The sequence below is a fragment of the Poecilia mexicana genome, unplaced genomic scaffold (assembly GCF_051168715.1).
Source record: "Poecilia mexicana isolate PSO_F unplaced genomic scaffold, ASM5116871v1 scaffold_22, whole genome shotgun sequence".
Taxonomy (NCBI): domain Eukaryota; kingdom Metazoa; phylum Chordata; class Actinopteri; order Cyprinodontiformes; family Poeciliidae; genus Poecilia; species Poecilia mexicana.
Genome location: NW_028263391.1, coordinates 11,342,648 through 11,575,116, shown reverse-complemented (window position 1 = coordinate 11,575,116; position 232,469 = coordinate 11,342,648). Strand labels below are relative to the sequence as shown.

The window sequence follows — 232,469 nt, the reverse complement described above, 5'->3', positions numbered from 1 at the left end:
CCCAAAAAATCAGGTGTTTCCAATCAATTAGAATGCCAAGTACATTTTTCTCATTAACATACTGAGGAAAATGCATTGCTTTGACTGTTTATACTTAATTTCCTTTTGTTAGTGCTTCTGAATGTATTTTCCTTCCACTCAACTTTCCATCTTTAAGTTTGAATGCAGCTTAAGAATGGACTGATTTCCTGTGTTTTATCTTTGGAGGTTCAGGCAGTTTTCTCCTTGATTAAATGAGACTGCAGCTATATTAACATTTTAAAACGCTAAACAGAATTTTGGGTTTTTCTTGGCTATAAGCAATAAACATTAACTGAAATTCTGGAAATAAATGACTTTGCTTAAGTTTCACCATTAGAGAAATACTAAAACGAATAAATTTTTGAATTGTATTCTAATTTGTAAGGTCCTGCACTCGTTTCAAATGCGCACAAATTTTGTGAAGACACCGGACATCTTTCATTGAAATATTTGTCTATCCATTTACAGCGTACAAACCATTCCTAAACTGGATTTGAATTATGCAAAGGGTTTTAAATGATCAACTATATTAACATACTTAAAAGCCCTGAATATTAAATGTAAGGTTTTTAAATATTAAACATTTCATCTACACAAAATTTGAAAAGAACTACATTGAAATGTGCTGCAGATGAGCACAAAAGCTTTACATAAGTGACAGAGAAAGTTTTAAGTCTTTATTTGTCTATCAAATCACTTTTTACAAAATTCACAAAGCTGACATCTGGGAGCCTCTCTTCCAGTCAGACCATTTGACTTGATTGGAGTCACAGTTTTCATTTGTAAGTCACCGTAACGGCGTCAGAAGCACCGCTGCACACCTGCTCTCCTGGTTTGAAACTAAGACAGAAGATGAATGCAAAGTCTATTGAATTTCAAAGGGAACTCAGAATTTTTTTGCGAATTTTAAGAAAACATACTCGTTTGACCTCTAACGAAGATCAAGTATGCTGACGTGGCTGTTTTAAAGAAAATCATGTTAATAGTAAGAAATGCCAAAACAAAAGTGCATTTTAAAAACTAGTGTGGGGGGAAAAAGTGACCATGTCAGGCGTAAAAAGTGTTTGTCAAAATAAGTTGTGTTCATTTATTTTTTCTCTCATTGACCTGAATTGTAGACAAATGTCAGTCTGTGCATTTTCAACATAAGATCCAGGTAACAATGTGTCTTGCCAATATGACAGCTTTACCCCACAAATCAACAAAGCTGTTGATTTTAAAATGAAGTGGTTGGATGACGGGGTGGAGAAGAAAAGGTTTTACATGTAGGAGAAACAGAACTGAGACTCTTACAGTAACAAATCAGCCTGATGGACATTGATGTTTCTGCTCTACCTACACCTTTCAGTAAATATCCCTCCTGGCCAATAAGTAGCTGGGGCAGAATGAAGGGAACTCCACTTTTCTTCCATCTGCTACTGAAGCTGAAATGGATCCTCATGGAAACCGACAGGGTTAGATGGCGTTAGATGTTCTCTGGTGACTGGCTTTGAGGTGGCGAAGGCAGGGACTGCTGACGAGGAGGAGGAAGGCCATCGGTTGGATGTAGCGCCATGGGCGGGCCGTAGGGGGCGTTGGGATTAGGAGCGGGAGGAAGAGGTCCGCCAGGAGAGAAACGAGGAGGAAGCATCATTCCTTGTGGATGGGGAGGCCACACTGGAAGAAACGCAAGGCAGTTTCAGATTAAATCTTTAGATTAAATCATTCAAGTTCTAAACATGACGATTTCTTACTGGGCCTCATGGGAGGACCCCCTGGTATCCTGGGATGGTAGAAATCAGGAGGGGGAGGGGGTCCATACGGGGCTCTACGAGGAAAGGGGCCGTCTATAGGAATCCCTGGGGGTCCAGATGGAGGAGGGCCACCCATCCTCAGATCCAGTTCAGGAGGAGTCCTCTGACCTCCAGGACCAGACTAATGACACACATAATAGGCTTTAGTACCAGTAAAGACCAAACATATTGTATCTCACACTGCCGCTCACCTCTCTGTGGTCCTGTTCGCCGGGTCCAAGGCGGTTTTCTCTGAACGAGCCATCTGCATCGACAAACGTTTAGTTTGTGAGAGAAAAGCATATAAAGATATGCAACATACAGAATAACTCCACATCAAACATTTCACGCTTAAGCAGCTGCATACAAAAGTAATCATTAACGGCTCACCTGCCATGTCCAGAGGGTGAGGCGGTCCCATGGGGAGACCTCTAGGTGGCATAGGGCCAGGTGGGAGGGGCCCAAGAGGAGGCAAAGGCCCCAAAGCCCCTGGAGGAGGAGGAGGCCTCCTGAACATGGGACCTCCTGGTTCTGGAAACATGTAGCCTGACAAAGTACAAAATAAAAAAATGGAAAAATGAAATCAGTGCAAAGAAATCCAACAAAACTCAGTTTCAGGTGATATTTCTAAAGTTCTTGTGTCTAAAAAAAAAAAAAAAACTTTATATCTCTAAGTTTTGTATATTTTTGTCACATTATATCCAGGAAGTACTTACTTTATACATCAACAGAAAAATAAAGTTTAATTATGAAGTGCTAGAAAATGATACGTAGTTTAATATTCTTTCCAAATAAGACATTTAAAGGCATCTCATCCATTCTAGTTTCGCCACCTTGACTCTGATACCCCTAAATGAAATTAATATTGCCTTCAAAATTTAGATTGCTTAAAAATTTCTTTGGATCTCTTAAAAAAACAAAACAAAAACAAAAAACTTTTTTTTTAAAGAGAACATCACTGAACAAGCAGCATCATGAAGACCAGGGAAAAGACCAGACATGTGTGGAATAAAATTAAAGAATAGTTAGGATATGAAGCAATATTTCACACTTTAAACATCTCATGGGGCATTTTGTAGTCAAGCATCAAAAACGGAAAGAGCACAGAGCCACAACAGACCTAACAAGACATGGTGGTCCACCTTATCTAACTTTGCAAATACAACAGCTAGCAAGGATTTTTTCAGGATGTTTTTCATGACTGCTAGTCTGATTTGAAGAGATGGAGGACTGAAAAGAAACACAAGGATGCATAAATGTGTTGATTTATTAAAAATGAAAGGTATAGTATCAAAAGGTTTAACAGAGATTTTTGTTGACATTTTTCTCTCAAAGATGGCGTCATAATTTTTTTATAAAATCACTTACAGAGCCAATCAGACCTCTCTAAACTGGGTGCAGCTGGATCAAGTTGAAATTATTCTAAGAATGGGTAAAATTTTGTACTACTTGGTGGAATTAATTATTTATGATTTTATATGTTACCTCTGCAAGCCTGGTTTTTTTTTTTTTAAATTAGTGTTCACTCTTGCAAACGCAGTTACATACAGACCTAAACCACTTAAAGTTAATGAATAAAAAAACTCATGTACCAACTTGCATCAGATATAGTAGCTGAAATGGGAAAAAAAACTGAAAAGAAATTAAATATCTTTGAGCTAGCAACAGGAAACACTTTTATATTTTTAAACTGCATAATTTATGACACGTTGTCTCAGCCTGCATTTCTTTCATCGGTATGCACAATGCAGACCAGGTGTAAAAACAGATGGGCCACGGCAGAATTAAGCCTCTTAAAATCCTGCATTGTGTCCCATCTCAGCTCTATGGTGAGAGATGAAAACAATTAGCAGCTAGCTAATATGACTGTTCAACTTGCCGAGACAAGGTTACACAATCATTACCACAATGCTCTGTCATTGCAAGCTATGACAACCAACGCGCTACAACCGCATTAAGACCATGCGTCATGGAGACGGGGATATTAGTTACTGCTTTATGTCAACATCTCTATGAAAGAGGAACCCACGTAGACAACGACTGCTTGTTAACATAGTCAAGGTGCACATGCACAACGAACACCGTCGCGTGATGGTGATGTGGCAGAAATACGGCTGGTATATGTAGACATGTTGTTCCCCTGACTGATTAAAAAGGCTCCTGCAAGCTGCTTTTGATCACAGTTGAAAGCCGTTTCTTCAGTTTGGAACGAATCGCCACAAGGAAGGCAAATATTTGCACTTCCTTCCGAGGCAGTCCCAGTTTTTTTTTTTAACACAATGCTAACTTTTTGAACTGTGATTGGTTTAATATAAACCAGAGCACGTCGGCTTTTTGTCGCTGGCAGCTGAAACTGAACATTAAAAAGAATAACAAAAAGCAAAAAACTTCACACAGAGCTGCCTTGAATTAACCTGTTTTTTTTTTGTGATTAAATACCAAAACAACAATTTCTCTTTGGAAAAATATGCTCTTTGATCAAAGCAAATGTGCTTTCAGATTTTTTTTTTTCCCACACACCTGGGGGTGCCAGAGGCCCAGGAGGTCCTGGCGGGGGACCCCTGCGATCTCTCTCCCATGTGGGAGAGTTTGAACCGCTGTCTGAATGAGGACCTCCACTGCGCTCCATCTCTGCTTGGCCACTTGGGGGCTCCCCTGGACCACGAGATACTGGGCAGGAAAGCAATAAGGAGGAAAGAAGGGGCAAAGCAAATAAGATGATGATGGTGAAGATTGATGTGAACGACAAAGATGGAGAGGAGGGAAAACAACCCATGTGGGTCAGACAGAGTGTGTTGAGGGGGAAGATAAAGGAGGAGCACTTTAAGTCAGTCAGAGAAACACAAGGCTTGCAGGCATATTGTCATGTTAAACTTTTCATGGTTGCCGACTGGTGGATTGCAGAAAGCATGCAAAAGATATCTTGTCGCAGTATGTACAGAACTGTTCAAAAGGTTTCACAGACATTTAACTTTTGCAACTTGTCACAATACAACCACCGTAATCATTTTATTTGGATTTTATTGCACAGCAGAATACAAAGTAGTGCGTGATTATTAGTCGGAAGGAAAATGTTTTTGGTTTTAAATAAATAAAAAATATGTAGCGCCACTGTTCACTGCAAGATGCGTTTCTACCAGCTTAGCAAATAAAATTTTCATACAAAAGTTTAGACTGGATGAAAAGCATCTGTGAACAACAAAACTAAGTTATTCTAACAGACATGTTTTAATCTAAACTACTCTATTAAAGCTATGAGTTAATAAGGTTACTTTTTAAGAACATTTGTTGCATGGTGGATTTTACTTATACACATATATATATATATAAATTCATTCCACCCTTTTTAGATTTCATTTGTAGAAGGTATAGGTATTTCCACCTCACATTTATGCACTACTTTGTGTGGTTCTAAAATATGAAATTACAATAAAACACATTCAAGTTTCTGATTGTGACATGAAAAAACATGGAGTTTAAGGGATTCCGAACCCCTCAAACTCCACTTTTTTTTCTTTTTTTTTTTACATAATTTACATTTGAAAGGTTCTGTATCATCATCTAAATTTAATCATGCAATAGTCACCTAGCCAACAGCAACATGCAAACGTCATTGGACAACAAGGCTGAATGAGAACTTGCAACATTTCAATAAATTGTTTTGTCCATGTTTACCTCTGGGAGACAGCCTACCATGCAGCCCATCCATTAATATTGGAGGAGAGAGGAAAGGTCTAGTTTCAGACGAGGGCCGGCCCAGAGGAGAAGGACCATAAGGCGACCTTTCAGCTGCAAAGGAGGAAATTTAACATTTACATATAACATTTCAATTCAAATGGTACCATTTACATCAGATTCCTCATGAAGTTTACTCAAATTAAGACATGTTCATTAGACGTGTAGGTTTACCTCGGAAAGGCAGCGGTCTAGCCAGGTTGTTCAAGGCGTACGGGTCTTTATCGAGGGAATCCAGTTTAAACTGAGTATCTGAGAGTCTGAACATCGGTAAAAACACGGAAAGCTTTAATAGCCTTGAATAAGTACATGCTGTTAAAAATATGCCTGGTTTCTGTGCATTTTTCAGGTCATATTTCCCAAACCTTTCGGGTGAGTGCAAGCAGAAAATGTGATCAATTTCCTGCTTTCAAAAATACTTTATTGATCCCAAAGGGAAAATAAATGTTACTGCAACTCATTAATTGAAATTCTTCAAAGCTTTATTGTAGATAGCGATGGCTGTTGACAGGAAAGCTCTCTTGTAGCACTCTGAGATCAGTTATTTCAGTTATTCACGTCTTAGTCCAGCACTAAAATGCGCCTAAAACAATCACATTTATTTGTCTTTGTTAACACAGCCGACCATATTCAGCAAGGCCAGGTTTGTTGCTATGCTTACTTTTGTCTGAGGAGGGCGTTCTCTCTTCGGAAGTCTCCCAGCTCTCTCTCTGCTGACCGCGCTGCCAACTGGAAATATTTACCAGATGAATCGCAATGCATAAACACCGAAATGCATTACAGCACAGCAAGACGCTCTTTGAGCTGATCTGTGGCAGAGCTTCACTAACCCAGTTATTATGAGCTTTCTTCTCATGGGCAGAGATTTGAGTGTGATACGACTGTTTTGTTTTCTCCAGCTCCTCTTCCATCTCCTCCGCTCGTTTTCTGAAAACAAAGCACGAGCAAAACTGTGAAGGGAAGACAAACGCTACTTCTGCTTTTGCCAGCTGTGGCTTCAGTTTTAAGGTGTAAAAGTGTAAAGATGGACAGATGATTTGAAAAACGGGCGGACAGATGGCCGGATAGACCTTTGACAAAAAAGGATTGATGATGACGTTAACAGTAACCGTGTTTACTTTTTAAATTAAACCAATGCAAATCTTATTGCTTTTTACACAAAATGTTTGAAACCACTTGTGAAACCAAACTTACTCATCAAGGCATTTTTAGGAATTCAGATATGTAATCGTACAGACCATGGCCCATGAAATAAATTACACAAAAAAACTGAAAACTAGTTTTCCTTTTCCAAATAAAATTCCATATTTTTTGCAGACACGAGTGTCACCTGTAGTTATTCAGTTCTTCCATCGCCATCGCAATGTTTTTATCAGCTTTATTCAACTTCTCCTCCTTCTGGTGACGCTCCTTCTCCTCCACAGTCAGCATTCTGCACAAAGGTTCATGATTACAGACTCATCAAACACTTTGTTTAGCTACCGAATGTAGAGGTATGAACCTGTGCAGCTTGAGCTCGTTCTCCTGGTACATTTCTGTCATGATTTGCAGTTTCTGTTGTATCCGCTCGACCTGCACACACGAACCAGGACCATCAGAACAAATGACTCGACCGTATAACAAACCTCACGGAAACAGTTTGAGGTTACCCACCTGGCCCGTATAATTCTCGGCGTCAGACTGCAGGGACAACTTCTCCTTCTCCATCTCCTCAATGCTCACTTTAAATGGAAAATAAAAGCAGAAAACATGATAGGATTTCTGAGGCTTCTTCTACAAGTCGATTAGTTAGTCCGTCTTTTTTCACTAACATGTCAGCATGTGACTACAGTTAACCCACCCTGCAGGTCTTCTTTTGCTTTGATCTCATCATTCAGCTTCGCAAACACTCTGTCTTTATCTTCATCCACTGATTTGAGGTCTGCGTTCAGCTGCATGGAGACACAAGTACATTATTTAAAAATGGGGTCATGTTGGCATGGGCTAACTGGATAAAACATTTGTATTCTGAAAAATAACACAAATATACTGATTAAAATGATTATTTCTTTAAATGTGCTTGATTTACATTCAAAAATGTAAATATTTTATACTTGTGTCTTTGTACCTTAGCAGCAAAGATGAGTTTCTGGACTTTCTGCAGGTGCGCGTTGTCGTCTTCTCCCGGCGTCCCATTGGTTGCCTCCTTTTCTCCTCCCTCTCCCTCTAGGTCCGACTCCCAGCATTTCATTCGGAGCAGCCGATCCGTCAAGGACTGTGAAGAGTTATAAACGATTACATACGTCTAGCGGCAAGCATGTGGCGGTACTTGAACTCTGCCGTTCTCCTGAGATGATCGACGCTCATGAGAAGCAATCGCACCGTTATGCGATCGTCCTTGACGGCCACATCCTGCAACATCGCGCTGTGGGCGACCTCGCACCTCCGCATCTCCTCCTCCAGCTCGCTTACTCTCTCCGCCCATCCCTCCACCTCCTGCTTCAACTGTGGATAAAAGCACATGGACAGAGATCTAAAATAATGATGCAGAGAATATAAGAAGAAGAGGAAGAAAGATGCAAATCGATGTATGAAACTCTTTTCTTTATGTACATAATCTGACCTGATTGTTGCTCTCCTGCAGAACAGTGTTCTCCTCTTCTGCCGTTTCCAGGTTTCTCTGTAGTCTCTCGCTGTTCATGCTGTAAACCTTCAGAGTTGTTTGTGCCTAAACAAAACAAGAAAAAAAAAAACGCAGTCACTCCGAGAAGTGGATAGAATAAAATTCAAGTAAAAGACAAAGAGAAGAAGAGGCAGGAGAGCAACTGAAAGATAATTCAAGCACCTGCTCCTCTTTTGAATGGAGCTCTTTGGTTTCTTCTTCACATGCTTTCATGCTTTCCTCAAGCAGAGTTATCTGTAATAAAGGCAAAAGAAAAAGACATCAGTGTGGATTAACACTATGATTACAGGATATCTTTAAAAGTCCGGGCCTACCCTCCTTTCTTGCTCCTTTCTATGTTCTTGTTGCTGGGACAGCTGCTCCTTCAGATGTCCAAGATCTGTCCCCAGCTGCTTTTTAGTCTGTTCCAACTGTTCGGCTTGGCCCTACCGTGAACATGAAAACCAGCTGTGTTTAGAAAACTTGTTTAAAAAAAAAAAAAGATTAAAAAAAGTCAGACAAGTTTCATTAAGCAAGACAGAAAAAGAATCAGACTAACTTGGGTCATGCTAATTCAATTTATTTGGCTTTTATGTATAACTTGATGTTAGTTGGATTCAATAATCTTAATTTTGCCAGTTTTGTCCAATTTCCAGTTGCACCACAGGTTTCATGCTAAATCAAGTAATACAAGACCATGTGGAATGGTTAAGTTTGGTAAACTCGTTCGGCTTGAAAGTCTAAAATTAAAAGTAGCTTTGTGGTGCAACACCAAGAATATAATGAAAATACCACACATGTTGACCATGACATCAGTGCTTTCAATAACAATAAGCCACAGAAATGTCCTGCAACATGAAAAGAGCTTCTTATCAGCTCCTTAACTTCCAAAACAACAAAAACCTGCAACCAACAAGATAAACATGCTTTTTTTTTTACTAGAAGAATGAATAAAATAGAGTTTAACTTTTTGCTTCACACACGTTTATGCTTCAATTCAAGTCTTTGTTCCCTCTGCCTTACCTCCAAATCTTCGGATTTTTGAGTCTGAGCCAGAACGCCGCCGTCCCTGAGTAAATTCTCCAGGTCATCATACTGAAAATTACAGGTTACGAAGAAATGACTCAGTCAGTCCACGGATTTGAAAACAACACGGAAGGAGGCTCTGGCTCTCAAAACACTCAGTAAGCAGGAGCACCAACCTCTTTTTGACACTGACTGAGAGTCTCGAGGACTTTACACTTTTCATCCAGCAGCTGTGCAAGTTGTCCAGCCAGCCTCTCTTCCTTTTCTGAAAAACAAAACAAAAGATGTTAAAAAAAAAATCTAACTTGTTTTTGCCAGTTTGCCTGTATGATGAAGCAAGATGAGTTTCTTATCATGGCACTTTCGGATTCAGTTTGGCATTTTCAACGTCACAAAGCTGGTTCTGTCACCATGGTAACATATGTGGGGAAGCCTAATCTATAGGGTAAATTGCCTCCCACTGAAATGAGTTCCTGGTCAATATGTACGATTTACTGTAGTAACTTTTTAGATGATTTAATGTCAAGAGTAGATTAGACAGATACCTTATTGACCTTAAGTTATTTTTCACAGTACTTTATAATATAAATAAATCCAGAGCAGATAACACGTACAAAGTTCTAATCAACATGTAAACTATATTTAAAAAAAAAAAAACACTTCTGCTTTAATCATTTGCCCGGATATTAATTTGCAATTAGCCTAGCTTTCTCTCCATTTTATTTGACATCATCGTCAGTGACTCTAGGTTGAGAGACAAAGTCAATAACCAGCTTTATAGCACCAGGAGGCAAGGTGTTTAATGCTAGGCTTAGTTAAATTGAATCCTTCAAGGAAAAAGCTTGTCAATTAAATGCCCTCAGTAATACAAGGTCCAGCAGAAAACAGCACTGATGGTTTATTTAGACAGGTATTTGCGGTGAAAACTTACTTTGATACATTCTGCTCTTTATCTGTGTGGAAATAAGAGCAAAAAAAAAAAAAAGACAATGAATAACAGAGTGACTTTATGCTTAATTATTCATATAGTGTGAACATATTATGACAAAGATGTAAATAAAGATGAAAAGACTGTGACCCCATGTTCTGACCACATTTCAAGTTGCGACAAATGTCAAATGCCTGTTTGGTCATTTATTTTCTCTCCTGGAAGCAATAGCAAACACTTTGTCAAAGCTAGCTAAAGACTACGGAGTTGCACCACTCCATCACACATAGTTTGTGAGACACAGATGTAGCTATTAATATTTCTTTTTGGTTTGGATACAAAACGTCTGAAGGCCACACTGCAGAAGATAAATATTAGCAGCTACTAATGGTCGACATTTTCCTGTTTGCTGATAGACTGAGTTCGGAATACAACTTTTATGGGCCAATAATTCTGCGGCTCACTGGTAAACATCCAAGGCAGTTCAAGTTCACTTACAGATCTGTAACATCTACTGGTGAACAACAGGAATGTCACCAGTCCCACCAGGCCAGTGAAGATTACCGGTTCCCATGGTACACCGTACAGGTCTGGCCCTGGCCTCATGTCGTCAGGCAGTAGTGACACAGCCTAAAAGATGAGGGAGGTGAAAAAAAGGGGTTGATTTTTGAGTCTGCTTCTTTTCATTTAAATGATAGTTTAGACATTTGCTGAATAATATCATTTAAGAGATACTGAAATAATTGCACCTATTCATAGTGTAGCTCTGTTACATTTGACCAGTTTTTTTTTTTTTCCAGGGATTGTATGTTTGGACAATTACTCCCTCTGGCTTTGGATGGTGTGCACCTGCAATAATTTTTGATTCTACTTTATCACCTTCAGAAAGTTGTATGATACCAACTCTGGCAACATGGCATTGTTTTTAACGATTAGCATCCCAGAGGCTCAAATAAGACCTCTGGGATGTGATCCCAAATCCCAAAGGAACTGAACAGGAGGCTAGATGGACATAGAGCAAACAGAGGAGGAGGAAGTTCAGACTTTCTTTTCCACCAATCATAATGGGCAAGGATCATATCTCAAACTCCATCGTCTCTCTCTCTCTCTGCCTGGCTTTCCAGCCTTATGCCCAGACAGATATTTAAAAAGGAGTTTAAAGAGGAGTGGCAAAAGCACGTGATGTGGATCAGCAGAGCTTGCCAAAAAACTGATTTTGTGATCCAGGACATGTTACTATAGAATACCATCTTTACAGCATGCCATAGCAGTCATGAGATAGTCATACTGAAACACTCTTCAGTCAGAGTCTTCTTCAGATTTGTTGCAAGTCTGACTGCTACTGGAGATCATTCCTCCTCACAGTATCACCGACAACAACGATTCTGAAGACACTTGGATGATGAGGTATGAAAAGATTTAATTTTCCCTTGGGATAAATAAAATATTTTAAATTAACTGAATTGAGTTTGAGCAGGTTATGCCGTCTCAGGAGCAGTTAAAACTTGACCCAATCTAGGTCACCAACAGGAAAATCACCAGCCCAACCACGACACCAAATCTACAACAGAATGGCTAAAACAAAAATGATTAGTCTAGAGACCACAATCTGATTTGAAATGCTTCTGTGGGGCCTGATGAGAGCTGTGCATTAAGGATTGTCTGCTCTCCCTAATGAATGCTGTAAAAAGGAAGGGGGCTAAAATCCTCCCATGGCGGTGTAAGAAGAAATGTTATACCGAGTTTGTGTTGAAAAAGGCGGTTCTGTCGAATCCTGAAGTGCACTTTATAATTCACGCATAATGTTACATTTTTGGGTTCATCCTTTCTAATAAACTATCAGTATGAAATGAGATCAATTTAATTACAAATTCACAACCAAAACAATATAGCTGCATTTTAATTGCAGTTTTAAAAAGAGGAACTCTGGGTTAGTGTGACAATTTCACTGGATTCCTAAGCAGTTGCAGTCTTATTACCAAACAGCTGTTTCAGTGGGATTATCACAGTTCCGTTTGCCATCACAAAAAAATGCGTCCAACAGAAAAATATAACATAACGTTCATCGTTTCTCAAAAAGTAAAACAACCCACAAGACAATAAAAACTTAACACAAGAGAAATGCTGACTGACTGAACCAGCTAACTATGCTAATGCCTATATAATGGTTTCAAACTGACAGGTAAACCATGACAGTCAAAAGCAATGTCGGGACACACACCTGAGAGCAAAGATAAGTACTACATGTAATAAAGTCCGTTATATTACTTCGACTCTGGCGGCTAAATGGGAAATGCTAACCAGACCTGCCACATATTAACGTACATCTTTCACTTTCTCAACGGCGATGTTGTAGAAGGTTTCTGCTGTTGCCTGGAAGTCAGCCGCTTTGTTGGCCAATTGCTCATCTTCCGGACGTTCCGTCATGTCCAAGTTATTTCATTTGGCTTAATATCTAATAGGAATTTCATTAATACTGATTAGAGAAAGACAGGCTTCCTACAGCCGGGTTAACGGCTATTTCACATCCTATTCACAACACCGATCCTCTAAGAAAGTACCATATTTTTCAGCCATTAGAGACGGAACCCGGAATATTAAATCTTCTTCACCAACTAGAAGTAATGACTTGAGAACAAAATGATAAGGAAATATTTAAGACGATATATATATAGAAGATATATGTGGAAAAAATATTCACATTCACTTTTTTTAGGCATGCTATGTTTAAAAGGAGCTTACATGCACCCCTACATTTGTAAATGGTTCGTTCCAAACGTCACCAATTGTAAGATGCCACACAGGCACATCGGAGACCTTTCAATGTGACACCGTAGGAAACAGGTGTCATCCATAGATTGTTTAAATATCTTTATATTCTATATTTTACAATTCATTATGTCACCACAAGACAAATTTACTTTCCTGAAAATTAAATAACAAAGGGGATATGTATATCTTAAGAATTATGCAATATACATATTGTGGCAAGCTTTGAATGTAAACAACTGGGTAACGACAGCCCTGTTTAAAGTCAGTCTAACGGCTTGAGCTCTAAATTTCATACTCACCGACCTGGCCTCACTTTTATCCATCTGAATATAAAGAATCTCTTGCCCTGTGACACCATGTAGACCTGAAATCCAAGTTGGCCTCTGGTGTGTATCAAACGTAAGAAGCCATGTCGGCGTCAAGCCAGTCTGACAACTGAGACGAAAGCAAACTTGAATGCCAAAGGGAGAGAGAGATCAACATGCCACAGGTTCAGAGTCTTAAAGAACCAGACGCTGCAAAGTCTACTCATTGCCTGTAGGAAACAAAAGCCTCTCAATGCCTTAAATCAACATGAAGAAAGAAAATGCTTAAAATAGTAAAATACTATACTTTCATCTCAAACATTATCATTTTCACCTTGCATTTATGAATATTTTTAGATTTTTCTGTGTACTCATAAAAAATGATTTTGCCTGTTTAAGGTTGGTATTCAAAAAAGTACCACCTTGCATTTGTTTGAAATTTACTGAAAATGCAATCTCAGTAGGGGGTACACAATGCAGCACTGCTTACTGTAGGCTATGGGATTATCATGATAACAGTTTCTCATCTTAAGATAACGACAACAGGCTCCAACTACAGATGTACTGTGGATCTCTGGAGTTTTGGCTGCTTCTGTGAATTATGCTCTCCTGTCAGTTTTTGATGGAAAATCTACAACATGGGTAGGTTTGCAGATTTTTGTTCTCTTCCCATTTTAGATCTGTGATTGAACTGTGCTCCATTATATTTTTACGGTTTGTTTCTAACCTAAACCACCTTTAACTTTCTCCACAACTTTATCTATGACCTGTCTGGTGTGCTTCTTGGTCTTCAGTAAGCTATTAGTTTTGCCATATTCTCTGGCAAACTCCTGACATCTCTGACATCTGACATCTTTTATGATTAGGTTTTATTACTCAAAGCTGTAAATATTTACTAATCAAGTGGCTTCTTCAGGCGATTGGTTGCACTGGTTTTTATTTAGTGGTGTCACAGCAATTGGGAGTGAACAGGTTTTGATTTGAAAAATATACTTTACCTACTACTTAGTGTGATCTCACAGAAAAAAACGATATAAAACTCATGGAAGTTTATGGTTGTAGTATGACAAATGGCAAATCTTTACCAAAGTCATAAGTTGTTAAAAAAAAAAACGAAAAAAAAAAAAAAACAACAGCACGTATATCTGAAGATCCGCTCACCTTTGTAAAAAGTTGCCTCTAATTAAATAACCAATAACTCTAGAGTATCTTATGCTGTTTTTGTTTTAAAGTGGTTTTATACAAAAAACATATACACTTAAAGAACTATTTCAACATAAATGGCTTATTTTATGTTAAGCAAACAACCCCTACTTCCTTTCTGTGGGCCACGAATGCAGTCTTGGGACTTACCTGCACATGAATCCAAACAAGGATTTCCATCACTGCTTGAGCACAACTTATGGAGTCCTCAGCTACCCGATGAATCAACTCCAGAGTTTGCTTGATTACCCCTAGAGTTAGAGTCACACTTTTATTTTTTATTTTTTAATGTAATTAATGGGCTATTAAAAGAATATCGGACAATAATGTATTATAGAGTCTTTATGTTTTGCATAAATGAGAGGGAGCAGGCCAACCTCACCTTAATGAAACATCTCTCCAAAATTTGGTTTTCTCGTACCTTTCTGTTTTGATCCTGGCTGAGTGAGATGGAGGGATTCAATATTATCTTTACTTCCTTCAACTCTTCTTTCCTCCTCCTCATAATTCCAGTCTTTATATTTGCCATCATCATCATCATCTTTATGTAAAGAAGCAGATTGGGAGTTATCTTCATTTTCTTGGCTTGAACTGTGCTCAACTGCATGTGACAAAGGAACACACAAATACACAGCGATGAGGACAGACCTGAACCAACAGGTTAAATTAAAAAAAAAATAATAATAATAATAATATGAGCCATGATAGTTTATGCAAGTTAGACAAAAATACCTTGATGATTACTGACATCTGATATTCCTGTGCTGACAGTCTCCTTCACTGTTTTCAATAACGTTTCCAGCTTCTGCAGTGCAATAATTGCACTGGTCCTTTGTTTGTCCTCCTGCAGTGCATCGGTGATGCTCATGCTGGGAGCCACAAGAGTCTCCATGTTGTGTTGCAGAAGTCTTTCTATATCCAACAGTATTGACTGATCGTCCTCTGCAGTTGCGGCCTCTGAACTTGTCAAAACGTAATCTAAAAATTGCAGTTTGTATCGGCCGAAGAGGTCCTCTAAGATAACTGCCTCGTCCGTGTTCATGTGGCGGAGGAGATTTTTGTAATGTTTGCTGAGGAGTTTTGTTTTGGATGGTTCTTTGGTGACCAAATGAGCGGTGCGGGGGAGCTTTTCAGCAGAAGGAGGATCGGCCTGCGGGTGCTCTGTGGGAAATGCTGCGTGTGTTACTTCAGCATGAAATGAATCTGTGGGGGACACTAGTTCTGGAGTGATGGAGGGGTGAGGCTGTGATGGCTCAGCTTCATTTGTGTTGACATTATGAACAGACTGGGTGGACTCGGACATCTCAGGGGTGGGTGTTTGGGAGAAAAATCCTAAAGTGTTTTTAATAAGACCAAAAGCTCCTCTACTTTCACTGTCTGCTCCCTGAGGTGGATCTGTGGACTCAGTTTGCTCAGCTGTCTGAACTTGACTTTCAGCAGAGTCATGCATTTCTTCTCTGTCTTTGTAAAGTTCATTTTCTGTTTTTGTAGCATAGGTTTTCCTGGTTTCTTCTTCAAAATCATTGTTTTGTCTGTCTTCCTTCCAGTCGTCATCATCATTTACCGTCGTTCTGGTCCGTTCTCCATCCTCAAACCCACCTACGTCAACATTATCATCCTCCACTTCCTTCGTAGGGTGCTCGTTTTCTTCCTCAAGCTCTTCTTTGTTCTGTTTCTCCACTTCCTTCTCCTCCTGCTCCTCGTCCTTTTGGATTTCAGTCTGTGTGTTCGTTTCAGAGACCAAAGAAGCCAAGCTGGAATTATCCACCATGTCAGTCTGCTTGTGTTCTAACTGTCCCTCCCAAACCTGGTTTTCAACTTCCTCTTTTGCATGTTTATTTTGCTCCTCAGATTCCTCTAACCTTTCCAGTGTGCCCTGCTCATCCCCAAGTGACACAACCCCTATTTGCTGGTTTTTTACCTCCTCTACCTCCTGCTCATCTTTTTTTAACTCCATCTCCATTTCCCCAGAGTCATCTGCTATCTTATTTTCATTTTGCTTCTCCAATTCCTTTAACTGTTCCACTCTGATCTGGTGTCCATGCTCTAGTAACTCCTCTACCTGTTTGTCTTCCTCATTTAGCTTCTTTGCCTCCGTCTCCCTTTGTTCTGTTAACTCCATCTCCTCCTGACTTGAGCTCTCCTCAGAAACGTCTGACATCTCCTCCTCCTGCTCTGTTTCATTTGGCTCCACTGATTCATTTAACCTTTCCACCTGGATTTCCCCATGCTCTACTAACACTGTTGTCCATTTCTCTCCCTCTGTTAACTCCTCCATCTCTTTCTGCCTTTCTTCTGCTAACTCCATCCCCTCTTGATTTGAGCTATCCGCAAAAACATCTACCTTCTCCTCTTTTTCATTTTCTTCCTCCAATTCTTTTAACTCTTCCACTCTGATCCCATGTCCATGCTCCGGTAACTCCTCTGCGCTTTCCTCTCCCTCCTCTCCCTCCTCCGTTTCCTTCTGCCTTTCTTCTGCTAGCTCCGCCCCCTCCTGACTTGAGCTTGCCCTGAAAACACCTGACATATTCTCCTCTTCGTCCTGTCCTATTTCGTTTGGCTCCACTGATTCCTTTAACCTTTCCACAATGACTTGCTCATGCTCTAATAACGCTGCTTCAAATTTTTCTCCCTCCACTTCCATCTCTTTCTGCCTTTCTTCTGCTAACTCCATCCCCTCTTGATTTGAGCTCTCCAGAAAAACATCTACCTTCTCTTCTCGTTCATTTTCTTCCTCCAATTCTTTTAACTCTTCCACTCTGATCTGATGTCCATGCTCTGGTAACTCCTCTATGCTTTTCTCTCCCTCCTCTGCCTCCTCCATCTCTTTTTCCCTTTCTTCTGCTAACTCCATCCCCTCCTGACTTGAGTGCTCCCCAGAAACGTCTGCCTTCTCCTCTTTTTCATTTTGCTCCTCAGATTCCTTTAACTCTTCCTCTCTGATCTGATGTCCATGCTCTGTTAACTCCTTTACCAGTTTCTCTAGCTCCTCTATCCCCTCCTGCCTTTCCTCTCTTAACTCCATGTCCTCCTCAGAAATATCTCCTATCTCTTCTTCCTTCTCTGTTTCCTGTTTATTTAAGCCCTCCAATTTCATTTTCTGTTCCTCTTGCTTTACTTCCTCGATCTGTTCTTGCACCTCTACCTCTTCCTGTTTATGAATCTCTACCTTTTCCTCTTCTTTTAACCCCTCTTCGGTTTCTCTTTCAGAAACTATTGTTGATTTCATTTGATTTCCATTGAAAACCTCATTCTCAGAATCTGATGTCTCTTCCTCAGTTTCTTCATTCTGGTCTTTTACAGTTTCCTTGAATCGGTCAACATCACCGTCTCTTGCAATCTGTGGAGACTCTTTAGTCGTGTAAATGTTTGGTTTGGTTTCATTCAAACCCTCCTCTGAGACACTGTCATGCAGACTTTCAGTATTTCCAGAAAGTAACGGTCCATCGTTGTTAGAGGTGACTTCCATAGTTTGTGTTTCTTGCTGCAGTCCTACCTCCCCGTGAAGAGAGGAAGAGCCAAGCTGACTCTGACCACTGCTTTCCTCCTGATCACCACTGACTTGAGTCTCCTCAGGCAATTCAGACTGAACTCCTAGTATTTCCTGTTGAGATGGTCCTGTCACCTCATTAAAATGCTCTTCTATATGATTATCCCTGTTAACTGGACTGTTTTCTGACATTAGAGTGGATCCTTCAATTTTATGAACTTGGTTTGTTACTTCAGCACCTTCCTCCTCCAAACTTCCCGGAGCCTCGATTTGAACGTCATGGTTTTCACTTTCCTCCATGCTACCTTCAAGTTGCTCCATGGAGTTTGAATGTAATTCCTCTAAGCTGTGGTCAGGACCTGAACTGATTTCAGGTTGCTCAGTAAACTCATCATTTTGACTGATTTGTTCATCTCTCCTACTATGTTCACCGATATTTTCATCGTCTACTTGGGAAGAGTTATGAATTGAATCATCTTTGTTGAAAATCCCTGCATCAATATCTAAATTATTTACATCCTCTGTGTTTGAATGCTCAATATTATCTTCTGCAGCACCACCACGTTCAGCACCGACTGGTAGTGTGTAAGGAACAGTTTCAGCCTTTATTTCTTCTGTAAATGAAGCTTCTGATTGGCTGATATCCACGTTTTCAAATCCAGATGGTTGTTCTAACATTTGATCCCTTTCTGTCTCCCTAATACCACTTTCTTTACTTCCATCAGCTCCAGTGTTACTACCCCCGAAGCCCCAAATGCTCCCAATTCCCATCTCCATCCAGGAACTAGATGGCTTCTGTTCCTGCACTTCCACACCTTCTCCTTCTGAATCCTGACCACTTGAGCCAAACCCCAGCCTGCTTGCCAACCCACTGCCCAGCCAACCCATTGTCCCCATGTCTTCCTTCTCCTCTTCCTGTAATTTGCTGCCTTCCAGGTCCAGAGACATCCTCCTACTCCTAAACGTCTCTGTGGGCTCTTTCTCATCACCTGTTTCTTCATTTTCTTTGTTTTCTAAAGCGACAGTATTTTTCTCCTCACCGAAGCCAAGCCACCCAGTCATTGTTGAGGTAAAGGTATCTTCCCTACCTTTCATGCTATCTTCATCACTGTTAGGTTTGTCTTCTCCTCCAAAGCCCAGCCAGCCCGTCACAGAAGATGTGAGTGACGCTTCTGATTTAGTCTCCTCCTTCTCATCTTCCCTCGCTTCTTGTTCTGAATCCCCTGACTGCTCCTCTTTAGCAAAACCTAACCATCCTGTCACAGACGAACGCAGCCAGGAGGAGGAGGGAGACCCACCTTGTTGCTCTGGAATTGCTGAAGTCTTGAGTTCGTCTTCGAGAAGTTCAGCTGCATCGATGAGCTCTTTGTTTCCACCTTCATCTTCCCTTTCTTTTACCGTAGATTCAGTGGACGCCACAGTACCTTGAGCATTTGTGTCATGAGAGTGTGGGCTGATCTGGCTGGACTCGGGTTCATGGCCTTGAAAGTTAAGATCATCATCCTCATCAGTGTCCAGATGAGACGTGTCAAGAGGATATCCAGACTCATCCATACAGAAGAAATCAGATTCCTGCCAAAAACAAGGATTAAAGTCTCAAGGTGAAGAAAATTTTACAGTTTTAGGCCAGCAGCTATCTCATAATCCTTCAGAGAGAGTATTTTTTTTTTGTATGTATCCGATCAGTCACTGATATTACCTGGGTCTCTAGCACTTTCCTCATTGTTGCAAATACTTCCTCCTCTCGTACTGCATCCTTTGGGAAGTAGCCAAATTGTTTGTCAATCTGAAAGAAAGATAAGGTTGGTGCAATCATTTATTTTAAAATAATAAAAAAACCCTAAATAAAATAATATTTTCATTTTAAAACAAGTTATGTGTGGGTCTGGGTGCAGAAAACATCTAACAGGGGTCTCCAAATCCAATGTACAAGAGGTACTGTCGTGCAACTTTCCAATGCGTCCCACCTCCAAAAAACCTGAGTCATATGATGGAATCACATCCTCAGCATGTTATAAAGTTCCCTGGAAATTATCCATTCATTTGATTTAGATGCATTACAGTTGCAGGACAGAAGCACTTGAGGACCTCTAATGCAGAAGAAGATTAAATATGGCGTAGTCAAAGTCTAGACTACAATCCAATTGGAGATCTGCAGCAGTGCTCGGAAATAGTTGCTCATAGATGGTCTCCATCTATAATTATATTTGTACTCATTTTTTGTAAACCATTTGTATCATTTTTTATCAGCTTCACCAATTATGCAGTATTTTGTGTTGCTCTATCAGATTAAATCCCAACAAAATATTTTGAAGTTTGTGTTTGTAAGAAACTGTGAAACACTTTATAGAGTTTATGTACTTTTGGAAGTCACTGTCACTCTCCATCTTTAAATACTTAATAAATGAAACCAAAGCGGGAGCCGGGAGACGTCCCACAGATACAAGCATCACAACTGCTCAGGACTCACAAACAAAGCTGCTCTGTATTATAATCAAGACTTATCTCAATAAGTAACAACCTAAGATAAGATGCTGGTCGTATTAGGTAAAAAAGTCTTTGTTATTTTCTGTTATTTTCACCATTATAACTATATAACTGCTGATTCAAAACATACACTGCCTGCCCAGAGGTCTTCTCGTTTCCCCGTCAGTTTGTGGTACACAAAAATTGTGTCTCCTCGTCTGAAATTCAGGAATCTGCAATCCTTTCCTTCATGGCTCTTTACAGCCTGAACTCTGCTCATTGGACCTAAAAAAGCAAGCACAAAAGTTAAAGGCGACACATATAATCATAATCACTTTACCAGAAGTTTAGATGTAGAATTAATACTACAAGTATAGTTTGGCCTAGAACTTGTACCACAAAAGTGTTTGGACTTACTTTCACATTCTGGATCCCCACAGATCTTGTAGTCAGACAACAATCCCATATTTAAGTCTGGAAATAGCATAAAAAATATAATCCAAAGACAGACTTCCATATTTGTCAGATTTTAAAAGATTGTATCAAATGAAAATGTCCATTGTAGGGTGGAAATAACTCTCAGTTCAGCTGGCAAGTGGACATTGCCTCTGTGCTGTTGCTGTCACAAAAGCTCAATGGTGAATGAAACTGTTGAGATAAGATATAAGGCCTGCAGAAAGATAATCATTAACAAGGGTTGAGTATTGCGTTAGACATGAACTTTTTTCTGGTCAAAGTTTTTTTTTCTTTTTCAGTCTCTAATACAAGACAAAAAATCTCTAAAAACAGTAATCATTTTTTAGAATGCTAATGTCTGTTTTTATTCTGTGGACTTTGAACTTTATGAAGCTCATGGTACATTTAATTGCTTCTCAGAAGTCAAAATGTTTGAATTCCAAGTCACTGAGATTAATGGACTCTGAAGATGAAATTGTATAAATTCTGAGAAAAAAATAGTTTTCTTAGAAAAATCATCCTCAAAATTCAATGAAATATTTGACTGTCAATAAGTCTTTATTAAAGGCAGGAAATTTGATATGACTAAGAGATGAAAATGATAGATTATATGTGAATAACACAAGTAATGAAAACAGCCGTGGAACTATTATGAATTGCTTCAAAAGTATCAGGCTTATACTGTAACTTGAATAAATGTACTTTATTCAAGTTTAATAATTTTCCCTACATTTGTTCTGCCATGTAAAACAAAACAACAATATTTGTTCTATTCATACAGCCTTTGTTCTATTTGTACAGATAAAAAAAACTTTATGGAACTAAAGCAAACTAAACAATAAATGCAGTAATCACAAAAAAAGAAAGAAAAACTGAATTTCGAGGCGATAGAAAAGCGCATGTTACCACGGTAACACGTCTCGCGCACAATGACGACCTCATCATCTCTCGTCTCAACAAACAAGATGGCGCCTAGTATTCAAAGAAACGATACGAATTAAACCGTCACTGTTTTGCCCTTAGCTGCTGTTTTGGTCAGTCATTGTTAGAAAATGAAGTCGGACGTGGAGGAGTTAATGCCGAGGCTGTTGCCGGTGGACTGTGGAGAAGGAACCGAGGACGTGGACCTCAGTGGACCGCCAAGGAACCCCCAAGAATATCTGCGACAAGTGCAGTAGGTTTAGCTCAGAACCGTTCACTTTTAATCCAGTCTACCCTGGCCTTTGTTTACACTTCAGGCCTCTCCCCGCAAACTCAACGCACCTGCTGCTCTCCTTGTTTCAAGTGTTTATTCCCTTGTTTTTAAGGCTGGAGGCATCACTGTGTCCTGATGTGGTGGTTGCTCAAATCGACCCAAAGAAACTGAAAAAGACGCAAACAGTCAATGCTTCTGTGAGTCCACAGTACTGCTCAGATTTATGCAAGTTAATTATGTTAATAATACATTCTAAGTAGGAAGAATTACCTGTAGCAAAGATAAGTATGAAGACAAATATGATTCCTCTCTCTTTGCACTGTATTCCACAAGTTTTACCTTACCTTACTTCATATTGATGCACTCCTTTTTTTTGTCTATCAAACAAAATTCCAATGTTAAAGATTATGCTTTTAAACACGATGAAAGATGGAAAAGTTCATAGGGTATGAGTACTTCTATAAAGTATTTTAAGACCTAAAACTTGTGTGGTGTGTTATAGGTAGCAGGGTGCCTTGCTGCTCCTGTAGGCTTCTGCCCCAGCCTCAGTTGGCAGCAACACCAAGTCAGTAACTTTTCAGACGTCAGGCAGGTATGCAGAAACTCTTCATTGCATACTGTTAATAATTCCTAATCATAAATAGCTATCAATACATTTAAATCAGTTGTTTATTGTCAAAGATGGAAGTTCGCACATAATTCTTCTGTTTCACACTTTGTGTTCAGAGCATCTCTAAGAACAGGACACACTGGAATAATCACACTCTAGATGACAATGTACAGATGGTAAGATGTCTTACAACACCTGTAGGCTAAGACATCATCATGTGTTTGAGTTGTTGATCAGCCAGCTTTAAAAGCCTTGAAATATTTGTTTTTTTTCACAGCCAAAGTTGACAGATGAAGAGGGCTGGAAGAGGTTTTGTTTAGGAGAGAAGACTTACCTGGGTTCTTCATCATCCAGACTAACAGAGGCAGACCAAGAGCCAGCACTGGACTACAGCAAGGTTGTAAAACGTCTACATTATCTTTAAGACTCGGAGTGTTTTAGTAAAATTTAGGTTTGGCAAAAAATATTATTTTGGTTCCACAACAGAAAAAATCATAACCTCAAACATCAGAAAAAATGCTTCATCGTTTAATGATGAAGCAAAAACATAATTATGTGTTTGCATCCAGGTGGGGTTTCCTCCACTGCTAAGCATCGTCAGCAGATTCAATCAGGTAAGTTCAGCGTTCATCACAGATTCTGACAGTTTAACTCTTATTTAGTTTCATTTCCAGGCTCTGTGTCTCTGCAGTCCATGGTGCTGATGCTGCTGGACATCCTTATCAGCTGGTTTGAAGAGAGAGAATTTGTTCCACAGCTGGTGAGTTTGGCTATTTACTCCAATGTTCCTAAGCAGGAAAATAGGGGGCATGTGACATTACACCGATATCCAGTTCTGACCAGGTTGACTGGCTAATTTCTTTTCAAAATTATCAAGAATTACAGCCCAGCGTCTGCTTCCTAACTCTTAAACAGGGTCGTTGGTTGTACGCTCTTCTGGCCTGCTTGGAGAAGCCGCTGCTGCCTGAAGCCCACTCCTCCATCCGGCAGCTGGCCAGGAGATGTGCCCAGCTCCGTAGCACAATGGTAGGCCTCCTAGCTAGTCAGAGCCTTATTTATCTATTTTTCTTTTTCCTAATGTGTATAATTTTGTTGAAATCTTCAACCTCCTCATTGCTTGTTTTAACAGAATAGTCAGGAGGATGAGGACTTGCCTGCTCTCAACCTGCTCATCTGTCTTGTTGCAAGGTGACTTCAAAAAATACCTACTGCAATGAAATGTTTGTGATTTCAAACAGTTTTGCAATGACAAATGGAATCAATTTGTCATTGTAAAATGAGCTCTTTTCTTTCCATCTGCAGATATTTTGAACAGGTTGATCTTGCAGACCAGCCGGAGTGAACGGGAAGCTGAACTGTAAACTGATATCAGCAGATTGGGACATATTTTGTTCTCAAGGCCGCACATGGAAATGGATGAGCATTTTCACACGACATCCCACCAGAGCATCGACAGGAAAGCCAAGAGCAACCCCAAAAGGGCTTGACTGATTTTATTATTCAGTCTTTACACGACCAGATTCTTGCAACTGAAGAGGTCATCCAGTGAAAGATTATGTAAAATATTTTTTGTGTGCATCAAATAAATGTTTTATAGGAAAATGTCTTGTGTGAACATTATCAGCCAGGATCATTTACAAATTACAAGGTCTGGGAAGCACAGAATCATCTTCAATGCTGCCGCTCTGGTAGGTTCACACCAAGGAAACTCCACTTAGGAGAAAACAGCTTCAAAGCACGACGACACTAAATACAAACGTACACCACACTTTCTGAACTTTTATTTGTAAAAACTCTTGAAACCAATTATCAAATTAACTCCTCTTCAAAAATACAAACTGCTTTAAATTTTAGGTTGTATAGTAAACTGTGAAAATTTTCAGGGGACAAGAGTGTAAATTGAATTTTAATCAGGCTGAAACAACAAAAGTAATGTAGAAACACACCCAGAATAAAAACAAACCAACATATCCCTGCTTTCACCTCAGCTTTATTTGAAGCAGATCTTGTAGTAGAAAAACAAAAACAAAACAAAAAAGTTTAGGAATAAAAGTAGTTGGATAAATCACATTTGACGTCAAACAGTGAATATCAGTGGGAGTTAACAGCCCGGTCTAAATTACCTTTATAGAACAAACTGGATCTTACTGGTCGTTTCTACCCAACCTTGGTTTTATCCACATGAAGACATTCAGCTCATTTCAGCCCCACAGAGCCCATCTTAATCCTAGAATATCAGACTAGAATTAAAAGGACGCAGAAGGAACAATTTCTCTTTGAATCGTTCCCAGACTTGCAGTGACAACAGCACTCGACAGGAGGGAAAGGAGGAACAGAAATAAGCAGTTTTCCACAAATTTTAAACTGGCTACTGACAAATAATCTGGACTGTAAGAAATCCACCTATTTTTAAAACATTTCTGTCAAGAAAAGAAACTGGTGATTTTAAAAGGACAAATATGTTTAAAAACCGCTATTACGTCAAAGAAAACAGCTGAAGATTTATTCACCGCTCTGGTTATACAGAAGATCACATCAGCGTCTCTTGTCCTTCCTGTCTCCTCTATCTTTATGCTCCCTATCGCTCCGGGACGGCCTGCCCTTCTTTTCCTCGCTCCTTCTCTTCCTCCTCTCCGCCGAGTCTCTCCCTCCTGACTTCTGTCGACTTCTCTCCTCCTTCTTCTTGTCTCTGCCTCTGTCGGACGGCCTCCTCTTTCGCTTGCCGCCGTCTCGGCTGCGGCTGCTGGACGTTGAGGACGATGAGGACGAAGACGATGACGAGGATCGGCTGGATCCGGAGGATGAGGAAGAACTACCACTGGAGGAGGATCCGGATGAGGAAGAGGAGGAGCTGTTGCTACGACTGCGACGTTTCTTCGCGTCTTTCTCCTTCTTTCTCCCTCTGCCTTGTTCCTCCCCTTCCTCCTTTGCAGGGGCATCAACCTCCTTAGAATCAGGCAGCTTTTGTGGGCCCTTCTCCTCGTCCTCCTGTGATTTTCTCTCCTCTGTCTGGTTTTCCACTGTGGAGTCCTGGACGCTGGACTCTGGAGCCATGCTGTCCTGTGCGGGACTGGTTGGCTCCTGAGTGGGGGCAGCGGAGGCCGTTTGGGGTTCTTGGCTTGGAGAGGCGGTCTCCGTCCCGGGTGACTGTGCTGCTGGTTCTCCAGCAGCGAGGCTCTGTGGGGGCTCGTCGCTGGAGTCTGGGACCTTTACGCTGCTTACAGCCGCTTCACAGCTCTGCACATCTGGAGTCTTTTCTTCTTGGGTTTCTGTGGACTCCTGCTTCCTGTCTGTTTCTACCTTGTCCTCCTTACCCTTGTCTTCCTTCTCTACCTCCATCTCCTCTGACTCTGGACTTGCTGCCTTCTCACTATTCTCCTGCTCCTCCTTGCTTCCCTCCTCTCTCACCTCCATCACTTCCTCCTCCACCTCTTCTATTTTAACCAACCCCTCTTTCTCTCCCTCCTCACCATCGCCCCCTCCCGCCTCCTTCCTGTCACTCTCCTTCTCCCTTTCCTCCTCCTCATCCTCATCCTCGTCTTCCTCCCTCCTGGATTCCCCCCTTTTACCTCTCCGCTTCTCTACCTGACCTGCTGGCTTACCCTCCACTGGGCGGTCCATCCTTGAGGCTGAGCTGCCATCCTGGTCGCGGTTCGGCTGTCGCCGGGGACGCGACTCCATCTTGCTCAAATGTTCGGCAAATGCCTCACGCCTTTCCTCAAACACAGCTGCACAGAGACGAAATTTTTAACGTCAGCGTTATTTAAAGAACGAACTTGGGATTTCTGAATTGTTTAGTATTTATCACCACCACAGAGCAAAAGAGCAACAACTTGTAAACCTTAGGGTTTCCTGTACCGCCGCGGCAAAATAAAAGCCGCCACACCTTCTGAATAAAGTTTAAATATCATGAAACGGTAAATTTTACTTTATTTTGGAAAAATCTAAGATGACTAAGGTTTAAGAATCAAATCAAATCACATTTGACAACAATCAAACAGTGAATATCAGTGGGAATTAACAGCCCACTGATGGGCTGTTAGTCAGTGGGCTGATTAACAGCCCATCAGTGTTAATCAGCCCACTTATCCCTCTCATTCAAGCCAGATACTTTACCCCGCCCTTTTTTGTTGGAGATTCTGTTTTTATAAACAGAAAACAACTAATCCCTAATCACATCTTAATTATTACACAGCATCAGTGGCCACCTAAGACTGTGTTCTTATACAACATGCCGTTTGTTACGGCTTCAGTGGGTCTCTGCCCTTTTCTCCTTGTAGGGTTCTGAAGACAACTCTCTGCAGGTGATATGTGTTGCCCTGATTGTTGCTCTGCAGCTTTAAAACTGCCATGAATGCAGCAGTCAGGAGGGCTTTTTCCTCTCCCTCCTCAGACCCCCATTTGGTTTGGTTTGTATCTTACGGTTGAGATTTGTTAGGTTTGTTTTGCATTTGCTTATTTCTGGTCAACTATTGGTTCTGCATTAATCTATTTTGGTTTCTCATTTCAGGCATTCCTTTTTTTCAGGTTTATTTCTTTAATATAATTTAATACATTCTATTTTCATTAAGTCATTAAATCCTTGTGTGGTCTCCTTTAATGTTACCCCATCAAACGAGCCTGGTGGACGTAACACCGTTAGAGATCTTTTTCAAGAAACCCTCTTGAAATTCTCTAAGCCAGGCTGCAAACTGTCCCAATAGCTGTAACGCTGCTGTCCACATAAACACAATTTAAAAAGTCGCACACTGACCATTGAGTTTCTTGGTGGATTCTTCGAGGAGTTTCTGAGTTGCGGAGCACATTTTTCCAGGCCGGTAGAAGATATGAGGCTTGGTTTTGGTGCGAATGTATTTCACCAGGTGATTGTTGTGGCAGTTCCACTCCTCTTGCTGTAGTTGGAGGCAAGATGCGTAGTTATAAAGCAGTAATTACGGCATGTTAAGGTTTTTATACAGGTACATCTGTATCAATAAAACTGTGATCACATTGTCTTACCAGCTGAGCCAATTCTACTTTCTGTTCCAGCAGTCTCAGCTCTGTCTGCTTGGCTTTTCTCTCCTCGAACAGTTCTCGCTTTTCATTCTCCACTCTTTTCCTCTCAGCCTCAGCTTGAACCTCGAGCTTCTGCTCTATCTCTGAACGTCGCTTTAGCTGCAATGAAAAACAATTGGTATCGAGTTACCAGGAAAGGAACGACTAATGCAACAGGAATCATCCAGTTCTATACCTGCTGCATATTATCAGACTAGACTCGCAGCTCGACAAGTTTATTTGATCTAAAACAAACATAATAATAGTTGCTCACCTTCTCAGATGAGACATTCGATTCTTGCTTGAATTTCTGCAGTGTCCCCATCAGCAGGCCAAACATACGCCGATTCCTGATATTTAGATCAAACGATAAATTTACCGTTTTTGTATATATGTTTGACTATATGTTATGCTTCTGTTGGCTTACCTCTGTTTCCCCTTTTCATCCATGGTTTGATCCTGAATGAGGTCTCGGCGTGTTCTCTCCTTGGAGGTAGCTACTACAGATGACTGCAACGCCGGCTAATGATTAGGGAGAAGAAGAAAAAAACAAAACAATATATAAGCCTTAAAAAAACAACAACAACAAAGGAATAAAGACAGTAGAGAGGTATTTATCCAGTAAAGTTATAATAAAGCTCAGCAAATGTTGCATTTTACTTTTTTGACATCGTCATCGTCCTCGGCGTCACTGTCATGACGCACGTCTCTCCTGGCCCTCTGATCACCTGCCAGCCTGCACAAAAATAAACAAATGCAGCTAACCAGATCTGCAGCCAGGATTCACACAAAAATAAACAACAAAAAGCTGCACATGTCCATAAATGAAGTTGTGTCTAAGACAATAGAATGCATGAAGAAAGGGTGACGCAAAAAAGGCAAAAATCATCATCTCAGCAGTTGAAATCTACCGTTAATTACAAAAGCAACCCTGCAACTTGGTGCAAACTAATATCAGTCGGTTCAGTCACAACCGATGGTGTATAAAAAGTTCCTAAAAAGGTTGGATTTATAAAAAAAATGTACATTACATTCATGTGAATAAAAACAAAAAGGAGTTTGAGAACAAAAAGGTCATAGACCTCCAAGCAAACCTTGACATCACATACTTCTGTTTACAAACTAAACATAACCATTAGACAGAGGACGGGTCAAACTGCTTCAGAGAACTTTTGATCTCTATTTAGATAAATAGCTCAGCAAAAAAAGATTTTTACCATCTTTTCAGATACTTCTAAGGTTTACACCAGTAAAGTTTCAGTTCATTATGGGCTCACTTTTGGAGTATTTATAAAAAAATATTTGCCATGAACGCAATGGTCAGTTTATAAAAATAGGATTTCCAGCAAAAAAGGGCGGGGTAAAATATCTAGCTCGAATGAGAGGGATAGGTGAAAATAATGGGCAAACAAACTATGATGATGCAAGCATAAAACAAATGGACAAACTTGGAGTCAAATTTATAAAAAATGTTGATTGATAACTTCTAGATAGCTTGAATTAAATTCTATGCTTTTATAGACCAGGCGGGGATAAGCTCGGCTGGAAACACATTAAGCGATGCAGTTCTCACCTCAGCAGAGCTCCTTCGATGTCCCTTTGCTTGGCAGGGGTCCCACCGCTTCCCATATCTGAGAGACTGCGTCTGGAAAACAACGCAAAGTCTTAGGAATAACAAACAGGAACTTATGCGTTTGTAAATAACCACTACTGTTGTGTTATTCTACAAACATTTTTCATCAATAGAAAATCACTAAAGGTTTATTCTTTATGGTCACCCTTCCATGTGTAAATGTTAGGATTCAACCCACTTAGAACAATATTTGAGAGTTTGGGTGATTACGTTCATCTTCAGAAACACTGTTTAATGCCAACCTGAGCAACAGAAATGTCAAAATACATGTAGAGGATGAGCAATGTGCTAAATGAGTTATATACTTCTTACACTAATGTTTTGACCACTGGAGTGGATTAAATGTTTTAAGTCAGATGGTAAACTGTAAAAAAAAAGAAAATCAACTTAATAATAGGGTTGGCTTTGCCATTCCCTCAAAATCTACTGGGTTTTATTAGCCAAATGTCTTTTTGTCTCAGTGTGCTATCCTTTATCATGTTTGTAATCGCGGAATTATCCTTCTACGGTGTCAGGGTGACCTACGAGTTAAATAAAGTGTTTCAAGTAAAATTAACTTAAATTTACTCTCATCATTGGAGGACAAATTATTCAAAGATTGTTAATGTTTTGTACCAATAACATAAGGAACAGCTTAGAAATGAAGTGATTTTGGGTCACAATTTTACTCATGTTTTAATACATCATTTTTTTTAAACCTACATACATGATTAAATAATTTGGTTTGACATACAAGTAGTTTGTAATTGTTGCCAACAAACCTACCTACAGGTTTTCATAATCTATTGCTCTTTGAGTAATAATCCTCCGTTTACTCATATAAACTAGAAGTACATTTGTACTCATTCATTAGTTTTTATTTAAACTTTTCTTTTTTTTCATTTCATAGTTGGGCTGTATGGATGAGGCAAGTTTAATTTAAAACCCCGTCTGCTACTTTGAATTATTTTAAATGGTGACCCGTTCCCTCCCTTCCGTTATTACCTGAGGAGATTGATTCCTCTTCCTCTACCTCCACCCAGGCCTACCATGGGGCCACTGAGCCGACGCAGCTGACCCGGTCTGTAAACATAGAAATAAAAATAGTCAACAAGGAATTGACTCTGCAAACTAGCACCAGCTAAAGGGAAATATTCGTTGTTTTGAAAGCTGCTTCGGCCCTACACCAGAAGTAGAGCAGATATGCGTTATATAAAAAAAGGAGGTGACATTCTGACGATCGGCAACCGCCGACCAACAACTCCGCTCTTGTAGATTTAAGACAATAAAAACTTACAGTGTAAACGGCTTTTTTACTTTAAAAATATAATTAACAGAACAGTTTAAATGGGCACGTGTCAAAACAACGGGGATATGGTATGTGCCTGCAGGCTGACCACCTCCTGCTAACTACGTTAGCACACGTTCAAGGAAGGTTAATAGCCTCAATAACAAACGTTTATCGAATAAAACTGTTCACTGTGTTTATTATTCGCTTACCGTGATTCATTAGGGTCCCGCCCGGTCAGTTTACGAATATTATCGTCCACATTTTTCAAGCTTTCTTTGGCTTTTTCGAGCTGGTCCTGCAAGCTCCGCACAGCCACCGCCATCTTGCTCTCCAGTTAGCGCGAATCACGTGTGCGTGTCTTTAGTATCGCTAGCGTGTCTTCTTCAACTGTATAAACTGGATCTTGCTCTCTGTCGCCACCTGCTGCTTAAACAAAACCGCAAATTTTGTTAACCTTGGAGAATGTGACATCAGATGGCGCTGTTTTTACATTTTAAATTGCTTCACAAAGCACCTCTAATCTAAACTAAGACGTTTAGATTAACTTTTTACCATGCTGATTTATTTATTAAATTCTATATGCGACTGAATCAATAATTAAAGGCTAACTCATATCTTTGGTAAATAAGGAATAAAAACATGGAGTTTGAACAGAATGGTTCATCCCATTCACCCTAGTCTTACGTATACTTACGTAATTACGTAGCCCATCTTAGCAACCAGGATGTTAAAAATTTGGTCTGTTTAAATGATGGAAGTGGGACTAGAATTAATTTTAGAGATAACACAGAGTCAGCAGTTGACTTAACATTAGTTTCAAATTGTTTAGCAGGGGTTTGTTTATGGCAAGTTTTAAATAAAACAACTATAGGAAGTGACCATTATCCTATTAGGATGGAAGTAAAGCTAAATATAGAGAGGTATTGTATAAAAGGGATAAAGAAGTGGTCTTTTAGGTCTGCGGACTGGGGAAAATTTAGGAAAAGTAGTGAAATAAAAATGTTAAAAGTAGACATGAATAGTAGTATTGATGATTTAAATTCTTTTATAAGTAATGCCATACTTGAAGCAGCTGATCAGGCTATAAGGAAGGAAGGCGGGAGAAGAGACAGAAGGTTGGTGCCCTGGTGGACATCAGAATGTACTAAAGTTATAAAAAAACGAAATAAAGCATTCAAAGTATTAAAAAGAAATCATAATTTTCAGAATCTGAATGAATACAAGAAATTGCAAGCAAATGTAAGAAGGATTATTAAAAATGCAAAAAGAGATTATTGGAGGAGTTTTTGTAATTCAATAGGGAAGGAGACAGATATTTCTAAGGTCTGGGCAATAATTAAAAGGATGAATGGGATTAAGAGAATAAGTGGATATCCAATACTAAATGATGGAGAAATAACAGCAGTTACTGATATAGAAAAAGCAAAAATGTTAGTAAATACTTTTGTTAAAATCCATAGTTCTGAAAATATTAGTGAAGAGGGGAAAAAAGGAAGGCAAAAGACAATATTGGAGAACAAGAATTTATTGCAACAAATGGAAGATACAAATGATCCATTGAATATGTATTTTACAATAAATGAATTAAATATGGCACTCAAAAAATGTAAGCTATCAGCTCCAGGAAAAGATCAAATTTGTTATGTTATGGTTAGTAATTTAAGTGAGTCTTCTAAAAATATTTTATTAGAAATGTACAACAGGATATGGGAGGATGGAGAATTACCAAAAAGTTGGAAGGAAGCAGTGATTATTCCAATTCGAAAACCAGGAAAAGATGAATCCAAACCAGAAAATTATCGGCCAATAGCGTTAACATCCAACTTATGTAAGATAATGGAGAGATTGATAAATGAAAGATTAATATATTATATGGAAAAGAAGGGACTTATATCATCTTATCAGAGTGGTTTCAGAAGAGGGAGAAGTACAATGGATCCAATTTTATGTTTAGAACATGAGATTAGAAAGGCTCAAGTGAATAAAGAGAGTGTTGTGGCAATATTTTTTGATATTGAGCGAGCATATGATATGATGTGGAGGGAAGGGTTATTAATTAAAATGAGAAGAATGGGTATAAATGGTCATATGTTTAGATGGATCAAAAATTTTCTAGAAGGAAGACAAATACAAGTGAGGATAGGGAAGGACTATTCTGAGAGTATGAATATAGAAAATGGGACACCACAGGGTAGTATAGTAAGTCCGTTATTGTTTTCAGTGGTAGTTAATGATATGTTTAAAGAAGTAGAGGGTGGAATGGGATTTTCACTTTTTGCTGATGATGGAGCAATGTGGAAAAGAGGAAGAAATTTAGAATTTATTGTTAAAAAACTTCAGGGAGCAATTTTAGCTGTAGAAAAATGGTCGTATAAATGGGGTTTTAAACTTTCTGTAGAGAAAACTAAAATTATGTTTTTTACAAGGAAAAGAGTTGATGGAAAAATTAAATTAAAATTATATGGACAGGATTTAGAAAGGGTTAAACAATTTAAATTTCTTGGAATGTGGTTTGATGAAAGAATGACATGGGGAGTGCATATTAAGAAAATAGTAGATAAGTGTAGGAAAGTATTAAATATAATGAGATGTTTAGTTGGAACTGAGTGGGGAGCTGATAGAAAATCATTAAAAGCAATTTATACTGGGTTAATTAGGTCAGTCTTGGATTATGGATGTATAAGTTATAATTCAGCAGCAGATTCAAACCTCCATAAGTTAAATATTATTCAACATCAGGCATTAAGATTATGTACCGGTGCTTTTAAAACATCTTCAACAGCAGCATTACAGGTTGAAATGGGAGAAATGCCTCTTAAACTTAGAAGGGATCAATTATCCTTAAATTATTGGTCAAACTTACAGGGACAAAGTCAGGATCATCCAACATTAGAGGTACTTAAACATGGCTGGGAAAATTCAAAGAAACAATTAAAGAGCTTTGGATGGATAATAAACTCTAAAGTTAATGAAATTAATTTAAATCAGTTAGATATATGTCAGGCAGTTCCATTATCTGCAGTTCCACCTTGGTTAATTCATGATACTGAGGTTGATTTTTCCGTCTTAGAAAAGAGCAATAAAGATAAATTTAGCAATATGAATAGTAATATAATACAAGAATACTTAAATGAATATTGTAACTATGTACAAATCTACACAGATGCATCAAAAAATACAGCTAATAAGGTAGGGATAGCATTTATTGTACCACAGTTTCAGATTAAAGTAGGAAAAAGGATCAGTGATGGAGTCTCAGTGTATACAGGAGAAATGCTTGCTTTACTTTTAGCAGTTCAGTGGGTGGAAGAGGTAAGACCATTAAAATCAATTATTTGTTCAGATTCTAGTTCTTCATTATTTAGTTTGCAAAATAATAAATCAGATAGTAGACCAGATATATTAATTGAAATACAACAAACACTTTACAGAATCAATATGATGGGGCTAACAGTAAATTTTGTTTGGGTTCCAGCACATCACGGGATTAAGGGTAATGAAATGGCAGACAGAATGGCCAAAGAGAGTACTAACCGGGTGAAGATAGATATTAATGTTAGTTTTAGTATAACAGAAATAAAGGGTACAATTAAAAAAAAAACAAGAGAGAGGTGGCAAAAGTTATGGGATGAAGAAAAGAAAGGAAGGTGGTTATATAAAATTCAAAAGAATATTGGTCAAATGAGAAGAACAGAAAGAATAAGAAGAGAAGAGATAATTATTTCACGGTTTAGAATCGGACATACTGGACTAAATAGATCATTATTTCTAATAGGGAAACATCAGACAGGGAAATGTGACTGTGGGGAAGATGAGACATTGGAACATGTTATTTTCAGTTGTAGGAATTATTTGATGCAAAGAAATAACTTAATTAGAAACCTTAGTAGCATGAAAATGAAATTTGATATTGTTGATTTATTACAGAAAGATTCAGGAAGTAGAGGATATGAGGCCTTATTTTATTTCTTAAAACAGTGTAAGTTGTTTAATAGGATATAGTAATATTTATTTATTTATTTATTTTTTTTTTTTTTTTTTTTTTTTTTTTTTTTTTTTTTTGTCATGTGGTCCACACTCCTTACCAGTTGGTGGCGGTAATGCATACCTAAAGTTTCTTGCCAACCGCCATTAAAATTCAAATAGAAGAAGAAGATCTTAGCAACCAGCATGGCGACAGTAAAGCTTCGCTGAGTGTTTGTTGAAGCTAGTTAGTTAGTACCTCATTTTGCCCCGTAAACATGTTCGCATTTGAACAACCCGAGGCTTCTGGATGTACCCGACCCCGGCCGCCATTCCTTTTGAATATATCTGAAGAAAATGGGATATCTTAACATTTCAATGGAGTCGAGGACAGGTGTGAAATAATTAGCATTGGCTAGCTCTCCATAGCATTTTAGGCTCCTCAAGTAATTCTTCTTAAGACTTTAGAAAAAACAAACTGAAATACTTTTATTTGTACTGCCATGGACATATTATTTACCAAAAGAGGACGAGTACGTCTTATTTCTGATGCAGTGTTTCAATTAACTTCAAAACTATATGTTGAATTACTTACTGATATTGAAATGCAGTTTTAAGTACATTCCTTAACTTACGTTTTGATATTATTTGCATATAATTAATTAATTTTTTACATAATCTGCTCATAAATACTCATAAAGATAATACAATAATTATAATTATCTATAATGAAGCTGTCCAGTTTAACATCTGTGTATGTTTAAGGGAGTGTATCATCTGGACTAGACTGCAGCTCTGGAGTGAGAAGGCAGAAAATAAGAAACATCTGTAAGTAAACCCGCTGAGGAGCAGCAATTATCTATAGATTAGTTTTATAATTTATCTTTCTGGAATCTGATTTTAATTATTTTTATAGGTCTGAATAAGGAATTAATAGTATGTCCATTCCTTTTTTTCCTTGTCATGTTCTTCACATTTGAATCCTGGCTACCTAGAAATATGAGACTGAAATTAATTTTCAACTTTACAAATTGATTCAAACAAATTGGAAAGTCTGAAAATGTAACCCATAGAAGAATGCCATTTTTACATGATAAATGTGTAGGAACCATTTATATTTATTACAGTCTTTTCCTGTTTTTTTTCTTTAGCTTTCTGTCCTCAGTCCTCCAGCAAAGCGGCTCAGTCCATCATTAAAGATCACATGTTGTCCCATTACAAAAAGATTTACTCAGCTGAAGGTGAGCTACATTTCAGATATATGTCCAATAAAAAAACAAAGTAGGTGAAGTAGCAGACTGCTAATGCACTTGATTACTTGATCATGACCATGTATAACCACCTCTACATGGCAGCATGATTTAAAAACCATGGGACCTCTGGAAATGTTTAGAGATGTTTTCTCATAATACATCACACCAAAGTTGACAAAAAACAAACAAAAAAAAAAACATAACACAGCACATCAGGAAAAGCATAGTGGTGAAGTTATGATGATTTGACCTGAGTTTACTGCCACTGTACCTGATTATCTTGTACTCCGTCTACCTTGGCCTTAACTGTGAATGTGAGGCCATTGGTGTAACAACTGTTTCTTGGTACTAACTGGGTCATGAAACAAGATACTGATCCCCCAACAGTAGCAAACTACAAGAGTATGGTTTCAAAAGAAGACAATCAAGTCCTGACCACAGCATAGAAATACAGGGGTGAAGAAGCACTTTTTAAAGAGCTGTGCAAACGTCAATGATCTGAGTTGGTCAGAGCTCTTTCACATGATGTGAGAGATTGATGAAGACAAATAGGAAAAAAAACTACATTTACTGTTGGCTAAGACCTTTTTACTTTCATCTTTCCTTGTCTTTTCATAAAACCATTTAGGATTCTGTCTCATCTTTTGAAGTTAAATTTTACTCTTGTAGAACTTGATAAAGAACTACCTTCTTTTTACTACTTATCATTACACAAACAGATCTTAGCATCTTTAATAATAAGCTAATTAGGTTTCACTGTAATAATTATGGTTTTGTCTTTCTTTTGCAGCTACTATTGATACCTCTGCACCCAAAAGCTTGATGCAAAGTGTGAAGTGTAAGTACCCAAGTTTTAAACTGTTTCAATTAAAAAAAAAAAAAAACCCGGATCACAAGTTATATTATTTTTTATTATTATTATTTAGTAAACAAAATTGACCCATGAAAGAATCAATATGATCCTTTAGCAGTTTAGCTTCTTTGGGTTTTGAGGTTATTCAAACTGGGCCAAAATAATCTGTAAAACTATAATCAAAAATGTGACATTAATTTTGGGGATAAAAACATAAAAGCATAGAGGGCTGCCAGAGGGCTCCTACAAAACTAATTTGATATCTACAAGTTGACTTAAAGCTAAGCCAGGACATTTTTAGGACCATGTCCTTCTTGATTGATTCATACATACACAAAGTTTTCTTCTCCTGTCTTTGGATTGATTAAAGTTATTACAAGCAATAACTAAAACATGATTACAACTTTGTTTTACATTTATAATGGTCCATTGATGATTGTGAGAGGTCCATAGTAGTTTGTGTTGAGGTTTTTTAATGCTCATCACACTTGTTTACAGACAATGATCAGAAGAGAAAGCAACAGCAGAGGAAAGATGAGCGTCCTTCTTCAGCTTTCTCTTCTTCACATAGGAATAGCAGAACTTCCTGCTTCTCGGCGCATGTATGAGATTACATTTTACTCTGTTCATTTGGTCGTTGGTGCTTTGCAATACAATATTGTATGACTTTAAACTTGCTTCCTTCCTCAACTCTTGATAAAATGCATCTTTCGTTTATCTGAGCAGTATGATGAGAACCCCTACCGCTTCTCCAGGAGCTCCGTCGTCGCCTCCACCCCGAGATTAAACAGCTCCTTCAATGCTAAGGACGTTGTTTACCCATCCTGTTCAGTCAATTCCCATTACGCCCGCCCGTCATCAGAGAGAAGATACCGAAGCCCTGACGCATCTTTTCAAAGAAAGCAGTCCACGTGTTCGCTGGTAGCTTCAAGAGATCAGGGTTGCTACAAGACCTTCCAGGACCCTTTGAAGAAGACGTACAGTGGAGACTTGCTCGAAAAACATTCCCAGCACTTTACTCAAGAGAAACCATTCATTCCCAAGACCCTGAAGTCAGATAAGAGTTCATACCTGTCAAGATATCGCTACTACAGAGGACCGCAGATTAAATCGTCTCAGAATGACAGCAGCTCAGAACTGTTAGGTGGAGAGACAGTTGGTAAAAGGTACTTTAAATGAAGAAAATAATGTCTTAAGTAACCTAATAGTGACAAATACAGTGCTTTGCAAAATTATTACAACTTTTTCAAATTTTGCAACATTAGGACCACAAACTTTAATGTGTTTTTGTAGGTTTTATTGCAATAGACTAACCCAACATTGTGCATAATTATAAAGTGGGAGAAAAATTATACAGTGTTAAAAAAAACGCAATAAAAAAATCTGGCAAGTGTGACATGCATGCTGTACCTCTTCACCCCTAAATTCAATCCTGTGCGTCCAATTACCTTAGGAAGTCATCTAATTGTTACTAGTCTGTCTGTGTGTAACTTAATAAACATAGCTGGTTTCTGAAGGTCTTTAAGGTTTCTAGGAAAACCTTTGTCAATAAACAACATCATAAGGACAAAGGAGATGTAAAATTAGATCTAAATCCATCTCACAATCTGACATCGTTTGAAAACTGATGTTCAGAAAAACTCTCCAAACAATCAGGCAGTGGCTGTGATCTTATATAAAAAATAAGGGGTAAAACATATTGTGAACTTCTCAATAATGCCTCTCATTGTGTTGACACACACACACACACACGCACGCCCGCACGCACGCACGCACACACACACACACATCAAATATATTAAAGTTTGTGGTTGAAGTTGTATAAAATATGAAAAAGGCTAATTGGGTATTTATACAGTTTTTCTATAAATGTAATTTCTTATTTTACCATCTGTATAACTGTTTTCTCTTTTTATGCAGCTCAGACCACAAGGAATACACTGAAAAACCTGATGGGCCGTCCCAGGTAAGTTTAAATGTCTGATCTTGAAGAGAAATTTGTCCTTGAGGGTCAGTTCCCCACAAAGTGTAGGTGGCTCTCTGATCCTACACTCCTGCATTAAATGGATGACATAGCCGTTAGCATGAGATCAGGTTCTTCAGAATCCTGCTTACGACCTGATTCATTTGATTCCGGTCCAATGGACCAGAGATGCATGTAAAAGTTGCAGGATGTCTTTGTCTATTTGTGTCTAAGAGCTATGAAATCTTTTTAAAAATCCTTTTTCTTATGAGACGTACATAAAGTATATTTTATGATTTCTCGAAAATGAATTCATGAACCAATGCTAATGCTAATGATTCTGTTCTTAATGGGTTTTTTTTTTTTTTTTTTCCTTTATCACTCTCTTGTGAGTGGGCCATGCAAAATGTGTGCTGGCTGTGTTTCTCAACAACGGCTTGTGGTGAAATATCAGAGAAAAACAAAGCAGAAACCGTTAGAATACATACTTTCCACAATAGCGATGAGTTATAGTGACACAAAGTTTTACTTGTTTTCATTTCCTGTTCTGCCTTGTTTTACAGGAGTATTCCACAGAGCACGAATGGTCTGAAGATGAGGTCACTGGCTCATACTTATCACCATTACGACACGAGAATAAAACGAAAAGCAGGGACAATTCTTTCTTTGACTCCTCATCCAGGTGAAACAATGCAGTAGGTTAGACATGTAGCTTTTGTTTTAGATGTTATCTAGATAAGTTGAAAAAAAGTTCAAGTATGCTTGTGTCCTACCTGTGTAGGTTCTCTCCAGAAGTTGGGAAGTCCCCTGTTAGAAGCCTTATTTTGGCGGAGTAAGTTCCCCTTGGCATCCAAACAGACGAGATTCAGACAAGGAAAAATATTTGCACACAATTTACAAGTGTGTCCAAATAATAATGCTTTAACAGACTACAAATTGTAAAGAAAATCAACACCTTTAATTAAAATGTTTCTGTTTGTTTGGCAACAGAGAAGAAGAATTGCTGTACCTTGAATTCATTTCTTCTGTGACTGAGGATATCCTGTCCAGGAGCCACATCTCTGACAGGTTTCTTTTTAATTTTCTTTGCTGCAAACATATATTTCCTTGAAAACATATTTGTTACTCTTGACGACCTTTATTAGATTTTGTCCCATTACAGTCACTAAATATTTCATTGGGGTTGTATATGATGGACACAAAGCACAAAATAAACACAAAAAGGAGAAGAATTGTGAAGTGGAAGGAAATGGACGTATGGTTTTCAAAATTTGTTCTAATAGAGATTAGAAGAGCATGGCATGCATTTATGTTCAGCACCATTGAGTTAATACTGTGATGAACCATCTATTACTCCAATTAGAGCTGCAGGTCTGTTGGGGACTTAACTAGATGGAATAAAGAACGTCTGTAAACACAATTTTCAAAACCTGTTAAAGATTTTAACTTTAGGTATAAACTTTGACTGAACTGTATTAATACATGGGAATTATTTGATCTGAGCTGCTCCTATTTTAACTCTGAATCTATGTTTAGGGCCAAGTCCTGTTTTAATGTGGTCATGTTGCTTTTAGGGTGATGACATAGAGACGTAGTGTTTTACATGTTGGGCAAAAAGTTCCGTTTTGGTTCCATCTGACTGGAGCATCTTCTTCCCTACATGGCTTGTGACAAGCTGCAAACGGTCTATTAAAATAATGACTCTCATTGCTGCTCATCCATAAATGTCAGATTTGGGAAATGCATTAATAATAACTGTCCTGTCAATGGATTCTTCTACCCAAGCCTTGGATCTCTGGATCTCCTCCATAGTTACTGTGACCCTCTTGGCTACTTCTCTGTTTAATGTTCGCCCAGCCTGGCCTGTCATTAGAGATGGCAATGTTTTTGTGGATTGCAGCTGTGCCATAATCTTTCCATTTCCTGTTGATGAATTGAAAAGTTCTCTGTGAGACGCCAAAGGTTTGGGAAATCTTCTTAAAACCTAAACTTCCTTTAAACCACTCCACATAATTATCACAGAACTTTTTGATGTTTGTCTTGGTTTTCTTGATGCCCTGCCTCTACCAGAAGGGCCGGATTTGTATTGAGATTATGTAATTCTCTTTGTTATGGGAAGTTGAATTTTCCTAAATCTGTCTCTCTCTCTCTCTCTCTCTAAGTGTTAAATGTTGCCCATTTAGCCATTGGAAAGATACTCCTTTTGTGTTTCAAAGCTTTCAAAGTGTCATGACTCTGAGAGAAATATGTTGTTTTTAGTTTTTATCGCTAACAGTGATTAGCACCAAAGCAAAGCCCTCTTTTTTAAACTTACACTCAACTAAAGCGTCCTGACTTCCAAGAAAACCTGAACATGGCAACATGGTTGAACTGGACTTCATTTTGAGATATAATACAGTTAAAAGGACTGAAAACAAATGCACAGTATTTTATTTGAAAAAGAAAAAGTTTTGAAAACCATGTATGAATATGGGATGGATTTTTCATCCATCCCATCTACCATGGGAGATGGGATGGATGGTAGATGGGTGGATATAGAAGTGATTGCTGATTGTTAAATTGAAGATCTATCACTTTGATAGAATATATAGAGTTTCATACATCTATGTTTTTGAAAGGATGCTCGATCGGGTGATGAATCGACATATTGAAATGAATCTGCATCGGCTTGATGAGGTAACTGTATAGCTTAAATAATATACCAAAACTGTTAAATAAGTATTGTTTACTGCTTAAGAAGATCCTACTATGCTTATTTTTTCAGGGTAAAATGCGCCATCTTCTGGAAGTGTTGCGTAATGAATTTGAGGAACCCTCCGACATATCCACCTCAACTAAAGACCCTCTGAAACACGGGAAAGCTTTACTTGATTCTGTATTTTCAAATTTTGAATTTGGGCCTAAGCCAGTAGAGACTAAAGAAGACGATGACGTCATACCTTATGCCTTACAAATTAATCATCCTGATTTGTCAGATTATGACGATCTTTCATGGGTTTCTCCACGCCCATACTTTCCTGTAAGAACTGCTTCTTCAACCAAAACAAAGGCAGAGGACGAGAAGAAAGACAATGATGAAGAAGGTGCTGGCTTAACGTTGTGTAGTGGTGATCTTATAGACAGTAGTCAAGACAGTCAAGGGGACTTTCTTCAGACAGATATTACTGAAACGAATGTCCAGAATGAAAACTATGAGCACATCACTATGAGCAGTGATGGGAATCAAAGTGATGAGCCGTCTAAGGAGGCAGAGGATCTGGGAAACATTTTGTCAGAGTCGTTACATATGTCTAGCAGAAGAGACTCTAAAAACGTAGCAGCTACTGAAGAGACAAACACAAACCAACATGAATATGTCAGTGATGATGACTTCTGAGCTGTGGTGTACTCAGGGATTGAATGTCGTTTTTATATGCGGTTCTCAGATGATGATGTTTCAGACTGAACTAACAAAGTGGGTATTCTTGAAGATTTGTGAAAGTCATTTAGCACTGGTTATGTCTTTCAAGGCACATTAAGAAGGTGTTTCAGTTGTGTTTTAATCGTTTTAATGAATTGTTTTCTGTTAAAGTTCAATGAAAATATTCCTGTTGTTTTGAGAAATCTTTAAACCGGGGTTGTACTTGACCATAACTGTAGTTAAGATATTATCAGTGTTATTTTTAAAACAGTAATATGCAGATTCCCGAAGCCTAGATGTGTGAAATAGTTTCACATAAAAAAAAACTTATGTGAAAACTTAAAAATGGTATCTGCCAGAAAAAGCCCCGTTAGTTTATTTGCATTTCCCACTCATACGTATGCCCTGTGCAGCTGTAGCATAGGCACTTGTTTTAACTATGTATTAATAAAATGCAACAGGCTATACGTTTGTTAAGTTTGCCTTTTTGTGCTTTTGATATGTAGCTTTTATGAGCTCCACCAGAAAGTGTCTTCTGTTTGCATTGCAATAAATTGTTTCTTCTTGAGTTTTTTAAGTTTTCATCTGCGTCGTAAAACGCTCTTATAACCCGCTGAGTTAATGATCGCGTCTTGGGAAATTTAGCAAACAAATACAACTTTGGACAGCATCGTGTGTGATTAAAGTCACTGGGTGAACTGCGAGTCGATGCAAAAGGTAAACAAACATGTCCGCGGACAGCAGTTCGTGACAGCTGTCCCATTTCTGGCATTTTCACCGCTCAGCATTCCATCTGTCTGATGTCATATCACTGAAAAGCCCCGTGTATTCCTCCGCCGCTATGGGACTACAACGAATTTGAATAAGTGTTCAAATAAAATACGAACACTCACATAGCCGGTATGTATTCAGAGTAGACTTTTCGTGTTTTTCACTTTAGTTCGAAATGTAGGTGGGCACTAAAACGTATGTACTAAATATGCAGCAGCGCGGAGGAAGACAGAGTCCACTTGTTGCTCTTCCAATCCCAGGAAGCGAAATACGCTTGGAACTTCAGCGAACTATTGGGCCAAGAGAGGCATGGAGTTGCTGCGTTAGTTCAGGTCTACGGACTAACTATAGTCTAGTAAAAGTCTCACTCAAAATCAAAAAAGTATCCGAAGAGTTGTTCTCGACAGGCTTCGATGACGAAATCTTTAAGGAGCTGATATAATTTGGACTTTTAAATTGCATCTCTTGGCTAACGGTAACGTTAACACCTTTTTTTCCTTCCCAAAATATTTACCGGCGACGTCAACCTCCCGAGGGTGTAGTCTATTTGCTGGAGCAGAAGTTAGCTGGCTAGCTAGCAGGAGTTAGTTGGTAAATTGAATGACTTGAAAATATAGCAATAAAAAATAGTAATTAGTTATAGAAGACGTCACATTATTTATCCAGCTAATGTGAATACAGTTGTTAGGATTATTTAATAGAATGTGAGATTGAAACTGCGTGGAGTTAATGAAAAGGCACTGTTTTTGTTTTAGTTTGTTTCTCGAATCACAGGTTCTAGTTGTAGGTCAAGGCTATTTCCCGGGAGGGGATTATCCAAGCACAAGCCTGAAAAATGATGAATGCAGGTTAGGCGGTGGAATTAAAATATTTGTGCAACTATATGTTTTTTTTTCTTCCAAATGAGCATTAAAACAGCTAAAAATTGAATGAATGAGGGATTAAAAAAATCATGTCAACAAGGTTTGTAAAGTAGAAAATGCAGCTCTGAAGATTACGTAAAACTGTGTTTGTCTGGATTATGACACCAGAAGAAATGACTTCTCCCACAAGTATACATTTTAAAACGAATCACTCTTCCGCACCTCTTACCCCTGGTTTTTAGGAGTCTGCAGCTGCAGCTCCGGGACCGTATCTGGCTTGTTAGGCCCTCCTAAATGGTTCGTAATAACTTTGGAAAAAATGATTTACAACTGGGCAGTTTAAAAATATATAAACGTAAAGACAAAGTTCGTTTATCAGTTTTCTGTGTTTTCATGAAAGATCTACATAATTTTGTACTTCAGAATGACATTAGTATTAAAATATTTTCTTTTTTTTACCATGTTTAAAAAGCAAATTGTACTTTCCTTCCCTTCAGTTTCCACAAATATGAGATGTTCAGTTTAAGAAAAAATGGTTTATTCTCAATCTTAAACATTGGCTGTGTGTATATTTCTTTAATTTAACGGTGAAACATTTATATTTACACAAAACTTTATTTTTTATGAAGGGTCATGCATGTTTTACATATATATATATAGATATAGATATTTTAGGGACACTGGGAAAACACAGATGTAAATATTTTCAGGTAACATTTTATTTTACTTTATTTTTTCTTGACCATTGATGACTGTAATTTCTATTTTAAAGTGTTCTGATATGTTTTATAGTACTGTTAATTTTTAGAAATGAACATGAAAATGTAGCAAAAATAAAAGATTTCTCAATTTCACTAGCACATATAAGTTTAATGCTTACCAATATTTTAGTTTGATGTTATTTCCATTTTTGCTCAAACAAAAATAAATGAATACTGTAAGATTTTTTTTTTATTAAAATATATTTTCACAAAATCAAGAAAACCTCTCAAATGTCTCCTTTAATTTGTTCCAATGCATTACATAAAAATAATAATAATTTAGCAGGTATACAAAATGTCTGATCATTTTAGAGTTAGGAAAACATGCTACTGCTATGACAGTGATTGAAAATAAGTCTAATTTTCTTCCTTACTCTTTTCCATTATATTTCTATCCCTCATATTTTTTGTGTACTGGGAATACATTTCCAAACAATTAAGTGCAATAAACTTTTTTTTGTCATTAAAGTACATTTGACAGTGCATTTTTTTTGTTTTTCAACATGCAAAAAAATAGTATGCTCACATTTGCTGCAGGATTTATTGCTGTTGACATGATACAAACAGATCTATTTAGTCACATAGTTTAACTAGAGAACTGATGCTGTGTTAGCTTCTCTAAGGAGTGCATCAGTTTTTAGTATTTTAACCACTGCCTGAAATAAGTGCCCAGGGATAGCGAGAGTTGGGGCTCCTTAAGGGTGGTATATTAGAGTTGCTTTGTGACAAGCAACAAGAAGTATTTTTTTGTTATGCCGTGTTTTGTTGTCCCTCTATACTCTTGTACTCAGCGCATGTTTTGTCTTTCTCCTCTCGCATATCAGAGCTGACATTAAACGATGATCCCCATGACTTGAGATTTCTCGCTGTGTTGGAGCGAACACCAGAAGCGAGTACTTCCTCTGGACGACAAGACATCGCCACCTGTGAAACGAGTAAATCATGCCCTTGCCATTTGGCTTTAAGCTCAAAAGGACTCGAAGGTATACTGTTTCAAGCAAGAGCTGTCTTGTCACTCGGATTCAGCTTCTGAATGGCGAGTTTGTTGAGTTTACGCTGTCTGTGGAGAGCACTGGGCAGGAATGTTTGGAGGCAGTAGCCCAGAGACTTGAGTTAAGAGAGGTATGTATGGGTTTTCATTCAATACAAATACTGATTGTTCCTTTTTAGGACTTGCTATCTCAGCAGTAAATTATTTTAGTTAGGCTGTCCTCCGGTCAGATTCCTTCTTGAAACTCTTGAATCGAACAGAAGAGACAGACAAGCAGTTTCTTTCCAAATCAATGTAACATTGGAATATGTTATTTAAGTAGTGTACACACAATCATAGAGCGCAACTTTAATGGGCATGAATCGTATTTTTAAAATTATTTTATAAAAGAAAATGAAACCATTCCAAACATCTAACAGTGGTCATAAAAGCAGCACTGAGTCCGAATTTTAAAGGTTTCAAATTTCCAGTAGAAACTAAAAGTAAAGTTGTTTCTGTTGCAAGAGACCTGATATCTTAATGTTGCACTGCAAGCCAAATTGAAAGCAAATGCTTTAATGTTATTTAGTGAGTAAGAAGAAACAACAAATATTTGCAGGAGGACAATATTTATATGTTCCCTAAATATCAAATTTTTTTTTTAAAGTCTCAGGGATGTTATAATTGGGCTGAAGTTCTCTGTTAAAAGCCGTGATATCCTCCAACATCCAGCACTGAATTTATTTAGAGGCTGTCATTGACATTTTGCCAGTAACTTCCAGATTGCCCGATGCTGCTATCCTCCACCACTCTGTGGCTAATGTGCATTTGTTCCTGTTTGTGTGTGTGTGTGTGTGTGTGTGTGTGTGTGTGTGTGCTGTAGATCACATATTTCAGTCTGTGGTACTTCAATAAGCAGAACCAGCAGAGATGGATCGACTTGGAGAAAGCCTTAAAGAAACAGTTGGACAAATATGGGCAGGAGCCCACAGTTTACTTTGGAGTTTTGTTTTACATACCCAGTGTTACCCAACTGCAACAGGAGATCACAAGGTGAAGTTCAGAAAAACCACCACACCTCCCATGCTGTAAACATTTCAGAAACAACGATTCAAGAGCTCTGGTTTGAGTTCTTGAAAGTCTGTCAGGAGAGATTAATGTCTCACTTTGATTGCACTAAAGCCTACCGTGTTTGCTCTGCTCTTACTTCCATGTCACTGTCCCACAGATACCAGTATTACCTACAGTTGAAGAAGGATGTTCTGGAAGGCAGGATCACATGCTCACTGGACCAGGCTATTCGTTTAGCCAGTTTAGCAGTACAAGGTAAAAATCTGTGTGCAGCTTTAGGCTTTTGCCAGAAACGCAAGATTTTCTGTTTCTGTGTGTTTGTGGCCCTGACTCCGTTTACATGGAACACACTAAAATATAATTTTGAGCCTCTTGGTGTATTTCTTCATTCATATTAAACAAAACACCAAATTAGTCATAAATTACATTAAATTACTCACATCTCTAGATGCTGCTCAAACATTTTTACAGCCAGTTTTGGTTGGCCGACTTGTTTTGATTTAATAAAAATGCTGCATGTTTTCCAGCAATGGAGCTAAATAGATAAGTGCAGCATTTTTTGCACCCAGAACTCCTATTTAACAGTTGGCTTTGTAAGCAGCTGGTAAAAAGTGCCTTTTACGTAGAACAAAGTCCTTTTTTTGATTCTTGCGATACGCTGTTTATTAATGTCACTACCTGGTTTGTCAAGTTCTTCCACTTGATTTTAGATTTCTTCACTGTGTAATTTGATATGTTATCTCGGAAACTGTTATTTTGCTTCAGTCAGTTGTAGCTTTTGATCAGTACTCGTATCTGAAAAACTGAACATATCTGTGATTGTTTTTAGAAAACAACCTGCAGCTGCTAATATGTTTTTCAGACAGTGGTGCCAAACAAAATGGACCACTCCAATTCTAAAATTAGACCGTCATGCACTGCTGTATTACACTCTACTGAAGTTCCCCATGGGTTTTCTTGCTAAAAATGCAAACTGCTGTGAGGAAATGAGTCCTGAGAGTTTTGTTTTGGAGTTTATGTGTTGAGCTGCTCTCACTGTTTTTATTTATTTTTTGATGCCGACAGCTGACTTTGGAGACTTCAATCGATACGACTCCCAGGAATTTCTTCAGAAGTTTGCACTATTCCCTATTGTAAGCATTTAGTTTCTTTATTTTCTCCAGTAGCAAAAGTTACTTTTGCTCTTTTGTTTTTCACTTTACCTATATAAAACCTGTGTTTGCAGGACTGGATTCAGGATGAACGCGTGCTGGAGGAGGCCACTCAGAAAGTGGCAATTCTCTATCAGTCATTCAGGTGAGCATATTTTCCATCCATCGATTCTTCTTTGTGCTTGGATCAAGAAATTAATAGACCTTAGGGTCAGTTGGCCACTTTGCTCTCCTATTTTCTACCTACTCCTTTCCAATTTGTTCTTTCCTTTTCAAATTTCTTAACTATTAACATACTAGTTTATAAACATGCTTTAAAAATTGCAAAAAATGTTTTCTGGTGAAGTGCTTTGATAAATGGGGATATATAATCATACAAATACTCTGATTCTTCTTATGATTTATGTTCTCATCAAACTACAGATTTAAAAAGTTAGTGTGGATCAGTAAATTACTGCACTGTTTAACAGTGAATTATTTTTCCATGCAGCCCTAAGACCCTCCTCCTGCCTCTGAATGGTTGTTTCTGACTGACATGCGTTTCACACATTTGCTGAAGCACGTAAGCTCGGCGATGATGTTAAGAAAACTATAGTAGCCTTCAAAATAAAAGCAGCATCATTGTATTTGCCACACTTATGGTATTTACATTTTCACTCCGGTCAAAGGTTGTCAACAGGCTGGATTCGGACCGCAGGCCATAAAATGCCCAGGGTCGCTGTAGATGGTGGTTGCTCTTTTTCAGACTTGAGCCTTAACTAATGTGAACAAAGCATGGGCTGAATGCCATGAGGAGTAAGGTTCAAATAAAGTACAAAACAAACTTATTGAAGAAGTGGAAAGAGGAGACAAAGCCAGCATTGAATCAATGTTTTTTTTAATTTTTTTTATTCACTCCAGTTTCCAGAGATTAGCTTTCTCTCTACCCACCTCATGACTCTGTAGCCATCAATGTGTACATCTAAAACAAAAAAGTTCACTCTAGTCACTGTGCTGTGACTTACTTCAACAGTCGTATCCTTGTTTGCTTTGTGTCTTAAGAGCGTTTTCATTTTATCATCATCCATTTTTCTTCTGCGCAGAGGTTTTTCAGCTCCTGAGGCAGAAATGCTGTACATGCAGGAGGTTGAAAAGTTGGAAGGATATGGGCAGGAGAGCTATCAAGCCAAGGTGGGTCTGCAGCATCCACCCTACAGCTCTGCGCTCTCCAAAACCATTCAGGACCAAGCTATTTGATTGGTGCACTGTAGAATAAAACAAGCCTTTATCAGTTTATTTTGTTTCTGTTTTTGATCAGGACAACACAGGCGTGGACGTCACTCTGGGTTCCTGTCTTGATGGTATCTTTGTAAAGTATAAGAATGGACGTTCACCTTTATTATATCGGTAAGTTTGGAAGAAATTCATGTCATTCCTGTCAGCTGATTGAACAAAGGCTGCTATACTTTCTCCTTGCTTGCTACAAATTCAACCAAATTTGGAAATGTTTACATATGTGAAAAGCACAGATAGCTGAGCTGTGGCACAAAGACTAGAGGAACGCCACCTACCGTTCTTATTAAAGAGAAAATGTTTTAAAACCAGATTTGGCAAACGATTGACAAGTCTGTAAAGCAACTGAATGCTAGCTTGTTACTTGAGCCAAATCCTGACTGTGTGCTATTGGTACTCTAAATTACTGAATGGCAAAAAGGTGCAAGTAGACTGCTATATGTTTCAAAGTTAAAATGTCTATAAATAAATGTAATGGATCTCATTATGACTATAATAATCAATGTTATGGTATTTTCTCAGTAGCAGGAATGTTTGTTGTTACACCTTTTGTGGATTTAAAGCACTAAAACCACGTTTGTGTGTAAACACTGGGCCATGCCTAATTACAATTATCATGTAAGCAGTGATTAATTAATCCTGCTGGTATAGAGGGAGCTGATGGTGAAATCATTCCTCTAGGATACTGAAATACACTGTCTCACAGCCTACATAGCAAATGACAAGTATTCTAAGAATATGCATCTGCAGGACAGAGTTATTTTTAGGTATTTAGTGCTCCCACAATTTAGAAAATAGTCGACCATTGCGTCTGCCTTACAGCAGTAACATTCTTTGTTGTTTTTACGGCCTGTCCAGGTGGCATGAAATTACCAACATGAATCACAATAGGTCCTTCTTTGGCCTGGAGCTCAGCAACAGAGAGGAGAGTGTTCAGTTCCAGACCGTAAGTCCATCCCTTCTCAACCAAAACATTGTTCTGTTTAACTTTATTTGGCTAAACTGGAATTTTTCATTTGTCATGGATTTCACCACTGGCTTAGCTGAATGCCTCTTTGTGAGTGTAACGTATATTTAGGTTGTGTTTTTGGCTTACCAATGTGGAAAGACAGAAATAGTCTTTCAAAAGTATTCACAAAAACTTGTTCATATTTTTGTCACATTACAACCACAAACCTCTTATGTATTTTATTTGAATTTTATACCAAAGAACAACACAGAATCATGCATGACTGTGATGTGGAAGAAAAATAATATACATTTCAAAAAGTGTGAAACTCTTGACACCAACCTCACAAAAATCAAATCCATTCTGCTGCCAGAAGTCACCTAATGAGTTAATAGTCTGTTTTTTTATTTTTATTTATTTTTTATTTTATTTTATCTCAGCTTCTCTGAGATAAAATTTGTTAGAGATAGAGATAGAAGTATATTAGAGAACATCAGTAAAGATGAAGATCAAGAAACGCATAAGACAAGTTGGGGATTTTACAGAGAGGGTGAAAAATAAGTAAAAGCTAGAGAGTGTATGTATTTTTCCACTGCACTGTTCTAACCAAACTAAGTTAAGTTCACCTCTGTACCTTTTTTGCCTTGCAGTTTCAAATATGTGTTTTCTTTCTTTATTTGTAGGACGACATGGAAACGTCTAAATACGTCTGCCGCATGTGTCTGGCCAGACTCAAGTTTTATAAGATCAACAAGAGCAACTTGTAAGCATTTTGCAGCATGTCTAGCCTAGTTCCTGTCTCCGTACCGTCTCCTTCTCCTCTTCAGTCTTACCTCATGTCTTTCCAATTCTCCTCTCTCTCTTCAGAGAGGAGAGTCCCCCCCTGCCCTCTGAGAGCTCCCAGAAGTCCCTTCTCACTCTATCCTTTCCTCGTTTTCCAATACTCTCTCGCACATTTCTGCCTTCAGATAAGGGGTGAGCAACACTGCCACCCTCTGTCTGTGTGTTTCCACAAGTATTAAAGTAAAGTATTGATGCTTGTCTGTGAATAAGAATGTAGGCGAGCCAGTAATTGCGGCCACATGTTCTATTTTATTCAAATTCTACAAGCATTTGGGCAAGAATCATAAAATTCTAGTTCCATGATAAGATGACACCTAAGCACAAAATCCATCTTTGAAATCTCCTCGCTTTGAAACGGCTAGTAGAGGTTTATAGCCTAATGAAGGCAATTAAGAAGAGAATGCTTGGCCACATAAAAGCGTTTATAGATCAAGAACAGTGCACAGAGCTTCATGAAGCCATAAATTTTACTTTTCTGCAGTAAAGCATTTTTGTCACATGCTTTCTGTGACTCATAAGTGCATAAAGCAAGGTCCATAAATCCATATTAAAGCCTATTTGTTAACATTTCTGTGTCTGAAGCGTCTCAATACTGCAGATGTATATAGATTTTTTTTTTCTTGTATCAAACCACAATTTTAAACTTAGTCAAGACACTACAAATGAGTTCTGACCCAACACCTATGATAATTATAGACTAGAGACTAGGAAGCTTCCTGAAATTGATTTTCTGGGTAATTAAACATATTTATACAACGGAAATATTTAAACTAGTGCCATTTTGTTTTAATAAGCTTTTGTTTTTTTGTTTTTCTTCCTTTTTTTCTTTTTTGTTTCTTCAGCCAAACTCCACCTACAGCAGTCAATTTAGTCAGACGGAGATCTTCAACGAGAATTTCTCTGGTAATGTCTACATTGTCCTACTACACACCTGCACAGTGGAATCAGTTTTATTTTATGTTTATGTTAAACACTCTGGAATTTTCCCTGCAAAATTTGTTAAGTTTGACAAAAGCAAAACTTTCTTTTTTTTTTGCATAAGGTCTTGCTTCTGTGTTGCCTTAATATTTACAAATGTGATCATTTGTAAAAAAAAAAAAATAGTACTAGTGGTTTAATGTGGTAACTCAATAAATGCACAGTCTGTGAAAATCAGATTAATTGCATTATTTACTTCATATTTCCTGCTCTCCGGCTCATCATGAAATAATCTCAACTTTCACTCAGGCTCATAAAGTAGTCCCTAACATTCTGTTGGTTAATCTGAGTTGCAGTTTATCTGCAGACCAGATGTCTTTTGCTCTTGAGCCCTGCCCACTGATTTTAATGTATGCAAGAAAGATTAAATGAATTGCAACACAGAAATAAAAATAAAAACCTCCCGACTATAATTACAGTAAATAAATGTGTATGCTTGACATGAATATGCAGTTTTTGTTTTTACTTACGTGTGCACTTCATGAATTGCAGAAACCTTTACACCAGTTATTTATTTGATGGTTTCCACTTTGATGTAAATGAATCTGAATAGAAATAAATATTTAAAGACTTTTGACTCTAGTAATTATGAGAGTTGATTAAAATCTCTGTTTTGTTTCTTTACAGCCAAAGTCTCAGGCCTACTTGATGCCTCAGATGCACTACAATGGCCATTTTACTGAGCCCTACACTTCATCACAAGGTACGCACCGACTAGAAATAGGGTTGCATTCCCATGTCAGGCAATGGGATCGAAATCCGCTTTTTTTTCTCACCAATGTGCCTAATTTCAATCTTTCCACTCCTTTTTTTTTTTCATTTCCTTTGTGCTATGATCTTGTGACGATACTGCCGGCTCTCCCCGCTGAGTAAACGTCGGATGTTCCCTCTCTCTCGTAGATAACCTGTATATGAATCCCCAGAATGGTTTTTACTACCACTCCCAGACCAGCCTGGACTGCTCTCCTCTTGAGTACAGCAGCGGAGGGCGTCTGCGCAACGGCAGCGTCTACAGCGCCCACAGCACCAGCTCACTGAACAATCCCCAGCACTACCTTCAGCCCTCGCCCATGTCCTCCAACCCCTCCATTACGAGTGACATCACCAGGCCAGACTTCGTTCCCTCCCATCGCCACAGCGCGCTCATCCCACCCTCCTATCGCGCCACTCCTGATTACGAGACGGTGATGCGGCAGAAGAACCGAGGCATGGCGGGGGGCATGGTTCTGTCTCAGGAGCATCGGCAGAGCCACTCCATGAGGAATTTGAACATCGGGAACTCGTACGCCTACAGCAGACCGGACCCTTTGGTTTACAGCCAACCAGAAATAAGAGTAGAGTACGGCGGAACGTCCCAGCATCACCAGTACCCCTTTCATCTGGGCTCCAGTTTCCACAGCCCCTCTCCATACCCCTACCCTCCAGAGCGGAGGCCCGTTGTTGGAGCTGTCAGCGTCCCAGAGCTCACAAACGTCCAGCTGCAGCAGGCGCAGGAATATCCGGCCCCCAACATCATGAGAACGCAGGTCTACCGACCGCCGCCACCTTGCCCGTACGCTCACCCGCGTCCTGCCAACAGCACGCCTGACCTGTCTCGTCACCTCTACGTCAGCAGCAGCAACCCAGACCTGATAATCACCAGACGAGTCCATCACTCTGTCCAGACCTTCCAGGAGGACAGCCTGCCTGTCGCACACTCCCTACAGGAAGTATCGGAGCCTCTGTTCAGTGCTCCGCCGCATCGACAGCCGTACCACGCTCACAAGCGAAACTCCATCGAGATCGCCGGTTTGGCTCACAGCCTGGAGGCAGTGAGGGTCAAAGAGAGAACTATGTCCTCCTCAGCAGCGGAAGCAGCGACCCCACCTCCTGTGGTGCATTCTGGGTCCCAGGTTAACGTGTTTTTAGAACATGCTAAGACGACGGAGAGGGCAGACGCACAGTACGGACACAAAAAGTCTCTGTCCGATGCGACAATGCTAGTTCATAGTAGCGGGGAGGATGAGGAGTTGGAGGACGATGGTGGGCGTCACACTCCTCTTTCACAGGAAGCGGTGGTTATTCCAGAGCAGCCGTCACCGCAGCAGCAGCAGCAGCATCGCAGCCTGACGTCTCTGTCCTCTGTGGCGACTCAGCAACAAATCCCAAAGGAGCCGCCTCCCGCATATCCCATAGGATCTGCCCTAGACCCCTCCAAAACCAGCCCCCTGGTCTATAAAGTTCACCCTCGGATCCACAAAGGAGAGCCGCTTTACATGCTGTCAGATTTGAGACAACCTGAAATTATGCCCTCAGTGTCTGAGAGCGACGTGAGCGAGCAAGACAATCACAAGCCCAAGAGAGACCTCAGTAAGGGACCCGTGTTCGCTCTTCCTGCTGGAGGAGAATCGTTGCAGGGTTTACCTCCTCCGGTGAGTTTCTTCGCTATAATCTGTTTATTTGTCTTGTAGCAGATTTATTGTTACCAGGGTTTTTACAGAGTCTGGGAAAGTCTCAAGAGATGAAATCTGAATAAGAAGACTCCGTCCAACCAACCATTAATTTTAATCCTAACTACTGTCAAAAATATCTGATAGAAATTCATAATAAAGGTTGTTTTTTTTTTGTTTTGTTTTTTTTATAAAAATTGGCTTAAAAAAAGGTCAAAACGCTTGAAATTTAAATCTTGTATAGGCCTGTCACAATGGCAAATTCTGCTGGATATGATATATGATCCCAGTAGTTTTTCAAACAACCGATAATATTTTCATTTTTGGACTATTTTCAACGAATATAATGATAATGGCATAATAATGCAAGCTTGCCCTCTTAAAGACTGATAAACTTTAATGCTGTAAAGAGCACTGGAACCTAATTCAAGATATTTTTTATATCAGAAATAAATCGCAACAATAAGAATAAAGGAGGAAATGAAAAACACACAAAACCAAAACCTTGAATAAAATGAATTATTACCTCTTTGTAAATGAAATTGCGCTTCAAAAAAATATTAAATATCCGACTGGAAATAATTGAGCTCATTTTGCAATTAATCTTGAAAAGTCTTGAGTTTTGACATTGAAGGATCTGTCTGAACCCTGTTGCAGGCCTTTTATCAGTCATTTTCTGCATACCAACATACAAGCGTTTGTTAATGAGAAGAGTTGCTCCGTGTAAAAATACGAAAGTGAAGGTGCTGGCAAGACGAGCAGAAGAAACCAGACAGTCAACAGAAATCGGCGTTGGACGTAGAGAAGCAGCTGGCAGACACATCTAGGATAAAGTAACAAAGCTGGAATGTTAAAAATGAAACATAGGGCGTTATCCCTGATTGTGTTTGAAATGTTGTTGTTCTGGGCAGTCAGCTGCTCTGGTCAGCAGTGACCATAGACGCGATTTGTCTGTGTTTTTGGAACACTTCTAAAAATCCTAGTTTAGATTTAGATTTTTTTTTTTTTTTCAATGAGGTTTTTGAAAATCACACAAACGGACCTTGAGAGAAAAGGAAGATGGTTGGAAGTTTGCTACGCCTGCAGATGATGACCGCAATAGTTTCAGGTTGACAAGTCAGCAAAAGGAATGCTCCTCTGCTTCCTCGTTGAACTGGAAAGGTGACATTTTAGCTAAAGAAAACAGTGAGCAAGCATGCGCCGTCCCTCCCCTCACCTGTCTGGAGTGCCTTTTTTTATCCGAAGCTTTTACGCATTTCCCCTGATCTTTTCCTCTTTGTCTCCGCTCGGTCGCACCAGGGGATGAAGAAAGGATCCAGGTTAGAGGTGAGGAAGATGGGCCCTCTGAAGGTGGCCCGTCACAACGGCCTGTCGGTGTCCAGGAAGGTGGTGCAGAACGAGGTCAAAGACGAGCCGGAGCAGCCGTCTAATGACGAGAAAGTAAGACGCTTCGGTTTTCAGTGCCTTGCTCCTCGAGCGTTAACACGTCTAATGTTTCATTTTCACGTTTAAAACTAGAGAGAGAAATGTTTCTTTAAGGGTAAACAGCTGATCAACAGGAGTTGCAGGTCTTGTTGGTGTTCATAAACTTCAGGTGTGGATTTTTTATTAAGAGGGAAACATAGTGGAAATTGTTTCAGGTCTAAGTTTAAAATAAACTGTGTGAATTTATGCCTCATTCAGTCGCTGATTAAGTTGTCTAAATAGTGGCGTTTCTGTCTGAAAGTGTAAAAACATAAACAGTTTTGAAGGTCATTGTTATTTGACTTGAACACCACAGCTGTTGTGCTTTTTTCTCAGCACATCAACAATGTTTACACTTTTAGAAAGTTTATTTTTTTAAAAAAGGGTAAGAATTTAATCAGGGTTGTTCTAACAGCTAACATTAAACTCATGCTATGATGACAACAATTACCATAGTTAGAGTGTAGTGTATTTTGTGACCCTTCTCAGAGGTATTTTTAAAGTCTTTCTGCATTTTAACATCTGATTTTTATCTGTTTAAAATTCAAAGAATTTCCCCATAAAAAATAATCTAAGCTGTTTTAGATCTGACCAAAGATGAGGAAGATTATGCACAGCTCACTGCACTGGATAATTTATTCTCTTCATGGAATCAGCCTGGGATCCTAAACCTGGAAAACATTCACTGTAATCCACATAGGTGCTTTTGAATATCTTTATTGTCACAGCATTCAATTTTAGTTATCTAAACAGAGTCATTGCACAAAATCATAATTTATTTCTGTTGATTTTGATGATTATTTACACTGTTGAATAAAGTGTTACCTTGGTGAAAAGCCTCTCACAGCTCAGACAGTGTCAGGGTTCCGTCTCTATTGCAGCCGGTCAGCTTAAGGCTCTGCTGGGGCGTTAAGGAAGCTCTAATTACGTTATTATCGACCTTCAACTCGTCTGCACTGTCGGGTCTGGTCTCTCTCATCTTTCTTCTGACAATACTAAACCAGCTGCTGGTGCATGTGGCAGCGTGGCCAGGTGCCGAGTCCTCCTTGAAAAATAATAAATCAGGATCTCCATAAAGCTGCTCAGCAGCTGGAAGCATGAAGAATGTTCCTGATGGACAGCTGCGTTTGGTTTTAGACTTGATAAAAACCCAGACATTACTGATATCCCTGGTTAAATTGTTGCTTAGAAGAAAAAAATGTGACCATAACTCGTGTTTTGGATAGAGATCCTCCAGCTGCAGCCCACCTGAAACTGAACCCTGTTTCTTACACCGGCGTTGGTGTGCAGTCTTCTTAAAGATGCGATTATTATTAGTGCTAGGCAAGATTTTTTTCCTTTAACTCAACTTTCCATTAACATTCTCAAACATAATTGGATTGGTGTGTGTGTGTGTGTGTTTCAGTGCAAGTTGCTGGAGCAGCATGTGGAAATGGGGGAGCTGCTGAAGGAGTTTGAGAGCGTCCCAAAGCGCGTCCCAGGAGAGGATTGCAACACGGCCCTGCTTGCAGAGAACAGAGACAAAAACCGCTTCGCAGACGTCCTGCCTTACGACAGCAGCAGAGTGGAGCTGGTTCCCACTAAAGAGAACAACACGGGCTACATCAACGCATCGCACGTTAAGGTAAGAGGCGCACGGAGATGTTTAATAGTGGCTCACAAACCTTTTGGCTTCCAATGCAAACCACTGGCAAGGAGATGCAACCAACAAACCAGTTTAGCAAGGAATCAAACAGCCTCTACATTTAAACATCTGGAGCTGCTGCTTTTCCACAGGTGGAACATTATTGTCACAGATATGACATAAACGATTTGATTAATTTCTTGATATCGGCTCAAGGCCCAAATGCTTTCCTCGGCCACTTTTGGTTTTACATTTAGTCTCGCTTTCCGGAATTTTAGCAAGTGCACTGCTGCTATTCAAAATGCGTATTTAAGCTTCGTCAGTCATGCGTGTCGGATTATTTGTGGCATTCAAATCTGCCACACCGACATTTTCCCACTTCCTGCTTCCTCCCTTTGTCTCCTTTAGGTAACAATAGGTGGACAGACGTGGAGCTACATCGCTGCACAGGGTCCTCTGTCTCACACGTGTGCAGACTTTTGGCAGATGGTGTGGGAGGAGGACGTCTCCATCATCGCCATGGTGACTGCTGAAGAGGTGCGTTCATTCTTTACAATCAAAGTTAAACATTTGCATTTATTCATTCGTTTGGGTTTATCTAAAATGGTCAGATGCATCGCCCTGCACAGAAAATATGAGTTATTCTCTAATATGCCATTAAATGAGGCAAAACTTTATTACTGTTATGTTCTTTTGGATCTACCAGATTATTTCTATTTGCTAAATGCCAAAATAATCAGATGTATTTAAAAAAAATAAAATAAACAGTTCAAATAAAATCTATGTAATGGATTTTAAAAGGATGTCTAAAGAAATGCCTCTCATATTACTTTAACACTATAAATAATACAAGGCAATTCAACAGCTATTGAATGGGTTGAAGTTGGAAGTAAATTATAGATGAACAGCTCGAAAGCTTCTGCTAAAGGATACAGCTTTTAATTAGGAAAATTAATTTGGTATTTAGAAACGGGCTTTAGGTTGTTGACTTAAGAACCATATCTAGCTACGGATATTCGCTGATGTCATCAGGTGTCAGGACAGAGATCTAGAAGGTCCTTTTTAAACAGAGGTAAAGGATGAGGCCGAATATGTTTCCCTGAGGAACTCCTCCTACTATAGAGCCAGTTTTCCTCATCCCTGCCTTCCTGCAGGAGAGCGGTCGAGAGAAGAGCTGCCGTTATTGGCCTCGTCTTGGCTCCCGGCACAACACGGTGACTTACGGCCGATTCAGGATCACCACGCGCTTCAGGACGGAATCTGGCTGCTACGCCACCACGGGGCTGAAGATCAAAAACGTCCCCAAGGACCAAGAGAGGACCGTTTGGCACCTGCAGTACACGGACTGGCCTGACCACGGCTGTCCAGAGGACTTTAAAGGTTTCCTCAGTGAGTGGAACCAGTCTGCTCTTCATGATCCAACCTGTTATCGACTTAATGAAATGTTTTAAAGTTAATCCATCACCTCTTCTTTCTGTGAATACGTCTCCAGCGTACCTCGAGGAGGTCCAGTCTGTGAGGAGACACACGAACGCCATCAGTGACCCGAAGAACATCAACCCAGTGCTGGTCCACTGCAGCGCTGGAGTGGGTCGCTCCGGAGTCGTCATCCTTTCTGAGCTCATGATAGCTTGTCTGGAGCACAACGAGGTAAACTATCCTCCATGAAAGAGGAGGAAAACCAGAGCTACCATTTGTTCATCTGCGAATGAGCATCATGTAGGAACCGTCACTGTTTCAGGTGCTGACTGTCCCAGAAGTCCTGAGGATGCTGCGTGACCAGAGGATGCTGATGGTTCAGACGTTGTCTCAGTACACGTTCGTCTACAAGGTTCTCATCGAGTACCTCCGCAACTCCAGGCTCATCTGATGGGCGACACGTCCCGGATTACCGCAGAGGGGAGGATTAAGCGTTTATAACAAACTGCACTGAGGCAGCTGCTCATATCTGTCCCAAGCGTGGACGCCATAATTTGGACACCGTTTTTGCCAAGTATTAAATCATTTTCATTCTAAGAAGTGAAATGATGAGAGAGAAGAGACGCCACATGAAGAAACTCGGACTGTGACCTGCCTCTTAACAGTATTATCTTAAAGATATTATTTTTTTACACACGCAGGTTGTTTAACAAAGCCCAGCACTTTGATGGTACCACGAGTACAAAATGAAGTAATGCTAAGCTGCATAAACAAATACTGTTGAAAACTTTTATGTTCATTTAATGAAGGATACTATTGAAATCACGGATAGGTGCTTCTGAATAGACAAGAAAAAAATCTTTGAAAATTTAATTTATGTTAATAATTTGATTCCAAAAGTAAAACTTGGAAACATTATGCAGAGATATTTGATAAATATGGTTTACAGGTAAGTTTGAATATTGCAGAAGACAAATAAAAAGGTGGTGTACAGTGCAAAAACACAAAGTGTTACCAAGTACATTTAGTGCAAATATCTTGGTACGCTTGAAATAATAAAAAAAAACTAACTTGCAAGTAGCTTTTCAGCAAAATAATAGGAGCTTGTTTTAAGTCAATAATTTCTTTAATATTAAAAAAAGTACTGGCTCCATTGGCAGATTATTTCACTTGCAACATAGTTGTACATGGTGAAAAGTTTCTTAGTTCACTTGAAAAGAGACAAGACCAAGAAACTAGACTGAAAATACTTGGTGAGGTTTTGTGTTTTTGCAGTTGGGTTTTTATTAGCTGTAAGCCATAATCATCAAACCCAACCTCACAATATGTGTCAGTGTTAACAAATCTTCATAACGAGTTTAGCTTTTCTTTTTAATTGAATTAACCATGTTGGATTATATTCCATTTTATTCAGATGTACCTTTGTTTTATTGTTGCTTTGTTTCGTCCTTCTGTCTGTTGGAAAACTCAGAAAGTAACTTAGTGAATCTGAGATTGTCTCCTAGAGTCACGATAAAAAAAAAATAATCAGGCTGTTTAAACAAAAGTAGATTTTGATTTTAAACAAAAATAGATTTTGTCTCAACAAAATCTACATTACCTCTGAGGAGCTGTAAAGCCACACACCTGCTGTAAGAGGGACAGTGAGGACTGGACTTTGTGAAACACTGGACGGACGAGAACTGGAACAAAGAGAAAAGTGCTAACTTTTTTTTTAGAGGGAAAGGGGGGAAGTTTTATTTATTTATGGGTTTAAAACAATTGGAGTTTGTATTTAAAGATTTACTGTTTGCTGCAACTAAAAAAATCAATACACCGTCTAAGCTGTTACAAAGTGCCTTAAAAACTGGGAAGGCAGAGCTTTTTTCTTTTTGTATTTTGGAAAGCTAAGAAGGACATGCTTCTGATTTAGTGTAATTTATTGAAGTGATAAAGCATTTTGTGAAGGAGATGCGAATGAAACGTGATTTTTTTTTTTTCCTGTATAAATCAGACAACAGCTGTGAGCTGGTTCGGCTGAACGGAGCGTCTCCGGTTCCGGTGTTCTGCTCTGCGATTATTAAAGAAATCGAGAGTTTAAACTGCACAGAAACGACGTTTACAGACACTCTGGAACAACAACAACAACAAAAAATTAAAGTCTCAATTTATTCAGGTAGCCTGATTGTCGCCAACAAGTTTTTCTAAGACACAACGATGTGATCGGAAGAAAAATGCTTCAGATTGTTCTTTTGAAGAATTAAAACTAAGCGTGCAAGCGTTCAGCCATGTACAGGTACTTTTGTCACTGTAAATTCTGCTCCAATGAGAATTGTAAAAATGTTTATAAACTATATGTATTAAAGCCAACATGCTGTTACCGGTAAAAGTATTGAAATAAGTTGTTTTTGCATCAAGCTGCTGATGTTCAGTCCATTTTATGGAGACTAATAGAGGCTTTTATTCATTTAAATCAGATGTGAGGACTCATATCTACTCTAGGTAGCACTGCTGATAGTTTTCAGTTTTAAATCTAATACAAATTTAAGAAGAGGTCTCTCCTCTTTTCATGTGAAATGATGTAGAATTTTCTGCTCAGATATTTACAGTAATAAAGTCCTCATTCACCGTGGTCAAGCTTTTCCAACCGGTTTCGATTTTACTACTTCTCTTCACCTCGTCCATGCAGGGGCCATGTTTACAGTGCAGGTCAGAAGTTTACAGTCACATGTTAATTCAAATACTTATTTTTATTTTTTTGGGGTGCTTTATTTGTTTACTCACAAAGGTGGGCTGAATAAACATTTTAATAAGAATTCAGTTTTCTTTTTCACTAGTCCACACATGGTCAAAATGATTGATTTCATTCGCTAGTGCTATGTAAATAAACTGAAGCGAGCACACAAATTAAAGCTACTGAAAATGTGCTGCCTGGGTTTAAATCTACGGGGACGGGAGTCAAAAAACAACCAGAATTATGCCAGACACCGAACTGGAGCTTAATTAATGACGGACGTTTAGCCAAATGTTAGAGGGCGTCCATGTACATTTGAGTCTGCGATGTAAATGCAGATTCAAAAACATCCACCATAAATTCAAACTTGTTCACCCAATTATTAGACGTTGTTGTATAAATACAAATAAAAGACAATTAAAAATATTTAAAAGTCCAAAACCGATAACCAGCGCTGCAGATTTGATCCTCTGATCCACCCGCTCTAATACTTCAGGTGTTCACAGTTAAAAATATGTCTGTCAAAAGTAAAACACACAGTTGGCATCTTAAAAGCATTCCAGGATGAGTTTCCCAGGACTGTGTCGCTAAAGAACAAAGTAAAACACAAAGTTGCTCTACAAGTCTTGTTTGTCTCCCAAGATAAGATCCTGGAGCTACATTACATTAGTTTAATTTATCCTATAATCTCGTAATGACTAGAGATGCACTGATTGCAGTTTTCTGGCCGATCATCGATCTCTAAAAAGCCAGACTTTGCTGAGCCCAGTTCTGGCAGATACTGATTTTCTTGATAGGCGACACTGTCGGGTGTTATAAGGTTATAATACACCTTTAACTTTATTTCATTGGAAAACACTGAACAACACAAACTCGTCTTAACTGCACATGAGGTAGTGTTCTCAAATAAAATGAAACGTTTAGAGCTTTGCTGTCTAAGCTGTTAAATCAGGTAAATTAAATAAATAGTTTAAATCAGGCCTCCTACTGCAGACATGGAGGGAGATAAGACTGATGGAATGGATCGGCTTCACATGCAAGTATCAACCGATCACATAAAATCAGGAAATCAGGGCCGATCAATCAGTGCACCCCTAGTAACGACAGCTGATTTGTCCATAAAACATATTAAAGAAAAAAAAACACAAAATATTAAAGTTTGATAAAAAATAAAATAAAATGAGGGGGGAAGGTTTCCCATTGGTTGGCATCAGATGAGTGTTTTGTTCCACTGAGCTGCGTTCCTGTTAGATTATGGTGTGTGTGTGTAGAGAGCTACATTTGGATCAAATGAAAACTCAAAACACAGCAGATGCTAATACTGGTATCGTCCTCTCTTCCCTCCATGTCCTCCATAGTCTCCATGTCTGTTGTGTCCTCCTTGGTTCCATCCTCCTCCCTTCCATCCTCCACCGCCTCCCCATCCTCCTCCACCTCCTCTTCCTCCTTGACTCCAGCCGCCGCCGCCGCCTCCTCCTCCTCCTCCGCCACGTCCTCCCCATCCTCCACCTCCATCTTGCCTCTTCTGCCAGGGGGGCATCTCAGGCGGCGGGGCGTCTATCTCGGAGGGACGTCCTCCTCGGTCCGGCACTCTTCCCATCAAAACCTGTTAAGGGAACCAAACGTCTCTGTGAGTATCGCCTGTCGACTTGAAGTATTTTTTATTTTTTTTTATGTGGACCTTGTTGACGGCGCAGGCGGTGTTCGCCCGGCTGGAGCCGCTGCTGGTCTTCACCACGTTGCAGATGTCCTCCCTGGCCGCCAACAGCTCAGCCACGTCCACCGAGGACTGAGGCTTCAGGGAGTGGCGCTTGGGCTGGTAGGCTCTGGCCATGCTGTCCACCTTCACCTGAGCAAACAAGAAGCCCTTAGCGACAAGGCCACGCTCTTTGGCTAGTATTCGGTGAGTAACACCGTGTTTCACGTGCCTTGGCTCTGTCCGACCAGCCAAACGACTGAACGGTGACGTCCAGCCGCTTGATCAGCATCCTGCGGCGACACTCGTACTCCGACGACAGGACTGTGTTGATGCCGTGCAGCTTCTCCTGCGGGGGAGACGCTTCGATGAGATCTGGGCTCGGCGGGAGCGCAAAGCGTACGACTTGGACGTGTTTTACGTACCCACTGCTCGCTGCTCAGAGACTTCTGGAACACTGGAGAACCAACGAAGCCTTTAGGAAGGTCTTGAAGCAAATGTTCCACCTAAGATTAAAGGTTTTCGTATTTAGTATGTTATGACTGCTGATATCTGGGGAAAAACAAACAAACATTTAAACCAAGCAATATTTTATTATTTTGCTCTAAGTTTTTATGAAGTTCCCTGTAAACTGAGTCATACATGTGGTCTTAGTCAAATCTAGAAGTTATTTTTCATATTAAATCGTTTGTTTTCCTTCTAATTGCAGCGATGCCAAGTAGAATCTCACCAAAATCAACAAGTCGTATAAAAATAGAGACGAAACAAATCAGGCAGGCAGCTCAAAATCGGCCGCCTGACCAGCCTCACCTTGTTTTTTACTTGAGAAAAAACCTCCGCTGCCTCTCTTCCTCCAGGCTCCGGCAGCTTCAGCGTCTCGCAGATCGCTGAAAGCTCCCGCTGAACCGGACTCTCATCTTGGCACTTCTCAGAGTCTCTTCTGCCGCTCAGGATTTGAGCCGCCTGAAGCTCGGAGCTCAAAAACACTAAAACAGGGCCATCCTCGTTTTAAACTTCTCCCAATCATCCCTTAAGAAGCTGATTAAAGAGGGCGAACACTCACAGACAAACTTCAGGTGGTCTTTTGTGCTCCGTGTGCTGCCCCGGAGGATCCCTGAAACGGCTCCTTCAAAGGGACAGCACAGCTCTTTCAGCAAACCGCTCATCTCTACCTGCAGGCTGTCCATGTCGTCTGAAGAGAGAAAACCAAGAGTTGGAAAGTTTGAAAAGATGGTAACTTACTAAAATACTTTGCAGTAAGTAAAAATAATAATAATAATAATAATAATAATAATAATAATAATAAAAATTTAGGTAAATTTGTTTAGACTAATATTAAAAGTAGGACTAAACCACAAAGCCTATGAAATTTCAGTATGACATCCTTGATGTTATCAGAGGGGGTATTATGTATTTCCAGGCACACAGTATTATTTTATAGCACAAAAATGTAATTAATAAGGTGCCCTTTAAAAATGTTTTTTTCTTAAGGGGTGTCTAAGAGTCTCTAAACAAATGCCACGTTTTTTCTGATTTTGTGCATTAAATAAATAACGTATCCCTTTCTTTCTTCTTCACAATTGTGACAGACCATTTGTAATGAGGTATAAAGACTTCTGCAGAGCACTGACTGCTTAAAATATGTTATCTTTGAACCTTTAGTTATTTATGGCCGTGACTCACCTGGTCCAGATGTAATGCTCTCCTCCAAGCCACAGAGGGGCTTCAGTCCAGACGCCAACCACCGACAGAGGTCCACATACTCCGGGGACGAAAGGCCTCCGTCTGCCGCTCTTAGCAGCACCTTCTCCTCCAACAGAGGCCCGTCGTAGCTGCGGAGCGTCGCAGACAACCGTGAGGTATAAAACATTCACACAAGTCACACTTATGTCATGTATCCTCAGACCGCAACATTAGTTGTCTTCAGTCCTACCGAGGATCCGACTTGAGCTCATCAGCTAGTCAACATGCTAGCAGCGATTTAGCTTACCCGAGCTGCTCCAAGGAGTCCAAAATGTCACTCTCCATCCCCGAACTGTTGCTTCGTTGGTTGATTAAAACATGGTAATGTTACGGGTGGATCTGTGTCAATATAGACATGATTTGGACCCATTCATTTTCACCATGATGCCCGTGTATCCAAGGAGTTCCTTCAGCTACATAAGCCGGAGTGAAACAATGATGATAAAAGGTTCCGCCACCGGAAAAAAGCATGTATTCACAATAAAAGTAGTAGTTGTTGTAATAATAATAATAATAATAATAATAATAGTTGGACCATAATCATCCTTTATTTAAATGACAGATATTAATTAAACTGATACAGGCCTATGTGAAAAATGAGCTAAGGTCGACTGAGTCATAGAAATGAATGTCTATGAGTTGAGTAGCCTAGAAGTAGCCATAGACATGATACTTCAGTACTTCCGTATTAGACAAAGAAAATAACTAAGAAAAATCAATGCAAATAGGATTATTACAAAATAAAACTTTTAAGTAGAAGTAACATCTTTTCAAATCGCATTCACCATTTTTTGGTGTCACATTATGTCACACAAGTAGAAGTAAAAAAAAAAAGTATAGTGTAGTAAAACTACACCTAAAAGTAAAAATATCCCAAAACTTTATCTAGTAAATTTAACTAGTTTCTACCCACCTCTAACTATGACTACTACTCCTAGACTGAACAGGTGTGACTCTAAGGGGCAAATAGTTTTCTCGTCCTATTCTCAAATTTTCTGCAGTGTAAAATAATGCCATTCCTATCTATCACCTAATCATCAATCATGAAGTTTCATGACGTTGTTGTGCTTTAAATGCCCAGTTTGACCTGCTTAACACACTGGTAGGATATCAGTTGACTTATCACCAGATTGAAGTAGGCCTGGTGTTCCCAAAAGAGGTTCCAATCTCAACTTTAAGAAAACAATGTTTTATACACACTATGAGCAGTTTTTAACCTTTAACAAAGAGCATGAATCCCACTTAATGAAGATGTCCGCTTTAATATGAAATTTTGACTTGCAGTGCATTTATGGTCTTAACTAAACTAAAGCTCCTGTTTTCCTGGTTTTTTGGTTTCTTCAGAGTCCAAAGTAGTTGGAAGCTACAACTCACGACCTCTTTACTAAATCACAGGAATGTCTGCCCACTTCACAGCAAAATGTAAAGGAATACAAAGTGAAATGTTGCTCGTTTTGATCCGTTAAATAATTGGACTTTGGAATTGCAGCATTTGACATGATGTTTGCATGTGTCTCATCTAGAGACAGACTTTGGTAGCATCTCCAGAATTTCTCTGTATTTACCTCCATCATTTTATATGTAGGTCAAAACGTTTTGACCTTACCAGAACACCTACCTCCACGTGTTTGCTGTCTGACTCGTGGCTTTTACCAACATTACTTCTTCCTTCTTTCTGACTTTTTTTTCCCCCCATAAATACCAGATTTCATGGAGAGTATGACTAAAGACCTGTTTATATTCCACAAAAAGAGAGAAATTGTTTCACAGATCTGTAAGAACAAAACATTGTCCTTCTGTTCTTGCAGTAGGTGGGACCTTTGAAGACTTCACAGGAGTTGTGTATTCAGATCTTACAGAATTATTGGATTTTCTTTTGGTGTATTAGAATAAGAGCGTATGCAAAAAAAAAAAAAAAAAACACACAAAAAGGTTAAAATTCACCATTTTATTATGATAATGTTATTTGATATGTCAAATTACAAGTGTATGATGTAACATAAAAACAGTTACAAACATATGTATGCATATTTACATTATATATTTATGAAAAGTAACAAGCTACATCTGTATAAAGAAAATACAACTATGACATGAGTTATTGGTTCTCTAAATTTTACATCAGATACTTGGTATTCTCAAACCTGATAATACCTAGACACGTAGAAACCAATTAAACCAGGATGAGTGACGTTAAACTGTAAGACAGAAACTAGGATGGACGTGAGGCACTTTTTTTTTCTTTTTGAGGTTGTCAGGATGCGAAAGCCAATGGCACTAGGAAAACTGAGAATGAAACACAAATGCTCGGAAAATATGCACTGAGAAAGAACCAAAGGGAAAAAAAAAAAAAAAAAAACAGGCAGTGTTTACAGAATAGTTAAGAGTAGTACCACTTATACTGCAAGTTCTTAAAAAACACAAATGTCTTCCACTATTTAGAACTAATCACAAATGTTACATCAAGCGCTGTAAGATGAAAAGGGTGGAGGAGGGGGGGGAGGGAGGGAATAAAAAGCTTACACATCATCAGTGCACCAAAGCATCGGAGAATTGAAACAGAACCACTCCACTGCTGTGTAAAGTAATCTTTTCTTTAAACAAAACACTGAAGAGAAAACAGGTTTATATAGCTTCTTTGTTTTTTTTTTTGTTGTTGTTTTTTTGTTTTTTTTTTAATCTACACAATGTCAAGAATGTACACCTGTATGCATTCCCAAAGATATGCACAATTTCCAAGATCGAAAGAGGATAAAAGACTAGCAGCAAAGTGGTTAAAACTGAAGTCTTAGATAATGCAGGTCAAAAAAAAAAAAAAAAAAAAATTAAAAATTAATATATATATATAAATATATATTAAAGCGGACAGACACATGTTGCATATATATTACAGTACAAGACAGGAAGTTGCACTGCGCTGGTTAATGCAGAATGAGAAGGGTTATTTCAGCATTCTCTACACTTTTTTTTTTTCCTTTTTTTTTTTTCTGTATAAATGCACGTCTGTTTTGTTTTGCTTCTCAGCCAGCAAGTTTTAATCAGGTGCATCAAACCTCAGTCAACCCGATTACGATGGGAGAATAATGACAAGCAACCAAACGTTTGGTTAACACACCAACTCCCTCTGCACGCAAACACGCGCACACACACGCACAAGAACGCACATATACAGGCAACACGCGCGCACACAGAGCAATCAAACGTTTAAAAGTGACGGCTGTTATATGCTGTTGGAGACTTAGGCTTAACAGTCATTCATAGCTGATTTCTCTGTCAACACAGTAAAATTAGTGATTGTATCTAGCAGCTTTATATGTGTATTTATATATATATTTATATATATTTATTTAGCAAACTTTAGAAACAAGTGGACACCCGCTACTGTACTAGCCTTCCTTCTACCGTACAAAACTAGAGAGAGACTCTATTAGAAGCTCAATAGTCGTATCCATCACAAAGCCCTCTACTTTTCAATGTGAAATAATACTAAAAGGTGATCTATGTACAGACTGCTGTCATTAGAAGCTACGGTATAGGCTGACAGCGACGATAAATACAGCTCTATCTTTATAGACTCCAAAGAAAAGAAGCTGGGATTATTGTCAGTACTTAAATATAGTGTTAGGTATTTACAGGCGCTTAGTTTGGTACCAGGGGTCGGGGCCGCTAACCTATCGCCAGCGTCCCCGTCCCGTTACTGACTCAAGTCTGCAGAGACGACAGTGTTTTTTTGTTTTTTTTTTGAGCTTGTTAAGAGTTTGCATAGAAAGTAAAGGGAGCATCGGTCGGCGTGGAAGCGGGTGAGGAGAGTGGACTGAACTCGAGTCCAGACCGGAGCGAGCCGTTGGGGCCGTCAGGGTCAGGAGGTGAAAAGATGTCTGCCTCGTTCGCTGGGTGGGGATGGATTAAACCTGACTTCTTAAAAATTGAAGATTAAGAAAGTTGGCATTGATGGGGGGAATCAGAAATATGCATCGAAACTGAGCTGGTACTCCTTTAATAGTTAAAATATTGAAGGTAAAAACGCAGCTTGTTAAGAGAACCTAAAACGAGTACTTTAATATTTATTTACTTCCTGGATTGACTGTAGTCCTTAAGTGTAGATGAAATAATCAAAGATAGTGCAACCGGCGACTCTGGTTCTGTCCAGCGACGTCCCGATTCACCTAACACAACATCCTGAACCTGCCCAGAGGCAGCTTTTAATATTATTATTATCGTGCTCGTCTGTGTGTAGAAATCAGAAAATGCAGTCTGGCAAGGCGTGACACAGGGAAAGAATTTAAATAAAGCAGAAACACCTCATTGAGTCTTTTCCTGGCAATTTAACATAAATAAAAAGAAAACACACAATCGCTGCAAATATTTTCTTTAGATGCTGGACAGAACCAGGGAGCCGCCATCCATCCAGCTTCCCTTCCTTCATCCGCCTTTTAGTCCAGCAGACAAAACCTGCCTTAAGTTCTGAATCGAACCCTAATCCAGCCGTCAGTGGGGCAATTAAGACCCAACTGTACATATGAAGAGATATGCACGTGCACTCGCAAAAAATACCTCTGCGCTCCCAAAAGCAATGCATTCATTCATTCAGGGCCTGTTCAGAGATGACACATGAATGGAGAACGTCTGACACGCTACGGGAAAGGACAGAACACAAAAAACAGATTCAAAGGACAAACAGAAATTTGGAGCCGGTGCTGCAACCAAAGCTTGGAGAGCAGTGCTTTAACGAGGGGTTTCCCTCCCCTTACCCTCCCTCCACAGTCCAATCTGAGTGTTAAATTAACCTGTAAACTTGATCCAATATCTAATAGTTTCTCAATCGGAGAATATCCTAAATTTAAGTGCCTCGTAATTTAAACCAAGGAGCTCCTGCTCCTTTGTTCACCAACGTAAAAACTTGCTGGTTGAGCAACATTTCAACCTTTTAATTTAAAACTAATTACAAACGTGAGCAAGAAGAAAATGAAGTGAGACGATAAAAATCATAAATTCTCTACAGTTGTACATACGAGGGCTCCGAAGTGTCCGTGGAGTAGGTTCTAATGGGATGAGACGGGTCAGTAGGGTTCTGTGTGCCTCGTCCGAGGTGGAGACCGAAAAAGCTGTTTCAGGGACCATTTTACCGCTTCTCATTGTGGGGAAAAAAACCCCTAAAAAAATAGCTTAAATCTGGAATGCAATCAAATTCAATAAATAACCTCGGGTCAGGAAATCCGTACCGACAGAATGAAGCTCTGACTGTTTGATTTGTGGCTGCAAAACTTTAAAGTGTTACGCTAAAAGATGGGGGGGGGGGGGGGGGATGACACGCCACGAGAACCTCTGAAGGTCACCTTTACTTTGAGGGGATAAATACCATTTAGTGCACTTTTTTTTGCTGGCTAGTAATTACATCGTCTGCAAATCCTTGAACCATGAAGGAAAGGCCACTGTTTCCCAAACTGCAAATCCACAAAAAAAAGCAAGAACACATCCCTTTTAGCACACTCAAACAGCAAGTACTTAGTTTCTTTTTTTGTTTGTCCTCGACGTGAAACGGTTGAAGTTGTTGCCGTCTTTACAAAATTCGTTTTTCCTTCATAGAGTTGCATGTTGTGGCCCGACTGTCAATTTATGAGGGTGAATGTCAAAGAGCTGTGTGTGTGTGTGTGTCTGTGTGAGTGCGTAGTAAGATCTGGTAGTCTGTTGATCGTGACGTCTCCTCCGTCTCAGCCTCAGGCTCCTGTACCTAACGTGTTGCTCAGAGCTCCCACAAAGCATCGTGGTTTGTCCTCCGCCGCTGCTCGTCGGCGACAAACGCAAACTGAAATCTCCGAAAGCCCTCAGAGCTGGGGATCAACGACGCATCACCCCTTCTGAGAGAGGAATGAAAAAAGGATGCCGGCTAGTAAATTTCCGCTTGTATCCACTGCCTTTTTTAAGCTAGCTTTGAGGGTGTCCCAGAGTCCGCTGTGTGTGGAGGTTGGGTGGGGGCGTGAGGGTCCGGCTCAACCCGCGGCCTTGTGCTTGCCCCCGCAGCAGTGGCAGGCCTCGCCGCAGTGGTGGCAGGCGCGCAGAGGCAGGTAGCAGCACATGCAGGGCGCGATGAAGGACAGCGCCAGCAGCGCCAGCCAGCGCAGGCAGAACTGCTCGTCGGACGTGTCGCACGAGCACGGGTCCGAGAAGTCCCCCTCCGAGTCGGACATGCAGTGGTACAGCATGCTCTCGGCGCACAGCATGCAGCTGACTTTGTAGATGCACTGCTTGATCGGGTCGGGCGCATCCTGGCACTGCCCCCGCCAGTTGTCCTCGTGGTTGAACATCTCCCGACAGTAAATGCAGCGCGAGCGCTCGCTGTCCTCCCGCCGCCGCCGGCCCTTCGGCTTGGCGAGGGGCGAGGGCTGAGTCTTGATGGCGGGGTCCTTGCCCAGGCCCAGCCCGAGGCCCGACCCAATGCCCATGCCGGGTCCGGAGAGGCAGTCGCTGCCGGGGCCGTCGAAGAAATACTCGCACTTCTTACTGTCCAGTTTGTGAAACGAGGCGGGGAAGTCCATGTCCTCTCGGTCGGCCTCGTGCCTGCTCATGACCGGGTGGCGGTAGTCCTCGTAGCCTCGGATGAGGACGTCCTTCCGCGGGTTGATGCGGACGATCTCCTCCTCGTCCACGCGGAAGCTGACTCGGCGAGTCGACTTGAAGGGAAACAAAAGAGGAAAGTTCAGTTAGTTGGATTACTGAAGTCAAATATAAAACTCAGTTATGTTCAGTGACATAACTGAGTTTTATTTATTTATTGTATCATTTATTAAATATAATTTCAATATCATTAATAAATATCATTTATTGATATAGATTTCTAATTATAAAACGCTGATGTATTGTCACAATAAACTCCAATTAATGATGTTTAAAAACTTCTAAAACTGTCCATATTGTTGGGATTGTGTGTCGTTATCACAATACTACCACATAACATTGCGGTACAATTTCAAGTCCATATCGCTCTCAGCCACTCTCACTTAAATATTTCAGATTAAACTCTTCGCACTGAACGCCCTATGTGAAAGCGTGTTATCCCTCCTTGTCAAATAAAGAACCATCTGTACTTTCACTTGCCACACCTAATCCAGATTACTATCCAACCTGTAGGATCAAGAAATCAATTAAATAGAACCAGTTTTGTCATTATGAAGCAGAATAAAAGACTCATCAAGTCCAGATCCGAGGAGATTCATGAGAAACAAAGTCTTTTTTTTCCTTTTTTTTAAGGCTTTGGGATTTCAGATATCCACAAACAAAATAGTGGTGAGTGGGAAACGAGAGGAGGACTGTGGCTGAGAGAATGCACTGACAACGTAACGGGAAAACCTTGAATCATCATCTGAAGCTCTGCGGGTCCTACCTGCCTCAGGGTCATGATTCAACAATATGAAAAATGATCATGACCCAAAAGACTTGGGGAAAATACTCAGTGAACCTTTTGGAAGAACATCATCATACCAACAATCAAACACGGTGGTGGTAGTGTGATGCTCTGGGGCTGTTTGGGCTAGCCTTAATCTCACAACAATCCAAAATTTACCAGCAAGTCCAAAACTGAGTGGGTAAAAATAAATTGGAATGGCGTAGTTAAAGCCTTATCTAAATATAACGGAGATGGCGTGATGCGACCCTTAAACAGGCCTTACAAACTGGAAACCCCTCCAACTAAACTAAATAATTCCTCTGTAGCATTGTGACGGACTAATTACCAGCTTTTGGTAATGCTAAATGACGTCCTATGTGTCTGATATCGAAGCTGTAGTTGTTACAAACGTGAATTTAATTCCAACAGGCGGCTTTCAGCAGCTCCAGCAGAGACCCACCTGGGGAGGCAGGTACCGGCGGTTGTCATCGAATGGCTGGGGGGGCACGTAGCAGCCCCTGAATGGCTCGGCGGACACAACGTTGCTGAGAGGAGAGAAGGGCTCTCTGATTGGCGTACAGATTGAGGGAGGATCATCGCACACCTGGAAACGGAAGAAATTAGGTAAGAATCCAACGTGGAAACTACAAAACTAAACATGTGAACCGTTGCAGTGTTGGCCTCCAGTTACGGTACCAGAGGATGTCAGCAGTACAATGATGCATTTGAAAGCCTGCTGTGCCAGAAAAAGGCTGCAGGACAAGAAGAGTTGATAGCTTTGCTACAGCGCCCCCTGCTGTTATTCAGCCAGGGCACACGGGTGTGAAAAGACTCAATTAATCCAACCTTTTATTTAAATTACATGACGAAAATCAGTAGTACCACTATAGGTGGCACCCTTTAAGTTTCCACAATATGAGTGGGACTCATGTATTTTTTTTTTAATTTATGCTTCACTTTCTTTATGTTGCTTTAATCAGTGATCCACAACTCTGTTTCCATGGGTTATAACGGTGTTTCCTGGTCACTGGGAGGCACAAGGACCCACTTTTTTTTTTAGACTTTTTCCACAACTGCAAAGTGTTGAGTACGGCGGAGGATCCGTGGGGGCTTTGGGCCTGTTGTCATTGAAAAGGCACAAAAAAACTTCTCACTCTTTGAGATGCGGTACTGGGTTTTATATTAAATTAAAAAAAAAAAAAACTGGTGGCTTCTTCCACCAAAACAAACTGCTTAGACACAAAATCAACCTTCTTCCATGATCGTCTCAAAAACCGCTCTCAAATTAAAAGGCTGAATTTTTGCAAGACCGAGTGTGAGGTCAGGCTTCGCTTTAAACGTATCGACATCGGAAGGACGCCTGAGATACATTCAAAGACGTCAATCTGGACTCTGCTAATTTAAAATAAAAAAAATTGCTGCGTCCCAAACGTTTGACATCCTCTAATTCCTACTTTATCATTTCGCAGTCAGAGGCACTAACGGTCACTTTTGATGACCAAAACAACTTTTGACTCAAGATGCGTAGGCTTGTTCATGTGTGTGCGCATAAAAGCGTTCCACTTTAACCACCAGGGGGCATCCTGCACCCACGCTTCACCAAATGACGGTGCTGTGTGGTGATGACTCAAGGCCCTTCTGTTACAAGAACTCAAAGTTCCCATTAGGCTTGCATGTGTTCCCACAAACAATCACACACGCACGCGCGCGCGCACACACACACACACACACACACACATATACAAAAATGGCTCTTGAAAGAAGTGAAGTCAGCAATGAAAGTAAATCTTCCTTTTACCTTGTGCTGACTGATCTCATGAGGAAAATTCACTGTCGAAATCAGGCAGGATTAGAGGATCTATAAATAGCATTCCGGCGTGGATGCAGAAGCTAAATATTCTCACGCCGTTACATGAGGGAGTATTTTGGAATAAAGCAGGCCCGTTTTGAGGGCAAACGAGAGAAAAATGATCAGTGACTCCCTTATACGCTCTGATATTCTGTGCATCACCGGGGCAGAGATTTTCCAGCTTGTTCTAGCTCAGGTAAAACACACATCCTGACAACTTTGATCCAACCTTATCCGAGCATTACACACACCAGCTTGAAGTCCCTGTTTTCCCACACACATCCCGACCTCACAAGGCAAGGTTAGTCCTCCTCTCTCCTGCCTCCCTCCCTCCCTCTGCATGTGGAGGAGGCGGCTGGCTCCGGTTAGTCAGAGCTGTGTGTAAAGTAGCCCATGCCAGTGCTTTAACGCGCAGCGGAAATCTGGTTTGCTCCTAGCTGCTGCTACAGTAATTACTGTCCTGTGGTTGCTAAGAGATGCTTCCTTTAACTCCTTTCCCCCCTCTGCCTCACTTCTACTCCCCCCTTTTTCAGGCTGCAAGCACATGGTGGAGTGTATGCACTCTTTTTTTTTTTTTTTTTGCCAAACACACAGAAGAGTGCGATAGCATCCACCGTGTCTGCATGGGAATGCGAGGAACAGGAGACAGAGGAAGACGGAGAGGAGAAAGAACAGAGCAGGAAAAAATGAGATTGCGCCGTGTGTGTTTCTGCGTGCGTGCGTGCGTGTGTGTGTGTGTTAGAGCCGGAGAAACAGAGAGAGCACGAGAGGCCAAGAGTCTGCAGAGGGAATGTCATAAACTAGCTCCAGCTGGGGAAATGCAGCACAGAGCCTGAAAAGCCAAATGACAGCTGTGTGTGTGTGAGAGCGAAAGAAAAAGAGAGAGAGAGAGAAAGGGGGAAAGGAACGAGAGCAACCAGTGGAGTGGTGGAGGTGGAGGGAGTTGAGGGTGAGGGGGGGGTGAAATGGGAAACAGACTTGGGCTTCCTTTTAAAGCGCTTGCCTAAGCCCCGCCATTCAAAGGCATGCGTGGGGGCCGACCTGAGGCTGATCTGACCCTGGAGATGCGGCGGGCTGCTGGGGGCCGGGGAGGAGGGAGGGAAGGAGGGGGCAACAGGGCTGCGCACCAACATCAGGGACACTTCCGCTCTCACTGGACTGGGAGGCCCGTGGAAGAGCGTCAGCATACTGAAACGCTTACTAGCTCTCTGCAGCGCAACCTTCACTTTAAACTCCAGAGGCGGCTTGAGTCTTTGCTTCTTCCTGGGGAGTTAGGGAACCAGTTACTACTCTCAAATATAGTAGAAAGGAGCCTTTTGTTGTTATTGTTGTTGGTGAGAATTAAGAATCATCTCCTCTGCCTTAAAGGACTCTGCAATATTCAGGTGAAATTGAGGGGCATTGCATCTCAAGTCTTTACATGTAGCTATGTTGTTTGTGAAGTCCATACCTAAAATATGCCTAACTTCCTTTTCTGTTTTGTTGTTTCTGTCATTAAAATTGTGTTGTCAGTCAGCTGAACCTGTTAAACAGCTCCGGTGTAGAAATGGGCCTGATTTGATCCAATGTTGGTATCAACATGACACTCTTCAATCAGGGCAACAGACCCAGAAATGATGCTGCCGTGTTTTTGCAGCGCAGGAAGTTTAAGCAACAATACCAACTGCACACTTAATTAACAAAATATAAAAATTAAAATCTCTTAAAATTTACATAAACTCACATAAAAGGAGAGGGAAAACATTTGTCACTCGTGTGTCAGCAATAATAACGGAGGAGCGACCAGGAGCTTCGGCAAACATTTCGCGGTTAACAGGAAGTTTCTTTTTTTTTGTACTTTCACACATCAAACTCTTTTTCTAAACTATTTGACATGAAATATGTAGAACCTGCAAAAGACTTTGAAAAAAGGTAGGAATGTTTACAATCTAAATACTACCCAGTGAATGCTTTTACAGTTGACTAAGCTAACTATGCTAACAGAAAATGTCAAAAAACAAAACAAAGACACCCGCAGCTTCAAACGTGTCGCCATCATATATTTTTGCAGCTGCTGTTGAGTATTTACACGTTTTAACATAGACTAGTGCTCACCGTGGGTCAACGCCACATTTACAACTAGGCAACTACTGTGTAGCACTACGGCAGATCTAGGTTTTGATATCAGATGAAGCTTTAGCTCAATGCGTACCGAGGCTAAGATACCAAGATTAGCCGAAGAGACGGGCAGTCAGAAGCAGGAGACATGAACAAACGCAAGATGGCGACTTTATGTGGAGAGTTTATCACCTGGGTTCACCATCACGCTTCAACATCATGATGAGGGAATTATTCTTCATCAAAATTCCTACCGACGTCTGAGCTTTGCCCACTTCATGTCCAAGAGATGAACTGGAGTTGATTTTTATCACTGCACGTCGTGTTTTTTTTTTGTTTTTTTTGGACAACATATTGTAAACGTTATATGAAACCAGAAGATAAGCAAAGCTTTATATTTGGAAAGCACCGTTCCGTGTAAAGATTAGAATTTGAGAATTACAGTCAGATATCTATTCCAAAAGAAGTTTTTTTTTTTTTTTTAGGCTATTAGAAAAGTTTACTTAGATGTCCCGTCACAGCTCCCAGAAAACTGGAAAAAAAAAAAAAAAAAAAAATTCAATAAATTAATAAATAATTATTGAAAATGTCACTTCATCTTTTATCCACTCAGGTTTTCTGCAGCGATTCTCTGCTGTAAAAAAAAAAAAACAACAACAAAAAGAAAGCAGAGGGTCTGCTCTGTGACGGAGGCTGTAAACGACAAGTGACCAACAAACTGTCTGCGTACCAAAGCGATAAGAGAAAACTTCCTGCCAGAGCCAAATTAGATGGGAGTTTTCCTGTGCTGGTAAACGGGGCGAGGGGGAAAGAGAGACACTTTACTCCAAGCTGACGGAAGGACTAGGACTGTTGTGGTACTGCATGATTCCTGGCAGTGGGCTGTCACAGCTGAGCAGGCTTATTGTGCAACCACTTTATGGGTAAAATATGTAACATGTGCATACTGTCTGTCTGTGTGTGTGAGAGTGTGTGTGTGTTTTGAGAGAGGAAGAATGTGGTAAGCTTGTGAAGGGCATGCATGTGGGAGCTTGGCCTCAGTGGGCAGGATGTGGGTGGAATGGACCATCTTCGATACATTTCCAAGCACACATGTGGAACAATGCAAGGCTACGAGGAAAACCTATTCACTTCATCAGAAATATGTGAAGCTAATCAATCAATACATAAGATTAATGGTTACGTCATCTAATGAGCCACTGTTGCCTGCTTAATGACAGCGAGGCTTGAAGTTCTTCTGGACTCCAGAGCAGCCGGTTTAGAAGTGCCCTGATGAACGTGACGTGACGGCGAGGAAGTGATCGCAGCAGCGGCATCACTTGAAACTGCTAATGTCACACCTTATTGGACGGTGGCAATCGCTGGTTCTCTGACTGCAGCGCTCGCCTCGGGTTCACTTCTCTTTCTCTGTAGCCCGGGCCTCCGACTGCAACATTCAGGTGCCAAATCACCATGGTGATACCCTCGGTGGCTCACTGAACCCCATGAACACAACCCGCCCCACCACCACCCTCCAATTCTACCAGTTTCGAAGTGCAACCCCCCTGCTGCCTGGCAACAGTGGTGCCATTGGATTTCCTGTATGTTTGGGCTGATTCCTTAAAGAGGAACTTTATCGCAAGAGCAGAAACAGAGCGTCGCCTCTTCTCTATACTCTCCCGCTCCATTTTATGAAAACTTTGATGCATCTGGGCAGATTCAGAGGAAATGACAACCTTTTTAGGAATAAACAAAATGCCAACAGCGGGGTGGACTGGCACCAGAATTTCTGTTAGAGGGTAACGAAACATGACCATAACGAACGCTTGTTTCAAAAGCATAATCAGAAATATCTGATTCCATACAGTATAGGGATGAAACAATCGGATTAATTGCAACTTAGTAGTCGATTAATTGCTAACTGGAGTACACAGGTTTCTGGTAGAACACCTCAAAATGCATAGTTTTAGCTTCAACTGGTTCAAAATCTATAATTAAAAAAACACCCATCATCTCCTGTTAAACACCTTTTGCTATCCAATTATTAATTGGTTAAATGAAAGAAATATCTGTTCATCTTTAGACTGACGTATCTGTTCCACCTCGTACGAACAGGTCACTGATATTCAAAAAAATGTTTGTTTGCTTGAACAGTATGCTTGCTGCTTCTTTATGCTAGAACTACTCATTGACAGTCAATCGCCACATTACAGAGGCTGACCTGGTTTTAGATTTGTATCAAGGAGTCGTAATACTTTACATTAAAGGGTTGGTCACAAGGCACCACTCATGATGTCTGCTAAAGCTTTGGGTTTGTTTTGCAGTGCGTATCAGTTTCTAGCCATGATCAGTCTCCTTTTTATAAAGTAAAAACACAATGTGAGAGTCTTAATTATACTGAAGGGTCTGTAACTCACCGGTAGTCCATCCTCAGGAGTGTCCCCTTCACCAAACGGACTAGACACTGGAAAAGAAGAAGGGCACATGAGAAATGTTTGACCTGAGCATTTCACATAATCTAAAAACAGTACTTGTGTAAAAAAAATAAAATAAATAATAATAATAAAAAAAATAAAATAAAAAAAAAAAAATATATATATATATATATATATATATATATATATATATATATATATATATATATATCTGAATACTAGCATTGGCAAACATAGTTTTAAAACTTCGCCACTAGAGGGCAAAGACTCAAAATAATCAAGAGTCCTGCCCATCATCTTCCTCCAACCAAAACACAACATTTCAAGCAAACACTATCAAACATTCGACTGAATTCTCAGCAAACCGATCTTTCATTTTTCTGCTTCACCATTAATGTTTAAAGTCTACTCTGCTGAGCACGCCAGAAGTTTTATAACAACGGATCCTTGTCAGGCCAGAAAAGGTCAAGGCTTCTGGTTTCCTTTGCCTGTCGCCTAATGGGGAAATGAAAGCTGCTTTGTGTTAGTGGGTGGGGGGGAGAGGGAACACAGAAGTTAATGAAATATGCAGGAGGCAGAATAATGTGACCCCAAAATGCCGTGAACCATTTTTATATCCAAATTAATTGATGATAGGAGTCAGAAAGCCAATCTTTTAGATGAACTTTTGAGAAATTAGGAAAACAATGTGATCTTCATTTCATGTAGTAAATAACTTTAAGAAAGTTAGTACTTTGCAAAGAAATTAGTTAATGTAACATATTTCTGTGTTACATAATATGTAATACTTTCAAATGACAATCGTCATTTCCTGAGTGAAACTGAAAAACATAATATTGTGAAATTACAAATAATAATGATAAAAATAAGCTTCTTTTTTTTTACAACACAAAAGATAAAAAAATAAATTTAAAGAAAGAAATATTGATTTGTGGACATATTTTATTCATAAATAAAGTCTAAAAACTACTGGCCCTTTTTTAAAACAATGACTTGTTTTAAAGTGGCAATACATGCAGCTGAAACCCAATATTTAAATCATTTTTCTTACTGTCTCAACTTTTTTTTTTTAAACAAACAATTCCTTATTGTTTAGTAGAATTAGCTCTTTTTCCTATAAATGTAATGATGGCCAAACACAGAACCCCTGACCTTCCCAAACAGCATGAAGTCAGGAGTACATGCACGTTTGAACAGATCGCCATTGCACCTTCAGGCATTTGGAAATTGTACCCAGCCAGATTTGTGGCAGTCAATAGTCCTTTTCCTGGTTCTCATTATTCTGATATTTAGCAAATCTAAATTATTCTGGTAATCCCTGCTGACTTAAAACAGGAAAAGTTCAGTCATATTGAACGTCAGAAAAGACAGGGGAAAAAAAAGCTGTTACGGTGTGTGTAGATGTCTGATTTAAACATGAAGTTTAATTTGCCTCTAAAGTAAAGTAATATATTCATAAGCTTCAATAGTACAAGACGGAAACATTTCGCAGGGTAGAATATTTCTATGTAAATCCATTTGTTTAAACTGGGCCTTTCCCCTCTGTACTGTCCAGTAAACGTCACATTCAGCTGTACCTTGGAAGTGGGAAGCTGTAACTACAAATCAAGCCAGTTTCGACCACAAGATAAACAAACACGCTTCTGTTTGCTCTGTAAATTGCTCTTTGGGAAAAAAAAAAATCATCTGAGTTACTGATCAGGAAATCAAACTTCCTGTGGTGTGGATATTTGGTCACTAAGCTCTCCCAGCTGGCAGCGAAGGCAGCACAATGTCAGCAAAGTCTTAAGGCAAAATCAGTGACATTTGCCAACACACGATAAATCTTTATTAGATCTTTTTAAAAAATAAAATAATAATAAAACAGGAAAACATGATTGGAAAATCAGGGAAACCTTGGACCGTTCCCACTGGAACATTGTGCCTTTCCCCCACAATATTCCAGAGAAAGTTGTTTTACTGTACCACTGGCACCAAGTGAATCTTATAAAACACTGTCTCATTTAATTAAAATCAATTAATTACATGCCTAATTTAAAGCAGCGTCAGTCAGTTGGCTGTGCTTGGGATGAGAACAGGGAAACATGATAATATCGTCTCTGTCAGGAGAAAACATTTTACTGGGCCTGTGTGAGACGCCGTCTGTCTGTCAGTCGCTCTGTCCGTCCATCTCTGAGTCACATGGAGGAAGGCTTTGTGTGTGTGTGTGTGTGTGTGTGTGTGTGTGTGTGTGTGTGTGTGTGTGTGTGTGTGTCTGCGTGCATTGCTCTGCTTCCAAGAGAAAGAGGCCTCTTGCAGCACGACTCTGGCAGTGCTGGGCTGCGAAGCTGCCTGAGCCATGTGCTCGCCGTTGCCTTGGCAACAGCAGACTGCAAGACTGATATGCACACGTGCGCACACACGCGCAGGCAAAAACATATTCGCTCCTGCTGCACACACACACACACGCATACTTGTATTAGGTGAAACGTGAGGACCATTTTTAGCGAGTGACTAGGTGGTTACGCGTGGGGACTCAACTTTCTAAATGAGCTAAAGACTCCATTTTAGGTTTGGATTTTTTTTAGGGACATTGGAACATGAAATATCATCTTTAACATAAAAATTTATAAAGTTTAGAAAATCAAAAATCTGTCAGGTTTTGGGTGCACGTGGGGACTTGTCCTTCACCAACTACCACCAGGTGGCACTGTGTAATTTTTGTGAACACAGTTTGTTAAATATGAGCAATCCTAGTTGTTTTAAGTCAATAAACTGCATTATATTAGATTTGTTTTTGTTTAATGTTATTTTAAGTTCCTGGTAACCTGCTTAAAGCCAACCATCAATATTGGACTGCATTTTCAGGTTGTATGTGAACCATTTTATTACACAATTTCCAGATATACGTAGTACAATTCAACATGGATATACATATATGAAATGGATTCATTGATTTGCATCCATAAACATTAACATACACACTTCCTCTTCTATGAAAGTATGCATACATACTTGGATTACAAAACTTGACTGCAGCTGTCTCAGAACTTCAAAACTGGCAGAAACTTCAAACAGATCCAGATACCAAAAAAGTCAACGCTTACCTTCTTTTGAAAGTCTCTCGTTTTAACGCATCTATGCGATTTTTCACATAGAATTTAACCCCTTGCCATGTCCTGTCCTTGAGGGCCACTGGTGAGGTTTCAATGCACTTCATACAGTCATGGCCAAAAGTTTTGAGAATGATTCAAATGTTAATTTTTACAAAGTCTACTGCTTCAGTTTTTATAATGGCAATTTGCATGTACTCCAGAATGTTATAAAGAGTGATCAGCTTAACAGCAATATTTGATTTTGGGTCCATGGCCTGGAAACTCCCCAGATCTTAATCCCATTGAAAACTTGTGGTCAATCATCAAGAGATGGGTGGACAAACAAAAACCTAGCAATTCTGACAAAATGCAAGCATTGATTGTGCAAGAATGGACTGCTATCAGTCAGGATTTAGTCCAGAAGTTGATTGAGAGCATGCCAGGGAGAATTGCAGAGGTTCTGAAGAAGAGGGGTCAACACTGCAAATACTAACTTGCTGCATTAACTCATTCTGTCAGTAAAAGCTTTTGTTACTCATAATATGATTGCAATTGTATTTCTGTATGTGATGAAAACATCTGACACATGAAAACCAGAGGGCAACAGTTAATGTGAAAATATAATATTTGTGTCATTCTCAAAACTTTTGGCCATGACTGTACACTGGGCTTTCTCAGGAACCTTTCCAGATTCAATACAGTCCATGAGCGTTTTCTCCACCGCCTGAATTTCTTCTTGGCTCCACTTGAGTCTCTTCTTTTGTGGTGGGCCTGAAAAATAATTAGGGGCACATAAGTGTTCTTCAATGAAAAAAGGTTTCAGTCTGTGTGACAGGGCAAGTTATAAAGCTATCACAAAAACATTTTTCAATCACAGCTGTAGTAAAGTATTTAATATTAAAGGGTCAGTTGTCAGCTGTAATAGTTGCCACTGATGAAGCTGACAACTAGTAATGAGTGAAAACATTAATCTCACCAGTCCTTAAAAAAGCATCAGCAGGTACCCTGCCAGCATGCCTAGGTGGGCCCCATGTGGGGGAAAGGAGGGCTGATATATGGGTCCCATATGGGTTTGTCTGCGGGTTCCACAATGGCCCGGCATGGGTTTGCCCATGTAGGGCCCATGTAGGGCCACAGCCCACATGGGCCCTACATGCCCTATATGGTGGTGGCCCACATGGGTTTGCCCATGTATGGCCCATGTGGGCTGTGGCCCTACATGGGCAAACCCATGTGGGGCCATCATGGAACCCGCGGACAAACCCACATGGTCTGCCCTCCTTTTCCCCACATGGGGCCCACCTAGGCATGCTGGCAGAGATGTGAATTATGGCATAAAAACAGAATCCGACGCTGAACAGTGAAAAATGAACACATGATGTGAAACATGATGATTAGGCAGCGCAGCAGGTGATGAGTGAAGATTACTGAGCATCAATAAATGATAAAATAAATCTAGAAACAGAAAAGAAACTAAAGTGGACATAACAATAAACCAAGAGAGGACAATACTAATCAAAGGAAACTAAATGGAAATGAATGAAGAACAAAATGCAAGAATAAACTAAGAAACTAAAGTAAATACAGAGGAATAAACTGGTATGGCAAGGCCTTTCGAGCAATAATTAATACAGAGGACTGTATGGCAAGAATAAACAGACACTATTTCCAGATAAAAGGTAAAATAATATTGTTGAAGTGCCATGGGTTTGCTGAGACCATATCTAATATTGAGAATAAATATATCTTACAGACCATAACAGTAAATAACTTATCACTTATTTATGTTTTTAATTATATTTGATATATTTATTTCTTCAATATTATTTTTCATGTCAGTGTTAATGTCATGGTGGTGTTCAGTGACTCCATGACACTTTCAGTTTGACTCATTAGGATTTGATGAAGAACCAGATTTGTTCTTTGTAATTTCTGTTCAGTAAAACTATTAATCTATAATCAATAGACAGGTCTATATAAAGAAATAATCCATATTTCTGTCTCATATTTGTGTGGCATTAAAAGGAACTTTTGTTTTTCCACTAAAAGCTCTGGTTTGCACAGTAAATGCCATTTGGGTGAAATTTTATGGATGATGCTCTGATGTCCCATTCTCCTGAAGGCAGCACAGAGCTGCACCACAAGAAACTGACAAACACTGAACAGAAGAAGAGCTATGATTAATGTAGTTACAGTTCTATCCATGTTTTAATGCTGCAGAGTTCAGTTGGTTTGCAAATAGTCCAAAGTTTAAACTGGCATGTTGTTCATCTTTTATCTCCTCATTTTGTGGAATATTTAACAACTAGAAAATGGCACAAAATAATAATATTTTTTCCACTCTGATTGGCTGCTGTTAGGCCTACCGATGTTAACCTGAATGTTCATTGCATTTTTCTTAGACGCCTGTGAAAATAATTTCTATTCCCATGACTTTTTGTTCTCTGGGAAATTATTTCTGATGATAAATACAGAAACAAGCATAAACATCAAAACATCTACAATCATCAGTTAAAAAAAAGTGTGATACTATGATATTTATAGATAAACTTACAATCAGTTCTTGTGAGCTCAGGCACGCTCATGTCCCGTACTTCAGCTGGTGTTGGACCAAGGATGACGGTATCGTCGCTCTCATCGGATGACTGTTTCAACTCCTAAAAATTGACAAGTTTAACAGTAAAATGCCTAAATTAGCTGTTACAACTTAATACAGAGCTACAGAGTCAACTTCAACTTCATGAAGGTATTTAGAAATCCCAAATATGTCACATATTAACAGCATCAAAAGTGTACAGGCTCCATCAGATTACACTGGAGATTCTGCATTTCATGGTGCATAATATGAAAACACAGCACTTAACAGAGGGGGTGGGAGGACAAATAAAGCAAAAGCCTTACTTATATATTTAATACTAACCATGAAGTGATCCACCCAGATCTGTCACAAATACACCAAAAGCTAATATTCTGCTGTGTCCAAATTTGACAGTTAAAAATCAGACACCCACACAGGAGTTAGGTACTGACCGCAGCAAATTACATTTGGACTATGATATCCATTTTCACCTAATCTGACCTATTAACTGTAGGTTAAATGACACAAACTATGCACATTGATTTTATACTTCAACATGCAGGGTTTCCCCCAGAAAACTTGCTAAGCCCGGTGGTCGGGTGCCCAGGTGGTCCACCGTGTTTTTTGTATTAAAAGATGTTAAGTTGACAATAAAAGTAAAAATATCACTGGGTAATTATGTTATGGGAAAACATCATCATTGAACTGCTATATAAACCCACAACTAGTCTTAAAAACAACTAATCAAAAAATACAATTAAAATGAATATCAATTCTGTCCACTTCTGTTAAATCCAAATTAAGTCAGCAGCTCCATTGGGCCCCCAGAGCTTCAGGGGCCCCATAAAAGCTAATATTTTAACACAGACCACCATTTGTTTATTGAGATTATCATTGCTGCTAAATTTGACATAATGGTTTCAGCATACATAAATTAAAAGGCTTTAAATTATTTGACATTTATATGCAAGACAGTGGTTCTTAACCTTTTTTGAGGTACCAAACCCACCAGTTTCATATGCGCATTCACTGAACCCTCCTGCAGTGATAAATAAAATATGATTTCCCCAACTAGAAGAACAACTAAAGGAACAACTAGACTGTTACTAAATAAAATTAGCAAAGCTATAAGAAGTCAATAACAGATGAATGTATAAAGGAAAGCAGTTGAACTGGGTCCTACCAAAACATCTCCCGCTGTCAGAGATGACAACACAAATCTTTATTTCTTTGGATATTTAGAAACAACTGGCATTTGAAATAAAATAACTGCAGGAAAGATGTGTTGAGCCTTTTCTTTGTTTAAGAAAAACCTGACTGTGTACTCTTAAATCAAACATTAACTGATATTGTGTTAGCTTCTTCTAATCTAGGCAATTAAAATCAGGTAAATCCTCTTTCACACCTCCAGGGGCAGATCTACTGGGGTGGCATGGGGAGGCAGTTGCCACCCCATGTTTTTGTTTTTTGACAGATTTCTGCTTGTCCTGCATTGGGATAAAATTATTTTCTGGACACAATGATTTTCTGGACACAATGAGTCACAAAGCGATTAGTCCAATCCAGTAATACAAATCAATTAGTAGCAGTATGAAATACATAAAAATAATTAACTATACTATATTAAGAAATTTTATTTAATCCTCAGTGCTACATGAAGCTCATTTTGAAACAATGCAAGTTAAAAACAGATTAAGTCCAATGTTAGGTCTGTGTAAGCCAAATGTGAGAGTGAGACATATCTATCTATTAGAGGTGTGCCGATCAATCGGCCATCGATCATAATCGGCCGATTTCCGTGAAAAAGTGTATGATCGGTGATCGCCGATCACGGTATTGGCACATCTCTATCTAGATTCATACTTAGATACTGGCATATGCTGCCACCCCTGAAAAAATCCCTGCCCTCCTCTTGTCACCCCATAAATATTTTGCTAGATCCGCCCCTGCACACCTCCCTTCTCTTACCTGTGCGGTTATGCACAGGTTACATTAATTTAGCTGAAACAGTTATGCAAAAACAATTTAAAAGTGGGAAAAACACTGTGGGCTAATGCATCTTTCCCTGAGATAATTCACCTTTTAAACTGGAACAGCCGTCACTCCCATCACTGGATCTGCATCTCTGGTTGGGATTTTCCTGGAAAACCCCCCCCCCCAAACATTCAATGATTATAAATGTGTCAAAGCCCTGAAATTCATTTTAACAAAGCAGATTCACTCTCTTCCCCTCAACTAAAGTTATGATGCTGAAGTTAGTTTCTAATTCACAGCTCTTCCCCAAATATCCCAACCTTTATTATTCTAAAGAGAATGTAGTCTGGTGTAATGTGCCCTGAAGGCCCCCCTCCCAGCAGAATCAACCTTTACCCACAAGGTATCCATTTACTTCAGCCTCGTGTTTTAGATCCTCATGTCTATCGTCTCTCCATTCAAAACACATGCAAAAAAGCAAAAACCCTCTTCAATCACACAAGCAGGGTGACTGAAAATAGTGCATATTTCATTATTTCTGCTTTATGAGGTTTGCAATTTGCTAACTTAGCTTTTTATATTTTGCATTTGAGTTATTTTTTGAGCAGTCATATTTTAATAACATATTTTTTAGGTTATCACTTTTATTTTTCTTGTAAGACTGCACATCAATAAATTGAAAATAAAACATGCATGTTTCTTATTAGCTGTACTAGGCTAATGTAAGCTAGCCATCCAAGTGAAGCACAATTGAAACAGTTTTTACAGATCAACACGTTTAAACAGCATTTAAAAGTATATCTGACCGAGTGATATAATGGATAAAAACTAGGAGTCCATTAAGATAACTATAATCTTACCATTTTTTTAGCTCATTCCTCGTCATATGTCGCTCCTCATTCCTCGGATGTGTTAGCATGAATCCCCTCCTTCGGTGTGCAGTAGTCAAAAAGGAGCGCTTGATTTTTCCTCCGGCACACGCCGGAGTTTCTGCTTGGTTGCAAAAAGCATTGAGCTGAGGTTGACGGCCCAGCCCTGTGTTAATAACTAATGACACCTTAACTTTGGCGTCACAACTTTCCCGCGCCATCAATTAAGTTTTAAAACTATGAAATTAATAAGTTACATTTTATTATCTCCCACAGTAATGCTTCAGGAGACAAAATTATTCTTTGTAATGGAAATTTTGTAGGTTCAACACCAGTCAATTCTGCAAAGTTTGAGAGCAAGTTATGGAGGAATGTTGAGGGGGGATGGGCATGGGTGAGGTGGGGACGTCAAATCTCAGGAAGTGTGTGAGATGGCAGCCATTACAGAGAGACTGGGGATAGAGGCTATAGCATATCAGAAAAACAAGATGTGGAAAAATAAATATATAAATTAGGAAAGTTGAAAGAAAGTGACTGAAGAAATGTGAGCCAGTCAACTTGTTTGATTAGCATACTGATTTTGTTATTTTCCCACCGTTCTTTATCTTCAACCAAGCATGTTGAGGGGGATGGGCATGGGTGAGGTGGGGACGTCAAATCTCAGGAAGTGTGTGAGATGGCAGCCATTACAGAGAGACTGGGGATAGAGGCTATAGCATATCAGAAAAACAGGATGTGGAAAAATAAATATATAAATTAGGAAAGTTGAAAGAAAGTGAAGAAATGTGAGGTGGTCAACCTGTTTGATTAGCATACTGATTTTTTTTATTCTCCAACCATTCTTTATCTTCAACCAAGCATGTTGAGGGGGGATGGGCATGGGTGAGATGGGGACGTCAAATCTCAGGAAGTGTGTGAGATGGCAGCCATTACAGAGAAACTGGGTAGATGGCTATAGTACATAAGAAAAACTATATGAGGAAATGTGAGCCAGTCAACCTGCTTGAGTTGCATGCGGATTCTTTATTTCTCTTCTCCCACCATTCTTTATTGTCAACCAAGCATTTTCCTTAAAAAGTTCAAACATGCTATACTTTATAGTTCAGCATGTTTCCCTCCAGGCCATGGAGGGAATGTTGAGGGGGGATGGGCATGGGTGAGGTGGGGACGTCAAATTTCAGGATGTGTGTGAGATGGCAGCCATTACAGAGAAATTGGGTGGAGGCCTATTGTAGATAAGGAAAACTATATGTGGATAAATATGTGGATAAGATTATACTATTATACTATTATTATACTACTATATATTACTATTATTATACTACATGTGGATAAATATGTGGATAAGATTTTTATTTCTGTTAAATTTTGTATGGGTAAGTCACTTAAAATGATGGACAACACTGCATAACCTTTACATAAAACAAAGAGCAAATAAAGGATTGTGTTCAGCAGAAAGCTTCTGCACTTAATGCACCTAATACTGTCATTTCTACTAAGCAGGCCTAAACATGACCTGTTTGACTTGACTAATGAACATGGAGTGAAATACTTTCTCTTTAGGAATTATTCAATTAGTTTTAATTCAATTTCCAGACATAGAACTGCTATGTTTACCATTTTATTAAGATTCCTGTTTCTTTCAGTCATACCATTCCCCTAGCACACAATGGGATAGAACAGTACCCCATTCCTAGAACTGTTTGATAGAACGTCAGACTTGTCGCATGAAGAATCAGAATCACTTTTATTGCTATTGCTAGTATACAGGGTCATGTGTTAGGAAATTGCTTTGATATATTGATGCAAAATATGACTAAAAAGTAAAAATATGTATGCATGTGCAGAATAGCAGGTAGATAAAGTGGCAGTGTTATGCAACATTCAATTATCTATTGTTAACAGTCTAATGGCTGAGGTAAAGAAGCTGTTCTTGAGAAGTGTTAGTTGCAATCCAACCTGCACGACCTACATCCCTGAAGTACAGGTCATGTAAATGTTGGAGGTTGCACCCAATCACCTTTTCATCAGTATGCATGATGTGTTGTAATCTAGGTTTGTCCTTGGTTGTGGTTCCATTGTACCCAGTGACAGAGGTGGTGAGGACGGACTTGATGATGGCTGTGTTAAACTGCACCAACACTCAATTGGCAGTTTGAGTTCTCTCAGCTGCCATAGCTAGAACAACTTGTTCTGGGCCTTTATGATAAAGGAGCTGATGGTTGGCTCCCACTTGAAGTCCTGGATGATGGTGATGTCCAGGAAGCAGAATGAGTCCAAATTGGAGATAGAAAGGACTCTGAGAGGGGATGATGGGTCTGTGACTTTCCTAAGTCCATCATTAACTCCACTGTCTTCTGGGTATTGAGCTTGAAGTAGCTGCACCAAGCCACCACCTCTAGTGTGACCCTTTTTTATTTTAGTTTCCAACTCCTTTATCCATGGAGGGTATTCTCTCTGTGTTATGGCCACTCTTCCATCACAAAGGTCCAGAAAACAAAAATGCCAGAGTAGTCCTTCAGGAGAAGGTTTTTGACTCACTCAAAAACAATAAAAAGCACTCACGGAGACTTTTCCTGTGTCAAAGGAGTTTCTTTTACTTATAAAAATAACAAAAAATAATCTCCGAGTTGACTTCAAATAAAACGTTAATTTGCGGTACAAAAACTCTGTTTCACTCCTCACTCCTTCACCCAACAATCAGATCAGCCCCAACAGCTGCTTCTGCCTGTTAATCACTGCAGGAGGAGGGTCTAAGCAAAACAAATAAATACATACATAAATAAATAAATAAATATACAACAATAGAGGTACAATACAACTGGAGGTGGGGCACAATGGCGAGCGCCTGGTGGCCGGGCTTTTACCCACGGAGCCCGGCCGGGCTCAGCCCGAAGAGGAGACGTGGGTCCCCCTTCCAATGGGCTCACCACCTGTCGGAGGGGCCAAAGGGGTCGGGTACAATGTGTAATGGGCGGCGGCCGAAGGAGGGGACCCTGGCGGTCTGATCCTCGGCTGCAGAAGCTGGCTCTTGGGACGTGGAACGTCACTTCTCTGGTGGGGAAGGAACAGGTGCCAGTGTGCGAGGCTGAGAGGTTCTGGGTAGAACCTCTCAGCTTGAAGTAGCTGAGAGGTTACTCGAAAGGGTAGCCTCCTTCCGCCTACGGGTGGGGGTAAGAGTTCTGACTGTTGTATGTGCTTATGGGCCGAACAACAGTTCAGATTACCCACCCTTCTTGGAGTCCTTAGAGGGGGTACTGGAGAGTGCCCCTCCTGGGGACTCCCTTGTTCTGCTGGGGGACTTCAACGCTCACGTGGGCAATGACGGTGAGACCTGGAGGGGCGTGGTTGGGAGGAACGGCCCCCCCAATCTGAACTTGAGTGGTGTTCTGTTATTGGACTTCTGTGCTCGTCACGGATTGTCCATCATGAACACCATGTTAAAGCATAAGGGTGTCCATATGTGCACTTGGCACCAGGACACCCTAGGCCGCAGGTTGGATGATCGATTTTGTCGTCGTTTCATCGGATCTGCGGCCGTATGTCTTGGACACTCGGGTGAAGAGAGGTGCGGAGCTGTCCACTGACCACTACCTGGTGGTGAGTTGGCTCCGGTGGTGGGGGAGGAAGCCGGTCAGATCTGGCAGGCCCAAACGTGTAGTGAGGGTCTGCTGGGAACGTCTGGCGGAGTCCCCTGTGAGACGGAGCTTTAACTCTCATCTCTGGCAGAACTTCGAACACGTTCCGGGGGAGGTAGGGGACATTGAGTCTGAGTGGACCATGTTCCGTGCCTCAATTGCCGAGGCGGCTTATCGGAGCTGTGGCCGCAAAGGTTGTTGGTGCCTGTCGCAGCGGCAACCCTCGAACCCGTTGGTGGACGCCTTCGGTGAGCGATGCTGTCAAGGAGTCCTATCGGGCCTTTTTGGCCTGTGGGACTCCAGAAGCAGCTGATGGGTACTGGCGGGTGAAGTGGCATGTGGCTCAGGTGGTCGCTGAGGCAAAAACTTGGGCATGGGAGGAGTTTGGAGAGGCCATGGAGAAAGACTTCCGTACGGCTTCGAGGCGATTCTGGTCCACCATCCGGCGTCTCAGGAGGGGGAAGCAGTGCAGCACCAACACTGTTTATAGTGGGGGCGGTGTGCTGCTGACCCCGTCCCATCAACTCGGGCCGTGGGCCGTTGGGCGGAATACTTCGAAGACCTCCTCAATCCCACCAACATGCCTTCTGTTGAGGAAGCTGAGCCTGGGGACTCTGGGTCGGGCTCTCCAATCTCTGGGGACGAGGTCGCCGAGGTGGTCAAAAAGCTCCTCGGTGGCAGGGCCCCGGGGGTGGATGAGATCCGCCCGGAGTTCCTTAAGGCTCTGGATGTTGTAGGGTTGTGTTGGCTCACGCGTCTCTGCAATATCGCATGGACATCGGGGGCAGTTCCCCTGGATTGGCAGACTGGGGTGGTGGTCCCCCTGTTCAAAAAGGGGGACTGGAGGGTGTGCTCCAATTACAGAGGGGTCACACTCTTAAGCCTCCCTGGTAAGGTCTATTCAGGGGTTCTGGAGAGGAGGGTCCGTCGGATAGTCGAACCACGGATTCAGGAAGAGCAGTGTGGTTTTCGTCCTGGTCGTGGAACACTGGACCAGCTCTACACCCTCAGTAGGGTCCTGGAGGGTTCTCTGTTGCCACTGATCAGAGGCAAACAATCTACATAAGTTACTTTTAATGGTTTTGATAACCTCATCAGAATAATGTTTCTGGTTGTCGGCAGCAGTGATACTGAACCAAAGAGGTGAAATTTTATCCTGTAAACCTCAAGAGGTTTACTAATGTCCCCTTCTGGCCACCACAGAAACCTCAGAAAGTCCCTGTCCTTTTCATCAACATAAACTTGATAAAACATTGCCTCAATGTCTGCCATAACAGTGATTGCTTCTTGGCGAAACCTTAACAGTACCCCAATCAGGGTGTTTGTTAAATCAGGACCTTGGAGATGTTTCTTGTTCAGAGAGGTTCCTTGAAATGAGGATGTGCAGTCAAACACCACCCTCAGTATGTTCTTTCGCTTATGGTAAACGCCATGATGCGGAATGTGCCAGACATGTCCATTCTCCCTAGTGACTTTGGTGCTGCTTGGCTGAAATATGTGGAATTTAGAGCCAAATGAATGGCAATGGCTTGCTATATTGTGTGGGCATGGGGAAGTCACCTTCCAGTGTAAACTTGTTGAGCTTTAAAGCAAGTAAGACCAATTTTTCTGGTATCTGCCTCAGTATCATCTTGATTAGATCAAGGGAGTCAGAAATGGAACTTTCAAAGGAAAAAAACAGACTTCTTGTTCTGATAGGGTGTGCATTTATGTCATCATATGACCAAATAGTATCATTTGGCATACCACATGGATCACTCATTGTTTGGTATAAATCAGTCTTTCTTTAAGAAAGTTATAGATTTTCCAAATTTATGGTATGAAGCTCAAAGTTAAGGCCTGGCCATGCCCCTTTAACATCCACAAAAACAAAAAAAAAATTGATAATCATTACTCCCCAACACCTTAATGCAGTGGTTCTTAATCTTTTTTGAGGTACCAAATCCATCAAATTCATATGCGCACTCGCTGAACCCTTATGTAGTGATAAACAAAATTATTTTTTTCAAAATTCAAGACATAGGGGGTGACCCAATTAGAGTCTATTTGGGTCACCCCAAGATCACTAAGTCTTCTTCAAAGGTAGAGTCTCTGATAACAGTTCTTCAAAATATAGTCAGTGTTTTCAGTTGAGCTGACTGTCCAGGAACGACCCAAGGTATTTAAAATTTGCCACAATTTCAACAGGTTGACCATCGAGAGAAACTGGATCCACTTTAAGGTCTTGTTTAGATCAAATAATTAGCTCTACATTCTTAAGAGAATGAAAAATTAATAATAAATAAAGACTTTGCAGTATTCTGATTTAGTAATGTAATCCTTCTAGTGCAGGCTCCCAATCTGCCTCTGCGCGAAAGAACGCACACCTTTAATATGTCCTGAGACGCAGGCGGAGTGTCAGGGTCAGACATTGTTAATGATCACACAATCCCTTCACTTTCAAATAAGTTCATCCATAAACATCCTTTTTTGTTGCAATTCTTTTCCAAAATCCACAACTTTGCTTTCTGTGGCGATTGATTGTTTCTCTGCAGCGCAGCTGCACTTTCATTCATAAACTCAATCAGCTGATTTTACTCACTGCCCGCTGGCTGCTTTCTTTGTTCTTCTGTGAGTGATCGGCTGGATCCCACAACTTTGTGCTTTTCTTCAAGTCGTCGGTGAAGGTTTTTGTACTTGTTATGGCCACTCTTGCATCACAAAGGTCCAGAAAACAAAAATACCAGAGTAGTCCCTCAGGAGGAGGTTTTCGACTCATTCAAAAACAATAAAAAGCACTTGGGGAGACTTTTCCTGTTTCAAAGGAGTTTCTTTTGCTTATAAAAATAACAAAAAATAATCTCTGAGTTGACTTAAAATAAAACGTTAATTTGCGGTACAAAAACAATTTCACTCCTCACTCCTTCACCCAATAATCAGATCAGCTCCAACAGCTGCTTCTGCCTGTTAATCACTGCAGGAGGCTGACTGAGTAATTATGTTACCACCCCCATGCCACTAGAGGCAGTAGCAACCCCGAAAAGAATTTGGTACAGAATTTGGTAAAAACTGTGAGCTTTGCTGAAGTAAGAAAAGACACAAGTTCAAATTCATGCTGAGAAGTGGAGCTTCTTCAATCAGTGCGGCAGAGGCTCCACTGAACCCCTGAGACCGACTGATCAAACCCCTGGGGTTCGAATGAACTCACGTTAAGAACCACTGCCTTAATGTCATATTGACCAAATTTGAAGATAGCTCAGAATCTGTAGGAGTTTGTTGAAGTTCGACATGTATGAAAAGTCAAAAATGCCAAAAAATTTGACCCAAAATGGCAACATTTCCTCCAAAAGGCTTTTTTTCTTGTTTCAGTGGGTCCTACCGATGTACCAAATTTCAGCTCTTTACTATTTGCCAGTTAACTTGAGTTTCAATAGTGTGTGTGCGCTTAGCTTCTCAAAGCTAAGAGCGCAGCTTTGAGCTAAGCTGCTTATTTAATATTTATAATAATAAATAATAAATTTATTTATTACAATAAATTTATTATTATTTATTGTAATAAATTTTATTTAATTTATTGCAATAAATTAAATAAAAAAGTAAATACTGGTAAACTTCACTTTAAATTGCAATAAAATAAATTAAATGAAAAATACTCCATTAATCCCACAATGTAAAAAAATAAGTTAAAAATATTACATTTTTACAGTTAAAGTTTAATTTCACCGATAAATTGCAAAACCTCTGACCGACCAATAGAGGGAGCTAGAGAGTGAGCAGATGGTGACGCACTGTTCCGGAACACCTAGCCTAATGGGGACTGCAATAATCTGTGTGACCACTAGGGGCGGTTCCCTTATACACACACACACATTTTGTCTTGGAATGGAATTCGTGGGGACTTCCTGGAAAACTTCACCAGGCATGTTTATACACCATTTTCTACTTGAAAATGGGGTTGTGCCGGTGGGGACCTCAAATTTGGTCCCCACGTGTCATCAGGTCCCCACGTGTATGCACAGAGTCAGGCTGAAGTCCCCACGCGGCAGGTAAAACAAGTACACGCACACCCACACACACACACACACACACACACACACGAGCACCAGTACAGCAATGCAACAGGAATACAGACGAACTCGTCTGCCTGCGCAGAGCCGAGGCATTACACAACATCGCCAGAATACAGAGAATGCCAAGCGAGAGACGAAAACAGACAAAAGGCAAAGGGGTGGCAGGGTAAACAGAGGGAGAGACAAGTGCGGGCGCTAAGGCAGAACCTCTCTTACTGATGTTCACACATGAAACTCTTCACATTTGGAGCAGCTATGAGCTGACCCCTTCATTCTTTTTTTTTTTTTTCCCCCCACGTTGTACGCATGTTGAACAACAAACTTCAACGTATGTTGGGTGGGGGCTGTTATGTAATGCAACAAGACGAATCGGAACCTGACTGTGAAGCTTTTACAAGTAAGGATATGAGAAGATCATTCGGTGGCGTGCATTTTGTGTTCAACTTTTTTCCTCTCAACACCCCTAAATAAGATCTAGTTTACCAAATTGCCCTTATGAGTCATCAGAGTCGAACTGTGAGCAATTTAGTCTCAGTGTAAATCCGGTTGTTCTGTTAAGGCCAGAGAGGTTTTTAACTGAGGACCAAGCAAGACACCAGGCAGGTCAGGGATAATATTGGAAAGAGCATAGCACTGCAGAAAACCTAGTAAAACTTGGCTTTCTACGTTAATTTGACAAGAACAGAATAAACTGGACAAGCAGCCAAGAAACCTTTAGCTCTGGACTCTGAAACAATCTGATTAATTGTGAATATCTGATTATTGAAAAAGTCGTTGACTAATTTAAAAATTAATGAATTCTTAACTGGAGGACAACAAACACAAACAAAAAAGGTAATTTACTGAAATATACATATTCAGAGTACAAATTAAGTCAAAACTGTACAGAAAATATATAATTTTTTTTATTAAAGATAAAAGAAAAAAAAACATGTTTTAGCCAAAACTTCTTAAGAGGCATAGTTTTAGTTTTTTAATAAAGGAATGTTATGATATTGCATTTTAGACAATACAATCTCTACTTTCTTAATCAAGAAACAAAGGAATTGAATTATTTGAAAAATCTGTAGAATGTGCCATCCATTTTTTTATATCAAATTATTTGATTGTCAGAATAATCGATAGATTACTCAATTACTAAAATAATCTTTAGTTGACTCTACAAGTCTGACCTTTCCGAACAAACAAGGTGAAAACTATTGTTGAAAGGAAACTTTAAGAAGTCCCCGGTTCTGTTTGCTCCAAGCCGTTTAGATGCAAACATGAGGAAGAAGGGGCTCTGATCAGATGGAAAACTAACACAGCAAATATCCTGCACACACCAGTGCCTAAGTGAAACACGATGTTGGCTGCATCATGCTGTGGGGAGGCTTTTCCTCAGAAGGACCAGGGGGGCTGGTCAGAGTCGAAGGAAAACAATTTGAGACCGGGACAGAGGTTCATCTGCTTGCTTGACAACAACCATAAACATACAGCCAATAGAATAATTCACACCAAACCATATTTGTGTCTTTGAATGGCTCAGTCAAAGTCCAGTCATAAAACAAATAGATAATCTGCGTGGTAAAAGTATTTCATCTGGCTGCACTTGAGCTATTATGTGTAGAATGGGAAAAATATCCAAAAAGATTACTGCAGGTTAAGGTGATTTGAAAAAATACTGACTCGCCACCCTTTACAGATTTTACTTTGTAAAAATACAATTCCTTCAACGTCACAATTATTTGCTACTTTGTGCTGGTCTATCGCATAAAATCCCAATAAACAAGCTGGAAGTTAAGGGGTTAAGATGAACAAGTTGTTCTCTGACATGACGATTTACAGATTAAGTTTTATAAAAACATTCTCCAATCTGAATGGTGTGTGGTTGTTAGAAGTGTTATCTTTATGATAACACTGCGTTATGTCTTGTCTAACAGGAAATGCAGTTTGCAAACCCAAGCATTAGCATTAAATCAATCAATCAATCAAGTTAATTTGTACAGCACGTTTCTGCAACAAGGCAGTTCAAAGTGCTTCACGTCATAAAAACACAAAGTCATAGAACACACAGTCAACAATTGAAGCATTACAGGTACCTTCAACCTAGAAACTGCCTGGACTTGTGCCCAAAAGTTCAAATCTCAGATAAGCAATTGTGGGCAATAAGAGACTGATGCAAAGCAGTGATAAGCCTTTATTATACGATGTACTGTTCCTCCTCTATACTCCCCTAGGGTTCCAGAGTCTAGAGAGTAAAAAAAAAAGATTATATCTTCCCAGCTAGCCAGCTCACCTCTTGTGTAAGAATACTGGGTGGCAGATTGCTGAGTTCGCAAGCCTCCTACTAATTGGATGACTTTGAAACCTTTGGCTCTATACAGAAAAATATTGCTTATCAGGATCCAAAGCTGCCAACTCAAGTCCATCACAACTTAAATAGCACTCACTACACCGCAGGCCAAAGACTACTCCAGCCATTCCTCAATTTTAGCAAACAGAAACTCAACCTGACTGATTTCTCCTGACTGAAGTTCAAGCCGTGTCTCAGGGTGCCATCTGTTCTAAAAAGTTTCTCATCTTGCTTCAGCTTCTCTCTCTCTCTCTCCCTATGAGACACTGAGTGAAGAACTGTCAGTCTCTACAGGAAGAGCTGAGATTATCTAAGCAACTGGAAGCGACAGGATGGGTCTTGCTTGGGTTCAGTGAACAAGCGGCAGCAACGGTGCAGTCATCAACACCAATCGACACTACGCATCTCTCATCTCTCCCAGAACAGACGCTAGGTCGGCCGTTACACGGCAAAGGTAAACACGCCGCTTCATCGTGATTTTTTTTTTTTGCAAGTATAGCAAGATTAAGGAATATGGTGGAAACTTGGAACAAGTATTTCTTGTTGGCGTGACAAAGGAGAATTCTACAAGTAACTCGGATGTTTTTGACAAATGGGAAACAATAGCCAGCACTCGACGGATGTATTTTTAAGGTAAAGTATGTTAGTTGAGGTAATGCTGACTTATCTGGTTTGACTTGCTCTGAAGCACAGATAAAAGCCACACAGACAGCAGAGTAGCACGCCCACACCTTTGTTAATGTCCTCAATGGCCCGGCGCACTCCCCTGTCAAAGGCGCGAGCATCAGCGGGGCTCTGGAACGTCAGTCCAAACTTCTTGTCATTGATTCTCCAGTGGTGGAAGATGGGGTTGACTTTGTTGTATACCAGGTCTCTCTGCAGAACACATTCCAGCACCACCTGGAGACACACACACATACACACACACACGCACGCACGCACGCACGCACACGCACACACACACACACAGTTTTCCAGTCAACAAGGGTTACATGGCAATAGGTCCAACTGTGCAACAGACCTGATTACAACATTCAGGGTACATTTAGACCTCATCTAGAAACAAATCAATGGTAGGTCTATACCTAACTCAGATTAGGTGTAAATGTTTGATCTGCAAGTATCCCATGCAATCCTCATGTGGGGCACAAAAAGTCTGCAAGTCAGAGAGAAATGGCACAAAACCAAGACCTAAACTGTTGTTGTATTGTTCTTATTGTTGTACTGCAGTCTTGCCCCTTGCTTCCAAGACACATTTCTCCTTTTGGAGACTAATAAATGATCTTATCTTATCTTGATATGATAATATCATAACGGTAACATCGATGAGTGTAAAAAATATAAGTATTTTGTTTATTTTAAACAGGCAAAACTGACTTCATGAAGGTAGAAATAAGAAACGTATTCACATTTTTTTGTCGTTGCGGATGAATACAACATGCATTCTGTTGAACATCAAACTGAAAGGTTACTGCACTTTTGACACACTTCTAAGAAAGGCAAGTAGTTATCTGTAATATTTCCACTCACAAATAACACAGACAGTCATAACTAAAGGAGCAGCACCCATAAAATTAAGGTATTGCTGTTTAAAAACTTCAGTAGCTCTGGCTACCAGAGCAGATAGCCCAGCTAATTTACCTTGTTACACTCCCAGTGTTGCCCCACAAAGATGAGGGAAAATAATTATAATTTGTGAAATAAACACTACATTTCATGGGTGTTTCTGCTACAGTTCTGGTTAAATCTGAGTATTAAGGGAAGTACAATGCTGAGGATAACTCTTATACATGTAATAATCAATAAATAGCATTATTCTGGCAATAGCTGTTTTTGCCTGAAATAAAAATAAAAACTTATTTTTTTCATATTTTTTTATTAAAAGCATCAAACTACATTTCTTCAAGGTTACTACAATATAAGGATTTAATCGCATCTCAACTCGGTCATCCCAAAAGTTGAAGAGGAGAGGTTTCAGGAGACCAGGTGTGTGTGGGAATGTTTTAAAGCCAGGAATTCCCGAGAGCAGGGCGGAAAAGAGGCTGTGCTTCCAAAGCCTATTATTAATCAGGGTTACTGGGCTGCCTGCTGGTCTTCCTCTGGGTAGATTAAATGAAATGAGAGACGGCCATTACTCTCGGTGAGGTTTTCTCTGACATGCACGAGAGGTGACTTAACCGAGTGTGGATGTCGGAGCGCGCACACGGCGACACAAAGGACGAGAACGAGCAGATGCTGTAGCCGGTGTAATTAAAATGAAGACACTGTCTGTAATCTGGCGGGTAACGGTTCCTAGCCAATACTCGATGAATGCGAGCCTGCTCAGGTCTGAGTATTGGAAGGGATTGAAAATGTTGATGGTAAGTTTCACGAAAGAGTGGACATGTCATTCTATCTGGGCGAGCTGCTTTGTAACCTCTCAGCATGTCCCCGTACCTTTCTTAAAGAAGAAAAGACGGGCCAAGGGTTATGCTTGTGTGTTTTCCCAGAGCTGAAGGATAAAGGGAGGGAAGACGAGAGGGATGGGGATGTGGAGAGGATGGGGTGACGAGGCGGGATGGGGGGAGGGGGGGGGATAAGGATGGGGGCGCATAGTGCCTCTGGGGGTGACTGTGGAGGCGAGACTGAATGGAGCCAGAGCTAGTAAGGTGAGCGTCGCAGCAACGCCTGACAGAGGAAGAAGTATCACGGTTGCATGGCGGGATGACACTTAACACCACATTCCACAATGTGCTCAAAGAAAAGAGCAGAGGAGGAGGAGCCACCTTTCCAGAGAAGCAGACAGAAAGCGAACACAGACAGGATGTGTTAAATGAGGTGAGGGACAAAGACGGCTGGACGCGAGATCCGTGCAGAACGGTGATATTGTAAGACAAGACCGATTGGGACCAAACACAATGAAACAAAGCAGGGGAAAAAGTAAACCAGAGAACGCACCGAACGCTTTGTGTCGAGAAACCTCATTTGATGGTCATTTAAAAAAAAAAAAAATCACCTTTTGAAAGCTAAATATTAAAATTTAGCCTGCTAATATATGAGTTAAAATGATTACATGAAACACTGAGATGCAGCTATTCGGAGTAATCCTAGACACCACCACATTTACAGCTCAAAGGCTACCTGTGGTGAAAAGTTAAGGTGCTGAGGTCGAGAGCTTAGTCAGAGATTTATCATAATCCAAGAGCTGGTATGGTCAGTCAACGTCCACCAATTAGGTCTGTAGTTTTAGGAGAGGCGAGAGTGAGAGAAAGAGAGGAGGGAGAGAAGCAGGGAGGAAGTCGGCGAGTGATTGGTGGCTATATGGAGAGCCAGCTGAGTCATCACCAGCACACTCTGTGCCGCATCACTGCGCTTATAGACAAAACCCCTCCACCTCTTTTCTTCCGTCTCCCATCTTTATGGCTCCACCTCCACTTCCTGCTCTTTGATTAGAAGCCATTCTTTTCTCTTTGAATTCCTCTCGCATCTTATGTGTCCTCAGTCACCTGATAACGGCATTTTGCTTTGCTGCTTAATTCAGGCTGGCAGGTGTGCGTAAACCACACAGTGTGTTGGAAAAGTATTAAGACTGTAATGTGTCACAAACACAGGCTTCGGTGTATCTATTTTGTTTGTTTGATAACGACCGGCACACACCAGGGCATAGCTGTAAATTAGAAAATGATAACACCTTTTCATAAGGAGGAGCAAATAGACTCATGGGAACTCCAGAGATCCACAGGTCAGGATGAGGTCAATTTCAAGCTTTCTGCCAGATAATCAACACCCTTAACAGTAAAGGGCATGGTGGTGGCAGCATCATGCTGTAAGGGAAGCTGATATGAGCTGATGGGAAGATGAGTGTACTGGGTGTTACTGGCAGAGCTTTCAATAAAAAAAAAGCCTTTTCCACCAAACTAGCGACAGCACTTAATTGGTTCTGGATGTTACTAAATAGTTCTTCATGTTTGAACCCAGAGAAACTCTGGACCTGGCACCGAGAACAAGTGTTGCATCAGAACTGTCATGCTGCTGGGGCAGATGAAAGAACCACTTTTGTCAGAAGTCAGGGGCGGTGTCTTGGGGGAACGGCAGCCATGTCTGAAACGCCGTAGTCCGATTTCATTTTTGATCAGTCAAAATAAAATAAAAAAAAATACTTCTTCAAATTACAGGTTTGCTTAACTCTCCAATAAAAACAAAAGCGTTTCTGTTGTAAAACTGTGGCAACAAGAAATTCTGTAGCGGCAGGCCCTGATATTGAGTGTTTCTTCCTCGCTGGCTAACATTAGTATGTGGTTTGCTGTTTCCTTGGAGTCATCCCTCTGAGGCCCTCAGACAATTGGTAGCACTGAGGTTGACGCCAACACCCTGGCACTGGGTGGCATCCCGACAGACCTACATATGGCCGGGTGTTTGTTGTGGCGACTGGGGACCCTGGCGGTGATCGGAGTGTTTCACCACATCCCAGAACAGTTGCCGGGGTCTCTGAACCACGTCTGCGCCGCGTCTGAACAACGGCGTTCTCGTCACACCCTTTTCCTGTGCCACACGCGTGCTTGTGTAGCAACGCACAAAACACAAACCCGTCACAGACATGAAACGCGCGTAAATAAGCTTCAGTCAATAAAGATGAAAGCGGTGATTCAGGCGCCCGTGTAACAAGGCTCTAAAAGTCAGATAGTCTGGGGTTGCCAGATTCTGTGCATCGTGGTGGCCTCTCCTCTGTGATCTGGCATCCAACATTTCTCACACCAAGAGATTTACACTCGCATTACCGCAGAACAAAGATATTCTAAACTTTATCTACTGGATCTGGCTTGCATCTAATGTGCACAGTAATGACAAGAAATTCAGCTACTCGAGAAGAAATAGACTGATAATACAGAATATAAATAACTTCAGCTTATATCTTATGTGTTACTGTTTAACACAGCGTGAGAAATAAGTGGTTTAAATCATGCATTTCAATAACTGTCAAGATTTTACACTTTTTTCTTTTACAAACATTTTAAATAGATGCAAACGGATTATAGTACTCTGAGCAACTTTTATTTTTGAAGCGCTCTAGTAAGAGACAACAATATTCACAGTGTACTTCATTCTCACACATCCACACTTATATCAGCGGAGCTGTCACGCAAAATGCAGCTCCAGCCGTTTCCTGGAACTTGGCGTTCAGTGTGCCAGAGGGGCAACACACACAGAGGTCAGAGGTCAAACTGCTGACTGTTACTAAAGGACAACTCAGTCTAGGACATAAAAGTAATTAGTAAGAAGCAAAAACAACAAATGCTCAATCTGTGATAATTATTACCCCAGCTAGCTGCTCTTTTCTTTTCTGCATTCATAAAAAAAAAGAAAGAAAAATGTTTTACTGAAGGAAAATATTGTGTAAAAAGTTGGGTTAAATCTTCCAGAATCCTGCCATGCTTTTTGACTTTCTCACATCCCTCATCCCACATTCTCATCTGAGTAATGTGGCCTTCTCCCCGATGAAGTCATCGTGCATCACAACGTCACGCAGTTTGCTCCTATTTTCAGTTACCTGGGCCACAGAGGAGAGCCAAAACACACTTCCTGTGTGGCTGAAAGTGTGAGTGAGGCAGCGAGGGACAGGAGTCTGGGAAAGCTGGGCTCACAATGATCCTGCTCGACAGAACGCGCTGTTTATCATTTGCACAAATTATTGCGCTTTAAAGGGCACGTCTGGAAAGAGTGTGAAAATTAATGTGAATTTATTTGTACAGTTCCTTTCAGAATTATGTCTGCAGACTCATTGTGTAGATGGGATGCTCGTTTTGGGATTTTAATGATTTATTTGAATCATCTTTTGCCAGAGTGCAGCAGTCATACAGCTTGCATTCATTTTAAACGAGGTGTACAATTTAGAATTTTGTGTTACATTTTTCTCATCTGTACAGAATCAAATATGCGCATACGTCCCCACCCGTGTTCAACTTGTATTATTCTCTCTTGATATTTCACTACTCTTGCTATCAGAACGAGTAGAGTTCATAAAAAATTGCTGGTTTCCGGGAATGACCCCACTTTTAAAAGGTTCTGGCAGAAAGGCCATTCCAGATGTTAGCCCAGTTCATCCATTCAAAAAACTATCTTGATGTGTGTTTAGGATCATTGTCAATGGTTTAATTATGTAGCTGCTGATATTTCTCCTTTACTTTTCCATCCACATGTACAATGTTGCGTTTAACATCTCACATTAACTTCTTTAGAAATACTTATCATTGAGGCTAAGATGCTCCATCTTCATCTTGCCTAACCGTACAGATTCTTCTGGAATAGAGGATATGTTCTTGCTTTTTCCTATTAATGGCAGACTTGAGCCCTGGTTATTCCTTGGCTGTTTGTCCCGGATAGTTTCTTTAATTTATGCCGGCGCAGCGGTGACAAGCCTGAATAACTTGAGAACATTATTTCAAACTGGAGGTCTCGGGAATCTGCTCTTTAGAAATGACTTCAGACAGCTTTTTGGGTAAATCTAAAATTCGCCTTTTTAGGTTTTCATTGAGTTTTTTTGGGGTATTCCCATTGGTCAATTGATTGAGTGCTGTCAAATGAACCCTTCTAAAATGAAAATGACAAAACCTACTAATGTTATTTATCATCAACTAAAAGCTAATAAGGTTTTAAGGTAAAAGTACATCCTAAAACACCAATTACTTAAAGACTTAGGAGAATGTATGTATGAGCTTGTATTGATAAGAAAACCGCACTTGAAATTCAACCATTTTGCTACAACGTAATCATGCGTTTTTCCATTGTATGCAGACTTTTCAATGAAACTGTATGCACACTGTTAATATGAGTGCATGCAATGCAGTGAACTCATGGTGCAGGCTTTACATTCTCTCACCAGTTTGTCTTTGAGTCTCTCTCCCCTGATGTGGAACTCCACAGCGGTGGGACTGGGACTCGGACTGGGAGTGGAACTACAGGGGCTGAGGTTGCTGCCGCTTCCTCCGCTGCCTCCGCTGTGGGTGCTGTTGTTGTCCTCTGCCCGGCTGACCTTGTAGACGGTGACACAGCTAAGTCCTCCACCCCCCAAGGGAAGCCACCCACCGCTGGAGTCATCCCGAGTCATGACCACTGCTCTCACACGCGCATAACTGTCACTGCATGAGAGCAAGGGAAGAAGACAAGCAGAGGGGGAAAGAATGAAAAGAAATGGAGTTAGCTACACTGTGCAAAACAAACGATATTTACAAATTGGCTGCATTTATTCCCTCGTTTGCGTCAGCTAGGTCCCATAGCATTAGCTGACATACTATCTATACTAAACCCAACACTAGGATGAGAATCTTCCCAAAGAATAAGGTTGTAGTTTACATTTGGATACTGACAACAATAACACAGGTTTGAGACTGACCGATTTATCATTAGCTAAAAACTAGTCACAAAAGAGTATTATGCATTATACTATATTTACTATGATGTAGCAGAGTACAGTTACAGGTGCAATAAAAAGAAAGCTGGACAATAAAGGATAGATTTCCACAGCAAGATAACATAAAAACATAAAATTTATGTTGCTTTTTTTTTCTTTTTTAACGACATCACTAAAGGTTCAAGAGTCGAGCCTCTAGTGAATGTTTTGGTGGACAAGCAACATTTCACAGACTTCCATGTAACTGAGATAATGAGTTCCACTCCAGTCTGACCTGGTTGTTGTCTCAAACCGTTGCGTTCTATTAGCGCCAAATGTTGCCACATATCATGTCGCCAGAGTCAGATAAACGTGAGCCTTGTTTTTGACGGGGTTTGTTTTTGACGGGGTTTGTTTTTGACGGGGTTTTACAACAAAACCGGGTCATGTTCTATAGGTGACAAACTACATCTAAAATGAGTTCGGTTTACAAAGCATTTCGGCTAATTGTTTTAACAAAAAAATATATATATATATATATTTTTTTTTACATCAAGAATGTGTTTACTTAAAAAACTCTGAAAACAGATTTGCCTAAATTCCGCAACAGATGTGTTTTTTTAATGACAAATCAACTCCATTTGAGCATTATAGATGTAACATATTCAAGAAACACATAGGAAATAATAACAACAATAATGTTCCTAAATTCATTGTGTCATCTCACATAACAGGCTAAAAGCTGTCTGAAGTTGTCAGTGTGTCTTTAACCCCAGCCAGAGGGTGACTGACCATGTGGTCATGTTCAGTCTATGGCCACAGCTGAATCCAAAGCTTTCAACGAAAGCAGAGGTTTTAAACTAGAGAGTACATCATTCTCCCCTTTCCCCTTTGAATCACAAAATAAAACTTTTAAGACAATCCTTTCATATGCATATCATATCACATGCATAATAAAACTGCAATTAAACACCAAAAAAATAAATAATAATAATCCAACAGCTTACGTAAAGTAACGCAGTTGACATATATAGTCAGATTTAAAACAAATGAGACGTACACTAAAAGGTTTTTCTCTTCATTTAATTTAGATTTTCTCGGAGTTTAAGCAGATATAAATATTCATATATTTATATATACACCTGATATTTCTATTGAGGGATTTGTGTGGACTGCAACTCACCAACACCAGCATGTTCCGATGGAAATGCAGCTCAATGTTAATCATAGTGTGTTCGGAAAATGGCGTGGTTAGTGTTTTAACGTCATCTTACTTATGATCTACTTTTAAGATTTTTGAAGCAGGTGAAAAGGATTACACCCTTGAAGGAAAAGCTGCATGTGTTTTATCATTTCTCAGAACTTCTTAACATGAAATTCTGCTAACAAACAGCAAGTTTTCTGTCCTAGTAAATAAACAGTTGTAAGTAAACTGAAGATTGGTGGTTTTGCAGGTTAAATCAATAAATCAAGTGAAAAGTTAAAAGCACAACCGCCACAGAGGACTTAAAGGCAAAGCTGAAACTCTGTGTATGGTAGGATAAGAGTAAAACAGTTTGTTTGATATCTATTCCAATAATTGCTCATTTAAAAAAAATCAAAGATTAAGTTTGACTTTGTTCCGTTTCTGCTCTTGTTTTCTCACCTTTACTCAGATTGTTCCCTGATGAGGTAACAGTGAACAGGGCCACCGGAAATGACAAAGGTCAAGGCGTGCTGAGGACTAGTAATACATTAAAGATGAGGAAGATTACCAAACCAAGCAGAAAATAGCTGGAGATGTTTGCGAGCAGATGACTTCCTGTGACAAACTGCTCTCTGGTCAGTTTAACCAGCAGAGATGATGTCAGAATGTGAAGTGTTTGCAAAGAATGTCACGAGCAGCGGCCAAACGTGAATCAGACACCGAGCGAGAGGATTTTCACTCCCAGCGACCGTATCTGCCTTCATGTGAAAGCTCCTGGCGCCAACAACACAAGAGCACCACATTTAAAAAAACATAACAAAAGATCCCACTGGCAAAATCAAACGCACACCACCTTCAAGAGGAAGGGTATTATTTCTATTTGGTCATTAATACACAAGTGTACCATACTGAAATAAAACCGGGACACCCCGTCATATTTATCAAAAAGACTTTGAAACAAGCAGTTCTAAACATTACTTACTATATTCATAATATTTAAGCGATTTGTCCTAGATATACTGAACTGAATGACATTGTAATAGATATTCTTTTCATATAAGCAATATAGAAACCTGTGTTTTTAAATTGATCTAGAAATACAAGTATATGTTGAGAAACTTAGAAAAGCGTGGTGCCTTCAGGACAGCCAACATCCCAGACAAAACCTTCTGTTAAAGGTTTTATAAAAGTCCAACAATTTACGTTACTTAAAACACAAGAAGACTATGACAGGAAATTTGAAATGTGAACTTTTGTCTCATCTTGTTGATTTATCCTATTTTAATCTGTTCTATTGTTCAAGTCAAGAATTTCATCTACTAACAAAATTGACAACACAGAAACTAACTAGCTTTATAAAAAAAAAATGTGAATCAAGCAGGGTTTCCTGTGCTTTCTAGAGTTTAGCTGTGGGTTTGAACTCACTGCTTTAGAGATGTGTGTTTGCAGCCAAAGAAATGCAGCAAATCATTGAGTATGCTGCACATTAAAATACGGACGAGTGATATGCACAAAAAGGGCTAGCAAGAAGAGAAATGAGGAACTACAAAATCTATTATTTCCCTAAGAAGCTTGAAAACAGCATAAACTTAGCAAAAAAGTAGACAGCTATATGTGGGGCTATAGGTGACATAATTTGAGGCTTTATCATAGCTAATTGACAATACATACATGTATCAAGATGTAAGATGCACCACAAGGTCACACTAACCACAATGTTCTTCAACATGGAAAGTATCGCTGAAAGCTAGTTCATTTCCTCATCAGTGAAGTGCTTACAAATAAAGTCAGAGAGAACAACATTTTTTTTTTTTTTTTACTGAGGAATGTCAGACGTTCATTCAGGTTGCTACAATATAAGACTTTGCTAGTCATTTTGCCCTTTCACATTTTGATGTAGAGATAATTAGCAGCAACAGCCAAAAGGATGGGCTGCTCAAGCACACTGATCTGTGCGTCATCAGAGATGTCTCATAAGAAAAAACGAACGGTGAAATTGACCCAGGAAACCGTGGGAATGACATAAACACCAAATTAACCCGTGTTCTAGTTGGTACAAGTTGGGAAACTCTTTTACTTTTTGTGCAGGCTAACCACAATTAGCAATACAAGCCAACAACAATGTACTTCTCTTTGTTTTGCACTGGGAAACGATGTAGCAACATGTTCTCTACAGGAATGTTTGATAGTATTGTTTGGGAAATATTTATTTGGATGGAAATCATCCAGTGCAAAGAAACGGCGATCAGTAACTACCACTAACTGTTATCAGCAAGGCAATTATATTACATTTTGAGTTATGGATTGGTAAAAAAAAAAAAAAAAGTCAGTGAAAATTGTCTCCTTCAAGGTCATTTCTGTTATGTTTTTCAGCTTCAAACTTAAAAATGTTGACTTGGCAGTAAAAAAAAATTTCATAAAATTAAATTACCTCCTTAAACCAAACTGCAGTGCCAGAGGATGAGAAGGATTTTTTTTTTTACTTTAAATTTTTAGAACAACACCCCCCCCCTCTCACCTGGAAACAAAAATTGTGTAGTGCTGTCATAGTAGTAGTATTTTGATCTAAGGAATAAACATAGAAATTTACAGTCAATAATGAACATTACTTTATTCAGGCTAAAATGTTAACTCTAAAATATTTTCAAATGAATAAGTCCTTACCTTACAATAAATAATCTCTTTCTCTATGGTGTTGCATCACCTACCATATCCTACTATAAATGTTTGACTTCTCATGGCAGGAAGGAAAAAAAAAACATTTTGACAAAGTTTATTACAGTTTTTTAGAGAAACTTGACCAAGATCTGCATCGGCAGGTCAAAAAGATTGAAAGTTGGACATATCTGAAATACTAAATGTAGACATGCCCAGTTGTCTTTAAATTTGGACCCAACTGAAAAACATTTACCAAATTTTATACTTCTAATCATTAGCATTTTTTATAAATTTTCAAAAGCTGAAAATGTACCACCAGCCAAACGTCTAGACAGGTTAAATGTGTTGCCCGGGGCTTATTTGACAGCAACTAGTCATGGGAAACTCAGAAAACAGGAAAACCTCAACAAACTTCCCTTTAATGACCACACATAGAAAACACCCCATTCTGATGATATCTAATGACATGAGTGACAAAGAAACGGTCCAAGAGAACTCAGTTCAGTCATGAAAAATAAGGTTTTGGGGCACCGCAGCAGGCAGTGATCGGGATATGCTGCTGCTGCTACTCTAACACCCCTCTATGGACACCAATAAATGGATGCGGGTGCTGGGTGCAGAAGGGGCTGTCAGTCAGACAGGGGTCCCTGGGGTGAACAGAAGGCAGGCGGTGGTGTCAGTCAGCCATGACCAGAGCACAATGACCAGGGCCTGACCCTTCAGGCCTCCCATCATACACATGCCAGCAACCATGACACTCTGAGGAAGGAGGGGTGGTGGGGTGGGCCGTGAGAGGAAGTTAACCGGACAACAGATATGCGGATCCTCTTAAATAAAACTTTTACAAGCAAAGCATTCTTTATTACTTATTAAAAGAGTTTAATATGTAGGGTGCATGCCACGATTCTACAAACGACACATTTTAACTTTATAAAGCTGTCCCTTTAGTCGGTGAACTTGCTTTCTTAAAACACAGAGTGCTCTGCATGCGTCTATCAGTCCACCCTGTGCACATTCACAGCTCATCGAGGGATGGTGGAGACAAAAGCCGGCCTCCACGCCCCTTGCTGAGAGCACACAGTCAACTGGACACACAATTGTGAGCGGAAGCAGATCAGCTGGCTTTGGCATGCAAGAGAAAAAAGGGGGTGGGAGGGAGGGAGAGCGTGGGGCAGGATGAAAGAAAGGAGCCCCCAATTCTGAATTATTCCAAGTTATTCTGCTGGATGACTGACTTCATTTCCGAGCAAAGCAGGGGGAAAAAAAAACAACAAAAAAAACTGAGGGGTTTGCTGAGACTGAAGCAGAGGAGGACAGGGAGAGGCAACTGTAGATAAGGATCGCACGTATGTCTGAAGGGAAACTTAAAAAAAAAAGTATTATAATAAAGTACAAATTTTTAAAGTATATAGAAAAATCATCACTGAAAATCAGGCAAAAGTGTGAAGAAAATCTAATGTCGAGTGTGGTATGTGAAAACTTATGTGTGAATTTTTCACTTTTCAAAATTCCACCTGAGGCAAAGTTACAAATTAGTTCAACTGTTCTAATACACAAAAAAACGCCACAGTTCCTGTATTTCTTATAATTAATCAATAAAAAACCCCCGCAAAGTAGTAAATATAAATATAGATTTACAGGAAAGAGACACTGGAGAAGAATGCGCAGATCAGGGAGACATGGGCCCTGAGGCCACTTTCTCCAGTGTGTGGTGGAGAAGGGGGATCCTGGGACAACCATTTCCTAAGTGGACAAAGTGACCGTTTGTCTGCTGCTCCGGCCCATGGCTCACTGGGCTTCAGCATGCAATTATGCTCTGCTCCCGTCTCGGTCTTGGGCTTTCCAACCCAAAGGGGAGTGGTGAAGAGGAGCACAGAGGGTTTGAAGGGCTGGAGGGTCCTGGAGGACGGGGTGGGCAAGAGGGTGGAGAAGAAGGGAAGATGAAGAGAGCGAAGAAGAGGAGGAAGAAAGGGGAAAGAGAAAGGATGTAGCCAGACCCCTGGTTGCTCGCCAAGCCACCCTCCCTTTCCTCCACTCCGTCTCCTCTCCCCCTCTCCCCCCCCCCCTCCTCCTTCCACACAGGCCCTCCCCGGCTGCCTCTCTGTACACAATGGCCGCTTCTCTGCTGAAATTTCACGTTATTGGATCCCGGGCCTGGAGTTTTGTCCTCCCACAATGTCCAGGCAGCAGAGCATGCTGCAAGGGAGACACACTTTGCAAGCTAAAAGCTGGAAAACCATTCGTCCTTTCATTAGCATCTGAAAAGACCAGAAAAGCTGCCTCCCCTCCTACTCCCCACCCCGCATCTCTTTTTTTTCCTCCATCACCCCTTTTCCTCCCCATCTCTTGCTCAAATCAAAAACTTGAGGAAGGCTGTCAAGCTCAGTCAAGCTCCGCTAGACCACTTTGGCTCGTGGAACTTTTTAACAGACGGCCAAAAAAAAAAAAAAAAAAAAACCCACATCACTAAAATATCATTGGAGAAAATAAACACAAGCTACTTATCCCCAATCCGATTCTATAGATTATCCGCAGAAAGAAAAAGCTATTACCAGTAAAGTAGGTAAAACATGGATTTCTACGTCAAAAGCTACTTTGGCTGTGACTAGTTCTCTTTGCCTAAAAGAAAATAACGCCGTCTTCAACAGTTATGTCAAAACACAATGATATTTATGTAATTATGTATTTCTGACTGATTTCATATTATGGACATATTTACTTTTAGAGTATATGTGGGCAAATCAAGGTTTTTTTTAAAAATCTACATTTCCCCCACACTTGTTGTAATGTTGTAATCTACTTAATGAGATATTAGAGAGCAAACTGGGGTTGTTTGGTCTCCTCTACATATTGCTACAGGCTGCCAGTCAGCTGGCTGAAAAGAGGCTTCTTCACCTTTCTTGCTGAAGACTCCCACTTACTCATCCATACTTTGCGTACTCGGTGAGCCTTGCAGTGTGTTCACACCGTCTTCGGACAGCTGAGATTTCATAGTCAAGCATACCTTGCCTACATTTCTCATGATAATTTCCTTCATTTCCTACAATCTGAATGGATACTAACAAGTTTGATGAGCTGTTTGGGGGCTTTGAGTCCACTTTGAGTATGCGCAGACCTCCATGGGGAATGTATATTTCCAATGTTTGGAAAACCTTCGCAAGGAATGCAAATAGTCGTGAGACAGAAAACCCATCACTCTCAATGAGGTCACGTTTTCTGAACACAACTGCCAAGCTACATATCAGCTAAGTAGGCAAATGCACGTCGATTACCCAAGCATAGCACATTACTTAATCAGATAATATTAGAGCTGCACATTGTCAGATTGCTTAAAAAGTTTTATTTTGCACACCCACCAAAAAACAATGTGTCTAATATATCAGCAATAAATATCGTATCGGCATTGGCTGACTTTTGCTTTTTATGCTTGTGTTACCCTAATAATAGAGTGATATAAGGCACTCTTCTCAATAAACACTTGTAAATTACCACATGTAGCTGGTGTTTCCTCTAGATGTTTAAGTTTATGCTTTAAAATAAAAAAAGCATTGAATAAAGACTTTAGATGACATTAATATGACTACATTAATTAATATGTTGAATTACTTTAACATATAACTGCAGCAGGAATGACTGTTGTTTTCTGTTCTAAATATTTTCAATTAGATCTGGTGATATATTCAAGCTACACTTTGTGTGTTGCTGTTGTGAAACTGTTGTATTTTTACTCAAGGTTATTAAACCGTGAGAATTTTACAGTGGCCCACGCCTTGTAGATTCATGTCGCCTTACATAGACATGACATTTCTGTAGACATGACATTTCTTATTTAAGTAGATATAAGAAATGTATTAAAAAGAAATAAGCAATATTGCTTCTACTGTAATGACATTTTTTGACTGTAAACATATCTTGTTGATAAAAATAAAACATGGAACCTGGCCATGTATTCCACCCGTGCATCTAATCTGAATGGGGTAAACAAGCAAACTAATTAGTCTCAGTCCCAGCTTAAAGAACCAAACGCAAACTAAAAGAAGACACACAGAAGACAAAAGCCAATGTGGTTTATGGTTAGCTGTGTAAGCTGCAACATACATTCATAGTAAAAGTACGTCTGAAGAGGCTGTCTGTTGGTCATTAATAAAAGCAGATAGAAGTGTGAACACTAAGCAGGCAACACAAGCTTGCTTACTCTAGCTGCAGTGAAAACTAATCCGCTGGTTATAGAAAGAGAAGTGAAAGAAAAATTTGCCCTATCTCTTCTCAACACCTCAGGCTGCTGGTGACTCATCTCCCTCACAAGAACATTCAGCTTAGCTACCAACTGACTCAGAAAAAAAAAGAAAAAAAAAAAACAAAAAACACTAGCCTAATCTGCTGCTGCTGCACGGCACAGCAAAACCTAAATGTTAATGGTAGTTTTGGTAGTATCTATGGCAGACAACCTTTCCATGCCAAATTAACTTGCCTTCCATATGGAAACCGGACAATCATCACGAGATCTCATCGGGACGACATCTTGAACAATCATTTTCAAATCAAACCGTCCATTACTGGACTGGGCCTGCTATCCCGACATCGCAGTTCCAACTCCCGCTGCCCCATGGCACACTATAAATCTAAAAAGAATCCCATATGTGTATCAAATGCCAGAAAGCTATTCTCAAACATTCATCAAAGCCGCATATTGAGAGGATCTTAATTCGAACCACAAGCATTCAGTAAATTAAAACCTTACGCTTGCCATTACAAAAAAGAGGAACCACGAAATTCAACTGCAGCGGCATCTCTGCTCGCCTTTGATGCGAAAGCAGTCCCACAGGACCGGGCCGTGTAGCTGCGGGAAAAAAAAAAACTGTCAATATATCTTTTGAAGCTACTTAGGAATGATCAGCCATCACACTGAGATGGTGGCCTATGAACTGCCAAGACAAGCTATAAAATGAAGATGATGAGAGTACAGTTACATAATTACAGTAAAATATTCAACTCTATAGTTGACTATTCTGGACAAAGACATCTCATTCAAGCAGGAAATGTCTTGCAATTTGATGAGTCAAGAAACAACTTTAGTAACCAATCGAGTACTAAATATAGTCAAAATCTGATCAGACATTCACTGGGCAGATGAAAATACAGGCTTGAAATTTTGGCGAGGCTTTAAATTTTATATAACAGCTATTACTTTTTCTTACGTTCACCAATCCAGGATCAGACCTTATCTTTTCCAGAAGCACACATGGCAAATGTTTCTATAAAAATAGAGACGCAGGAACATGTGCAGCTGTGTGTGTATACGTGTACGCGCAAAGACACATACACAGAAACCCCTTCCTGTTTTCAAAGCGTTTGGAAACTCAATCAAAGACACAAGGTTTAGGATTTACATCTGTGCCCTTTTAAGTCTGTGGCTCAACAGGAAAGAACCATCTTAGCCCAGCTGCAGCAAAGAGTTCCCAACAAGGCCCAGCCTTCTCGCTCCTGCATGCAGTACGACTGAAAACAATATCTACAATTCAGTCAGTTTGTGTTAGAAGCAATTCGTAAAGGCATTAAGATATGGTCTGTGAGCATCAGAGGCCCGACTGGGCAAAGAAATAAAGACAAGCCTCCTGCTATGTAGATGTTATGATGCAGACACACTCACATACAACTCAAGTCCACATGTGGTGTAGAGTAGACTACTAACTCCACATCATCATTCATCTTTTAAGAAAAGTACTTTTCTAATTCACTACTCACATTTTGTTCCACTTAATGCATGCTCCTAAAATACTTGAAGAGGAAATGAAAATAATAAGAAGGAAGTAGGTTAGGTTTAAAATACAGAGGATCCAAGCCTTAATCTGACCACGGGGATGGAAGAGTCCATTACAACGCAAGACAGGTTTCATTTTTGATGATGCGTCACAACCACAGACATCACAAGACATCTGTAGATTCATATAAATTAAAAAAAAAAACAACAAAAAAAAACTAACCATACTTCACAGCTCAATAGATGGCCACTTCAGTACTGGGTCACAGAGTTAGTCTATAAAAAGATAAACACTGCTGATTACAAATGAAACTTATGACATAAAATGAGGTTTTCACTGCCTGTGAAGGGAAAAAACACTGAGCATGTATCATGCAGGCACTGTTGTTATATGCAACCTCAGGTTTGTCAAATGAAATATTTTGTTAGCTCCTGTAAGCCACATTCATCACAACCAACACTTCCTCAAAAGAAAACAGAAGCAAAACCAAAGACGTGTTTGAGTGTTCAGCTCAAAAGAGATTGCCCTGGGGTAAGATGTGTCTGTAGCTTATATTCAACCAGTTAAAATGACGAAAGCTGTTACAGGCATGGATGTGTACTGAGGTTTCAAAAAGCTACAATTTTAATAAACAGCCACAATCATGATGTTATCATGCATAAAAACAGAAAAGAATGACTGTATTTGAAAGGCAGTCATTGGGTAGCTTATGAGCACTTCCTCAATCATTTAGTCAAGTTTCTGAATATAAATCAGAAAAGCTATAATTGTTAGATTTTAATTGTAAACCAAAGATCAACATTTAAATAAAAGCATGCATATCATGCTATTACATTTCAGTTTAAAATGTTTAAATGATTTGATAAAGTGAAAGTAGAGTATTTTTAATCAAGGTTATCATATCATCAGAATCTCATCCTGTTGCCAAATGGATACCATGTTCAAGAAACTGAAATAACTGCAAAATTCACTGACTATTGAAAGGCCTAAGACACTATTTAGCTTCCCATGAGCTCTACAGAATATGAGTCATTACCCAGGCCATAAAGCATGCCAACAACTGAAGAAGTCGTATATCCTTGTCGTTTTGAGACGTGATGGGGGTTGTTTGGGAAGAATGTTTTTGGGAAGCTCTGCAAAACTAAAGGGAGTGAAAACAGCTCACATGTGATAAGATCAAGACACCCACATAGGCAGCTGGAACACTGAGCTTTCAAATCAATCACACAGATAGGAAGCGGACAGAGAAAGCAGACTGAAGATCACCTGACTAGCAAAAGACAATACGGCAGGAATTGCAAACAATGAGGCCATACCCGGTGTATGTGTCAGTCAACTGACATTCACTAAGTAAAAAACAAAAACGTATGAGGGCATGTAAAATGTCTGCACTTTCCATCTGAAGGTGCAGACTGGCAAGAATCTATTTGATATTAAAGAAGAGGGGAACTCTCCACACATGCCGAACAAGACACAAGCCAGAATCTCACAAGGCTGTATGAGCTCTTTTTGTAATTTCAGCTTTGTGAACACCACTGCACCAAGGCCAAGAAACATGTTCCCAACAAAGGCTGTGCTGTGTGTCTACAACAGCTTGGTTTACCCAACCATCTTTTAGACAAAACTACCTCAGGGCCATCGCTGCTTGAATCTTGAGGCAATTTTAAAATGCATTTATGAAGACTGCAAGCTTAAAAGACACATACAGTATCTCACAAAAGTGAGTACACTCCTTGCATTTTTGTAAAATACTTTATTTGTTTTCATTGAACAACACTATTTTGATACAATGTAGCCATTGTACAGCTTGTATATAAAAGTAAATTGGCTGAAACCCCCAAGATAACATTTTTCAAAAGTGAGGACACCAGAATGTCCAAACTCTGCCCCAGTTTCCATGATTTTTGTGGGCACTATTATTTTCCTGAACTGCTACATTTCTCTTGGGCAGGAAGTTCACTAGAGCTTCACAGATTGCACAGGATTCCTCTTCCCCATGATGACGTCATGAAGCTGCTGGACATTAGAGACCTTGCATTCCTCCAACTTTAAGGAATATGGTTTAGGTCTGGAGACATGCTTGGCCAGCCCAGAACCTTTGCACTCAGTTTCTTTAGTAAGACAGTGGTCGTCTTGGAGGTATGTTTGGGCTCATTATCATGTTGGAATACCGCCCTCTGGACCAGTTTCTGAAGGTGGGGGTGGAGGGGTTCAAGCGTTGCTTCAATACGTCACAGTACATGTTGGCATCCATGGTTCCCTCGATGAACTGTAGTTCCCCACAGATGGGAGTATTTATGCAGCCCCATGAAGCCATGACGACCAATTTGATGCAGTGTGCAATGTAAGGTCTAAACAGCAACTGGCTGGCACCCCCCTTTTCACTTAGGGGAGTACTCACTTTTGTTGCCAGTAGTTCAGACATAGATGGCCACTACACTGTTACACAACCTGTAAACATGGCTTTACATTGTATCAGTGTCAAATCTTCACTGTTTTCACATGAAAAGTGATTTTTTTTTTCTGTACACATGTTCATAAGAGACTGTATACTTTTTTTAGAGGTAAAGCTTGTAATACAAACCAAAGAAAAAGTGAAAAAAGGTAGCGGACAACAGCCAAAGGTCAAGGAGTGATGATGACTCTTTGAATGCCAAAGTTGGGCATCAATGCACAACAGAATGTCCAATTCGAGTCCATAAAGAAGAGATTTTTATGGTGATTTGTCCAGTAAGAAGGAGGAAATCAAAGGAAATGATGTCTGATAGAAGTAGCATGCAGGCCTAATAAACTGGACCCAGAGATTTATCACATCTCTGTGACTAGTCTAATCTGTCTTTAAGTCACCGCAGTGGCAAATGATAGTTAAAAGCTGTTTTTTAAACTGTTATTCCCAACTCTGGTTCTCCCCCGTAATTCATGTTTTAGGTGTTCCCTTGCTGCCAGACGCCTGACTTAAATACCAAGGTTGATTAACAGGCACTAGATGGCATGCAGAGGAGGTCAGGCAATCGTATAACTCAGGTGTGCTGGAACAAAGGCACATCTAGGATACAGAGGCTGGAGAACCAGGGTTGGGAACCACTGTAAACACAAAACTACTACCCATATTCAGATAGACAAGTTCTGCTCCTGTTCTGACCAGAATTGTTACACTGATGTGTAAAGTCATGTCAGCGCGTTCCTCCCAACTGTGCCACCAAAACAGCCTGCTTTATATTAGTCGGCTTTGAGATGGTTACCAGTCTCACTTTTCTCCATATAATCAGATATAGTCACTAGTGAGGATTTAGCTATATATACATACTACAGAATCAGGTGGCAGCTGCGGCCGAATGTTTTTTCCTGTAATTGACTCAGACACTGAGGAGAAAGTGAGCTGCAGCTAAAGCTAAATGAGAGCAGCTATTAATTTGACGTCATATGTGGGCATCAGCAGGTGTTTTGTTCGGCGAGAGGACACGAAAAGAAACACTGTAAACAATGTTTTGTTTTTCATCTGATAAACTTCAAGTTTAAAACTAACAGGCACAGTTGCCTCAGTGGTCTGGCTGACTTCCTTGTTCAGCTATCTGTCCTAGCTTTCACAATTGCTTCATAGATGATCTTTGTAGCAAGGTGACCACACATCTCCCATTATTTATTTATTTCTTTCAACTAAGAAAACAGTGTGTTCCATGTACAACAATGGCCCATCAGACACTCCGGATCCGTATTACATGCAATCATTCATGCATGATACTTGCTTCCTGTTTTTAAGAGAATGTGGACACAAGGGCTTTTGTGTTGTGAAAAAAGTGTTTAAAACGACAAGTCCACAAATCTAATTATGATTATGTATTTTTTCTTTTTACTTGTGGTATTTATAGCTATTTGCTTCTACAACATAATGAGAATTAGCCAGTCAAAGAAAATATGTTTTCCTTAACACCTGTCAGCAACTTGTTAGTTGAGCAGGTTTTATTCAAGGATTCGGAGAATATTGGGAAAGACTTTTCTTTTTAGAAATAAGCGACTGACTTCCTCTAAGATCTAAATCCACCTGGGCAATGGGAAAAACCGAAACGTCTTCAAAAAGGAAAAAGAAAGACAACCTTCACTCAGTACTCTGTAGCTTCCATTACAATGAATCATACCACTGGCAGAAAGGTGGTGGAATCATAGCAACAATGTCCGGATCGCTTCATCATGTTCGCTGCCGCCATCATGCAGCATGGAACAAACCCAGCACTGTATTTAAAACCCACTGATAATACATAAGCCCACGGCAAAAATTCCCTCAGTGGGGGTTGTTGTGGATCCTTGATGTTGTTCTAAGGAGACGGGTCAAATTTTACAAATGCTTATGCTTTTTTGTTGTTTTTTTTCTCTCGTCTTCAGACAAAAACACAATGAGAAGTTTGATCTTATCTGGTAGCATCACACATAAAAAGACAAAACAACAAAAAAGTACTACATTAGGTTTAGATTAATCAACACATATGTGTTAAAGGCTCAACTGTGCACTGGATAATGTGAACAAAGGACAGCATGGCAAATGTTACATAAGATCACAGAAGTGCACTTCAAGGACAAAACCCCATGCATTAAAATCAATCAGGACCACAAAGGCCAGATAAAAGAAATTGGAGAAGAAATGGGTGTGTTTTAGTCATCTATCCATGACAATGTAAATGGCTGTAAAGGACATTTTACTTCCTCTGTGGCAAAAGGCAAACCCTCGGAGACGGGGAAAATGATTATATGTCATTATGACCCACTCACGTATACATAAAAAAAACCTTTGCTTCTGTGCCCGCGCAGTATTTAACCCAAAAATGCGATCTTCGGTGCAATGCGAAACAGTGTACAGTACTGTGAATGGGCAGGCAGGTACTTTATGAATGGAGGAGATCATGTGACCGCAGCACCTCCCGAAGCAGATATTTCTCACTGACTGTCAACAAGGGCTCATGGGGGGGAATCAGCCCCATTAAAACAATAGCTAACCCCGACCAGAAATGCGTGCGACGTGTACGAAAAGCACGACATGTACAGATTACAGTCAGTGTCCGCGGACCGCGTTGAGATAGGTCGTGAATGTAACGCCGTTCCACGGCGTTTTTTATGAATGGGGATCGTGATATGTAAATGTGCGTGATTGAGAAAAAAATGTAATCTTCTTCTCTTATAAATGTCGCCATAGCCATGAACAGTTTTCATTTGATATGTATGACTGGTTAGGAAAGACTAGATTTAAGCACAAGGATTAAATACAGGATTTAAATGCACGGGAAGGTGCCGAAATCATGGCGGACAGCAGTTGGCTACACACAAATCTACACTGTCAATATAACGCAGTGTGACCATAATGTACTCAGACTAACAGATATCTCAATGTGTATTTAAACTGGACTTGGCTTGTCTACTTTAAAAATACGTACATTTAAAGAGGCGATCAGTACAATACCATTACTATAATAATAATAATAATAATAATAATAATAAACGAGTTTAGAATAATTTTTTCCACCTTATTGAATAATTCTAACATTACTGAAGCTTCAATACATAGGCCTAATATAAATTCTCCCATCGGAGATGTCAAATATGTCAAAACAAGAACACGAGCAGGCATGGCATTGTTTCCGTATGTATACATGTTATTACAATTATAACAAACGTGTGCTATTGTTCTTCCAATAGTCCATAAACAATTAGAAGTTACATTCTATATTATAAAAGGCAAAGCATAATGATGAAATACCAGCGCAGCAGAGTCAGAAATGTCACCGGGACGGCGTGTAAGAGCACATATTAATACCTAAAGGTACCTAAATACTAATCTGAACTGTATTTATATGTGCTCCTTGAATATATGTATACGTCTGTGCATATGTAAGTAAAAAGTACTCACTCGTTGTTTGGATTTGTTGAATCTTCACTCATTTTTTCCTCACGAGGATCCAAATCCTAGCAATAGCATCGACGACGCAGTGACGGCGGGATAAAATACCACAAAAATCACCATTTTCCTTCATAAAAACGAATAAAACCTTATTAAGGACGTCGGATGAACGGTGTACAAAGAGGGGGCATGCCTAACCGAGCGTCCCCGAGAACACCGAGTGAAAGCTAGCTTAGCTCTGCTGGCTGGGACTAGTGTAAAGCAGCGAGGAGGAATGACAGCCGTTGATTCATTTTATCCTCCCTGGAAGTAAAATCCGACCACAACAAATGAGCAAGCGGCACCATCCTCCTTCAACAAACACACAACAGATCCTCGCTTTGCAAGAATGTTTATAGATCCTTCAAAAAATGAGAGAAAATGCAGGAATCGCCGTAGACTGTAACGTTTGTTAGGTTATTTATGTCGAGCATCCATTCGCCCAACTTCAGCTCCAGGACGACACTTGAAAAAGCGCTGTGCAGTGTCGGCTCCGTCAACGTGTCCGAATATTCTGCAGTAAAGGCATCCGAAGCCAAACAAAAACAGAAATTGGCTGTTTTCAGTGTGCATACACAGGGAATAATCAACCAAACACAGACATGAGATTTCCAGGAAAAGTTGGTGGACATCTGCTTTTATCGAACTCCATTTTCAACTCGGAGGAGGAGGAGGGGAGGTAAAGGGGGGATGAAACATCGGAAAACTGGGCGGATGTGTCGACCCTCGCTTGAGAAAAATCGGATCCTTCCGCGACGTAGTGAAAACATGTCACCCTTGCAAGAAAATATGCTCACCTAGCAAATAGAAAGTTCCGACTTGTTGAAGAGTAACTAGCATTACACTTAACCGCCTTCCTCTGTATGCTTGTGCGGTCAATTAGTTAATTTTGATGTGCAAGGGGGTTCACTAAAGTAGTCCCAACACTTCCCAAAAGAAGTTTGCCTTCAATCACGCATTGATATAGGAGGGAAGCGTCTGTGTGATACCACGCGAAGTAGAATATAATTAGGAGAAAGACGTGGGGCTGACACATGCCCTCAGCCACAAAAATGTTTGTTTTTTTGTTTTACTTCATGCAGTCTTGTCGTGGTCGACCGCACCCGCACCACTTCTTAAAGTTGCACGGAAACAATTTACTAAAGCTATGTAAAGGCATATATATCAGTAAAATTATTTAATTCTAAATTAGCTCTGTAAACGTTAGTGGTCATTTCACTCCACTATTTGTTAATGACTTGATGTTTTGGTATTTTGGTACAAAAAAGTTCCTTTAAAAGGCTGGTACGGGCCTGAATTGCTTTTATATATACCATTTCGTACCTGAAACGGCTTTGCACAGTATCTGAAAAACTATAGTATGAAAATACCAGAACCACAATGTAACAAAATGACTAAATACTTGGAATGAATGAAGGACTATTTGTACATAAAAAGTTAGGTACAACGTGGTAGCAGAAAATGTCTGTCTGGTATCACATTGGCCAAGGACTTTTTATACTTCACTTCTTTTTGCATAATTTTGTGGCCTAGAAAGGTCCGATATGAAATTACAAAAATACTATATTATTTCATTCATGGGAAAAGGTTTCGACATGAGACAGTTGGGTACAAAAGGTGAGCAAAAATATGATTTCTTGAAACTTTTTCAGATACAAATTTATTCAAATCCCAAATGGGCATCCAGTACAACTTATTTTTTGAGGTTGTATGTCATTCCTGGAAAAAGTAATATATGAAAAGGTACCCAAAGTATGAAATACTTTCGGACCATCTTGTCCCCAGTTTTTTTCTTTGGTACAAAATAGTTTGGTCTCCCATGTGTGAGTTTGTACCCTATAGAGGGAAGTTTAGTACCATAATCCATGAAATACTTAGCATTGTCTAATCAATAAATAATCAAGTGATTCACCAGGGGTTAAGTACTTGGGTTCAAAGTAGGTTGTTTATTGGTACGAAACGGTGATAGGAAGGGACAGAACACCAGCTCATGGTATGAAACTTGGAATTAGCAAAGGAACGAATTGAGCCGGAACCCAAAGTAAGACTAATTTATTTGAGTTGCATGGTTTAAAATACGATGATGTCTCATGTTACCCATAGTGTTCTGAAACTACCCCGCACATTTGTGGCGTTATAAGTGTATACAAATATAATATATTGTTAATGTGAAAGAAAGCTGTATAACATAGTTATAAAGGGTTTTTTCTTATTTAAAACACTTAAAGAAGGATGTAAAGTTATTCTATCTTGATCTATGCATGGATTATAACTTAAGGGAAACTCTTCTTAGTGACTTTGTCACTGTACAGTTTATAGGAAACATTCAAGTCTCTCTAGTAATGTTTTATTTCATTATTTATTTTTTTAAAAGCTATTACAAAACAAATTGTTAGAAAGAGCTTCAGTTTACATTTAGCTTTGGCTAAGCAATCCTGCTATTTCCCGAACTTCCGCCTTACAAAGCACCCCTTCCCTCACTCAGCTCCTTCAGACTAGCCAGCAGCAATTAGCAAACACCTCGTGAAACTGGGAATCTGCTGAACTCATCATACGAGCTACTTTGGAGTGCAATGCTGGTAAAAACATTGTTAAAGGGTTGATTTAGGAGCTCTGCTACATGACTTCCTGAAGGCGGGGTTTCAGAAAGAGCAGGGGTTTTTAAAGAGACAGAGGCCCAGTTTCAAAGCACAAAAATCAAAGTAAAATTTTGTATATTTGATATATGTAGAGAGCATTTTCATAACAACTGAAGGTAACATAGTTTACTTGATTGTGCTATGAAATACCAATATGTGTCTCGAAAACACATAATACTGCCCCTTTAAAAGGTTTACTGCTGTTTTAATAACATGAATGTTAAATTGCATGCCTTAATCACAAACTAATTATTTTTTTATCATTATTATTAAGTTTGAAACATTGGAGGAAAGAACCAGGGAACCCCTGTTGTGTGTATTGTGGTAGAGTCTACTTTTTTGGACATTGGAGGTTGGATCTAAAAATTATGTCACACCTCATTAAGAGTGTTTTTATTGCAAGTAAAAAAAAAAAAAAAACACATGAGATCTGCCAACTGGTATCATAGTTACTAGTAGCAGTACACCCTGATAGCAATGTATGTCTCAGCATTTTTTGCATTTTGACTTAAAATAACATGCTTACAAATAGAGATCGCATCGTGCTATGTGTACCTCTCACTTAATGTGATACAATCCATCAGTAACTGGTTAATAGTTTATGTCTTTAGGTTTTGCTGTGTTTTAAATGCACCACAGCCATAATGAATATTGAACTTTGAATTGCTCTGTGCCAATAGGTGCTCTTCACCAGCGGGTGCAAATTGTTATATTAACTCTATTGGGTGAATTCTTAACTCTCTTTTACTCCGAGATCAATAAAATACTGCACTATACATTAATGTTTCTTTACCAAATATCGTAATAGAAATGTTTACTCTTTCTAAACACTTAGAAATGTTTCCTACATAAAAGTGTCTTGGAAGTTACTGTGTAAATCCATGAATGGATCCCTGAACCTTATTTGCAAATGTGTCAAAACCTTTGCGGAGTGAATCTGTGGCTTGGTTGTGTAAGACTTAAATGCTATTGGATTTCTCTGCTCTGTGGAAAGCCAAGAGATCAGGCTAAATGATTCTGTGTTGTTGTCATAGAGACAGCATGTTGTGTGAGAAGTTTCTTTGTATTTCTCTGGCTTTCATACAGCTTTCGCCTCGGCCTTATGTTGCCACCATATAAAGCACCCTTCATGTCGCTGTATATAGACAACCCATGCGTGCAGTAGCTCCACTTGTGCAGCTATGACACATATTTTGGACTTCCTTTTTATTGTTCGATTACGTTCTCTCTGTTGAGCTGCGTTTACTGCTATGCAGCTGACTCTCTGAGAGCAAAGGGTGAATGGTTTGTCAGTGCATTTTTTTCCCCTCTTCCTAAATTACTTGTGTCAGCTTGACATGAATGTTTAAAAGCTTGTATTTGCACAATCTTTATCTCTGTGGAGAGACTCACACTGAGAGATCAAGAAACAGAGGATCAACTCTGTTATTTAAAAACCATGACTTCTTTGCTTCATTTCTTCCTTTTTAAATTAGGTTACCATTTGTGACTGATCAGGCTTGCAAGTCCAAATAAAGTGTTCGTTGTCTAAAATGAGCAGAAAAAAACCAAGTGACCATGAATTTTCCCACTTGCATGCCTTTATCCTTTAGAGTATTTAGAGTTCAGGAAGTCAGCCTGGTTTCTCATCTCACAAATGTGGATGACCCTCATGCATTTCCTGTGTTTTTCACACACTTAACAACACACAATGTAGTGTATTTAAACAGGGCAACAGGATGTTTAGCTAACAGAGACATCCCTTGACTTCACTCCCAAGTGCAATCAGAGTCACAGTTCTCAAGGCGGTAAACAAGTCAGCATTCCGATTCCAACAAGCAACCACGGAAAATGGGATTCACTTATCTCAACACAAACCTCTTTTCAGAGTATAACTACTTGACTTTTTAAAAGAAAAAATTAAATCATTTCTAAATTATATTCCTATGGAACCTATGTGGGCTCTTGTTTAGTTTTTTCTTAAGCAACTGTAGCCTTGCAGCAAGTTTCGCAACTTGACAAATTCAAAGTTAGAAATTCCTATGCAGCACATCGGTAACCATGCACTTTAACATTCAGTTGCTCTGGTCAGATGAGATAAAACGTAACTTCATAACCTACGTTCAAAACTCTGTGTGAGGTAGAAAACAAACTTTGCACATTAGCCCAAACATGCCATCCGTATCATGAAGTATGATGGTGGCAGCATAGATACAGAGTGTTATGTGTGGATGCAAACAAACACTACACATAACCCTCAAAGCATCCCCACTGTGAAACATGGTGGCAGCAGCATTCTGCTCAGGAGATTCCTAACATAAGCAAGTCAGAAATGATGGGAAGGTTAATACAGAGAGCAATCTTGAAAGAAAACTTTTTAGAGGCTACAGAACAGTTGAAACTGGGTGAAGGTTTACCTTCCAGTGGGATAGAGACTTTACACATACAACCAGAACTATAACAGAATGGTTAGAGTATTTGTGTGTTAGAAGAGCCCAGCCAAAGTGCAGCTATACTAAGTTAAAAGTATGGAGCGAACAGTGGAAGAATTAGAAAACAAACAAATAAATTCTTCACTCATTTTTAACCCAAACAAATTTTCTATTGGTTATTTGCACATTCATATAATAGGGAGTGAGTGTGCCCCTGTATAGCTATACACGAGACATTGCTGAAAATGTAAAAAGGGTTCTGATTTCACTGTTTTGACTATCTTTTTAAGTAACATATTGGATATTATTTAGCTCAAAATCTGAAATTCTCTGGTCAAACCTGAAGTGCATTGTTCTACATAAACAGATTTATATATAGGAATGCAGAACAAACAACCACACTTGTATTGAGATTCTATCCCCAAATTAACTTGACATTGATGGTTTTGAACTGTTGAAGGAAACTATAGTGACTTTGTGTGACGAGGCCCCTGAACTTTCAATAAGAAAGCATGACGATAACTGGTTACGTCTCTTGACGTCTTTATTTACATACTTTCAGTCATATTTAATGAACTCGAGGGTCTGCTGTGTGATCTCAGGGCTTCTCCCTCAAAAAGCTTTTGCAGTTTCCACATTAAGGCCTCTCAAGTTGTCTCTTTATTAGACCCATCTGGATAACAACAGCTGACTCCTGGCAATCTTCACCAAAAGGTGTGGCTTGAACAAGAGAGGCTGATTTTTTAAAAAGACCAGGCAGGCGAGTGCAACAATGCATACCTATGATTAGTGCAGGCCAAGCCTCGGAAGCAAGCAGCTTTTAGGCAGTCTAATTGCAGGGTGGTGAGTAAAAAAGGTGTAGTGGCTGAAGAGGAAGGAAGTGAGGGCTCTCAGGCATGTTTGATGTTCAACATACTTGCTTTCATCCTCTGACTTTCTGACAGGAACATTTCCTTAATGCTAGTTCTGAAATCTCTCTCGCTCTCTTTTTTTTTAGGTCACTTGAAAGTATATCTCACAAGATTTTGTTTCAAGAATATTTTCCAAAAGACCATGTGAAAAATCTGAGAAGACCGTGTGTCAAGCACAAAATATTAACCTTGTAGCTGCACCTATGCATGGGTGTAGATTCAGCTGAGAGCTATCAAGAGTATGAGTGTGAAATTAGGTGGTTTAATAAAAATAAAAAGTAAAAGAAACAGAAAAAATAATAACATGTAATAAGACGAAATTTTATTATATTTATGGCATGACGGCTCAGTTTTTGGTTTTGAAATGGGATGGGAAGAAGCATAAACTTGTTCAATCCTATCCCACTAGGGCTAATACCTTCAGCTGAAGAAGAAGTTGTAAGAAAAACATCTACTTGTGCCTCAATTGTAAGAACTCTTCCACCTGAGTTTATAATATGTTTAGCTAATAAATTTTAACCCTGAACCATTTGAGCCATATGCAAAAACCTGATCTGCAAAACAATGGGAAACTAAATTAGTTTCAGTCAGTGTGGGCTTTTTCACAGCTCTAGACTCTGCTACTTCCCTTTGTTAGTGTGTTGTGCGTGGGTTTGATTGAAACCTGATCTATCCAGGGAAGCTGTGTTTAGGGTGAGGTGGACAGGCTTTTGTTACTGCCTGAGGGGTGTTTATTTGGGCGGCTTTGGTTGGCTTCCCTGTAATCATCATCCAGCCCCACAGGATAGAAGGGATTAATGAATATGTTGGAGGGGAAGTTAGAGATGACTGTTTACAATTCTCATGGGGGTAAAAAAGAAACGGCATGTGAGACAGGACAGAGAAGAAGTTGGGCATGCTTACTTGTGCAGTCATGCGCCTATTTATGTAAGATTAAAGGTGGCAAAAAAGTTTGAAAAGTCTGATTAATTTTGCCGAAACTAGTATCAAGACCGTCTTAAGTTTTCTTTAAGCGCTAAAAGATGATTTTACTTTCTTAATTGCGCAGCCCCTTGTAAAAGTTGCCAAGCGGCCCATGTTAGCTTTGCAGGAACCCACAGCTCAGGTGAGAAAATCTATCATCATGACAGCTGTTATTCATGCACAACATAAATCTGGTTTTTATGGAAGGGTGGCAAGAAGAAAAACATTCCTCAAAAAAAAAAAATCCAAAGCAAGTCTCATTTCCATCTGGTCTTAAGTCATACAGGGGGCACAGCAAATATGTGGTAGAGAGTGCTCTGATCAGATGTTTTTTTCTTTTTGTTTGCCTTCATGAAAAATTCTACGAAAACGAAACACAATGAAGGCAGAATTATGCTGTGGTCTTAGTAATAATAGTCTTAAGTGGAAAAGAAATGCAAATAAATCAAGTTTGAACAAATTTTAATGGACATTATTGGTACCAGGCTAGGTGATGGGCTTAAACAGAAGTGAGGGCCACTTTGGATTCTGTAGGATCCCAATTTTAACCAGCGATTGGAGCTTTTAGTTCAAGTAATGTTTGAAAAGATAATGCACAAAATCCAATAAGCAGAAAATGTAGACCACACAATCTTTATTTCCCGTTGGATTTCTATGGTTTCCGTTGTACATTCACAATATTGCATGAGGGGAGGAGGCAAAAGAAGTGTAAGTGAGAAAAATGGTGGTGATACCAATGCATGAAAGCAGAAATGTTAGAATAAAATTCAAACGTTGTATATCAAGCCAAAACTACATGTTACTCTTCATTCTTCTGAGAATGATTTTAAGAATGGTTTTGTGCAAAAAAAAAAATAAAAAATTAATGAACATGTTTTGTATAGCCCACAGACTTATCCTAACCTGTTCAAAGAAGTATAATAGGTCACCTTTCAGTAATTTTTTAAATTCTGTACTTCTTGGAAATAATCAGGACTCAGTGTGGCTACTGAGACTCGAGTGAGTGTTGTAAAAGTATATTATTATTCACATTCATTTTGCGACTGATCTTAAATTACAATTCATTTTACTAGTTGAAATGTTTAAATTTTAAGGAAAAGCCAAAAACATAATCTGAATACTTTCCAGGGCACTTGTATGTCCACTTACATATTTACCCAATGTCTTTTCATTCAAATTTTTGGCAAATAATCCGCCTGCCCCCTCCTCTAGTCTCCTCCCACCCAGAGCTGTCTAGCCTCATCCTCCTCCCTCCTTTTCCCCTCCTCTGTTGGGCTCCACTCCTTAATCCTCCCGCTCATCTGGGAACCACCAGCACCCCGCCATAAAGAGATGCATTGTGCCCAGATTATTTGATTGTTTTCAGATGTCGAAGCATTCCTACACAAGAGAGGAAGGACAGAGTTTGTCCAAAAGCCTAAGACTTCTTAGCCAAACTGATGGACACACAGGGAGGAGTAGAAGGAGGAGGAGGAAGAGGAGGAGGGGGCAGAGAAAGGAGCAGACGCACGAGTCAGGAAGTGACCTCTGCAATGCCAGATTACAAACAATGTGCTCCCTCTACTTCTGCAGTCCTCGCTATGGAACATACCACTTCTGTCAGAGCCAAAGGGGTGGCGCCTATAAGAGGAGGGAAGCATGGTTTAAACCCGCTCTGTGTGCTGCTTCCATTCAACAGTACGCGGTGGGAGCAGGGTGGTTTTCATCCGGGCCGCCAGGAAGGCACTTCACTGATGAAAAGTAGCCACATGGAAGTGGATGAGGGCTGACGTGGGTTCTGGCGGTGCTGGAAGATGGAGTGGGAGATGAGCAGGGAATGGCTCATGTCCCCCAGACATGAACTAAGATGTTATGGCTAAGAAAAGAAGGGAGATGCAGGATGACAAACAAGGAAGGAGATGGAGGAATGCATGAATAACGGAAGTGAGGGAGGATGACGAGCAGCAGTCTGATTCAAGGTCCGTCAAGTTCCTCAACTGTGAAACAGTGGACTTTTTGTCCTGGGGCTTTTTTTTTTTAAACTCAGCATCCTGCTCTTCATCAATCTGTTTACACATAAGATCGTTACCCCATCTTTGAAAACAGGTCTACTTCTTTTCATGTTTATCTTGACTGGGTTTGTTTCCCCTGACAATTATTGTTTTATTCTTTTTAAATCTACAGAGGAATCAGATATCCCTGAAAAGAAAGAAAACACCCGGATGAACACACACACACACTCACATGCACACACACCGTCCACCCCCGTCTGCACTGTCATGAGTGACTCATAGTGCATCTCAGCACCATATGAACTTCAAAAAGAAGCTGGCTGTACATTCACAGTGAATTCAGCCTCTGTTCTTTAAATAGCTCAGCCTCCTCCAAACAGAAAAAAATTCATGCAATGAAAATGTTTGAATCATCCAAGAAAAATTAAAGAGCCAGCCATGGCTTTACTCTGTAGAGAAAAAAAGCAGCACCCAGATTATTCTTAATTTCCATTGATTAAAGCTCACGTCACCATGGGAACAGACGGTAAATCCCAACTTGATTTCTTCCATGTTATAACCACAAATCTCCATGTATCGTTTTGGGAAATTTTATGATAGTCCAAGACAAAGTACCAAATAATTGTGAAAGTAAAAGTAAAAGGAAACACTGTTTTCAAAATCTTTCTCAAAACTGAAAAGTGTGGCACGCATTTGCATTCTCCCCAACATCTTAAAACCCTCTTTTGCAGGATTTCCAGCACTGAAGATTGAAATTTCTGGCCATTATTTTTTGCTAAACAGCAGAAACTCAGTCAGATGGGATCGAAAGCATCTGTGAACATCCATTTTATTCTCAGCTACATTAGGATCTGACTATTCAGATCAAAACATTACATTTTGATTTAAATCATTCCATCCGTGTTGTGGTTGTATGTTTAGGGTTTTTACTCTGCAAGAAAAGTGAACCTCTGAAAAGTTTTCTCCCATAAGTTTCCTGTGTTTAGCTTGATTTATCTTCCTATCTGCTTCCCAGCCTTTTGCTGACGAAAAGTGTTTGGAGAATCAGGCTGTTGCCACCGTGTTTTAGTTTGGGGGTTGTGTTTGTAGGATAGCATTTTCCTGTGCACATAGTTTTCATTTAGACCAAAAACTTCAGAGTTGGTCTCGTGTAACCAGCGTATCTTCTCCCACATAGAGTAAGAACTGAAAATGCTCTCCCAGGACTTCCTGGCTACTTCTCAGATCAATACTCACTTTGTCCCACCTGTCAGTTCAGACGGATAACAATGTCTTCATATGCTTGAAGTTGTGCAATTTTCTGTGCATTTTAAGTTAAGTCGTTGAATGCTGTCCTGTCAGATGTTTTTAGGTCATTTGCTGCAGCGGATGTTGTTGTTAGGGTTATTATTTTAACCCTAACAGCTTAGTAAGTTTATTGCTAAACTTTCATGGTGTGTTCATTGATCTTCATCTCTGACAAATAGTTGAGGCCTTCCGAGAGCAGTTGCATTAACACCGAGATTCATTTACTCACTTTTTAATAATGAAAGCAATTGACAGCATTGGATTTTATTTAGGGGCGTAAAGGAGGCTTAACATAGAAGCATAGCTTCTCAGATTTGTATTTGCAAAGTCAAACCATGTTTTGCCGTCTTCCCACTTCACAGATGTGCTCTGCTTTGTGCGTACGACATAAAATCCCAATAATCTGCATTTTGCTTTGTGGTTTTAGCATGACAAAATGCAGAAAGTGTCAATGAACTTTTGAAAACACTCTTATGATCTGTAAACACTGATAATGACATAACAACATAGAGATTAGTGATTTAGATAAAGAAAAGTATTTTGTTCACTTGTGTTAGACCAGACATGAACATTTTGTATGTTTTTTGGAATGCACCTGGACTGATAGACAAGCAGAAGAATGCTGAATACTGTCTCTCCCAGGGAGGTTGGGCTGGAATGTGGCCCAGGCCCTAATTCTTCTCTTCACTGCACCACACTGGAGAGCTGCTGGTTTACATACGCGCACACACACGCACACACACGGACACACATCCAGTCCTAAGGCCTGGTTTTGCTCACAGCCAAGGTTCTACATGCACACATGTGTTTCTGTGCTCACAGTATGAGTGTCTACGGCAAGGGGCATAAATCTGCTTTCCTGCTTGTGTGTGACTTCGTCTGTTGTGTGCACACAAGTGCTTGAATGAGCAAACTTCTCTGGAGTGCAACCTGAGAGCAATTAATTTTTCCTCTCGCTGGAGCTGTGTAATTTTCATTGCTTCACGCATTGTTATTAAGTCGTTCCATGGTGCTGCAAATTCCAACTAACAAAGCAAGCTCGCTGCTTCTTTTAGAACGTGCCAGATCTGCTGCCCCTTCGCTTCAACCCCCTCAGATCCCAATACACTCCACTGAGTCCTTTGAGCGCCGCAATTTTCAAAATTATGCAACAAAAATTCGGGGTACAATAAAACCAAACTGTCGATGATGGTGGACGTCCTACTGAACGGATGCGCTTTCTCAAAGACTTCTGACAATTGTGACTATTAAGAGGCAATAATATCCCTGTTTGGAGAATGGATTAAACTTAAAAGCAGTTTCAAAAAGTAAGATAGAAAAACAGTTGCTTTGTTTTCTGTAAATTTTGGCCACAGGGAGAATGATAATACCGCAGAACTCATCACATGCTTCCAGTACCACATGCCCTCAAAAGTCCCTTGACTGGATTTTTACAGAAAGGAAAACAACTGTGGTACACTCCCAATTTACCAGAGTTTGTTTGTATTTACTCAAAAGGGGAACTGTTAGGAGAAAAGTCCATATAGTGCTGCCGTTCAAAGCCATTTTGCAGCTTGGTAGTCTTGAGACTTCCAGAACCAATTGATTTTAGCATTGCTTACTTATCTCTGTTGTTACACATAGCATCTCAGATACTGAATGAGAAAATATGACTAATGAAGTTAAAGGGAGGACAGTGTCAGATGGAAGCTTGAAAGTGATGGAATATGGACAGATTCGCAATGCATTCGATCGAGGAAAGCCTATCCAAATCTCCTCCATTCACACTGAATGTAGCTTTATGTGGGCTGACGGTAGCAGAAGGCAGTTTAGCCTCCTGATATCACGTGGACATTGCTTCATTTCAAAAGTACTTCCCACTCTGTGTGTAAACCGTTTGTTGAAATTATTGTTTAAGGTTTATTTATATGCGTGTTTAGTGTTGATCGGCGTATATTTTTGCTTTGGGGAAGTGCTGCTTAATCTTTTTAGCTGTCACCCTCGTTCATATACGTTTATGCAGATGCAGTTGTACCAGATTGTGTGTACCTCTTAAAGAGGTTGAAATCATGTAGGTGTGTGAATGAAAATGCAGCAACCCTGTTGCTAGGAGAAATTTGACCAGCTCTGATACCACTAGTTTTCTTTTAGTTTTATGCTGCCATCAAGTGGCTGAAAATATTGTTGCACGTTGATGCTTGCGGAAGCCGCATTATAAGCATTATTAGTCTCGGTCTTTTTCGAAAAAGTAATACAAAGAGAAGGATGGCTAATATTCCGCATTGTAAAAGGAGATCAGGATGTCATTTCTTTCAGCACATTAGCTGAAATCATTAAAGCCAAAGTCCTATTTCACAAAAAACATCAGACAATCTTCAAACGAGACAAACAATAATAATAATAATACCTATAGCACTCTCTCGTGGCTCACTTCATGTATTGTAAAGGAAACTATAGTTGAGAAGGTGAGTAGATGAAAAATCAAGTTCTGTAAAGAATCGCAGATGGTTTGTATTCGTTATTGTACATGTTTTCCACATTTTAATTTCAAATAATAATAATAATAATAATAATAATAATAATAATAATAATAATAATAATAATAATAATAATAATAATAATAATAATAATAATAATAATAAATAACTCACTGTAAATGTATTATTATATCTAAATTTCCTGCCCTCTAATACTTTCCTGTATCCAAATGTCAACAATGCAAGAAATCACACTTAACACAACATAAACCAAGAACATACATATTGTTACCACTTTTATATTTACAAAAGTAATAGGTCAGGACTACTTAATTGAAAGACTCATAGATGTAAGTTCAGGTTTACATTTTCCTAACTGAACACAGTATTATTTAGTCATTTTATCGAGATGAAAACATGTATAAGTATATTAAATAAATATGCCAGTTGTAGCATATCTTGATGGAAACCCTACCTTCATATTAAGCTATTCTCCTCAGCTTGGAGGTAGAATGTGCCTTGCTGTCTTCCACATGTGGTACGCAGATGACACAGATTACTGCCATGAATACTCCAAGTGAGAACATCACAGCAGAGGCCTGCAGAGACTGGAAAGATGATTCCTTTCATCCTGCATTACAAAGCAAAGCATCTAAGAATGTGTGGTCGTGTACACATGACCACCAGAAGCTGTAGAAAGCATGTACAACTTCAGTATGTACAAACTGCATTCCTTTAATAATTAATTTCATTATATCAGAGTCTGCTATGTACAGTATCTAGTTTCTGTTGTTTAGAAATGATCTATCACATTGCCTAACATACCTGTAAACATAAAAAAAATATATGTATTTCTTGAATCAGGTGGATTATATTTCTTTCTTTCTTGTGTATTTTATGCCTTTACCAGTCAGTTGTTTTGCAATGTTTTCATCAGAAAATGGTGACAAATGTAACTGTCACAATAATTTCTTGTCCATGAAGGACTACTCATGCATTTGTTTTTTTTTTTGTTTTTTTACCAATGACATTTTCAATGAATATTTGCTGTAGAGAGACTTACATTAGGGTTATTTTAGAATCCTAGTGTCTTAAATTTCTATATTTTTGGTGGTTTTATTGTTTAAATTATGATAACACTGAGAAATTAGTGGAGTAAGAGAGATGCAATAAATAAAAAATAATTTGTAGTTTAAGGTACTAAATAAACGGACAAATCGATGCATTTGAATGCTCTGTTTGATTATATCAGACGAATTTCAAAAATCCGGTTATTGAGTGAAACACAGTCATTTCCCAATTGTGCTCTAAATGCCCAGTCCGCAAATGATCCTGCGCAACAGTTGTAGTACCGCAGATTTATGTTTTTTCTGCCTCTGTGAGCTGAGCATTCAGAGTATCTGAACCCTGAAGTTATTTTTTAATAAACCCAATGTGAGCGGCTGCTCACACACTTTCATCTTTCTCCTTTATGTTCTCCTCCCTGCTTGTTATTAAATACAATGCCAGGTTTATCTCTGGCTGTGTGAGCCAAAATATACACATTTGACACTGAGGCTGGAAAACGGAAAACTTTCCCTGGTGTTGCAGCAACAAGTCTGTGCAGGCAATTTGAAGGTGTGCGTTTTCTCTAACACATACTAATCTCAACGTGCAAGCTTTGTGTGGGTTCTTGTTTATTTTAGCTACTAGCGTATTCCTTTTTTTTTTTTTTTTTTTTTTTTTTTTTTTTTTTTTGCAGTCAGAGCAGCGACAAGACCCCATGCACATACCAAAGGCATTACAGCAAATTACTTGGAGTACTGCCAGCTCTACGGGGGCATGATGAGTTCTAGCCTTGAAATAAAACCATCACGGCCAGTCGTTCAGATTCTCTGATCAACCAGCCATGCAGCTGTGTGAGGACTATTAGTAAAACTATGAGTACCACTTCTGCAACATGGCTCCTCCATGCACTACACCTTAATTTGCTGGCACCAAAATAATGAAAAGTCACAATCTGACCGAAGAATTGTTACTCTAAACCAAATCTCAAGCTCTGGCACATGTAGCGAGGATCTGCACTCCTGACGAACCTCTGCAAGACCTTGTAGAGACCCTGCCACATTCTCACCGATTTCTAATGTTTCCTGTGTTCAGGTGTTGCTACTGGGTTGTTTTGTTCAGTCCAGGTTATTCAGCAAAATCATTTGTTGTTGAAAAAAAAAATATTTGAGAAGCTGTTGTCAAAACTTTCATTATTGCTTTCATTTGTTCTGCTGCTTTAATTTGCAAAGCCTCCTTTTGAGCTTGACAAGGATTTGGAGTCCTGCATGTAAATAACTCATCAATCACCTTGTTGACTGATCAAATCAAGTGTTAAAAAATGTGCAGACAAAATCACCATGAGGAGGATGGGCTTTTAACATAGCAGAAATTCCCTGACACAAATAAGTCAGATGGAAAGAGCAGAGAGATGACATTATCAGAGGAAAGCACGTTTTTTTTAAGATGGTCAGGAAAACTTTGTTTAAAATAGTTTCAGACGTAGCAAGCCCACACCCTAACATGTTAAATTCTCATCTGCCTCCTCGAGGCACATCGGCAGTGCTTTGATCACCGTGACGCTGTCCTCCTGTCGTTGCGAAGGGATGAATGTCACAATCGCTTAATGCAAAACCTTGGCGAGAGTCTCAGCAGCAAAATGCACAGGAGGCTACGATTTTACACCACAAATCTGCTAGTTTTGGCATCTTTTTGGCAAAACACTGTCTGGCATGTTGTGCATCCCAACTCATTTTGTGGTTTCATTCGAGTACACCCCCAGCACGCTTTCGCAGCCTGATGAGAGAACCTCTGGGGGTTCCTTTGAACTTCACAGGGCCAGGAGCAAACCAGATGCCGAACAAAACCACTGGCATTCAGAGAAGTTGCAGTGAAAAACAATCTGTTTGCTGAGAAGTGGCAGACATAACGGATTGAAATTATCTTCTGATCTGCCTTGGTTTTTTATTTTTTATTTTGAAGTCATCGAACAGTACCTTTAATCCTTTGCTCAAGCTTTTGCTTGATAATAAAGCTGCAGAGGTTGTCGCTGTGCGGCGTACTTCTTCTGAGAGCTTCAGTCAGTTTCGAAGTCGCAGGGTTGCTGTCGCAAAGCTGAGAAATATTGTTAGAAGTTTTTGAGGAAGCAGAAAATTTTTTTTAGTGCATCGTTGAAAATGAATCAATATTTTACGTTCTCATGATGACTAAATAGAAAATAAGCATTGAGATACTTGCATGCACTTTATAATCTTCAAATTTACATAACATGGATGTTTTGGGTCACATTCAAAAACAGGTGTAGATGCTTGGCAGCTTTATGTTCTTTGTACAATAATAGAGTATCTCAAACAGATAATACATCTCTTTTTTTGGAAAGTTTAGCTTGTGATAAAAAAAAAATTAATTCAGTTGGTAGATTTGAAATTGAGATTTATCCTTAAGACTGAACAAAGTTTTTATGCATCTGAAGGAAAAGAAAGAAGAAAGAGCGAAGCTTTAAATCACTGGAGTTAAACCTTTAAGTTGATTGTTCTTAATGTGCTTTTTTCCTTTTTAAATGATTAGCGGATTTTTCCATTTCACATAAAAACTTCTCAAATCATTTCATTACACTTATTCTGAAATGGGTTTCTTTGAAACTATGTGAAAGAAAAATCTAACTATAAACCTAGATCTTCTTTCGGAAATATTTGCTTTGTGTTCAGGCTATGAAATCAAGCTTCCTAATGCGTGTTCCTTAGTTCATCTAGCAGCAGTGACGGAAAATGTCCACTTGAGAGTGCCAAAGATGAGAACAGAATCCCATTACTCCCAGATTCATGTATGAGCTTCATACAATCTCAACATTTCATTCAACTCCCCCTTGAATTCATGAATAAACGAATGAATGACATCTTTATTTCAAACATGACAGCAATAAATATGAGAAAAAAACAGGCATCAAAATAAAATAACTATCCATAACTAAGCTTATATAATAGAGTCTGATTAAATTAAAAAAATATATATATATATTCTGCTGTCATTCTGGGATTATTATGCAGATTCATCACCAATACACTTTCCTCTTAATGTACAGTGAGGTTTCTGGATGGGGTTTATATAGGTGTGCAATTGTTCAAACAGATAAATGTGGCAACTTCTGCATCTGCTAATTGCACCCAAGGATGAACCAGACTTGTGGACGTCCGCATGTGCTCTGATGATTTATTTTCACTTCTCCATGATGCCACTTAAAAGCAACATCTATAAAATTGTACCTTAAAGTTACATCCACAGGTGTGCATACGTTTGGCTCATATGTTAGGAATTAATCTATCAGAAGCTTGTGAAGCCATGACATCACTCTCTGGATTTCTCATGTTGTTTAAAGGCATAGTAATGGGGTAACAAAACATCTCTTGCTCATTTAGCAAATACATATAATTTCAGTAATCCTAACTGATCTAAAACAGGTTGTTTTGTCTGATTTAATGTTGGACAGTGTGGAAAAATATAAAAAAAAATTATACTGTGGATGCAAAAACCCATAATGTGTGAACATTATTTTTAAACTACACATGTGTAGATTAATTCACTCAGACTTAGGGATATATATAATTTCCCCCATGACCCACAAATTATTGATAGAGGTAAAACTGACCGGCTTTCAGCTCTATTAGCCATGGACACTGACCCCACAGTCCCACTCATTAGATTTGCACAAAGCAGCACATTTCCCAATATGTTAGACGTTTAAACTTGTAAGTCATTTGTTCCAGTTTTTAATCATGATTCATTTTTCCCCGGATAAATGTCTAAATCTCCTGGTTTAAACTGTCAAAATGAATAAATCCTAAATGATTAATCTAAGATAAATTATGCATAAGTCAGGACTTAGAAAACACATATTGCTCTAGAAAATGACAATGAGTGGATTTGATCTGATCCATCAGTCAAGTTTTGACATTTTTATGGCGTTCACTTTTGGGGTGAGAACTTGCAGGATGCGCCAATGGTGTGAATTTAGTTTGTAAAAGCAGCATGAATTGAAATTTAAAGGTCTTTATAGACAGATTTAAACTGAATCTGTTTTATCTGTTCTTTTTTTTTATCATTCTTGTCATGGCAGTTCTAAATACCTAAATATATCAGATCAATTCATTTGTATATACAGGTGCTGGTCATAAAATTAGAATATTGTGATAAAGTTCATTATTTTCCATAATGTCATGATAAAAATTAAATTGTCATATATTTTAGATTCATTGCACACCAACTGAAATATTTCAGGTCTTTTATTGTTTTAATTTTGATGATTTTGGCAAACAGCTCATGAAAACCCAAAATCCCTGTCTCAAAAAATTAGAATATTATGAAAAGGTTCTCTGAACGAGCAATAAAAATAATCATCTGAATCAACAAAGTAACTCTAAACACCTGAAAAAGATTCCTGAAGCCTTTAAAAACTCCCAACATGGTTCATTACTCAAAACCGCAGTCATGGGTCAGATTGCTGACCTGACTGCTGTCCAGAAGGCCATCACTGACATCCTCAAGCAAGAGGGTGAGAAACAGAAAGAAATTTCTGAACGAATCGGCTGTTTGCAGAGTGTTATATCAAGGCACCTCAGTGGGAAGTCAGTAGGAAGGAAAAAGTGTGGCAGAAAACGCTACACAACGAGAAGAGGTGACCGGACCCTGAGGAAGATTATGGAGAAGGGCCAATTCCAGACCTAATTAAATTTTCATCTCCATAAAACCTTTCAGCAGATGGAAGCATGAAGTGCTCCAAAATCTTCTGATAGCTGCTGCATTGATCCTGCCCTTGATAAAACCCAGTGGACCAACACCAGCAGCTGACATGGCTCCACAGACCATCACTGACTGTGGGTACTTGACACTGGACTTCTGGCATTTTGGCATTTCCTTCTCCCCAGTCTTCCTCCAGAGTCTGGCACTTTGATTTCCGAATGACATGCAAAGTTTGCTTTCATCCGAAAGCAAAGCACTGAACAACAGTGGTCCAAAGTGCTGCTTCTCTGTAGCCCAGGTCAGGCGCTTCTGCCGCTGTTTCTGGTTCAAAAGTGGCTTGACCTTTGACCTGGGGAATGCGGCACCTGTAGCCCATTTCCTGCACACGCCTGTGCACAGTGGCTCTGGATGTTTCTACTCCAGACTCAGTCCACTGCTTCCCCCAAGGTCTGGAATCGGCCCTTCTCCACAATCTTCCTCAGGGTCCGGTCACCTCTTCTCGTTGTGTAGCGTTTTCTGCCACACTTTTTCCTTCCTACTGACTTCCCACTGAGGTGCCTTGATATAACACTCTGCAAACAGCCGATTCGTTCAGAAATTTCTTTCTGTTTCTCACCCTCTTGCTTGAGGATGTCAGTGATGGCCTTCTGGACAGCAGTCAGGTCAGCAGTCTGACCCATGATTGCGGTTTTGAGTAATGAACCAGGCTGGGAGTTTTTAAAGGCCTCAGGAATCTTTTTCAGGTGTTTAGAGTTACTTTGTTGATTCAGATGATTATTTTTATTGCTCGTTCAGAGAACCTTTTCATAATATTCTAATTTTTTGAGACAGGGATTTTGGGTTTTCATGAGCTGTTTGCCAAAATCATCAAAATTAAAACAATAAAAGACCTGAAATATTTCAGTTGGTGTGCAATGAATCTAAAATATATGACAATTTAATTTTTATCATGACATTATGGAAAATAATGAACTTTATCACAATATTCTAATTTTATGACCAGCACCTGTAAACTATGTGTTGCTTCTAATTTTATGAATAAAAAATAATCAAATATAAAACAAAACTCAGAATTCAAAAAGCTGTTGGTCTATTCATGCGTTTTTCTTTTGATTGCAATGAGAAAAATATGTTACCATTTAAACCAGTACGATTTTCATACGATTTCTACAACCCCCCCCCCCCCCCGCCCCCCCCCCAAAAAAACCAGATGTTATGTGGGTCACAATTATTCAAACTCTACACTGAACCCTCCTATTCTCCTGATCTAAGGGTGCCAAAGCATCTACAAAGGGACAAACCCCTCAGCTCCCAGAGAGCAGAGCACAGGGTAACCCAGGCGATGCTCGCTGCTCTTCCTCTCTGAACTCTGGTTCCTTCACCTTCAACTGCAGGCACGGGAGCCACGGGAGGGGGGAGAACGTAAAAGGAGCAGAGGGAGGAGATAATGGGGGCGGGATGGCGGTTGTGGGGGTGTGCCACATTAAAAGAGGAAGTTGATCCTCTGATAAACACATACTGACACATCCCACTGGACCCACTGTCTGAGATGGCAGCCAGCTCTAAATGTGAGCTTGTCTGAGCTGCAGCACTACAAGGAGAGGAACCACATGGAATTCATGTTTTGTCCCTAGGTTGTTCGTTTGAGAGCTTTGGAGGATTTTAATGTGCCTCTCTGTACCTCGCTGTTTCCATTCAAGGGCTTCTCCAGACGCAGCGCAGCTCTTCACAGTAGACATGCATAATCATGGCAGAGAGCAGGAGACGGAACAAAGGGGGAGACATGTAAAGCATCATATACATATGGCTCTTTATATTGTACCCCTTTCAGGTAATCTTATGGGTGTTTTGGTTTTAGATTTGATTTTTCCTGTTCTTACACACAAAGGAAACAGCCACAGTGCTGCACTTCAAAGGGGCCCCGGCAATCCCACGTAGACCACGTTTCCGTGGAGCACGCTGCTGTGTCGTGCTGCTCCGTGCTTAAGACAGACAAGAGCTGTTGTGGAGACCATGGCTTCTCATTAAAAAAAACGCCGCTGTTTCCACTGCAGATTGCAGTGCTGTGGGAAAACTACACAGGGAAGGCACCCCTTGCCACATCTTGTGCTGAAAGATGCAGTGTTACATGATTGGAACTGTCAAATAAAGTATACAGTTGGAGGAGTCTCATAACAAACGCTTCACCAAAAAAAAAAAAAAAAAAAAAGACAAAACATTTTTAATACACGTGATTGGCAGGCTGTTGACAGAAAAATGAGTCGTCTTCGTGTTTACAAATGGTTAAAGCTTTTTTCATTGAGGGCCGCACATGCTGAGCCTGCTGTTGTGCTTTATGCCTGATCAAAATGATCATTAATAAATTATAATACTTAAAAAAATCAGGAAGGTTTTAGAGGGTTGTCAATACATCTTATCAATAACAGACTGCAACAGAGAAATGTGCATTCAGGCATGAGGATGTGTATGCAAGTCTTTTAGTACACCTTGCCTAAACCACAGTTCAATAGATAAAAGTTATTATTTATCTATTGCAGGTGAATGGCAATCATTTCTGTTGAATGTTCATTTTTCTACAGCATGTTTTGCATAAAAATGGTTTTTTGTAGCATTCTTTGTCACATCATGAAACTCTTGAGATATAAGGACAGTATACTGTTGCAAAGGGGAGGCCAGGGGTATTTATTAGAGGTGGTGCACTTTAATTTCCTGGCCGTAATGAGGAGTCTTGGAATCCTCACATTGTTTTTAATGTAGAGTTTTAATGTACTATTCAATTTACCGTGCCCTCCACAGGTATTGAAAGTAAAAATATGTATGGATGCTAAGGAAGGGTGAAAAAAAGGAAGAGAGAAACAAAGAAAGAAAATAAATTATTCTTGTTTTATCGCAATAAAGTTTATACACTGCGGAAAACATGCCACTTTAAGAACTAATTGTTTTTGTTAAACAATTTTTTTGCCACAATTAGTGCTATTCCTAATGATTCCTTTAAACTAAATGAAATATATAACTTTTGGAAACTGAGTAATGTTTTGCGGAGCTGTTCATTTGTTTCACTGACTTGCTATTTTAATGGGCTGATAAATATATGAAGTAAAGTTTAAAAAGTTTCAAGATTCGTTACCTTGGGAATGTTTAATTTCATATTAATAAAACTAGAGACAAGATCACTAGGTCAATCTTTCTGCTTTTGCATAACTTTATTTTACTTTATTTGGTTTATGCTTTCTGACTTTTGTAACTAATTCTCTACTGAAAAAGAGATTTTAATCTCAATGAGGTTCTACTTTCATAAACAAAGAATACAACAAAATAACAATACAATTGGACCTTGTAATGTCAGAGTCAGAAACAATTTTCACATACTTCTTACTCAAATTTGCTCTGTGAAAAAATCATATGGACAAAGGTGATAAACATTTATTGCATATTAGTTTGACGGAGATAATTACAACTCATCATAATTGACTCAGAAGGGGTTAGATTGTCTGGTATCATGTTTCTAAATCTCCATACTCTATTTTGTATCTTTTGGGATTTTTAACATCTGAGTGAACAAAGATCTCATTTAATGTTCCTCAAGGTTTCATTCTGTAGCCACACTTATTGCAGGATATATTCTCTGTGGTTCAGATTATAGAGTATTACAACATCTCTTACAAGAAGTATGATGATGACAAACAACTTTATATTTGTGTGTCACCACATGACACAAGTTACTAAATCAGCCTGCTATCACCTCAGAAACATCACGTTAATAAAGGGATTCCTGTGAAATCGAAATCCCAGAACAACTGATGCATGTTTTTATCTGTTATTGTAATGTGTCTTCACTGGAGCTCCAGATCATCCAAAAATGCTTCTGCCAGAGTCTTGACTAACACCAGAAAAGTAGATCATATCACTTCTATCCTAAATCACTGCCCTGACTCCGTCTTTGTGAAATGATATGTTTTAAGTCAAGTTATTTGTCCATTATCTACTAAACTGTCTACATATAGTTATTTGTTAGTGACTCTATGCAGACAATGTAGACTGTAGATCAGTCCATCAGAGACCAGAGGTAAACAAGGGAAATCTGTGTTTAGGCTCCATGGTTCTCAGCAAAGGAACTCACTTCCAATATACCTGAGCAATGCAAAAATTGTTAATTGGTACTAAAAATATTAGTGTGCTTCACTTTCCCCATAAACATACAACATTATCATATTATTATTTAACATGTTTGAGGTATTTACTTCCATGAACTTATTCATTTTCATTCCTTTTCGTGAGATTCTTCAATTTTTCTGTTACTCTTTAAAATATTTCTTGCTTTAATCTAAATTTCTTTGCCTCTGCTTCTTTATTTACCAGAAAAATACCTTGAGTCACCCTGTGAATTAGCGGTTCAGCATAAATAAACTTGACTTGTGCTGTTTTTATCTATTTTTCAGCTTAAAATTGGATTTGAAGCGATTTCCCTGATTATTTGTAAGCAGGGGCAATTTGGTAGACTCTCAAAAGAATCACCAAAGTGGAACCTGTGCAGATCTGACGATTGACCAGGAGCTCGTTTACCAGACGTGTCCTCTGGATGGCAGTGTCAGGCTGTGGTACCGGGTCTCTGCGTCGGCTCCCTCATTAGTGAGGTCTAGCAGGCCCCCTCCGACATGTCTCATAAATGTCAACACCAATACAGCGGGGGACAGTTGGACCTGGATGTAACAAACACAGACGCCGCGAAAGTCCACTATGCCTGTCAAATCAATCACCGAGACAAGTCACGAGCCGCGTGTTCACACCTCACATGTAAACTACCTGCGAGTTGGCATTTCATTAGTTTAAAGACATAAGGTACACATCCTCATTTTCATCTTGAATGCAAAATTAGGCTCATATGGACATGTTCTCAGCATTTTTCTTCATTCTCACCACACTGCAGTCAATAAGTCCCTTCCTTGTACACTCGGTGCCACCATCTTCCTTCTCTCTTCCTCCTCCTCTTCATCATTTCCCCTTTCATTCTCTCTTTCCCTTTTCTTTTCCATTATCAAGCCTCTGCCCATGCTCTTTTCCATTCTCTTCCAATCGGGGCACAGGAGCAGGTGGATTGGAGATAACTTGCGCTGTGCTTTGTTTTCGCCCCGACACTGTCATTAATCATTGCCTGAGCCACACTTCAACATATAATAATAAGGACTGGCTGCTGTGTGGGGGCTGCCACCCAATTGCCTTTCATTGCGCGGATGCCAAATTGGACGTGAACGGCCATAGCCAGACACTACTCCCCTGTCCCCAGACTGTCTCATCATTTAGGTATTTATCCATCTCAGCCTTGTCTGTGGAGCTTCTCGGTGCCCTCCCAAGAGGCCTAAGATTGTTAGGGGGAGGATCAGATTTGTTGCTCCGGCTTTTTGGCTTTGATTCTGTGCCTATAAGTTAGGGATTAGAAGCAAATTTCCCACAGGGCAGTGGTGGATTTTCAGGCGTTTAACTGTTTAACCTGTCTTAGTCTTGCGTTGCAAAGGGGTTTGTGCGATTGTGGGCGGGAGAGGAAGTGGGTTTTTAAAGAAAGACTGGACATCAGGCCCAGGGAGACGTGAAGGGTAAAGCCAAAGTGAGAACTGAACTGATAGATGGAGCCAAGTTAAACATCATGCTGCTAAAGGAGGTGCTGTGATTGACTTTGAGGCAGTGTTGCCTTCTGCGTAGTACAGATTAGGTGTTGAATAGTACAAAAAAAAGACCACATGTTGTCCTTTTTTTAAGCTCTTTTTTCTTAACTTGTTAACTTGTGCATATTTGTCATTGATTCTACTGGCTCCTTCAAATCCTGTTGTCTTATTTGCTTTAATAAGTGATTTCATTTTTGGACTACAGCCACCCTTTGGCCTTTACTCTGAAAAGGACAGGGGTGTGGTCTGTCAAACATAATCTTGGTGGATTACATTGATTTTAAGGGGACTTTGGAGCCACCAGTGTGAACATGCACCGCTTTGGGCTCTGCCACCTTCATATGTATACAGCCAAGGCCTGAATCCTAACATGTACAAACAAAACCTTGGAAAAGTATTAATTTCCCTCCAAGCTTTTCAAGATTTGTCACAAAAAAACACAAATATATATATATATATATATATATATATATATATATATATATATATATATATATATATATTTATTTTTTTACAATTTTCGAGGACAGATAACAAAAGTAGCGCATAATAGATAATTTTTGATTTTTTCCCCAAACAGAAATAATTTGTATAGCACAAATTCACAACAAATGTCGTCTCGAAGCACTTTGCAAAAAAGAAAAAAAGAAAAAAAAAAAAAAATTCAGTTCAATCAAACATACATTCCAGTTGATTCTAATTATCAAACAATACAGTAAGTTCAGTTGATTATTTAAATTAGTTTAAAAGTGTCTTTCCCAGGAAACCCAGCAGATATTTAAATTTTCAATATCAGCCAAATTACTATTAGCTAAAGCAGCATTACATTAATGTTACTTGATCTTTTAAGATTTAAATTTTCTTTACATTTTTGTAGAACTGGTGGTATTTATTTGGGAATTCGGGAAGAGAGATAAGGAGGGAAGACATGCAGAAAACGGGAATCGAACCCCGGACGGCTCTCATGCTGTATCTGGAGTGTTGGGTTTACCGCTGTGCCGTGCGCTGAGCCTCTTTTAACACTTTCTTTTAATCTTACGACAAAACGAAACCTGTAAATTGAGCATACGGGTCAGTTGCATAAAAATGTTTGTTCAGGTTTCTCTCCAGTATCCATCCTTCTTTCCCATCAACTCTTCCCAGTCTATTTCTCCTTGCTGAAGAAATGAATCTCCAGAGAATGAAATTCCACCACCATGTTTTAGCATGGGATGCAGATAAAAAAAAAAAAAGTTAGATCGCATATATCAGAGCACATTCCTCCACCTGTTTGCTGTATCCACTAATGATACTGTCATGATCCGTGTTTCGGTGTATTTATTTTTAAGGGTTTTCTGTGTTCAGTTTCTGTCCTGTGAGTCTCTGTTGTCTCTGCGTCTTCCCCGTTGATTGCTTCCCAGCTGTGTCTAGTTACCTGATTACCCTCCCTGTGTATTTAAGTCCACCTGTTGTCTCTGTCTCTAGTCGGGTCCTCGTCTTAGTCAGCGTTGTATGTCATTTGTCTGCTTGCCTTCACAGTCGAAATCTCAAGTCCTGTGTTGGTTTAGCTCGCATATTCAGTCTTCAGTTTTTCAATTGCTACCAGTATTGAGCTGTGTGCTATTGTCTCTGCCATGCTGCCTGATCTGGACTGTTAAGAGCCACATTCATCATTAAATTCATCATCATCTTCATCACTACCTGGGTCTCTGCGTTCATCCTCACCACCTCGCAACCACCACACATGACAGATACAATGGGCCTCTTGACCGTTGTAGCATACTCTTTCCAATTCCAATTTTATTTAGGGGTATGAGCGCAATGGGGGGCTAAGTAAAAATGCATGTAAGATAAATTCTAGATAAAAGATTCTATAAAGAAGTTTATAATGCAATGCTCACACTTTCACATCTGTTTAATTTATCTGCACTCACCATTTTGCTTGCAAATGGTCTCATTTTGCACTTTGTGTCTCTCCATATACATATTTCATGAATTTCTATATCATTCTGACGCATAGACAAGATAGGCCATGTCTTTTTCTCTGCTGTAGAAATATACTGCAAAACCATATTGATCTTTAATTAAAGAAGCTCTTAACCTTGGCTGTGTAGAGGACCCTAAGGCCAGTGAGTTAATTAATGTACTAATAGTCATAATATTTGTGCTGTGCACGGGAGGTACATAAAAGATTATCTATTGTATGAGCAGTTTATCAGGCCAATGATGCTGGAGCCCCGTGCTGTGCGTATATCAATATTATGGGCTAAAATCTGCAATACAGACAGAAGGAGAGGAAGAGTCAGTCTTTTAATATCTCCTTTGGTTCATCAGCAGTTTAGCAAGGCCTCATTTTCCCTCCTGGAATTCCTCTCTGATCATAACCAGGCGAGCATCGACGGGCGCTTGGAGACACTCGCGCTTTGCTGCCTTGACAACGCACGGCATCCGTAAGCCCCCTAAAAGACCCATTTCTCTCAAGGCGAGCCGGGGGTCCCACTCAGCCGTTTGCTCCGCGCTCCCAAAGAGGGAGTCTCATCCCCGGATCAAAACCTCGCGCCGCTGACCTTTTAGTCGCTCCCTCCAAACAACACAACCCCTCATAAACAGGTCCCACAGTGAGATAGAAGAGGTATGTGTGTGAGTGTGTGTGAGCGCCCAGACACTGTGATATCACCCTTTATGGCTTTATTGATTTCCTCTCAGGATGCAACTATTAACATTGAGCTGTTACGGTGGCTGCTGCTGTGTTGTTCTCTGCAGGTAAGACCATTGGCTCACACCCCCTCGTCGGCCTCGTCGATTGCGTATGGGGGATTGGAAGGGGTGGGGGAAGCACAGGGGAGGCACATGCTTTTATAATTAAGGTCAGCTGGGATGCATTACGGCATTTGGAGGTGTTAAAACGGGCCCTCCTCAGAGTGTATGTTGGCATTGCCCAACCTCGTAAATTAGCCCCGCTCCCCGCTGCTGTTAGGAGGGGTGGGATAAGGTAGACTGGAGGCAGACAGGAGACTAGATTAGATTGCATTGGATTTTAATTTTATGTCTTTCCTCTAAGAATCACTGATTTTGTTTGTGTACAAATGAGAACCATATGCTACCTATGAACATCAAAATAACTTGATTTAATTCACATATGTAAATTTATGCCATCATGGCGTTCAAATGGAGACATATTTTGGCGTGCCACAATTAGTCATTCAAACTTGAGTAAACAGCACCACTTGCTTTCTGAAAACCCACATAATGGACACATACAGGTAAATAATGAGCAGGTAAGTCAACAGACGGTCTTACACACACGTGTGTGTGTGTGTGTGTGTGTGTGTGTGTGCGCGCGAGCCCTCTCTGGACCAAAGCGTCTCCAGCGCATGGGGCAAAACAAAGCGGAGCCCTTCAGGTTCACAATGGGAACACTGTCAGCGAGCACCGGGTGGGGAGAGGGAGCAAACAGAACACAAGAGTTTCACAAACAACCTGCCATGAGGCATTCAACAGGACAGGTCTGACTGCGACACCCGGCCCACACCCATGTGCTGGGGTTGAAGCAAGGGTCATTGCTCATAAGAAGAAATACGTGCATGGAATCAAGTGCGAAGCAAGTATTCTTATTTTTTTTCGGGAGGTGGGGGTAATTATTGTAGCTCATATCTGCGATTGAAGCAACCATACCCTACTTTTTGAAACTTTCTGTTGTCCCAGTGTTTGATTTATTTCTGCACTGGATTCACAAGGCAGACTGGACCAAAAACTTGCAAGAGCAACCACATGACCTTCATGAGATGAGAGCAAATTGAACCATTATATGGTTCATCATAATGTCTTTGGCAATAAGTATTTCCTGCTGTTGCAACGTGAGAATCATCTGATGCAGGACTGCTATTGAGCACGGAAACGGAAGACTGAAGATGTGTCAGGTTGCAGGTTTTTTTCTCTTCAGCCACAAACATAGCAGGTGCAGAAACATGGGTTAGATGAATACAATGCATTTATTTAATTTAACAGAAAACTTTTGGTCCTAACCTAGTGAGGTTCCCTTCAAAATGACTGGCAACATCTGACTGGAGTAATGACGTCACCAGATCATTTAGTGATGCTGTGGATTGCCAACAAAAGTGAAATGATACATCCCTTTAACTGATTAATATTTTACAGTTACTACATGACGTCTTTGTAAATATAGCTTACGAACTTGTAATTACGTGAGAATTAAGGAATAAGATCTTGCCGGTTTTTGAATGAGACAGAAATTCTTTGTTGGGCCTCAACTACACCATACTTTGGAGTTATGTTGTTTCAGACCTGTTCACTTATCTCTGCATGTGAACAGAGATTAGAATTACAGGTGGATTCTGTATTTAAAAGGGAGAAAGCCCGATTTTAAACTAAATTAGACGATTGACATCTTACTGGAATTTTTAAAATCTTTTAAAACATGTCTTACCTGATTTTTTTGTTCTAAGGTGAATACGACAGTGGGTGGCTTTTTTCTTTCCTTCTTGTTCTCCTGTCCCAAAATTACTTTCAGCTTTGAGCAGATAGCATTGTCTGTTTGCTTGGTGAAGCTATTTTAGGAGAATAATCTGCTTTTGCATCTTGCTTCAGAAATAGACATGCATGTGGTACCTTCATATATCTTCCTGAGTTTGATACTCCATGTCTTTAAGAAAGTGTCTTAAAAATCATAACATGCAGAGCTGGCCCAAAGAATAAGCAAACAAAGATACTGCTTCAGACCCCCAGTTCAGCAGGGGGTGCCAAAGAGTGTTCACACAAAATTCAAATGTTGTAGCCTCAACATTTTCATTTAGTTAATGAAGAACTTTTGAAGAAGTACAAATTTTAAGAGTTAAAAATTCTTTATTTAAAACAGCATGGTCATACAGAGGAAGATAATAAATATCATAATTTAATATTTCTAGTTCATTATTTACTAATCCTGAACTGAAATCATGGTTTTATATGATCTCTTCACATTTTTTTAAGCAATTTTATCTTTTAGAAGAGAGTACTTTCTGTATTGTTTCCTGCCTTGCTAGTAAATTTAGGGGCATTAAATTACCAGGCATTCAATAATCAAAGACTAGTTTAAATTATTAGATTTTGTTGGATTAGTGCAGTGGTGGCTCATAGGTGATGAGCTTAACAGGAAGTGGGGCCCCACATTACATTGTGCTCAAGGCCCCACAGAACCGTCGTCCGGCTCTGGAAAAGCAGGCTTATTTTATTCATGCTTTCAACGTAGAGCCACAGTTTTGTAAGACTGTGTAAGGCTGTATTATTTAAAAATTATGATTTTCTTGTCAGAAAAATAATCTTTCATCATCAACTCTGTGTTGGAGATGTTCTTTGCGTGTCCCGGTACATGGAACCCTGGTAAATTCACTGAAGACACAGACATGTTGCAGCCGGACAAAAACCTTTAACTGAATTATATTGCATTCAAAGGTTTTAAAGGGTGTCACAAAAAGAAAAACAAACATAATCATAACTTTGGCACTTGTATGAAAAACAGTTTGTTTCTATATTTTCCAATATGGATGAGATTTACTTGTGAAACCTGTTTATTGATAAAGCAATAGAGATGATGAACTGCACTTATCTTCCACAAAACTAAAAAGACAACATGCTCTACTTAGTTTTGTTTTTCTAAGTGTAAAATTAACTTCTGTATTCAGCTTGTTACCGGTATTTTTGGAGTGCATTATCAGTGCTTGTACATTCAATTTAACGTGCAAAGACAAATATTCCAGGTAATATTTAACAAATTCAGCAAAACAATGAAATGGCTGCTGTTTGTGGCTCTCAAAAACACAAAGCCTCTGCTCTACCTGCTTTTATGAGCCATCATTGCTGACTGTCGTCACACCTAAAACCCACCTCTAGCTGCCAGTATAGGATCCTAAATGAACAGCAACAACTGTTCCTTGTCACGTACGCGCAGAGCTCAGAAAGACAGATTTGACCGAGATTTCTCAAGTCTCACGAGACACCAGCTGCCTTGAAAGGCAAGAACTCCACAAACTGATACAGACACAATCGGAGAGGAAAAGGAAAACAAATTGTTGCAAAGTCTCAGTTTTAAATGGAACAGCTATTATTGATATTCGAGTTTAATGCTGATTTAACTTGATGACTCTGCAGGCCGTCTAGACAGACGTAGCTGCTCTGTCATCACCCTCATCCTCCTGAGACTGTAAATTGAGTGCCAAAAGTCTGTGAACATGCCTGCTGACCACAGTTTATATGCCCCAACATGAATAGTATGGCCTAGTTTTTAAGTGCAGTTTTGCTCCTGTTACCAACAAAAGGACAATAATACATAAAAAAAAATTAACAAAAAGGGGAGATTAAGATAGGAAATAAATATTACAGTAGTGTGGGTAATGTTTTGGCAATAAATAGTCATATCTGTTGAACCTTTACATGTTTTGTAACGTTACAACCACAGATTTCTTTGCGTTTCATTGGGATTTTATGTGACTCACAGAAAGTAAGTAGTGCATCGTTGTGAAGCTGAAGAAACGGGATACATGACTTTTGAAATTATTTACACGGAACAATCAGTTTGGATTGATGCCAGTGTGTTGGTAGTTAATGTACATTAGTGCTATACTACTATGTTCACTAACGCTCTCCAATAAATCTCTACAAGTTGTACTGCTACTGGGGTTTTAAAGTGGAGGAGTCTGACGATATAAAGTCAGACTCTTATTGATCCAATAAGATCAATTGTGTTTTGTAGTTAGAACAAAATGGGAAAGCGGGTGTATTAATACAATTTCAAAACAGTCACAGTCTCCCAGTGGATGCCATTTTTACTGAAATTCTGGCAATAAGCTATTAGATATGTTACTTACACCGCCCTGCTGTTGTATTGCAGTATGTTCAGCCTGAGCTTCAGTTCACTTTGCCCACAAATCGTCTGAAATTTGTAGTTTTAGCTCTAATTATTTCATTATCGTCACGTGGCTTGGTCTTGTGCCGCTTGTAATTCATCTTTTTAAACCACAATGTGACAGTCTGCTTAAGTAAAATAGATTGGAAGTGTTGAACCTTGCAGGACTGTCACAAAAAATATCTATTCTCGGAAATGTATCTGCTGCTGGTGTTCATTTGTGTTTTTAGACCACTATTTATTTGACCATTATGTTAAATTGTCCTTATAAAGAGACATTTGGCACCATTCTCAACATCTCTTTGGGAGGCATTCAAGTATACCACTGAGGGTTTAAAGGACTGATTACAGTAGCTTTAATCTGAATTAATGGGATCACAGATGTGCTTGAGTTTGGGGGTAGAGGCAGTAGGAAACGGCTTTCAGAGCTGAGTGGTGCCAAAAGCTTGTTAAAAAGTGCCTCACTTATGTTTTTATGTGGGATGTATCTTTGTCTGTTTTATGTTCCTCATTTAAAATTTGGGCCTTTGTCATTCAGCCTATATTTATTTATTTCAGGGTAGATCTTGAAATGTATTCATGAATTTCCACACCAGTAAATAACTGGCGTGCGTCTGTAAAATTAAACATTTGCAGCAACTCCAGAGTTTAGTTTCAGCCCCGTTCTGAAGTCCTGTTGTGATCCCGAGAACTGTCAAGCACAAGCAGGCAGCCATATAATGAGGGGGCCCTTCTCTGTTGAGACCACGTCTATTCATGGGGACCGGAGTCTCTGGATGCTAAGTGGCAGCCGAAAAATTCCAGCTGTGGGATCAGGCACGCCGCGTTGGGAGGAATAGTGCGAGGCAGAAAAGGAGAACCAAAACAAGCAGAACTTTTGGTCGATGCTGAGCGCGTCGACTCCTGTTGAGGCTCCAGCATCGCTCTCAAAAGTTAAAACCAGTGGAACTCGTAAGACATGAGGCATTCAGCACCTTTTGCATTTCAATTCTGCACTGTAGAGAGGGGATGTAAAAATTTGGCGAATCCTGGTTAAAATGGCACGATTTTATTGACGTAGAAAAAAAAAAAAGAGATCAAGATCAAACTTTCTGGAACTTTTTACACCTTTACTTTGACCTCCAAAAAACTGAAAGCTAAAATATTATAATAGTAGGAGCGTGAACTCCTCTAAACTAATTTGTTGAAGCCCCTTGTCATTTTTATCTCGGCACTCAGTCTTTGCAGGTGGGAATCAGCATAGCATGTCATGACTTGGCAATATTTGATTACTTTTCTTTGCAAAATGCACCGAATGTGTCAGATTATCTCTCTTTTTGGTCACTCCAGACCTTTAAACTAGTTAAAGTTCCCAAGCTTCATTCTTCTTCTGGTGAGATGAGTCTTTTGTTGATTTGGATTTTTTGCTTTGGTGATGAAAGATAAAATTCCTCATCATCTTTTGCTTCCTTTTTTTGAGCAGGCCTGAAGATTTTGGTTAGGATTTTATTTCTCTCCCCACCAAAACCTTTTTGTTTTTCAATTTCAAGGTTGTAAGTCGCAAGAACACTGAAAAAAGTTGTGAAATTAAACGTGATTTGCGGACCTTTTGTATGCACCGTATTCGCTTGTTATTTGGAAAGCGTCGGTTTAGAGTATTGCTGTTTATTGTGTAGGAAAGAAAGTAATGTAATAAAAATAAGTTTTTAATTTACTTCTACTTAACTACAAAAGCATGATAAATGGGGTTCTTGAGTGTTCCTTTTCTGCTTACACAAAAAGACATTTGGGTCCTTCATTATCCCCTTTGGGCAGAGACTCACAATGCATTATCATTGAATTTCAGAGACAAGACATTTTTCTGCAGCAATTTACACTCCCACAATTACAGCACTCTGGCGCAGATATGGTGTCGGCCCCTCCTCCTTGACCTTTGCCCCAAACGAAACAGGGAAAAGTGTGCTTCCTGATTAACGGCTGGCTGAGCTACATGGCTTCAGCGCCGGCACCTCGTGCTCCCAAGCTGAGGTGACAGTCTTCCAGGCTCTTTATGGAAATTAACTGCAAAACACAGCCAATTAGACCCGCGTTATTTTCAACGACTCAGCTTTTCACCCCGAATAAAAGCGGGCCTAGATCAGACCTGCACACTCAGACGCTGCAACAAATTAACGCGAAGCTGGTGGCCTGCCAGTTAGTGGGCTTTTTTGGGCTATGAATCACGGCTGAAGCAGCCACGTGATGATTTAAGATCGGATTTCTGAATAACTCTGGTGCCACTTATAAATCAAAGCAATTACAAGAGGAAATTTATTTTGCCATTCTTAAAAATAGACTAAACAGCAGTAGAGTTTAATCAAATGCCGTTCAGTGATTTGGATATATTTAGCTCTTATTTACTGTTGTTTGGGAGCAATATTTTCCCCAGGTTCTGCATGTTTTTCTATTCTGAATTTGTAACTTGGATCCAAGCGTCAGCATAGCGCCTTTTCACCCCGCCGGCTAAGAGATGGGGCTCTTAGCTTGATACGCTGTCTTAATTTTCTGCTTTCTCAGGTCACGGCGAAGAGCAGTGGCGCAAAAGTGAGGAGGAGGGTCCTCGCTCTGAGAGCAAGAATACACTGTGGAAGTTGCAAAGGGCAGAGTCTCTAGGAAATCTACTCTTTCTTTGGAAAAATGTCACGGGAGAGATAGGAGATTGGCACCACAAAGGGCCCAAAATAGCACGGGCTGCTACGCGTTGTCAGACAAGATTTGGGCTGAGACGTTGACTTTTGTTCTGCAAAGTATTGGCCCCTGACAGGGAGATGGGTGGTGTATAAATTGTGATTTCTCCTCTTCCCCTGGTTATGTGCAATACATTATCCCGCTGATAAACCTCAATCCCTGCTGCTGGGACTCAGGTTTTTAATGTCACAATTATTCCTTGTCTGCAAAAAGGTTTTTTTTTTTTTTTTAGGAATGCAGTGGCGGAGAAAAATAAATTAATCCCAGGTGATAAAAATTTATTATCCGTCTATAACTTCGCATAACTTCGGAATATCTTTGTCGCCTCTTCCTGCTCTTCAGATAAGAAAAAAACCCCAACAACAACAAATCACATGGCACGGCGTAAAGTTTGTTGATAATTTTCCTACAGCGAACAGATCAAAGCAGGACGCTGGGGCTGCAGAACCGGGCCGAGAGGTTGACCCTCGTCTGGGATTTTTAATGAAAGGGTTAATCTTCTCAGAAGTGACTATTCAGGAGCAAGCAGTGTGACCAAATGAAGAATTCAGGTCTGGGATAAAAAGGAGAATAGTGGTCTAGAGGGTTGCTGTTGGGTGACAACGAGGAAGCCCCAGAGGTAAAAAAATAATTGTGGTGCTGGTTTTGAGTCACCAGGCCGGTTCCTTGGTTCACTGCTTTTACATCTACATGTAAAAGGAAAAACCTTTTACATGTAGATTTACATGGGCTGTTTTATTAATAACGACCAACAAGTTTGTATTGGCTCCTCAACACAAGGAAAAGTATTTCAATGTGCTCATGAGGACGAGCAGGAATATGCAGATTTCCATTCAAAAATGTTAGTGGCAACACAAAATTCAATGTATTTCGTTGGGTTTTTTTTATACATCAATCAAAACAACATATTGCATTTTGTGACTGTGAATGTGTACATGTAGGTTTAAGCATCTTTTCCAAATGAAACATGCCATGAAATGTACATGTTTTTCCAAGCCTCTGCTGCTCTGATGCATCTCTGATCTCTAAAAGCTTGAGCATGGAGATCAATAGTCAGAGAAACGGTCAATTGCCTATGCTAACCCTGGAGGAGCTGCAGAGATATGCAGCTCAGGTGAGAGAATCTGTCAACCTGGCAACTTTTAGTCATGCTCTCTGCTAATCCGGCCTTTGAGGGAAAGGGACAAGAAGTCATGTTTGCAGTCTCTAGTGGAGACAACAAACTTGGGTCTGAAGCTAAACTTTCTGACATGCACAAATGCTGTCTCCTAATTAACTGTGGAGGCAAAAACGAGAAATAATTTTTGCAGAAAAAAAAAAAAAACCCTGTGCAGATTGCAGTTTCTGTTTTAGCTCTTTGGGATTACCTCTGTTTTCAAGCCTCTTTTATGTGATTGGTTACACATGTTCCCTCTTGTGAGTAATTCTATTTGAAAATCTTCCAAAAAGAGGGATTCTTTTGTAAATTCTTTAAATTGACAATTTAAAGGGGTTTGTAAATCTGTTAGCAACAAAGGCAAAATGAACCACTTAGTAATTGAAACAATGGAAATTGCTTACCACTTGCTGAAAATCAGCCATTTGGCTCCTTTCTAAAGGATTAATCACACACCATTGTATAGTTTGCATAGTTTTAATATCATCATTCATACATTTCATTGAAATATATTTATACTACAAATGAATTAGTGTGCCCATTTCATCTCAGACAAAATAAACACTCACAATTTATTCAAATAATAATAATGCTCTAAATGAAACCTTAAAAATGGCAAAGATCTCCCTTTTTGGGACTTAAAATACTTGATAATTACTTTAAATAAACAATAATAAAATAAATAAAATATAGATAAACAGAAACAATACCTAAGTAGATTGAAATATATTTGTGCCTGTTAATCTGATTAATGTAAAAGGCACTTATTATAGCTTATAAATGTTTGCAATTTAGATGTAGAGTCAGCTCACACAACCATTTAACGTCCCTAAAGTGAGAATTTCTCTCAATATTTCTTGAGCTTAGCATAATCAGGACTTGCAACGATCAGAACAAATAACAGAGAGGAGTTAACCGGATGAAGCAAATGACAAACACGTTGTTCAAAATGTAATCAAAACTTCTCCATTGTGCTTCTTCTCCAGTACCCGCCGGAAAGTTCCTGCATGTGCAAATTACATGTCATTGTCCTAATGGCCTGGGGACGGGTTGATAAAGGAAGACTTTGCCTAATGCTTCCATAAACGTGTTAGGCAAAGTCCAGCCGGATGTAATTGCATCTAATATATTTACAAAGGATTGATTTCTCTCTCACGACCCGCCCACCGTCCAGAAGCGAGCAGGAGTCAGTTCGTCCAGGCCACTGTAGATGCGATCTGTGTGTCCACTCCGTCCTCTTTACACTAAGCAACACAGCAGAGTAGTGGAAAGTATTCGAGCGCAGCTTAATGAGGTAATTAGTCAAAGGCCATGACGATCCTGTGAGGCTAATACCTGCGACCTTTTGATCCTGGATTCCTGACACACATCTCTGGAGACTGAACAGGAAGGACGACCGCAATATGGAGTCCTCAGGCAGACGTCTTGATAAGTTTTGGCAAAAGAGAGGAAAAAAACAAAACAAAACAAAAAAAACTTTAGACACTTTAGACTCCAGCTGAAGAACCCCTGTTTGATTATTATTATTTTTTTTTTACTTACTACAATGGGTTTTCTTTCCGTTGCTTGAAAGAATACTTCAGCTGTTTGTGTTTGCTGTGGGAAATAACTTCTGGAGCGTTGACAAAGGCTAAGAAAAAGCGCAGGAATGGTAAAGGATGAAGAACACAATGCATGCAATATTTTTTTCCTTCCTCGTTTCTTTTTTATCAGGTTACATGACTGCAGGCTTCATTAATCACCACCTCGACAGCCTCTGCCAAGGGGAACTAACTGCATTTGGCCCAATTAGAAGCTGTAGAGACAATAGGAACAGCACAAGTTGTGCCTTTATGCCAGGAGCCAAGCATTGCCTCCCTGTCATTACCTCTAGAAAGGGAAAAATTAACCCCCACCAGCTTCCCTGCTTTCCTCCATTGATCCAAGGCTTTTGTGGTGTCCCCGGAGCGTGGCAGACAATTACAGATATTATTACATCTGCATTGATTCTTTTAAAGAGAGCACAGCGTCTCTAAGCAATTAAAAAAAATTACACTTCGGAAGTGGGCCAATTAAAATGCCCCTGGCCAACAGGGTGGCACTGGAACGGCAAGGACAGTTCGCCGCTTTTTTAAAGGTTTATTAGTGAGACTTTTAAAATAACATCATGTAATAATGATCTGCTGTGATTGAGTATGTGCTTTCTGAAGGTTCCTCGGCCTTGAGATCCTTTTCTAAAGTGACGTTGGTGCATCTACACAAACTAGATAATAGAACTAAATGGGTAAATAGTTCAACGAACAAGTCAAAGAAGCAATCTCATGTTTTAGAGCAAGAAAGAACAAAAATATTAATCTTTTAGGAATTGTGTCCACTGCCACTTTTTTGTCAAAGACAAAAGAAAAATCTTGCCACTGCTAACATCTCAAGGCACTTAATTTTTGTTCACACTTCATGAAGTTGAGCTCAGTGTCTTCTTCAGAGATTTTCTTATTTCCTTCAGTGGTTCTTGGTGCAGCGCCACCACAGGCGAGGGCCTAAACTTATTGCTCAGAAAATCTGAAAATGAAACAAATGTTGCAATTTTGGTTCCCAATCGAACTTAGTCCCTCTGACTAGCACTTGTCTAAAAACTTTTCAAAAAATACTAATGAATGCACTTTAAAAACACCCAAATTTCCCATGTTGCACATATAACTAGGAAGCAGCCTCAAATGCAAAACAAAGTTCAGACAACAAAGTCAAGTTGTTCTAGTAAAACTCAAGAGGTATTAAGCAATGCAGACACAATCATATACGATTTTATTTATCTTTGAACATTATCAAACTATTAAAGATGATTTAATGGTGAGGTAAAAATATACATTCAAGTGCAAATAAAATAGGTCAATTGTTTTTTTTTTTTTGTTTCTTTGTTTTGCAAAGCAGCTTGGATTGGCTTTATTATGAGTTATTTCTTTGTAAATTGTTAACCGAGGCACACTTGAGAATACCTGGCCCAATTGTTTTATAATTCAGAACTTTCTTTTGGAGCAGTGTGAATTGAGAAGATATATTATTGGATTATTCAGTTTCGCTTTTGAAGAGGCAAACAGCAACAACAAACTGAGAACCCAGACAAGAAAGACTGCAGAGAGAGTAAACAGCATTTGGTGCTTGAAGAGGAAGGACAATGAAACCCTGAGCTGCAGTCGTTTTATCATACAACACACGGCGCGTGTTTGAAGTGTAAAAATCACAGTTTCTTTAATCCGTGGAGCATTCAAATACATTTATTTCTCTTGGATTTAAAGCAGTAACAAAAGCAGGCAGTTAAAAACAAACAGCTCCCGACAAATGCAGTTGATGCCGAGGCTTTCGGCTTATGGGTAAGCCCTCCACATATTGTTTTGTTTTATATTTTTTTCCCTTGGCTGAAATGCATTATTATTGTTTATCTATTGCGCTTTTTGATTAAAAAAATAAAAAACACAGTTGGTTTCGTGGTTGGATTAGAGAGTTAGAAAGGTTAAGGGATGCCTAACCTGTGTAATCCACTTACCAGAAAAACAACAACGTTTTAACACCTGAATATGAAGACACAATGGATTAAAGAGGGAACATTTTGGAATGTGATCAAAGACTGAAATGTTGTTTTAAGAATATTGCTAATAGTTTTTTTTAATGGGCTTTGGTTTGAAAAAAAATTATTGTAACATTCTAAACTAATTATTCTTTATGTTAGTTATCACAGACCTCAAGTTTGATTTAGAGGATAAACACACAGGAAATGTATATATATATATATATATATATGTTACATAATTCAGTCACATCTGAATAAAATCTCCCAGTGAACTCTAAGAGCACCCCCAAAAAAATCTAAAACCTTTGGTGAAATTATGTGACCCGTCTCCTGTGACAGTCTGTGCAATGACACGCTTTCAGATCCTGTTTGGATTGGATGAAGTGTAAATGAGTGAATGCATGGAAACCCAAACGGGAAGCTGGATTCTACATGGGTCAAAGAGAGGAAGACTATAGAGCGGAGATAAATTGAGGCAAGACGGAGGGAGGGATTCTCATGCAAACTGCTGCGCTTGGACACACCATGCCACTCGCATTATGGTGACATCAATGGACAACGCAAAAACTCCCCCTCACCTCATCACTTTGTCTTTTTTTTTTTTTTGCAGTGCTTCCTACGGTCTCTATTCCTTTCAGAGGTGGAAAAAAGGTAGTTAAAGTAGGACCTGCAAAGTCATTTATTCATCTCAGCCCTGTGAAAATGCTGTTGGCTCACAAATACTTGTGAATTTGGTAAAAAAAAAGGATGGACTAAAGATCGAATATTATTCAATTCAATGGTGTTCAACTTATTTAGAACATATTTTAAGCTTATGTGCATGCCACCCACCTAATTTATTTAATGCTTTTTGAAGTTGTTTTATTTTTATGTGCAATTCAAGGGTTTCTTTTGTTCATTACAAACATAGAGGTATATTTTAAATGTTTATTTCTGGTCCTTTTTTAATGATTGTGACTTACAGCTACTGGAAATTTAAGTCATAAAAATTAAGCAAGCAACAGGGATAACCATATTTTTGGGGATCATTGAGTTGATGCATAGTTGATGCCACACAGATGTATCCATTAGATGTGCTGCAGCTGTTGTTTTACTTATGTTAAACCAATCCTAGACAATCAAAAGCATCTTACCTGGGCTAAAGAAGAAAAAGGGCGAGAGTGTTCAGCAGTCCTCTTTTCAATTTTGTTTTTAATTTAGATGCCGAAGAGCAAAGAGAAGCAGAATCCACATCGCAGTCCAGCGTGACATGTCCTCATTCAGAGAATATTTGACTATTTCTTGGTGAACACAGGAGACCCGTGCTTTTTGAATCAAACTCTGTCAGGAAAGTTTAAAGCACTTCATGTTTCGTTTTGCTGGAACACTTTGCACAGATGCTGATTAAATATTTTTTAGTACTTCTTGGCACCTGCCCTTGCTGCTAAAAATACCAATATCTGTTTTAAGACTGTTGTGTTTTTGTGCTAAACTGACCAGCAAACTGTCTGAACCTAAAAATCTGTGGAGTATTGTCAAGAGGAAAATGAAAGACACCCCCAAAAAACCCAGACAGAAAGCTAAGAATGAGCAGACTCAGTAGAAAAAAAACAAAAAAACTTTTCAGCATATTTTGTATCACTCTTTGAAAAAACTGATTTTTTGTTTACTTATCTGTCCTTGAAATTAATAAGAATTTAAACTTTTAATGTGTGTTCTATACTATAAGAGTTTTATTTGTCAAAGTAAGCTACTGAAATAAATAACCTTTTCACAAATATTCCAATTTATCGAGATGTACCTATGCGTATTACTTCTTTGGAACTGAATACGGCCTTTTGATTTCAGCAGAATGTTTTCTTGCGTTAAAAAAAATCATGTAAATAATGTTTTGGCCTTAGTTGTGTTAAACAACTGAAAATTCTCTCTTTCATTCATATTAATTATTCAGCCAGTGAATGATCAGTTAACCCCCCCCCACCAAAAAAAAAGAAAAAATCTCTGACCCTGTCGGCTATACCATTCACTGTTAATTTTCACCATAATCATTTTGGTCCATGACAATACAAAGAATAAAATGTACAATAATAAATAAGCAAACTTTGAAATTCAGAAATGTACATTATACATCACAGACACTATTTATAGCTGCTTAGGTACAAACAATGAAACTAAACACACACACACACACACACACGCGCATGCACGCACGCACGCACGCACGTACGCACGCACGCACGCACACACACACACACAAAAGAAAACCCAAAACTCCTCATTCAGGTACTCCAGCAAGAAAATCAAGTTTCCCCTGCAGCCATTAGGTGCCAAGCTGTGTCAAAAATGACATGCATCTACCGCTTCCATGCCATCCATGCATGTGATGGGCGATTGAAGGCAGTTCCTGCAGAGAGTGGTAGAGGGTCATTATTAAGCCTCTTATATTAGCGCCCCCTCCCACATAGCTATGGCCATTTCTTTTTTCTTTTTTTTTTTTTCAGGACCCACAACCAACAAAACCCCCTAAATTCTGCGGGTTTGACTTGACAAAGAAAATTATTCCCAAAGTTTACTAGTAGCAAACTCATTTCACAAGAGATTGAATTGAGCCTGTATGGCATGACCCACTTATAGTCAAAGTCACACATGAACGCTTTGAGAAGCCATTTGAGCAGAACAGTGCTGTTAGCTAGCTACAGTCTGAGCCGATTGCATGTCCTATGCAATACGATTTACATGTCTCTCCATCACATTCACTTATACGGTTCAAGTCACAAGACCATTTGAATCACTCAGAGGGAGGACAGTGGGAGCACAGCATTCGTTTTATACCATATGTATCTATGGGCTGCATTGCCTCAGAGTGGGTGGCAACGGAAGCAGAAAGTTTAACCTCTGCCGGCTGCGAACACAATTCACAGTGAACTGCAGAAGAAATGAGAGGCAGTGCACAGCGTACCCCCGGTCGGAGAAATGTGGGCCTTGGCGTCGTCTCTTGACAGGCTGGGCTGGATCGTTTTCTCAACCCAACTCTGTCACGAATATGTGCGCCTTAAACAGACCTCAGCCCAAAGTCAGCACCTCGGGGAATGGCTGCTTCTTATTCATTTCCTCTCTCTCCCTCTCTTCGCTGTCTTTGGTTCTGAGCACCATGGTTGTTTCCTCTCTTTCTTCCTTAATCGTGTATATGTATATTTACAAGAGGGCGTATAACTGGTATCTTGGGAAGGGTAAAGGGCGATGGGGAAAGGGAAGCCATTAGGGGAATAAAGAGAGGTGCTGCCTCACAGCCAAGCTTCACAGGCCAGTGAAGCAAATCAAATTGGGTCTTGTTCTTGTTCTAGTGATAGTGGTGGAGGGATTGGGGATGTGAGGAGGGCGGGAGCGTGCAGCTGACAGGAAGGCCTTGGGGACATAGCAGGGCTGGGCATGTCTAGGACGGGCCCACTAAGGGATGCAGACATGACCTCTTAGCTCTCCTGAGCCACAGGTGTGGCATCAGAGCAAAAATCTAGGAGGAAAATGGCACAAACACCACAGAAAACATACATTTACTGTAAGTTTGACTAAGTTTTGTGCAACTTTCTTGCTTTTTATCTTTTAATTAATTTAGCACATTTTGGTGACTTTCACAGTGATGTCAGTTTAATTGTAATATCACAATCTTTATATGAATTTGACTAATATCATTATTCTCTGTTTCTTTTACTGGCGTTTGTGTTCTTCGTTGTGTCCAATTAAAATGCAAGTCTGAGGATGGTTCTTTGTTAAAGAGGTAAAGACTAAAGAACTATAAAACATCTTAGCTGGCATTGTTGAACTGAAAGAATTTTGTGCATCAAGAAGAAGGATCTATTTAATCCTGACTATGAAGTCAGGATTAATCCTGACTAGGATTTCACAAAGGCTGAAATCCTAAACTTCTGCTGGCCAAAATATCAAATATTTTTCTTTTTATAAAGTACACTTTGTTTCACATGCAATGTCTACTTTGAAAGAGTCCATCATGTACAAATTTCTGCAGCAACCATTTCCTGCATAAACCCTTAAATAGGCGAGGTGAGAGGAAGCAGGAGGCAACATAAGAAATATAAAAAGTCCAACAAGAGTAAAGTCAGATGACTTTCTAAAAAGTTCTGGATCATGGAATGGTAATGAGAAAAAAAAAACACACACAAAACTTTTAGTCCTGAGTTATTCTTTATTTTATTTTTTCAAATATCCTGTCTTGGCATTTTAGGCATGGCATGCTTTTCCAAAAATATATCTCAAGTTGTTATTCTGATTCCATGATTGACTGTATTAAATTCAAGGCTGCAGTTGCTAGAGTGGTGAATAGAGCAGATAGTCTGCAACACTCAGGATCCCAAAAACAAGGTGGATTTGACTCTGGAAGCAGCTCACCCCCTCAGCTCACCTTCCTCCGATGGGACTCGGTCCCCAAGCTGCCCACAAACTCCAGGGCAGCAAAACGTCCCGGCACAAAGCAGGACAGACCCGTCTCGAGCTCCCAACATGTCAGGATGGCACAAACCCATCACGGTTGCCGGAACTCAGAGTCTTTCTCGACAGCTTGTCACCAACAAAATGCTGTGAAAAGTGTACTGATAGTCTGTCAAATGGAGAATGGAAAGATGGAAAACTCAGGAAACCACAGCATGGGAGAAAGACTCATCAACCACTTTAACACTGTGCTGCTAACAGCATGCTACACAGAGTTTCATAGCAAACTTTCACAACAAAAATCTTCAGAAGCATTTCAACAATCTTTATTACCACTTACTTTAGAGGGTGTTTAATTTAGCTGTTTTACTCAGCTGTGTAAAATGACTTTTATTCTGCATTGCTGAATGCAATGCAAATTAGATCTTGGAGCTAATTTCAGTCTGTATTTGAAACTTAGTGTATATACACTGAACGATGTAGCAGGAAACAATGATGGCCAATCATAATGCAGCAGAAGGTGTTTAAAGAGAATCGGCTTATTGAACAGAAGTCAGGGTTATTGCTCTGGTCAAGGAACACCACTTTTAGCTCTGCAGAGAGAATCGCAGGCTAGTGACGGGAATGTCAGAGAATGGGCACGAGTGTGAAACAATGAGCTCCAGGGGAGGCAGCAGCCACAGCAGCGCCAGAGAGAGAATGATGGTTGGTGGGGGACTCTGGAGCGACAGCCTGATCACAGGGGAAGGAAACGTTGAAAACTGAGGATTTCTGCAGCACTTTTCAGATTGTACAGTGGAACTCGGTGGCCGAGAATCAGAGCACGGGTCGACGTCAAGATATTCAAAAGACAGTAGGAGTCTGTTATGGGCCAGGCAAGTTGAGAAAATCAACATGGTTTGAAGACAAATGAGAGGAAGGAGGGAACACTAGCAATTTACTGGCACAATGCTGTCGATTCCCTGTTAGAAACTGGAGAGCTTATGTTATACTGCACACAGGTCAGACTAGAAAACAAGTAGCCATGGCTTGAATAAGGTCGATTTGTGAAGAGAGCATTGACATGAATCCCTTTCACAGTTCGGTTATACGACGGGACAGCTGTTAGCTCGGCACACGAGGGTTGAGGATTATTATAGTGTTGAAGAACAGACTTTAAATGTTGTGATGTACAGCATCTGGAAAAAATGAAGAGACCACTGCACTGAACCCCATTGAAAACGTTGTGGTTATTCCACCAAATATTTCTGAATTATTGTTGTTTCTAAATTAATATGAACTTGTTTTCTTTCCATTATTTAGGTCAGAAAGCACTGCATTTTTTCTTTTGCCATTTTCTGCAAATAAATGCAAAATTTTTGCTTGGAATTTCGGAGAAATGTTGTCAGTAGCTAAGAGAATAAAAGAACATTGTTCATTTTACTCAAAGAAATACCTTTGAAAAGTAAAATAAGACAAACTGATTATTTAAAGTGGTCTCTCGTTTTTTTTTTTCCAGAGCTATATATTGTGTATCGCAATGATTTCCAAATAGTATTTTGCCACATCATCAAGCTCTATTGTTCAAAGCTACACACCAATGGTTCTGCATGTGTTTTACCAAATTCTTGCACCTGCTGGCTTTCTTAGTTTCTAACCTGACATTATCTTTAAACATCTCTACCTGCAACTGAATTAGAGTTTTACCCCTGATTGTTAAATTGTTTTGTTGGATAAGTGATGAGATATTTGACTAAATAACTAATAAATGCTGAATATAACACTACTATAACTCTAGTAATCGATTGGTTATGACGTATAATGATATGTGGGTTTGTATCACTTGACTATTTCTTTTTGTTAGACATAAAAAAGACTATATAGTGCAATTTCTGTAATGTAAAACCATATTTAGACACTAACATTATCAACTCATACCTAAATATTACAATTATTATTTGAATGGGGAAAACTTCTGAACAGCGACTTCAGCAGTTAGGCTGTCCTGGTATTTGCATCGTGAATCATGAGATTTCATATTGTTACTCACATCTCTACGGCACTTTTCTTCACCTGTAGAAATACCAATCTACCTGCTTTGCATTAACGTCTCATTTATGACTGCTTCAGTCGTCCATTCCCATAATGTTCTGACTAAGATTGAAATTATTAGTGGGTTCATAGCAAAGCTTATGAATCAGTAGAGGACTCCAGGTAAAGGCCACTGAAGCTTAATGAAAGATGAGATAGAAATGCTCTATATATGGGGCTTTAGTGTTATTAGAAATACATGGAAATGGCACCAAAACCTTAGTCAACATAATGTTCATTGCAGTCTATATAATAGCATTGCCTGTGGGGCACAATTGATTCTCTGAGATAAGAAAAAAAAAAATCAGATATGTTAAAGGAAACCATGAAATGCTTACAGTTCATTCAGTTTCTCTGAGAGATTACCGCCACACATCAAATTCATTACATGCCAGGAAAAAAAAGGGGGCGCTTGTGTGATGGATGGTTATTCGCAAATGGACTTGTCAGTGATAGAAAAATGCACATGCTTTAATTAAAGAGATCTGGACAAGTGGATCCAGAGTGAATCTGGTTGTCTCGCCACATCTGCATGGGCATGGCCATTTATCAAAACCCATCACAGGACAAAGCTAAGTGAACTCATTAGGGCTCGTGTGAAAAAATAAAAAATAAAAATACATCGGTCATCCATCAGTTTAAGATTCAAACGTAAGAATGTAAACCGTATTTTAATTATCTGTAGGACGATCATGTGGCGAAAGAGGAGGGACAGATATACAGTTAAGCAAATCTTAAACAAAGCTCAAACTGTGACACGCTAATGCTGCCGTACGCAGTGAATAACGAACAAGAGAGAAATAAAATTATGCATTTGTGTGGATTTATAGGAAAAAGTATGTCTTCTTCCAGTTCTTGCATATTATGTATACAGTAAGCATGTAATAATAATGATTTGGGGTTAACAAGGTTCTAAAATGTTTTAAATCTGACCTCCAGTGAACAAGGACACACAAAAGACCCCACACTGTTAGAATTTGCTAAACAAATGCAAACTCAAAATAAAAAAAGTGGCGTATATATATATATGTATATATATAAAAACCTTTGCTGCTCCCATATGAAGTAAGCAAGGAAGTACCAGGAATGGAAATCTGGATTCATTGTACTTTCCAGATAATTTTGCTCACATTACGTTAGAGAAATTCCAGGCTAATGTCTTTTTATTTTGTTTTATTGAGAAATTCAGAGATGGACTTGCTGGTGTGCTTTGATTCACTGCCCTGCTTTATAATTCTGCATGCATGGCTTTTCTTTTGGAGTAATGGCTTTTTCCATGCTGACTGGCATTTCATCCCATGTCAGTACAGAACTCATTCCAGAGTGGATAATGACACATTCCCACCTGCGTAAGGCAGCTTCTTCATATAGTCTTTTGCTTTTGTTCTGACGTTAATTCTTACATTTTACACCAAATGCGATTATCTGTGGTGCACAGTCTACTTCCTGAATGCCATGATGGCTGGACGTTTCCGTAGCGATTGTGCTAATACTTCTTTAAATAGATGAATGTGGCCCCTTCAGGCTTGCAGGAAATGGAGCCCAGGATGAACCAGAGTCGTGGAATTCCATCATTCTCTTCCTTTCTCTTGATGATTCTGATATAACACAAGGAAATACTGTATGACACACTGCAAAGAAAGAGGTCTTTTTTTAAAAATACAGTATATATATTTAAGTGGATTCTTCTGTAAGAATCTATTAAGTGATGTATTAATCTTTCAGAAGCATATTGCTTCAGAAGAAGAAAACGAAAAGAGTCCAGGCCGTTTTGTTTGGGCTCTACAGTGTCTGGAGGAACAAACGAGCCCTCAAGAGGGCTGTTAGGTTTTGCAGCTTCTCGATGAGAGTTAGAGTTAGAGGAGGGTGGGCTTCGGGGCGTTTATGAGTTCCTTCTCTGATGTTTGGCACAAGATGTTAGTTATATACTGTAACCCTTTTACGGATTTCTTACATTTCCTGCAGAATATATCTACATTTATTTTACCAATTGTGGCGTCGAAGTCAGTTTCATATATATATATATATATATATATATATATATATATATATATATATATATATGTGAATTTTTAAAATATGGTTAAATTGTTTATATGAGTTCTAAGATGTGGGGTTATATAAAAGCAAGATACAAAAAACCTCACGCTCAGGAAGTCACTCATTATCTTCATTTCAAACCCTAAATTGCTCTAACATGCTATTTTAAATTCACAAAGAAAACTGTGGTAAAACTACTGTAATAAATAAAACTAACACTAAAAACACAAACAAAAGACACAAAAAACGATTTTATGTTCAGTTTCTGACGTTCCAGTCCATAACGTGCTGATATAATCCTACACTTTTCTCATGATCAGAAAACAAACAATCAACTCCCCCCTCCCAGATACTTTTGTTTAATTATATGCCACTACTGAAGAGAGCCCCTCCAGTCAAGCACATCTTTATTTTGTGATTGACGACAGCGCCTGATGTAACTGAGTGGAGGTTGCACCCCTTCAGGCTGAGAGGCTTTCACTCCGCCATCAGCCGAACCGTGTGTCCAGTTTATGAAATATTCATCAGCCATTTAATTTGGCTTTCCACTCATCCTAATGACTATATTTAGGCAGCATTATGACATCACTCCTAAAAAGAAGAGATAAATAAAAAGAAGAAAAAAAAGCTCCACTCGTCTAGTTTGAGAGATATCAGTAAATGGTGGGACTTATTTGTCAAAATGCAAAAAGGTAAAAAAAAAAAAGGTTTAATATCTATTCAGTTTTACCATCAATCTTTTTTTTTTTAGGTTGTGACGTCGTTTTTGTAGTTCACGTCAGAATGTGATCTATTGATGCAAAAAAGTCACAGTGATAGTTATCAGATTTGTTAAATGTATTCATATGATGTATATTTTTTGAGAAATGTATCCTTAGCCTTTCAACAAACCCTATGCTTGTCTTTCCCTCTGGTAGAAGTCAAAAAATGCCTCGCAAACAGTGACTAAAATGTGTGTATCATTGGTGAAACTTTAAGATTTCAGATATATTTTATGGCTCAGTGCATCAGCTGTTTAATAGCTGATTTCCTTTTTAATCTACACTATTGACGTGCGCTCGGTTGGGGTTGATGCAATAAACACGTAACCTTAATGTCTAATGCATCTTTTATGATACAAAAAAAAAAAATATATTGCCTTAAAAAAATCTAATTAGGAGTTAGATTTTAATATATAAAATTATTTTATTATTCTTGCATCAGGATTTGAAGGGCTGCTGCAATTAAAATGCTATGAGGATGCTGTTCTCATCAAGCAGCTGTTACCCTGCCAATGAAAAATTGTGGCATTTATTAAAATTCACCAATGGTCATACACACTGAGTGATTAACAATAGCTGAGTTAGATTTCACCTTATTCTTCACTTATTTGCAATTCTTATTGCAGTGAGACAGTTAATCTATCAACAATAACTTATTGGATGGTAGGGCTTAAGCCAAGATGTCCTCAGTTGCCTGTCTTGCATTTCAAACAGTGGGGCGGGGGGGCAAAAAAGCCATGGTACAGTTTTACAAACACAACTGAGCTAACACTGATTTATTTCCCCAGTTTATATAACCGATATTAGGAATTCATGGACCTGGCAAAAGGGATTAGAGCGTTTATTTCAGGCAGGAAGATGATCCTGTCATTAATGGTCGATACTTTCATCACCGTTTTAAACCGGAGGAATTTGCCCGGTGACGAGCGGCGGCGGACACGGCTATCAGGGTTGTGCAGCTGTACTCGTTATCTGCCGGCGACCTGCTCTGCTCGCGGAACGTGGACCCGCACCCATCAAACTTGGATTAGTCTGTCAATCAAGCCTCAGCGGCGCATATTGTGTTACAATTTCCCCCAAATGTCACCGAGATCAGAGTAATTTCTTGGCTAATTGCTTCTCGTCCTCCTTTAATGCTGCATGTTTAATGGTTTTGTTACATTCGTGACAGGATGATGTTTCGCTCGTACTGGCAAGGTGACGAGCAGAAAGAAGGAGTCCTGGTTTTGTTTAGAGAAGGAAATGAAAGAATAAATGACTGTTAAAGTTCAGAGGGCGTATTTCTGAAATGGCACCAAACAAAGAGAAGAAACTGAGAAATGATCCCAATCTCGCCACACTGTGACATCAATTACACCAAATTCTCATTAGAAGGGGTTGCTCCAAAAGTCCCCCAGCCTTGCCGGGGTTGTTTTATTCTGCGAGAAGCGGCGTGTTATGCTTAAGATCTGTGTCAAAGCCAGCTCAGAAAGGCACCAAGGATTTCCCCCTCCTTCTGAGGCCTTGCTTTGCTGTACGCCCCGGATTTAGGTTAAACATGACAAATACAATTTCAAGCATTTTACGCTTTTCCTCGTCCTTCGCAGAAACTAACAATGGTTGCCACAATACAGCCATTAATTCCCTCCTCTGAGAAACCTCTGAAGAAGGAAACACTATTAGCCATGTTAACTAACATACAGCAATACCAATTCCACTGAACATAATCAGCAGGATTACATTGACTATTCATGTCAAGCTGTGGCGGAAGGAGTCGCACAAATAATCGCCGAAATTCCTCAAAGGTCAGACAATCGCAGTGGAACGTGTTCATAACTAAACCTGTTCATAACTGATTATAAAACATGTAAATGATCTGCACACCTCTAATGGGAGTGTGATTAAAGTCAACCTGGGACGAAAAAAACCTCAAATGTTCAAAATTTCTGAAGTGAGGCTCTGTTTTCCTTTATGACCAAAATCATATTAAGGCCACTTGAATTTATTTTGATTGCATGGCTTTACATCCATCTTCCACTTTGCGTGCTCTCTCTGTGCAAACACATGTCCAACAACATGACTGCTGGGTTGATTGGCCTCTCTAATATGTCCTTACACTGAAAAAAGGGAATAGTTAAACCAACTTGATTGAAATGCTTAAATTGGTAGCAAATAATTCAATTACAAATTTAAGTCAGTCTTACTCAAATCATTTAGTTTACTTTAGGTAAACTAATTAAGGATTGTTTTTTTTATTTGAGAGTAATTAGATAGGAAAGTGGGTAATGAAAGAGGCAAAGGTCATCAGGCTGGAATCGAACCTGGTGAACCGAGTTGAGGACTAGGGTCTCCTCATGTGGGTTGAGCTCTACCGACGAGCTACCACAGCACCCTGGCTGGCACAGGATTTTCCCCTGGTGACGTAAAGTCAAAGTAAAAAGTTCCTTTACGTTAAAAACTTGTAACTTTTAAGCTAATTCAACACAAAAAAAGTGAGTTGTCATCTCTAAACCATAAGAATTATGTGAGATTAATGTAAATAAGCTCATAACATGAACTGCAGGGTAGGTGTAATTGTGTGTCTGTTGAATTTTAATAGTTAACACACTCAGAATTAAACTAAACAAAAAATACTGAAAGCATTTTGGGACGCATATTCATTCGCAGGGTTTAAGAACTTTGAACTGGATCTTGCTGAACGGCCTCCTAACATCCTTCCAGTTGATACGCCACGGCGTACCAAGGAGGCCGACCAGGAGATCACAAGCGCTTGCGATCACTCTAAATCACTATTTATAAGTGACCAGATGAATTAAAGGAGCAACATTTAAACATTTAAGAAATTCAATGACCACAAGCTATAAACACAGAAGGAGAGAAAAGAAATAACAGAGCAACAATAACAAACACTTAACTGCTTTCCATTAGTGCACTTAACCTCCTCTTCACAGAGAGCAATCCCACTTCACGTTTCCTGTGGCTAAATGTGTGTCTCTAATTCACAAATGAGGGGACGTTTTGAGTGGCCCCTCTGTCTAACCGATGAGCAAATGCTGCAATTAACTTTTCATCCTCTTTTTCTAGGCAGGGAAGGTGTTTTAAAGACATTAGCCTGCAGTCAACAGAGTCTTCTGGCTGGAGTTAAATTTAAGCATGCTTTTCTCCCTCTGAAGATAATAGACCACTTATGTTGTATTATTCAGGGTTGATTTAATAGGAATACTAAAAAGAAGACAGCCAAGAGACAATGTTAATGTCAGCAAGTTTCTTTCTTAAGATAATTTTAAGTTTTGCAGTACATCACAACGCAGCCAAGTTAGCACGGTTCCAATCTAAAGTTTTCCCTAGAATGTGTGAAAAAATGTAGAAACGATCAAGGGTGTACGAAAGGTGTAAATCTGAAAGTAGCGGTGAGAATTTAAAATAAGAAAAAGCAGAAATAATCATATGCTTTGCGCCGAAACTACTCAGTGATATGCATGTGTCAAGACTAAACCGGACTCGGTCCTGTAAAGATGTCACTGTGTCCAGACGTGCATGTGAGTGTTTGTAAAATTGTCCTTCGCTGTGTGTGTGTGTGTGTGTGTGTGCGTGTGCATGTGTGTGTGTGCACTCAAGTTTGTGTGTTTGTGTGTCATTACGACAGGAGCTGGTTGCATCCACGAGCAAAAATGGCTGCATAATTGGCGATGTCCATGACATGGCCCTCTCTGTAGGTGTTTTTTCTGCATGTTGCCCAGACTCTAATTACGGGGGTTTCAGCGGGGAAGTGAGGCAGGCGAACTGGAGAAGGCGCCATATTCTGTCAGCTGATGGGTTGTACTGTCTCAGGTACAGCTGGGGCTGCAGAGAATCCCTGGAGTGAGCTTGGGACAGACCCGGGGAACGGTCGTATCAACAAATCTTAATCAAAAGCAAGAAATTGTCAGCTGTCATACACTTTTTGTGATCTCTGATACCGCGCCCCTCCTCGGACCCAGACCCACAAATGATACAGGTCTGCACACTCTCGTGTCAAGGACACGCGTACACACACACACACGCACACACACACACTTAGGAAAGCATATAAATAAGGCACAGTCACACACGCTCATGTTGATGGATGCTCATTCACAAACATTGAAAAGAAACCACCTGCACCTTATTTTGGAAAATTAAAAAGAATGCATTGGCCTGCATTAAAATTTCTGGTTTAAATTTCTGCTTAATACCACAGATGACATGGCTAAAATATAATATATTACATTATATTTTACTCTCTTGATCTGTATTCTTGTTGTTATTCTTCTTAATATTATCAGTAGCATTATTAGTAATATCTCCATCGTCTTATTTTTGATAATTGCCTTTTTATTAAGGTGGAACTGTAACACCATTGCTCAGTCTCTCCACTCTTCAGTGCAGCAAAACCACACAAGCTGTGCTTTGGATGGGGGCCAAACCTTTTAGTTTAATGAATGAAATCAGCACTTACAAGTTCCAACACGACGTGCTCCAGCTTAACAATGGTGCATTTTCATTTTCAGAGCTAGATCTCAGCCAAACAATACCATTTTATTTCTTTTTTTGCCCCATGTTCTCCTTAAAGACAATCTTAAACTTGTGCTCCAGTTCAGGAAAGGGATGGAAAGGCTGCGGTGGCTTTGATCGACCAACTGTTACTAAGAAGCTTTGAGGGGGTTTTAAGGAGCTAAAATGTATAAAATGGAAGGATCAAGAGCAAGTAGAAATTTGACGGTTCAGAGGCAGGTTAAAAAGTAAGAACATTCCCATACAATATATATCCAGTTAGCACATATTAAGGGACGGCAGATGACAAAGGTGGAATCTGAGAGCCGATTAGCAGAAGTTAAACCTTTACACGAGAAGGAGGTTGACACATCTTTGTGCACTATCCTGTCCAGGAGGACACAATTTTAAGGACAAAGCAAAACGGCTTCTCATGTTATTTTATGTTTTTGAAAAGGAAAAAAAAAATAGCTGTACTGGATCTGGATTCATCAAACAAATAATAAAAAAAAAAAGATGTTTTTTTTTTAAAGACATGATCAGATTTCTTTTTAAAAAGAGTTTTGTGGCGCTGTTAACCTTTTTTTTTTTTTTTTGCATTGTTCAGACAGAAATGTGTAGTGAGGAAAAAACAGAGAAAACATGCAGGGAAGGTCAGCTGCTCGTAGCATTTGCATATGAGGTGCTGCTACGCCACATGACCCCCGATGTGAAAGAGTGGCTATTTTTTAAAATCTGTCTGTAGAAATTAGATATTTGTATCTAACTGAATCTTATGCAATTTTGATTGTATGCAAAGTACTTGGATATGAATATGATCAGTAGCTTTGGTCAGTAATTTCAAGTAATTTTCCATCATCTAAAGCATTGGACTCATTAATTAATTGAGGCATGAAATGTTTAGCAAATAAAAGTAGATTTTAGATGGGAGTTTAAAATAATAATAAAAAAATCTATCTAAAATGCACTTGTGCACCACTGAAAGAAAATCCATTTGTTCGACATTCAAAAGTGTTTTCATTACAATATATTCAGAATAAGTTAATTATTGGTTTGAATAAAAAAAAACATTTTAGCAGCCAGAATATCATTAGTGTTTGAAGGAATACTGTAATCTTTTAATTTCTCTTTCGCTAATAAGGCTCCATCAGCAGAGGCCCTGCCCTCAGTAATATACCAGGATGGGACTGTTAACGATAACTATTATTTATTTGACTGCTACCCGGGTTTATTTGGGCCAGTGTGGCACCGTGAACCTCGCTCACTTTGGTAATTAAACGAGCTGATAGTGCAGGATGCTTACCTGCAATTATGCTGTTTTAATGAGAAGCAGCGGATGGATAAAGGGCGAGGCGCTGCCAGCCGGAGGCAGCGGAGCATTGGTGTTTTAATAGTCACTTAAATACTCTTAATTTAGCTCCCAGTAATGGCAGAGCTTGCTCGTAGGAAATATCTACAGTTCCAGGCACGACAAAGTCACAAGAGGCTCAGGGGCCATTTGAGGGGTCGGGAGAGAAGTAAAATAAAAATCTTTCTCCTAAACACACGGGCTTCTGTTCTTGCCCAGAGGAGGTTCTCCACATCTTCTGCTTGTTATCGGAGGCAGGGTTGGCATGTTTTCAGCTCTCAAGAAAGTTGAAGGGTGTAGTCAAAGGTCTGGTAGGCTCTCACACCCTCTTGGCTGCAGAATCTGTCAGTATCAAGCTGAGTGATTTCATAGAGCAGGGCCAATGTCTAAAAACTGAGGAAAACATAGTTAGGAATATACATCCGCTAATCCGATCCATTTATACATGTTTATATTGAAGCCATGTATTTTTGTTAAAAGGAATGCAAGCAAAGGAAACCTTAAAGTACAGTACGTAACACATGCATTATGATTTTCAAAGTTTCTCCTTCAGAGATCTGCTGATTTCTTTTCCTCACCTTTTTGCATGAAACACCTGTGAAAATTCATAAGCTTAGTAGTGTTTCTGCAAGCCAGTTATTATAACTCCTCCGCTACGGTTCTTTGAGGTAGTGTGATAACAGTCATTAGGGTAGCTGTGGGAGGACACCGGGTCTTATTGGAGGAACACGGAAATTCATTGGGAAAACAAGCGCTGTCATTAACAGGTGGGAAGCTATGCAAATACATAAATACTCCCCGGACTTACACCTGCAAGAGAAAAGCAGATGGAGTAATTAATACAAGGACTGGGAATTACTGCTGTAGTACCATGCTACAAAATAATGAATGACAGAATTTGGAAGCAAATGCACATTTATCTAATTTTGGATGGATTGAGGTTATGAATACTTTGCTAAAGCGTCTATTCCTTTTGAAGTTTTTTCCAGAAATGTCATATTACAACCACAACCTTGAGTGCATTGTTCCCTTTTGTGCTTCAAATCAGTCCAAATAAATGTGAAGTATTTTAATTATAGACCACATTTCCTTCTCAACAAGGGCATTCTTGTTGTTTTCTTGACTTGGCCATCAAAAAACCAACAACAAATAAAACCACTAGAACCTCTGTAGTTAAAAATAATTGAGTTAGAAAGGGGAAACATTGTGCAAGACATCAGAAACAGTTTGTCTTCAGCAGTCGTATGGATAGAAACGAATGGAGTCCATTTATGTAAAATTTAATCTCAGTGTAAATCAAACTGTTCTGTGAAGATCTCAGAGGTTTGGTGGAGAGATACCATACAGCGTCATGAAGACCAAGAAACCCATCAAACAAGTCAGGGGGAAAGTTGTGGAGAAGTTAAAGTCAGGGTCAGGCTGTAAAGCAACAGCAATATAATGAGGTATAAACACCTCACTGTGTGGGGTTCAAACCATCATCATCTGAAAACAGAGAAAACCATTAAACCCGCTAAATCTTGGCCACTCAGGCAAAACGGGACGTTGGACAAGGAGAACATTAACAAGAGACCCATGAGGACTCTAGAGGAGCTGCAGAGAGCCACAGCTGATGTAGGAGAATATGTCAATATGATGCAAAACACAGCATGACTGTATGAGGCGGAAAACTAGCACTGCACGTCACTCAGAAAATGTGAAGCATGATATTGGAAGTATCATGCTATGGGGGTGTCTACTTTCAGAAGGGAAGCGGGTCAGAATTAAATACTGAATAATCCTGGATGAAAACTTTGCAGAGACTGCAAATGACTAGAAACTGGGGCAAAGGATCAACTTCCAACATGGCATCAAACTGAATAATGCAGCCAGAGCTACAATGGAGTTTTTTTGTTTTTTTTTTGGGTCACAGCAGATTCTTGTGTTAGAAAGTTCAGTCAAAGCCCAAAACTTTAACCAATTAAAGTTCTGTTACAAGAGCTGAAAACTGATGCTGACATACTCTCAACCTCGATCTGACTGATGGCTTAACGACGATTCAACATATCATGCACAAAGATGAAAGAGAAAAAATGAGTCTCTACATTTTTTACTACAAAAAAAAATAATAATAAAAATAAAAAATAAATAAATAAATAAAAATACAGTATATGCAGCTATTTGTTTTGCTTTTAAAACATGATGCATCAGTTCTCAAATGTCCTCTGGATATTTGAGAAATGTCTTGTGCATTTTTCCAATTTTTGTCAGGAAAACTGCTTGAAAACCATCCATCTCCTTCCTTCTACGTAGCAATGTGTTGTGGCTTATCACTTTGTAGCTTGTAATTTGAGTTCATTTTTCAATTTTAAAAAATATTTATCAGACTCGTATACAAAAAAAGAACAAATTTTAAGATGTTTTTGATAAGTGGCTCATGATTAGCAGAACACATTTTAGTCACAGTTTTTTTTCTTCATTTTTCAGTTCTGGGTCTTTGTTTATGCTGTATTTATTTATTTTTTTTAATAAGCAGCAGGCTGGGAATCAGATGGGCTCAAGAGGCACTTTTTCTGGGTGACACATTTAATGCGTAACATGCTTCCAGTGAGAGCTGTTGAATAGGTAGCTTTTTGAAATGTGCCTGAGTGGCTCCCCGCTGAGTGGTAAGCTAGGTCTTTGATGTATCGCGCTGTAATGTGGTTGTTATCTGTAATCGCCTTGAATTCAGGCGGGCCGCTGCTGAAGGAGCCACACTGGCAGCGTGTTTCTGTGGTACATCACAATGTGACTATTGTCTCATAAAAAAAAAAAAAAGTGCCACCTTCGCCCACTGTGACCACAGCTAAAACAGCTTTAACACACCTTTTTATAAGGAACTGGAAAAATAGAAATTCACATTAACACTCAGAAAAAAAAAAAAGAAGAATCGGTTTGGTAACGATTTGAGAAATGTATAAAACAACCCTGGGCATCATTTCAATCCTGCGGCCTTGCGAGACGATATTCATCCAGAGCTTTTTGATGCTTATGCAAATTTCTGACACCATAAGTTTAAACATGAAATAATCCTGATGCTATCGCATTTAAGCCGTGATTTGAAAGGTAGGAGGCAAACAAGAGTCTGCGATACACATCAGCGCAGGTTTTGCGAGGAATATGGAGATTATAGTTTGCATTGCATGAATAACAATCAACAGTTGAGGGAACAAAGAAGTGTTTTGAAATATGAACCCTATTATCGACTAAAATGAGACCCTTAGTAATGGGGTTTTAATGTTGTACCACAAAGAAGAGAGTTATCTGACAAACAACTAAGGAAGTGACTTGGAATTTTCCAGGAGAGTCATTATTGCTGTTGTTTTGCTGTCGTACATCATGCTAATAATATGGGTGCGCCACAAAATCAGAAACCATAACACACATTTGTGCTCATCCATATGGTTGAAGAGACACTAATCTGCATTACCTGCTTTATGAATGCGGTAATACAGACATTTTCACGAGGCTGTTACAGCCTCTAAAACAGTCTGATAGGCTGCCTGGAGACAAATAAATAAAGTTAAGCATCCAGGTTGTGGTTGCTCAAGAGATCTACAACATTATTACCATCCAGCCTGTGCTTAGGGTTTTAATTTAGCGGTAATAATTTGCTTATGGAGGCTTTCGCTGTTTATCGTTCTCTGATGCGCCGATGGTTTTTAATATGCAGATGTACCTAAAGTTATTATAGGTTTGTCATAGGTTCACTGGGAAAAAAAACTTCATCGTTGCTCAGGTGATTGCACACAGAAATTTCACACACAAAAAATGTTTAAATAGATTAAGAAATATAAGATTGTAAGAATTGTGTTTGAATTCAACAATAAATTCTGCTTTAATTTAAAAAGATGATTTAGTCCTCCAAGTGTTGTGTGAGGACACATTTTGAAATCTGAAGTGGTCTCTGCAGCTGCTGATGTAACCAGTCAAGGGTTTCATTAATTACATCAATGCGTGACAGAAAACTCTTTAAACATCCAAAAACTGACCTGAGTCAAATACTCAGGTCATTACCAGGACTCTGGAGAACTTGACTGACCACTGAGGAGGTGATTCAGCCATTTGATCCTGGCCTATTGGACCAGAGACACATCTTTAAGCTGCAGGACACCAGACCCTGAGTACCGGAGTTAATAATTTTGACTGTATTCATCATAACCGAAACAACTTGTAATAGTAGTTGTGTCGAGCTGTTTGAGTTCTTTCTACTTGATTTCATTTGTTTCAAACAGCTACTGGTTTGCACATTAATCTAATTTGAAAAAATAATTTCAAAATTTCAAGTATTGCGAGAATTTCCCGCTGTGCTTGTTTACGGCATTTGAAAATACAGGAAAATCAGAAGCAAGAAAGGCTCAAATTAAAGAGCCGAAGAGAGAAGTCTAGTGGCTAAAGGGCAACGGGCGACATGGTAGGTGTGGTGAAGGGGGGGGATGAGTGTTTGTAAAAGAGAGTAATCAAACTGCAGAAAAGACCAAAATATAATATTGAATGCAGCTTACTCTCTGACATTAGCTTGGCTATAATAGTTAGGTTTGAGGGGCTATCCTCATTGAGACCTGCAAGAACGAATGGAAGTGTACCAGTTATGCATCATTACCAGGGGAAGAGCTGTCCACTTCCTGCTGGGAAGAGATGCCCTCTCCTTTCACACTAAGCAGAGTAGTTCACAAAATAACAGCATACCAAGTGTCTGTCACCACTCCCCCCACCCCACCCTCTCTTTGACAGAGGGCTCATCTGAGGACCCTTTAGAAAAGGATACGCCTCCATTTAAACTTAAAAGCAGGCCTCTAATTCACAGCTTACAAGAGCGGAGTCATAATGGAGCGCAGCTAAAAAGATAGGACGCCAGGAACGGGTGTCAACAGGACATAAAAATGCGCAATTACATTGGGTAAAGCATGCATTTTGAGATTTTTTTTTCCGCAAACATGTTTGGAGTGAAGTCTCGGATTGCAAATGAGCAAGTAAAATAATAACAGCAACAAAATCACAAAACAAGTTGAATTTGTCCCCTGAATTGTGAGGAGACTCAGAAAGGACCCCGTGCATCATCAATCCACATTATGAGAGTCCCTCTTATTTTTTATTTTTTTTATTTTATTTTTTTTTTTCATCACGGCCTTATCCACTTCAGAGGTTCAACAAATTAGCGATCCACCAGGGTGCAATGGCTTTTCAGCGCTGTGCTTAGTGTCCAATTTGAAGTGTCTAAGAGCATTCTTGTCATTAGTGTTTACTCGAGATTGTTTTTCAGAGAGCCCAGACTGAGTGTGACATTAAAGACAAATAAAACTCCATCAGCCGTGTTGATCTTTTCCAAGACTCCGTAGAAACTGGCCCAACATTTTATCTTGCCAGACAGCGGCTTTAGAGGTTACAGATAGGCCAGTTTGCCGGTGCTATTATTTACCAAAGGAGCAGAATGTCAGGCCTCCTATACACCTCTTTGCCTTTTTTTCCTTTTCATTGTTTGCTCCCTGTCTTTGTGAAAGGGGGCACTTTATGGTGGTGAGTGGCCAGAGAAAATATTTCTATCTTGCCATCAGTGGATCAATGGAGATGTTTATACCTGTCCAGGGGCACAATGTTCACTTCATAATAATGGATAATAAACAGCTTGTTGATTTAACGCTTTTGTCCCGGTCACTTGTCGATCTCTGAAACACTGCAATCCAGAGGAGGGACACACATTAGGGTCAACACTTACAACTACAGCAACAAAAATGGACCAAACTGCAGGGTGAGTTGGACCCTTACCTCGCTGGAGACACAGTCGGACCCTCCAAAAAAACTTTGTACCAGTCAGTAGCAACGAGGCACAAAAGCTTTTTAGCCCTCAGTCAGAACAGATGTCTTTATACTTAGATTAAATTACTATTATTTCTAAAAACATTAAATTTTGTTTAGGGGGTTAGAGATAAAGGTACTAACTACTAATGCACATCACATTTGATTGATGATTTATTACTGGAAATCCCAAGTCATTCATTCAAATATGTGATTTTATTCTAACAAAACGTGTAAAAGTTGAAAAGGTGTGAATTCCTTTGGGTTACTAAAAGGGGAAATTGAACAGAAAACGTACTCAGAAAGATACATAATCCTCACTACATTTAATGTTTTACCACTTCAAAGGAGAACTTTTGATTTATATTGCAAAAATGGTGATCAGAGCATTAAGATTTCAGTAGCCACCAATTACATTGCACATAAACTCAACTTTACAAATGTTAAGCTGTAGGGGCGCTATTAATATATTGCCAGAATCATGATCGATGGCAGATACCTGCTGAACAGTAATGCAAGTCAGCTAAATCTACAAACCCCCTCTAGTTATGCAGTGCTCAACATGAACCATCCCTTTGTTTTTAATCATGACTTCTCACCTTATCTATATTACAAAGTATTCTTCAAAGAGTAATAACGTCCCTTCACGTGGAGATGATTTTTTTTAGCCCATAACGTCTGTAACACACAGGTCATTTTGTGGCTACAGGCAGACTTGAGAGAATGCAGCGTCTGGCTTCCTGTAAAAGTGCTGTTCTGGGAGCAGAGGAATGAAAAGGCGGCGTTTGTTTTACATAAAGGCTGCAGCCATCAGGGCGCAGCAGGACAGGTGGAAAGTGGCTCTCTGGACCTGATAAATCATGATCTGCGTTCATTCTTTCAGCACATCCAGACCCAGACTCATTTCTCTCCCAGCCAGCTCTGCTGACTCCTCATTTCTAGCTCTACTTTAATACGCGACCCTCTGCCAGGATCTCAGCGCCTCCGTCCGGGTTAAGGAAAAGTAAAGACGGAACAGTAAGAGAGTGGTTTCAGGTTCTAGAAGCTTAAAGACAACACATTTCACATGACACGACTCACAATCCACGAAAACTATACGCCGGGCATATTTCCCTCGTTCTTTCAGGTGACCGCTTGGCACCCTAAAGGTTTAATGGAATTCACTGCGATGAGTGACAGGTTCTGAATAGGCCGAAGAAAACTGGGAGGTGAAAAAGCAGCATTAGGCTGGGCTAAAGAGGTGGGGGTGGGCTGAGGAGTGACACCATCTTGTTTCAGTGACAAAAGCTCACAAACACTCTCAGGTGCACTAGACATATAATGAAGGGTCAAGCTACAATAATGTGAATAAGTCTGGTGTATGTGCTCGCATGTGTATGCATATTATGGACGGAAGCATTTCACTGTGCCAGTGGCCGAAAAGCAAAATACACAGTTTGGGGTGTCCACAAAAAAACAAACAAAAGCTGTAGATGAAAATAACGTGTCATTTAAAATCGTAGCTCAGTGTAATTATTAAGACAGATGCGACTTTGCTTTACCCAAGCGAAGAAGCTTAGGCAGAATCCGAAGAGTTTGATGACTGGTGAGCCGTGTTTTCTCTCTAACGTTACATTGTTTGGCAAAACTACCAAATCCATTTAGACCTTTTTATGTTTTATTGTGTTACAACTTTGTACAACTGTCAACATCGAACACAGAGACTTGAGAGAGAAATCCACCTCCAGCACAACAACGGCATGTAATAATACAGCCAGAGATACAAGGTTCATTTCAGATCAAAACACACATGTGTTAGAATAGTTCAGCCCTAAATTTAATTGCAATAAAATATGTTAAGTGCTGCTTTCGATCAAATACGACTGAAAGATTTGGCATACATTTCAGTTTCCAGACAAGCAAAACTGGTAGAGATACGGTATATCCCAAATAAACCTTACACTAAATATTTCCATGTGAATTTGTAAAATATTTGGAAAATGGTTTATTACTTTCCTTCCACTTAACAGTTCTGCAATATTTTGTGTTGATCATCTTGTATGACATCTAATGCCAGCTTTAGAAATTATAGTTTTTTATTGTAATGGGAAAAAGTTTAGGCTAAAAACACATTTAGGTATTGTAGCTCATTTGGTGGTGTAGTGGTCCCATCCACATTGGTGTGAAAGTTGTTGAGACTACTGAATAACCAGATTTCTCAAACATTAAACTGACAACGACGTACACTCCTTAATTGTTGTTCATTTGCTGTTTCTTCAGTATTTGTTCTGGATTATAATGTTGAACACAGACTCCAAATTCATCTGTAAATATTTGCAATTACATTCCAGCTGCAATCCCTCAAACCACAGTTTAAACATATATTAGAACGGTATATATAAGGCTGATTAAATGTAATTACTTTTATTGTTTGAATTCTGGTCACTCTGTCTGAAAAGCCATAGTGCATTCATTTGATCCACTGAGGTATTTCTCTTGATAATGTGACCAAACAGTCATTTAAATGAGATCTCCAGTTCTTAGCATTAGGGATGTGTGCACAACAGCAAATATCTAGCCTGATTTATATTAGAGTAATCCTTTAATTAATGTCTATACTGTACTATGGAAAGCCAGGAGAAGATCATGTTTTGCATAAAACCTTTAAAGCTATTGCCCTGCACCTCAGACGGTCTGTCGCCGTCATTTTGATCACTCTGACACATTCATGTCCAAGGTAATCCCCAATCTGTTTCCAGGCCGAGCTGAAAGTGATTAGCCTTTATGAAAAGTCTACTCTGTGTATGTGTGTGTGTGTGTGTTTTAATTGTGTATACCCAAATCATGAGGAAATTTAACTTTTGCACAATTCATCCTATAAATGTAACTATTTGGTGTTGAAGTACAACTAGAGTGTCCATCCATCCATCCATCCATCCATCCATCCATCCATCCATCCATCCATCCATCCATCCATCCATCCATCCATCCATCCATCCATCCATCCATCCATCCATCCATCCATCCATCCATCCATCCATTTTCTTTACACCCTTGTCTCTTAGTGGGGTCGGGAGGGCTGCTGGTGCCCATCTCCAGCTAACGTTCCGGGCGAGAGGTGGGGTCACCCTGGACAGGTCACCAGTCTGTCGCAGGCCAGAGTCTTTCCATTAAAAATAAAAAATAAAAAAACAACCCTCAGAAATCTATTAATCATTTGTGTCCCTTGTTGCGGCTTGAGGGACAATGAGTATATACATGTTTAATATAAGAGTATCAAATTGACCGAAGAGTTATTTGACAAGCTATGACTGAGGGAAACAAAGAATCTGTGAGCAGGGAATCTTTAAACGACGACCTGCGTCTGCATAGCGAACCCTGCTAGGATTCAGAGAAAGTTTTGACAACGTTCAAAGGAAACGTGATGGAAGGCTGTGAGCCCCGAATGCTGTTTGAACATGCATAATGCTCTCTTGGGAAAAAAAAGACCGTCTTAATGGCGGACATCACTCAGACGGGCTTAAGTTGGTCTTAATGTTCCGAAATGGGTTCTTTAAATATGCAGCGCGTAATGATCTCCGATTGAAATATATCTTTTTTATTTTCTTTCTTGAACATGGAAGCTGTTTCTTTTTGTTTCAGGGGAGGATAAAAACAGACAAAATAGATATAGAAATTTAATTTCTTGCTTTTTGACAGGTTTAGAAGTGAACATTATACCTGTAAGACTTAAAATCCAAGAAAATCTCTAAACTGGTGATATAACTGAGCTGGTGATATTAGTGCCTTTTGAAACGATTTGACAGAAAACATTCAGAGTCGGCACCAATCAACTACACCGATCCTCATGTAAAATGAGCTTAGAGTGAACTTTGTTACTATTGGCAGATCTTTGGGATCCTGCAGGATTCTGGGCCTTTAGCAAAAGCTGGGAAAAGTGTGACTGATGCAGATGTATTCTTCAGTAATGGGATGTGGCTGTAGTTAGAGGAACTTTGGGGTCAGCGGGATTATTAGAGACGGCATCCTGTCTTTTTGTTTGCTCCTTGGAAAATAGACAATTTATCTGCAGTTGCTAATGACACCTACCTTATAACTTGTATTCAATTTCAACAACTTAAATCAAAAGAGAGAATGAATCTGTACCATCAACAAAACGTGATTCAGGGTTAAACAAGCATGAAAGACAATATATGGACAAATTCAATCTGGAGCTCAAGATTTTCTATGAATGACAGACACTTTGAAGCTGTTTTTTGATCAGAAAAACTTTATTCATCAAAACCCTAAAATGGATTTTTAGGGTTTTGGAGTTTCGTAGGTAGAGATGTCTCTTAAATCTCATTCTTGTGAACTTGATAGGATGTATTGACTTGTCTCGTCGTGTCGTTACACCTCTATGGAAGTCATTTAGACATATTTCCAATTCAGTAGATGATAAATTAGAGAGATAAATAACAGATGCCATTAAAACATCCAGACTGTTAGTAGATTACAGACAATTATTTTAAATCAAGTTCCAGATGAACCGATGTTTTCTACAGTACTTGTGTCAAGTTTTCCCACTTTGACAACCTTGTTCATAGTCTGTTGTAAGAAAATGAGGTTGTGATTACACTAAATAATTTCTGCCAGCTGGAGGTTGGACTTATTTTAGCTTGATCAGGGGTCAATAAGCTCAAAAAGGAAAATGGAAACAAAGTTTTTGTTCAGATAACAAAAACTATTTTGTTTCATTATGTGTTACATTTGAGCTTATGTACGACTAATTCTCTCCTTTGTTCTCCAAAATATCTAAAAAGGACAACAAAAATCTCTGATATAAAATGGCTAATGTACAAAGACATGAGATGATTTGTTTCTGGGTCCAGAATGGAAGAAGGAAAATGGAAAAAAAAAATGGAGATGTGAAGAAATTCATGTCCTCTTTGCTATTGCGAGCAAAATGCCGGAAAAACACAAAGAAATAATCTGCAATTTGTAAGGTCTTTACATCACTTCAGTGAAGCTAACTCTTTGATGTGCTACTTCATATTCCCATTTTCATATCTTCCTATGGGACTCTGGATGAAATTATGCCATATTTTGGAGCAACACGAAAGCTACAAAACAACACTCCTTACACCTGATATTTGGATCGGATCTGGCTTTCAGTCATTTTAGCCTCAAGATAAAGAATCCCAATCCTCAGCGAGCAAGTAGGAACAGGGAAAGCCAAGAAGACAATGGATACAGGCCAAGGGACAGAGATCTCATCTTTAGCTCGTGATTGCACTCAGGGTAGACTATAAGTAAGATTCATTAGGTCATTTTTTACCTGCGTCTGCCAAGAACTGGAATGAAATGTTTAATGTTTCATGGGCTAAGAAAAGGGCAGAATTTGTCTTTGGATTTGCCATGGGAGGGAAAAGAGGAACGAGATCATGGCGGGGCCATGATGGAAAGATATGAAACAATGAAAATAAACAACAGGCTGCGAGGACGAGGCTCTGAAAAGCAAAGGAGAGACTGTGAGGGAAGGAAAAGTGAGGGAGAGTGGAAGGAAAGTGAGCGAGTGGAGTGGAGTGGGGTGGGGAGGGAACATGGCTTGGTGTTTTGGGCTGTCTGATGGATGAGGGTGTAGCGGGGTTGGTGGGGGCGGTGTCTCCTGAATGATGATGGCCTAATATCATCATCCCCCTGTCAGGCCTAATAGGCTTTTCTTGGTAGAAATCACTCACACAGAGCCGCCATAATGCCCAGGCCTCTGACAGCGTCATCCATCCACTCAAGCCAAGCGAATGTCTCCAAACTAATAAGGAAATATATGGTTCAAGGAGATCTGAAAAATTAAACACGTAGCTTATGAACAATTTGTTTCACAAGGATGTTTATTACATTTATCGAATCGTACAGGGGGCTGATGGGTATTTTTTTTATTTCTTTATTTTTTTTATTTTGCTGTGGCTTCCTGTTTGAGACTTTGGCTTGGAACATGAAATGCTGAGATGGCAGGTCTATAAAGTATAAGGGAAAAAAAAAATGCCATCACCTACACCTCTTTTAACTCATGGCTAGCCTCGTCCTTCAAGACTGCCAGGCCTTATTTTTGTCCAAGACAAGAATGGCTCCTTCATCTTTGTAAAGCTATATATATATATATATATATATATATATATATAAATATATATATATGTTTTTGTTTTTTTGCTGTGGAATTGGGAATATGTACAAGCAATGAGGGTTTTTTTTTATTACCTGGAATAAAAATACCTTTTGAATGTTTATTCACCGCTCTAATAGCCCATTGTTCACATCTTCTAAAATGATCTAATTTTAGCCGTGGAGCTTTGGAGGAGTCACCCAGCCTTGTTTTCCTCGCAATGTTTCTATCCACAGTACACCTGTCATTTCGCTCTCTTATTCCAATGGCTGATCACAGGCCTCTCTAAACATGGTTACTCTCCTCTTTTCCCTCTTATCTCTGCCCACATCCCGCCGCTCTCGCTGTCTCCAATCGCTGCTTTAATCGTGTGACAATTTCTCAACAACAACCCCACCCCCATCAACAGAAACCTGCCACGATCGATAACAGCAAAAACTTTTTCATTGTCTGCTCTTAAAAGCTCGTGCCCCATCAGAACGATCAGCATTCATTATCAATTGTGGAGCGTAAAAACAAGACACACTCGCACTTTAGGCAATCGTTGCTTTGGCCTCTCTGGAGGCTACACATACATTACTGACACGTTCTGAGCACATTTACATCAATAGTTCTCTGCTTTTTTCCTATGCATATAATCTAGTTTCTTGAGTACTTTTTTCTTTCTCTGTCAGTCAATATTTAAAGAACAGGCCGTTATATACATTCGCACATATAATCATACAATGCAAGACATGTTGGCATCCAAAGTAAAGATAATTAAACTCAGCTTATGAACAATAAACAATTGAAAAGTTAGAGCTTAGACCAGATACTACGACCAGAGACGCAAACTGAACTTCTCCTGTTTTAGGTAGTTGAGGATTATTTATTCTCTCTGAAAGACTGAAAGAAAGATTTTTTAGACACTTATTTTTTTTTTTTCTAAATTAGAAATTTGCATATCTTAGGATAACTGTGTCTTTAAATAACTGGGACATTTTCAGGTGATAATTTCATAACTTTGAAAGTTTCTAAAATTTTGACAAAATTTGAACTAAATGAAGGCACACCGCACATCTGTAGATGGATTTTAAAGCACCAAATCAAACGCACCGAGTCCCTGTGCAATATCGTTGAAATTTAAAAGAAATTAGCCAAAACTTCAGAAAGAGAACTATAAGCCTCTACATGACTGGAAGAGCTGATTCATTTTCGTAATGGATGACATCATGAGGAAAAACCATGTTGTGGAAATGTTGGATTCTCAAAACCTCACCCAGAAATTTAGGAAGCTTAGGCTTCAGTGAAATGGATCAATATAAAAATCCACTCCAGAGTGGCTTAAAGACAACAACGTCAGTGCTTTATCGTGGCCATCATAAAGCTCTGATGTCTGTTTTCTTAAAAAAGTTGTGGGTGCAGAAAGGCGGCCAACAAACCTGAAAAATGGACCTGTGAGATACAGGCCCGCATTATTGCAGATCCTCCACTTTAATAAACAATTTTCCATCCTTTCGTTTTATGCCAAACTCACCAAGAGTTTCTGTTGCCAGCATCTTTTTCTAATCTGACCAAATGACACCAAATTGAGTTTCATAAACTTCACACATTCATGTTTGTGAAGGCAAATAAAAAAAACAAATTTTCCTACCATCACTCCCAATCAATCAGTTGGCATTTAAATAGTGTCTAATATGGATGTTATTAATAGCCCAGGCAAATAGAAGAGTAGTTAGAAGTTCCCTATTTGTGTATAAGTGTACATAAAACAAGAACTCTGTTTATTAATTAGATTACATTTTTAGGTAGATTAATTTTGAAAGTAAATATTCAGGCTAGAAATAAAGGTTTTAACACTTAATTGTGTGGAAAAGCAACTATTTCTTGACTGGATAATGTTTTCTCTCACTAAATACTTTTTTGTCAAAATAAAGGTGGATTTTTTTCTAAAAATGTCAGCACTACATTATTCCACTTCTCTAAATGAAGAATCTATCTCAAGAGCAAAAGCGACCAGCATAATGTCCAGCAGGCATTCATACGAGACTGAAATTATTCACTTTTTTAAAAATGTGATTGAAGTTTTTTGCCTTTTGCTGTTCTTACCCGCTCTTTATGTTGGTTAAGCTGTTGTCACTGCAGACATATGGCCGCGTTTAATGACCTGTCTCATTTTGTTTAACTGACATCACAGCTTGGACCAACGGCTGTGTATTCAGCTGCGACCATTTTTGTTTAGCGCGAACGCTGACGTGCACTCACCTGGAGCCCTGCTCTCATTGTGCTGGCAGCATACGGGCCCGTCCTTCCTGCGCCCCGACCCAGTTATAGTTTCAACCTGCAACATGCAGAGTGTGTGTTAATAAGAATGGGGCTTGGTAAGGTAGGCTGCGAGGCCATTGTGGTCTCCACGCTCCCTGGTTTTCTTTGTGCCACAGCAGCCCGGTGATACAGTAACAGCCAGAGGCAGAAAGGAGCTGTCTGTCGTCGGGGCGGCTGGTAACACTTGTTTGACCCTCCCTTCCAGGGGGGCTGGTGGAGAATAGAGGCAAGGCAGCTGGTAGACTTAACAGGAAATGCAGTGGTAACAGTGTCAACAGCTGTCCCCATGGCCACGCAAACCAAACGGCCGGCAACAGGCGATATGAAAGGCTACGTGTTTGGATAGCTGCGGGGATTCGGTTTGGACTGTATCTCTGTGTAATGATGCAATACCAAAAGAGCACCTTTGTGTGCTTTCTCATTAGAGCTTTATGCTCTAAGCTCAGTCATTTCGCAGGTGATGACAATGTGGATGCCGGTAAATGTTAAGCAAACAAAACAAAGGCAACAGCTGAAGGGGGAACAGAAAGGGAGCCCTTGAACTGTTGCTTTTATGCATGTAATCCATACTAAAGTCTCTTTATTTATTTATGCATTTAAGGATAAATTTGGTACAACAACAAAAAAAAAAAGAACAGATATAACAGATGATGCATAAAGTGAAGATAATAGTGCATAAGTTCCTATTTCCCGAAGGTGTTCCAGTGACCTCACCGTCGGGTCAAGATGACCCCCTAAAGAGTCAATAAATCACAGTGTCACCTTTTCTGCCTGATGCCTCTTGCTATCAGTAACTTTGAGTGTCCTCAGCATTCTTTCACTTCCTCTGCTCCTTGCTTGACCCCCCATTCAAACAAACCGCCTGTCAGCAGCACAACGACAGGCACGACAGCGCCGGCTCGAGGTGAGGAGTGACGTCTCCCAAAAAGCAGCACTCACCCCGTCCTCAACTTTCTGTCTCCAGGCCCGTGTCGGGAAAATACCAACTTGTGCTCCTGCTGCGCTTTCATTGCCTCTTTTTGTCATAATGGAGTCATGGTTTGTAATTATTGAGCATGTACTAAGGTATTTGAAGAAAGAATTTGTTTCAAATTCCATGTGAGACTTATCAAACAAGAGACACTGATCAGTTTTATTTGAAAAAAAAAGAGAAAAGAAATAAATCTTTATTTAAGACTTACTTACATCCAATTTTCCAGGAGCTTAAATTCACCCTTACCAGATCATTGCTGGACATACCCGTTCGAATCTTCTGGTATTATCTACCATTTGCTAACTTTAATACCTTTGCCGGGATTGGTCTGCGTTGGAGCTTAAGTCTGTGTCAGACTTGAGGATTTGGAGCTCCTTTTATGCACAATTCTCTACTTTAATATGAGGGACTCATTGGGGTCATCTTGGAATGAATGCAGCCATTAGTTTACATTCTTCGTCATCATTAGATGAATAAATATCAATGAGATTACCTCGTAAGCCTCAGGAAGAACAACCCCACGACCCAACCGCCGCTGAGCCCTCAGACGAGGAAAAAGTATTAAAGGCCTATTTCAGTTTGTAAGACCCCAGCAGGGAAACAGTTTCCATATTTTTTGCGCCTGGCTGAATTATCCGGGATCTCTTTCATGTTACAGTGAAGCCGGAGGTTCTTTCTTGTTGGGAGCAAAACATGACTGTGATAATGGTAAGGAGGAAGGCCAGCAGACAGCAGAATCTGCTTTCAGCGACCTTAAATACCTTATCTATACCTTTGAAGCCACAGTTGGGTGATTGGCAGGTCAATTTGTGATAGTATTGGCAGATGTAGTTGGTGCTCTTAATGCTCTTTGCTTCAGATAAGTCTGCTTAATATGAAAACTGTCACATTGTACATTTCCTCATGGAATCATCAGTCCGTTCACCTGTCAGAACAGACATGCTAAGATCCCATTCTGCTGTCGTCCCTTCTGTGATTTCACTTTATGGAGATTATTCTGCACTATGAAGCCGTTAGGATTATTCGTCCGGTTTGTTAAATCAAAGCGAGCCCCTGCCCCGCGAACGCAGCGTGCTCACAGAGATAGGGGAAGTTAGTGGGACACGGAGGACTCGGCGTGTGGATGTTTTCGCCGTGTCCGCTCTTTGTCCGATCTGCTGTCAAACCCGTCAAAGCCCTGTCCTCCCGCTCAGTCGGTACTTTCCTGTGCAAATTAACAGACTCAGTGGTGACTAGATTCCAATTTTAAAGCAAAGTGTGCAAATTAGCCATGTTTTTTTAATTAAGCCCAGTGCTGTGGGTAAAGGCAGTGGGGCCATTGTTGTAGATGGGGCAGGTGCAAATTTATTCTCTGGGGAAGCCCTCGCAATTTTGGTCCTCCAGCCGAGTCCCATCCTCAACCTAATCAGTCCCCAGCTTGAGAAATGTCCACATTTCATTGCTCTCTTGCTGGGAGATGCCGCTGCGAGTGGTCAGAAATTATTCATTATTTGAGAGCTTCATTTGTAACATTTCCATTAAAGGTCGCCTCCATGCAGATCAGTTCAACACATTGGAATTTGGGTAATTATATCTGCTGGACAAAATGCACTACCCAATTTTTCTGCGTCTCTTTATCCCAGTGGAGAGCCTAGGTGTGGCAGCGGGTCCTGTGCCGCGTCACTTTCCGTTAGGTTCCTCAGATACGCTGCTGCGGGAAACTGTCAAGGTCTCCCAGTGGACTGTTGCATGGTGGGAAAGCTGTCATGTTTTTTTTCCATAGAAGAACATTGAAAAAATATTTGCCCCCTTACTGATTCCTCCTTTTTCTCCTTCAGTGTCACTCTTAAACGTTTCAGATTATAAAAAAAAGTCGTCAGACAACAACAACAAAACAACAAAAGTAGTTTCTGCCACCTTGATAAACCATTAATTAATTGTTATTAATTGCATATTTCAAGTTCAATTCCACTAGAGCCCAGAACCAATTACTTCTACTCACTAAGCGTCAGATTTACATCCTGGCTTTGACTAGGCCATTCCAAAAACCCAAATTTTGTTTTGGCTGAAAATTCTCCTTAAAGATTTTCTGCTCAAAAGCAGAATTTCGTAGTTCCAACAAGAACAGCAACAAGTCATCCAGGTCCTCAAGTAACAAAGGAGCCCCAGATCATCACTCTAACATCATGTTTGATTGTTGAAATTGTGTTTTTCTGGAGTACTATGTTAGTTGAACTCCTCTAAAAGCCCTTAAAGAGCTCAGTGAGATACAATAATTTCGAAAGGCTTAGAAACCTATTTCAAAGACTTTGTGACTCTAGCAAATCCTTAGCACCACACAGCACAAAGCTGAGTACTGCTTTGTGCTGTACGCATTGATCTCAAAAACAAGGGAGATGTTTGTAGATTTCAGGAAAAAGAGGATTAAATCAAACTCTATTTCCTTCATGGGAGAAGTGGTTGAGAAACATAAATATCTCAGTGTTCATCTGGACAACAGACAGACTAGAGAAGCAACAGTGAAGTTGTCCACAGGAAAGGACAGAGTCAACTAAGACCCTTCAAGAATTGCAGCAAGATGCTGCAGATCTTGTATAAGCCTGTTGTTGAGATGGTCATCTCTTCTGAACCAGAACCATGGACTTAAAAACACTCAACAACCTGATAAACAAGGCCAGTTCTGTTCTGCAGACAACTGTGGAACCTCTGGGGATGACAGTGCAAATAAGGATTTTACATAAAATCAAGAAAAGTATGGAGAACAATGACCAACCTCTACATAAGACTGGCATAGGAAAACAGAAGGCCTTCAGTCAGAGGTTTCATCGGAGTTGCTGTAATACAGACTGGTACAGGAGATCCTTTCTTCCCAAGCAATCAAAGTGTGCACCTCTGAAAAACCTTAAATAATATGAATCACAACATTTAAATTATCTTTGGGATGAATAAAGTATTTTTGAATCTGAACTGAAAATGGAGAAAACACATTTGTCCCAGAAAACTGTGTTTAAAATGTAACGTTTTCTTTCCAAAGGTCTGGTCCAAATTTAGAATAAAAAGACTTTGAAAGTCAGACATCTTTAGCTCCTTTCACTGACAAAAAAACAACAACTTTCAACTACATTTAAACACTATTTACTGCTTCTGAATAAACTCCTTAATGTTCACTTTTCAATTGATTCTTCCAATATTTAGAGAGAAGTCCAAGTCATTGTGCGATTGGGTTTGACAGAATTAATTTCATTATCTCTTCCAAGTGTACCAAAGATTAAAAAGCTGTCATGAAAACAGCATGCTGTAGACACTGTTAATATCAAATTAATTGTCCAAAAGATTTGTAAGAGTTAAAATTGTTCGTTCCGCAGTTTGCAGGAAGTGAAATATATAAAAAAGAGGAAGATTTTCCTTTGGATAACAAGGACAAGCGAGGTCTCTCTTTGGATTCTACGTGTTCCTCTGTGGGGGCTTGGATCAGACGCAGAGTAGCCACAGATAATGAGCTGTCTTTAATCATGGGAGACAGGACTTTGAGTTTCTTTGCATCCCATTTGCAGGATTGAGAAAAAGGAGGGGGGAGTCTAATTACTGTACTGCAGAAAAATCTGAGAGCTTTCTGTCTTATTGGAAGTGATGCAGAGTCCTAACCAACCTTGACAGGAAGTGACAACAAAGGCTTTCTCTGTTCTGAGAACTGCAAAACAAAGAAAAGTAAAGGCCTGAAGAATTTTCTGATTGGGCGAATGCAGATTTATGAATATATTTCAGGTTCAGAGTGGAAACACAGCAGTCCTCTTTAAATCATTTTTTATATCACCACAAATGCTGATAAGATGCACTATACAGCTTACAGCTGACAGAGCGCACATGTACTCAATAAAAGTTTTCAGAACGCAGTTCTTGACAGCTTTGTGTGAACATTTCTAGTGCTTATCTGTGGTACGGTGTTCACGTTGACGGAAAAGAGATAAAACAGTGCACATCAAAATAGAAATCCCTCACAATGGGAAGTAAAATTGACGCTGACTCAAACTTCGCTCTGAATGAAATTGACAAGATCAAAGTCTTGTCAAGGAAAAAAATAATATCTCAAAGTCTAAAAAGCAGCGAATACATTTTTAGATTGATGACATAGAAACAAACACACACAGTACTCCTTCATTAACTGAGCGCTTGTTGCAGATGACACCTCAAAATTGCTCAAATAACAAAACATGACTTATGAAACCTGCAAGTTTTTTTTTAAACTGAACACTTTACAGAAATTTAAATAATCATCAGGTCTCAAATTCCACACGTTCATGTAACAAATAGCTTTAAAGCTGAGATGTGTGGAGTGTGACATGTAAAAATGACAGAAGGAAAAGGTTAGATACAAACTGCAAACATCCAATTTCAGGTTTTAGTAAATTCTGAATGAAATATTTTATCTGTATTTTGACTGTGCCATTTCAACACAAATATGAGTTGACTTAAACCCTTGATAAACAAACTGTGGTACAAAGTAATCTGGTAATTAAACTGCTTTTAATGGTCCTCAGCAGAAATTTTGGTAATTGCAAAAGTGACGTGAAGGACAGTGAATACTTTGTGGTTTCCGATGATGTGATTCATTTACCTCTGAAATCCAAAGTTGAACTAGTGAATTAAATTCCCAAAGCTGAGACTTTGGGAGACAGACGTATAATTGATGTACCATATTCTTTTCATTTTTCCATGGTGGATTGTTCCATGAAATGTTCTAAGATTAAGATATTATTTTTTAACCTAACCCTACTTTGAACTTCTCTCTAACATTTATCCTGGCCTGCCTGCTGCGTTCCTCGCTCTTCACTCGTTTGTTTACTGATGTTCTCCAAATAATCTCTGAGGCCTTCACGGAACGTCTGCAACTCTTCTGAGATTACGTCACACACAAGTAGTGGAGTTTCTTCCTCTTCCCCATTAGGATGTGCTTTGGGTTTGTTTATCATACAAAATCCTTATTAAACATGTTGAAGTTTGCGGTAGTGACCTGACATGAAAAAGGTGCAAGAAACTGAATTTTCTAACTCAACAATGAACTATGCATTCCATTAAACTTAAACAGCAGCCAAAGATAAGTCATCCACCCCCTTTACACTATTCTTGTCTGTATCAATAAACCACATTGAGGAAAAAAAAAAATGATTTGTCCAATAACCCTGTGTGATCATTTGCATCTAAAACGATATTCGACATTTGTTATTCCATCAATCAATACCATCTCTTCCATTCTCTGTGCGCATAATCTCGGAAGGCTGCATGCAAAAAGCTTAACAATAACACATATGTTATACAAGAACCCATATATCATCCCTGGACGCATTTACATCCTGTTAACAATTTCTCAGGGCAGATTAGAGGGTGCTGAGGCTGCAGCCCAGATCCCATGAGACGAGGGCTTTGGGAGCTGATAAGGCCAGCCCATAGGAAGGCAGGATTAATACATTTGACCAAGACACATGGAGGCTCTCTGATTATTCCAGCAGAAAAACGGCCCTGTTCCGTCGGCCCCCGCGTGATTAAATGCTGCCCGAGTGTGGACAGGAAGGCATAGGGATAGGGAGATAACCGATTTTATTTATGCAAGCCGGTTAGCCTGGCGGATCACATCTGAGGATTGTTCACGCTACAGGGGTGAGGGATCCCACCAGGGGAGCTCAGTCCTGATCACACACAGGCCTGCCTCGGCTGTCACTTCTCCACTGTGCCTTCCTCCCTCTGAAGACGCCAGATCAAGCAGACTGAAAATGTTTTATGTCAAGGATTTCTACATAAAAATCCATACCCCAACAGATAAAAATTTTTATTTGCATTTTGTTGTTTTATTCTCATTAAACAACTAAAAAGGCCTTTAGTGTAATGTTTTGCCATTTAGTGTCTCGGTTTACTTTCCAGTCCAGAACATAAAGAAGTGGTGTCAAAATGTATTCATTTTCCCCCACATATTGTCACATTACAAACAAAAACATCTCTGTACTTTATCAAGAGGCCAAGACAAGTTAGGAGATGATTGCACAGTGGAAGTTAAATTATTTATGTATATATATTTTTTTAGGTTTTTTCCCAAATAAAACTCTTGAAAGCCCCACCTGAGTATCAGCCACGTTTCACTGAGGTCACAGCTGCTGATTTTTTTAGTGCGTTACATCCTGAGGCTGAAATCTTTGGGCTTTCTTCTCTGTAAAACAGTTCAAGTTTAGTCAGATCGGATTGAAAGCATCTGGGTGCGTCCACTTTTATGAGTAGGATAATTTTGATTAAACTGATGTCTGGATTTCAACTGGGCCACTCCAACACATGAATATATTTTGAACCAATTGAGAGTTTAATGATAAATTCTTTTCTTGCCTCTCCTCCATAAAGACTAGATTTGAGGACTGAACGAAGGACCCGAGCTGTGGATCTCTCCAGCTCCTCCAGAGTTAACACAACTGATGATTCTCTGATTGATCATCTTCTTGCCCAGCATGTCAGCTTAATTATACACAGGCAGGTTTGCAGTCAGACAATACTCTATTTCAGATAAATAACTAAACAGTGCTTTCATTTAAAGCTTTAATTATTGTTTTGCAGCCTAACCTGACTTTAAACTTCTCCAGAACTTTCTCCCTGCTCTGGTTGCTGTGTTCATTTGTCTTCATGATGCTGTTTGTTCACCAATGTTCTCCCATAAACCTGCGAGGTGTTCACAGAACAGATGGACCCCATTTACTAACTCAGTGACTTCTGAAGGCGTCGCAGTGGATTCGATTTAGCAGTATCAGGGGAAAAAGTACAGATGTGCACCACACTTTCCAGATTTTTATAAATTTACTCCCCGGGTCCCCCCCTCTCCACTTTAGAAGTATTGCACACATTGTGTTGGTCTGTCACACAAAATCCCAATAAAATACTTGAAGGTTTTTGATTGTAACATGACAAAATCTGAAAAACGTCAAAGGTTTTATTTACATTCTAATTCTGATTTAATATTTGTCACATGCAGCTAAGACGTTTTGAACATCTCACTTAAGCCATGGCTTGAAAGATGTTTTCAATAAACAACTACTTATTCTTAGTTAAACCTAAGCATACATAGAAATTGCTGCATAAGAGTCCTATATGGATCATAAGTATGTGGATATAAATAAAAACTACATCCTCTTCAGTACTCTAGTTTCCACTGAATAAAACATAATTCAAGCCTCTTCCGTTGCATGTTTGGCACAGACTTCTGCAAGTCCTGCATCCTAATATAGATTAAAATAGAATCTGTGCATTCAACGCTTCTTCTTCTTCTTCTTCTTCTTTCTTTTTTTCAGCCAGGATTACCTAATTAAGTTCTTCAAAAACATGTACTCATTATAGATTGAATTCCTTTTGATAGTTAGAGGGTGCTTAATCAATTAATTGTGTTAATGAGCCATTAATGGTAGTGCGAGAGGAATTCTAATGAGCTCCCTTAATTAAATATTATCTCACTGTTTAATCAATGCGTTTAATTATTCACATGATTTTTTTTTTTTTTTTTGTGGAATCAATTTGGTCCCGGGGTCGAGGGAGCAAAATGCTGATTGTGAGCTCCCTGGCTGATTCATCATAGAATTGGTCATTCAGTGCAAAATCCTCCTTTAATCACATAGAGAATTAGCTGTTTGGCTCAGATCCATGTGTTTTTATGTGAGCGAGTAATTCTGATCATTTCGATATCAATTCTAATTGACCCCGAGTCACAGTTTACATCTGTCTGAGGGACATGTTTTAATTAAGGATATGAAGAGTTGCAATTACATCGCCGTGGTCTCAGAGGGCCTTTGCCATTAACGGAGATAAATTGTAGGATTCCACATTTTTTTGTTCCATTATCAGACAATCCACCTGTTATTTCGTTATTATTCGGGGAGCGGCATTGAGCCGCAGTCAGTCTGCCGTTTGCTTTTTTCCATGATCTCACATAAGGGAAAACTTTGAAGGTTACTAATAGGGAGCTAATGTTTGCAGCCAGATTTGCCTTCGTGTTCACAGTGTTACGTTTTCTTTTTGGAGGTAACACTGCTGTCAAGCAAAGCGTGTATTTTTGGTCAATTTAATCACCGGGTTTCTTTGTATCTTGAGTTCCTGAACCTCTGCTCTTCCTCTCCTCCCTCCTTCCTCTAGCTTCTCCACAGCAAACTGGAAGACCTCAGTCATCATCCTCATTTTAGCTCAAATTTGGTGGGATCAAAGGTGGCCAGCTGGGCGGGGGCGGGGAGCAGATGGTTGCGTGCTCAGGGGGACTATGCAAAGGCCCTTCAGGTTTTAACACCTCCTCTCCCCCGGGTGCCTGGGTGGGGGGGATCCGGCTCGGGGAACCTACCTGAGCTCAGTGGCATGACCAGCAGGCTTCCAATGCACCACCCCCTGCGCCGCTCACATATGGCGCCAGCCATGGGGTCCTTGAGCTGGGGTTCTGACCTGAGGAAAATAAACTGAGGAAGGGCAGCGGAAGGTAAGCCTCACTCATTAGGATGAGTGCACGAGAATGAATCTATTCATTAGCTAACCCAGCCTAAACATATTCGAGAAAAGACCTTGGTGTGTAGTTTGCTAAAAGTTCAACATGATTCTAAAACAAATCATACATTTGTTATATATTTCTGCAACTTCAGAAATATATAAGATGTTTTAATTTGTTCAGGTGACAGATTTGCATATAGGAACCCACTGTTGTAGGGTCTACAACGACTGGGCCCGTTACAAAAGAGGTGCCCGGCAGATTAATCCCTTGCCAAATCAACTCCGCATCAGCAGTCTTACAGTTTAATGAAAAGAGCCTGCTGAGAATGCAGAGCGGTACTTGTGGCCTGGGATTATGACTCTCAGACTTGCTGGCCTTGAGAACACAAATGTAGCGTCTTGAATTGAATTTGCAGAAGAAATAAGTTCTGTGAAAGGAGGTGGGTGGATTCATGTACTGACCAGTGTTTTTTTTTTTTTTTCCCCCTTTTGAGGATGACTATTTTTCCATAAATCCATCTTAAGCAGTCACATTCTCCTCGTGGTTAATAGGATCATGATGGGAATAATCTTCACAAATCTGACAGAAAAAACTCATGTCCCGGCCTTCAACTTCTCCCTGTTCGGTAAATGAACAATTTCAAGAGTCTTTCCTGTGGGACAAAGGGGGGAAAGGCCCACACTGGCTACGAGTCAAAAAAGCAAGAGGAAAAACATTTTCATTTTCTCAGGAGACAGTTTGGCCTTATTACTGAAACCATACCAGATGCAAGTGGAGGTGATTAGTAGCCTACAGTACAACCGTTTAAATTTAGAAGAAAAGACTCTGCAACAAATTTTACAGACGCCACCGAAACTAGTTTTATTGGGCGGTGTTTTGCAAAGCATCGATCTTCTACAGTAGTTGCCCGGCAAACACTGAAAATAAAGCCAACATAATTGTTAGGGGTAACCAAAGCTTAACTGGAACCTAAGCAAGCATTTGTTTTGTTTTCAGCTTGGAGAGAGCTGAAACACTGATTAAATTGAACAACTTTCAAAGCAAAGTGCAAAGTTTATGAAGCAGAAGAAGATTTGTCGATTTTTGTTACCACACGATTAGCTGGAGTCATGTTGAAATAGGAGCTAGAATTAGACCAACATCTTTGCATTTTTAGCTTTAATTTTGTTTAACTGAAGTAGATATAAGGCTAACTCCATTTAGGATTATTTACAACAAATGTCCTTTGTTTATTCATCCTCAATATGAACAAATTTGATCATTATTTCACTGTGATGAACTGGTGACCTTGTGTCACTCCTCTCCCAGGTTGACCATTGGAGACAGGCACCAACCCCACATAACGGTGCACTCATAAGCGGATATAGACAATGGATGGATAGACAGATGATCAATAATTTACAATACTAATCACCTTAGTTTTAATAATGTTTAAGACAAAATATAAATTTGATTACTACTGAAGCTTTAGAAAGTTATATTTCATTCTTTACTATTCTGTCATACCATTTCAATGAATTATATATTATACAAAATGTGCCAAGGTAAAAAAAAATATATATGTAAATATAGTGAACATATAATAAAGATATAACATAAATAAGGTGGGTTTCATGACATTTGTTCCCATTTCCAACTCCTGAGACAATGGATGTGTTCGCTACGCCGTATCTGAGCTCCACATCTTAACAAAACTTCTGGGCCCGTTGCGTGTCTGGACAAAGGTGCTATCCAACACCCATTTATCTCACAACATCACAGTGATAACATGGATTTGATTTAGCTGGCATGCGTTTTTTTTTTTTTTTTTCCTATACCGTTTTCTGTGTCTTCTGTGAGTGACCTATTGTGGCCAGACGCCTGCCCACAGGCTCCCTGTCTGCCTGATGAATCAGTGTCTTCTAGGTGTCTTTGAAGACATCTATTGTAGGTCTTTGTTCTGCAGTCTTAAGCATCCTGTCGTGTGTCTCCTTCAGTACACGAAACATAAAATAAATCCCCAATGAATGACCCTGGACAGTATCCCAACAACCATCTCCTCCAGCTGACCAGAGGGGAAAAAAAGTCTCTATTCTTCTAGCAAATGAAATTTTAGTAGTAAAGAAAAAAAAAAAAGAATCAACAATCTCCCCCATGAAAACTTGTTTTATTTCTTATTTATTTATTTTTTTATTCAGCCTTATCTTCACTCAGTTTATTTGATTTCTCTCTTATTTGTGATGTCACTCCTGCTATCATTCATGCGCTGCATGGTCTGTCAGGGCAGATTAGATGCAGGGGCTCGTGCCTTGACAGCCATCGTACAGTATCAATAGTGTGACGGCTGAGGAGCTACCCATCTTCACATCTTCTGCGTGTGCAGAGACAATTGAAAAGAGGAAGCGTCACAAACCTGACACCCAAGTCACTTCAAGGAATCCCTTTCAAGAAGAAACAAAACCTCACCTGACAAAGCAAAGCTAGTCCAGGACAAGAGTAAATAGCATCAAACACCAAGGGTGTTTCCACTTTGAACAAAAGGAAACTTAACCATTGGAGTGAAGAAATATTCAGAAAGTGAAACTGATTGTTTCATTTAATAAAGTTCTGCTTTGGTAAATGTGTTTTGACTTGAAGCTGGTGGTCTAATGTACCTTTGGCTTTTCGAAAAGTTGAGTTTGTTTCCAGTAGCGCGTTGCTGAAAGACGAGTCTTTTCATGTCGGGGGTCTAATGCATGTCGGCGCACATGCAGAGCTCGCATTGCAGCACAGGATTTGTTTTTTCAGCGATGTCTGCTCCTAAAATTTCTCAAAGTTTGTCCGAATGTAGTCATTTCCTCTAGCATGGAGCTACTCATTAACCCCAATTACTCCTCTAAGAGGCTATCAAAATGATTTTTTTCTTCCCACTGTTCTAAAATTTCCAGCGGGTCTCCTCATCAACCAGTTTAATCTGGATCAGTTCGACTGGGATGTGAGCCAAGGGAAAAAAAAAAAAGTCTAACATAAGGTTAATTACACTGAATTCTTTCTTCAAGTAATTCCTCACTTTTTAATGCCTTTCTTGTAACTTTTCACAAGCTGATTCTTTAGTAAATGTAGCATTAAAAGTTGACCGTTGCATATCTGGGTGACAGATTAGTTCATTCGTGACCAAGTGACTTATGGGGATCATGTCCGTGCTAAAAACCGAGAGACAAAAAGACTATTGTCAATTTTCCACTTTTCTATGGTTTTGTATGCAAATTCGTGTAACTGACATTTAATTTGCCTCTACTTGTTGCAATTACTCTAAATCTAAAGATGAAAACCCCTCTACAGTACAGAAAGCTACACGAAAAAGAGCCAAAAGAAAAAAAAAATTTACCAAGAAGAAACAAACAGAGACGGAACGTGAAAATGGGAAAAATCCCAGGGTGATTACAAGATCAGCATGCCATGGTACAATTACTATCACTTTGAATTTGAAATGGCCATTTAAAGGGCAGCAGAGCATCCTGGAAAATTAAACTGGAGCCTAATTAGCACACTCCAACCTGACAACGGAGCAGCTTTCTGCCTGGCTGAGCAGAGCAGTCAAGCAGGAGGTAGTGAGTGACTGAAAGACCGCGGAGGCCCTGTCGCTCCTGCTCCGAACCGATCACACACCCAACTGTGAGACGCACGCAGACACACATGCACATGCATTTTTATTACAATCACTAGTGATTTTGGCTTCCAGAGAGGGATGCAGTCTTATTTTTTTCAGGAAAGCGGAAAGATACATTTCATTCTTTTCATGTAACTAAAGAATTACCCGTCATAATGATTTACATCATTTCTGGGCTGATCAGAAAAAAAATAAAAAATAAAAAATGACGTGGCAATAAATTTCTATGAAGTTGTGGTGTTATTATTCCAGAGTCATCAATGTGGAAAAACGTCATTTTAATAGACAGCTTAGGACTTCTGAGTGATGTTCTACTAAAAGTTCAAAAAGTAGAAAATAAAGGCAGAGTGAAAATGGACAAAATAGTCGACATAAACCACTATAAGTTTTTAATGCCGCTTTATTTTACCGCACAAGTTTCTCTGACCAGAAACATTTGACATCACCTTTTTAGTATTTGTTTCAGACAGGAAGATTATAGATGACCCATTGCCTCTGACCTCCATTTTCTGTGTAAATAATAATTGGTTTCTGTGAAAATCACCACGTAATAGTAGCAGGCTTAATGATTCATACCCTAAAGCGCTGTGTCAGTTTTGAGATTGAAGTTTCCTTAAGATGCTGCAAACCTTGGTATCAATACCAATAATATTTCTAATAATACTTCTTCAGTTTGTAGGTCCAGCTACTCTGCATGTATGCAAAACAAAAAAAGTTCCTATCTACTATATTATTAAATGCTTAGCATACCCGCATCTCAAAACTCTAGAACTATCACTTTCTTGTCTTTCATTTTTGCAAGGCAAGAAATTTGTGTCCAATTTCCTTCATAATGAAATTCAAAGTTCCTCAGATTATAGAATTTTTTTGACTAAAATGAAAACATTCAGGACAGGCTTATTTATCTTTCTGATCCCTCTGAAGAAAATATATCCGGCCAGGAGTCGGAATGTTCTTTTGTTTTTTTTTGTTTTTTTTTAACGCCATAAAGAAGGGATTTATATATCTATTCAGTAGCCATCAGAAAGTCACAACTTATCATGAGATGCATTACTAAAATGTATGAGAATAAATGATTTAGTTGCTATGATGCATCTTTTACAACTTGGCTGCAGCAGTTGAAACAGCCTATGACCTCAGCTGACTCACCGATAAAATAACTTTACCCTCAGCCGACTGCAGCGCCGAGTGTCAGAAGGAGCCTTTAATCCTGTGTTGCAGTCTGGTTTGCCACGCCACAGGATTATTGTTCTTGACTTGACCAATCCACCTGCATCCCATCCTGAGGTCAACTCTCTGCTGCAGGTATATATCTGAACAGAGAATGAACCATGAAGTTACCCAATCATATTTTTTTTCCCACCCACTAACTTGTCACTTTTTTAATCACACTATGAGAACATGTTTTTTTTTTTTTTTTTTTTGTTGAAGAGTTTTTCAATCTTTTTTTTTTTTGTTAAAACTTTTGACCGTTCAAGTTGGTGAAAAGTGACATTGCAAAAATCCTGCCGGAGGGGTTGAAAAGTGCTGAGGGGAGGTAAATCAAGACACTGTCAAGACTGCTCTGCCTCTGCGTTCATGTGTGTGTGAGCGTGTGTGTTTCACCTGTGTCTTGACTGAGCCTGGGGGTCTTAGCTGAGGTCTGGTCAAAGACAATGAGAGTCCAATAGCTCCATCTGACGCAGAGGACAACAGCTCAAGTTTGACCTCCTTTGAAAACTTTTCTTGGAGCATAGTAATCTCTTGAGTTTGGAGCAAAACATGCATTAAAACGGCTTCACAAACACATAATTAGACAAAATGACATCGGTAGAACGCCGTGTTTACTGCTGTTGTAATGCTCTGCTCCTTATATTGATTACAGCTGAGGACCAGGGTGATTTCCTCTAGGCAGATCAATTCAAACCTGTTCTGGAGACCTACACGACCCCTCCATTCTACGGACATGCAGCGCAGGTATTGTTTAAAGGCTCAGCTAATTTGATTTGAGTCAAATATGGGGCTCGGTTACTGCCCGTTTGCTTGGATTTAATTAACCCAAATTGTGTTATTGTGTTGGACGACAAAGGAAATTCTGTGCAGGAACCTCATTGTCAGATCATTGTTTCTCATCTGATTCAGCCCAGTCAAAGGTTGGCAAAGACCGAGCAGCTGCCAATAACCACGGCAGCAGAATACAAAGGCATCAAGTTACAGGTAATGGAGGGTAAGTATTAAATCTATAGAAAGAGGCAATGTGTCAATTATGTTCTAGGATGTATCTCAATAATTTTAATTGGTAAAAAGGGGCAAGAAAAATTGTATTTTAAGAGAAAAATGTGAAATAAGTAAGACAAAATATTCTGACTTGTTCACAGTTTAATCCATTTGTGTAACAGATTAATATCCCACCCTAATCTATAGTTATCCATGTCAAATATGAGTTTCTTATTGTTTTTTTTGACCACACTCTTAACTCAGAGAAAATCCTGGAACTTTAACATACTAACCTTAATGAAAATATCCTCTACCAAGAACTAATTTCTCACATAAGGTCCCAAGCGTTTGAAACCATAAATACTGGAAAAAGCGCAAAATCACTAGCAAAGTTTTGCACCTTAGTTTTGAAAGTAAACTACTCATATAATATAATTTTAGAAAGATTTCTCCAAATTCCTACATTTGAAGGATCATTCAAGCCAAAACATCTTTTGCTATGTATTCACCAGGGGTGTAACTGTATTTTACAGGGTTTTTCTGGGACGTTTATTTGCATTTAGCACCAAAAGCCCCCCAGTGATGTTTCCAGTGATCGGCAACTTCATAAGTAGCACAAGAAGACAGCAAGGACTCCCTGCCATCAGTAATGTCTGCTAAACTGGAACATTAGAGTCTCATTAAGCTACAGTAACAATGGAGATAGAAAGGTGGACTGGGTTAGTGTCTGATGTCAATGTTTTTCAACAGCCATAGGATATGTAGCTTGCTCTACACTAAATCTATTTACTGACCTGAAATGAAATCAAGCTAAATATAGAGAAAATGGTCTACAGTGTGAAACCCAGCTGCCTGTAGCGTTCAACCAGCCCCAAACGCGACGGGAGACTCACAGGAAACACACACTGATACAGTGTCGAAGAAAATCCATCTATTATCTCTTTTTTTGACAGACTAGAACATGTTAATAAGATCAAATTATTGTCAGAGAAAGGCACTGTTGAGTAAAGTGAAAACAACGTTTCGCATTTTTGATTTTTCCAAAAGTTCAGCAGTTATTTAATTCAAAGTAGGAGAGCCGTTCCTGGAGATTTCAAACTTAAATGACATAAATATTATTGAATTTCATAAAGTCTCATTTCATCTCACTCTTCTCTTAATGCTTTTCTTTAATCTGGAGGAACTCTATATATTTTTTTCTTCTTCCAGTGGCACACACTGTAATTGACAAAGCCTGGCTGCACTTTGCCAAAGTGCATTGAGCTGCTGTCTGGTTGAAGAATACAAATTCATCCTGAAACCGGAGGTGCTCGACAAACTGCTGCCAATTATCCGAAGCCCTGTAAATGATAACTTTGTGGCCACTCATGCATAAAACAAGGAGATGAAGATGAATCTCGCTCTCCGCCGTCATCTCATCCAGCGTAATTGACAAGCTCTCACTCGCTGTTCAATTTAGAAGATTACAAATATGAGCTCAATCTCAAACACCAAGTCCTCCTGCTCTAATCGTATGCAGAACCAGTCGCAAATTAATCTACATATTTTAATAAGGTGCCAGTACCGGGGAACATTTGAGGAGACATTTAACGGATTATCATCCGCCATCCCCCGAGTTCTGAAATTGAATAAATATATCTCATATAAATACATAGGAGCCACAGCTGATAGTGAGGAGATTTTCTCTTTCCAACTATCCTTGTCTCTCTTCCCCCTGCTTCTCTCGCGGATGAGAACGTGGACGAGACTTTCAGAGGCTTTCACTTCACTTGTGGACCGGAGTTTCACGCTCAGACCGATTACAACTCCTAAGCACTTATTGAACGGAGAATATGCAATTTTCTAGGCCTGCTAATGCCGGCAGCTCCTGGGTTTCCAACCTCCAATCTTAATGAGAACGGGAATGAAAGATGACGGCTTTCCTAAAGAATTAAACCTACAACAGAGATGAAGGAGTCTTTTGAGTGAGTCTAAAAATAGCCATAACTAAAACACTATATTTGCTTAATAAAGCTCGCAGACTATTTGAAAGGGAAACCAACGTTTCTCGGTTGTTAAACCTCGTTGAAGAAACTGACTGACAGAGCTTTACTCCCTAATTCCATTCATTATGTTTATTATTATTATTATTATTATTATTATTATTATTATTATTATTATTATTATTATTATTATTACTATTATGGGCTCCAGTGTTTTGTGACTATCCCATAATAAACGATATAAAGATCTGCCAGTCCAGTATGGTACTTTGTCACAGGCATGGTTTGCTTCACCACGGCAACAAAAGGACACCAAAAATAAAGACAGTCAACCATACAGAGTATATTTTGCACTAGTAATCACAAAAAGGAGCAGTTTGAGATTAAGCTATGAATATTACTGGTTTGGTTTTCCATTAAAGATGAAAGAAGTAACCAGAAACTGAAGGAATTAGTTTTGGTACTGAGCTAATCGAGTAATGCTAGAAAAAGTGAACAAAAAGTCAATCTGAAGTAAAGTGAGAATGACTTCCCTGCAAAACTCCAGCAACTACAGCCCTTATATTATATTATATTATATTATATATTATATTATATTATATTATATTATATTATGACACAATGCCAATTGTTAAAAGTTTACTTACTGAATAAAGCCAAACCAATTCACATTTTTGACTTCAGCAATTCCTTCATCCTGAGACCTTAGTTCTCCAGTCTGATGTAACACAAAAACATTAAACATGCATCATAGTGATCATGTGAGAAAACTGCTTAATTGTCATTTTCTTGCTGTGGACACACAGGTCTAAAAAAGATAAAAAGGCACTTCTGTAAAAACTATGGAAAGTGGGTTTCTGAAAATGTGTCTGCCAGCAAAAGGATAAATAAATGAACCTTTAAAATCAACGATGCCCAGTGATAAAAATTAGTTTCAAATCTTTTTGTATTGATTCCTGCTGTAGGAGGATCACAGATAAGCACATTAAAATGATGGGTATATTACTTAAATAAGACTAGTCTGTTTGCCGTAGTTCATTTGCATTTAGCTTTTAATAACAAATAGGAAATTATGTGATGCAATATTTGAGTTTCTTAGCAAAAATAACTTAAACAGCATCTAAGAAATCTAAACAAAATAAAACACAAGCTGTTCTCGAGGTACAAAAACATGCCTGTTTTAATCAATAAATACCACAAAATAAAGGCCTCCTCATTTAAAATAAACTGCCAGTGAAAGTCCTTAAGTAGCAGTTCAAACGGTTATAAATAAGCTTGTTTCCCTCACCTTTGCTCAAAGCCAGATGGCCTATAGCCCAATTACACTCTTGAGGGTCACTTTTAGTGTCTGAAGGCAGTGCTTAATCAGACTTTACAACGTGTATCATTATAGCTTGCTATAAAAGCTGGCAGCCAGGATGAGACAGTGAAAGCAAGAAGAATCCACACACGCTGATTAGCGAGTCTAATAACTTTAGAAACTAAATTATCACCTCATGCCTGCGATACATTATGCTTATATCCCATAACGCCATCATTTGATGAAATTAACTTTTTACATCTCTACGAAAGCGTCACTTTCCGACGTTCCCGTACCTCAGGACGGAGACGAACAGATTGTCTGCAGGTATACTCCACCAGTCATTTGCCATTTGAAAGAATGTCGCTGGTGCTGTGCTACATCCTGGCTGAGTAAGACACTGCATGTCAGTGGTGATTGACATTTTCCAGTTCTGTCAGCTGTGGGAACACTGCAGGAAAAGATAAGGACGTCTATCTATGAAGTCCAAAAAGGCCGCCTGGGGTCACATAAAGGTTTCCTCTACCCATAAAAATGTCTGCATCTCGTTAGCCTACACTTATTTTGTTACTTAAACTACTATAGTAGTGAAATAAAAACAACCAAAACATATTATATTAGATTGCAGAATGTTATGTTTAGTTATTTCAAATTGCATAGTCTCCATAACAATAGCCTCTAGTATGGCATCTGGTGGGTTTCTTAGGTTTTGTTTTAATGAGCATTTTTTTTTTATTTTTTATCCTAGCTGTTCCATACTTCTTCATTCCAATTGGACCATAACCAACTTAGCAACTTTTAAAAAAAGATGCATAAAGTGTGACAGTGAAGTTTGTCTGCAATCCAGCCAGAAAAGCCAGTCTAACCAAAGCTAAAGCATTGGTCAAACATCAATGAAGTCCATCTGTCATTGTATCCTGTTCTGAACCTGATTTATACTGATGAACGTTAACATTAAAGTATTTGATCAACTTAACAATGTTTGGACTGAAATTCAGTCATTTCAATCCAACACGATGAAGGACAGCTTTTTGTGCAAACCTCTGCTTTCGTGTGGTCATCTTTTCAAAAACAAGGATTAAATTCAAATATAGGTGTTCTACTCAGGAATATTTGCTTCATTTACATCTATACAGGCATGTGTAAGAGTTTTTTTTTTTTTTTTTTTTACATAAATTGTTGTACGAAATGCAAAAAAAAAATGGTATCAATGAGTTCATTGGAAGACAGAAAAAATACAAACAAAAAACAGATTTTATGCTGATATGCATGTGTGTAAAATAAAAAAGGAAAACTAGTTGACTGCTTCTGTAGATCACAAAAACTATTTTCTATGTACAAAAATCGCTGATCATTCGCAGCAGTTCATTCGCTGATCCCCTTCTCTTTCCTCCTCTTGGGTATTTTGACTTGCATACTTTGTCTCTGGACTCAGTTCTCTGACAATGTGAGCTGTGTGAACATGGCCATATTCAAATCAGAACTGAAACATTACCAATTACCTCAGCTTTCCTATAAATTCCCAAAATTATTTTATCAGCTCATTCCTATGAACTTTTTAAATTGTACTTTTACTACTTATGGTATGTTTGTCTTCAATCGATTATTTACCTTTTATGTAAAACAGAATCATCTTGTGCACATATAGTGCTGCTTGAATACATCCTGGATTACCTTGTGACTTTCACCAATAAAGTTCATTATTCCTTTTAGCTTAACATTTTCATTATTAAATCAGACATGTAGATGTTTATAGATCTTCTAATTACATTTTCTACATAGTTAAACTGCCTTAAACCTTCACAAGATAAACTATAATTGACTTGGGGAGGCCAGGCACTTTATGAATTGAATCTTCTCACAGCGTGCATTACAATAATTGTCTTAATAGATTTAACTACTCTCTTCTTTTATCTTCTGAAATCTCCTTATTTGGCTTTATAACTTGGCAAACAGAAAACCTCGCCCTGCAGGGGGCCGTGGCACAGGTGGTGGATGGGAGGCACTTAAAGTACGTTGCCATTAAGTCTCTTTAACATATGTAGTCTGGACACAAGATCTTTTGTCAGAGGCTGTTTGAGTGTGTTCTTGTTACTAATGTCATTAGCCAAACATTAACATATTGCCGGTTACAGTAAAGAGGCTTGGTGGCCCTTTTGAGAGGCTCCTGGATGGTGGAATGCGCTTTATCTAAAACTACACGGAGTCATCTTGGGTCAAATGACTTAACTTAAGTATAAGAAGATGGATTCAGTGAATAACAGGGTAAACATTCATACATGAGCACGTAGTGTAGTTTAGGTTTCACTAATGAAAAGCTTATGGACTCTAATTTCTGGATGAGTATTTGCATGTCTGACTATGCTTTTTCTAGATAAATGTTTTCTGAAGTCAACTGTAATAAACTTGCTGACCACTTTTTGTCTTATTGCAAAAAGTTCAAGTCACACATCAACAGCCTGTCTGTGGATTTAGCAGTGTTACAAATGAAACAAAATGTGTAAAATCTATTCCCGCATGGACTAAAATATGGCACTGACACAGAAAATTAAAAAGGAACTGCTCTGGATCCATAAATGACCTTGTCTGCAAATGAAAAGATGGGAATTTTAAAATAGTAAGTGGACCACTAGGGCATTTAAAGGAGAAACGAGACGGGGAAAAAGTTGGGGGGTGTAAAGGGTACGAGAGAAAGGATTGCCTATTATCCCAATCATTGAGCGGAATAATAGGACAACAAAAAGCCTGAATGTGCCCAAACCTCGCAGCCTGCCTGCCCGCTAGTTGAGTCTGATGTGGTTAAAAAGAGTTTGGCTAATCGACTAAGCTCTCGCCGTCCCCCACCCCAGTGACCCAGAACAGCCATCTTCCTCTCCCCGGGAGACCCCCGCAGAGCAAACACTGCAGGGACATTAAACACTCATACACATTTTTAACCATTATCCTAAATGGCAAGGACTGTTCTTTTCTCCTTCCATAAGGTTTGAGCCATTGAATAAACTCAAATGATAATCCATCAATTTATTTCTACTTAGGTTGGTGAATAATGGCGCAATATCAGTCTTGAAGGGAGCATCGGGGAGTACAGATAAGTTCTTGAAAAATCGACGTCCGCTGCTTCTGCCGCTGTAGGATTTTTAAAACAGAAGAGGAAATTAGGATCTCAGGCACTTTGTGGTGCCTCTGCACGCTGCTTGGCTGTTTGCTGAAGCTCCACTGAAACCCCCCTGTGAACACTCACACATGGCTGTTTGGCACTCGCATGGGCAGCGTGCCAAAGCCATTGTTAGTAGAAATACTCAGAGGTTAGTGTTGCCCCAGAGGGAAATCATTTGAACTGTAGCCATATCTTAGCCACCTGTAACATGTGAACTGAGTTTGATCCCGTCCGTTTGAGTCGATTTCCCGTCCCAGAAGGGAACATTAGGCTCTATAGTAAAAGGATGGCAAAATCCATGTGTGTGATTTCCGTTAATTATGGCAACATTTCCACCTAACGATCTACAAAGTATTTTAGCAGTACAGGCTGCTTGATGTTCTGCATCATAAATTATTTAGAAAAGGGAAACAAGTCAGAATCAAATGATGGGGATTAAAAAAAAAGAAAAACAACAAAACAAAGAGGTCTATAAAAAAAAAAAAGAGAGAGTTAGGAACCCGGTCCCCCTCCAGCCTCTCGAGGAAGAACAGAATATTTGCTTTAAAATAATTATCCGATTTTGATGGTGAACAAAGATTATAGACATTTTGTCACCTGAAAAGGTAGGAAAGTCAAAGAAAACACGCAATAGAGCTGCTCACAAACATTTCTTTCAAGAGTTTTCATTATTTTATTTACCATCTTAGGTTTTAATGGAGACTAAAATAACCTTTTTGTCAAAAACAGAATATTATGGACTTATTGGAGGATCCATATCAAACGCCTGAAGAAGCAGAAGGAGGTTTGGTAATAGCGGTAATAGTGTTCTTTTTAGTTAGACGTCTTTTCTTAAATTTAAATAAAATAATAATAATAATAAAAAAAAATCTGGACTCTTATACTACCAGCTGCTGCATGTCAGGCTAAAAAGTTAGTTTTGGCATTAATGGTGTACCGAACAGCAAAGCAAACTTCAGCCAGCTTTTGTCAAGTTTGTTAATTCCCTAATGGGTCGAAGGAGGGGGAAACAAGCTGGCACGCTGTCTCCCTGTGTGAGGATGAGTGTGTGCATACAAGGTTGTGATTGCAAGGTGATTGGTAATTTACATCCGCTCATTTCTACCCTCTGCTTTTAATTCTGCCATTAGGACATTAAAGGCGCCGCTGCCAGAGGCCCCATTACTCCCTTACGGCGGGATGTTGGAATGAAACAGTGTTATTATATAAATACCGTTGCACTTTTGACTTCAGGAAGCTACTTCCTGAGGTGCAACCCTTAGTCATTCAGGGAGCTGATTTACTGTAACATGCCAGGGGTGGACGTGCTTTTTCTGACACTTTATTTCGCCCCCTCCTCAGCTCCTCTCCTCCCCGCTCTCCTTCTCCTTCCCACTCTTCACAGACACTCAGGTTTCTCTTCTAATTTTAGGACTGGAAATCTCACTTTTTGACATGTCCTGGGGTTGATTTTCACCTCGACCACCGGCACAGCTGTCCGTCCGCGTGACGTCCAAAGGCGAGATGTTCTACTTTATTAAAAAGTGTGAATATATTTATATATATATATATAAAACCAGAGCGCTGAGAAGAGTGAGACATGCATGAAAAGAGATAATGGCAGAGACTGTTAACATACATCTGTCCAATTTGCTCATGCAGACACACAGCCTTGCACTACCGGAGGGGCTGAGGTGTGTTTGTTTGAATTAGAACTGGCCAGTGTGTGTGTTCTTAAGATACAAATCCTTAGAAGAAAGGGTAGCGTTGTCTGAATCCATTCATCTGACAAACTTCTCCAGCAATCTGAGGTAAAGACAATAACAATTTACATGACAGAGAGAGAGAGAGAGAAAACGGAAGAGAAAAAGCAAGCAGACTCCCCGCCAATCAAACTTGCTTTTGTGTACAGCGGAGCAGATAAAAAAAGAACCTGACTCTGAAATCAAAAGATTAAAACAAAAGCCCCCTTGTCGAGTGTCTGTAAAAGCACAGTCTACTTATTGTATAGAGAACAACCACGATTACATTTGTAGGCTCACCGGGTCTGAAGGAAAGAGGCAAAGAAAAAAATAAAAAACTGGGCCCAGGAGAGATGATTAATATTCATACTTTTATTCAGACACAGTCTCACCATCTCACAAGTTCCTGTCATCAGCCGAAGCCTGGTCACCAGGAAAAAATAAAAAAAATAAAATAAAAGCTGTGTTTTCCTGGGGATAGAATCTCGAAAAAAAAAAACACGTCCCACTCGCTTTTTTGTCAGGTCTCACATTTGATGAGGGAGCAACAGTCGTGTTTTAATTTAAATGTGAAATTCCCAGTTCTCTGAAGGAGAATGATGCTATTTCCCCCCTAGTGAGTCTTTGGAGAAATCCTCAGCTCCCCTGTGCCTCTGTAACTCCTAATTTATTTCAAGAGTGTGTGTGTGATTAGAACCCCCACCTCCCCAGCCCTTCCCAAATTACTGTATCACATAAAACGCTATAATTAAATTAATATTGGATGTAATAATTACTTTGTGGATTCTCATTTTTCATACACACAGCTGTTTTGTTGCCTGAACCATTAGCATTTGTCTGCCGCAATTAACAAAAGCTCTAATGAGATTTCCTCTTATGGATGTGTGTGTGTGTGTGTATTTGAGCGTGAGTTCATGACGATCCCAATGTGAATGGATGTGTGTGTGTGTGTGTGTGTGTGTGTGTGTGTGTTCGCAGTACGTGATCTGGCTTCACGTAGTAAAGGGTTAGCGGCCATGCACCTCACATGCACCAAATATATATCAGCTCCGCATTTCATGACACGTTAAAAGGGTTTTGTCACCGCTGGATTTTTATGGGTATCTCAGAACAGAGTAATTTAGCCTCAATGAGAACATGAACTTTAAGAAAAAGGTGGAAAAGTTCTGACTTTTTAATGAATAAAGGTTGAAGAATCTCTGTGGCGCCAGGAAAGGTACATTACTCTCCATCCCAACTGTAATGTATTCCACTACTTGTGAAAAATAGCTACATTTGTCTAATGCATGTCATGGAACTGATTTAATTCTGAATGATGACCCGTTCCGGCACTTTCATTCACATTCTCACACTTACCAAGGACATGAGTCATTTTCTTTCAACTACAAGAGGTTGAGTTTTACATCGATATTTAGGACGAGTTAGGGAAACTGGCTCAGAGGAATCCTGAGTTTTATTTCCGCACGAGATACATTTCATTGCACATTTAAATGCAGCGCTGCTGAAAAGAATTCATTCCCTGTTAACTTTTCAACACGTTGTAAACGTTTCTGCCGAATCCTCAATGTACTTTGTGGGGATTTTATGTGGCTCACCAACACAAAGTCAACGCGTTTTCAAAAAAACATATTCAGTCAACATCTGAAAAGTACTCAAACACATTTTATCTCAAATCTTCTGCAGCATTTTCGAAAAAGCTCAGTGTTGGTCTCATCCGACCAGGTGACACGTTGCATCCTGTTAAGCAGGGCGCTTCCAACTCCAGACTTTGAGAGCTACTGTCTTGCAGGTTTTAGATGCACCCCTGTCCAACACATCTGAATCAGATAGATGGCTCATTACCAGCCCTCTGCAGAACTTGATGACTTGCTGTGGAACCAATTTAGGCATTTGATTCAGGTGTGCTGAAGCAAAGATGAGGCTAAAAGTTGCTCCATGGAGTGACATAGAAGAGATCTGCCCTAAAGTCTGAGAAATGTGGAAAAAAAACCCCAAACTTTTAGCTTGCTTTTAATAATAAGCAGGCTGTAAGAACTTATAGAATTTATAAATGTCAGCTGCAAAACTGACATTCAGCTTCCACGCACCACAAATCTGGAACACACTTCCAGGAAACTGCAAAACAGCTGAACCACTGCGTTCCTTTAACTTCTTGGACTTTTTACTTTTACATGTATAGAAATATATTGTAGTGCTCTCACTTGAGTGCTACGTTTGGTTACTCTACACTCCTCTGGAGATAACTGTCCATTAACAAGTACAGCATGCGTCACTGCAGTGTATTTTGACTCTCAGATGAACCTCTCTTTTCTTCAAACAGGACAACAGTCTCCATCTCTCTGTCTATCTCCGGTCTTGTGTCTACAACAGGCGGACTCTTGCGCCAGTACTGTCACTGCGGATGAAAATGTCCCCTAGTTATCTGCCTGGGTAATTGCTGTCTTGTTTGGTTAGGAGATTAGAGGGCTGAAACTCTTTGTGTGGTCTTGCAGATTGAACAAACAGGCACCAGAGAGGAACCCTGTCCCAAAAAACCCCACAAGACTCACACTTGTCTGTGTGATACACGATGGTAAGCCAGATGGACTAGCACAGGTGATCATTGTAGTGGTTGGCGTGTTGACGGGAAATGTTAGGGCTTTAACAACGTAGCTTTTATTTAAAAGCTTTTCTGCTCTGCGATGTAATGTTTCCAGAAGTTTTTTTTTTTTTTAATCTGCAGACTAAGGAAGAGGTTTTGGACAATTCTGCTCCACAACACTGAGTTATCACACTTAGTAATTCTGCTCTGTCTTAGCAGAAAAGAAAAAAAAAAAAAAAAAAAAAAAGATACTGGATAATTAAGTTTGCAGAAGCCCCTGTAGATCTGTACAGGATCAGGATGCAAATATTACTGCTATGGCTGGTACAATGTAGTGCAGTTCTAAACTTTCAGTCCAGATCGGACTTAACAAACCATTTAAAAATAAAAATACCCCGTATGAAACCACAGGGTTTTTTCAGGGCATTGGAATTACCTTGATGTGGGAAAGTGTGGCAGTCTCATAAAATAAATCTGCTGTGTAATTTGTGGGTTTATTCTGACAATCAATGTATCATTTGTGTTTATGTACACTGCAAAAAAAAAAAAAAAAAGAAAAAAAGGAAAGTTGGTATCCATCCTTTAAAATATTTTGTGAAAGGGACTTAAAATATTATCAATCACAACATTTAAATCACCAGTTTTTTTTGTGTGAAACAACTCTACGTTTTGTTTACACATGATTAGTTAAAGGGGTAAACAAAATAAGTTATGAGGTTAATTGTCAATAATTTATATCAAAAAAGAGAGGAATCAAGCTATCGTCAACCTACAGCCTCAGCAAACTATGGAAATTTCATGAACATTTGTATAAGCTGTATGTCAGATGTTGTTTTTGTTTTTTTTAGGAAATACTTAAATGTTTTTATGAAGTGTAAAATATTACAGCAGCTTTCTAAACCCCCAAAAAACATGAGTTTGAAAAGAAAACATTGTAGAAACTCAGAAAAATAAAATATAGGTACCAAAATAAGTTTCTTTTGCCAATAAACTGAAAGCAGAAGTAATAATTTGTTCGTTGCCAGTTCTGTGGGAGCTTTGGCCTTATCTTTAAAACAGATCTGGGCCTCTAAACATGAAGTTTGAAGAACCCCTGGAATGCTGTGTAGAACTGAGGATCCTGCTAAATTGCTGAAGTCTGGTTTTGGTCTTTCAGTGTGCTGTTGCTAGTCAGAAGTGACAACCTATATTTCAACAGCCTGCACTTTTCCTCTCTTTCTCTGAGGGTGGTATCCCATCACTGCCATGCCTCAATCTACCCTCTGCACAATACTACACTCAGCTCCTTACTATTAAGGCACATTTCCATTCCAATCTTCTTTTGGTACGCATGCTTTTATTTCTCCACTCTCGCTCCTTTTTTCTTTCTTTTTTTTTTTGCTCTTTCTTTCTGCTGTCCTCCCTTCCATGAAAAGCAAAGGGAATGTCAGCCTCCTCTTGTCACGGTGCCTCCAATCAGCGAGGCCAAAGCTCAGGGATCATGTTTGATACTGTCAGATGGCCTGGAAAATTAAAAACCCAATTAAAGTGGCAGTCCAGAGGTCAGCTCCTCTGCATATCAAAAGCTCTCCTCCAGCTATTCTGCCCAAATTATATCCGTTAACAGCTCACTTTGCTTAGGCTGCAACAGCGCGGCACTTTGGGCCGTAATAAGTGCTTTCCTTGCTTCTTGTTCCGTCAAAGGAAATAGAGATGAAGAAAACCATTACAAATAATTTTTCTTTGGTTCTTTATCACAGCAAAAAAAAAAAAAAGGTTTGTCAGGAGTATGTTACTAATGTTGAGAGAGAAAGGAGTTTATTTTTAGAGTTCTTTCTCCTTCTTCTACGTTACCCACACGTGACATGCTGCATTCCTGCTCATATTTGTCTTTAGCTGTTGAGATATATCCACCAGCCGAGCTCCCAATTTCTCTTCCACTTCCTCTATCCCTCTTGTTCTTTTGTGTACCCTGTTTTACCCACAATTCATTAATTCCTGTACAGCGGTGGGGAGAGGACAGAGAGGAATGGCCAGCCAGCCTTAATGGCATGCGTCTTCGGATGGGCTATTAATATTCAGCCTTAATGCTTCTGATAACCGGGCTGGGGTGGAGGGCCGGGCACGGGGACACACCAAGAAGCTGTTGGTCCAGACAGCCTTATTAAGCAGCTGGAGTGGAATGATGCTCACTCACGTCTGTGAGCAAATGCACAAGTAAACACATCTGCATGCACGCACATTACAGTACGCAGACCCACTTGCAGTCGAGACCAGTTGTCTTTGGGACTTCAGACAGGATGAGGGCGTTCCCACTAAACCGCTTCCCACATGTTAAAGGTTTGGTGCATTGCACATCATCAGCACCATGTGATATTCCTCATAATTTCTATATAGATTATTAATCTCATGTAATAATAATTTTGTCCAGATAAATGAAAAAGAAAGAAAAAATAATTTTGACATTCATTTTATACATTTATTTTTTATTATTTTCCTTCCTACTGTTTCTCTTTGCATAGCAACTACTCTACATTTGGTCTCTTAGCTCCAGCTCATTTACATTTAATGACATGATAATACACATTAGCAGACTATTTCAAATAATTACAGCCTTTCAGTCGCTTTTCGCCTTCACCTCTTTCGCCCAAAGGTTCTTCCACATCTTACATCCTCTGTTCCTTTTTTTCCCCCCTCCCCTCCTTAAACTTTTATATTTCTCATGGAAATAATAGAAAATGCTTTCCCAAAGAAACAATATGTAATAATATGTCAGAGGGACGGGAGAGAGAGAGAGAGAAAAAAGAAATTGAGCAATTTTTGAAAACGCTGCTGAGCGGCAGGTTGAATAGGACATTAAGTTCTTTCTTTGGTAGTGGTGGGTATGTTTTTCCTGTCATGGTGATGTGGACTTATGTGGATGCTAGCAGAAGGTAGCAGCTCTCACAAGGTAGGTAAAAGCCCTCCTGTCATCTTAAAAATGGCTTTTTAAAAAAAATATACTAATATGTGTAAATACAGGCCGTAGATGCACTTTAGGTGAGGTAAGTTTATTTGAATAGCACATGTCAGCAACAAGGTAGGGTTGTTTACATGATTAAAACATAACTAAACAAGCAACAGAGATTACATTTTTCAAATGTCATTATGAAAACTATTGGAAGTGAATGACTGGAAATGATCATAGCAAAAATATTGGAATAAGGACAAAACTAATCTGTGTTACGTTTGTTCAATACTTGCATGCTCCGTCACCCGTGTTTTTGTTTTAAAGTCCAAAATCCTGCAAATGCATTCAGGTCGGCAAAAAGATTAAATAAAATCATAGTATAAATAATATGAATACAAAAGTGTTTCAGGAAGGAGCTGTTTTGGTTTTTTTAAAACATCTTTATGTGCAACGTATCAGCTGCCCCACACATAAACACACAGCGTAGCAAAGCTATACACATTGCATATTCTTCCTAAATGCCATTTATCAGCTCCAGGATTAGGCCTGAAAAAAAAAAGGAAAAAAAGCACAATAAAAAAGCACAAAGGGAAGTGCTGAATCACATTCACCTCAAAGCAGATTTGATCCCTTTTAGCCGTGTTTGAAGGCCTAATGAGGGAACACTGTTGGCACCCACCGCTCCCTGCGGTAAACAAAATACTCTCCAGTTCACGGTGTCCTGCAGAGTGATCTCTGAACCTAATGACTCTGAAAGTGGGCTGACCATGCCGTTCCAGTCCTTTTGTAACAGATGGCTGTAGATAATATGGGTCGAGTCGAACACCATTAGCATTTAGGCCAAAGGTGTGAAAGATGAAGAATGTTTTAACCCTGTTACATTCTGCAACACCTTAGGGAACACCTATGCTGTCGAACAAACATCTTTTTGCCTCAGAAGAGCCCCCTATCAGTCAAATACAATTCCGGACATGCATCTTTGATGGGTGAGTGTGTAGCTGTATTTTTCTGTGTAGGAGTGAACGGAGTAGTTAATAATGAGAGTTTTCTAAATGATGGCTTTTTTTCACGTCCACAACATTGCGGGGAATAAACCACGTGGAAGAGTAAGCAGAGCTCCCTCGTGGTGCCTGAATGAATCTTTTCCTTGCTGCTGCACTGTAGTGGTCAAACAAATTAAACTCAACACCAGTATGTAAGTAATTTTATGTAAATTATGCCGTTAATGTTCTGTGTCGTGCTGGTGACTATGGGCTGGTGTGTCTTTCCTGATGAATCTTGTCTACAGGCTGGGCTGGAAGTTAATGTTCGTTTGCCAGCAACCATCAACAGAGTGACCTCATTTATTTATTAATTTATTTATTTTTTACCATCGACTGTCTTGTTCTGTTTGTACTTTATCATGGTTTAAGTTTCCTCTTTTTATTTTCTCAATGTTATTCAACTATGCTTGGAGGATAGAAAAAAAATTATATAAATTATAGACACAGTGCTTCGTTTAAGTATTTATACCTTTTTAACTGCGAATACTGTGAAGGTGAATCTTTGCCCCAGTTTCAAGTCTTTGTCAGCCTCCAAAAATCTTTCTTCTAGGGCTGCTGTTTGTCTTTTCATCACCTCTGAACAATTTCTCCACAGCTGCTGAAGAAAAGACTCCCACAGCATGATGCTACCACCGCCATCTTTAACTCTGGCAGATAATATGCTCACGGCACAATGTTAGCTTAGTATTTTGCATATAGACTGATTTTTTTGTTTTTCAAAAGCACCTTGCTTGCTGTGTCCCTTCAACGGCTTGTTGGAAAAGACAAGTGGGATTTCTGCATTTCACCAATGGCTTCTGTCTTGCCACATTTCCACAAAGACAGAGTTGGCCTAATGTTGTACTGAACGTTAAGGAAAACTTTAGTTGGGTGGCCCCTGTTGCTGATGAAAACAGTTTTTAAAAACAAATTGGGTGAAATCTGATGGAGGAGTCCTTGTTTAATTGGCTGAGCTTCAAAGCAATCACAGATAACCGGTTATTATTTGCTGAGATGTGCAACTGAGTTCACACACTAGATTAAACTCATACAATCAGATTGTAACTATGTCAACACAGCAGAACAAACAAAAGAAGCAGGAATAATTTGTACTTCTAGTAACCAGTCCCTTTAATTGTAGTTCCTTTTATTCAGATATGAAAATGTTTAAAATGTTTTTAATCTGTCTACGATGAAAGCATCAGATCAAATTAGTAGCATTCCCATTTTCAGTAAACAAATATAAACGTTTTAGATCAATGGCCTGTATGCTGTGATTTGCGGGATGATCGTGGTGCCTTTTCTGTAATAAGCAATTACTGAAAAACTCACAGGTTCTGAGCAGAGAAGCAGGCGGCGAAGCGGCAGAGAAAACGGGGTAGCATCACCTGTTGCAGGAAGGCAGAATCGGAGGAAACAAGAGAAATGAACGTTAATGGCACTAAAAAGGAGGGAAGGTCAAAGACCAACCAAAACAATAAACAGAAAGGACAACACTAACCTCAGAACACAAAATCCAGATGCACAAACAAGAGGTAAGAATAAGCTTTGATATGACATGTAGTGCAACAACGAGGCAGCACAAAGATAAACGTCTCTTTGTTAAATTCAACCATTTATGGGCGCTCCCTGATGGTTTGGGGATCTGATTTAGTTAGTTTAGTTTGCTTCTGCCTTGAGATGGCTCTGCATAAAGGCCAGGTGTGTTTCTCCTTCCAGCATGTCAGGCTGTGGACCTCTGGTTCTGCTGTGGGTCATGAGCCTCCGTCGTTCTCCTGCTGATCTTCTGGCCCGGCCTGTTTGGGTGGATAACCATGTCTTGGTAGGTTTGCTGCAGGTGATGGGTTGAAAACTCCTCCCTGAGTCATTCAAAGATTGTTATTTTAGAAATAAAGCCTGCTTTAAACAACAGAAGGCAGATTGAAAACAAAGGCAAAGGGAATTTTTCAGAATTTTTTAAAGAGAGACGTTTATTTCAAACCACGTATATCCTTCTCCTTTCATTTCACAATTGGCGACTTTGTGTTGTTTAATCACGTTAAATCCCGACAAAAATACACAAAGGTTTGTGGTCGTAATATGACAAAATGTGAACGAGTTCAAGGGATGTTAATATTTGTACAAAGCACTGTATTTTCTTTCTGCCTGATCCTCTCCTGGCATCCGCATTATCTCCCTTCCATGTCTTCCTCCGGCTGATACAATTTACACAGCCACGGAGGACCACAGGATTTACGCAGGATTTTTGTTTCAGCCATCTATGGAATTAAGAAGTGTATCCTTGCATTTCATTAAATCCTGCCTAATGAGATGACTGTCTCTCCCCAAAGAGCAGATGATAAAGTACTCCATGCCACGGTGCATAAATTAGCATGGTGAGGTTAAATGCTGGAACTGACTCATGTTTCACAAGAGGACCCTATCCAGCAGTTAAATCAACTCACATAAATACTGCCAACTGCAGCCTTAATTCTCCTACCTTCGTGGAGCTCCCATCCAGACTAATGGATCTTTTTTCATCGTAACTAAATCAAAACAGAGTGGAGCAGAAGTAGCAATTTGTAGATTCTCCGTGCACTGGCTCGGTCGATAGCTTTTTGTTGCAAAGAATCGCAAGGAATCGGATTTCGACATTTTATCCTTGTCGGAGTGTTTTCATTTTAATGCTAACAGAGAGTTTCAAATTCACAATTCTGTGACATCTCTACAGAGGTCGGTAGCTTAATAACAGAGAAGTTTGAAATGTATGTAGCTGGTTTTCTAGCTGCAGACTCTAAGTAGTAGGATGGAAAAAAAAAAAAGAAATGTAAACTGGGTCTTGGAACTTACATGTCGCTAGTTAGCCGCATATATTTTCGACTAGAATATTAACAAATTATTATTAACTGCTGCCATTTCTGTTTGTGTCCTTTCTACTTTTTTTTTTCTTAAAAAGTGACAATGAATACTGCTTTGATCTGTTTCAGCCTGAATTACATCCCAATTACGGGAAGCCACATATGGCTCGTGCACCTTGTCAGGGCCATTTCCGATGTTACGGTATCATTACCGGTGATGAGGAAACACGCCAGATTTCCTTTTATGAGTTCGTCTGCGCTGCGCCACAGATACACACTTTTACACGCAGGCTGAAGTGCTTGCAGGGGACGGGAAATGAGAGAAATCCTTGAGCCAAATGTCTGATTTGATCACGACATCTAATTGAAGGATAATTTTCACAAAGTCGTTCAAACACCTGACAGCTCCTCAATTTCTGTCCATCTTTTCACCATACATTTTTTTTCCCTCCATGTTTTAAAAGATGCTCCTGGCTGAGTTAGACTTCATGGGGGGTGCACTGAGAGTTTTTGCTGATTTTTCAGGTGTTCTAAGCTTTTGGATCCACGTGGCTGTAATGGACTTATTCGCAAGCGGTCCTTGTCTCTCTAATTAGTGATCCCCCCTCGAGTCGTAACAAGGGCACTGACGAGAGAGCCTTTTCCCAATGATAATGTGAATGGATACCTGCAGGGGGAGATTTCTGCACTGTTCCTCATCCTGTCAGCCACTCTGGGTAACACTGGGGCTTAATGAACCTGAAAACAAGACACTGTGTGTGGTGAGGGAAGTGGGTGCGTGTGCATGTGTGTGCGCGCGTGTGTGTGTGGCTGTCAGGTGGGTACAGCAGAGCACCTTAGAGTTGGTTTTGGAGCAGTACCATTTCTGTAGTTGAACATGTTCCTCCATATATTTGGATTTCTTAAGGTTGTGACAGTACATCCGGCTCAAGACGTGAGCTAACGCACAATGTTGTTTTGCAAGGATAAGACAACATGTTACCACTGTTTCTGGGCAAATATTTTTTCTTTTGTTTTCGAAAATAGAGTAAAGATTTTATGTGCTTTGTTTTTTTTTTTTTTTTTTTTTTCCTTAATCTGAGAGTGTAAGATCGTAATCAAACAAAGTCCACGTTGTTGTTATTGTTAAGTCATGACCAAGGATCTTAACTTAGGCAGGTGAAACCTGCAATGCTTTACATGTTAGTTTGGGATCTTATGTTTCCTCCTGGATGAGAAGTTAATTTATGCTAAAGTTGCAGTCCTTTCTGGGAATATTCACCGCTGATCCATTTTTGATCGGTTTGCGGATATTTGCTCTGACTGCATTTCCCTGAAATGCCAAAACTTTACAAATTGTACAGTAACCAATTACAGACCGATATTTCATCTGTTCTGGAACTATCTTAGATCAGGCCAGGATGTGTCGATGGTCGACATCCGTTAGTCTACTTCATGTTGTCAGGCAGGTTCTTTGTGATTCTACCGGTCTGGAAATAAATAGGCCGGGTTGTAGGTGACTGAACTTATTGAACTTTGTTAATGACAGTTTATTCATACTTTTCTATGGTGAATTGAATTATATATACAAAAGAGAACTATTGTTGGTTTGAATAGCTTTTCTCCTTTCGTGAACAAAATAATTCGAAAACTTTTTTTATTTTTGTATTCATCCAGGCTTTTTGTTTTAGGCTGCAATTGGTTTGATGATCTGAACAGCAAATGCGCCAAGTGAAGGTGAGCCAAGCTTGTCCATGGGATTTAAAGATTTAAAGATTTCTTAGCTGTAACATTACAAGGGGAGCCAACAACATGCTTTCAATCAGAGAGATAAGGTGCACGTCGTGTAGGTGAAAGATGATCCGAGTTAACCCACACTCTGCTTTCCCGCCGGACCGCCGCTCAACATGTATTGCGATATGTGTGTGCCGCCTGCGAGATGGTCTGACTGATAACTTGACGTCGCACAGATGCCTATCTGGGATGCATGCAATGTCACAAACGTCACGTGTGATCGATCGAACACCGCATCGTCTAAGTGAGAGGTCATTGCTCTCCATATACAGCCTCAGGGGAGGAACGGGCGACAGAATGCCTGGTCAGCACACGGTCACATTTTGGATGCACGGCTCTCCCTCCCTGCCCTCCTGAGTGTGTAATGAGCTGAGTTGTTGTTGGTGGAGCACACGTCACTCCATGTGACATTAGGCTCAATCAGTGCTGCCATAGATGACCCCTTGCTTTACCTTGGACTGCTCGGCCCTTCCAGTGTGGGGCTCCGGCTACCTTTTTGAAGCTGGTTGACATTGAATGATGTGTTAGTTTATTATGGGAGATAGGTGTCATGTCAGACAAGCATTAAATCCTTGCAAAGTGAACCTTACAATTTTTTTTCTCTCTTGTAAAACCGCTGCTGACCAAAGTGGGTATGCAGTGATTGGGCAAATTTATGACAAACCACACGCACACACACACACACACACACACGCAAAAACAACTAGACAAAACAAGATGGACTGGAGGAAAAGCAGGTGAATTATCGACAGCTTGTGTGTGATGGAAGCAGAGAGGCAGAGAGAACAAGCAAAAAACACAAACAGAAGAGAGGGAGACAGAGATAGAGAAATGGAACCACAGATGTGGCGGGGCCTCGGGCTTTACAAGTCATTACGGTGTAAACTGCTCCAGTGGCGATGTTGTGGTGAGAGCACAGGGGTCACCATCTCATGGGTGTGTCAGGCCATGCATGCACGCATAACACATAAGCAGACACACACAAAGAGGAAGCTGAAAGAACATCTGGATACATGCCACCTGCCTGGAGGAAGTCATCTAGTTTACACGCAGTGCAGGAGGGGCTTTGTCCCTTCCTGGATGTACAACCTTCATGCTAGCTTGCACCACTGGGAGAGGATGGAGGACAAAGTGGAGAGTGAAGAGCGTGCAAACCCAGACGCACTTAGCAGGGATTAGGTGTTCAGGTAAACACGGATGTCGTGACGGGAAATGGCCGCACCGCTGTCTCATCTGCAGATCTTTATTTTGTAAATCATGTGTAACTCGTAACTCCCTGGTGTGTGTTTAAGGGGCTTTTACTCAGCAAACCATTTGATCTGAATTAAATGGCATTAACAGAAAAAAAAAACAAAAAAACAAAAACATGGTTGAGAGTAGAGAACCAAATTCCATGAACAAAAACTAAAATGTCAGACCTTAAAGTGCTGTAAAATTGTATTTCCACCCTCAAGGATTTATTCTATATCTATTTTCTTTTCTTTTTTTCTTTCTTTTTTTCACATAAAACTCCACACCACAAATGGAGAAAACATGGAAGAGCAAAGAACCTATCCATGATAAGCCAAACACTTACTATGCAGATGAACTTTGGGAACCTTACGTGTGTTTACAACTTAGTGATTTCCCAGATGAGATAAAAGTGGCCATTTTTGGAAGATGTACTTCCATTTACATTTGGCATACAACTAATATAGCATTTTAGAAAGAAACTATTCTACCTGAAGGTGAACAAGGTGATGGTAATGTGATAGTCTGGGGTTGCTTTAGTGCTACATGATCTACTTATGGCTACCATAATTAATGTAACACTGAATTCTGCTTTTAACGATCAGGAGGACGCCTTTGAATGGCTCAAATTACACAAACAAGAAGATGGTTTTGGAGTGGCCTATTCCAAGGCAGGACTTAAATCTTATGTCTGGAAAACCCCTCAAGAAGCAAAACGCTGCTTATTGGCTGTTGTAGCTGCCAGAGCTGGCACAAGCAATCAGGTTTAGGGGCCAATTTTGTTTCTGCATAGGACCAGAAAGTTTTATATTCCCACTTAATAAGTGAAATAACTTAAAAACTGCAGTTTGCATTTGCTCAGGTTGTCCATATTAGAGTCGAACATTTTCAAAGTGATTTGAAACATGAACGAAGTCAGACAGAAAAGTGACTCAGTTCTAAGTATTGACCATCTGGCAAGAGCTCAAGCTAGCATGCCTCAAAACAATTGCATTCATTAGCTTAATTTATCATGGCGGTAAGCTCAATTTACTTTTGCTTGTGCGAGGCTGGCTCATTAAGATTCAGTCTGCCGTTTCCTCGGGCCGTCCTGTGATCATTTACGCAGCGTTCAAGCATTGTGGAACCAGATAGGAAGCACTCCTAGGTGGAGGTTATCTGCCAGACCTGCTGAAATAAAGAAAGAGGGGTTGAGAGAGTTTTTGGAGGTAAATGAGAGAATGGGATATGGGGGTGAGGGCGGGGAGGGGTGGGGGGAGTCAGCAGAGGAGTGATCTAAAGAAGAATGCCGTTGAGAAGAGGTGGCATGAAAGGAAGGCCCGGCCGAGTGACAGAATGGATGTTACAAGGCTGGGGTGGAAGAGGAATGGAGAAACAGCGAGGAAAGAGAGGCACGTGACTAAATGTATTCTGATAACTGAACAGCAGATGTCTCGCATGGAGCTCCTTTGTTGCCTGAACAGCAGGACCCTGCACTTCAGTGGGCTCACTTCACACTGCATTCATTTGCCTGCCAGCTGCCAATTTAGGGTAGCGAGAGTGAAAGAGAAAGGAAAGAAAAAGAGGAGATGGGAGGGTGGCTCACACCAGTCCATTTCTCCCCTCCCACTGCACGTCTTGCAGAGAGGCTGCCATTCCGTCCTCCCTTTCCCCCCGGTGGCCTGTACAATTAGTGATCTGCATAACCACCCACACCTTCGCGCACTGCTCTTACAGAATGGGGGAGAAGCTGTCTTTGTCTTTTGGCTGCTGTACAATTGAGTTGCTTTGGACTTGGCTGGAAGCCAGAGTCTGTGGCACAAAACTGCGCGGTCTTGATGGATGACGGATACTCCTCGAGTCCCGTTTGCTCGCGGAGCCGATTTGGCGGGTCGGAGATGAACTGCATCAGCTGCCTCCAGCAGCCCTTTTGTTGAAACACCTTCTAAGCCGTGGCAAGGGAGAAGTTTGTGAATTGCACGCTCCCATTGTGGTCCCAGGTACCTCGGCTCAATAGACGAGCGCTCTCATTAAGACCACAAAGCCCGCAGTTCATTAACGCCTGGGTGAAAACAAATTTGCACCCCTCTGCTAAGTGATGTGGGCCGAGGCGTTATGGTATCAGGGCTTTGGTGAAAGTGGCCATGTGAGGCAGGATTAAGGTGACTGCATTCACATCGTCACAGTTCACCTGACGCTTGCGATCTACCTGAGAATTAAATTCCATCTCACTTTGGGTCTCCTTGTCTTATTTATTTATTTTTTTAAGCAAAGGTAAATCTTTTCATCAACTCTGTGCATCTAGAAAATGAAAGTTTTTCCAAATCTTCACACTCAGTCACACTGGATGGAAAATGTCTTTGTGGACCAATTTTAAAGTCTTGCCTCAGATCTGCCATTGGATTTAGAGCTAATCTGTTCCATTTGTATTGCTGCCTCGACGTTTAGGGCCATTTTCTGCTGGAAGAACCTCTGTCCAGGTCTCAAGTCCTTTTACTGCCTCTGCTGTGCTTCACTCTGGAGATTATTGTGGTCAGGTTGATGTGCAGTGTTAGTTTCCCACCACACTTTGTGTTTTGCTTACAGACCACAGAGTTCTCTTTTGGTCCACTGACTGACTGAAGCAGCCTATTCCACATGTCACATTTTCTGTTGAATATGTTCAAGTATTTGCTTGTAGCTCGAGAAGATATGAAGATATGCTTAAGAGGATATGAATATTTTTTGTCCCTTTAGGTGCTTCCGTAACTTAACTGCCGAGTTCCTTATTAAGACGTGTGCAGTGCGTCGTTCGGGTTCTGAATGCACGCACTGATAAACGATAGCCAGCTCATCGGCGTTGTAGTGGCTTTTTGCCACACAAAAGACAGCAAGAGAAGATCCCTCTCATCGCCCACCTCGGTGTCAATTCACAAGACAAGCAAAAGAACAAGCATTATCCCTACTTCCTGAGTTGGCAGGGAGTGTGATAAAAACTTTTTGATTAAAGGAAGCGAATAATCTATTTCATTCTGAATCGAGAAGCGGGAAAAAGAGCGGAGGATTAATCTTAAGGCCGTCGTTTTACTGCCTATCCCCCCTCCTGTCTTGGAGCTGAAGAAGCGTGGGTGAATAATGGGGTGTCCATCAGCCGTGGGCTCAGGCCCAGATTGGGATTTTCTCTGGGGATAATACAAAGCAGGGCGACAATTGATGATTCATAATGTACAGTTTTAGCCTGGCGATAGCGCCAGCTATTGTGGTGGGCATTAGTATTACAGTTTCTCAGCAAGTTGTTTCTGTCTGACAGCAATCTTTGCTTCCCCTGCCGAGCCGGGGAGAGCCACGAATTTAAAAAATATGTAGTTTTGCTTAAGAGTGTCTGCACAAGCATTTTCACCCAGTCAGATGTGCACAATGCTAAAAAATATATATATATACATAAAATGTCTTTGAAAGAAAGGAGGGAATCAAGCAACAAGCAGCGGTGAATAATGGCGCCATTTTATGTCTACTTACTTACTTACTTACGTCTGCTCCCTCGTTTTGCGCGCTGAAGCTGCTTCAGCAATCCTCCTAACAAAGTTGTCTGGCTCTCCAGTCATGTGAGCAGCACCTGTCCTGTGGAGGCTGAGGCGGCGCTGGAGGATCCAAGGAAGGGACGTTATCCATCAGTAGTTCCATTTGATATTTAATTTAGACTTTTATGAGCCTTAGAGGATGGACCATGTCGTTTTTCTCTGCCGTGCTTTCTGTATGGATGGAGGATAAATTCTCCTCCTCCATGGGGCCAGCGTAAGCAAAGCCCAACTTAAGATTTATAACTGCGTAGCGCTGGTGACGGTTGTCACAATTAGTGGCCTACATATAGCACCAAGCACACAGGTTTCAGTGGGTAGAACCTGTTATTACATGGAAGCAAAAGTTTAGGGTGTAAAAGGAGCAGATTTAGGTTTGAAGGCCGCTATAAAAGCTGACTATTATCTGTAAATTTGAAAGCAGATATTTACTTTGACTGTATAAATCGACAGCCACTTTTGTGACACATCTGGAGTTAAATCCTGTTTTACGTCAGATAGGATGAATAAATAATTTCTATTTGCTAAGCACAAGGATAATGATAGACATAATTATACAGATTTTTTTTCCCCATATAGTCACTTTGTAACAAATTGGCAGCCTGCTGAGGGTTATTGTCCAAGACCTGCTTGTGTTCAATCTTGAGATGTTGCTGCAATATTTTCACATTTTGTTGTTTTCTAATGATCTTATCCATTTCATGAAGTTCACTGGCTCCTCTTGCCTTTGTCTCCAAAGCCGTTAATGGCCGCCGAGGCCAAACACTCGAATTCGTGTCTCGTCAGACCACAGAACACGACTCCAAAATTTCGGTTTCTGTGCTACTTTTTATTTAGCTTTCGATGTAGTTGCTTCTTCTTTGCTGAGCAGCTTTTTATGCCATGTTGGTAATGATCATGTCACTCAAGGAAGCAGCACGTTTGAGGCGTTGCCTTAAAATACGTCCGAGCCTTCAGTGAACTCAAATGTGGTGAATTTGCTCATCAAAAGTCTACAAAGACATCATCATTTACTTTTCTCAAATTATATAAAATGATAGAAATCTAATGTAAATTACTAAATGTGAAGGAAATAATACAAATTATTTCCTTGTTAATCTGGCGCCCCGTAAGTAGAAATAATGTTGTTAATCCTAATTCGCTAAAAAAAGGAAAAGACTAGTTAGACGGTAAAAATATAACGGTTATACATCTTTTTAAGCGGCGTAAGCAGGTAGCCGGTGTCTACTGCAATCTTTGCTCAGAACCGTTATGATTCTGTCACATAAGAAAAGCACAAGAACAATAATCCTGTTTAAAAGCTGCCCATTTTGCATTAATCAAGTGGGTTAGTGAAATGATACACACATTTTACATTGATATATAGATGGACTAAAATAGGTGCTTCTCTAAGAGGGTAATAACGAGTTTTATAAACTAATCCTTTCCTAATGCTCTGTTTGAATGTAATTTATAGCTTCATTTATTACCCCTTTTGTATTAGTAATTATTTCTAAAATACCAAAGAGCCATCTTTTCTTTCCCTGCTCTTCTTTGCCTCTGATTTATTGTCTCAGCTCTGGCCTGATGCCGTCTTCCCAAGGTGTGACATTTCAAAATATTTATAGCTCTGGCACATTAAAGGGCTTCCTTTGAAGGTGACCGACTGCTCTTCCACACCGATGTAATTAATAGAATCTCGGCTCTCTTGCCAGATCTTATTTATCCACCTCCATCCTGCTGAAACACTGCAGAAAACAGCAAGGTTTTGGCTATCTTTTTCACCTCATAAACAGCCCCTTTTTAATGCCCGCAAGTCCCAGGATGCATTGCACGGAGGGGCGAAAGGGAAGCCATTCCCCCATTCGAAGCTCCGAAAGTTTAATATTTTATTGATTAGATTCAAGCCCCCTGTCCAAAGTGGCAATTAAAATTCAATTAAACTGACTGAAAGCATCATATTAAATTTCATTTCTTTATGAGCTTCAATGCTGGAGGACTTGAGTATAATCACGGCCTTTTTAGATTATATTATCCTGTTCACTCACTATAAAAGTGACACTTTTAGGTATACTTTCAATATTTCTTGAGTATAACCCTCTAATGAACACATTTTATAGACATTAAATCAACTATTATCCAGCATTGCAATAAAGAGAAATGGCTGCTTTTTATTCTGCACTCCAGATTAGAAAAGATAAAATGTTGCTTTTTTTTTTTTTTTTTTTTTTTTTTGCACAGGTGTATGAATTAAGCGGTGATTTGAAATAATATTGTTATGTTACAATTACCACTTTCATTGTATGTACAAATATCAAGTGGAAGGAAAATCATACATAGTGTTCAGGAAGCGTGTCTCCACCAGCTCTGCTTTTAGATAATAACGTTTTAATGCAGTTTTATGTGGGGTTCAGTTGAATTTAGGTCTGAACTTGGACTGGGCCATTCTAACTTAAAAATGTGCTTTGGTCCAAACCACAATCCAATGTACTTCTGGCTAAATGTTTAGTGTTTTTTGTTCAGGTGCCATTTTGCCCTCTACGACAGACTCAACTTTTTGGTAACATCGAACAGTTTCTTTTTTTTTTTTTTCCTGTATTTATCTCCATTCATCTTCTCATTCACTCCAGCCAGCTTCCCTGTTACAATTAAAAAACACATCCTTAGAGTTATAATGCTGCCACTACCATGTTTCAGTGTGAACTCAAGGTACAAATTTGTTGCTTGCAAATGGACACAATACCTACAATAAATAAATAAATAAATAAATAAACAAAAGAAAATTATGGAAAATCTTTCTACTTCATTTGTAGTCTAACCTTTATGCTGATATAAATGCCATTGTATTGTATCTAGGATGTTAAAGGGTAATATAATAGAAACATGTTTGATGAATTATAAATTATTTGCATGACAGGGAACACAATGGCTTGACTTTGAGCTTCAGAGTTTTCTTTAATGCTGTTAGAATTTCTTTGTTAAAAAAAATTACATTTTGCAAAAAGCTTCAAAATTAAATTTTGTTTCAGAGACCTGATTATCTGGTTTGTTTATGTTGAAAGTGGTTTTTATTTCCCATTGTATTTGTTTTTGGTTGTTGCGTTTTATTTTGGACGTTTTAAATTTCTTCCAGCTCCAGTGTGGAGCGTTCTGCACAAAGTGAAGTTTATTCGTCTGTGAGAGGGCGAACATGCATTATTATGCCATTATGAACAGATGACTTGAAAATGGCCTCAAAACAATAATATTTTCTATCACCACAGTCATTTGTGGGACAATTTATTGCCCAGTAAAATTTGTCGTCATGGCAGGCCTACTCCAAGCTGGGATGTGGATCTCTGCAGCTTACCAAGGGCTTCTCGGCTGCTTCTTTGAATTAATGCACTCCTTGTCAGGCCTGCCAACTCAGGACTTTGCAAATGCAAATTTGTGCCATTCTTATTGATTATTAACCTTTTTTTTCCTGCCACGTTACACTTATGCTGCACTTTCTGTTTGTTTCTCACATAAAATCCCCAAAAGTGTATTAAAGTTTGTGGCTGTAAACAGTCTTTTAACGCATAAACCAAACCAAGCCAGGCCTATCAATATAACGCAGACAGTTAATAAAATTCCCTCGCTGTTCAGTGTTCTTTGTCATTAGGACTTTGCAAAGTTTTACATCTGCCGCTGTGACATTTGTCTTTTTTTACAAGCAAATTAGTGTCAAGTCAGGATAAATGTTAGTGAGCCGTATATATTTTATTTACACCGTATAAAGGCAGGACTTTGCAGCCTTGTTAGTACCTTTGCAAGGCAACTCTGAGTCAGACTGGTGGATATTGGCTTCCTCAAGGGAACCAGGAATGTCTGCGTAAAATTAATTTGCAATCGGTGAAGTAGCTGTTGAGGTGTGATGCTTGGAAAGAAATGGCAGCATCATGATAGCGCTGAAGAATAAAAAAAAGGGATGCAAAGATTGGGCTTTGTTTTTCTGAGAAGATAAATGTTTTGTTTTATGGCAGAATCTCTAATGTTTACAGAGGAGTATTTTTTTTAAAGTGGCACAGAGCCAGATGTGATTAGGATGTCTTGGTTATTAACTTCTGATCTGTTAATTGGTCAACCTCTCATCCTCGGCCCACGGTAAGGCAGAGCAAAGCCATTGATCCCTCAGCATCCTCCACAGTGAGCAAAACTGTTTGGATGTAAACAGAGAGCCGTGCGAGACACTGAGAGATCTTGCTATTACTGAGTGCATCTCTGTTTCCCCCCCAGACTGTTTGCTCTGTGTGATTATTCTCTCAAGCTCCCCGAACATCCCAGCTCCCGCCTCTGTAATAAAGATATTCATTTACCTGATATGGAAATCTTGTTCACAACTGATCCCAAATGACTGTGGAAGAAAGTGGGGAGGTGAGAGGCAACAGAGGTGGATAGAGGAGGTGATGGGACGGGAGTGTGGAAGGGAAAGATAGGAAGAACGGCATAAAATATTAAAGGGGAGCGAGTCGACGTAACTCTGGGAGTCAGAAAGGCAACAGAACATGGCTTTGAAGAAATCGCAGGTGGTGGGTTTTTATTGATATGTGGGGCAACTATTTTCAACTCATGAATCAGGTAAAGTAATAAAATATTCTTGATAATGGTTGATTAAATGAGTGGATATCAGTGTAAATATTTAAACATGCTCTCTATGTGTTTTTATCTGAGTGGAGTGGCTTTTGTTTGAAAAGTATTCAATTGACTTGATTTTTTTTTTATTTTCATCATTTTGTTACATTAAACCACAAATTTTACTGTATTTTTTGGGGATTTTATGTGGTGGAGAAACAAAAAGTAGTTAAAAGTTTTCAAAAAGAAAAATGATTCATGGTTTTCCATATTTTTTTACAAAAGAAATAAAGTTTGTTGTGCATTTGTGATCAGACGCCCTTAATTGAACCACTTTTCACTACAATTACAATGCTGCTGCAGGTGTTTTAGACTTTGGTCTGGACTTTGCTATTCTAAAACATAAATGCTCTAGCTATATATTTATTGTCCCGCTTGAATGTAAAGTTTTTTGCTGCCTCAAACAGGTTTTAGTCCAGAATTGCCAGGATTTAACTCTATTCCTCTTCTACAATGTTTCACTCTGGGGCTTTAGTATTCAGTGTTCTTCTTTTTTCAGGGAGTTGTTGTATAAAAGTGCAAACTACACTTTTCCCCACCACATTGAAAGTATACTCTCCTTTGTGTTTGTCTTAATATCATATAAACAAACTCAAATCACATCGAAGATTAAAATGCATTGACATTTGTTCATGTAATGCAAGAAAACGTGGAAGAGCTTCATGAATATGAGCGCTGTTGCACCGCAGTATCGGAATCGTCTTTAGTGCTACTTAAGATTTTATTTAAAAGACTTTGTGTTAATATGCTGCACTTTATGCTAACCAGGACGCGTTAGTAAGAAATTTGCAGCGAGGTTAAAAAGTTTCAAGAAAACTCCCACTTTTGTTTGTTTCTCGTATGAGAAGCGACCGTATTCTCATATTTGGATGGAGCGAATGAGATCCAGGGTGGTGATG

The 232,469-nt window shown here is 39.6% G+C and overlaps 7 protein-coding genes across 12 annotated transcripts; 3 read left to right on the top strand and 4 right to left on the bottom strand.

Annotated features, from left to right (window-relative positions):
- Positions 1-676: 676 nt before the first annotated feature.
- mia2 (MIA SH3 domain ER export factor 2) lies at positions 677-21,106 on the bottom strand. 4 transcript variants are annotated; one of them, XM_088002765.1, is made up of 28 exons: positions 20,777-21,106; positions 20,511-20,644; positions 19,593-19,679; positions 15,136-19,465; positions 14,825-15,004; positions 14,554-14,654; positions 10,622-10,753; positions 10,127-10,148; positions 9,372-9,460; positions 9,193-9,264; positions 8,505-8,615; positions 8,353-8,424; positions 8,131-8,235; positions 7,890-8,012; positions 7,636-7,782; positions 7,369-7,459; positions 7,182-7,249; positions 7,030-7,100; positions 6,859-6,960; positions 6,359-6,455; positions 6,190-6,257; positions 5,703-5,788; positions 5,487-5,582; positions 4,314-4,463; positions 2,184-2,339; positions 2,006-2,058; positions 1,755-1,935; positions 677-1,677 (listed from the first exon to the last, which is right to left on the bottom strand). In XM_088002765.1, exons 1-28 carry the CDS (start codon positions 20,874-20,876, stop codon positions 1,487-1,489), a joined length of 7,215 nt encoding a protein of 2,404 aa, XP_087858891.1. In that variant the 5' UTR covers positions 20,877-21,106; the 3' UTR covers positions 677-1,486. The 4 variants fall into 4 exon arrangements, with proteins under 4 accessions (XP_087858891.1, XP_087858890.1, XP_014851223.2 ...); XM_088002764.1 differs by having other exon boundaries at positions 5,469-5,582; positions 20,777-21,105; XM_014995737.2 differs by having other exon boundaries at positions 5,469-5,582; positions 19,192-19,465; positions 20,777-20,983.
- A 299-nt stretch (positions 21,107-21,405) lies between these two features.
- Positions 21,406-24,222, top strand: gemin2 (gem (nuclear organelle) associated protein 2). 2 transcript variants are annotated; one of them, XM_014995739.2, is made up of 10 exons: positions 21,413-21,989; positions 22,123-22,207; positions 22,513-22,602; positions 22,737-22,796; positions 22,898-23,017; positions 23,190-23,234; positions 23,312-23,380; positions 23,536-23,646; positions 23,750-23,808; positions 23,923-24,222. In XM_014995739.2, the coding sequence occupies exons 1-10, from the start codon at positions 21,868-21,870 to the stop codon at positions 23,960-23,962; spliced, it is 801 nt and encodes a 266-aa protein (XP_014851225.2). In that variant the 5' UTR covers positions 21,413-21,867; the 3' UTR covers positions 23,963-24,222. The 2 variants fall into 2 exon arrangements, with proteins under 2 accessions (XP_087858895.1, XP_014851225.2); XM_088002769.1 differs by lacking the exon at positions 22,513-22,602 and having other exon boundaries at positions 21,406-21,989.
- Positions 24,223-24,590: 368 nt separating this feature from the next.
- pnn (pinin, desmosome associated protein) lies at positions 24,591-30,917 on the bottom strand. Its single transcript, XM_014995738.2, has 9 exons — positions 30,767-30,917; positions 30,272-30,349; positions 29,228-29,299; positions 28,315-28,390; positions 28,082-28,176; positions 27,929-28,004; positions 27,619-27,774; positions 27,374-27,512; positions 24,591-26,348 (listed from the first exon to the last, which is right to left on the bottom strand). The coding sequence occupies exons 1-9, from the start codon at positions 30,877-30,879 to the stop codon at positions 25,156-25,158; spliced, it is 1,998 nt and encodes a 665-aa protein (XP_014851224.2). The 5' UTR covers positions 30,880-30,917; the 3' UTR covers positions 24,591-25,155.
- A 3,700-nt stretch (positions 30,918-34,617) lies between these two features.
- spata7 (spermatogenesis associated 7) lies at positions 34,618-43,142 on the top strand. Its single transcript, XM_014995744.2, has 12 exons — positions 34,618-34,914; positions 35,286-35,348; positions 35,672-35,761; positions 36,564-36,611; positions 37,125-37,228; positions 37,353-37,792; positions 38,547-38,592; positions 39,153-39,271; positions 39,371-39,421; positions 39,580-39,657; positions 41,208-41,265; positions 41,354-43,142. The coding sequence occupies exons 1-12, from the start codon at positions 34,878-34,880 to the stop codon at positions 41,963-41,965; spliced, it is 1,746 nt and encodes a 581-aa protein (XP_014851230.2). The 5' UTR covers positions 34,618-34,877; the 3' UTR covers positions 41,966-43,142.
- Positions 43,042-60,922, top strand: ptpn21 (protein tyrosine phosphatase non-receptor type 21). 2 transcript variants are annotated; one of them, XM_014995742.2, is made up of 19 exons: positions 43,042-43,235; positions 45,209-45,506; positions 46,238-46,407; positions 46,583-46,680; positions 47,491-47,558; positions 47,651-47,721; positions 48,659-48,746; positions 48,874-48,962; positions 49,707-49,794; positions 50,481-50,560; positions 51,483-51,543; positions 52,246-52,321; positions 52,519-54,029; positions 55,347-55,487; positions 56,917-57,135; positions 57,544-57,672; positions 58,290-58,524; positions 58,628-58,785; positions 58,877-60,922. In XM_014995742.2, the coding sequence occupies exons 2-19, from the start codon at positions 45,327-45,329 to the stop codon at positions 59,003-59,005; spliced, it is 3,591 nt and encodes a 1,196-aa protein (XP_014851228.1). In that variant the 5' UTR covers positions 43,042-43,235; positions 45,209-45,326; the 3' UTR covers positions 59,006-60,922. The 2 variants fall into 2 exon arrangements, with proteins under 2 accessions (XP_014851228.1, XP_087858457.1); XM_088002331.1 differs by lacking the exon at positions 43,042-43,235 and adding an exon at positions 50,665-50,772 and having other exon boundaries at positions 45,324-45,506.
- Positions 60,923-61,277: 355 nt separating this feature from the next.
- Positions 61,278-65,140, bottom strand: tslig3b (tRNA splicing ligase complex subunit 3B). The gene is made up of 8 exons (XM_014995746.2): positions 64,954-65,140; positions 64,647-64,795; positions 64,027-64,155; positions 63,774-63,949; positions 63,389-63,469; positions 63,196-63,312; positions 62,949-63,116; positions 61,278-62,873 (listed from the first exon to the last, which is right to left on the bottom strand). The coding sequence occupies exons 1-8, from the start codon at positions 64,989-64,991 to the stop codon at positions 62,583-62,585; spliced, it is 1,149 nt and encodes a 382-aa protein (XP_014851232.2). The 5' UTR covers positions 64,992-65,140; the 3' UTR covers positions 61,278-62,582.
- A 1,499-nt stretch (positions 65,141-66,639) lies between these two features.
- On the bottom strand, positions 66,640-120,605 carry spred1 (sprouty related EVH1 domain containing 1). The gene is made up of 6 exons (XM_014995745.2): positions 119,833-120,605; positions 103,821-104,079; positions 97,696-97,864; positions 78,433-78,479; positions 72,551-72,694; positions 66,640-71,377 (listed from the first exon to the last, which is right to left on the bottom strand). The coding sequence occupies exons 1-6, from the start codon at positions 119,862-119,864 to the stop codon at positions 70,697-70,699; spliced, it is 1,332 nt and encodes a 443-aa protein (XP_014851231.2). The 5' UTR covers positions 119,865-120,605; the 3' UTR covers positions 66,640-70,696.
- Between the last annotated feature and the right edge of the window lie 111,864 nt (positions 120,606-232,469).

Excerpts from the sequence above, each read along its gene's own strand:
- mia2 (XM_088002764.1), bottom strand. The coding sequence starts at position 20,876 with ATGGAAGTCTGTCTTTGGATTATATTTTTTATGCTATTTCCAGACTTA. Across the intron at positions 7,460-7,635 it reads AACTCATCTTTGCTGCTAAG|CTGAACGCAGACCTCAAATC; the intron begins GTACAAAGACAC and ends GTCTCCATGCAG. Across the intron at positions 2,059-2,183 it reads TCACCCTCTGGACATGGCAG|ATGGCTCGTTCAGAGAAAAC; the intron begins GTGAGCCGTTAA and ends TTGTCGATGCAG.
- gemin2 (XM_014995739.2), top strand. The coding sequence starts at position 21,868 with ATGAAGTCGGACGTGGAGGAGTTAATGCCGAGGCTGTTGCCGGTGGAC. Across the intron at positions 22,797-22,897 it reads TAGATGACAATGTACAGATG|CCAAAGTTGACAGATGAAGA; the intron begins GTAAGATGTCTT and ends TTTTTTTCACAG. Across the intron at positions 23,381-23,535 it reads GAGAATTTGTTCCACAGCTG|GGTCGTTGGTTGTACGCTCT; the intron begins GTGAGTTTGGCT and ends ACTCTTAAACAG.
- pnn (XM_014995738.2), bottom strand. The coding sequence starts at position 30,879 with ATGGCGGTGGCTGTGCGGAGCTTGCAGGACCAGCTCGAAAAAGCCAAA. Across the intron at positions 30,350-30,766 it reads CGGGACCCTAATGAATCACG|ACCGGGTCAGCTGCGTCGGC; the intron begins GTAAGCGAATAA and ends CTATGTTTACAG. Across the intron at positions 28,005-28,081 it reads GATGAAAAGGGGAAACAGAG|GAATCGGCGTATGTTTGGCC; the intron begins GTAAGCCAACAG and ends TCTAAATATCAG.
- spata7 (XM_014995744.2), top strand. The coding sequence starts at position 34,878 with ATGGGATATCTTAACATTTCAATGGAGTCGAGGACAG. Across the intron at positions 35,349-35,671 it reads GCAGAAAATAAGAAACATCT|CTTTCTGTCCTCAGTCCTCC; the intron begins GTAAGTAAACCC and ends TTTTTTCTTTAG. Across the intron at positions 41,266-41,353 it reads ATCTGCATCGGCTTGATGAG|GGTAAAATGCGCCATCTTCT; the intron begins GTAACTGTATAG and ends TTATTTTTTCAG.
- ptpn21 (XM_088002331.1), top strand. The coding sequence starts at position 45,327 with ATGCCCTTGCCATTTGGCTTTAAGCTCAAAAGGACTCGAAGGTATACT. Across the intron at positions 46,408-46,582 it reads CTGCAACAGGAGATCACAAG|ATACCAGTATTACCTACAGT; the intron begins GTGAAGTTCAGA and ends ACTGTCCCACAG. Across the intron at positions 57,673-58,289 it reads CCATGGTGACTGCTGAAGAG|GAGAGCGGTCGAGAGAAGAG; the intron begins GTGCGTTCATTC and ends GCCTTCCTGCAG.
- tslig3b (XM_014995746.2), bottom strand. The coding sequence starts at position 64,991 with ATGGAGAGTGACATTTTGGACTCCTTGGAGCAGCTCGG. Across the intron at positions 64,156-64,646 it reads GAGCATTACATCTGGACCAG|ACGACATGGACAGCCTGCAG; the intron begins GTGAGTCACGGC and ends TTCTCTCTTCAG. Across the intron at positions 63,117-63,195 it reads GCTGGTCGGACAGAGCCAAG|GTGAAGGTGGACAGCATGGC; the intron begins GCACGTGAAACA and ends TTGTTTGCTCAG.
- spred1 (XM_014995745.2), bottom strand. The coding sequence starts at position 119,864 with ATGAGTGAAGATTCAACAAATCCAAACAACGA. Across the intron at positions 78,480-97,695 it reads CATTGAGGACATTAACAAAG|TGTCTAGTCCGTTTGGTGAA; the intron begins GTGTGGGCGTGC and ends CTTCTTTTCCAG. Across the intron at positions 71,378-72,550 it reads GCCGGTACCTGCCTCCCCAG|TCGACTCGCCGAGTCAGCTT; the intron begins GTGGGTCTCTGC and ends TTTCCCTTCAAG.